The following is a 243,793-nucleotide window of genomic DNA, read 5'->3' as shown; positions in this document are numbered from 1 at the left end:
ACCTTGGGCAAGTCACTTCACTTCTCTGGGCCTCAGTGACCTCATCTGTAAAATGGGGACTAAGACTGTGAGCCCCATGTGGGACACGGACTGTGCCCAACCTGATTAACTTGTATCTACCCCAGGACTTAGAAGAGTGCTTGGCACATAGTAAGCACTTAACAAATACCACAGTCATTATTATTATTGTTATTGATAATAATGATGGTATTTGTTAAGCATTTACTATGTGCCAAGCACTGATATAGCTGGGGAAAAGCCAAGCTCCCCCACCTGTCCCTCTGACCTCAGAGAGGGGACCTAAGACAGTTCACTCTCCTCTCTCAAAATGTAAACGAGGTTTTATTCAATGCCTTTCAATCCATCACAAGGTTTCCCCTCCCCGCCCCCCAAAACCAGGCGGCCGAGTAAGGCACCGCGGAGACACAACGCATGGCCCCGAACATCCAGGAAAGGTTCTTGAGAAGAACTATAAGCCAGAGATCTTCCCGATGTACATCTTCGGGGATGTACACGGTCAGATCCCACCCCGGAGGACTGCCCGGAGAAGGGCGTCTTTTAAATTAGAACCGAAAACCCCCTGCAACCGTTTAAAAAAATAAAACCAGCGACAACAAAACCCCAATGACAGGTACAAGCGCGTAATACCAGAGTAATGAGATTAGTTCATAAATTAAAAAAAAAAGAAGCCAGAACCCCACCCCCGTCCCTCCCACTGGTCCTCAAATCCATCCTGAACCTGCCCACCCACAAGTCCGGGGATGTACATACTTTTCTTCACTTCCCCCGCCCGCTCTGCCGATTCCCGAGAGTTGGGAGCATTCCCAAGTCCCTTCCTAAGCAACTCACCCCTGAGCACCCCTCCTCTCTACTTTGTAAGTTACTCGAGGTCAGGGAGTGCGGCAACCGTCCTCTCCCTCGCACTCAGCACGGCGCTCACCACACGGGAAGCACTCAATAAATACCACCAGTGGATCGATGGATGGATTGGGCGGTAGGGCAGGGGGGTCCGGGCCGGCGAGAGGAAGCCAGCCTGACGTTCAGCCTCCGGTTGCTCGACTCTCCCAACTCCAAATCCTTCAAGTCCATGGTGGGGAGCTGGGGAGGGGTGTTGGGGGGCTAGGGGAGGGGAGAGAGGGAGAAGACTTTCCCCCAGGAGCCCCTCCCCAAGTTTGTGAGGCAAGGCACCTTCCCCAGTGGGGTCTGTCCATCTGTCAGCGTGTCCCCGCTCAGCCCCGATGAGGAAGGCCCACGGTGTGGTTCTGAGGGGCCAGTGGCTCTCTCCCCCCTCGGGCTTCGGCCTGCTGGCCCTGTGCTATAAGTACTCCAACTCCAGGGCGTGTCGGAGGGCCTCCAGGTCCGCGTGGCAAGAGATCCTCCAGAATGGCATGTTGTGCTGGAACACAATAATAATCATAATAAATATGGTACTTGTTCAACCCCCTCTCAGGATGGTACTTGGAGCGTTTCCAGTCCTCTACCAGGCTCCGCTACGGGAAAGAAAGTCAAGCCAAGGCCTACCCTTGGCTTAGAGAAGCATTGTGGCTCAGTGGAAAGAGCACGGGCTTTGGAGTCAGAGGTCATGGGTTTGAATGCCAGCTCCGCCACATGTCTGCTGTGTGACCTTGGGCAAGTCACTTCACTTCCTCCCTTCAAGACCCTACTGAGAGCTCACCTCCTCCAGAAGGCCTTCCCAGACTGAGCCCCTTCCTTCCTCTCCCCCTCGTCCCCCTCTCCATCCACCCATCTTACCTCCTTCCCTTCCCCACAGTACCTGGATATATGTATATATATTTGTATATATTTATTACTCTATTTATTTTACTTGTACATATCCATTCTATTTATTTTATTTTGTTAGTATGTTTGGTTTTGTTCTCTGTCTCCCCCTTTTAGACTGTGAGCCCACTGTTGGGTAGGGACTGTCTCTATATGTTGCCAACTTGTACTTCCCAAGTGCTTAGTACAGTGCTCTGCACACAGTAAGCGCTCAATAAATACGATTGATTGATTGATTGATTCACTTCTCTGAGCCTCAGTAACTTCATTTGTATAATGGGGATTAAGACTGTGAGCCCCACGTGGGACAACCTGATCACCTTGTATCCCCCCCACCGCTTAGAACAGTGCTCTGCACATAGTAAGCGCTTAACAAATGCCATTATTATTATTATTATTATTATTATTATTATTATTATTATTATTATTATTATTACCCATTCCACTTCTAGCTTGGGCAGTGGCTAATGATTGGAAGGCAATTTGCTACAAGTCAGAACTCCCCCTGTGCTGGGCAGCAGCAGCATGGGAGAGAGTCGAGGGTGGAGACTTGGGTTTACTGCGCGGAAGGCGGCAATGGTAAACCACTTCCGGATTTTGACCAAGAAAACGCTCAGGATACACTACCAGAATGATTGCAGATGGAGACTGTGGGCGTACTGGGAGAGATCTGTCCATGGGGTCACTACGGGTCGGAGACAACTCCACAGCATAAAACAAGATGAGCCTTGTTACATACAGCAGCGTGCGTGGTTCAGTGGGAAGAGCCCGGGCTTGGGAGCCAGAGGTAATGAGTTCTAATCCCTCCTCCGCCACTTGTCAGCTGTGTGACCTTGGGCAAGTCACTTAACTTCTCTGGGCCTCAGTTACCTCATCTGTAAAATGGGGATTAAGACTGTGAGCCCCTCGTGGGACAATCTGATCACCTTGCATCCCCCCCAGCGCTTAGAACAGTGTTTGGCACATAGTAAGCACTTAACAAATGCCATCATCATTATTATTATTATTACTTACCATATACCAAGCCCTGTTCTAAGAACTGGGTTAGATACAAGTTAATCAGGTTGGACACAGTTCCCATCTGTGGAGAAGCAGTGTGGCTCAGTGGAAAAAGCCCGGGCTTTGGAGTCAGAGGTCATGGGTTCAGATCCCGACTCTGTCAACTGTCAGCTGTGTGACTTTAGGCAAGTCACTTAACTTCTCTGTGCCTCAGTTACCTCATCTGTAAAATGGGGATTGAGACTGTGAGCCCCCCTGTGAGACAACCTGATCACCTTGTAATCTTCCCAGCGCTTAGAACAGTGCTTTGCACATAGCAAGCACTTAATAAATGCTGTTATTATTATTATTATTATTATCTCACAGTGGGCTCACACTCCTAATACCCATTTTTTATAGATGAGGTCACTGATAATAATAATAATGATGATGATAATGGTATTTGTTAAGCGCTTACTATGTGCCAAGCCCTGGGGTAGATATGAGGCTATCGGGTAGGACGCAGTCCCTGTCCCACATAGGGCTCACAGTCTTCACCCCCATTTTACAGATGAGGGAACTGAGGCCCAGAGAAGCGAAGCGACTTGCCCTAGATCCCACGGCAGATGAGTGGTGGAGCCGGGGTTAGAACCCAGATCCTTCTGACTTCCAGGCTTGTGCTCTATCTATTAGGCCACACTGCTTCTCTAAAGAGCGCAAGACCCTGAAAAGTGCCCTCTGGAAAAACACTGATACCTCATCTGGAAAATGGGGATGAGGACTATGAGTCCCATCTGGGACAGGGACTGTGTCCAACCTGATTGGCTCTGTCTACTTGTTTTGTTGTTTGTCTCTCCCTTCTAGACTGTGAGCCCATTGTTGGGTAGGAACCGTCTCTATATGTTGCCAACTTGTACTTCCCAAGCGCTTAGTACAGTGCTCTGCACACAGTAAGCGCTCAATAAATGCGATTGAATGAATGAATGAAATCTCCCCCAGCTGCCCCCGATCACCCCAATTCTACTTGGGAGAAAGAGGAGGGGTCCCCGGGGGACCTAGTAGGGTGAAGTCACCCAATCCCTCGGAGGCTCTGAGTCACCCCTCCAGCTCCACACTGAAGAAATGATTTTGGTTCTCTTCCATCATATCACTCCCTTATGGAGGAGATTCCATTTTTCCTAAAAAAGAAAAAAAAATAACAAAGGAAGCGGGGGAGGAATCCCCGCCCCCGGGGGGAGTAGCCAGGGACCTGCCACCTGCAGAACTCCGGCAGATTTATCACTTGCAGCGAGGTGGAGAAAAATGGCCCACTCAAATTGAGATATTATCAATGCTGTCAGCAGAAGGGAGGGAAGGCTCTCTTTTCTCAGGGCTCATATTTTCTCCCTCTCAGGTGTGCGGCAGCCCAGACTAATGAGTTCCATCAATCAGGGCCTGGGGGAAGAAGACTTCTATTAATGCTTAGGGACCAGAGCTGAAGCAGGACAAGGGGCCTCTTCCAGCCTTCGTCTGCTTCAAGGGAGCTTGGCCCCTGGTTCCCCAGCTCCCATCCCTCGCTCCCACTGCCTTCAGCCCCCCATCTCCAGCTCCCAGCACCCATGACCAGGGATAATAATAATAATGACGGCATTTGTTAAGCGCTTACTATGTGCCAGGCACTGCTGGGGTGGATTCAAGCAAATCATCATCATCAATCGCATTTATTGAGCGCTTACTATGTGCAGAGCACTGTACTAAGCGCTTGGGAAGTACAAATTGGCAACATATAGAGACAGTCCCTACCCAACAGTGGGCTCACAGTCTAAAAGGGGGAGACAGAGAACAAAGTCAAACATACTAACGAAATAAAATAAATAGAATAGATATGTACAAGTAAAATAAATAAATTGAGTTGGACACAGTCCCCTGTTCCATGTGGGGCTCACCTTCTCAATCCCCATTTTTCAGATGAGGTAACTGAGGCTCAGAGAAGTCAACAGGCATGCCCAAGGTCACACAGCAGACAAGCGGCGGAGCCCGGGGTGGAACCCGTGACCTTCTGACTCTAAGGCCCGTGCTCTATCCACTATGCCCTACTGTTTCTCTAGTGTAGAATCGCAAGCGCTCAGTACAGGCGCCCAACGGACACAGCCGGAGCACTGGTTTGTACTGGACACCACAGGTGCTAGACCCCAGAGATGTCCTCTGGAACGTCCCTCCTCCCACCGGGCCGATGGAGAAGCAGGATGGCCTAGTGGAAAGAGCCCAGGGCCTGGGGTCTAATCATTCATTCATTCAATCAATCAGATTTATTGAGCGCTTACTGTGTGCAGAGCACTGTACTAAGCTCTTGGGAAGTACAAGTCGGCAACATATAGAGACGGTCCCTACCCAACAGCACGCTCACAGTTTAGAAGGGGGAGACAGACAACAAAACAAAACACGTGGACAGATGTCAAGTCATCAGAATAAATAAAAATAAAGCTAGATGCACATCATTAACAAAATAAATAGAATAGCAAATAGAACTATTTACAATCAATCAATCAATCAATCGTATTTATTGAGTGCTTACTGTGTGCAGAGCACTGTACTAAGCGCTTGGGAAGTACAAATTAGCAACATATACAGTCCCTACCCAACACCACCACCACCACTACTACTACTACTACTACTACTACTACTACTACTACTACTACTACTACTATTTACTAATCCCAACTCTGCCACTTGCTTGTTGTGTGATGCTGGGCAAATCGCTTCAGTTCTCTGGGCCTCAGTTCCCTCATCTGCAAAATGGGGATTCAATACCTGTTCTTCCCTTGTCCCTGAAACTGATAGTTCTATTTGGACCCTGATTACGATGATGATGGTAGTCATTAAGCACTTACTATGTGTTCTAAGCACTGGGGTAGATACAAGGTTGGACACAGTACCGGTTCCACATGGAGTGTTAATCCCCATTTTACAGATGAGGTCACTGAGGCCCAGAGAAGTGAAGTGACTTGCCTAAGGTCACACAGTAGACTCAGCAGAGCCGGGATTAGAATCCAGGACCTTCTGACTCCCAGGCCGGTGCTCTATCGTTCCCTGTTGCCACCACCGTCCCTCACCCTCAGCCAGCTATTCCCACACGGCCCCCGACTATTCGTCTGAGATCGTAAAAGCGGGGCTTTCTTTGTCATAGATCTAATCAATCAATCAATCGTATTTATTGAGCGCTTACTGTGTGCAGAGCACTGTACTAAGCACTTGGGAAGTACAAGGTGGCAACATATAGAGACAGTCCCTACCCAACAGTGGACTCACAGTCTAAAAGACTGACTAATGCTAATGACTAAGTCTAATGCTGACTTTATTAACCAGGCACAGTTCCTGCCACAGAGCAGAGAAAACCTCTCTGGGCTCCCAAGCGAAAAGGCCAGGGACAACCAAGGAAGGCCACCACGGAGGTGGGAGAGGGATTTATGCAAGGAAATCGCTCAGGACGCCTTTGGGATTGGCAAATGCAAAGAGACGGCAGAGCAAAAGTCCCCTTTCCGTCCAAACGCAGGCGGGTCATTGGAAGAAAAGTTCCCCCCGGCCCCACCGAGAACATGAAACCTAGCCGACACACCAGAAAGGAAAATACCTTCTTCGCTCCTTGTTCCTCTTCTACACCGTCTCCTATTACGACGTACACAGCTTTCCTGCCGAACCTCTGCATTATCCTCTCAAAGCAGCTCTCTTTCCCTGTACGTGAAGGGAGGGGGCAACGTTAGAAGCCCAGGATGGATGGAAGGGTCGCCTTGGATAGCCCCGGGATGGCTGAGGAGAGCTCCCCTAATCCCTCCTGTAAGGTCCTCCTGAATTAGGACAGTGGTCCTTCCAGCCCTTTGTTCTTTCTCCGGCAGAGGCAAAGTGAGGAATCACATAACTTTGGGGCCTTCTTGGACAGTCGCCCTCTGTCATTCAGGCATGGATGGCTTGGCCCCCCTTCACGTCCCACCACCCCTCCTCCCTCTCCTTCCCCAATCTCTCCTTTAGCCACCCCCTCTGTGGATCACTCATCCACACGTTTATTCGAGCTCCTTTCTATCCAGCCGATGTGATCCTTGGCTGCTACTCCTAGTTTTCAGGGGGTGTATCAGCTATCGGACCGGTAAACCAGGGCAGGGCTGGGAAACAGGATTCCTGGGCTCCACTCCTGACACGTCTCTTCACCTGCCTGGTCTGGTCACTCCTCCTCCTCCTTCTCCTCATTCATCCAATCATTCAATCGTTTTTATTGCGCACTTACTGTGTGCAAAGCACTGTACTAAGTACTCTTCCTCTTTCTCCTCCTCCTCGTTGGTGTTTAGAGGTGCTTGGTTAAGCCTCCTTAGGCTTCTCTCCCTCCACAGGGTCAATGGGACAGATTTTCCTCTTTGACCCTGAGGGTCACATCCATCAAACCCCCAGGGAGAAGAATGCAGCCTCGGTGACATGGCGGTCGCGGGCTGGAATTCCACCTCCTCCCCCGGACTTCCTAAGTGACGCTGCCCTCTCAGGGGTGGCAGGGGGCAGGGGGAGAGGGATTCTTACCTCGGGGAGGCCCAGATTCACTCTTACCTGTCTTGGTTGCACTGTAGATGTTCTCTATGGGGAAGACTGTGCCCAAGCCATACAGGAGGACTTTAGCAAGGGCCGGGATGAGTTGGGTTGTGGTGACCAGCACGTTGACACAGTTGGGCCTGGGAAATCAATCACAACACATGAGTCCACCCCAAGGGAAACTTAATAATAATAATGGTATTTGTGAAGAGCTTACTGTGCACAAGGGCACGGTACTAAGCGCAGTGGTAAATAGAAGATAATTGGGTCAGACACTGTCTGGGTCCCACCTAGGGCTCACAGTCTTAATCCTCATTTTCCAGATGAGGGAACTGAGGCCCAGAGAAGTGAAGTGGTCACACAGCAGACAAGTGGAGGAGCTGGAATTAGAACCCAGGTCCTCTGTCTCCTGAGACCGCGTTCTTTCCACTAGGCCATGCTGCTAGGTCTAGGCCGTGCCTTCACTAGGTCAAGGTAGGGTCATGGCAAGCTTGGAGGGTGTGGGGAGAGAATGGCTCTGATTAACCCCTCCATCAGCTGAGGCAGAGACCCCCTCATTTCTCGTCTCGTCTCTCCCTCCCGTCCCTAGAGAAGCCCATGCCAATGATAGGTGGCATGTTGGGGTTTACTCCTGGGAGGGGATGCACTGACCCCCAAAGCCTGTAGCAGCACAGAAGATAACAATGCCAGTTCCACCAAGACTCAGGGTCTGACCAGGATGAAGGGGCCTCCTGATGGCACTGGGTGTTGTGGGGCTTCTGTTTCCTTTTCCCCTCCCCACATCCACCAGACCAGAGCGCTCAAAACCCTCCTATAATCTCTCTGGAAGCTGGCAACCAGCTGCATTTTTTATGGTATTTGTTAAGTGCTTACTATGTGCCAGGCACTGTACTAAGCGCTGGGGTAGATATAAGCTACTCAGGCTGGACACAAGTCCCTGTCCCAGACTGTGAGCCCGCTGTTGGGTAGGGACCGTCTCTATATGTTGCCAACTTGTACTTCCCAAGCGCTAAGTACAGTGCTCTGCACACAGTAAGTGCTCAATAAATACGATTGAATGAATGAATGGAGCTCCCAGTTTTAATCCCCATTTCACAAATGAGCCCCCTTTTTCCTCTCCTCCTCCCCATCCCCCCTCCCCTACCTCTTTCCCCTCCCCACAGCACCTGTATATATGTTTGTACAGATTTATTGCTCTATTTATTTTACTTGTACATATTAACTATTCTATTTATTTTATTAATGATGTGCATCTAGCTTTATTTTTATTTATTCTGGTGACTTGACACCTGTCCACATGTTTTGTTTTGTTGTCTGTCTCCCCCTTCTAGACTGTGAGCCTGCTGTTGGGTAGGGACCATCTCTATATGTTGCCAACTTGTACTTGCCAAGCACTTAGTACAGTGCTCTGCACACAGTAAGTGCTCAATAAATATGATCGAACGAATGAATGAAATGAGAGAACTGTAAAGAACTGAGAAATAGTGACTTGCCCAAGGTCACAGAGTGGACATGTGGTGGAGCCGGGATTAGAACCCTATCAGGGAATGTGTATGTTTATTGCTTTTTGTACTCTCCCAAGTACTCAGTTTGGTGCTTTGCACATAGTAAGTGCTCAATAAATATGATTGAATGAGTGTGTGAATGAATCAAGGTCATTATTAATAATAATAATAATAATAGAAATGGCATTTGTTAATTGTTTACTGTATATGTGCATGTATATTTGTACATATTTATTACTCTATTTATTTATTTATTTATTTATTTTACTTGTACATATCTATTCTATTTATTTTATTTTGTTAGTGTGTTTGGTTTTGTCTCCCCCTTCTAGACTGTGAGCCCACTGTTGGGTAGGGACTGTCTCTATATGTTGCCAATTTGTACTTCCCAAGCACTTAGTACAGTGCTCTGCACACAGTAAGCACTCAGTAAATATGATTGATATGTGTCAAGCACTGAAGTAAATGCTGGGATGGCTACAAACAAATCAAGGTTGGACCCAATCCCTGTCCCACACACGGCTCACAGTCTCAATCCCCATTTTCCCGATGATGGCCAGAGAAGTGAAGTGACTTGCCCAGGGTCTCACAGCCAACAAGTGGCTGGGTCAGAATTAAAACCCATAACCTCCTGATCACCAGGCCTGTACTCCTGGTGCAGCGTCCTTGCGTGTCACCACGGGGCCAGGCTGGGTCACCGTGGGTAAGGGGGTGGGGGGGTGGGCGGACAGGGAGGCACTTACCGGGAATGGATGAGATTCAGGGCCTTGAGAGCTTGCGTGAGCCAGAGGTCCGTCAGGGCTTCCAGCTCCGATCGCAGCTGCAGCCAGGTATCCCTCTTGGGTGCTCCCATCAAGCCTGCGGCGGGGAAACCCACACCCAGGAAGACGTTTCACGAACCTCCAGAGGAGTGTTCGTCCACCTCACCACTGACCCCCCGTCCACGTCCTGCATCTGGCCCAGAATGCCCTCCCTCTTCATACCTTCCTCCTTTCAAGGCCCTGCTGAGAGCTCACCTCCTCCAGGAGGCCTTCCCACACTGAGCCCCCTCCTCCCTCTCCCCCTCGTCCCCCTCTCCATCCCCCCCATCTTACCTCCTTCCCTTCCCCACAGCACCTGTATATATGTATATATGTTTGTACATATTTATTACTCTATTTATTTGTACATATCTATTCTATTTATTTTATTTTGTTAGTATGCTTGGTTTTGTTCTCTGTCTCCCCCTTTTAGACTGTGAGCCCACTGTTGGGTAGGGACTGTCTCTATATGTTGCCAATTTCTACTTCCCAAGCACTTAGTACAGTGCTCTGCACATAGCAAGCACTCAATAAATACGATTGATGATGATGATGATATCTAACACACCACCACTCTCCGCCCTGCTTCGGAACCCTATTAAAAGCATATAATAATAATAATGATGACATTTATTAAGCACTTACTAAGCACTGGGGAGGTTACAAGGTGATCTGGTTGTCCCACGTGGGGCTCACAGTCCTAACCCCCATTTTACAGATGAGGTAACTGAGGCCCAGAGAAGTGACTTCCCCAAAGTCACACAGCTGACAATTGGCAGAGCCAGGATTTGAACCCATGAACTCTGACTCCAAAGCCCGGGCTCTTTCCAGTGAGCCACGCTGCTTCTCTATCTCCAAGAGGTCTTCCTTCAGCCAGTCAGTCAGTCAATAGTATCCAGCGCTTAGAACAGTGCTTTGCACATAGTGAGTGCTTAACAAATACCATCATTATTATTTATTGAGCACTGACTGTGTGCAGAGCACTGTACTAAGTGCATAGGCGAGGACAAAACAACAATACAACAGGCACATTCCCTGCCCACAACGACCTGACAGTCTAGAGCAGGAGGCAGACATTAATACAAATAAATGAAATTGCGGACAGGTATATAAGTGCTGTGGGGCTGGGAAGGGGGATGAATAAAAGGAGCAGATCAGGGCGATGCAGAAGGGAGTGGGAGAAGAGGAGAGGAGGCCTTAGGGAAAGCCTCTTGGAAGAGATGGGCCTTCAATAAAGCTTTGTAGGTGGGAAGAGTCATCGGATATGAAGAGGGAGGGCGTTCCAGCCAAAGGCAGGACGTGGACGAGAGGTCGGGGGTGAAATAGACAAGATCAAAGCGTTTAGATGATCCCGAGAATTGCTTCCAGGTCTGTGATGACTTTCGTCACCTGTGACAGTCTGTCAGTCGTCTTTATTGAGCGCTTACTGTGGGCAGAGCACTGTATTAAGCATTTGGGAGAGTACAATATAACAGTATAACTGACACATTCCTTGCCCACAATGAACTTACAGTCTAGAAGAGGGGAGACAGACATTAATATACATAAATAAATGATAGATATGTAGATAAGTGCTGTGGGGCTTGGAGCGGGGGATGAATGAAGAGAGCAAGTCAGGGTGATGCACAAGGGACCCAGGGCTAATGGCATCATTGTGCCCATGTTCATTCAGTCAGTCAGTCGTATTTATTGAGCGCTTACTATGTGCAGAGCGCTGTACTAAGCACTTGGGAGAGTACAATAGAATAATAAACAGACATATTCCCTGCCCACAACAAGCTTACAGTCTATTGGAGGTGGGGCCAAGGGCGGGAAGTGGGGCGGAATTAGTGGACAGCCTCCGGGGAGGCCTGGGCCTCCGCTCACCTCCGACGTTGTTCTTGTAGGTGTTGTACATCTCCTTCACCCGCCGGTAGCGGAATGCCAACTTCCTCATCCAGTCCACACCGCCATGGACCCCGGAGCCCAGGCACAGACTTGCCCCCGCTGCCGAGCTGTGGAAGCCGTCTGCCGAGAAGTTGTACGTGCTGCGGAGAGAGGGGAAGAGGTCCAGTGGAGGCCGGAGGGGAGACAAAGGGATGGCCGGATGGGGGAAACCACCATGAGTGGAATTCGGTTCAGAACTCATTGCCAAAGCAATCTTCTTTTTTACTTCAGGATATTTGTTTAGCGTTTATGTGCCAGATTCCGAAGCGATCTTCTTTCTTTTTTTTAGGGTATTTGTTTAGTGTTTACTATGTGCCAGACACTGTACTAAGTACTGGGGAGGATACAACAGGAACACGGTCCCTGTCCCACATGGGACTCAGGGTCTTAATCCCATTTAACAGATGAGGGGACTGAGGCACAGTAAAGCGACTTGACCAAGGTCACACAGAAGACAAGTGGCAGAGTCACGATTAGAACCCAGGTCCTTCTGACTCCTGGGCCCGGGTTCGCTCTACTAGGCTGCGCTGCTGCAATCCATCCATCCATCAATCAATCCATCAATCATATTTATTGAGCCCTTACCGTGTGCAGAGCGCTTGGGAGAGGACAACAGATTTGGTAGACATGTTCCCTGCCCACAACAAGCTTACAGTCTAGAGGAGCAGTAAAATAATATATAAAGAAGTAATAAAAAGGGTAAAATAAGCCGACTATAAAGACCAAAGCAGAGAAGCTGGAAGAAGATGGGGAAGAGGGCAGGCATGGATAGCCCAAATCCATAGATAATCCTAAACTCCCATTTTCACAAACAGCTTCAATCTTCGTAGCTTCACCGAACATTTTACCGGACCGCCTATCGAGAACCCGGTTGAGCCAACTTCTCTCCACTCCTCTAACCGATCTGGAGTTTAGATCAATAAAGCAAATGCCTCTCTGCCTCGGGAGGGAGAGGGGCGGTTGGGATGGAAGGGGGACAGGAACCAAATTAGGGAGGCAGGGCCTCACCTCAAATCTTGACCATTGTCATCTGAGGAGACGTCGTCCACATGGATCTGGTCACAGTCCTGAGCAGCGGAAAAAAATAGAAAAGGAGAAAGGGAGCCGGGGCGGGGGGGAAGAAAGAAAAAGAAACATCATTTTTTATATCACAATTACTCTTCAGGGGCACATTTGGTACACCCAACACGCGCTGAGAACAGACAGTATGGAAAGATCATGAGTTTTTGATGTCAAGCCTTGTAATCCCCTGGCAGATTCAAGTCGGAGGACAATTAGATTCCCAGCAAACGAAGCCACTGTTTTGCCAGGACCTGTTACTTTGCAGAATCCTGCACTGTCCGTGTCAGAAGAACTCACTGCTGATGTGAAAGAGGCAAAAATGGTAGAATCCGCTGCCAGATATCCCAGCCAATACTGGAAGGAAATAGTTTAAGCCAAATGGTTTTCATCCTAAATCTACAAACCAGGCTGGCGAGAAGGGGACATAAATATCAGATGCATGGCAGATTCAGAGGTCCCTGGAGTTGCATTTCGGAATCACAATTTGAGGCTGATGGAGAACAAAAACCGCCCCCCAAAAACAAAAAAAACACCCAAATTTCTACACCAGGGATTTGCAGGGAACAGTTGGCTAGTTTGGAAGCACTTCTGTTGGCAAGCACCCTGCCCTTTCCATTCCCTATGCATAAATATGTATCAATCTGCATAAGATGTGCACTAATAATAATACTATAGGGAGAAGCATGCCTAGTGGAAGAGCTCGGGCTTGAGTCAGAGGACGTGGATTCTAATCCCTGCTTTGCCACTTATCAGCTGTGTGACCTTGGGAGAGTCACTTCACTTCTCTGGGCCCCAGTTCCCTCATCTGCAAAATGGGGATGAAGCCTGTGAGCCCCCCGTGGGACAATCTGATTACCTTGTATCTACCCCAGCGCTTAGAACAGTGCTTGGTACATAGTACGTGCTTAACAAATACCAACATTATTTTTATTATTCTCTGTGCCTCATCTGTAAAACAGAGATTAAGACTGTGAGCCCCATGTGGGATGGGACTGTGTCCAACCTGAATACCTTGTATCTACCCCAGTGCTTAGAACAGTGCTTGGCACATAAGCGCTTAACAAATACCATAGTAATTATTGTTATTATTATTATTAAATACCATACAAAATAGTTATAGCAGCAGCAACAATAGTAATAATAATAATTATGGGATTTGTTAAGTGCTTAACTATGTGCCAGGCACTGTACTAAGCACTGGGGTGGATATAAGCAAATCGGGTTGGACACAGTCCTTGTTTCACGTGGGGCTCACAGTCTCAATCCCCATTTTCCAGATGAGGGAACTGAAGCACAGAGAAGTGAAGTGACTTGTCCAAGGTCACCCAGCAGACAAGTGGCGGAGCTGGGATTAGAACCCATGACCTTCTGACTCCCAGCTTAGTTTGTATTTTATGTATCTGTTGGGAAGCAGCATGGCCACAAGTGCATATAGAGCACAGGCCTAGGAGTCAGAAGGACCTGGGTTCTAATCCCAGCTCCTCCAGTTGTCTGTTGGGTGACCTTGGGCAAATCACTTCACTTCTCTGGGCCTCAGTCAGTTCATCTATAAAATGGAAATAGAAATGGTGAGCCCCATGCGGGACAGGGATTGCATCCAAACAAATTCTCTTGTATCTACTCCAGGGCTTAGTACAGTGCCTGGCATAATAAGCGCTAACAAATACCACAAATATTATTATTACCTGTCCTTGTCTTTTATGTTGTTTGGGTTCATTTTATTTCATCACTTCTTCTATGTCAGTTGGAAGTCCCCTCTCCCTGCTTATACTCTTACCTTGAGAGCCCCTTGGGGGCCAGCAACTATGTCTAATTTCCACCTGTTAATTTTTTCCCCAGCTCTTAGCACAGTGCTCTGTATATCTTGTCTTCTCCAACCCATAGTGACGCCATGGATACATCTCTCCTAGAATGCCCCGCTCTCCATCTGCAATCATTCTGGTAGTGGATCCATAGAGTTTTCTTGGTACAAATCTGGAAGCGGTTGACCATTGCCTTCTTCCGCGCAGTAAACTTGAGTTTCTGCCCTCAACTCTCTTCCGTGCTACTGCTGCCCAGCACAGGTGAGTTTTGACTTGTAGTAGATGGCCTTCCACTCGCTAGCCACCGCCTAAGCTAGGAATGGAATGCGTGTGCCTCTGTTTGACTCTCCCTCCCTTATCGATAATAATAATAATAATAATAATGATTATTTCCCTTATTTGTAATTTATTTGAATGTCTACACCTTAGCAAGACTGGTAGTGTACTGGATACTCTCCAGGTGCAATCCTGAGAGGGAGCTCTGTATATAACAAATGCTCTATAAATACTACTACTATTACTACTACTACTACTACTACTACTACTACTACTACTACTGATCATGATGATGATGGCATTTGTTAAGTGCTTACTATGTGTTAAGCAGTGTTGAAAGCGTTGGGGTAGATACTAGCTAATCAGGTTCGACACAGTCCCTGTCCCACATGGGGCTCAAAGTATTAATCCCCATTTTACAGATAAGGGAACTGAGGCCAAGTGAAGTGACTCACCCAAGGTCTCACAGGAGACAAGTGGCAGAGCTGGAGTTAGAAAACCAGGCCCTTCTGACTCCGGGGCCCATGATAATAATAACGATGGCATTTGTTAAGTGTTTACTATGTCCCAGGCTCTGCATGATCTATCCACTGGCCCATGCTGCTTGTAGTACTTGTGCTACTAAGAGCACTAGGAGTAGTAGCACTTATTGAGCACCTAGTTGGAGTGGGTACAAGGTACCAGGAGGAGAATCCCAGAATCCTTTGGGCCTTGGGGGAGCCAAAGTCCCCGGTGCCTGGCAGTTGTTGCAAACTCTGTTCTTTGAGCTGACCTTTCTCCACTCTTTTTGAGATGTCAAGGTCAAGTTTTTTCTCTCTGGGCCTGGAAGTGGCAGCCAATACAATGAGCAGAAAAAAATATTAAAAAAAAAAAAGTCAAACTCCCCCATCCTCAAACTCCAGCTCATCCATAAAGCTCACGGATAAGAGGGAAATAAACACAATGGAAATTCTAACTGAGATGATTACAGGGCTTGGAGGGGAGCCTATGTGAAATATGCTTTCTAGATCTTATCTTGAGATTTCTTCTTTGAGTGAAGAATGCTTTTACCTCAAAAAAGGCAGAAATACCTTTTCTGCTTTTTCTCTAAAATGACATTATGGTTTTGAAAAAAAAATCGTCAAGAGGGTTTTTAAAATTTGTGTCAGGCTGACAGTAATGTGACTGGGTGAGGATTCGGCAAGCCGGCAGGATACAAGAGAGTTTTCGGCAGCCTTGCACAAGCGAAGCTGCATGGCCTAGTGGATAGAGCCCGGGCTTGGGATTCAGAAGGACCTGGAATCCTGGCTCCTCCACTTAACTGCTGTGTGACCTTGGTCAAGTCATTTCATTTCTCTGGGCCTCATTTCCCTCATCTGTAAAATGGGGATTGACATTGTGAGCCCCATATGGGACAGGGACTGTGTCCAACCTGATTTGCTTGTATCCACCCCAGTGCTTCAGTGCCTGGCATATAGTAAGCGCTTAACAAATATCGTCATCATCACCTGGGCCTCAGTTCCCTCATCTGTAAAATGGGGATTAAGACTGTGAGCCCTATGTGGGACAGAAACTGAGCCCAACCCAATTACCTTGCACCTACTCAGTCAATCAATTGTATTTATTGAGCGCTTACTGTGTGCAGAGCACTGTACTAAGCGCTTGGGAAGTACAAGTCGGCAACATATAGAGACAATCCCTACCCAACAGTGGGCTCACAGTCTAGAAGGGGGAGACAGAGAACAAAACCAAACATATTAACAAAATAAAATAAATAGAATAGAAATAAAATAAATAGAATAAAAATAAAATAAATAAAATAGTACTCCAGCACTCAGTAAAGTGCCTGGAACGTAGTAAGTGCTTAAAAAAAAGCAAAATTATTATTATTATTATCTGGGGCCAATAATAATAATTACGGTATTTGTTAAGTGCTTACTATGTGCTAAGCACTGTTCTAAGCACTGGGGTAGATAGAGAAGCAGCGTGGCTCAGTGGAAAGAGCACGGGCTTTGGAGTCAGAGGTCATGGGTTCGAATCCCAGCTCCACCACATGTCTGCTGTGTGACCTTGGGCAAGTCACTTAACTTCTCTGAGCCTCAGTTACCTCATCTGTAAAATGGGGATGAAGACTGTGAGCCCCACGTGGGACAATCTGATCACCCTGTATCCTCCCCAGCGCTTAGAACAGTGCTTTGCACATAGTAAGTGCTTAACAAATGCCAATTATTATTATTATTATTACAGGGTAATCAGGTTGTCCCATGTGGGGCTCACACTTTTAATCCCTATTTTCCAGATGAGGTCACTGAGGCACAGAGAAGTTGTGACTTGCCCAAGGTCACCCAGCAGACAAGTGGCAGAGGTGGGGGGTCAGTGCGGCCCGCTCCTTCCATCCAACACTGGTCCAGCCCTACTTTTCCCCCTTCCTGCCTCTTCCAAGGGATCCAGCATGAAGCCGGGCGGCCCATCTGGTCAACTTTCTCTGTGCCAACCCTGGACAGAGCAGGGCTCTGCTCTCCACATCTGGGCTCCTAGCAGGCTCACAACACGCAGACAGCAGCCAGAGCTGTGAAGACTGGTGGCCTAATGGAAAGCGCACATGGCTGGAAGTCAGGAGACCTGGCTTCTAGTTCCGACTCCGTCATTTGCCTGATGGGAGATCCTAGTCAAGATTTTGAGCTCCGTTTGGGCAGGGAATCATCATCATCAATTGTATTTATTGAGCGCTTACTATGTGCAGAGCACTGAAGCGCTTGGGAAGTGCAAATTGGCAACATATAGAGACAGTCCCTACCCAACAGTGGGCTCACAGTCTAAAAATGTGTCCACCAACTCTGTTGTATGGTACTCTCCCAAGCACTTAGTATAGTGCTCTGCACACAGTAAGCGCTCAATCAATACCACTGATTGATGTAACTACCCTGGGCCTCAGTTTCCTCCTCTATGAAGAGCTGGATATCTTCTCCACTCTCTCCAGTCCCACTTAGACAGTGAATCCCATATGGGACAAGGACTATGTCTGAACTGATTGTTGGGCATCTATCATTCATTCAATGGTATTCGCTGAGTGCTTACTGTGTGAAAAGCACTATGTGCTTGGGAGAGTACAATATAACAATAAAGAGGCACATTCCCTGCTCGCAATGAGCATGCTTAACACATAGGAAATGCTGAATAAAAATCAGAATGGGCAGGGAATGTGTCTGTTATAGTGTAGAGAAGCAGCGTGGCTCAGTGGAAAGAGCACGGGCTTGGGAGTCAGAGGTCATGGGTTCAAATCCCGGCTCCGCCACTTGTCAGCTGTGTGACTTTGGGCAAGTCACTTAACTTCTCTGTGCCTCAGTTAACTCATCTGTAAAATGGGGATTAAGACTGTGAGACCCACATGGGACAACTTGATCACCTTGTATCCTCCCCAGCGCTTAGAACAGTGCTTTGCACATAGTACGTGCTTAACAAATGCCATTATTATTATTATCATTATAATCAGTGCAAGATGATCAGAAGAAGTGCGGGGAGAGAGGAGGCAAGGAAATCATAATTTTAGAAGAGAAAAAGCACCTGGAGGGGCCAGAGAGGGAGAAAAAGAGGGAAAAGACAGAGGGGAGATTAGGGGTGGGGAATGAAAATGAGAATAATAATCATAATAATGATGGTATTTGTTAAGCACTTACTATGTGCCAGGCACTGTACTAAGCGCTGGGGTGGATACAAGCAAATTGGGTTGGACACAGTCCCTGTCCCATGTGGGGTTCACAGTCTTAGTCCTTATTTTATAGATGAGGGAACTGAGGCCTAGAGAAGTGAAGTGACTTGCCGAAGCTCACACAACAGACAAGTGGCAGAACCAGGATTAGAACTCGGGTCTTTCTGACTCCTGGGCCCATGCTCTATCCACTTGGCCTTGCTGCTTCCCCTAGGGAGAGAAGATAATTAGAAGTGAAAGAAAGGAGGAAAGGGAGAGAGAGGGGGAGAAAGAGAGAGAGGTGGATAAAGTATCATGTCTTTCTAAGCTGGGTGAGGTAGGGGTGAGTCTGCTAGTTCAATTCTTAAGCTTGGGAAGCAAAAGCAAGCCAAAAGTCATATGAAGCACACCTCTGCCTCCAGGCAAGATTAGCTCAGAATCCTTCAAAACTCAGAAGCCTTCCCCAGCTGGGCTGGAGCGACCCAAGATTTCAGGTCTACAAGAAGGGCCTGTGCTCCTCAACACTGTCTGGTGGTGGCATTCTGTGAGCGGTCCACAGCAAACCGACAGACAAATGTCAAGTGAATACCTTCCCCCAACGGTATTACTGACGACACGGCTGAACGTAGCATTTTTAACTTTGCAGAAAATGAAATGAAGAGCAGATTCCTCCCCCGACCTCTGCACATCACCCTGGCTGGAATTCCCCAAAGGATCGAGTGCACAGAAAACCACAATGTGAGTCCACTTGGCTTCAGAAGCATTACTCCAGGCCTGAGGTAAGGAGAAAGGCATTTGCGAAGGGTCTGCTTTTCTCATTTGCAAAAGAATTGTTCTGTGTGTTAAAGTGTGACAACAGTAGCTATCACGTTTCTGACTTAATAAAATACCATGACACTTTGTGAGACGCTACCTCATAGTCCACCATCCGACCCTATCGCGTTTCTGGCTGAACCGCGGGGAGAAAGCGGACAAAACCTAAATGCGAGCCCCCATGCCTTCCCATTTGGTAACCAGGCTCATTTTTCATTCACACCGGACTTGTTTTTGAGCCCCGAGCGAGTTCAGTGCCTGGCAGTGTGGGCCATTATTATTAACATAAAATCAATATTCATAAAATCATAAAAATCACTGAATAAAATCATTATTAAAAATAATGATGGTGTTTGTTAAGCGCTTACTAGGAAAGAGCCCGGGCTTTGGACTCAGAGGTCATGGGTTCAAATCCCGGCTCCACCAATTGTCAGCTGTTTGACTTTGGGCAAGTCACTTAACTTCTCTGTGCCTCAGTTACCTCATCTGTAAAATGGGGATTAAGACTGTGAGCCCCACGTGGGACAACCTGATCACCTTGTATCCCCCCAGTGCTTAGAACAGTGCTTTGCAAATAGTAAGTGCTTAACAAATACCATTATTATTATTATTACTATGTGTCAAGCACTGGTCTAAGCTCTGGGGTAGATACAAGCTAATCAGGTTAGACACAGTCCCTGTCCCACGTGGGGCTCACAGCCTTAATCCCCATTTTACAGATGAGGGAACTGAGGCCCAGAGAAGTGAAGTGACTTGCCCAAGGTCACACAGCAGACAAGTGGCAGAGCTAGGATTAGAATCCAGGTCCTTATGACTCCCAGGACCAGGCTCTACCCACTAGGCCACGTCCCTTGTTCGGTTATTGATTTGGCCCATCTTTCTCCATTCAGTGATCGTCTTCCACCAGGGCTCTGAGGCTCGAGTTGTCTACCCTCTCCTTCTACCCCACACTAACCCCACATGGGACAGGGACTGTGTCCGACATGATTATCTTGAACCTACCCCGGGGCTTAGACCGGTGATTCCATAAATCAGTGGTATTCATTCAGCACATTCATTCAGTGTGCAAATCACTGTGCTAAGAGCTTGGGAAAAGTACGATATAACAGAGTTCCCTGCCCACAACAAGCTTACAGCCTACAGGATGAGCTTGACACATAATAAATATTTAACGAATACCAAAATTCGCAAGAGGTCTTTGTGAGTTGAGTGGGGCTCAGAGTAGCAGAATATTTACTTGAACACTATCTATAGCCACTTGTAATAATTATTATTATTTTTAGAGATATTTGTTTAGCACTTACTATGTGCCAGTAACTGTACTAAGGGCTGGGGTAGCTAAAAGATAACAGGGCTGGACACAGTCCCTGTCCCACAAGGTAATCAGGTTGGACATGGTCCATGACCCACATGGGGCTCACAATCTAAATCTCCATTTTACAGAGGAGGAAACTGAGACCCAGAGAAGTTAAATGACTTGCCCAAGGTTCCCCAGCAGACAAGTGGTGAAGCTGGAATTGGAACCCGTGTCCTCTGACTCCTAGGCCAACACTCTTTCCACTAGGTTATGCTGCTTTCTTTTGAAAGTACTTCTTGAAAGGGACTAGGGGTTCACGTCTCGCCTGTTTTGCCGCTGACCCCTAGCCCACGTCCTGCCTTTGATCTGGAATGCCATCCCCCTTCTAATCTGACAGACAACCACTCTCCCCACCTTCAAAGCCTTATTGAAGGCCCATCTCCTCCTAGATGCCTTCCCAGACTAAGCCCCACTTTTCTTCATCTCCCACTCACTTTTGCGTCACCCTGAATTGCTCTCTTTGTTCTTCCCCTCAGGCCTCAGAGCCTCACAGCACTTATGTACATATCCGTCATTTATTTATTTGTATTGATGTCTGTCTCCCCCGCCCCCCACAGACTGTAAATCCATTGTGGGCAGCGAATGTGACTGTTTAGTGCTGTATTGTACTCCCAAGTGCTTAATACAATGCTCTGCACACAGTAAGTGCTCAATGAATGGGTAGGGACTCTGTTCAAACCAATTACTTGTATCTATCCCAGTGCTTAGTGAAGGACTTAGAGCATAGTAAGCTCGCAACAAATACCCCAATTATTAATAGCATTATTCTGAAAGAGTCCAGTCATCCCCTCAGTCCAAAATAATTTCGCCTGTCCTGCTTGTCAGAGAACCTCCTTTTCCTGAGGAGAAATGATGATGAAAGTTGAAATCTCTCCAGGGAGTCTTTCCACTCCACTCCCCCAACTTTCCCTCCCCATCCCGGGAAGCAGAATGGCCTAGTGGATAGAGCACAGGCCTCAGAATTCGAAGGACCTGGGTTCTAATCTCAGCTCCACCACTTGCTTGTGACCTTGGGCAAGTCACTTCACTGGGCCTCAGTTACCTCATCTGTAAAATGGGGATTAACACTGTGGGCCCCACATGGGAAAGGGACTGGGTCGAACCTGATTAGCTTGAATCTACTCCAGCACTTAGATCAGCGCTTAGAACAGTGCTTTGCACATAGTAAGTGCTTAACAAATGCCATTATTATTATTATGATTAACAGTGCTTGACATATAATAAGTGCTTAATGATACCATCATTATTATTATTATTATTATTATCCAGGAATGGGTGTCCAGGAGGGAGGAAATAACAGCTGCCTGAAGCCCATGGGTTTTCAGGGTACACTCTGCAATGCATAGCCAGCGAGTTAAAACAACAGTGGGGTAATAATCTTCTCCTTTCCCCTGTGGTTCTCCCCAGGGCCCTGCCAGCTGCTGTCTGCAAAAATTGTTTTCTTTAAAAACATACCGAGAAGAGAATGAAACCGGTGGAAAGGAGTCAGTGGAGATAATGCCCAGGCTGACTCACCTGTCAGCTTAATGGCAGGGAGAGGGCTATTTCCTTTAGTAATAGAGTCACTCTTTTTCCCTTGAACATTTGCAGATGTCAGTACTTCAAAAGCCCCAAGGGAAAATCTCGACCTGGTGGTTCTACAAACTGATCATTAATACCCCGCCGAGTCTGAAGATGGCTTTCCTCCCTGCACCGTGGCTTCTCGCAGGTCTCCTCTAGTCCCCATATCTTTCCACTCAATGGGAATTAGGGATCCGGAAGTGTTTATCTTGTTGGAAATGAAGAATTTGCTCATTGGCGGGGACAAAGAAACTCCCTGGAAATGTACAGTATGCAGCATGGCCTAGGAAAACAGCTCGGCTTAGTAGATAGAGCCCGGGCCTGGGATTCAGAAGTCCCTGGGCTCTAATCCCAGCTCTGCCACTTGTCTGCTGGGGGACTTAGAGAGAGTGACTTCACTTCTTTGTTCCTCAGCTCCCTCATCTATAAAACGGGGATTGAGACTGAGCCCCATTTGGGACAGGGACTGTAACCAAACTGATTAGCTTGTATCTACCCCAGTGTTTAGAACAGTGCCTGGCACATACTAAGCACTGAACAAATACCGTCATTATTAGTATAATTATAGTAAAACGGAAAAGCTCAATAATCCTGTAACCAAACCAAAACAACCTGCAGCAGTGATTCCCACCACACCCCCAGTCCACAGAACTGCTGCCACTGACCTCTGAACCGTGTATGCCAAGCTTCAAGATTCCCCAGTCAGCCAAGGCTGTGTCTTTTCTATTGTTCTATTGCCCTCTCCCAAGCGCTTAGTACAGTGCTCTGCACACAGTAAGTGCTCAAAAAACTACAACCGATGAGCCTCTGAGCCACTTTAGTCACCTGGAGATCCCTAGATCATGAGGGCAGCGAGCATGTCTATGGACTTTAGCGTACTCTCCCAAGGGTACAGGATAGTGAAAGCGATCAATAAATACCTTGATTTATTGTCCATCTCTCAAAGCTCTTCAAACTGCACTGATGTGGACTATAGGACACTGGGGAGAAAGGGTAGGTTGTAGGGCTGACATTGGACACTGGGAAGAACTCAGCTAGTAGGGATGGGAGGGATTAGGAAGGTTCAGAAGAGAGGGAAAACAGCTACCCATCCCACTCCATCCTCTCTCATCAGACTTTTTTTTAACAGTGTTCCTTAAGCACTTACCCTAGACTGTAAGCTCGCTGAGGGAAGGGAACATGTCCACCAACTTTGTTGTATTCTCCCCCAACTGCTTAGTACAATGCCCTGCACATGGCAAGCACTCAGTAAATACCACGGGTTGATGTGTCAAGCACAAAAGTAAGCCCTCAATAAATATCACTGATTTAATCCATAATATTGGGAGAGACAATCTAATAATAATAATAATAATGATAATAGTATTTGTTGAGCGCTACTATGTTCCACAGGCACTGTTCTAAGCACTGTTATAAGATAAGCAGGTTGGACACAGTCCCTGTCCCACATGGGGCTCACAGTCTTAATCCCCATTTTATAGATGAGCTGAGGCCCAGAGAAGTGAAGTAACTTGCTCAAGGTAACACAGCAGACAACTGGCAGACCTGGAATTAGAACCCATGACCTTCTGAACTCATAGGCTTCTCCAGAAGGAAACACTAAGTGGGAATACAAAAACTAGAGTCAAGACATCTGAGTTCTACTCCTAGGTGTGTTTCTGATTTACAGGTTAGTTTTTCCTAAATAAATAACCACGTTAATTCAGGTTCCACTTTATGCTTTGGCCTTAATGTCCCAGAAATTCCGATAGAGGAACTTTCTAAAGCAGGAAATAGATAATTCAGAGGCAAGTTAATTTTTAGCTCTCAACTACCCACACAACATCTGCATAGACAAATGCATACAGCAATCTTGGGCAAGACATTTCATTCCATCGATACATCATATTTATTGAGTGATCACTCTAAGCACTTGGGAGAGTACAATGCAACAGAGTTTGTGGTTCCATTACACGCCCACAAGGAACTTAAAAGCTCATTGTGAATCTCAATAAAGCTGGGATAATTGTCCCCACTTCCTAGTTATTTTCCTGATCATAATAATAATAATAATAATAATGGCATTTGTTAAGTGCTTACTATGTGCGAAGCACTGTTCTAAATGCTGGGGGGATACAAGGTGATCAGGTTATCCCACATGGGGCTCACAGTCTTCATCCCCATTTTACAGATGAGGTAACTGAGGCTCAGAGAAGTTAAGTGACTTGCCCGAGGTCACACAGCGGACATGTGACAGAGCTGGGATTAGAACCCATGACCTCTGACTCCCAAGCTTGTACTCTTTCTACTGAGCCAAGCTGCTTCTCTACTTGATCATGTTGCCAAAAGAATTTGTCAAGATTAAAAATTTCAAACACATGAATAAGCAAAACTTCTTCAAAACCAGGCCAGGAAAGGCTCCAGAGTAGTGGTAGAGTTTATTTATCCAGTACTCTCCAAGAGCTAATCGGTAGGACAAAATTTTAATGATGAGTTAATTGTTAGTATTTATGGAGCAGTTACTGTGTGCAGCGCACATCCCCAAGCACATGGAAAAATACAGTAGTTAGCAGACATGATCCCTACACCAGCGCTTAGAACAGTGCTTTGCACATAGTAAGCGCTTAACAAATGCCATCATTATTATTATTATTACTCAAGGACCTTAGAAGGGGAGATAGATACAAGCATCATTTACAGAGAGTGGGAAGTCCTGTCCTAATCACCAAACATCAAGTAAAACCATGAAGCCAAACCTGGAAAAGTGACTTCATTAACTCCTGGTCCCTGGAGAACAGAAGTGCAAGGATCCAGCACAGACAGATGCTCTTATGATGTTTCTCGTTCCTCAAATTAGCAAGTACCAGGGGAATTCCTCTAGAAAAGCTCATTCAAGGGCAGATAGACAGCTCAGGTCTGCCGGCCCTTGATAAACCCCTAGCCTTTTGGGAGACATCTGTGCCAGAAACTTTAACATTTAATCCATCACCGCAAATCCCCACCTGAACCTCTGGGCTCATTTGTAAAAAGCCACGGCAGGATGCCAAAAAGACCCCTTGAATGTCCGGGGTTCAAGTTGCATCCGTCACTAGGCTCACACAGCTCGTCTCCCCATCCACCACTTCCCTCCTCTCCCCAACCAACTAGGACCACCCACCAACGGATTTGATTTAAGAACGGGCTTTCCAAATGACTGAGGGTGCGGAGCGACCTTTGAACAAAATGGGAAGCGGGGGCACTTTTAAATAATAATAATGACAGTACCCTTGTTAAACATTTACTATGTGCCAAACACTGCTCTAAACACTGGGGTAGATATAAGGTAAGCAGTTTGGACATAGTCCCTGTCCCGCATGGGGCTCACTGCTGTAATCCCCGTTTGACAGATGAGGGAACCGAGGCCCAGAGAAGTGAAGTGACTTGCCCAAGGTCACAAAGCAGGCGAGAGGCAGAGCCGGGATTAGAACTCATGACTTTCTGACCCTCAGGTCTGTGCTAGGCCACGACTGCAGACATAACTGAAAACTCTCCTCCCCGCACCCTAGGCTGACTTTTTAGGAGGTTCCTTGACCATGCGGCTGCTGTTTAATATTCTGACGGGGGAGGGGAGACTGCTTTTGCCGGGGCTGTGGGTTGTATATTTTTACTTTCTGAATTTTATAAAAATGTCCCCAGTGCCAAAGAGCCTTGGGGTACTTACACGGAATTGAAACCACATTATGTTATTTAAAAGTTAAAATGCACACAACCCAAAAACATATTAAAAGAAAAAAAAAAACACAAATCTGCGAGCATCTTTAAACAGCTCTAGCATTCAGTCGCAGTCAATTAAGAACTTCCCTAATGGTGCCGCTTTTGTGTTTGTGAAGAGAAGCCAAGATTGTACCTTGCAATCTGTGTTGTGCTTCCGTCCAAGTTTGTGAGTCCTGGGATTGGGGAGAACCATGGGCTGCTGGAAATGTAACCTTGGTCAAGTCACTGAACTTCTCTGTGACTCAGTTATCTCATCTGTAAAATGGGGATTAAGACTGTGGGCCCCATGTGGGACAGGGACGGGCTCTAACCTGATTAGCTTGTATCTACCCCAGCGCTTAATACAGTGTCTGGCCCATAGTAAGTGCTTAACAAATGCCATCATCATCATCATCATCATCTGGACCCATGAGTCAAGGCATGAAGGCATCGAGAAGCAGTGTGGCCTAGTGGCTAGAGAGTGGGCCTGGGAGACAGAAGGACCTGGGTTCTAATTCTGGCTCTGCCACTTTGCTGTCAGACCTTGGGCAAGTCATTTAACTTCTCTGTGCCTCAGTTACCTCAACTGTAAAATGGGGATTAAGACTGTGAGCCCCATGTGGGACATGGACTGTGTCCAACGTGATTACCTTGTATCTACCCCAGTGCTTAGAACAGTACCTGGCACCCAGTAAGCCCGTAACAAATTAAAAAAAAAACAGTGGGCCCTAATCCCGGCTCCACCATTTGACTGCTATGTGACCTTAGGCAAGTTAGCTGCTCTGTGCCTCAGTTTCACAATCTGTAAAATGGGGGATTTAATACCTTTTTCCCTCCTGCTTAGACTGTGGGATGTGGATTGTGTTTGACCTGATTACCTTGTCTCTACCCTAGTGCTTACCATTTAGTGAATACCACAGTTGTTATTATTGTCATTACTCTCTCATTTTAGCCCTCTAGCATTTTAGCCCTGCAGTTTCCAAAGCCGGAGAAACCAAGAACTCTATCAGACCGATTGGCCCTCTAGACTGTAAATGCCTTCTGAGCAGGGAATGTGTCTACCGAGTCAAATTTTTGCCCTCTCCTAATTGCTTAGTACAGTACTCTGCACACGGTAAGTGCTCAATAAATACGATTGAGATACTGGGAAGAACACAGGCCTGGGAGCCGGAGGACCTGGGGTCTAAATCTGGCTCCGCTACATCTGCTGTGTGACCTTGGGCAAGTTCCTTAGCTCGTTGGTGCCTCAGTTACCTATCTCTAAAATGGGGATTAAGAAATGTGGGACCGGGATTGTGTCCAACCTGATCAACTAGTATCTAACCCAGTGCTTAGAACAGTGCTTGGCATGTAATGGTTGTACATATTTATTTATGGTTGTACATATTTATTTATGGTTGTACATATTTATTACTCTATTTATTTATTTATTTATTTATTTATCTTACTTGTACATTTCTATCCTATTTATTTTATTTTGTTGGTATGTTTGGTTCTGTTCTCTGTCTCCCCCTTTTAGACTGTGAGCCCACTGTTGGGTAGGGACTGTCTCTATGTGTTGCCAATTTGTACTTCCCAAGCGCTTAGTACAGTGCTCTGCACATAGTAAGCGCTCAATAAATACGATTGATTGATTGATGTAATAAGAGCTTCACAAGTATCATAATTATCAATACTATTATTATTAGTAGTAAGGAATCTGCCCAGCACCTGCAGCATATTAGAAATCCCAGCTCCAACCGCAAAATCTCTATGCCTTACTGCCTCCACATAAGATTCGACCACCCAGGAACCAGACTGGACAGTCCGGTTTCAGCTGGTCCACTCCTGCCCAGTAAGGACACAGTCCTGGAGGTCTTTATGTATGGTAGTTTTCTTGTCAGGGGTCCGTCCTCCCTGCGTCTCGAATTTTCCCGTCACCGAGTCCAGTGGCTAGGAAGCAGAGCCTATGTTCAAGGGGACTCAGAAGGAAAAAGTTGGGATTGGGCTGGAGGCATTGGGGGGTGGGGTTTGGGTGGCTTCCCTCCAGATGGGCACTCGTGGTGGGTGGGGAAGGTGTCAGCTACCTCTGTTGCATTGCATTGTACTCCCCCACCTTCCACTTCAGCACTGCCCCACTCCTCAAGGACTCAACTTACAGCCCCCCCAAACCAGAGTGTAATAATAGAAATAGTGATGGTGTTTGTTAAGCGCTTACTATGTGCCAAGCACTGTTCTAAGCGTTGGGGTAAATACAAAGTAATCAGGTTGCCCCACGTGGGGCTCACAGTCTTCATCCCCATTTTATAGATGAGGTAACTGAGGCCCAGAGAAGTTAAGTGACTTGCCCAAAGTCACACAGCTGACAAGTGGCAGAGCCAGGATTAGAAACCATGACCGCTGACTCCCAAACCCGTGCTCTTTCCACTAAGCCAAGCTGTCTCTCATCACATCTTCACACTTCATGTACATACCTTCATACTCTACTGATTCCTCTTACTTGTTATTTATTTTCGTTTCCATCTCCCCACTTTTTTATGGTATCTCTTAAGCACTTACTACATGTCTGCAGCTTAGTATAGTGCTCTGAAGCTAATAATTGTCCAACCTGATTTGCTTGTATCTACCCCCATGCTTAGTAAGGTGCTTAGCATACAAGAGAAGCAGCATGCCCTAATGGATAGAGCACGGGCCTGGGAGTGAGAAGGCCAGGGATTCTAATCCTGGCTCTAGGATTTGCCTGCTGTGTGCCCTTAGGCAAGTCACTTAACTTCTCTGTGCCTCAGTTCCCTCATCTGTAAAATGGGGATTAAGACTGTGAGCCCTATGTGGGACAGAGGCTGTGTCCAACCGGATTTTCTTGTATCCACTCCAGCGCTTAGAACGGTGCCTGGCACGTAGTAAGTGCTTAACAATACCATATTAATTATTATTATAGTAAGCACGTAACAAATACCACAATTATTATTATAAATGCTCAATAAATACCATCGCCGTCATGGTCACTTGACTGTCCTCAATACCAGTTCTAGCCCAACGGTATCCCGACACACCTGCATTTCTGCCCAGGTCACGAAGGCAAGAATTGCCCCCTTTATTCGCCAGGAATCGACCGCCATTTCAAAGGCAGCCCCTCTCTCCCCCTCATAAGCCTTCTGGGGGGTCAGACAGGCCAAGAGCCTGCTCATTAAAGAGATCATTGTCCTTTGCCCATGAACCTGCTCTTCAGGGAAATGAAAGCCATTTATAAATGCTTCCATTCTAGTTCACCGCTAATTATGCCCGACCCAGGAGGATCTGCCCTAATTCAGCTTAATAAACTCGTTAGACAGCAAATTTCAGGAGGAAGAAGCAACGTCGCCGTTATTGAATTAGTCGACCTACGGGTGGACATCAGTATCACGGCACAAAGAAAGAGCCATTAGCAGAGGGAAGGAGTCGAGGAGATTATCCGGGCACGTGTGTTTCCAATAAACCACCACTGGCCAGCGTTAAATGTCTTCTCAGAGGTCACTAAACCAAAGTCTCATGGCCAGAAATGCCATGCTTTTCTCCCAAACCAGATGCAGGTGATTAAACAGCAAAATATTAAATAAAATAAACAGCTCCAAACCTCCAGGTCATTAAAGAACAGATGTGTATCGGCAAGGTTGAAGATCATTTCTTCCATCATAAGGCCTATCCTCACAGATGTAGTGGTATCCTGTTAGGAGAGACAAAAAAAACCACAAGTGGAATCTTCAGTGATATGCATCTCTTCTCTGCCCCTATTCATTCATTCAATCACATTTATTGAGCGCTTACTGACTGCAGAGCACTTTACTAAGCGCTTGGAAAGTACAATTCAGCAACAGAGACAATCCCTGCCCACAACAGGCTCACAATCTAGCTTTCCTCCAGCACCTAGTAGAATAGAGCAGAGATAGAGCTCTATTTTAGAGTAGATAGAACACAGGCCTGGGAGCCAGAAGGATCTGGGTTCTAATCCCAGCTCCGCCACTTCGATCAATCAATTGGTCTTTTTTATTGAGCACTTACTATAGGCAGAGCACTGTACTAAGTGCTTGGGAGAGTACAGTACAACAGACTTGGTAGACGTGTTCCCTGCCCACGATGAGTTCAAATTCTAAAGCTCATTAGGGATATTGACATCATTCGTCTGCTACGTAGCCTTGGGCAAGTCACTACACTTCTCTGGGCCTCAGTTCCCTCATCTGTAAAATGGGGATTAAGGCTTCCAGCCCCACGTGGGACATGGGTGGAATCCAACCTGATTAGCTTGTATCTACCCCAGCGCCTATCGCAGTGCCTGGCACATAGTAAGCGCTTAACAAATACCATTAAAAAATGAGGGAGGGGGGAGACCACTGCTGTGCAAACCCAAGCCTCATCATCAATTAATTCATTCAGGTTCTTGGTTCCAAAGACTTGATGACTGGACACAGTTTCAACCATCGTTTATTCATTCATTCATTCATTCAATCGTATTTATTGAGCGCTTACTGTGTGCAGAGCACTGTACTAAGCGCTTGGAAAGTACAAGTTGGCAACATATAAAGACGGTCCCTACCCAACAACGGGCTCACAGTCTAGAAGGGGAAGACAGACAACAAAACAAAACGTGGACAGGTGTCAAGTCATCAGAATAAATAGAAGTAAAGCTAGATAATAATAATAATAATAATAATAATGATGGCATTTATCAAGCACTATGTGCAAAGCACTGTTCTAAGCGCTGGATGCACATCATTAACAAAATAAATAGAATAGTAAATATGTACAAGTAAAATAAATAGAGTAATAAATCTGTACAAACATATATACAAGTGCTGTGAGGAGGGGAAGGAGGTAGGGCGGGGGGATGGGGAGGAGAGGAAAAAGGGGTCTCAGTCTGGGAAGGCCTCCTGGAGGAGGTGAGCTCTCAGTAGGTTTGTGACAGGAGAACGTGACGTCAAACTTTTTGGGGTCCCTGGCATTCCCCTCCATGCTCACCATTCTCCCTCAATCCCAAAACTTAGGTCTGGAGAGGCAGACTTGCCAATACCCTCCTCCCTCCTCATCTTTCCATCCCTACAATCTAGGAATTATTTTTAAAAATCACAGTGGCAAGCTCTGTCCTTACACCCAAAGCTCTCCACACCTCACTTCCTCTGTGAATAACTCTCAATAGAGAAATACTCACTGAACAGAGTGCAAGGTTTGAGCTGATTATCTTGAATCTAAACTCAGTGCTTGGTGCAGTGCTTGACGATCAATTAATCAATCTATCATGGTATGTATTGAGTGCTTCCTGTGCACAGAGCATTGTACTAAGCGCTTGGGAGAGTATAATATAGCAGAGTTGGTAGATGCATTCCATACTCACAAGGAGTTTATAGTCTAGTTATATAGTAAGTCCTTAATAAATACTGTTATTACTAATATGAGTCTCTGTCCCAATCTGCAATGACCAATCTCAGCCCTGACCCAAGATGGGGATAACTTGAAACATCTCTAGCGAAAATGAAGTCAAGAGCAGAAAAACAATCTTCCAAGTTTCAGAATAGAACCTGTTTGCTTTTGAAGATATTTAGGGATTGCTTTTCTGCATTCTTCCTACTAAAATCGTCACCCTTCAATAATCAAACGCCCTTTTCACGAGTCCTTTGTTATTTACAGTACTTATTACACACTTACTTTCTACTATGTAGGTATCTTTAAATTATGTACTATATATAATTATGTAGTATAAATTATCTATTCATATTAATGTCTGTCTCCTCTAGACTGTAAACTTGTTATGAGCAGGGAACGAGTCTGTGAATTCTACTATATTGTACTCTCCCAAGTGCTTAGTACAGTGCTCTGCACATAGCAAGATCTCAATATATACAATAGATTGATTGAAGCACTGTTGTTGAGACCAGATAATTGGATCAGATCCAGGGAAGAGAGAGAGAGAGAGAGAGAGAGAGAGAGAGAGAGAGAGAGAGAGAGAGAGAGAGAGAGAGAGAGTGTGTGTGTGTGTGTGTGTGTGTGTGTGTGTGTGTGTGTGTGTGTGTGTGTGAGAACACATGGGTTATCCCCAGAATGATTTTCCCCAAACCAGAGAAGCAGCATGGCCTACTGGATAGAGCCCAAGCCTCTGATTCAGCCGGACCTGAGTTCTTATCCTGACTCTGCCACTTTTCTGCTGTGTGCCCTTGATTAAGTCACTTCACTTCTCTGCGCCTCAGTTCCCTCATCTGCAAAATGGGGAATATAACTGTGAGTCCCATTTGGGCCATGGACTGTATCCAACCTGATTACCTTGTATCTATCCCAGTGCTTAAAACAGTGCCTGGCACAAAGTAAGTGCTTAACACATACCATTAACTAAAATGACCTTCTAAAAAGAGGAGTCTCTTTCTTCAGTTGACTTAATAAAAGGAGTTCCGAATCTTTCATCAGGTAGCATTCCCAGAACCCATAATGAACACATTAGGAGAAGGGAAAATAAAAAGAGTGGGGTGGGGTGGGAATGAACTAATTACTGAATCCTGTCATCCAGGCAGAAAATACTCTCTGAGGTTGTCGAGCTGAGTAGGCAGACCAGGAACATTCCCCTAAGCTTGCGATAATTAATGCCATTTTTTTGTCCAGGGAGGAACTGTGCAATAGAGTCATCAGTTTCACTTTCTGCTGGCAGCAGGGGTGGAAACATTAATGGAGGTGCTGCCCCTCACGTATCACTAAAGGTTGATAGATGGACCATTTGCAAATCCTCTGTCGTAATTCATCGGCCTAAGCTGTTAAGAGACGCAAAGTTCCCCGCCCTGGTCTCGCACTTACTCCCTGCTAAATAAAGCCTGAAATCTGCTTCTCTCTTACCCTCCAAGTCTACTAAAACCCTGAAAAATAGGAAAAAAAGTGTTTGATTAAGCCCATTCTTTGTGTCAAGCACCGTAATGCTACTACTAATACCAACAACTGTGGTATTTGTTAAGTGCTTGCTATGTGCTAGGCGCTGGAGTAGATACAAGGTGATTGGGTTGAACACAGTCCCCGTCCTCCATAGGGCTCACAGCCTTAATCCCCATTTTCCTGATGAGGTAACTGAGGCACAGAGAAGTAAAGTGAGTTGCCCAAGGTCACACAGCAGAATGTGGTGGAGTCACGATTAGAACCCAGGTCCTTCTGTCTCCCAGGCCTGTGCTCTATCCACTAAGTCGTGCTGCTTCTCAGTACTATGTGCTGGGATACATACAAGCTAATCAGGTTGGACACAGGCCCTGTCCTGCATGGGGTTCACAGTCTAAGGAGGAGGGAGGACTAGTATTGAATCCCCATTTAGCAGATGAGGAAACTGAGGCTTAGAGACATTATGTGACTTGCCCAAGGTCACACTGTGAGCCCCCCATGGGACAGGGACTGTGTCCAACCTGATTTGCATGTACCTTCCCCTAGACTTAGCACAGTGCCTGGCACATAGTAAGTGCTAAACAAGTACCACAATTATTATTAAGGGCATAAGAGTTAGAGCTGGATTAGAACCCAGGTCCTTTGCTTTAATAATAATAATGATGGTATTTATTAAGTGCTTATTATGTGCCAAGCACTGTTCTAAGCACTGGGGTAGATACAAGGTAATCAGGTGGTCCCCCGTGGGGCTCACAGTCTTAATTCTCATTTTACAGATGAGGTATTGAGGCACAGAGCTGTTGAGTGGCTTGCCCAAGGTCACACAGCAGACAAGTGGCAGAGCTGAGATTAGAACCCCGGTCCTCTGAGTCCCAAGCTTGGCTCTTTCCACTAAGCCACACTGATTTTCCCCCTCATATCCCGCCCAGAGCAACTTGCGTACCTTCCAGGAACCAATCTGCTCCAGGCTTTGCCCTCACCCTCACCCTCACGTGAAAAACATTTCCTTAAACATTAGGTATTTTTCGGCTACAGAAAATGCCGTGGTTCATCTCACCAGTCAGCCCGTGCAGCCTGATCGCTTTTAGCTTTATCGATTTAAACAAGAACAGAGAAGTCGAGATGGAAGAATTCTCCCAACAGGCTTTAATTTGTCATTCATCCTCCGGATAACGGGGAAGGCGTCTCTCTTTGGCCTGAACAGTCTGTGGGTGGCTGTCTAGCACTGTAGGTACAAATCATGCTAAGATACTACAGATTTCTGTAGACTTGGCTCTAATTCTCAGCAGATTTCTGTGGAGTCATGTTTTTGCTGTCTGTGGTCAGTGCTGCATTAGTTTAGGAGGTCTAATAGTGCATCAGATGCTGAGAGCTAAGTAGGTTTCAATCAACCTCCACGGCAGATGCTGCTGACATGCTTGGTGTCTCTCTCGCTAACCTAATTATTACGCATTCTTGGTGAAGTTCTCTTTAATTAGGGGAGAATGAATGTGGCTCTGACAATATGGGAGACAGAGAGGGAGCCTGACAGGCCCCTAGTCTAAAGTTTAAGGTGCTGGGGGAGAGGGTAGGGGTTGGGGAGGGGTTAAATGTATTTTAATTTTATTTTCGGTTAATGGAAATGAAAGTTTTTTCCAGATTTTATTTTAAAGGCTTACACAGTTTAGGGCAAAAGAGATGGCTGGATTCTTTAGAGATTTGTAATTTTATAATTTTACAACTATTTCTAGACTGTGAGCCCGTTGCTGGGTAGGGATTGTCTCTGTTACTGAACTGTACTTTCCAAGCACTTAGTCCAGTGCTCTGCACACAGTACTCATTCATTCATTCGTATTTATTGAGCGCTTACTGTGTGCAGAGCACTGGACAAAGTGCTTGGGAAGTACAAGTTGGTGACATATAGAGACGGTCCCTACTCAACAACGGGCTCACAGTCTACAAGGGGGGGGACAGACAACAAAACAAAACATGTAGTGCTCAATAAATATGATTGAATGAATGAATGTATTATGAATTATCTATTTATTATTAAATTACTATTTCTTGAGAAGCAGCATGGCCTGGGAGGCAGAGGGATCTGGGTTCTAATCCCAGTTCCACCACTTCATTCGTTCAATCGTATTTACTGACCGCTTACTGTGTGCAGATCACTGTACTAAGCACTTGGAAAATGCAATTCAGCAATAAAGAGAGACAATCCCTGCCCACACCGGGCTGCCACTTTTCTGCTGTTTGTCCTTGGGCAAGTGACTGCTCTGTGCTTCAGTTACCTCATCTGGAAAATGGGGATTAATACTGTCAGCCCCATGTGGGATATGGACTGTGTCCAACTTAATTAGCTTGCATCTGTCCCAGCGTTTAATACAGTGCCCGGCACAAAGTAAACATGTAACAAATACCATGTAAGAATTATTTATATTAATGTATGCCTTCACTTCTAGGCTGTAAACTCGCTGTAGACAGGGAATATGTCTGTAAATTCAGTTGTATGGTACTCTCCCAAGTGCTTAGTACAGTGCTCTGCACAAAATAGGCAAAAGGTAAATACCATTGATTTATTTGCTTTTCTTTTCCTTTTGTAACCCCATTGGAAATCCGTCATCAAAATGTTCAGTGGGGCAGCTCCAGGTAAAATCAGTGCAGCACCCTGGTTTCCATGAGTTTTCTTGGAGGACAAAATGGAATACCCAGGTATCATTTTTTTCTTTGCATCAAATATTAGAGAAGCAGGGTGGACTTAGGGGAAAGAGCAGAGTACTGAGGGCCAGGGGAACTGGGTTCTAATCCCAGCTCCACAGCTTGTCTGCTATGTGACCTTGGTCAAGTCATTTAACGTCTCTGTGCCTCTGTTCCCTCATCAGTAAATTCAGGATTCAGGACCTGTTCTCCATCCCCCTTGAACTGTAATTCCCACGTGGGACAGGGGCTGGATCTAATCTGTTAGTATCATATCTACCCTGGGGGTCTGCACAATGGCTTGACTCATGAAACAGAATGGTGGCGTAGCCTAGTTTTTTTTTTAAAGGTATTTGTTAAGTATTTACTAAACACTGTACTGAGTACTGGGGTAGATACAAGTCAATCAGGCTAGACACAGTCCATGTCCCACAAAGGGCTCACGGTCTCAATCCTCATATTACAAATGAGGCACTAGAAGTCCAGATAATTGAAGTGACTTGACTAAGGTCACACAGCAGACAAGTGGTGGAACTGGGATTAGAACCCAGGTCCTTCTGACTCCCAGCTTCATGCTCTGTCCACTAAGCCAGGCTGCTTCCCTAGTGGGAAGAGCAAGGGATCTTGGGGATCGGAAGACCCAGGTTCTAATCCTGACTTTGCCACTTGTGCAGCCTTAGGCAGATCGCTTAACTTCTCTGAGCCTCGGTTGCCTCATTTGTAAAATGGAGATTAAATCCTACTCCTTCTTACTTAGACAGTGAGCCCCATGTGGGACAGGGACTGCATCCAACCTGATTACCTTGTATTCTCCCCCTCACCCCCCCGTACTTTGTACAGTACTTGGCACATAGTAAGCGCTTAACAAATACCACAATTATCGTAACAAGCGCCTAACAAAGACCACAGTTATTATTATTAGAGGGTCCGTGTTATGTTCCAGAGATGAACAATCAAAACAAACAGAACTGCTTGTTTTTCCAACCCTGGTTTCTGCAATGATGACGTTAAGTATCCTGCAACGTTCTGGCTCGAGTGAGAATCCCATGAAATAACACTGAAGGAGATTTTACTGCCCAAGAGAGGCTTAACCACTCCTTAGCAGGCTGCCTGTAAAGAATGGGAAGAAATGGAACTCATTCCGCAGGCATTTCTTTCCCTTTTTCTCTAACCAGATGCACTGAGCCTTTATAACCTCCAGTTGTCTCCACTTGGGCTAGGAGGCTGGGGATTTATTTATTTTTGATTTGGGTCACTGAGTTTGTTAGCTGTACAGAGTAACTCCTAAATCAGACACCTTAAAAAACAATAAACTAACAACAATGGAAACCAATAGATTGTATGGAAGAAGCGAAAAACCAAACGGTGGTCTAGTGGAAAGAAAGGGCTCTGGCCCGGAAATTAGGGGACTGGGATTCGAGTCTCAGTTCCATCCTTGGTCTGCTGTGTAAAACCTTGGGCAAGTCATTTAACCTCATCCATCAGAATAATAATAAAAATATATGGCACTTGTTAAATGCTTATTTTGTGCCAAGCACTGTTCTAAGCAATAGGATAGGTTCCAGTTAATCAGGCCAGACACAGTCCCTGTCCCACATGGGGCTCGGAGTCTAAGTAGGGGCAAGTAAGGAGTCCCCATTTTATAGATGGTGTAACCGAGGCACAGAGAATCCATCGATTGTATTTATTGAGCGCTTACTGTGTGCCAAGAACTGTACTAAGCGCTTGGAAGAGAAGTCAAGTGAGTTGACCGAGGTCACACGGCAGACACGTGGAGAGTCAGGATTAGAACCCGGGTCTTCCGTCTCCCAGGCCTGCGTTCATTCCATTAGGTCATGCTGCTTTTCCAAACAGATTGAAAACCCCATGTGGGGTAGGAACTGGGTTAGAACCTTGTTTCTACTCTAGTGCTTAGCACATAGTAAGAGCTTAATAAATGCCATATCTAACGGAAGAAATGAATGAAACTTGTGGGAGACTTAGCACCTAGTTAGAGCTTAATAAATGCCATAACTAGGGGGAGAACTGAATGAAACTGGTGGGAGACATAATGTGAATTCCCCCTACCAATCCCCAGGGAGAGTTACCTTGCAAGGATGCACCCTGTAACCTGGAATTTTTCCCCTTTAAATACAACACTTCAGTTGTGCCTTTATTTTAATTTGCACAGTCTAGCAACTGCAACAGATAGCAAACACACAAACTAAGGGAGAGACAGAGGTCTTCTCTGGTCCCTGGGATTGAACACAAATTGTCTGGACCTCCGACGGGTCCTTATCCTTTTGGGTTAAGGCAGCTTTAATCAAATCCCTTTTCCTTGTTAAATGAATGACCTGAGAAATCTTGAGAAATCACATCCATCCCTATCTTCTAGGTAGCTCCACCTGCAGAAGATCTACCTTACTTTTAATACTATTAATAATACACATAGATAATATAATCATAACAGTGATTGTGGTATTTGTTAAGTGCTTGCTATGTGTCTAACACTACAGTAACTCATGGTTGGATATGGTCCTTTCCTACACAGGGCTCACAGCCAAAGTGGGAAAGAGGAAGGGTAATAATAATAACAATAATAATAATGGTTTTTGTTAAGCACTTGCTATGTGCCAGGCATTATGCTAAGCACTGGAGTAATAATAATAATGATGATGGTATTTGTTAAGTGCTTACTATGTGCCAAAACACCATTCTAAGCCCTGGGGTAGATACAAGGTTATCAAGTTGTCCCACGTGGGGTTCACAGTCTTACTCCCCATTTTACAGATGAGGTAACCGAGGCACAGAGAAGTTAAGTGACTTGCCCAAAGTCACACAACTGACAAGTGGCAGAGGCGCGATTAGACCTGTCTACTTGTTTTGTTTTGTTATCTGTCTCCCCCTTCGAGACTGTGAGCCCGTTGTTGGATAGGGACCGTCTCTATATGTTGCCAATTTGTACTTCCCAAGTGCTCAGTATAGTGCTCTGCGCACAGTAAGCGCTCAATAAATACTATTGAATGAATGAATGAACCCATGACCTCTGACTCCCAAGTCCGGGATCGTTCTGCTAAGCGACACTGCTTCTCAGGTAGATAGAAGCAAATCAGGTTGGACACAGTCCCTGTCCCACATGGGACGCATAGATTGTAGTGAGGTAAATGAAGCACAGAGAAGTTAAAGTGGTTTGCCCAAGGTCACACAGCACACATGTGGCAGAACTGGGATTAGAACCCATGATCTTCTAACTCTCAGGCCCATGCTCTATTCACTAGGTCTTGTTGCTTGAGTCTCCATTTCACAGAAGAGAAAAGTGAGGCACAGAGGAGTTAAGTGACTTGCTCAAGGATATAGTTTTTAAGAACTGACCTTCCAAGTGAATGCTCAGTAAATACCACCACAACCACAATCTCCCCTCCTGCAGAATCCCATTCCAATTAACCGCTACCAATTACCCCATTCCAATCCCATTCATTAAGAGTTGAATCTATGCTTTTCTCCTTGATTCCACTGTCAGGAGATGTCCGTTCTAATCCCGGCTCTGCCACATGTCGGCGTGTCTGCTTGGGCAAGTCACTTCTCTTTGCCTCAGTCACCTCATCTGTAAAATGGGGATCAAGACTGAAACTCTGTGGGACAGGGACTGTGTCCAACCTTTAAGACTGTGAGCCCCACGTGGGACAACCTGATCACCTTGTATCCCCCCTGCGCTTAGAACAGTGCTTCGCAATAGTAAGTGCTTAACAAATGCCATTATTATTATTATTACCTTGGATCTACCCTAGTGCTTAGAACACTGCTTGGCACATAGTAGGTGCTTAACAAATACCACAATTACTAGTATTATTATTATGCATTCTATTTGTGTCTGCCCATCTTCTCCATTCAAATGTAAGGTCCTCCAGGAGAGAGATTGAGTCTTACTCTTATTGCATTCCCCCACGTACCTCCTCAAGGGGCCGGGTAATAATAATAATAACAATAATGGCACTTGTTAAGTGCTTACTATGTGCCACACTGTTCTAAGTTCTGGGGTAAATTCAAGTTAGTCAGATTGGACACAGTAAATACCAATCCGACATGGGGCTCACACTCTTAATCCCCATTTTACAAATGAGGTAACCGAAGCCCAGAGCAGTAAAGTTTTTTTCCCTAGCTCGCACAGCAGATCTGTGGAGGAGCCTCGATTAGAACCAATGACCTTCTTACTCCCAAGCCCAAGCCTCATCCACTAAGCCACACTGCATCGCTGTGTAGACAGGATGCCCTTAAAAAGATTACTATTATCACTATTCAGTCATTCATTCAATCATATTTATTGAGCGCTTACTGTGTGCAGAGCACTGTACTAAGCGCTTGGGAAGTACAAGTTGGCAACATATAGAGATGGTCCCTACCCAACTATTTGTGCGTCTAGATTATAAACTCATTATGGGCAGGGAATGTGTCTACTAATTCTGTTGTACTGTGCTCTTCCAAGTGCTTAGTACAGTGTTCTGCATGTAGGAAGTGCTCAAATAATACCACTGACTGAATGTTGATGAATGATGAACAGCTGCATTGTCATGAAATCCACCAAGTTTAACCAAGATCACTCCTGCTGCAGCCAATCACTTATTTCTCCTTGCTCTGTCCTAGATAGAGAAACAACCTGGCTAATTACCATTCTTTGATTAAAAATTCTTCACCTCCTCCAAGAGGATCAAATCACCCTTTTCAGAATAGTTTTGGTGGCTGCAATTTTTCCTCTTGGTCCTATTTTCCAGCCTTTTAATAATTTTGGTGCCTTTTACTGAAACCATGCCAAATTTTCCACAACTACTTAAGATTGGGGACCCGGGACTCTAGTAACCTTATACTATAATAAGGATTTGACAAATACCAAGAAAACTGGGAGAATAACTTCACAGTTTTTATATGCTTTACTCCTTTTTATAAACCCAAATACTGAACTTACTCTCTTAAGAACAAACTGATGGCTCACTGTGACCCCAAGATCTCTTTCTGTTATATTTACCCACAACTTACATCTCCCACACCGTGAATTTATCTTGTGTCTTTCTACCATGAAGTTCAACACTCATTCACTGAGATCATATCGCCTCTTAATGCAGGAAAGGTTTGGGGATTATAAAATAGTCCCCATCTGACAGATGAGGAAAACCAAGACAGGCAGTGCTAGAGCCAAGAACTGAACTGATGATTCCAGGCTCTTAATCCAGAGTTTCCTTCCAGAGGCCCATTCAAGTGAAGCCTTGAAGGAAGAATCCGCAGGAACGGGAGGATGTACACAAGGGACTGGACGAATGGAAAAGTGACAAATGGGAGTTGAAAGAGGAAAAAGGAGAGGATAAGGGAAGACGTGAAGAAGAGGGGGGGCATGGAGAGGAGGAGCCAGAAAAATGGAGGGACTAGTGTGTCTCAACACTAAAATTGTGGGAACAAATTACCAACATCCTCCCACGTGCTGATGCTACGACTCTCTGCGCTCCCATCAACCACTAGGTGGCGGCATTCTAAAGCAAGCATTTGTGTTGTGTGTGTTGTGTGTTGTGTGTGTTGTGTGTGTTGTGTGTGTGTGCATATCTAAGGCAAGCATTGGTGGAGTGTGTATGGTGTTTGCGTGAATAGCTAAAGAAAACTTTGGTGGAGAGCGTGTGGTGTGTGTAGTGTGTGTGCATTGAGAAGCAGCGTGGCCTAGTGGAAAGAGCCCAGGCTTGGGAATCAGAGGTCATGGGTTCTAATTCCAGCTCCGCCACTTGTCAGCTTTGTGACTTTGGGCAAGTCACTTAACTTCTCTGTGCCTCAGTGACCTCATCTGTAAAAAGGGGATTAAGACTGTGGGACAACCTGATTACCTTGCATCTACCCTAGCACTTGGAACAGTGCTTGGCACATAGTAAGCGCTTAACAAGTACCATTGTTATCATATCTGATGCGTGCATATCTAAAGCAAGCTTTGGTAGAGAGTGTGTGGTAGGTGGGGTATGTGTGCATATTTGAAGCAAGTTTTGGTGGTGAGTGTGTCGTGTGTGTGTGTGTGTGTGTGTGTGTGCGCGCATGCGTACACATCTAATGCAAGCACTGGTGGAGTGTGGCATGTGAGTGTGTTTGTCCTGACACCAACCAGCTCTGAGCAAGCTGCTCAAATTAGAGTTCAAAATTAGACAATTGTATTTTTCATGCGGAGCACTGTACTAAGCACTTGGGAGAGCATGATAGAACAGACATATTCCCTCCCTATAGTGAGCTTACAGTCAAAAATTAGAGAAGCAGAGCAGCCTAGTGGATAGAGCACATTTGGGAGAGCACGATAGAACAGACATATTCCCTGCCTATAGTGAGCTTACAGTCAAAAATTAGAGAAGCAGAGCAGCCTAGTGGATAGACCACAGGCCTGGGCGACAGAAAGCCCTGGATTCCACTCCTGGCTCCTCCACTTAACCGCTCTGTGACCTCAGGCAAGTCGTTTCACTTCTCTGTGCCTCAGATACCTCATCTGTAAAAAGGAGATTCATTCATTCAGTCAGTAAGTCATTCAACCTTATTTATTGAGTGCTTACTGTATGGAGAGCACTGTACTCAGTACTTGGGAGAGTACAACAACAAACAGACACATTCACTAACCACAATGAGCTTGCAGTCTCCCCAGTGTCCTTAAAGCACTTCTGTACATATTTTATATCCTCAATTACTTCCTCCTAGTTGCAGGGTTCTTTAGTGTCTGTCTTCCACACCAGATTGTGAGCTCCTCTGACGTCAGGGTATTGCTTCTGCTGCACTGTCCCAAGGGCATAGTATAGTGCTCTACACACAGTAGGTGTTTAGTAAATACTACTGATTTTGATAATTATTAATTATGGTATTTGTTAGGCACTTACTATATGTCAAGCAATGTTCTAAATGCTGGGATAGACTAAGTCAACCAGGTTGGACACCTGTCTGCTGTGTGAGCTTCGGTAAATCCATTAACTTTTCTGTGTCTGAGTTTCCTCAACTGAAAAATGGGGATTCAATACCCGTTCTCCCTACTTAGACTGTGAACCCCCTGTATTCACCCCAGCTCTTAGAACAGTGTTTAATACTTTCCAACTGCTTAGTACAGTGCTATGCACACAGTAAGCGCTCAATAAATGTGGTTGAATGAATGAATAGTAAGCACTTAAATACCATAACAAGTTCCTGATGGCTTTTTTAAACCAAAAAAACAGGACTATAACGGACATTAATACAAGTTTATTTCAAAAGGCAGAATAGACATGCATGGGAGATCCTTCTTGCCAAATCCAATGGCCTCTACTCCATGTTACTCCTCAACCTCTCAGCTGCCTTTGACACTGTGGACCAGCCCCTTCTCCTGGAAACATTATCCAACCTCGGCTTCATTGACACCTCCTCTCCTGGTTCTCCCCTTATTTCTTTGGTAGCCTTCGCGGGGTCCTCCTCTGCCTTCTACCCTCTAACTGTGGAGGTCCCTCAAGGTTCAGCTCTGGGTCCCCTTCTATTCTCCATCTATGCCCACTCCCTTGGAGAACTCATCCGCTCCCGATGGCTTCAACTTCCACCTCTGTGCGGATGATTCCTAAGTCTTCCTCCCCAGCCCTAATCTCTCTCCCTCTCTGCAGTCTCGCACTTCCTCCTGCCTTCAAGATATCTCTACTTGGATGTCCCGTGGTCACCTCAAATTTAACATGTCCAAACAAGAACTCCTTATCTTCCCACCCACACCCTGTCCTCCCCTTGACTTTCCTGTCTGCAAAGCCTATAACTTTGGCATTATCCTTGACTCCTCTCTCTCATTCAACCCACATAATCAATCTATCACTAAATCCTGTTGGTTCACATCATTGCTAAAATCCATCCTCTCCTCTCCATCCAAACTTCTACCATGTTAATCCAAGCACTTATCCTCTCCCTCCTGAATTACTGTATCAGCTTCCTTTCTGACCTCCCTGCTTCCTGTCTCTCTCCACTCCAGTCTATACTTCACTCTGCTGCCCAGATCATTTTACTACAAAAACGTTCAGTCCACATTACCCCACTCCTCAAGAACCTCCAGTGGTTATCTTTCCACCTCCGTGTTAAACAGAAACTCCTTAGCATTGGCTTTAAAGACCTCAGTCATCTGGCCCCCACCTACCTCACCTCGCTACTCTCCTGTTAAAATCCAGTCCGCACCCTTCACTCTTCTCACGCCAACCTTCTCACTGTACCTCCATCTCGTCTACCTCATCACTGACCTCTCGCCCACGTCCTGCCTCTGGCCTGGAATGCCCTCCCTTTTCATATTCAACAGACAATTACTCTCCACTGTTTCAAAGTCTTATTGAAGGCACATCTCCTCCAAGGGGCCTTCCCTAACTAAGCCCTCATTTCCTTTTTTCCCACTCCCCTCTGTATCTACCTGACTTGCTCCTTTCATTCTATCGTATTTATTAGCGCTTAGTACAGTGTTCTGCACACAGTAAGCGCTCAATAAATATGATTGAATGAATGAATCTATTAAGTGCTTACTGTGTGCAGAGCACTATACCCAGCACTTGGGAAAGTATAATACAACAATAAACAGTGACATTCTCTGCCCACAGAGAACTCATTCCCCACTGCTAGTCCCACGGCACTTATGTATATATCTATAATTTATTCATTCATTCATTTAATCGTATTTATTGAGCACTCACTGTTTGCAAAATAAAACAACAAGCTCATTAATGCCTGTAGGCAGGGAATGCGCCTATTATACTGTTGTGTTGTGCTTTTCCAAGCACTTAGAACACAGTAAGCCCTCAATAAATAGGGATTGATTGATTGGGATGAAAAAACCCTTCAGTTGTTCTTGGAGAGCAATGAACAAGCCTAGTAATACATATACAAAGCTCATTGGCTAAGCCATTGGGATCACAAAGTCCCTTGCCTAAGAACTCCCATGCTATGCTTTAACAAATCTTATGTTAATTTTAAAGCAGCGTGGACTAGGGGGTAGAGCACTGGCCTGGGTGTCAGAAGGACAGGCATTCTAATCCTGGTTCTACCACGTGTCTGCTGTGTGACCTTGGGAAAGTCACTTCACTTCTCTGAGCCTCAGTTACCTCATCTGTGAAATGGGGTTGAGGTCTGTGAGCCCCTCGTGGGACAGAGACTGTGTCCAACCTGATTAGCTTGCATTTAACCCAGTGCTTAGGACAGGCCTGGTACATCGTAAGGGCTTAACAAACACCATAAAAAAATGAACAATGAAACTAGAGCAATGGAGAAACTATCCACCTCATGGTGAATAAACCTATTTTTATTCTGTTTCCCTCAGGGTTGCCCACAGTGGCCAGGAAATAAACGTTCTTGGAAGTCATTATAGGGCAATTTGAGCACCAAATTCACCTTCTTCTCAGATAATCCACACATTTTGTTTTGTCTCTAATAATAATAATAATATTTGTTAAACACTTACTATGTGCCAAGCACTGTTCTAAGCATTGAACTTTTTCTAACTACCTTTTTTCTTTCAACTTCCCCAACAGTGCCTGGAAATGAGAAGAAATTGGAATTATCTGGAGGGATTTTAGTATGCAGGGCAACCCGGAGGGTAAGCAAAAACTCTGCAGTCTGAACATCCACTCAATCGGAAGAGGAGGGGAATAAATTCTTTAAGAGGAGAAAGTCAAAGAAAACTTCAAATCTACCTTCTACAAAGTGCTAACATAACTGCCCCCTGAATATAACCATCGGCTAATGATGACTAACGGTCACTCTCAAATATTGGGGTCGAGTAGATCAGAAAAGCAGTCTAATGATGAGAATCAAAGGCACAATTCTGCAGTGTCTGTTTTCCCTACTATAACTCTAGTGTACTCTCCCAAGTGCTTAGTACAGTGCTCTGCACACAGTAAGCATGCAATAAATATTGATTGAGTGATCTAGTGCACTGAACTTTTTTCTAAAAATAGTCTAGAGATACAGCATGAAACTGAAAATCAGAAGGAACTGACACTTGTCTGCTGTGTGACCTCAGACAAGCCATTTCACTTCTCTGTCCTCTGCCTCAGTTTCTTCACCTATAAAATGGGGATTAAGCCTATGAGCCCCACATTGGACAGGGACTGTGTCCAACCCGATTTGCTTGTATCCACCCCAGCGCTTAGTACAGTGCCTGGCATATAGTAAATGCTTAACAAATATCATTCTTATTATTGTTGTTATGCACGATTTCATTAACTGGGGGCACCTGAATGGGCTAGCAACAGGACCTCACCAGACAGAATAGAGGGCCATCTTGGGTGCCTCACTCATTCACCCCACTTTCAAGTTCCCAGAAACTCTAAAACAGCCAACTGCATTTCTTAGTTCTAAAGAAAACCGTTCCCTGTAGTTTTCTGCAGGAAAGTTAGCAAGTCGCAGAATCTTCACTCCCTTTCACCCCATCTGTGGATCCAGAATATTAGGGTTCCAAATTCAGCTTTACAGGGAATGCTGTTCAGACTTGTAATCTTTTCAATCAAAAATGGAGCTGACTACTTTGGAGATGTTTAACAAATCAAGGCAGCTTGCCGCCTGCATTTCTCTTTTGCTCCTGTGTCAATTACTTTGAGATTTAAAACCCAAGCACAATGTACATCCGCCCCTCTCCTAGACTGAGAATTTTTCAATACAAAACACAAACACCTAACTACAAAAACCCTTCACCACTTAAACCAACCGCTCTTACAAATCATTGCCAAGTACCTGTTTACAAGCTGAACAAATAATTACTTTACTACCAGGAAGAGAGTATTAATTAAGGTGTATTCATTAAATCAATCTCCTATTCTGTGGGGTTTATCTATTCCAAATGTCAGCCAGAGGTTAGAGACGGATTAACATACAATCAGGGTTTTGCCGAGTTAAATCTCCTCCCTGTGGTTAGCTGTTAATAATAAAGTTGTCATTAAAAGAAAGAATTTAATGGTTTTAATTGGGTTTAATTACTTGGAAACTCTTGGAAAACAGATAGGCTTGTTTTAAAAAAAATGTATAGGGAGACAAAAAGGAAGGTTGTAAAGAAAAACGTTGGACCCACAAGCTCAAACAAAGTTTTAAAATTGGATTAATTCTTAAGAGGCTTCGCATATTAAAGAGAATATGGAAGCTAAATAAGGCTTCTTGTTTAAGTCTCATTTGGATATAAAAGGCAAGGACGGGAAAGAAAGAAAAGACAATTGATCTATGATTACCTACCAATAGCTCCATTGTTAAAACCCCATTAAATCTTGCCCTTATCACTGCCTCACTAAAGCAGTCAAGCGGATCACAAATCTAAAACCAGAAATGAAACAAAGGGGAAAAGCCAACAGGATTGGAGGCTTTTGATGTCTTTCCGCTTCTGACCTGATGTCTACATTTCTTTCCTTTTGTAGAAATTTCTTCCAGCTGGGAGATTTGTAAAGTATTTAACTGTGATATAAATTAAATGTGGGAAAAAAAGAAAACATCTCTCTTGAATATAGTACTGAATACAATTCCACTCCATGTCCCCTTTAAAAAATGGAATTTGCCTATGTTTTCATTCTCCAGGCTGTTTTTACTGTAACTTCTAAAGCAAGTTAAAAAAGATTCAAAAATGGTAATGGTGGCATTTGTTAAACTCTTATTGTGTGCCAAGCACTGTCCTAGGAGCTGTACTAATAGGGTTGGACCCAGTTCATATCAAGTGGGGCTCGCAGTCTTAATCCCCATTTTACAAATCTGATAACTGAGGCACAGAGAGGTTAAGTGACTTGCCCAAGGTCACACAGCAGGTAAGCAGCGGAGCCCTGATTAGAATAATCCAGGTCCTCTGACTCCAAGGCCCGTGGTCTTTCCACTAGACCACACAGTTTTATTTTACCCATGTTTTACAGATGAGGAAACTGAGGCACATGAAAAGAAAATGATGTGCCCAAGGTCACAGAGTAGGCAAGTAGTGGAGTAGGGATTAAAACTCAGATCTCCTGACTGCCAGGCCTGGGTTCTTTCCACTAGGTCATGATGCTTTAAGTAGGGATGTCTCTAACTGCTCTGCTACCACAATAAATTCTAAATTTGGGGAAGCAGCGTGGCTCAGCGGAAAGAGCTTGGGCTTTGGAGTCAGAGTCCATGGGTTCAAATCCCAGCTCCGCCAATTGTCAGCTCTGTGACTTTGGGCAAGGCACTTAACTTCTCTGGGCCTCAGTTACCTCATCTGTAAAATGGGGATTAAGATTGTGAGCCCCCTGTGGGACAACCTGATCACCTTGTAACCTCCCCAGCTCTTAGAACAGTGCTTTGCACATAGTAAGTGCTTAATAAATGCCATCATTATTATTATTAAATTTAATTGTGGTCTCCCCGGGTGGGGTAATACAGAGAGCAGCATGGCTTAGTGGAAAGAGCATGGGCCCCAGAGTCAGAGGACCTGGGTTCTAATCTCAGGCTCTTCTGTTTACTTACTGTGTGACCATTCATTCAGTCGTATTTATTGAGCGCTTACTGTGTGCAGAGCACTGTACTAAGCGCTTGGGAAGTACAAGTTGGCAACGTATAGAGACGGTCCCTACCCAACAGCAGGCTCACAGTCTAGAAGGGGGAGACAGACAACAAAACAAAACATATTAACAAAATAAAATAAATAGAATAAATATGTACAAGTAAAATAGAGTAATAAATATGCACAAACATATATACATATATACAGGTGCTGTGGGGAGGGGAAGGAGGTAAGTGCTTACTATGTGCCAGGCAGTGTACTAAGTGCTGGAGTAGATACAAGCTAATCAGGTTGGACACAGTCTGTGTCCCACATGGGGCCAACAGTAGTAATCCCCATTTTACAGATGAGGTAACTGAGGCCCAGAGAAGTGAAGTGACTTGCCCAAGGTCTCACAGCAACATGTGACAGAGTCTGATTAGAACGCAGGTCCTTCTAACTCCCAGGCCCATGCTCTATCCACTAATGCTGCTTCTCATTTTTCATTATTATTATTATTATCAATTATTGTCATCACCATCAATGCCATCGATTGAGCACTATGTGCAGAGCATTGTACTAAGAGCTTGGGAGAGTATGATACAACAGAACTATAGAAACAGCATGGTTTAGTGGATAGACCATGGGACTGTGAGCCCACTGTTGGGTAGGGACCGTCTCTATATGTTGCCAACTTGTCCTTCCCAAGCGCTTAGTACAGTGCTCTGCACACAGTAAGCGCTCAATAAATACGATTGAATGAATAAATGACTGGGGGTCAGAAGGAACTGCGTTCCAATCCCAGTTCTAGTACATGTCTGCTGTGCGACCTTGGGCAAGTCACATAATGTCTCTGGGCCTCAGTTACCTCGTCTATAAAATGGGGATTAAAAGCGTGAGCCCTTAAAAGTGTGAGCCCTATGTGGGATAGGGACTTTATCCGACCTGATTATCCTGTATCTACCCTAGTTCTTAGAACAGTGCTTGGCATATAGTAAGTGCTTAACAAATAAAATGATGATGATGATGATTATTAAAATGCATGGGCTTGGGAATTAGAGGTTGTGGGTTCTAATCCTGCTCTGCCACTTGTCAGCTGTGTGACTTTGGGCAAGTCACTTAACTTCTCTGTGACTCAGTTACCTCATCTGTAAAATGGGGATTAAGGCTGTGAGCCTCATGTGGGACAACCTGATAACCTTGTATCTACCCCAGCGCTTAGTACAGTGCTTGGCACATAGTAAGTGCTTAAAAAGTACTATTATTATTATTATTATTATGCTCCTTCAGTGAAAAGACAGTGGACCTGCACATTCCTGCCCACTTTCCAAACCTGGAAAGGTCCATCTTTGTGGTCCATGAGCTATTTTTTACCTCATCTCATGAAGACAGTGCCTGACTCAAGAACTACAGAGCTAAGCCACCATTTCTGCCCTTCAGGACCACTGCAAGTTGTATTCCATTTTGACTCTGTCCTGCTAAACTGTAAACTCCTTGAGGATATGGATCGCGTCTACTCAAGAGCTTAGTACAGCAGTCAGTATAGAGGGAAGCATTCAATAAATACTACTTATTAATAAAAAAAGTATAGATTATGCTTCTCTTTCCAAACGTAAATTTGATGAGTCATTTGGGACATCAAAGGTTGGGACTGAGCTCTTAAGAATCGGGCCTTGTAATGCTAATTTTAATGCTCTCACCTTGGCTATTTTTTGGAGAACTGGCAGCTTTAAAGTTAAACACAAGTTAAATTGTTCTGTCAAACCCAACAATGTCTGAAGCACTCAAATGTATTTTAATCAGCATATGCCCTCTCAGAAACATGGCAGTCAGAAGTAGCCTGAAGCTACCTGACTGTGTTAAGAATGGGATAAAAGTTCACTAATTCAAAGAGGAAGTGCTAGAGGGCACAGAACATTTGGCCTGTCAATGTCAGCCCAAATATGCCTCTCCCACTCTTCGCCTACCATTAAGTAGGCAACTCATGACACCACCACAGTCTGAGTTTCATGGGAATTCAAAATGTCCCTGGGCAAGTACGGAAAAATCTATTGTTAGAAAATAACACCGTAAAAAGTGCAGGCAAGGGGTAAAAGAGGAGGAGATTCCGTTTCTAAGCCTGTTATTTAGGTGCAGTGGGAAATTATTCCAATTATTTAGGCATGCAAGTTGTGAGTTGATTTTTCAATCAAGCATCATTATTTTAGACAACCCCTATATTTACGGAACACAAAAGACTTCTCAGCTCTGCCAAACTGCCAATTTGTTGGAGGTTTCTGATGGGAGATTAAAATCGCCTATATTAATCTTACAGAGCCCTTGCAGATGAACTGAAAGGTATTGCAAAATATCTAAAAGTTGACAAATGAAGGGCTAGTTGGAGAGCAAGCAACTGGGGTTTGTGAAGGTTGAGTATTCTCTACTTGTGGGAGTGTAATCAGCAGTGGTTTTCTAGTGCCTTAGCATTACACACATAAAAATAACAAGTCACCGTGACCCGAAGTACTGCAATTTCCGAAGAGATTCTTCTCCACGCACTCCTGACTCCCACCAAACAATTAAAAGTCAATTTTTTTAAAAAAGAAGAAAAAGTGGCCAAAGCCACAAGGCTTCAATGACGTTCTTTAAGCAAACTCCTTATAATGAGCACCTGTCTGACAATCCCAAGCCACTTCTAAAATGTATTTTATGTTGAAAATAATGCTTTAATACACCTAAATGCCAGGCATATGTGCGCTGCTCAGAAAGCTCTTGGCTCACCTAAGCATGACTAAAAGATTAAATCTATAAAAGCATCCCCAAAGTGTCTCATTTGCCTATACTGAAATCTTAAAAGAGCTGTCTGCAGTGCCAGTTCAAATTCTTTCTTCCTCCACCCCCAGGGGGTAAAATGACATGTACAGATGCTTGCTTTTTGAACACTCTTTTTGAAATCATCAAGAGACTGACCTTAGTGACCATTGTCCCACCCCCAGTCCCTCCCAACAGGGAAATAATAATCAATAGAAAGCCTGGATTCCAACAGTCATTTTTTTATTAGACATTTTATTTATGTCCAGATACTTTAGCCCAGAAAATAAAGAGATCGCAAGAGAGGCTTAGGGGCAACGTGTAAACCGCAGTGAGTTAAAAACACCACCACAGACACACACCTCAAAAACCTTTTAACTTCATCAAAAAAATCCTTTCCAAATCGTACTCATCTTGACTTAATCCGTGATCTACTGAGTGAATTAGGGAGTATTTATTTTGCAAATCTATTTTATAGACTTCCAAGGACTCTGTTTTTCTTCGGAAGGGCTGCTCTTTCTGCATTTCGGGGCTGGTTCCGGGGCAGGCTTCAGGCCCGCCTCAGACCAGGCCGTGGCACGGCTTTAATATCCCAAGGTGCCCAGCACACATGACTAGCAAAATGTAAATAAACACAGCTGAGCCGGGAAGAAATTGGAAGGTTTTCTCATTAAAGAAATAAAATAAACAGATGTCCTCAAAGCACTTTGGCTCTCCTTTGTCAAAGGAGTGGAAAACTCTTAGATGTCTGAACGCACAAGTGATAAAGGGCCTGAAAGAAAAAAGAAACTCTGGCACTTTGAATTAACTAATAGTCCTGGGGGAAGAGCACTTTTGATTTGAACCTTAGCGACTTCTACAAATAGTTTTTAACTGCTGGGTCATAAAGTGGGTTTTTATTCCTTCTCGGTTTGTCGTTAAGTAGTAAAGGACAGAGCTGACCATTAGGGACATGAATCATTAGGCCCCCTGATTGAATCCTGGTGGCACACTGCCGGAGATGGGATTCACCAACTGACCGGCAAAATGAGCAAGGGGATCGGGGTGGGAGACTATGGTGGTGGCAGAGCTGGTTCATTCATTCATTCGTATTTATTGAGTTGACGCTAGTTCTAGAACATCACTCTCCCTTCATCAGGGCCAACTTAACCCAGAGCTTAGTACGGTTGTGGGCAGCAAAGCGTCTGTTTATTGGTGTATTGTACTCTCCCAAGTGCTTACTACAGTGCTCTGCACACAGTAAGCACTCAATAAACACGACTGAATGAATGCATACAGTGCTTGCAACAAGACAGGTGCTTAACAAGTACCAAAATGATCATTAGTACTATTATTATTATCTAATCTGCCCAGCAACAGTTCAGTCTATTCATCGATCAGTGGTATGTGCTGAAGGGAACGATTACTGTACACAGTGCACCATACTAAGCACCTGGGAGAGTAAAGTAGATACTATCCCTGTCCTCGAGAAGCTTACAGTCAGTAATTAATCATTTTTACTGAGCGCTTACTATGTGCACAGCACAGTACTAAGCGCTTGGGGGAGTATACTATAACAATAAACAGACACATTCCCTGGCCATAATGAGCTTACAGTCTAGAGGGGGAGACAGGCATTAATATAAATAAATTACAAATATGTACATGTGCTGTGGGGCTGTGATGGGGGATGAATAAAGGGACCAAGGCAGGGTGACACAAAAAGGAGTGGGAGAAGAGGAAAGGAGGGCTTAGTCAGGGAAGGCCTCTTGGAGGAGATGGGTCTTCAATAAGGCTTTGAAGGGGAGGAGATTAATCGTCTGTCGGATATGAAGAGGGAGAGCATTCCAGGCCAGAGGCAGGACGTGGAAGAGATATATATGTTTATCTACATATAGATATATATCTTGACAGCCTGCCTTCCCAAAGTTCCTGCTCACGGAGAGCAACCCCTTTCTTAAAAACTCTGCATTAGCCCGCTCTTCTTGCTGAAATGATTTCACTATACCCTGTTGCTTCTTCACAATGTTCAAGATCCACTTTCACTTTTTCTTGAAAACATTTGTTCTCCATCAATCAATGGTATTTACTGAATGCCACCTGTGTGCAGATCATCATTGTCAATGGTATCTATTGGGCACTTACTGGGTACAGAGCACTGTTCTAAGTGCTTGGGAGAGTGCAATATAACAGAGTAGGTAGACACATTCCCTGCCCACAGTGAGCTTGCAGTCTAGAGGACGATATGATTAGCGTACCTTGAATCTACTCCTGTGCTTAGTACAGTGCTTGGTCCCTAGTACGTGTTTAACAATGCCACAATTTTTATGACCTTGTAACAACTCTGGTGCTGAACACAGTGATGGGCACATAGTTATAATAATAATAATTGTGGTATTTGTTAAGCGCTTACTATATGCCCAGCACTGGGGTAGATACACGATACACAGGTTGTCCCACTTGGGGCTCACAGTCTTAATCCCCATTTTACAGATGAGGTAACTGAGGCACAGAGAAGTGAAGTGGCTTGCCCAAGGTCCCACAACAGACAAGTGGCAGGGGCAGGATTAGAACCCACGTCCTCTGACTCCCAAGCACGGGTTCTTGCCACGAAGCCACGCTTCATAACATCATCAAGCCTGATGCTCGGTGGTTGTCAAAATCTTTTCTTCAGACATGAGGAGCTTCTTAATGACTATAATGGTGCTATTGATTAAGTACTTATTGTGTGCCAAGCACTGTCCTAAGAGCTGGGGTAGAGATAAGGCAATCCGGTTGGACACAGTCCCTGTCTTTCATCGGGATCACAGTCTAAGTAGGAATAGTTGGGTTTTCTGTCTTGTCTGCTTGGGCCCTGCTGGTTGTGGCAGTCCCTAAGTTGCAGAACTGGGTGGCTGCATCCAATTGTGCGGTGACAACTAAGTTCTGATTGTGTGTCGGGTTTTCTTCGTCTGGTTGGCCCATAACCTAAAGATTCTCGAGGCTTACTGGCAATCCACAAGACCAGACTAACTTGGCAAAGCCGTTCGTAATCGTTTGCATATTTTCTCGGGTCTCTCCGGTGCTGAATGGGAATCAATGGGAATATTGTATGATGCTCTTCTCCATTTCTCAGAAGTAAAGATCTATACAGAATGTCAATCCAAAAATTTATCTGCTCCGTGGCAGTGATTGCAAATTGAAGACACACTTTATGGGATTAAACTGGTGTCATTCTGGAAAACATTTAGCTTAATTTAAATTCGGCAAGCGTTCGAGGAAACTTTTTTTTTTTGAAAGAGACTGTTTTTAGGAAAATAGAGAATCCAGGAGATCGGTTGACCTTTTCCAAGTTGTTGGGCTTCATCCCAAAGCTGAGAAACAATGTCCACTGTAATTTTGCCTGCCCATCATTTTCAAGTTGGCTCCTTTGATATGCTGGGTAATTCTATGAGAAGGTGAATATCTTGCACTAAACCTGAACTCCACTCCCCCAGAAGTTTAAAATGTGGACCTTGTAGAGACCTGGATTACCTTGATCAGGGTATTACATCTTAGGTGACCTTAGACAAGTCACTTTGCTTCTCTGTGTCTCAGTTTCTTCATCTGTAGAATGGGGATTTAATACCTGTCCTCCCTCTGACATGGACTGTGAGGCCCATGAAAGACAGGGACTGTGTCCAGCCTGATTAACTTGTATCCACCCCAATGCTTAACACATAGGAAGCACTGAGTAATAATAATAATAACAATTGCCATAATAATAATATTCCCTTTGTACTATCTCAAAGGCAAGCACCTGTCTCTGAAAAGAATTTATCTGGATGAGAGCACTTTGGACATTTCAGATGAAATAAAAAGCAGCATGGTCTAGTGGAAAGAGCACAGGCCCGAGAGTCAGAGGACCTGACTCTGAAAATTGCTTGTTATGTGTTCTTGGGCAAGTCACTTAACTCCTCTGTGTCCCAATTACCTCGATGGAAGTTAAATCTTCCTTCCTCCAATTTAGACTGTAAGCCCTTTGTGGGAGAGGGACTATGTCTGACCTGACAAACTTTTACCTATTCCAGTGCTTAGGACAGTGCTTGACTCATAGTATCAAAAGATGAGTTGTCAAAAATCCCACATTTAAATCTGTCTTTCTGCTCCACTGTTGTACCCTAGGGGCTTCCCAGCATCTCTCAGAATCCCCAGTCCCTGAGAATTGTGTTCCCAATTTGGGTCTGGAATGCAATGAGCTAGTAGGCAGGCACGCGGGCCACAAAAATGATCAGGTCCAAGTTTCCTGGAGATATTTCTTCGTCTAGAGAACGGGTGCCTAAAGATTTTCTCTAGTCAATAAATCTTTACTCTCAGGGGCCTGCAGAACTGGTTTGGAAACTCATCCTGTGGAGCGTGAGGTTGGTTAGAATAATAATAATAATAATAATAATGGCATTTATTAAGCGCTTACTATGTGCAGAGCACTGTTCTAAGCTCTGACGGGAAATACAAGGTGATCAAGTTGTCCCACGTGGGGCTCACAGTCTTAATCCCCATTTTACTGATGAGGTAACTGAGGATCAGAGAAGTTAAGTGACTGGCCCAAGGTCACACAGCAGACATGTGGTGGAGTTGGGATTCGAACCCATGACCTCTGACTCCAAAACCCGTGCTCTTTCCACTGAGCCACGCTGTTTCTCTAGAAAGAACCATGACCTTGTCTTGCCCGATTTCCCACCAAGGACCCTCCTGGTAAGTGTCGCCTAGGAGAGAAGCAGCGTGGCTCATTGGAAAGAGCATGGGCTTTGGAGTCAGAGGTCATGGGTTCAAATCCCAGCTCCGCCAACTGTCAGCTGTGTGACTTTGGGCAAGTCACTTTACTTCTCTGGGCCTCAGTTACCTCATCTGTAAAATGGGGATTAAGACTGTGAGCCCCAAGTGGGACAACCTGATCACCTTGTATCCTCCCCAGCGCTTAGAACAGTGCTTTGCACATAGTAAGCACTTAACAAATGCCATTATTATTATTATTATTATTATAAAGTAAAGATTGCCTCTCTTTTCTTGCCCTCCATTGCCCAACTCAACCTCATGACCTTTCCTTAACCCCCACCCCCCACCCCGGGGAATGGGGTTCTGATGTTCTCAAAGTTAATTCGGCTAAGAAAACCTACCCCCAAGCCTTACCCACCCCTCACTGGGGGTGGGGAGGGAGGGGTGGAGGGAGGGGAGAGAGGAAGCAGGCAGAAGGAGGGAAATGATTGCTCAGATATACCAACAACCCACACAGGTGTCTATTTATTGTCTGGTTTTTGTTATATTGTTATGTGTCTGTTTATTGTTACATTGTACTCTCCCAAGCACTTAGCGCTCAGTAAGCGCTCAATAAATACAATTGAATGAATGAACAATGGTGAAAAATCACACACTTGGCTCCTCTAGTGCTAACCCTCTCACTTTGCCTCCATCTCTTCTGTCTCACTGCCTATCCCTCACCCACGTCCCTCCTCTGGCTTGGAACACCCTCCCCCTCTAATCTGACAAACAATTTATCTCCCCTACTTCAAAGCCTTATTGAAGGCACATCACCGTCAAGAGGCCTTCCCTGACTAAGCCCCACTTTTCCTCATCTCCCATTCACTTCTGCATCTCCCTGACTTGTTCCCTTTGCTCTTCCCCCCATCCCAGCCTCATAGCACTTATGTGCATATCTGTAATTTTACTTATTTGTATTCATTCCCCCCTTTTAGACTGAAAGCTCACTGTGGGCAGGGAATGTGAAAGGTTGTTGTTGTATTGCACTGTCCCCCAAGCACTTGGTACAGAGCTCTGTACACAGTAAGCGCTTAATAAATACTATTGAATGACTGAACAAAGAACCAGCAGGGGCACCTCTCATCGGGGATCGGCTCCTGAAAACAGCTGGCGAATGTGGGTGACAAATAATAATAATAATTGTGGTAGTTGTTGAGCACTTACTATATACCAGGCACTCTACTAAGCACTGGGGTGGATACAAGCAAAGAGTGCAGTAGCTACTGGTTTGGCAGGGGTTAGGGGGGAAGACAAGGTATTTTATCTTTATTTTACAGATGAGAAAATTGAGGTAGAGAGAAGTGACATGCCCTGGGTCACATGGCAGGCAAATAGTGGAGCCATGGTTAGAACCCAACTCTTCTGATTCCAAGGCCCATGATCTATTCATTCTTTCATTCATTCGTGTTTATTGAGCGCTTACTGTGTGCACAGCACTGTACTAAGTGCTTGGGAAGTACAAGTTGGCAACATCTAGAAACGCTCCCTACCCAACAATGGGTTCCACTAAGCTATGCTAATTCCCTCATAAAAGATTTATAATTATGAGTCAATTTGTATCCAGAACAATTAGTCAACTATGTGTATGTATACTCCTAAAAAAAAACCCCAAACTGTCCTCTATGTTGGAAGCTAGCCCTAGTGGTGAATTATCTAGATAGAGATAGAGATAGATAGATAGATAAAGATAGAGAGAGAGAAAGAGAGAGAGAGAGAGAGAGAGAGAGAGAGAGAGAGAGAGAGAGAGAGAGAGAGAGAGTGTCTGCTGAGACTGACATATATGTGCCGACTTTTCATTTTGAATGTGAGGGTGAAAATGTGGCAGGGATTTTAGGGAGGATGGGGAGAGGGAGGAGGTGGGCTTCAGAGCTAATAAGCCAACATTTTGGGTCTTTCAGCCCTGAGGAGAAACTCTCCAGTATGTTAAGGGATTGGTGAGCTTGGGAGCACAGCTCAAAAGGTTAGTCGGCCAGTCAATTGTCTTCATTGAGCACTTACTGTATGCAGAGCACTGTAACTAAGAGCTTGGAAGAGTACAATAAGCTGATACATTCCTTGCCCACAAGGAGCTTACAGTCTAGAAAGGGAGAAAGGCATGGACACTATGGCTCCCATGGTCCCATGGGGGTGGCACCTATAATAATAATAATAATTATGGCATTTATTAAGTGCTTACTATGTGCAAAGCACTCTTCTAAGCACTGGGGAGGTTACAAAGTGATCAGGTTGTCCCATGGGGTGCTCACAGTCTTAATCCGCATCTTACAGATGAGGTAACTGAGGCATAGAGAAGTTAAGTGACTTGCCCAAGTCACACGGCTGACAATTGGTGGAGCTGGGATTTGAACCCATGACCTCTGACTCCAAAGCCCGTGCTCTTTCCACTGAGCCATGCTGCTTCTCTGTAAGCCAGCATGTGACTAGTAGCCCTTTCGACTCTGCTGCATTCGGTCATTCTGATGCCTCTGTCGCCTACTGATTCTGATCCTGCCTCTTGCTAGAACAATTTGACCGAAACCTCCTCTCTGTGCCCCAACAACATGGAAGAGAAAGAGCTTTCCAATCACGTCTCCCAACCGGCAAATAGGTGGAGATCTAAAGGATGCCTAGAAAACCTTGGCAGCACCGAAGCGGGAATTAGTGTGGTCCAAGCGGTGGAGAATAAAGTGAGAGGCAGGGTGCGGTTTGGACGAAGAGGAGCTTCTGGTGGCTGACTCACTCCCCCATCCCATGCAAAGTCGTCTTGTTTTTTTGGCCAAACCCCATCTGGAAAAGGAATAAGGTATGGAGGGACATGAGGGAGAAGGAAGCACCTCACAAAAAACCAGATGCTGCATCTCATTGGACGCTTTTGTGGATCAACAGGATGTATTGAGGCATGCGGAGCTCACCCAAAGTGATGTACCAGACAGAGCGCGTGAAAGGAACAGCACCAAGCCAAAAGCAGCCCACCCAGTTTGACAAATCTAGCTCTTCTGCTGGTCCTCCTGCATGGCACCCCTTCCTAAAGCGTGAATGAAATTAGTCTGATAATAACAACGATAATGACGATGGTACTTGGGCTCTTACTTTGTGCCAAGCACTGTTCTAAGCACTACGTGTTAATCAGGTTGGACACAGCCCCGTCCCACCTGGGCCTCACAGTCTTAATCCCCATTTTACAGATGAGGTAACTGAGGCCCAGAGAATAATAATAATGGTAATAATGGTATTTGTTAAGCACTTACTTTGTGCCAGGCACTGAACTATGGGCTGGGGTGGATACAAGCAAATCAGGTTGGACACCGTCCCTGTCCTGCATGGGGATCACACTTTTAATCCCCATTTTACAGATGAGGTAACTGAGGCCCAGAGAAGTGACTTGCTCAAGGTCACACAGCAGACATGGGGCGGAGCCAGGGTTATAACCCAGGACCGTCGGACTTCAAGGCCCGTGCTTTATCCACTAAGCCACAGTGCTGATAGAATTTTTTTTCCAGTAAACTGCCTTATTTTTTACTCAAATTTGAGTAAAAGAAGCAGGGAAGCAGCATGGCTTAGTTGAAAGAGCCTGGGCTTGGGAGTCCGAGGTCATGGGTTCTAATCCCGGCTCTGCCGCTTGTTAGCTTGTATGACCTTGGGCAATCACTTAACTTCTCTGGGCCTCAGTTACCTCACCTGTAAAATGGGGATTAAGACTGTGAGCCCCACGTGGGACAACCTGATTACCTTATATCTACCCCAGCACTTAGAACAGTGTCTGGTACATAGTAAGTGCTTAACAAATATCAATATAATAATAATTATTATTATTATTAAAAATCAACTAGGCCAGGGGCAGCAGGACTCCCAGATCCCGGGACCCCCATTAAAATGAAAACCAATGGCATAACTTCTGAGTCACAAGAAAACGTTGAGTACATCTACAGGTAAGAAATTATTAACAGGCTATTAAAGGAGAGTAGGAGGTAGCCCAGTGACAGACTCCTAACACAGACAAGAATGGCTACCAAGAAAATACTCTTTGCTACCACTGTCGACAGAGCACAAGGTTGGATGGACCACTGGTCTTAAACTAGTATGGCACTACTTATATTTTTATTTCAGTGTTCTAAACGACATGGAGAATCAACATGGCCTAGTGGATATTAATCCGAGCTCCACCCCCTGTCTGCTGTGTGACCTTGGTCGAGTCAGTTACCTCATCTGAAATATGGGGATTTTGACTGTGAGACCTCTGTGGGACAGGGACTGTGTCCAACCTGAATAGCCTGCATCTATCCCAGCGCTTAGTATAGTGCCTGGCACATAAGAAGTGCTCAATAAATACCATAAAAAAAAGTAAGTGGAACCCTGGAGAATGGAAACTACCTCCTGAACCTGTGGGTTATGTTAGAACTCATAGCGGTTTTATTACCATTATTTAATCTCCCTCTAGACTGTAAACTCACTGTGGGCAGGGAATGTGTCTTCCAACTCTGTCATATTGCCTCTCCCAAGCACCCAGTAAAGTGTTCTGCACATGGTAAGTTCTCAATAAATACGAATGATTAATTATTACTAACACTGCACTTCATGAATTGTATGATGGGGCAGAGCTAATTCTGGGATGGTGGATGGGAAATGAGTGAACCAGGTCTGGAAGAGTCATTCATTCAATTGTATTTATTACTTGCTTATCGTGGGCACAGCACTGTACTAAGCACTTGGGAGAGTGCAATATAACAATAAACAAGTATGTTCTCTGCCCATAATGAACTTAAGTCTAGAGCGGGAGACAGACATTAATATCAATAAATTAAAAAAAAAAATATATATATATATATATATAAGTGCCGTGGGGCTATGAGGGGGAGCGAGTTGGGGTGACACAGAAGGGAGTGGGAGGAGAGAAAAGGAGGGTTTAGTCTGGGAAGCCCTCTTGGAAGAGATGGGCCTTCAACAAGGAGGGAACACTTGAAACCTGGTTAAAATAACTGTGGAATTTGTTAAGCCCTTACTATGTGCCAAGCATTATATGAAGCACTGGGGTAGACACAAGATAAGCAGGACCCGCATGAGATTCACTCTAAGTAAGAGACAGAACAGGTACTGAGTCCCCATTTTGCAGATGAGGGAACCGAGGCTCTGAGAAGTGAAGTGACTTGTCCAAGGTCACACCGCAGGTAAGTGGTGGAGCCAGAATTAGAAGTCTAGAAGTCAGAATTAGAATTAGAGAGTCTTCTGGCTCTCGATCCTGGGCTCTTTCCACTAGACCACGCCACTTCTCAGGTTAAAAGTCAGGATGTGGCTCATCGATCAATCAATCAATCAAATCAATCACTTTAGGGTGGAGAATTCCAAAACATGAGTTCTCCATGGGGTTCCTGGGAGGCACACTTGACTTTAAAAGAGAAAAGGCATTGACAGATTATTTTTATTCTGTTTTCCAAGGCTTTTCCAGCCACGAAAATATTAAGTCGGTTGCCTATGGATCCTGACGTCATAAAAAATGCTATCGGAATAATATAATTTTTGTTTTTCTTTTTCCAGGCCCAGGGTCCTTCACTCATCCTCAATCAATCATCTCTTCAGCAGCTGAGTGTCAGGCTAATCCTCAAGGACTTAGGGTGGGAAGCCATCAGGGCCTGCAGGTAGCAACACACTCAATGGGTTGAAGTAATCTTTAAAGATCCATCTTTATTTCCTGTCCTCCCATTTTAAATGACACTTGCCCTAGGGGTTAAAGAACAACAAATCTTTCTTTTTGAGGAAGTTAAAAAAAAAAAAAAAGGAAAGCTTCTCAATGTCTGTGGTTAAGAACATCCCCTCTCCATCGGAGGAGGAGAAATATTTTCCTTTATTTTTCTCTCCTGTCAAATTATTTAAAGGACATTTGCTGTTTACCTGGTTAACTGATCTAGCGGTGTCGCCATATAGTAGTCGATAGTATTTATTGAGGGCTTACTGTGTGGAGAGTACTGTATTAAGCACTTGGGAAAGTACACTATAACAATGAAAGGACACATTCCCTGCCCACAATGAGCTTACAGTCCGATGTTCATATCTGTTTTCTGATTCTTAGTGTACAGGGAAACACTTCCAGAGAATGCTTAGCTCTCCCTTCAGCTAACACACCTGTTACTGCCTCAGCAATCAACCAATCAATGGGATTAATTGAACATTTACTGTGTGCAGAGCACTGTACTAAGCATTTGGGAGAGTGCAATACAATAGATTTGGCAGACATGTTCCCTGTCCAAAAGGTAAACTCGTCTCTAGACTGTAAGCTCTTTGTGGGCCGGGAATGTGTCCGTTTATTGTTGTCTTCTCTCCCAAGCACTCAGTAAAGTGCTCTGCCCACAGTAATAATAATAACAATAATGATGGGATTTGTTAAGCGCTTACTATGTGCAAAGCACTGTTCTTAGCGCTGGGGGGGGGGATACAAGGTGATCAGTTGTCCCACGTGGGGCTCACAATCTTAATCCCCATTTTCCAGATGAGGTCACTGAGGCTCAGAGAAGTTAAGTGACTTGCCCAAGGTCACACAGCAGACATGTGGCAGAGCCAGGATTCGAACCCATGACTGCTGACTCCCAAGCCAGGGCTCTTTCCACTGAGCCATGCTTCTTCTAAGCCTTCAATAAATAGGATTGAATGAATTAAAAGGTGGGGTCCAGTGACTTTGGGTCCACAGTGGAGCCATTGCCTCCGCAGAGACCGGAAGACATCTAGAGTGTTTTCTCCAAGAGGGTCATGGTGTCCATTCCAAACAGACCACTCTCAGGCTAAGCTGCAGGTAAACCCTAAGGAGGCTTTGGTAACCAGAAATAGTCATAAATAGATTAATAGCAGACCCCAGCCAGGAAACCACAAATGACACTTAGACCCGCTCTTCATCTGGGGGTAGATGAGTGAGCGAGTGGAAAAAAATCCATAACGGTATGGGAAATCACCGAGGCGGAACACACACCCTGAGCCCTTCTCCACCTCCCGCCTCCCCAGAGACTTGACACTGTGTGCGTGGCTCAGTGACTTGCCAGAATCCCAATCCCGTGCCATGCTAAAGGTGTCCAGGCCTTGTGAGCGTGACCCTCTGGTGCCCGCAAATGATTATCTGTCTGTTCTCCTCTGGGCACAGTCATCAGTTGTGTCTGCCATAGGATGCCCAGATTTCTTCTGGCCTCCTTAGATACTTAAATCTCTCAACTGCAGAGAACGCAACTCAGGACTGTGGGCTGGTTTTCCAGGAGACGGTGCCAGACATCAATCGGTGGTATTTATTGAGTGCTTCCTGTGTGCAGAGCACTGTCCTAAATGCTGTACTACTGGTGGAATTCCAGCCCTGACAAGATCACTGCCCCCGCAGTAAAATCCCGTACAATCCTGTACAGCAGACAATAAATCCTCCTTCCTAATTACACATCCAACTTGTTATAACCCTCATAAAACATGTACAGCTGGAAAAGCCATGAAATGAGTCGAATCATATTCTGGTCTCTAAATAGAAACAGGATTATTTTCTAGGCGCCCATGAAGCTCTGAGATTCAAATCCGTGTGTGGAATCAGCTGCCAAAAAGGTCATTCACCCTGAAGGAGACGTTAGCAATATCATCTTTCTTTTTTGTCTTTTCCTCCTGCAAAGACGACAGCTGCCTGGACTGTCATTCTTCAGAAGTAAAACCCATAGAAGAAACCCTAATAATAATAACAATACCAATAACAACAACAACAATAATAATGGCACTTGTTAAGCACTTACTATGTGCCAAGAACTGTTCTAAGTGTTGGGGTGGATACAAGTTAATCAGGTTGGACACAATCCCTGTGATACATGAGGCTCACAGTCTAAGTAGGAGAGAGCAGGATTTAATCCAAGTTTCACAGACGATGCAACCGAGGCACAGAGAAGTTAAGTGACTTGCCCGAGGTCAAACAGCTGGCACGTGGCAGAGCCAGGATTTGAACACAAGATCCTCTGACTCTTTCCACTAGGCCACACTGCTTCTCTTGTTCTAATTCTAATTCCTTAGAATTTCTCAGCAGCCACCTTGGAGACATTCCAATAAGATGTTGGACACCACAGTTCGGTTCGTTCTCCTATAATGCCAATTTTCAAGATCCACTTTGGAGTGGAAGCTTTTGGGCAAGTTGGGATGACAGGGATTGTCATTCCAACGACACGCTCGGCGACGACAGGAGAAACAGCCTATGTGGTGTTAGTCGAAGACTGTCATGGTGTGCGTTTTCCTTCACGTGGGGTTTGGGAAAATGAAACTGCCACATTAGAGAAGAACTCGCTGTCCTTTATGGTGAGCTGGAATATGTTAGGAGTGATAAATGGATAGCGTAGTTGCAAGGAACTGGGCATGGGGAGATGAAAATGCCTCTCTATTAAACTCAGAAAGGAAAAAAAGTGAATTTGTCTGGGAATCTTAAACAAACAATAGACGAGCGATGAATATGGTACTTCTTTCGGATCTAGGATTACACCTTTTTGGCTACAACGTGACCAATTTTTCCTAGGAAAAAAAGACGGTTTAAAGAATAACAGCTCTAGGTCCCATCGAGCAATTGTTGAACAATACAGACTTTGGAAGAAGGGCTAGAGACTATATGAAAGAAAGCTAATTAAATTTTCACATGTTTAAGGGAAATACCAATGGACTGATTTATAAGATTTTTGTCTGACTAAAATGGACAGCATCTGTTGGAAAAAGTTGCCTTCTTTAACTGCCCCCACAGTTCCCAATGCAATTTGGCTGCACAGACTGTAATGTTGAAAAAAGATGAACAGGACTTTACCTTCCCATATCTGGATGCAAAAGTTCCCGTGAGTAGGGAGTGAAAAATAATTATCGTCTCGTCCAAATCCCACACGAACACACGCTGTGATGAAAGCAAAGAAGAAAATGGAGACCCATAAGTTCACATCGCAATGTCGGTCGGAACTGATTCCACCTGAAAAAAACGGTCTTGAAGAAAGTTACTTAATGTTACTCTCAAAGTCCAATCAATCAGTGGTATTTTATTGAGCGTTTACCATGGGCGGAGGACTGTACTAAGCATTTAGGAGAGAGTTGGTAGACAGGTTCCCTGACCACATACAATTACTCTCTCTTCCTTCAGAGCCTTAACTTTGAAGCATTAAGCCTTCAAATGCCCATCTCCTCCAAGAGGCCTTCCGTGAATAAGCCCTCCTTTCCTCTTCACCCACTCCCTTCTGCGTCGCCTTTATTCCCCCCTCCCCCCCCCCCCAGCACTGATGTCCATATCTGTCATTTATTTATGTTAATGGCTCTCTCCCCCTCTACACTGTAAAGCTCATTGTGGACAGGGAGTGTATCTGTTAACTATTATATTGTACTCTCCCAAGCACTTGATACAGTGCTCTGCCCACAATAAGAGCTCAATAAATATACTTACTGCCCGAGCTTGGCTTGTCTCATGTCCTTTCTGCCTCCTGACCCTTCTCACGCCTTCCAGGTGAGACATTCCTTCCCCTGGCACTGCACAACTTTATATTCACCAAGTGGCTTAAAAGAGGAAGCTGTTTTGATTGTGTCCAGGCTGACCACTGGCCCTGAGGGGGGATTGGCTAGCCTCTTCATCTGACTGGGCCAGAGCCTGAAAATCAATGCCCTGTGCTGGAAGTGTGTAAATAGCCAAAATAAGGGCTGGGGAACAGGACGGGAAGGGAAGAAACAGATGGAAGGAGGGAGATGATAGTGAACCAGAAATCTTTTTCTGGACTATAAATGTCCTGTGGGCTCTAGTCTGAAGAATCTTCTCTGAAAAAGCAGTGTGGCCTAGTGGATAGAGCGTGGGCCTGGGAGTCAAAAGGACCTGGATTCTAATCCTGGCTCTGCCACTTGTCTGCTGTGTGACCTTGGGGAAGTCACTTCACTGCTCTGGGCCTCTTACCTCATAATGTGGGGATTAAGAATGGGAGCCCCACAAAGGACGTGGACTACATCCTTGTATTTATTGCAGTGCTTAGTATGTTGCCTGGCACTTAGTAAGCACTTGGCAAATACCATAAAAAAAAAGAAAGAAAAAGTAAAGGACCTGGAAAGTTTCACCTCCTTCTCACCTCTTTAAGTTTTAAAACAGCGTTAAATATATGAGCTGAATTATTTCCCCTCTTCCAAACATCCACTAAATACCCACCCCTTCTAAGATGACTTCCCTGATTAAAGGGCTCTGCTCTTCCAGGTGCACCACGCACTAGATCTTAATAATAATAATGATAGAATTTATTAAGCGCTTACTATGTGCAAAGCACTGCCCTAAGCACTGGGGAGGATACAAGGTGATCAGGTTGTCCCACGTGGGGTTCACAGACTTAATCCCCATTTTACAGATGAGGAAACAGGCACAGAGAAGTTAAGTGACTTGCCCAGAGTCACCAAGTCGACTAACTCTATTTCCCAAGTACCTGGTACAGAGCTCCGGACACGGTAGGCGCTCAGCAAATACCGCTACTCATTGGACTGAAGCCTTTGTCTGACCTTATGATCTCGGATCTATTCATTCATTCAATCGTATTTATTGAGTGCTTACTGTGTGCAGAGCACTGTACTAAGTGCTTGGGAAGTACAAATTGGCAACATACAGAGACGGTCCCTCTAGAAGGGGGAGACAGACAACAAAACAAAACACATGGACATGTGTCAAGTTGTCAGAACAAATACTGTTGTTTCTCCTGGCACGTGGGCCATGAAGACCCCCAATGTTGGCACACTGTCAATGTTTAATGTGGCCCCCTCGCAGGGTCACAACTGGAGAGTTCCCCTACTCTACCAATCTCGACTACAGGAGGGAGAGTCAGGCAGAGGCATATCCATTCTTCCTAGCTTGGGCAGTGGCTAGTGAGTGGAAGACCATCTGCTACAAGTCAAAACTCACCCGTGCTGGGCAGCAGCACCATGGGAGAGAATCAAGGGTGAAGATTCAAATTCACTGCGCGGAAGGAGGCAATGGTAAATCACTTCTGGATTTTTACTAAGAAAACTCTACAGATACACTACCAGAACAACTGCAGATGGAGGCGGGGTGTTCTGGGAGAGATATGTCCATGGCGTCGCTATGGGTCGAAGACAACTCGACGGCATAAGACATAAATGGATAAAGCACGCGCCTAGGAGTCAGAGGATGTAGGTTCTAATCCCTGCTCTGCCACACGTCTGCTGTGTGACCTTGGGCAAGACACTTCACTTCTCTGTGCTTCAGCTTCCTCCTCTGTAAAATGGGGATTAAGACTATGAGCCCCATGTGGGATAGGGACTGTGTCCAACCTGATTAACTTGGATCTACCCCAGTGGCTTAGAAGAGTGTTTGTCACCTAGTAAGCAACTAACAAATGCCATCATGAGAAGCAGGGTGGCTCAGTGGCAAGAGCACGGGCTTTGGAGTCAGAGGTCATGGGTTTGAATCCCGACTCCACCACATGTCTGCTGTGTGACCTTGGGCAAGTCACTAAACTTCTCAGAGCCTCAGTTCCCTTATCTGTAAAATGGGGATGAAGGCTGTGAGCCCCACGTGGGACAACTTGATCACCTTGTATCCCCCCCAAGCACTTAGAACAGTGCTTTGCACATAGTAAGCGCTTAACAAATACTATCACCATCATCCTCATCATAATCATTATTATATCACAATTATTATTTTTCTCATTATTATTAATAAAGCTGCGAGGGACCCAGGTGGATTTCTGACCCCCAGGGGCAATCTGGCTTACCTCTATCTCATTGTCCATGGTCGGAGAGGGGTCGTTGCTTCTTTTTGATCGGCCACGCAGTTTTCCATCAGAGCCCCGGTGCTGCCTGTCTGATTCTGCGTCTTTCGCAGGTGTCGAAGAACCGTTGTGGCTACCGTACTCCCCTAGGACACAACACCAAGAGAGATCCTGACAATAGCCCAGGATTTATCATGCCTTTCATTAGGTGAAAAATCCCTCTCCTGGCTGAATTAATTTTCTGCCTCACGGCTGCCCAACTCCTTCCCTGAGGTTGCAGCGTGGGTCTCCGGGAAGTGGTGTGGCCTAGTGGATAGAACCTGGGCCTAGAAATCAGAGGACATGGGTTATAATCCCATCTCTGGCACTGGTGACCTTGGGCAAATTACTTCATTTCCCTGGGCTCCTGTTACTGCATCTGGAAAGTGGGGATTAAGACTGTGAGCCTCATATAGGACAAGGACGGTGTCCAGCCTGATTACCTTGTATCTGCCCCAGTGGTTAGCACATAGTAAGCGCTTAACAAATACCATACCTACCTTTCATTCATTCAATCGTACTTACTGAGCGCTTACTGTATGTAGAGCACTGTACTAAGCACTTGGGAAGTACAGTTCAGCAACAGATAGAGACAATCCCTACTAAACAACGAGCTCACAGTTGAGAAGTCTAGAACCATAATTGCTCCCTGGGGAGAAGCGAACTTATAGGTTTCACAACCATTACAAGTTTCCCTTAATATGCGAAGAGCTTTCTCAGAAAACCGAAAGGAACTGAAAATAATGAATATTGTCTTTTAAACTGCTTAGCCGACTCAGTAATTGCAAAGTAAATAGCAAGTCATGGCACCGCAATTTTGAGTCATTAAGAATTATGGGCATTCTCCAATTTCATGACTTTTTAAAGCTCCAACTCAGGGATTCAACAGGGGGGCCAAACAAGCCTTCAGTGAAGAGTTTCTTCAGGAGGATGAAGAAAGAACCATGAGAATAAGTTCGCAGACCTAAGTGCAATGTAAACAAACCTTAGTTCCTCAGCAGAACCAAAGTGGCCACCTTTTTCCTCCTCCTCCCCACTGCCCCCCACCACTCATCGCCCTACCTCCTTCCCCTCCTCACAGCACTTGCATATATTTGTACATATTTATTACTCTATTTTACTTGTACACATTTACTATTCTGTTTTATTAATAATGTGCATATAGCTATAATTCTATTTATTCTAACGGTTTTGACACCTGTCTACAGGTTTTGTTTTGTTGTCTGTCTCCCCCTTCTAGACTGTGAGCCCATTGTTGGGTAGGGACCGTCTCCATATGTTGCCAACTTGGACTTCCCAAGCGCTTAGTACAGTGCCCTGCACATAGTAAGTGCTCAATAAATATGATTGAATGAATGACTTGGAACATTTTCCATTTTCTGTGCCCCCTTGCCAATTTGAGGTCCCCTGAACCCCTCCAGTAAGTCCCTCAGTGATACACTAGAGAGGAGACCGCACTGTTCATCACATGCCTTCATTTTCAAACCTCTTGTTCACTAATAGGGTGAGATAAGATCTGAGAAGAAAAATCCTCCAACTGCTTTTGGATGATTTGTGAGCACGTGTTTTTTTAAAAAATGATATTAGTTTATTTTTCCTTCTGAGTAATTGCAGATGTTCGGGTTTTTCTCTATAAGTCACAGACCATACAATGACAGGATATTGTGATCATCCGCAAATTATGTGGTATTTTATATAAATGTTATTGCATGCCAATGAAAACTGTAGTGGGGGGAAATGACAGCTGAAAGCTCTATTCAGGCAGCACACAGGAGGATAAAGATCTGTCCGTATTCGTCTAAACAACTTCAGTCTTCAGAGTTTGAAAACTAAGAACTCTGGAGACCCTGGCTCCTATCAAAGGTAAGGGAGATTTTTAATGAAGAATTTCTAGGAGATGCATCTGAACGTGTTAGGAAAGCAGCATGGCTTACTGGAAAAAGCCCAGGCTTGGGAGTCAGAGGTCGTGGGTTCTAATCCTGGCTCCCCCACATGTCAGCTGCGTGACTTTGGGCAAGTCACTTCACTTCTCTGGTCCTCAGTTATCTCATCTGTAAAATGGGGATGAAGACTGAAAGCCTCATGTGGGACAACCTGATTTCCTTGTATCTACCCCAGCACTTAGAACAGTGCTTGGCACATAGTAAGCATTTAACAAATATTGTTATTATTACTATTATTATTTCAAAAACACTTTATATTCTGGGAAGAGGAGAAAGACAGAATCCTTTTGGTTTCAGTGGACTGTCATTTACACCACTAGATTTGTTGTGCGCTCGTCGGGCAGAGAGCAAAACCAATTTGTTCGGAGAGCTTTTGAAGCTTTGGCCAAGTTTCATGGATCTTCCCTGCCCAACTTCCATTGGATGGTTTCCACCATCTTTAATTCCCCAGAGACTTCCTTTTTCCTACTCGTCCAGCAAAAAAGATCGGCGGCCGCTCTTGAAAGTTGCTCTTGAGGTTTCTCAAGCCCACCTACCAGGTAGTGACTCTGTGCTCTGACTGGCGACGTTGTGAGAAGACTCCTGGAGAGCATACGTGGGCGTGGACAGGGGTGAAGAGCTGATGTTGTTGGTGGACACATATGGAGAGTTGTATGAAGAGCTGTAATACTGGGAATAGTGGCTCTGGGTGAAGCTTGGGTAGGAGGGATAATCCTTGGGAAAGGAAAGAGACAATTGTCAAACCCATTTCTCAACTTGATTATCAACCAATCACAGTTATTGAATGCTTCCTATGAGCAGAGCACTGTACTACTGAACTAGAGAAGCAGCATGGATTAGTGGAAAGACCATGGGCTTGGGAGTCACAGGGTGTGGGTTCTAATCCCAGACCTGCCACTCGTCAGCTGTGTGACTTTGGGGAAGTCACTTCACTTCTCTGTGCCTAAGTTACCTCATCTGTAAAATGGGGATTAAAACTGTCAGCCCCACATGGGACAACCTGATTACTTTGTATCTACTCCAGTGCTTAGAACAGTGCTTGACATCTAGCAAACGCTTAACAAATACCATAATTATTATTATTATTACTACGCACTTGGAGGTGGGTGATGTAGCATTGCTCAGTGGAAAGAGCCCAGATTTGGGAATCAGAGTACATGGGTTCTAATCCCGGCTCTGCCACTTGTCGGCTGTGTGACCTTGGGCAAGACACTTAATTTCTCTGGGCCTCAGTTCCCTCATCTGTAAAATGGGGATTAAGACTGTGAGCCCCACGGGGGACAACTTGATAATCTTGTATCTACCCCAGGGCTTAGAACGGTGCTTGGCACATAGTAAGCACTCAACAAATACCATCATCATTATTATTATGGTAATGTTATAAGAGCTGGTATACACATTCTCCACCCACAATGACCTTACAATCTAGAGGATTGTTCTGGCTTTCGGTCAGCAAGTGAGTGAGCTGTTCCAACACCAAGAAGCCTCTGGGTTTAAGATAACCTAAAATCTATTGCTTCGCAATGGAAAAATAAATCTAATGTTCCATTCCCTTTCCCCAACCCTCAGGGTCTGGGAGCCACCTCACCATTCTGCCTAGTGAAAAGAGTTCCAGCATTAGAGCTTGGAGACCTCGGTTCTAATTCCTGCTCTGCCATTTGGCTGCTCTGCGACCTTGGGTAGGTCATTTCCCTTTCTCTGTAAAATAGGGATTAAAGACCTGTTTTCCCTCCCTCTTTGACTGTGAGCCACTTGTGGGACAAGGACCATGTTTGATGTTATTATTTTCAATTCCCACATTTAGCACAATGCTTGGCACATAATAAGCCCTTAAGAAACACCACAATTATTATTGTTAGCCTTCTCTCCAGCAGTTTCTTTTAGTGGGGGGCACTCATTTTTACAGAGACTAGAGCTTGAAGTTGCAGGCCTTCTTTTCGGGAGGTGAGACCTTGGGGGTAGAGAGACAGAGATAGAGAAGCAGCGTGGCTTAGTGGAAAGAGCATGGTCTTGGGAGTCAGAGGTCATGGGTTCCAATCCCAGCTCCGTCACTTGTCAGCTGTGTGAATTTGGGCAAGTCACTTAACTTCTCTGTGCCTCAGTTACCTCATCTGTAAAATCATGATTAAAAGTGTGAGCCCCATGTGGGACAGCCTGATTACCCTGTATCTACTCCAGTACTTAGAACACTGCTTGACACATAGTAAGTACTTAAATACCATAATAATTAAATACCATAATAATAAGATAGAGAGTGAGGAGATACAGGGAACAAGAGGGAATGGAAAACAGGGAAGAGCAAGAGGAAGACACGGGAAGGGAGCGAGGGAAAGAGACAAACGGGTAGAAGGGGAGGATATTGGGTGGTGGTGGTCGGGGGTGGATGATGAATGGCAGAACCTAATCCAGATTTTTGCTCTTTCCATTCTGGACTCCATCGCCTCTTCTATCACTAGCATGAAGCAGAGGTTTGAAGCAAAGGGACACATGACCAGGGTCTCAGCTCTGAGTAGCTTTTTCAGTGCAACTGCTTAGATTGCTGTACTAATACATCATTTAGTGCTATAAACAGCCCCCCTCCTCACCAAACTGTGCCTTACTTTCAGGGTAAGAAGGTATTAGTACAATGATAGAGCCCAGTATTTTTATTTTAACAAGGACGACAGAGTCTCCTAGTCTGAACACAGCACCCCACACTCACACATGATGCATTCAAACACCAACCAATGCTGTAATTTCTCTGACTTTGAGGAAATTTGGAAATAAGATGGTTGAGAGGGCCGAGGAGGACAAGAAGGGACCTGCAAAATAGCTTAGTGGCTAAATGGTACTCTACCTGATGGACAGAGACAAATCCCCCTGAGTTGGTCATGCCATTTGTTCCTTGGTAAATTCCTGATGCACCTGCAGAAAAAGGTAATGGGCAGAAATATCAGCAGGAGGAAACATGAAGCACTAATAAATACCACTGATTGACTGGGTGTCACTAATGGTCTTTAGCAAAAGATGATGGGAAGAATGGTAAAATACACCATAAATTCACCAGAATACATCAATGGGAACCCCAAAGATTTACCTGCCCAGCGCCCCCCTCCTCGAAAAAAAAACCACATTGTTGTTTCAACTTTTCTGAACTCTTCTTCCAAAAATAAAATAAAAAGCCCAAGTTGAATACATTACAAAATGGTGAAGACCCGCTTCTAAACAGACAAAAACTCCTCACCCTTGGCTTCAAGGCTGTCCATCACCTCACCCCCTCCTAACTCACCTCCCTTCTCTCCTTCTACAGCCCAGCCCACACCCTCCGCTCCTCTGCCGCTAATCTCCTCACTGTGCCTCGTTCTGGCCTGTCCCGCCGTCGACCCCCGGCCCACGTCCTCCCCCTGGCCCGGAATGGCCTCCCTCCGCACATCCACCAAACTAGCTCTCTTCCTCCCTTCAAAGCCCTACTGAGAGCTCACCTCCTCCAGGAGGCCTTCCCAGACTGAGCCCCCTCCTTCCTCTCCCTCTCCTCCCCCTCCTCATCCCCCCCACCTTACCTCCTTCCCCTCCCCACAGCACCTATATATATATATATGTTTGTGCATATTTATTACTCTATTTTATTTGTACATATTTATTCTATTTATTTTATTTTGTTAATATGTTTTGTTCTCTGTTTCCCCCTTCTAGACTGTAAGCCCACTGTTGGGTAGGGACCGTCTCTATATGTTGCCAACTTGTACTTCCCAAGCGCTTAGTACAATGCTCTGCACACAGTAAGCGCTCAATAAATAGGATTGAATGAATGAATGAATGAATGAATAATACGAGAACTGGAATATCAGGAGTTCAAGAGAATTTTAACCCGACCATTAAACCTAGGCAAATAAAAGTCCAGACGAGAGGTGAGAAGAAAACAGAACAGGCCACAGCTGGGAAAAGGAAGACACCAACAGCTGGATGACTTATCTCACTTTGGTGGATATTTTTCAAGACACGTGAGATGATTGGGCACCAAAATGGAAATTTGGGGATACCAAAACAGGGTTTGTAAGTCGTCGGTCCAAGTCAAGACCAGCTATTGCCATGGCAATTCAGCCTTTCCATCTCCCCTCTTTCTAGGTCAGGAGACCAATTAGACTGACCACAAGACAAACCCTCTCCACCCATTTCTTCTCCATCCTCTGTGACCTCGCTACCATCCCGTTGGATTCTCCTGTCTGATGAACTCTTTGGGACTGCTCAGCCAAAGCCTGGAAACAAATAACCCTCAGTGTCTTTCACTTGGTGTCCTCTCTCCAAAAGATCTTCTTGTTTGTTTTTATTTTAAGACCCCAGATTAGCTGGGGAATCGACAGCTGAACAAACTTCAGCTCGCCAAGTGGAGTCACAAAGCACACGCAGTGAGAAATAAATCTCATGCCAAAGAGAAGACGAGGTAGTGGGAGTTTAGAGCTCCAGAACTAATTGGCCACCACATGTAGCCTTTAAAACATTCTGTAAAGGATTGATTGCCCAAGCCGCTGCTGCCCACGGCCTCTTCTCGAATGCCACAGTTTGTCGCTTCCTTCGTCTGCATTGTTCTCAACCCGTCTCCAAACAGCCGTCAAGTGACGGTCTCGCGGATTTACTTATGAGAGGAAACATCGGCAACGCTGTGTTTTCTCAGGTTCCAAATAAAAGTATTTCTCTCCTGGGATCTTAATGCCCAACTTGGAGTCCCTTCTCTCCAACTAGGCCGGAGCCAGCAAAGGAAAGCGAGCATTTGAACGGTTAGGCCCCGCTGGCCGATGCGGTCCTTCTTCTTCCCGGCAGCCTCTCTGTTCCTGAACCATGTCCTCTCGTAAGCTTCAAGCACCAGTACTCTGTGTACGAGCTCCGAAGTGTTCCTGAAATCCTGCCTAAAGTTCTGGAAGCGTTTCTCTACCCTGGCCCTTCAGTGTCTCCCTCTTGTTTTTAATCAGCTTCCCCTTCGCAAACAATTTAACAAATCTAATACTAAACAGGCTCGGTAGATGCCTACGGAAGGCTTTTCTGAGCAGAAGAGAAGTATTACGACCCCACTGCTTACAGGCAAATGCTAACAACTTTCAGAGGACACAAACCACTCTTGTACGCCGAAGCTGAAACCTATACGGATGGGAATTTTTGATCCTGCTTCACTGTCAATTTGAAAAGATCCATCATCTTTTATTGAAGCTGTTGGGGGGAAGCCACCCCTTCTCTCTTTCTTCACCCCACCCCCGCCGCACTCACGCACACTCCCGGGGGTGCACTCGGGATGTAAACTGTGAAGAGAACACGTTTATTGCTAGGACGATTGCTCATGATACCGTGTCTTCCTGTTTTCCAAACGATTAGAGATAATTACATAAAAGGCAGAAAGGCGGCAATATTGGAATGACCTTGCAGTGAACTCTGGACCAGCTGTGCAATCAAAGGGACAACTTCACAACCGCCTATCAAATTCAAGACCAGATTCTACATGGTGGATTAAACAACTTGAAAATACCTATAAAAGGAGCAGCAGAAGAAAAGGAAGAAAAGAAAAGCTTGGAAGAGTTAATGCCCCTTTCTGGGAATCCCTGCTAAAAGTTTCTTGCAAAGAAATGTGCCCCAACAGGGCCCCTCTGCTAGAATTATAGAATTTTCTTTCTTTTTTTGTGGGGGGGGACTTCTCTTTGTAAACACTCAAGAGAGATGGTGACTGAGTCAAGGATTAGGGGAGGAAAGCAAGTTGGAGAAGTATTTTCTAATCCCCTCAGAACTGCCCCTCTTTAGCATTAGTGATGGCTGGGTTGACTATCAAACCATCTATGGCATTTGCTGAGTGCTTACTGGGGGTAGGGCACTGTACTAAGCACTTGGGAGAGTGGTAGACACATTCCCTGCACATAAGAAGGACAGAGGAAGGATCTAATATTTTCCATCATTCCCCTCTCAGATAACTCAATACCAATAGTGATTTTCTAAGACCTGCCCTCAGACAGGCCATTGTGAGATCTACTCCCATGAGACCGGAATTTTATACTCCCCCTTCCTTCAGGTACAATGCCTACTTTCTCTTGATCAGTTGGACTGCTATTTAACTTTTATCCAAAATCTGGGAGCAGAAACATTTTAATGGTGACGAACGGAAAATCAGATCTCCTAAAATGTGGGCTCATTTTCTGGAAGAAGCCGGCAGAGAGGTTAACTCACTGATGTAGCAGCAGAAATTGTAGTAAAATTTATTGAGTGCCCGCTTGGTGCGGTGCATTGTACTAGGTGCTTGGAAGTACAGAATAAAGGGTGATACCACCTATACTCCAAAAAAAGAGACAGATGGGAAATATATACAACTACCCAGGGACAACCTATCCCTACTGAGAGGTCACCTCCTCCAGGAGGCCTTCCCAGACTGAGCCCCCTTCTTCCTCTTCCCCTACTCCCCCCCAACCCCCCGCCTTATCTCCTTCCCCTCCCCACAGCACCTGTATATATGTATATATGTTTGTACATATTTATTACTCTATTTATTTTACTTGTACATGTTTATTCTATTTATTTTATTTGGTTTATATGTTTCATTTTGTTGTCTGTCTCCCCCTTCTAGACTGTGAGCCCGCTGTTGGGTAGGGACCGTCTCTATATGTTGCAAACTTGTACTTCCCAAGCTCTTGGTACAGTGCTCTGCACACAGTAAGCGCTCAATAAATACGATTGAATGAATGAATGAATCACCGTGTAACCTCCCCAGGGCTTAGAACAGTGCTTTGCACTAGTAGGCACTTAATAAATGCCATTAAAAAACCAAAACTACCCACTGGCCTTCTCAGTGACTGGAAAAGTTCCAACCCCTCTGGGCCTAAGTTTCATTCATTCACTCATTCATTCATTCAATCAATCATATTTATTGAGTGCTTACTGTGTGCAGAGCACTGTACTAAGAGCTTGGGTAGTACAAGTTGGCAACATATAGAGATGGTCCCTACCCAACAACAGGCTCACAGTCTAGAAGGGGGAGACAGACAACAAAGCAAAACATGTAGACAGGTGTCAAAACTGTGGGAATAAATAGAATTACAGCTATAAACACATCATTAACAAAAAAAGTAGTAAATATGTACAAGTAAAATAAATAGAGTAATAAATCTGTATAAATTTATCTGCAAAGTGGAGATATAGCAAATTGTGAGCCCTGGGTGGGACAGAGCCAGTGCCCAATCTGATATATATGTGTCTTCCCCAGCACTTAGCACATAGTAAGTACCCTATAATATCCTGTTCATTCCCCTACCTGTAATTCATTTGTATGTTTCTCTTCCCCATTAGAATTTAAGGTCACTGAAGGCAGGGATCATGTCTACTTACTTTGTTATATTCACCCAGCACTTAGAAGTGTGCTCTACACATAATAGGTGTTCACTATTCTTTTTTGTTATCATTTTGTCGTTTTACTAATGGTATTTGTTAAGCACTTACTATGTGCCTGGCACTATACTAAGCTCTGGGGTAGATACAAGCTAATCAGGTTGGGCACGGTCCATGTTCCACATAGAGCTCAGAGTCTTAATCACCATTTTACAGATGAGGTAACTGAGGCACAGAAAAGTTAAGTGACTTGCCTGAGGTCACACAGCAGACAACTGGCTGAGCCAGGCTTAGATTTGTCGATCGAGGATACGGACTTAAGAAACCCTAAAAATCGATACTGTAGTTTGCAGTCCTCCCTCTGAATGTAGGTGTTTCCATGTTTCTAAAAGAATGTTTTGGCCGTCAATCTTTTATTCCCAGTCTGTTCTTATTGGAATGAAAATGGGATAGTCAAAACAATAGGATGAATGTGTGTGTTCACAGAGCCCAAACTCACTATCTTCACTGGGGACACTGAACATGATGTTTGCCCGATTTTGCATTAGCCCCGCTCAGTTCAGTTCAGTGACAGAAAGTTTCAAACCATCTGGTTTTTCATCTAAACTAAACGACTTTCTGCCTATCTTGCCCAGAAAATGTCTCAAGAGCATCGACTATATCCTTTTCTTTCAAGGTAAAGAACAGGCCTTGAAAGAGGCCTTGAGAGGAGCAGCGTGGCATAGTGGATAGAGCATGGGCCCGAGTCAGAAGGACCTGGGTTCTAATCCCAGCTCTGCCACTTGTCTGTTGAGTGACCTTGGACAAGTCACTTCACTTCTCTGTGCCTCAGTTACCTCATCTGTAAATGGGATTAAGACTGAGTCCCCTGTGGGCCATGGACTAGGTACAACCCGAGTAACTTGTACCTACCTCAGCACCTAGTACAGTGCTTGGCACAAAGTACATACTAAGTGCTCAACAAATACCACTAAAAAAAACAAAAAATATGGTCTTCAGTGTGTATAGTAGTTTACAATGATCTCTAAACAGTAGACATTCAAGAAATCACTGAATTCAATAGAGCTAAATCTCTCATGAGGCTAGGGATTTTGAAAACATGCCCCGGTCTCACTGGTAGTAGAATTAATAATAATAATGATAATAATAGTAATATTAATATTTCTTAAGCACTTACTACGTGCCAAGCACTAGGTTAGACACAGGATAATCAGGTTTGATAAGGATCCTGACCCACAGGAGGCTCAGAATCTAAATATCAAGCGTGGGTATTTATTGAGTGCTTTCTATGTGCACAGCACTGTACTAAGCACATAGGAGAGTGCAGTACAACAAAGTTGGTAGACACTTTCCCTGCCCACAAGGAGTAGTGTGGACTAGTGGAAAGAACATGAGCCTGGTAGTCCAGGGGACCTGGGTTCTAATCCTGGCTCTGCCACTTGTCTGCTGTGTGACCTTGGGCAAGTCACTTCACTTCCCTGGGCCTTGTTACCTCATCTGTCAAATGGGGATTAAGACTTTGAGCATCATGTAGGACAGGTACTATGCCCAACGTGATTAGCTTTTATGTACCCCAACACTGAGTACGGTATCTGGTACATCATAAGCTTTCAAACAATGTCATTTTTTAAAAACAAAGTTATTATTAATAAATTGTCAATAAGTGAAAAATAATAAAAATAATAAAAAATAAGTTTCTAAGAGTCTAGAGGGAGAAGCAGACAACAGAAATAAATGTTATGGAAATGTACATAAGTGCTGTAGGGCTGAGGGTGGGGTGAATATCAAAGTATTTAAAGGGTACAAATTTAAGTACATAGATGATGCAGAAGGGAGAGGGAGTCGGGGGAAAAAGGGATTTTAATCAGGGATGGCATCTTTTATTAAATTATTTTAATAAGGCTTGAAAAGTGGAGAGAGTGATGGTCCTTACTCTAGCTGCAAATTAGTACCTCAGGACATGATTATCTTATATCTACCTCAGTTTAGTACAGTGCCTAAAAAAACTCCAAAAAATAAAGCACATTTCCTGCCCATAACTAGCTTACAGTCTAGAGAGGAGTGCTTAGAATAGTGCTGCTTTGTCCGGAGTAAGTGCTAAATAAATAATAATAATAATAATAATAGGGAAGCAGCGTGGCTCAGCGGAACAAGCCCGGGCTATGGATTCAGAGGTCATGGGTTCAAATCCCGGCTCCGCCACTTGTCAGTTGTGTGACTTTGGGCAAGTCACAACTTCTTGGTGCCTCAGTTACTTCATCTGTAAAATGGGGATGAAGACTGTGAGCCTCACGTGGGACACCCTGATCACCTTGTAACCTCCCCAGTGCTTAGAACAGTGCTTGGCACATAGTAAGCGCTTAATAAATGCCATTATTATTATTATTAATGATAATTATGGTATTTGTTAAGCACTTACTTTGTGCCAGGCACTATACTAGGCTCTGGAGTGGATCTGAGCAACTCGGGTTGGACACAGACCCTATCCCATGTGGGGCTCACAGTTTCAATCCTCATTATACAGATGAGGTAACTAAGGCGCTGAGAGTAATAATAATAATTATTATGGTATTTGTTAAGCACTTACTATGTGCCAAGCACTATTCTAAGTGCTGGGGTAGATACAAGGTAATCAGGTTGCCCCACGCGGGGTTTACAGTCTTAATCCCCATTTTACAGATGAGGTAACAGGCACAGAGTTGTGAAGCGACTCACCCAAGGTCACACAGTAGACAAGTGGCCGAGCCGGGATTAGAACCCATGACCTTCTGACTCCTAGGCCTATGCTACACCATCCTGCTTCACACTCTATATAAGAATAAATAAGACTAAATAATAAATGCTATTACTGCTAGAGAAGGTATTAGAGGAGAGTCATTCCACGGGGCAGGGATTATTAAGTGTCCTAACTGAGTTTTGAGGACCAGAACTCAGCGGGCAACCCGGAAAAGGTCCCAGCATTGGGATCCAGAGTGTTTTAAGACCATCACCTTTAAATCAGAAACACTGGACAGCAGGTCCCCTTGCATCTTCACCATATGGAGTACAGTACACATCTGCGTTCAATCACATCAGTTGCCAAATGTCACAATAGCCTCATTCACAGGTAGCTTAAAGAACATTGAACTAGTAATAAAACAATCCGAATTTCTGAGGAAGTCATTTCAGATACACTACCCTGTGAATGTTTCTCTGCCTTAACCTAAGGGCATTCATTCTTTTTTGGGGAGGCGAAGGACAGAAAGTGGGGAGGGGTGTGTGTGTGTGGGGGGGGGGGTTGTGTGTGTGTGTGTGTGTGTGTGCCTGCGCGAGCGCCCGCATGCGTGCTTTTTGGGGCAGGGTGGGGGAAGAGAATCCACATGCCCTTAAACTAAGCATATTAGGGAATTCTTTCAAAGAACATTTATGAAGCTCATGTGTCTTGTTCCACATGGCAAATGGATTCCACTTTGATTTTACTAAGAGAAAGGAGTATTTGAGGTCTCAAAATGGAATTGAAACCAGTTTGTGTTTTTTTTAATAGAATTTATTAAGGGCTTACTACGTGCCAGGCACTGTACTAAGCACTGGGGTAGATACATACTAATCAGGTGGGACACAGTCTATATCCCACATGGGGCTTATTCCTCATTTTACAGATGTGGTAACTGAAGCACAGGAGAAATTAAGTGACTAGGCCAAGGTCACAGAGCAGACAAGCTGCGGAGCTGAAATTAGAAGCCGGGTCATTTTGACACCCAAGCCCTTGCTCTTTCCACTACACCACATTCCCAGTTGTGATAGGAGTACTGTGAGAAGCAGCATGGTAGAGTGGATAGAGCATGGGCCTGGGAGTTGGAAGGTCATGGGTTCTAATCCCAGCTCTGCCACTCATCCACTGTGTGATCTTGGGCAAGTCACTTAACTTCTCTGGGCCTCAGTTACCTCAACTGTCAAATGGGGATTGAGACTGTGGACCCCACATGGGACAGGGACTGTGTCCAACTCGATTTCCTTATATCCACTCCATTGATTAATACATTGCCTGTCACATAGCAAGCACTTTTTAACAAATATCACAATTATTATCCGGCAAGAGGAAGGCCAACAAGCTGAAATCTCCAAACCAAAGGATCCAAAAACTTTAAGCACTTGCATAGGAGAAATAGTGAACATGAGATTCTAGGTTGAATTCAATAGTTTTTGCCTTGGGTCATCTTTCCTCAACAACAGTTTCTAGGGAGGAGAGCAATGAGCATACACTGAAATTGTTGAAAACAGACTATCTACCCTAAATTAATTATTGTTTTGTTGATGTCACCATCAGATGCAATTCCTCAGGGCCCCTGCTTCAAAGACAATTTGATTTGAGACGAAGGAATAATCTTTCCAAAACAGGACGGCTCTGGATGAGAAAGTTAAAACTTCCAATTTAAGAGTGTTTAGGTCACCGACAAGCAATTTATTTTAAATTTATTCTAGGGCCTGGGAGTTAGGGGACCTTGGTCGGGGGGTCTAATCTCAGCTCCACCTCTTCCCTGCTGCATGTCTTTGAATAAGTCACTTAGCTTCTCAGTGCCTCAACTGCCTCATCTGTGAAATAGGGATTACATACCTGTTCTTCCTCCTAATTAGACTGTAAACCCCACGTAGGACAGGGACTGTGTCTGACCTCATCCATCAGTGGTATTCATTGAGTGTTTACTATAGTCAGAGTACCGTACGATGAAACAAAGTTGGTAGAATTGATCCCTATCCATGAGGAGTTTAGGGGGAGAGACGTATCAAAATAGGCTACTGATAGGGGAAACAGAGTGCAAGGATATTTGTATAAGTGCTGTGGTTTTGGGGTGAGTATCAAAGTACTCAATGGGTTTGCAATCTAGTACAGAGTCAGCTAAAGGGGGAAGGTAGAGGTGGAAATTATGGTTTAGTTAAGGAAGGGCTCTTACCTTCTATTTACCTCAGTGCTTAGTACAGTAGAGAAGCAGCATGGCATTGAGGAAAGGGCATGGGCATAGTGGAAAGAAATGGTCTTAACTGAGTCAGAGGATGTGGGTTCTAATCCCTGCTCTGCCACTTGTCTGCTGTGTGACTTTGGGCAAGCCACTTAACTTCTCCGTTTCTCACATCTGTAAAATGGGGATTAAGACTGTAAGCCCCACAACCTGATGACCTTGTATCCACCCCAGTACTTAGAACAGTGCTTGGCACATAGGAAGCGCTTAACAAATAGCAAAATTACCACCATCATTACTAACAATGCCAACTTTCCAAATCCCTTCATAATGTATGGCAAATCCACATTTGTTTCATGCTACCACCTCAAGTTTGGACTATGAAAAAATTAAAATCTAGGTCTGTACTTTTTTTTGTATTTGTTAAGCACTTACTTTGTGCCAGACACTGTTCTAAACACTGGGCTAGTTAGAAAGTAATCAGGTTGTACACATTTCATGTCCCACAAGGGGCTCACAGTCTTAATCCGTATTTTACAGATGAGCTAAATGAGGCCCAGAGAAGTGATGTGACTTGACCAAGGTCACCCAGCAGTCAAGTGGCAGAGCCGGAATTGGAACCCAGGTCCTTCTGACTCCCAGGCTCGTGCTCTGTCCATTAGGCCACACTGCTTCTCATTTCTGTATTCATTCAATCATATTTATTGAGCGCTTACTGTGTGCAGAGCACTGTACTAAGCACTTAGGAAGTACAAGTTGGCAACATACAGAGTCGGTCCCTACTCAACAGTGGGCTCACAGACTAGAAGATCAATAGTCCTATAGGGCATTTGTGCCTAAAAATAAATTGATAAATACTAACCTCAGATAAGGACAGGACAGTCACATTATGGACACCGGCCAATGAGAAATGTCTGATTTTGATAAACACGGAAGGAGGTCCATGCCAGGAAAAACAGGTAGAGTCCAACAGCTCCATTAATGCAGTACCCCCACAAGAGAACAAACTAACTGAAACACACGCACTAATTGCAAGAATCTCTCACCCACCGGTGGGCCTTTGGCAACTATCAGTCACTTTGGCCCTACATGGATGGCTTGAGAAAGCCTCGACGAACGTCAGAAGCTCAAGGAACAGAAGAAATAAAAGCAACCAGATGTAGCTGCAGAACTGAAAGTCTTAACTGTCTAAAAACGAAGAAAAAAAAAAGGATTGAGAAAACCAACCCTGAGCTTTCCACTTCCTTGTATCTTATCCTTTGCCCTCCAAAACAAACTAACCAACCCACCCTGGGGTCTCAAAGACTATGAAATCTTGTCCAATTTAAGCAGGGCCAAGAGGCTTCTAGTGACTGTAGAAGTTAGAGGGGGGAGAGAAACGGAAAGGAAATTCATTGAGTTTGCAGTTCTTCTCTCAGAGGATCAGGCATCACGGGTCTGGCTTGGGCTAGCTTGGACAGATTGTGAAAGAGAACCCTCATGGGTTTATCATGGCATTTTGGCTCAACAGTTAGGAAAGTCAGACTGCCCATGACCAAACAGGAGTTGTTTTCATGTGGGGATGGAGGGAGAAGGAGGGAAGAGAAGAAGGGGAGGGAGAGGGAAAAGGAGGAGGAGAAACAGGAGGAGGGAGAACAAGAAAGAAGGAGGAAGAGCGGGGAGAAGAAGAAGGGAGGAGGAGGGAGGACAAACAATCTGGAGATTTCATTTACTGTGTGTATATGTGTGGGGGGTGGAATGGGGGGTGGAGGTGACCGTTTGAATAATTTAGTGCTAAGGATGTTGAGGAAACCTTCCAGTGCTCACCACGATGTTGAGGAAACCTTTCAGTGCTCGCCTACTGGGATACTGGGAGCCCATAATGCTCCCCCACTAAGATACTGGGAACCTGCAAAGCTCGTTGCAGGCAGAAAATGTGTCTGATTATTGTTCTATTGTACTCTCCCAAGCGCTTAATACAGTGCTCTGCTCACAGTAAGCGCTCAATAAATACGATTGATAAAAACAAAGTGCTCCCCCACTGGGATACTGGTTCCATCTCTTATAATAGTAATGATGACATTTGTTAAGCGCTTACTATGTGCAAAGCACTGTTCTAACCGTTGGGGAGGATACAAGGTGATCAGATTGTCCCACGTGGGGCTCACAGTCTAAATCCCCATTTTACAGATGAGGGAACTGAGGCACAGAGAAGTTAAGTGACTTGCCCAAAGTCACACAGCTGACAAGCGGCAGAGCCAGGATGTGAACCCATGACCTCTGACTCCCAAGCCCGTGCTCTTTCCACTGAGCCACGCTTATCTCTTTCTAGTTCCAAGGAGTTCAAAAAAGCTTCGGTGGCAAATCTAATGGCCCTGGGTTCTAATCCCGGCTCCTCCACTTGTCTGTGATGTGACCTTGGGCAAATCACTTCACTTCTCTGGCCCTCAGGTACTTCATCTGTAAAACGCGGTTTAAGACTGTCCCTAACCTGATTACCTTGTATCTACCGTAGCGCTGAGAAAAGTGCTTGGTATGTAGTAAGAGCTAAACAAATACCATAATTATTATTAATGGCTTTAACTACTCCCTTGATGGCAATGGCTTCCTCGGTTCTACAAAGTTGGCCTCCCTGACTGACATCAGCAGAGGAAGCAGAAATAGGGATTGGAAGTGAACTGTTAACCATTCCGTCTACGGCTTGTTTAGCCACTGGCTCCCAGAGGAGGAGAGGATCCAGGGTGCTTGGGACATTGAGTGGAAGTGGGAGGGGAGGTCAAGAGCCTTGAATGGCCCGTTCCCGATCTATTCTAGGAATCCCCAAACCTCGAAGCCCCATCCGGAATGGGGGCGTCAGCGGAAGTGGAGGATGGATGAAGACTGAGTTGGAGGCAGAGGCGCAGGTGGACTGGGGGCTTCCACAGGAAGCCTGATTTTGTCAATCCCGGGAGATGTTTCGGTCACCACCTGCCCAGAAGCTAATTGGGGACAGGAAGTGACTCATGAAGGATGGAGCTAATTGAACAGTGACGCTGGTTCTGCTGAATGGAACTCACTCCTTCAGCCTATCAAATCCTGAAGCTAGAAACAAGCGTTTCTTTTCTATATGACTGACTGAATGAATGAATAACAAGGCCAGATTCCTTTTGTTTTAAATGTCATCAATCGTATTTATTGGGCGCTTACTATGTGCAGAGCACTGTACTAAGCGCTTGGGAAGTACAAATTGGCAACATATAGAGACAGTCCCTATCCAACAGTGGGCTCACAGTCTAAATAGTTTTTGTTAAGCACTTACTACATAACAAACACTGTGCTAAGCACTGGGACAGATACAAGCTAATCAGGTTAGACATAGTCTACGTCCCACATGGGGCTCACAGTCTCATTCCCCATTTTACAGATGAGGTAACTGAGGGACGGAGAGGTGAAGCGACTACTTGCCCAAGGTCACACAGCAGACTAGTGGTAGAGTCAGGATTAGAACCCATGACCTTCTGACTCCCAGGACCGTGCTCTTTCTACTAAGGCCACACTGCTTCCCAACAGCCTGGAAACCCCATCAAATGAACTGAAATAAGCCAGAAGGGCCTTTCTTAATTCCCAACTCGTTCTGACAGCCTTGAGGATTTATTTCACGCAATGCTGGATTTGGTCCCTTATTTCATCCCCCACAGGGAGCAATGCATATACACTTAAATTCTCAGTTCCCTCAGGAAGTAAGAGTATCTGGTAATCATTCGATGGTATTTTTTGAGTGCTTGCTCAATCAATCCATCATATTCATTGAGTGCAAAGCCCTGTTCTAAGCACTTGGGAAAGTACAATATAACAGAGTTGGTAGACTTGTTCCCTGCCCACAGTGAGCTTACAATCTAGAGGGGGAGGCAGACATTAAAATAAATAAATGACAGATGTGGACATAAGTTCTGGGGCGGTGGGGACTAAGGGAAGGGGCAATGAAGGGGCAAAGCCACCTGCAAGGGCTGTGCAGAAGGAAGTGGGAGAAGAGGAAATGACAGTTTAGTCAGGGAGGGCATATTGGAGGAAATGTACTTCTAATAAGGTTTTAATGAGGCTTACTGTGTGCAGAGCAATGTGCTAAGCCCTTAGGAGACTACAACAGGGTAAGTAGGTATGATCCCTGCCCTCAACGAGCTTACAGTCCAGTGGGAGAGAAAAAAATTAAAATTAAATTTAAAATTGAAATAAATTACAGGTAGTGAAAGCAACTGAGTACAAGTACATGCATGTAAGTGCAGGGGACGGGGAGGATAAGGTTGGAACGTTAATTCATTCTGTCATATTTATTAAGTGCTTACTGTGTGCAGAGCACTATACTAAGCATTTGGGAAAGTACAATACAACAATAAAGTGACATTCCCTGCCCACAACGTGAGGATTCATTCATTCAATCGTATTTATTGAGCACTTACTGTGTGCAGAGCACTGTACTAAGCTCTTGGGAAGTACAAGTTGGCAGCATATAGAGACAGTCCCTACCCAACAACGGGCTCACAGTCTAGAAGGGGGAGACAGACAACAAAACAAAACGTGGACAGGTGTCAAGTCATCAGAATAAATGAAAATAAACCTAGATGCACATTATTAACAAAATGAATAGAATAGTAAATATGTACAAGTAAAATAAATAATCTGTACAAACATATATACAGGTGCTGTGGGGAGGGGAAGGAGGTAGGGCGGGGGGAAGGGGAGGAGGAGAGGAGAGGAGGAGGACTCCATTGTAAAGGTGACACAAGAGGTCAGGAAAATATGGTGGGGAGATGAGAGATCAATCAAGGAAGGCTTTCTGGAGGAAGCCTTTGAAGATGGGGAGAGAGGTCATCTATTGTTTATACAGGTGGAGGGGATTTCCAGACAGGAGGAGACAGTGAGCCAGGGATGGACAGCGACAGAGCGCCAAATGGCAAATAAGTTGGTGTTGGTGATTGAAAATTTACTCCACCACAGATTGCCAAAATGGTAATAATGATAATTACGGAATTTGTTAAGCCCTCACTGTGTACCAGACACTGTACTAAGCACTGGGGTAGAAACAAGATAATCGTGTTGGACACAGTCCCTGTCCCACATGGGGCTTCCAATCTCAATCACCATTTCCCAGATGAGAGAACTGAGGCACAGAGAAGCTAAGTGACTTGCTCAAGGACACACAGCAGACAAGTGGCGGAGCCAGGATCAGAACTCATGACTTTCTGACTCCCAGGCCTGTGCTCAATCCACTAGGCCATGACGCTTCTACGAAGTCAGTGAATACAGTAGACCGAACATCTGGTTTCTGACTGGAATGACCATCCAGAAAGGTTCTTTACAGTCTTTGGTCTTAAGTTTCCTGGCAGTAAATATTACCTTCCCCAAATTGTTACTTTTTAAGATAGAGAGGTCAAGTGCGCACCAAAATGACCTCCCACAAGCAATACTCCAGTGCCTTGTCGGCTTCCAAATCCAACAACATCTGCCAGCATTTACTGGGCAGAGACCCTCATAAAACGTTACATGGTTGTCAGTCGGAGGCGCTTCTATTGGACTTTAGTCTGCTCCGGGAGAACGAAAACTCAGCCAGGGCTCAGCACAGTGTCACTTCCAACTGTTTGCCATTAGGCAGCAGGGCTCCATTTCCAGAGCAGTGATTCCCACTGGTCTTCCCAATGGGCATCCAGAAGGGTGGCAATTCCGGACAGTAACTCACCCCGAAACAGACCGCTTCCCTTCAAGCCGTCCCCTCTTCTGGAGATCAAAGCCTCTCCCACCCCCCGTGGCTCCTTGGCAGTATGGATACATAATTCATTACTTGCTCTGCATACTTTTCATGCTCCTATAAGGTTTGATGAACAGAACAGCTGCAATAGCTTGGCCTTTATCTCTCTTTTCCCTTGGACCTCGCTCCCAAGCTACAGAGCGTGTACTATTCGGAGCGTTCAAAAATCCCCAGAGAGCCCGCCGATTGTCGCTTTCCAGGCTGTTCCAATCACTCAGGATGCACGGAGTATGAATGATCCAGTCGATGGGGGCTGGGATGTTTACAAACCCGATTTTTCGGCAGATCCAGCCTCTCTCCAGTTCTGAAAACATACTGAGTGCCTTTAGGACTGGTAATTTTCTTTTTCATCGCCCCCGTCCCTAAAAATCGCTACTGAACATGGTGTTGTCATCTCTGGTTGGTCAATGGATCATTTATTGAATCTCACAACCATATAAGTTTGACAAATGTCTGCAAAGTTCTACAAATTCTATAAAATGGGGATGAAGACTGTGAACCCCAGCAAGTTCTACGAATTCTATAAAATGGGGATTAAGATTGTGAGGCCCCTGTGGGATCTGGACTGTGTCCCACTTGACTACCTTGAAACTACCCCAATGCTTAGAACACTGACTGGCGCATAGTAAGTTTTTAACAAATACCATTAAAAAGAATCCCGAGTTTTTAACCTAAGGTACATTACATTACCTAAGTAAGGGCATCATAAGGGATATTCACATGAAGAGGTTCTTTGCACACACTTTCATTCAGTCGATCATATTAAATGCTTACTGTGTGCAGATCACTGTACTAAGCGCTGGGGAGAGTATAACACAACAATAACCATATTGCTCTGCTGAGTTTTCTACTTATTAAATGTTTACTAATGTGCTCAGGACTGGAGTAGATACAAAAAGAAATTGGCTATGAAAGAGAGACCCTGTCCCACGATAGAGGAAGGGAGTGGTTGTCTTAATATTAGTTTCAAAACCAAACAATAAAAGAACAACTTTCAAATCTGGCCAGGCCCACTAGATAAATACCTGCTGGTTTTCATTTTTGATTTCTTAATAGATTTTATTATGCTGTACTATTATTGCTGCCGCTGTTACTATTATTTTTATTTGCTGAGTGACAGCTTTTGCGCCACAAGTACTTCACACAAAAAAAATAGGTTATTTGGAAGGGAAAATTTTTTTAGCAAAAATATGTAGTGGAGGGGAGAGGAGGGGAAGACCGAGGAATGATCAGCATTTGGGAACAACTTCTTCTCCAATATATTAATAATTGAAGTTCTTAACTATGTCCGAAACACTATACTAAGGATAGATATGAGTTTATCAGATCAGACACAGACCCTTTCCCTCAAGGGGCTCACAGTTTAAAGAGGAGAGAGAACAGCAATGTAATCCCCACTTTACAGATAAGGAAATGGAGGCAGAGAGAAGTCAAGTGACTTTTCCAAGGTTGCACAGCAGTCAAGTGGCAGAACCAAGACTAAAAGCCAGGTTTCTTTACTCTCAGCTCTTTCCACTAGGCTACTTAACTGCTCTAATCTTGAGCATTCACCCAGGCAAGTTTTGCAAAGGATCATAAACCTGTACAAACTTTGCTATGTACTATGCAATCCAGGTTAAACCTCTCAGGGGGGTGTTTGAAGCAGGAAAAGAGAGAGTCCAGAAATCTAAAAAGCCTCAAAACCATCCCCAGATTGTTGAGGAATTTCAGAATGGCCCCTGCTTCCGTGACTCAGATTCTCTGACCAAGTGCTAGGATAGCTACAAAATAATCAGGTTGCACTCAATTCCTCTCCTCATGGACCTCACAGTTTAAGGGGAAGGGAGAACAGGTATTGAATCCCCAGAGAGAAAACCGAAGCTGAGAGAAGTTAAATGACTTGTCCAAGGTCACACAGGGGGGCAGTGGCAGAGTCAGGATGAGAACCCAGGTCTTCTGAGTCCCAGGCCCATGTTCTTTCCATTAGGTCCTGCCGCTTTTCTATGACTGGCACGGGTAATTCTTCAATGTTCCATTCCATCGGACACCAAAGATCACTTTCGCAAAAGAAAACCTTTCCCCACAGCTGGTGGATATCAAAGGCTACCAGGACTCTCAGACATTCTCATCACCTGACCTTTCTCTCTTTTTTTTTTTGTGGCATTTATTAAGCACTTACTATGTGCCAGGCACTGTACTGAGCACTGGGGTAGATACAAACTCAGCAGATTGGACAAAGATCCTCTCCCACATGGGGCTTAGAGTCTTAATCCCCAGATGAGGTCACTAGGCACAGAGAAGTGAAGTGACTTGCTGAAGATCACACAGCAGACAAGTGGCAGAGCTGTGACTAGAACCCAGATCCTCCGACCCCCAGGCCGGTGCTCTACCCACTAGGCCATGCTGCTTCTCTTTCACGTCTTCCCAGTTATGTCCTCTTTTCCCTCAGGCCTTTGAGGGAGACCTTCACTGCATACACCTTTCAATGAAGAGGTTATCTCTATTTTTCCAAAGTCAATTTATCAGGAAGACCAAAAAAAGATTCATAACATGCAGGCATACTATGCCTTGTAAAATACTCTGTACATACTCTTTAGGCACAGGGCTAAGTAAAGAAGCAGTGTGGCTCAGTGGAAAGAGCCCAGGCTTGAGAGTCAGAGGTCATGGGTTCTAATCCCAGCTCCGCCACTTGTCAGCTGTGTGACTTTGGGTAAGTCACTTCACTTCTCTGGACCTCAGTTCCCTCATCTGTAAAATGGGGATGAAGACTGTGAGCCCCACGTGGGACAACCTGATTACCTTATATCCCCTCCAGAGCTTAGAACAGCGCTTGGCACATAGTAAGAGCTTAACAAATACCAACATTGTTATTATTATTATTATTAATAATAATAATAATTATTATTATTAAAAACAGCGCTTGGCATATAGTAAGCATGTAACAAATACCAAAATAATAAGAAGTAAATTTCTGTATTAAGAGCTTGAGAGGAAATAATGGAGTTGCCTTAGCAGTGCCATTAAATAAACCCTAGTGGCAGTAGCAGTGCAAGTACCCCAGGATTCTTCTCTTTGCCAGAATGCCTGCTTCTACGGGGCGTCTTGGCTAAAAAGCCGTTAGGGAATTAGGAAACGTTCATCTGATATCATGAGTTTGCCTGAATAGAGTGCTTCAGAGGGTCAGAAGAAATGACTGGCACAATAACAATATATGTATATATATATATATATATATATATATATATATATATATACATATATATATACATATATTGTTATTGTATATATATTGTATATATATATTGTTATTGTATATATATTGTATATATATATGTTTGTACATATTTATTACTCTATTTATTTATTTTACTTGTACATATCTATTCTATTTATTTTATTTTGTTAGTATGTTTGGTTTTGTCTCCCCCTCTTAGACTGTGAGCCCACTGTTGGGTAGGGACTGTCTCTATATGTTGCCAATTTGTACTTCCCAAGCGCTTAGTACAGTGCTCTGCACACAGTAAGCGCTCAATAAATACAATTGATGATGATGATGATGATAACAATAATGGCACTTATCAAGCACCCACACTGTGCAAAGCTCTAGGCTAGAGTCAAGATTGAGGAGATCCGACAGTGTCCGATCCACTCGGTGCTCACAGTCTTATCCCCAATTTGCAGATGAGGAAACTGAGGCCCAGAGATGCTCACACAATAGGCCAAGGGATGGAGGCTGAGACTAAAACTCATGTCCCCTGATTCCCATGCCCTTTGGACACAATGTATACTTCTACGAGTTTTCCTCTGAGTGGAATTTCCCATGAAGAGGGCAGCTCCAATACAGGAAGGATAGATTCTACTTAGAATTTACTTTTAAAAATCTCTCGTTGCTCAAGATGGTGCAGTTCATACAGCTCAATGAAGGCCTGCTTCCCAACAAACTTTCCTCTTTCCTTTTTTCAACTCTAAGGGAGAAGCAACATGGTCTAGTGAAAAGAACACAGGCCTGAGAGTCAAAAGACCTGGGTTCTAATCCCTGCTTTGCTATTTGTCTGCTGTTGACCTTGGGCAAGTCACTTTACTTCTTTGGGTCCTAGTTCCTCATCTATAAATGAGTTAGACTGTGAGTCCCATGTGGGACAGGGACTGTGTCCACCCTGAGGACAGGTGATAGTCGAGGAAGGATGGAAAGATGTTGGCACTTAGAACAACGCTTGGCACAGAGTAAGTGCTTAAATACCATTTTAAAAAAGCCGTTGACAGCATCTACTTACTACTAAATTGTACTTTACCAAGTGTTTGGTACAACACTCTGCAAACAGTAAGCTCTCAGTAAATATCACGGATTGATTATGACCTCTAGATAGCCCGGGGCCCTTTTTCCAAATGGTTCTTACAGATTTCCAGAGTGCCACAGGTGGGAAACCTTGTTTCTGGACATTTCTCTAGACTGTAAGCTCCTCATGGGCAGGGAACCTGGCTACCAACTCTGTTGAATTGTACCCAAGCACTTAATACAGTGCTCTGTACACAGTAAGCACTCAAATACCACTGTTTGCTGTATTTCATCTGTTCACAGGCAACTCTAGCAATTTTAACCTGATGTCAAGGGAAGATAATATTAAAAATATCTGTAATTTATTCATCTCTGTAATTTATTTATTTACTTATATTAATGTCTGCCTCCTTTACACGGTATGCTCATTGTGGGCAGGGATTTTGTCTGTTGTTATGTTGTACTCTCCCAAGCGTTTAGTACGGTGCTTTGCAAAGAGTAATTGCTCAGTAAATACGATTGAATGAATGCATGAATGAATGAAATAAGATAAGATGGCATTTGTTAGTGTTTACTATGTGTCAAGCACTGTTCTAAGTGCCCCAGTAGCTAGCATGACTCAGTGGAAAGAGCACGGGCTTTGGAGTCAGAGGTCATGGGTTCAAATCCCGGCTCCACCAATTGTCAGCTGTGTGACTTTGGGCAAGTCACTTCACTTCTCTGTGCCTCAGTTCCCTCATCTGTAAAATGAGGATGAAGACTGTGAGCCCCCAGTGGGACAACCTGACCATCTTGTAACCTCCTTAGCGCTTAGAACAGTGTTTTGCACATAGTAAGCCATTATTATTATTACAAGGGAATCAGGCTGGATAGACTCCCTGTCCCACATGAGGCTAACAGCCTAGGTAGGGGGGAAGCTCACATACAACCGAATGTCAAACTCCCACATGCAAACACCATAACCACTAGCTTCTAGGCAATCAGCTGTCTCCCCATTACTTATCCTCACTCCTCTCCCACTAATCTCAGCTCGTACACTTCCCCACTCCAGATAAATCAGAGCTAACTACTAAGTATAAAGGAAGCACTTACTAATGTCACATCTCCTTCAAGAGGCCTTCCCCAATTGACCCCTCTTTTCCCCCCGGCTCCCTCTCCCTTCTGCATCATCTATGCGGTTGGGTCTGTGACTCCTGGGCACTTGATATTCACCCCACCCTCAGCCCCACAGCATTTTTTAATGGTATTTGTTCAGCACTTACTTATGCCAGGCACTATATTAAGCCCTGGGGAAGATACAAGCTAATGAGGTTGGACACAATTCATGTCCTACGCGGAGCTTGTAATCTTAATCCCCATTCTACAGATGAGGTAACTGAGGCACAGAGAAGTGATTTGCCCAAGATCACACAGCAGACAAGTGGTGGACCTGGGATTAGAATCCAGGTTCGTTCCAGGTCTGTGCTCTAACCATTAGGCAAGGCTGCTCCTACGTACTTACGTACATGCCTCTAAACTATATGTTTTAAGTTATGTGTATTAACATCTGCCTCCCCCTGTAAACTCACTGTGGGCAGGGAATGTATCCGCTAACTCTGTTGCACTGTATTCTCCCAAGTGCTTAGTACACACATAGTACATAGTAAGTCTGCACGTAGTAAGTGCTCAATAAATACCATTGATTAACAGAGGCCTAAAGATTACCAGATCTTAGAGGAAGCACTAGGTGAAGGGGATTCTCTAACAACTTGGACAAGAGAAGCAAAGAGCTTCTGCGATGGTGCAGTTTCTGCAATTCCAGAGACTGACTCACAAGAGACCGCTTACACACCTCCTCTAAGAGGCCTTCCCCTACTGAGCCCCCTTTCCTTTTCTCCCACTAACAGACAAATTTATGTGCGTTTGTGTGTGTGTGTGTGTTTTGGTGGGGAGGTGCAATATTTATTCTGCCTATCACTGGTGAATCTAACAAGAGAGGCCAGTACCATCTAAAAAACAGGAAAAAAAAGTCCCGCGTGGCTTAGTGGAAAGAGCACAGGTTTGGGAGTCAGAGGATTTGGGTTCTAATCTCGGCTCTGCTGCTTGTCAGCTGTGTGACCTTGGGAAAGCCACTTAACTTCTCTGTGCCACAGTTACCTCATCTGTAAAATGGGGATTAAGACTGTGAGCCCCATGTGGGACAACCTAATTACCTTGTATTAGCCCAGCACTTAGAACAGTGCTCAGCATATAGTAAGCACTTAAATACCATAATTATTATTATTGTCGATTTTTCTGGTACTTTCAGTAAGCAATGGCTAAAGAAAGACAGTGGAGTTTCCCCCCCCACCCCCCCCCACGTCTCCCACACCTGGAAACCTCACCTCCTTCTTTTCCCCCCTAAGATAAGGACTTTCTTGCCGCCCTAAAATCCCGACCGTGGAGTTCAAACCCCACTGATTTTCCAATGAGTTTTCCTTCAGGAGGTATGGACTGGAATGAAGAGATCTTGGTAAAAATCTGGCAAAGCAGAATGTTAATCCATCTACCTTCAAGCCCTTAATCTCCTGCTGCAGAATGATAAGTAACATAGGGGTCCGTGACTGGACACTTTTTACTTTTTGGCTGCTTTTAAAACAATAAAGTCAATTTAGCACGGTCTGCTTCAATGTTTTGAAATCTTTGCAAGAGATATTGTGTTGCCACGGTGGGTGGAAGGGGGGTGGAGGGACAGGGAGGGGAGAGCAAAGGAGGGAGAAGAGAAGAGGGGACCTTTAATTTATACTGTAAAAAGTGAGATTTGACCCCTCTTGAAGGAGGCCTCTCCTCCCTGAACTTACTAGGGCGTGGAACATGGCTTCGTCGCCACAGTCTTAGACTGAGACTAATGCAAACCAGCTGGGAAGTCGGGGTCTTGTCCTACCTCGTTTTCTAGTGAGGTTTTAATTTTACAAAGCCTCCGGATTGCAGGCCAGTTTTGACTCACACAGTCTCTCCGTTTCCCTCACTGCCCAGACAGCTTGGAGAAATTTTATGCTACAGGATCACATGAATTTATCCAATAATTTTGGTGGAAGGTACCAGGTCTTCTTTTGTAGCGGGTGGGACTTGCTTGATTTACCTAATAACAATAGTATGACATAATAGTAGTAATGATATTTATTAAGCAGCCCTTGCTATACTGTATTAAGTGCTTGGGAAATGGCAAATCAGAAGTTTCTTGCCAACCAAGAGAAGCAGTGCGGCTTAGTGGATAAAGCACGGGCTTGGGAGTCAGAAGGACCTGGGTTCTAATCCTGGCTCTGCCACATGTCTGCTGTGTGATCTTGGGCAAGCCACTTAACTTCTCTGGGCCCCAGTTCCCTCATCTGTAAAATGGGGATTAAGAGTGTGAATCCTTGTGGGACAGGGACGGTGTCCAACTTGATTAGCTTATATCTACCTCAGCACTTACAACCGTGCTCAGCACAAAATAGCACTTAACAAGTACCTTAATTATAATTATTATTAATAATCAAAGGCATCAATTAAGTGTTTACTGTGTGCAGAGCACTGTACTAAGCATCTGGGAGATCTCTGCCTCTCAAGGAGATTACATTCTAGGAGCACAGACAATTATTAAAATTTCAGGAAGGGAAAGCCACAGAATATAATGATATATACCCAAATTGAGTGGGCTGAGTATCAGAGTGCTTAGGGGTTACAGACTTAAGTGCATAGGCGATGCAGAAGGGAGGGAAAACAGGGTGAGAAGAAGAGAGATTAGTCAGGGAAGCCTTCCACAAGGATTTTACACAACAATGGGACAGGCAGACATAAAGATTTTTATAAACAGAATATTCAAAATTTAAAAATGGAATGTCAGCAATAAATGCTACACGTAAGTGCTGAGGATGGTTACAAATAAATACATAAATTCTAGAGATGCCATAGGGTGAAATCCCTGCAGTTAATCCAGGACAACTACTAAAGCACACTGTATTTCCTCAGATGTGCCCTAAGAGGAATGCTGCTAAAATGTCACAGGCACGCAGCACTTTTGATAAACTTTTAGAAGTTTGTCAACTGATTTAAAAAATCTAGCGAAGTACATCCAGTGTTCATAAGAGACTTAGAATGTTTACCAAATTGTGCTTATTTAATAATCAAATAAAATGATAAATTTACAATACTGGATAAAGGGGTTAGCTCAAACTTTAAAACCCTTAAAGGTTTTAGATTTAAGTTTTTACCATTCCTCTACCTTTCATCTATTTGACCCATTTAACCCAAAGCAAATTATTTGATTTACCGCCCTTGAAAATCAAATATCATCACTGAACATTAACATTCTTTCTCAGAACAGAAAAATGTCAATCTCAAGGTCTCTCTCAGGCATAGTTAGAGTTTATCTCTTTTTTTATGGCAGTTATTGAGCGCTTACTATGTTCAAAGCACTGTTCTAAGCACTGGGGAGGTTACATGGTGATCAGGTTGCCCCACGGGGGGATCAGAGTCTTAATCCCCATTTTACAGATGAGGTAACAGGCACAGAGAAGTTAAGTGACTTTCCCAAAGTCACACAGCTGACAATTGGCAGAGATGGCATTTGAACCCATGACCTCTGACTCCAAAGCCCATGCTCTTTCCACTGAACGAGAATACTAATGAATGCATGATTTCCCTTTCATAAGGAACACAAAAATTCCAGTTCATTGCAAGTTCTACTTGTGTAAAATATCAAATATCTGCAAGATTAATGACTCAGTGGCAGGTTATAAGGTGCAAGAAAGCTAAATGTCTGCGAAGAGAAATACAAAATTCCATTTGCCTACAAAATGGTCACCCTGAAGATGACAGTATTACTTGTAGAGTTCATCTACTCTCATGGCTTCATAACTTTAAAAAAAATTTATGGTATTTTGTAAGGGGTAGAAACAAGCTAGTCAGGTTGGACATGGTCCATGTCCCACATGGGACTCACAGTCTTAATTCTCATTTTACACATGAGGTAACTGAGGCCCAGAGAAGTGAAGTGACTTGCTTAAGGTCATACAGCAGACAAGTGGTACAGTCGGAATTAGAGCCCATGTCCTTCTGGCTCCAGGACTGAGTTTTATCCACAAGGTCACGCTGCTTCTCTATGCTGTGGGGACTGAATCGACACAATTTAGTGATTGTCTCTATAAGCGGGCTGAAGGAGAGGGACGAGACAAGGCTTATGTTAGGTATTAAAGGCAGATCCGGGATAAAAACCCAGGGTTTCTGATTCCCCAGTGGAATGCTCTTTCCACTGGAACTACAGCAGGGCTCGTTCACTAAGATGGGTGGCATTCACAGCTGCTAGTGTGACACTCAACCAAACCCCAAATCTGGAAATGTCTCTCCTCTCCAGAGAAATAATGATAATAATAATAATAATAGTATCTGTGAAGGGTATACCGAACTAAGCACTAGGAAAGTCACAAGATAATCAGGTAGGACACAGTCCCTGCCCCACATAGGGCTCACAGTCTAAGGTAGAAGGGGAGAACAGGTATTTTTTACGGTATTTGTTAGTAATAATAATTGTAATAATTGTGGCATTTGTTAAACAGTCCATTCAATCGTATTTATTGAGTGCTTACTGTGTGTAGAGCACTGTACTAAGCGCTTGGGAAGTACAAGTTGGCAACATTTAGAGACAGTCCCTACCCAACAGCAGCTGTACTAAGCTCTAGGGTGGACACAGGCAAATCAGGTTGGACACAGTACCTATCCCTTGTGGGGTTCACAGTCTCACTCCCTGTTTTACAGATGAAGGAACTGAGGCCCAGAGAAGAAAAGTGTCTTGCCCAAGATCACACAGCAGACAGGTGGTGGAGCTGGGATTAGAACCCATGACCTTCTTATTCCCAGGCTCTTGTTCTATCCGCTACGCCATGCTGCTTCTCCAAGTGCATAGTATGTGCTAGGCGCTGTTCTAAGCACTGGGATAGATACTAGCTAATCAGGTTGGACACAGTTCATGTCCCACGTGGGGCTCACAGTTTTACTCTCCATTTTCCAGATAAGGTAATAGAGGTAAATAATAATAATAATAGTGATAGCATTTGTTAAGCGCTTACTATGTGCAAAGCACTGTTCTAAGCACTGGGGAGGTTACAAGGTGATCAGGTTGTTCCATGGGGGGCTCACAGTCTTAAGGTAAAGAGAAGTCAAGCGACTTGCTCAAGGTCACCCAACAGACAAGTGGTGGAGCCAGGACTAGAACCCAGGTCCTTCTAACTCCCAGGCTTGTGATCTAACCAATAGGCAACACTCACTCGATAATTTTCCAGTCAGACAATGCTTAGCCTCTATTCTCCTAAATATGCCCAGAGGCATAAATGACTGACTGATGACTCTTCACCCCTGATAACCCTTCACCTGTCTTCATTCAATTGTATTGAGTGCTTACTGTGTGCAGAGCACTGTACTAAGTGCTTAGCACTGTACTAACCGCTTAGTGTCTTTATGCAAAGATACTCACCTTCTATGCACCAAGAATGACAGATAGTAACAGAGAATGGAAAATTCTATAAGGCTCTGAATACTCTCACAGCAGTGGCTTCAGAGTCTGACAAGCTAATAATCATGGGAGATTTCAGTGATTTGGGGGGGAGTGATGCTGAAACATAAGAAAGGGAAGAGAAAAGTCACCAGACCACTTGCGTCTGGAAAGCTAAAAAGGCAGAGATCCCCTTCTGCTCAGGAAAAGTGACAAGCCACCTCGAAAATCACCGACGCCTTCTCATATCTTCCAAATGAACTAAAGATAGCACTCAAGATCTTCACAAACGGTGTCTGATTGTATCGCGGTCTGACAGCGGAACCTGAGTGCTGGACTGAGCAGTTTGTATGAATCTATCACCACCGTGGATGGGTAACGAGGAAAAGGTATGATTATCACCTACAGGCCTTGTCCTGGACTTGCTTTTGCAGAAGTGTTGTTGTTCAGAGCCATCCACACTCCCTCACCTCGGGTGTCCGACCTGATTTGCTCGTATCCGCCCCAGCGCTTAGTACAGTGCCTTGCACATAGTAAGCACTTAAATACCATAATAACTATTATTATTACAATGCTCTGCACAGAATAACTGTTCAATTAGTAAGCTCTGTGGGAGCAGGGAATGTGTTTATCAACTCTGTTGTATTGTACTCTCCCAAACATTTAGTACAGTGTTCTGCACAAAGTAAGCATTCAATAAATGCTTATTCTGTGACCTCTGGACATTTGATATTTGCCCCCCCCCCCCCCCCCCCACCAACCCTGCAGCACTTATGTTCATATCTTTAAATTTTATATTATAAATTATTTATTCATATTAATGTTTGCCTCCCCTGCTAGACTGTAAGCTCACTGTGGGCAGGAAACGTGCCTACTAATTGTTGTATTGTGCTCTTCCAGGGGCTTAGTACAGTGCTCTGCACATGGTGCGTGCTCAATAAATACAATCAATTGATTAATGCCACCGATTGATTGACTAATTATTTCCACCGGTTGATTGGTTTTGAAATGATTCCAGTGCTTAGCACACCACAAGCATTTAATAAATGTTAGCCATGACCGTAAAAATCTTTTAGAAGATGGGTGGGGGCTGATGGTGGAAACTCACCTCCCTGGCACTTTCATTCATTCAGTCATATTTACTGACGGCTTACTATGTGCAGAGCACTGTACTAAGCACTTGGGAGAGTACAATCAGACAATAAACAGATGCATTCCCTGCCCACAATGAGCTTACAGTCTAAAGGGGGTACCAGACATAATATAACTAACTAAATAGAAGCAGCAAGGCCCAGTGGAAAGAACACGGGCTTTAGAGTCAGAGGTCATGGGTTCAAATTCCGGCTCCACCAACTGTCAGTTGTGTGACTTTGGGAAAGTCACTTAACTTCTCTGTGCCTCAGTTACCTCATCTGTAAAATGGGGCTTAAAACTGTGAGCCCCCCCATGGGACAACCTGATCACCTTGTAACCTCTGCAGCGCTTAGAACTGTGCTTTGTACATAGTAAGCGCTTAACAAATACCATCATTATTATTATTATTATTAAATACAACTTTTGCCCCACCAGGGGGATGATAGCTGGAATTCTTCTTGCCCAACAACCATAGAATACAGCACAATACACTGTAGATAGGATCTTGGAAGTGTAATCACCGTGACCTCGAACCTGCTGTTGTAGGATCTTTCAAAAGCATTTAACTCCATGTGCTAACCTGGATACTAGCAACTGCTGGGCAAATCTGGCTGCTCTCAGAGGCCGTCAGCTGGACCTAAATCTTATCAGTCACACCCACAAGTGTGGATAGGATTTCACCAGCAGTAGCTTTGGCTTCAAAAATAAAGGCAGCACCTCCTGTCTGCTGCCATGATGTCTAGTACAGCCTCTCTTTCCCTTTATTAAGTGGTCAGCTATTTCATTACTATCATCGCTACTACTAATAATAATTATGGTATCTGTTAAGCACTTACTATTTGCCAGACACTGTACTAAACAGTGTGTGGACCCAACAGTCTCTGTCCCACATGGGGCTCACAGTCTCAATCCCCATTTGACAGATGAGGGAACTGAGGCCTGGAGAACTGAAGTGACTTGCCCAAGGCCACACAGCAGACAAGCAGAGGTGCTGGGATTAGAATCCATGCCCTTCTGACTCCCAGGCCAGGGATTTCATTCATTCATTCAATCGTATTTATTGAGCACTTACTGTGTGCAGAGCACTGTACTAAGCGCTTGGGAAGTAAAAGTTGGCAACATATAGAGACGGTCCCTACCCAACAGCGGGATCACAGTCTAGAAGGGGAAGACAGACAACAAAACATATTAACAAAATAAATAGAATAAATATGTACAAGTAAAATAGAGTAATAAATATGTGCAAACATATATACAGGTGCTGTGGGGAGGGGAAGGAGGTAAGGCGGGGATCACCACTACACCATGATTTCGATTGTGGTGTTTGTAGAGTGCTTCTATGTGCCAAGCAGTGTGTGAACACTGGGGTAGATACAAGATAATCAAGTCCCACTGGTGCTTACAGTCTAAGTAAGAGGGAGAATGCCTATTGAATCCCCATTTTGCAGACACAGAGAAGCTAAGCGACTAGCCCATGGCTACACAGCAAAGTAGTGGAGCTGGAATTAGAACCCAGGTCCGTGACTTCCGCTAGACCACAGTGTTTCTCTGTATGAACAAAGGGCAATTAGTACAGGACTGAAGAAACAGACTCAATCAGACTGGCATGAGGATTAGGGGAAAGGTAAACAGGTGTGAGGAGGAGGAGCATTCATTTATTCATTCAGTTGCATTTATTGAGCACTTATTGTGTGCAAAGCACTGTACTAAGTGCTTGGGAAAGTACCATGTAACAGTAAAGGGACACATTCCCTGCCCACAACAAGCCTGATAATAATAATACTAATGTTGGTATTTATTAAGCACTTACTTTGTGCCAAGCACTGTTCTAAGTATTGGGATAAATACAAGGTAATCAGGTTATCCCACATGGGGCCCACAATCTTAATCCCCATTTTCCAGATGAGGCAACTGAGGCACAGAATAGTTAAGTAACTTATCCAAAGTCACACAACCGATAGGATTAGAACCCATGACCTCTGACTCCCAAGCCCAGACTCTTTTCACTAAGCCACGCTGCTTCTCTGCCCACACTGCCTACAGTCTACTGGAGAAAGTAGCCAATTCTGCATGGCCTGGTAGAAAAAATCAGGTGCCTGGGAGGCAAGGAACATGGGAGGCAAGGAACTCATTCTTGCTGTGTGACCTTGGGCAGGTCACTTAACTTCTCTGTGCCTCAGTTTCCTCATCTGTACAATGGGGAATAAATATCTGTTCTCCCTTATATTTTGACTGTGAGCTCCACATGGGGCAGGGATTGTGTCCAATCTGATGAACTTCAATCTACCCCAGAGCCTAGAATGGTGCTTGATATATTGTAAGCCCTTAAATACCATAATTATTGTTTTTAGTAGTATTGTTATTGTTCTGTCCCTTCAACAAGGAACCTTGAGAGTTTGTTTGAGAAGCAGTGTGGCTAAGTGGGTAGAGCACAGCCCTGGGAGTCAGAAGGACTTTGGGCAAGAAACTTCACTTCTCTGGATCTCAGTCACCTTTTGTGTAAAATGGAGATAAAGACTGTGAACCCCATGTGGGACAGGGATTGTGTCCAAGGGATAAAGACTGTGACCCCCATGTGGGACAGGGATTGTGTCCAAGGGATAAAGACTGTGACCCCCATGTGGGACAGGGATTGTGTCTAACTAGTTTGTTTGTATCTGCCCCAGCATCTAGTACCGTGGCTGGCACCAAGTGCTTAACAAACACGATAAAAAAAAATGACCTCAGTCTAGAGGGGAAAGGTGTCCCATCTTAATCCTTTTCTTCCTCTTCTTCCACTTTACTCCAGTCAAATATGATGAATGCAATCCCTTTTCTTCTTCTTGTTGGCATTTGTTAAATGCTTACTATGTGCAAAGCTCTGTTCTAAGCGCTGGGAGGGGGATACAAGGTGATCAGTTTGTCCCACGTGGGGCTCACAGTCTTAATCACCACTTTACAGATGAGGTAACTGAGGCACAGAGAAGCTAAGCGACTTGCCCAAGGTCACACAGCTGACAATTGGTGGAGCTGGGATTAGAACCCATGACCCCTAACTCCCAAGCCCGTGCTCTTTCCATTGAGCCATGCTTTTTCTCCATCCCTTCTCCCCTATGCCTAGAACTTGTCCATGTGACAGGTTTCATTTCTTCCCTCCTTTTAAAAACTCACATTTTCCACAAATCCATCCCAGAAATACCAGGTCTATGCCAAAGATGTAAAAGACAATCCATTGCTAAAGAGTTATCTGGTTTCTCCTCCCTGTGGGCACCCGTGTCTCCCTGAGGTGGGGAGATGGAGGCAAAGGAGTTGCCCAGATCTGATTCCATCTTCCAGATGAGTATTTTCCCTTGACCAACATCCCTTAAGGATCCATGGGGCAGCAGTTTTTCTTCCAAAGATGAGTGACTACTGCTACAGAGTTCTTTAAATGTGGGGTACCGCAACTTAGTCTAACCTGACCTGTCTACACTTAGTAATAATAACAACAATTATGGTATTTGTTAAGTATTTACTATGTGCCAGGCACTGTATTAAGCACTGGGGTAGATACAAGCAAATCAGGTCGGACACCCTGTCCTACGTGGGGCTCACATTCTCAATCCCCAGATGAGGTAACTGAGGTACATTCATTCATTCATTCGCATTTATTGAGCGCTCACTGTGTGCAAAGCACTGTAGAGAGTCACACAGCAGGGAGTGGCAGAGCCGGGGCTAGAACCCAGGTCTCCTCACTCCCAGGAGATCATATTTATTGATCGTGCACTAAGAGTGTATTTATCGAGTGTGCCGAGTACCATACTAAGCAATTGGGAGAATACAATACAACAATAAACAGACATGATCCCTACCCAGAACGAGCTGAAGCAGAAACCAATGTGACCCTCTAAAAGGAACTGTGAGTTCAAGATAGATCCCCATGCGAGGACAGTTCTTTGATTTGATTTTTAGCCAGCTTAATTTTCATTACTTTCACTTCTGCTGCAAACGGAGGAAAAGCAAAAGTGTTCTTGCCATAACTATGACTAATTCCTCTGTGCTTTTCTCTTTTTCAACAAACAAGCAAAGAATTGAGCTGTTTGGAGGAAAGGAGATATACACATGCCCACAAAAAATGCACAAACAGCACTCGATCAATGGTTCTGATACCATTAGCTGGGCAGCCTCCAAATCAGGATCCTCATCCAGGTTTGTCAAAGACGTGATGATGTGCTCAAAATTGACACTTTTCAACCAAATATTCCATTTCAAAAAAGAAGAAACATAAAATATCTTTACAAAAAGGCCTTCAAAGTAGGTTGAAGGCTTATTTATTCTCTGAAACATCTTTTTTTTTTCAAAAAAAAGTTAATACAAAGCACATGTGCATGGTTTTGAGGCGGATCCTGTTGAAAAAAAGCAGCCTAATGCATCAGGCTGGCAAAATACCGATGGAAATGCCTGTGCTGTGTCAATAGCAGTTTAGAGCCATTAACGTTAAATCGGAATGGAGTTAATTGGGACACGGCCCAGCTGCTTCTGCTCCTCCAGCAAAGGGGGCAACAAATCCAGCATTTCCTGATAGAATCAGGGCTGCACAAATGCATCAAGCCTCGGTGCCAGCGTGGGAAGCAACGGGAAATTTTCCTGCCTGAGCCCAGGGACCACAGGCAAGGTCTCAGTGCAGAATGATTGCCTTCTGGAAAGAGTTTGAGTTGCCTCCCTCATCACTATTTATCAGAGCTGCAGATAAGTAATGACAATTATTTATGAAGTCAGGGAAAATAAGGGGAAAAAATAAAAGAAGATGGAGGATGTTAGGGATTGAGAGCAGCAGGTGTCTCCTGACTCTCCTCACTCCCCCTTTTCTGGATGTGCCTCGGTTTCTCTCAGACCCCTGTCCATCGCACCAGAATCACCATGGTAACCAACAAGTCCAGGGCAGGACTTCCTGGCGGAAATGATGGAAGGGCCTCCATCCGGTCAAGGAGACATCGGGGACCAAGAGCCCACGTGAAATGGTTGATTATTCATTGAATCATATTTTTTGAGCGATGGCTGTATGAGGAGCACTGTACTAAGTGCATGGGAGAGTACAGTATATCAATGAACAGACACATTCCCTGCCCACAATGAGATGACATTCTAGTGAGGGAGACGGACATGAATAGAAAGAAATAAGCGACATATAAGGATGTAAGTACTGTGGGGCTGGGGGTGTGGGAGGGAGTGGGAGAAGAGCAAAGGGGGGCTTAGTGGGCAAAAGTTCTGCAGGAAGTGCCCAACAGAGAGGAATCGTGCCAGACTCAGTGCCTAGCTCCTTGGACCAGCCTGTGGGCACTGGGGTGCCCACCTTCGCTGCCCATGGTGGCCAGAGATTTTCATGATTCTTGCTTGGCCTCTCTACTTTGTACAAGAGACTGGCTTTACACCCACCTTAGAGCCCAATGCTTCATAGAGATACTCAAATCCTGTTGGGCATGCACCAAAGGGATTAAGCACAGCTAGTCCTCCAGACTGCAAGTTTGTTCTGGACAGGGAATGTGTCCGTTTATTGTTCTATTGTACTCTCCCAAACGCTTAGTCTAGTGCTTTCAGCACAATAGGCGCTCAATAAATACGACTGAATGAATGAACATTTGCTATTTCCCAACATGATCCTTGGTCGGGAGACTAAAATAATAATAATAATAATGATGGCATTTGTTAAGCACTTACTATGTGCTGCCAATTTGTACTTCCCAAGTGCTTAGTACAGTGCTCTGCACATAGTAAGCGCTCAATAAATACGATTGATGATGATGATGATGTGCAAAGCACTGTTCTAAGCGCTGGGGGGGATACAAGATGATCAAGTTGTCCCACGTGGGGCTCACAGTCTTCATCCCCATTTTACAGATGAGGGAACTGAAACTCTGAGAAGTTAAGTGACTTGCCCAAGGTCACACAGCAGACATGTGGCGGAGTCGGGATTCAAACCCATGACTTCTGACTCCAAAGCCCGTGTTCTTGCCACTGAGCTACGCTGCTTCTCAATGCCTCGGAAGCTCAAGGCTAATTCATTCATTCATTCAATTGTATTTATTGAGCACTTACTGTGTGCAGAGCACTGTACTAAGCACTTGGGAAGTACAAGTCAGCAACATATAGAGACGGTCTTTACCTAACAACGGGCTCACAGTCTAGAAGGGGGAGACAGACAACAAAACAGAACATGTAGACAGGTGTCAAAATCATCAGAACAAATAGAATTAGAGCTATATGCACATCATTAACAAAATAAATAGAAGAGTAAATATGTTCAAGTAAAATAAATAGAGTAGTAAATCTGTGCAAATATATATACAAGTGCTGTGGGGAGGAGGAAGGAAGGCTGATGAAAACGCAGAGGAGGGAAGCAGAGCAGTCAAACATTTTTCCTATGTATTGGGCATTACAAGTTGCAAGAGGAAGAGGAGCCAGGCCTCGTTTCCTTCCTGGGCTTTTTGTTCCCCTCACATCACCATCTTTCCCAGGTTATTTCAGCATTCACCGGCTCAAAGGCAGAGGGCTGTACCAAATTACTTCTCAAGAGTCCTTTCAGCTCTATTCATTCATTCAATAGTATTTATTGAGCACTTACTGTGTGCAGAGCACTGTACTAACCACTTGGGAGAGTACAATATAACAACAAACATACACATTCCTGCCTACAATGAGCTCATAGTCTAGAGGGGGAGACAGACATTAATATAAATAAAAAGATAAATAAATAAATTACAGATACATACAGATGTGCTGTGGGGATGGGAGGGAGGATGAATGAAAGAGCAAGTAAGAGCAGTGCAGAAGGGAGTGGGAAAAGTGGAGAGAAGGGCTTAGTCAGGGAAGGCTTCTTGGAGGAGATGTGCCTTCAATAAGGTTTTGAAGGGGGGGAGAACAATTATTCATTCAATCAATCATATTTATTGAGTGCTTACTGTGTGCAGAGCACTGTACTAAGCACTTGGAAAGTACAATTCTCTGTCTGATAGGAAGAGGGAAGGCATTCCAGATCAGAAGTAGGATGTGGGCGAGAGGTTGGCGGCGAGATATACCAGATTGAGCTACAGTGAGGAGGTTGGCATTTATGACACCTAATTCAGAAGGTTCCATTATCGACGGTATTTACTGAGTACCTACTGTGTGCAGAGCACAGTACTAAGAGCTTGAGAGAGTTCAACAGTTGGTAGATATGTTCCCTGCCCACGACAACCTTACAGACTAGGGAGGCTTACAGTTTAGAGGTGGGCAGTGAGGTGGGGGGCAGTTGGGTGAGATCACTGTACTGACCGTGCATCTGATAGGTGTAGGGGGCTTGTCCTGCCGGCGGTGTGCTGAAAGTGGAGCCGTAGCTGAGGAATCCGCTCTGTCCCGGAGAATGGCTCAAGCTGTCTTCAGTTTTGATGCCTTTGGAAGGGGAGGAAAAAAAAAACCCAATGGGCAATTCATTCAATGGTATCTCACTAAGTGCATACTGATAAGAGGCATCCTTGTTATTCCTCTGTCCTCTCTTCCCAACTTTTCTCTAGCTCTCCTCACTTGCCATTATAATAATAATAATAATAATGGCATTTATTAAGCACTTACTATGTGCAAAGCACTGTTCTAAGCACTGGGGAGGTTATGAGGTGATCAGGTTGTCCTACTGGGGGCTCACAGTCTCCATCCCCATTTTACAGATGAGGTAACTGGCACAGAAAAGTTAAGTGACTTGCCCAAAGTCACACAGCTGACAGTTGGCGGAGCCGGGGTTTGAACCCATGACCTCTGACTCCAAAGCCCATGCTCTTTCCACTGAGCCATGCTGCTTCTCTATCACACTATGCCTATTCTAGGCTTACCTGGGCTTAGATATTAATAATTATGGTATTTGTTAGGTGTTTACTATGTGCCAGGTGCTGTTCTAAGTGCTGGGAGGAGAAGCAGCGTGGCTCAGTGGAAAAAGCACAAGCTTGGGAGTCAGAGGTCATGGGTTCTAATCCTGCTCCGTCAGCTGTGTGACTTTGGGCAACTCACTTAACTTCTCTGTGCCTCAGTTATCTCATCTGCAAAATGGGGATCAAGACTGTACCTGATTACCTTGTATCCCCCCAGTGCTTAGAACAGTGCTTGGCACATAGTAAGCACTTAACAAATGCCATTATTATTATTATTACAAGATAATCAGGTTGGACGCAGTCCCTGTCCCAAATAGGGTTCATAGTCAATCCCCATTTTAAGCTGGATTGTTTCTAATGTGATAAACTTTTATCTACCCTGGCGCTTAGAACAGTGCTTAACACATAGTAAGTGCTTAGTACCATTAAAACAAAATGACAACTTCAGTTGCTCTAGAGCATGAGACAATCATGGTAGCCAAAGGTTTGAAAAAGAACTATGGATGCCAACCACTAATTTTTCAACTACATGCACTCCTATGACTAAAATCCAAATTCCATTTCTTTAGTCTTTTTTCTTTCTGGAAATCTGAAGGAGGAAGATTTAATCCTGAAATTCCTGGGTACCAAATCAATTTCCATTTACTGTGTGCAGGGCACTGTACTAAGCACTTAGGAGAGGGCCACATAACAATATAACAGACACATTCCCTGCCCACAATGAGCTGATGGTCTAGAGGATACACCTGTTTCATTTGGGGTCTAAATACAATATCGCTTCAATGTTCTTGGTTGTCTTCCAAGTGGAAAAGCTCAAACACAAGCATGCCACAGATAGAATACTGAAGGACGGATAAAAAGAATGGATAACACAATTTGGAAGAATAGGCAATTTAGAGAATTAAAAGAATAGGCACGGATAGGATTCGTAAGAAGTATGTGGGCCCGGCTGTGGAGACTGTTATGACTCTACCCAGTAGCAATTGGCTCTTTTTTCACCTTCTCTGACAGAGACAGATGTTGGTATTAGCACTGGATGTAACTCCAGGGAATCTGAACTCAAATATAATTCCAGAAATCCTAATGCAAACCCATCTAGACTGCAACGGGAATCTGAACTCACATATTCTGAACTACAGAAGCAATGTGGCTTAGTCAAAGTGCCCGGGCTGGGAGTCAGAAGGTCCTGGGTTCTAATCCTGGGTCCGTCTCTTGTCTGCTTTGTGACCTTGGGCGAGCCACTTAACTTCTCTGTGCCTCAGTTACCTCATCTGTAAAATGGGGATTAAGACTGTGAGCCCCCACGTGGGACAACCTGATAACCTTGTATCTACCCCAGCATTTAGAACAGTGCTTGGCACATATTAAGTGCTTAACAAATACCATCATTATTATGATTATATAACCCCAGAAATCTCAATGCAAACCCCTCTTCCCCTCTACAATGTAAGCTTGTTGTGGGCAGGGAACATATCAGCGTGGCTCAATGGAAAGAGCCCGGGCTTGGGAGTCAGAGGTCATGGGTTCTAATCCTGGCTCCGCCACTTGTCAACTGTGTGACTTTGGGCAAGTCACTTAACTTCTCTGTGCCTCAGTTCCCTCATGTGTAAAATGGGGATCAAGACTGTGAGCCTCACATGGCTGACAATCTGGTTACCGTGTATCACCCTCAGTGCTAAGAACAGTGCTTGGCACATAGTAAGCGCTTAACAAATACCAAAATTATTAGTATTATTATGACCTCTAAAGTACTGTAATCTCCCAAGTGCTTACTTCAGTGCTTTGCACACAGTAAATGTTCAATAAATACCAATGATTGAGTGACTGGTCTTCTCTCTATCCCAATAGGGCTGCTGTGAGGATAAAATGGCATCCATGAAAGTGCTTGGTGAATGAAAGCAGAGATCACTACTTGCTGATTATAAACTGGAATAGTCAGTCAATGGAGCACTTACTGTGTGCAGAGCACTGTATTAAGAGCTAGGAAGAGTACAATAATTAACTATTATTACTTATTACAATAATAAGTAACTTATTATTGATTATTATTATTATTATTATTATTGCTTATTATTACAATAATAAGTATCTTTGGCTGCATGGAACAGTAGATTTTACTGTGGGAAGCAGTGTGGCCTAGTGGAAAGAGTGTGGGCTGAGAGTCAGAGGACCCAGTTCTAATTCCGGCTCTGCTGCCTGCTTTCTGTGTGACCTTGGGCGAGTCACTTCACTTCCCTGGGCCCCAATTTCCTCAACTATAAAAGGGAAATTCTATACCTCTTCTCCCTCCCACTTTACCTGTGAGCCTACGGGGGACAGGAACTGTGTCCAACCTGATTAACTTGGATCTTCCCCAGTATTAGACGTATATGAAACATTTAAATATGACAACAACAACAACAACAACAAGGGTAATAATAATAATAATCTTCAATTCCTTTGCCAAGAGGAAAGTATGGAATTGTGCTGGGAAAATTTCAGAGCCACCTTTCCAATAAACATATTTCATATTTTTCTGCCTCTAAACCGTAAGCTCACTGTGGGCAGGAAATGTTGCACTGTACTGTCCCAAGCACTTAGTACAGAGTTCTGCACACCATAAGCACTCAATAAATGACCGACTGGCAAAAATTTTAGAATTATTTAAAACATTCGAACAGACTAAAGGGTGATGATCCCTTCAGTGCATCGAGGAGGCAAATTCAATGTGTCTTTGGAGAGGAGAAGGAGGCGTAGCATATAGGTGAAGGAAGTTCTTCTAGAAGAATGAAGGAGCGGAAAGGACGGCAGACATTACTCACTGTAGGATGGTATTCCATAGGCTTGTGCCGGAGGGTAGGCAGTGTAAGCAGCGGCCTGCTGGATCCCTGCACTGTATTGGGCCTGTCCATAGGCCGCCATGTTGGAAAACAGTTGCACGGACAAATATGAGGATAATATCTAGGTGGAACGAGAAAAGAGAATTTAACACCAAGGCACAACCCTGGAACGTCACAAATTTAAACTCTAGATCGCTGGACCACGACTTCAACAAGTTACTTGGCTAGGATATAATAATAATAATGATGGCATTTATTAAGCACTTACTATGTGCAAAGCACTGTTCTACATGCTGCGGAGGTTACAAGGTGATCAGGTTGTCCCATGAGGGGCTCACAGTCTTCATCCCCATTTTACAGATGAGGTAACTGAGGCCCAGAGAAGTTAAGTGACTTGCCCAAAGTCACACAGCTGACAATTGGCGGAGTGGGGATTTGAACCCATGACCTCTGACTCCAAAGCTTCTTCTCAGGTCTCTAGCTCTCTAGCTTGTGAGCCTATAAGATGGAGTGGCCTACTTTAAATGCAAGTCAAGGCCCTATTTGCATTTTCCTATACTGTGACCGAATCAGGCCCACAGGGAGTTGTTCAACCTGAACTTGTGAGCAAATTTCCTGATAAATATTCATGCGATGCCTCAATTACATTTGAATACCATTTGCTTCTATCATCTCGAGTGGAAACCTACTCACTCCCAGGACGTTCTTTTCATTCTGAACACACCATGATGGCCCCACACAGCATGGCTCCTGGGAGGTCTCCTAGAATGCACCAGGAGTCCTTCAGGGCTAGAGGCTATAGAACAAGGAAGAGAAGGGGCAACATCATTCTGTTCACGTGCCCTGTGCAATGTGTACAGAAAACTATACCCACAGCAAACTGTTTCCACATCCATGACAAAACTGCTGAACCCTGATATCAGTGAACTCAGTTTGAACAGGTTTTTCCACTTTGCCTTTCTTCACCAAAGGGTCCATGGAGCTGCACTGGAAATGTGAAAAGTAATCCCATCTATTCCATTCTAGTCCAGTGGCCTGCCCACATTTTGTTCGACTGCCCGCAACAAAGGCAGGATTGTGGTTTAAATGTGGAAGGGAAGATTGCCGGATCTCCTGCCCGTGTTGGGCCAAAATCTTGGAAATACTCAGTGGTCCGAGAAGGAAAAAAGGCTGGCTGACTCTCATCTTGGAAAACCAATCCGGAGCAGGTCTCCCGATCCCTGGACATCCAAGGCCCCAGTCACCCCCATCCGGGGTCAGAAATCTTGGAAGGGAGCCGTGTACCCTGGGGAATATCAAAAGGGTAAAGCCCTGGGGAAGCAGCATGGCCTAGTGGAAAGAGAACAGTCCTATGAGTCAGAAGATCTGGGTTCTAATCCCGGCTCTGTCAAATGCTTGCTGTGTGACCTTGGGCAACTCACTTTACTTCTTTGTGCTTCAGTTCTCCTGCTCTCCCTCTGAGAGACTATGAGTCCCAAGTAGGTCAGGGATTGTGTCCAACCTAATTGACTTGAATCGACCCCAGTGCTTTGAACAGTGTTTGATACAGAGTACGTGTGAAACAAGTACCAGAAGAGAAGCAGCGTTGCCTAATGGATAGAGCCCATGTCTGGGAGTCAGAAGGACCTGGGTTCTAATGCAGGCTCCCCTACTTGTCCGCTGAGTGACCATGGGCAAGTCACTTCACTTCTCTGGGCCTCAGTTACCTCATCTGTAAATTGGGGATTAAGACTGGGAACCCTATTTGGGACAGGGACTGTGTCCAACCTGATTACCTTGTATCTACTCCAGTGCTTAGTAGAGTGCCTGGAACATAGTAAGCATTTAGCCTTTTTTTTTCCCCTCAGTATTTATCTACCCAGAGTGGTAGACCCCTGGGAAGTCTGTGGCAGTCTCATCTGAGATCGTTTGTCTGGAGTGGCGGTGAGGTACACTTGAGTGTATAGGGACTATATTCTAGGAACCCTAGAGAAGCAGCGTGGCTCAGTGGAAAAAGCCCGGGCTTTGGAGTCAGAGGTCATGGGTTCGAATCCCGACTCCGCCACATGTCTGCTGTGTGATCTTGGGCAAAATCACTTAACTTCTCTGGGCCTCAGTTACCTCATCTGTAAAATGGACAACCTGATCACCCTGTATCCTCCCCAGAGCTTAGAACAGTGCTGTGCACATAGTAAGCGCTTAAATGCCAATTATTGTTATTATTATTATTATTATTAAGTGGTCACTGTCGACCATTGTTGGCCAATGTCCGTCTTCCCCTCTAGACTGTAAGCTCGTTATGGGCAGGGGAACATGTCTGCTAATTCTGTTGTATCATACTCTCCCATGAACTTGGTACAGTGCTCTGCACATAGCGAGCACTCAATAAATATGATTGATGGATTGATTGACCCTCACGGATCCCGTCTACTCAGAGGCGCTTGATGTCAGAGGTGTGTCACACCAAGCTACAGTACAACAGTAGAATACAGTACAGGACACCAAATGCGGCAGAAGCCGGTTCAAGATGTCCAAACCCAGAGCTTTTCTCTGGGACCCCTGACCTTCCTCCCTTTGCTCCATAATAATAACAATAATAATTATGCTATTTGTTTAATGCTTACTACGTGCCAGGCACTGAACCAAACCCTTCCTTTCTAAGGTTCCTGTGAAGAAGCATGGCATAGTGGATAAAGCCCAGGCCGGGAGTCAGAAGGTCATGGCTCTAATCCTGGCTCTGCCACTTGTCTGCTGTATGACCTCAGGCAAGTCACTTTACTTCTCTATACCTCAGTTACCTCATCTGTAAAATGGGGATTGAGACTATGAGGCCCCTGTGGGAAAGGGACTGTGTCCAACCCAATTTGCTTGTATTCACTCCCATGCTTTGTACAACTGGCCTGGCACATAGTAAGCACTTTTAAAACACCACAGTTATTATTAACGTAGACACTGCTTCTGAGCCACACAGCTCAGGGGCAGAGGGGAGACTGGGGATTTAAAGAATAAAAATGAAATAAAGTTGTTTGGTGGCATTTTCTTAACATCCAGGGGAGGGGCCAGCTGAAAACTGGATGAGTCATCACCGTCTTCTCCCTCAATCAATGGTATTTATTGAGCACTTCCTCTGTGCAGAGCACTGTACTAAGCACTTGGGAGTGTACAGAATTGGTAGATACGCTTTCTGCCCACAGGAGCTTACAATCTAAAAGGGGAGAAAGACATTTAAATAACATATGTTCATAAGGGTTCTGGGGTTGAGGATGGGGTAAATATCAAGTGTTTAATGTTTACAGATCCAGTAATAATAATAATAATAGTAATAATAATGATGGCATTTATTAAGTGCTTACTATGTGCAAAGCACTGTTCTAAGCACTGGGGAGGTTACAAGGAGATCAGGTTATCCCACGGGGGCTCACAGTCTTAATTCCCATTTTACAGATGAGGGAACTGAGGTACAGAGAAGTTAAGTGACTTGCCCAAAGGCACACAGCTGACAATTGGCAGAGCCTGGATTTGAACCCATGACGCCTGACTCGAAAGCCCATGGTCTTTCCACTGAGTCACGCTGCTTCTCTACCTTCTGCTTCTCTTCAGTACCTTCCACCATGTACTGTTTAATTGATCAATGATATTTATCGTGCAGTTATGGCAGACAGAGCACAGTTCCTTCTAGACTGTGAGCCCACTGTTGGGTAGGGACCGTCTCTATATGTTGCCAACTAGTACTTCCCAAGCGCTTAGTACAGTGCTCTGCACACAGTAAGCGCTCAATAAATACGATTGACTGATTGATTGTGCTGAGCACTTGGGAGAAGTCAACAGAATTAGTCGACGACATTTTCCCAAAGGCATCCCGAAATACTCACTTTGCCAAGAGCACAGACCTTCAGGCTGAGACTACCTCGAGGCTCCCTGGAAAACAAAATGGCGGTGAAAATGTCAGCCAAGCCCAGTTTCAACTGAGAAGAGGCTCTAAAGGAAAACACAAGGGCTGATTCTAAAACAAAGGCTTAATTTAGGAAGAGTTATTTTAATTTGGTCTCTAAATTTCTTTTAAGGACCCAATGATCTTTTATCTCTGATTGCTAAAATCAGTGGTATTTATTGAGCGCTTACTATGTGCAGTGCCCCAGAATAAGAGCTTGGGAGAATACAATGAGACAGAATTTGGAGATATGTTCTCTGCCCATCATAACAGTCTAGAGATGACTGTATGTAAAAGTATAAATGCGGTCGAGACACTAAACCATGCTTATGTAGGAGCAACTGGTTTACCCAGTATAAATTTATGAGTAACTGATGAACACTACTAAATGATACCATGCATAGCACTGTACTAGGTACTTGGGAGAGAATAATGCAATAAGCTGGTAGAAACAATCCCTGAACACAAGGAGCTAAAGCAGTTTAGGTGCTGTATTTACTCTATCAGGATATACACATTTAATGGTCTCATTCAATCAAGAGAGTACGTGGCTCAGAGGAAAGAGGCCGGGCTTGGGAGTCAGAGGTCATGGGTTCTAATCCTGACTCCACCATTAGTCAGCTGTGTGACTTTGGGCAAGTCACAACTTCTCTGTGTCTTAGTTACCTCATCTGTAAAATGGGGATGAAGACTATGAGCCTCACGTGGGACAACCTGATCACTTTGTATACCCCCAGCGCTTAGAATAGTGCTTCATACATAGTAAGCACTTAAATACCATTATTATTATTATTATTAATAAATACCATTATTATTATTATTAAGCACTTAGGAACACTAGGCACTTGGGACAGTACGATAAAGTTTAGTAGACATGACCCCAGTCCTTGAGAAGCTTACAATTCAGCTGGGGAGAAAGAGACTCTAAAAAACTTTCAGGTAAGGGGGAAGTAACAGAGTTTAAAAGTTTAAAATATATATACACTATATAGTACATATATATGTGTATGTATATACACACACACACACACACACACTACTGAGGGTGGAGGAAGGTGAGGGGTAGCCAAGTGCTTAGAGGCCACTGCTCAATAAATATCACTGATTGACAAACAAAGGCATGCTGAAATGGCAGTAAGTGGAGCAAAGAGGTTGGAGAGTTGTTTAATCTACTTGAGGCTCTCTTAATGTCTTGAGAGGATGCTTCCATACTTGTACGCTCTTCCACTAAATTGTAAGCTCTTGGTGGGAAGGGATCATGTTGTCTGCTATTGCATTCTCAAGCACTTAGCACAGAGCTCTGCCCACTGTGGGAGCTCAATAAATCTATCGATTGAATCCGATAACATATAACTCCTTTTCTTATGCTCTACAGAAGCAATATGGCCTAGTGGATAAAGCATGCGTCTGGGAGTCAAAATTTCATGGGTTCTAATCCCAGCTCTGCCACTCATCCACTGTGTGACCTTGGGCAAGTCACTTAACTTCTCTGGGCCTCAGATACCTCATCTGTAAAATGGGGATTGAGACTGTGAGCCCCATGTGAGACAGGGACTGTGTCCAGCCCAATTTGCTTGTATCTACCCCAGCGCTTAGTGCAGTGCCTGGCACATAGTAAGCGCTTAACAAATACCATTATTATTATTCAAGGGTGTTTATTATCATTATTATTGTTAATGAAAAATAATAATGGCATTTATTAGAAATTTACTTGGTGTCAAGCACTGTGCTAAGCTCTGGGGTAGATACAAGATAATTAGTTCGGACACAGTCTCTTGTCCAACATGGGGATCATAGTCTAAAAGGGAGGGAGAGCAGGTAGCTTCTCCCCATTTTTCAGATGAGGTAACTGAGACACAGAAGGTTAAGTGACTTGCCCAAGGTCACATAACAGACAAATGGTAGACCTGGGATTAGCACCTAAATTAATCACCTGGTGATGCCTCACATCCTCTCTAGATGGTAAGCTCACTTTGGGCAGGAAACATATCTACCAATTTTGTGATACTGTTCAATTGTACTCTCCCAAGCGCTTAGTACAGTGCTCTGCACATGGTAAGTGCTCAATAAATACAACAGAATGCTTGATTGATCAAGATCACCGAGCTCAGGGAATACCCCCCGAGCCATGCCCGTTGCAATCCCCCGCACAGCTCGAGAATACCAGACTGACATTGCAAAGCAACGCCGCCTTGTATGTAAATGACATCACTTCCGTGTACCCAGTAATATAGAAGTTAGTGAATTATACATTTCAAACATGTTTTATTTAATGAAATATGCAAAATAGGCAGAAAATCTAAATATATGGAAACAGTCCTGTGGGCGCTGGTTAACTTGTCATTCCATAAATTTAAAGAGTGTTTTCTCCCCAACCAGTGGGATGTGATATGAAAGTTTCATCAGTTAAGATTCACATCCCCCGACCCCCAGATCTCTGTGTTTTAGGGAAATTCTTCTGTCATCCAATTCCATTTCTGCCTCTCACTCCAAACAGGTCCTTTTACCTGTGTTTTTGGTTGTTGTTTTTTTTTTTAATAAAAGATTGCTGGATAAATCCACTTACCCACCTTCATCTTTTTTTAAAAAAAAATCACTAAAAGAATGCGCAGGAGAAAAAAAGTGACATTTTACAGAGATTCTGCTTTGTAATCCTCCACAAGAAATGCCTTTTTAATATAACTTTCTTCTGTTTATATTAGGTTTTGTTTAACCCTCCTGGCCCAAACCCCAAGAGGAGAGAGGAACTCCAGAAAGAAACGTATTAAATATTAAAGGATAGCCTCATATTATTGCTGAAGCATCAAATTCTCCACCTTTTGTGCTGAAGGCAAGAAAATTTTAATGTATCTAGGGATGAGGCCACCTCTTCTGGGATTAGTTTATCTATGGAACTCTGGCTGACCGATGCCATTACTCAGTGTTGAAGGCAGTCTTCAGAAGTAGAAATCGCCGAGTTCTATCCCCAACTGACGTTACAATCCCTCCTTGAGCAAATCACTGAAATCTGTGATTCTAAGTTTCCTCTTTGGAAAGAAAAGAGAAGCAGTGTGGCCTAATGGAGAGAGCACGGGCCCGGGACTCAGAAGGACCTGGGTTCTAATCTGGGCTCCATCACTTGTCTGCAGGTGACCCTGGGCAAGTCAATATGTACATATTTATTATTCTATTTTATTAGTGATGTGTATATATCTATAATCCTATTTATTTAAATTGATGCTACTGATGTCTATCTATTTGTTTTGTTGACTGTCTCACCCCTTCTAGACCGCAAACCAGTTGTTGGGTAGGAATTGTCTCTGTTGCTGAATTGTACTTTCCAAGAACTTAGCACAGTTCTCTGCACACAGTAAGCACTCAATAAATACAATTGAATGAATGAATGACCTTCACTTCTCTAGGCTTCATCATCATCATCAATCGTATTTATTGAGCGCTTACTATGTGCAGAGCACTGTACTAAGTGCTTGGGAAGTACAAATTGGCAACATAAGGTTTCAGTTCCCTTATCTATAAAATGGGGATTAAGGACTGCGAGCCCCTTGTGGGACATGGACTGTGTCCAACCTGATTAGCTTATATCTACCTCAGTGCTAGTACAGTGCCTGGCACATAGTAAGCACTTAACAAATACCATAGAAAAACCCAACCAGATGAACACAACTTATCCTACAGCAGTTGGGGAAGCAACGATATGTACTGTGATAAATTCACTGTATTGAACACTTGGGAAGTGCAACAGAACACAAGGCGCTTTAAAGGATAATAATAATAATGATGATGATGGAATTTATTAAGCGCTTACTATGTGCAAAGCACTGTTCTAAGCGCTGGGGAGTTTACAAGATGATCAGGTTGTCCCACATGGGGCTCACAGTCTTCATCCCCATTTTACAGATGAGGGAACTGAAGCACAGAGAAGTGAAGTGACTTGTCCAAAGTCACACAACTGACAAGTGGCAGAACCGGGATTTGAACCAATGACCTCTGACTCCAAAGCCCGGGCTCTTTCCACTGAGCCACACTGCTTCCCAAGGATCACAAGTTCTCTCAAAAGAAACGTTCCAGGCCTAGACTGTGATCCTACTGTGGGCAGGGATTGTCTATTGCTGAATTGTATTTCCCAAGCACTTAGTACAGTGCTCTGCACACAGTAATAATAATAATAATAATGATGGCATTTATTAAGCGCTTACTATGTGCAAAGCACTGTTCTAAGTGCTGGGGAAGTTACAAGGCGATCAGGTTGTCCCTCAGGGGGCTCACAGTCTTAATCCCCATTTTACAGATGAGGTAACTGAGGCCCAGAGAAGTTAAGTGACTTGCCCAAAGTCACACAGCTGACAATTGGCAGAGCCGGGATTTGAACCCATGACCTCTGACTCCAAAGCCCGGGCTCTTTCCACTGAGCCACGCTGCTTCTCAATACGTACAACTGAATGAATGCTCCACCTTGTAGCAGCCCAGCAATGAATGAGAGATCAGTGCTTCCAGAGTAGCATCAGGGAGCTGGAAATTTTCAAATCGACAGTAATTACCTCACGAAAAAACAATTTTCAAACAGGAATAGACATTTGGAGGGCAAGAGATAATACAACATCCACCTCAAATTTTTCAAAAGGAGCTTTATTGCCCCTAATTTCTATTGACTTCTCTTTCTGATCACCCTAATTTTTCAGGGTTGCCCTTTCTCTTCCCTCTAATCTGTGTGGTATTCTTACGAGACAAGGTCAAAGGGAAAGAAGAGAGCAGTCATGATGCCTTAATTTAATCAGTCACTCTGTCGGTCGATCGTATTTATTGAGAGGTTACTGTGTGCAGAGCACTGCTCTAAGCGCTTGGGAGAGCATAATAGACCAATCTAGCAGACACATTCCCTGCCCACGATGAGCTTACAGTCTAGAGCTGGACCTTGAGGCTGACCATCGAATAGTTGAAGATGGCAGTCAAGGAGAGAAGATGGGGCAAATGTTCTAATAAGAGGGAATAATAATGATGGCATTTGTTAAGCTCTTGCTCTATGTATAAAGGACTGTGCTAAACGCTGGGGCGGTTACAAGGTTGATCAGGTTGTCCCACAGGGGGCTCACAGTCTTCATCCCCATTTTACAGGTGAGGTAACTGAGGCCCAGAGAAGTTAAGTGACTTGTCCAAAGTCACACAGCTGACAATTGGCAGAGCTGGGATTTGAACCCATGACCTTCCTCCCTTCAAGGCCCTACTGAGAGCTCACCTCCTCCAGGAGGCCTTCCCAGACTGAGCCTCTTCTGTCCTCTCCCCCTCGTCCCCCTCTCCATCCCCCCGTCTTACCTCCTTCCCTTCCCCACAGCACCTGTATATATGTATATATGTTTGTACATATTTATTACTCTATTTATTTATTTATTTTACTTGTACATATCTATTCTATTTATTTTATTTTGTTAGTATGTTTGGCTTTGTTCTCTGTGTCCCCCCTTTTAGACTGTGAGCCCACTGTTGGGTAGGGACTGTATATGTTGCCAACTTGTACTTCCCAAGTGCTTAGTACAGTACTCCGCACACAGTAAGTGCTCAATAAATACGATTGATTGATTGATTGATCAGCCTGGAGTTTTGATGGCTCAGGATCTCCCCATTCCAAATGCGGCCCCAGAAGTCCCACTTATCTCCATCACATTTCAGGCCCCTCCACGCCCTACCCAAAATGGAGCAGAGGCCCGGTGAAGTGGGTGAAACTTGAACCCTGGTTGAACTTGAACAATGAAGACTGCTCTGGTTATTGTGACAGGTTTGACAATAATAATGAAGGTGTTTGTTAAGCGCTTCCTATATTCCAAGTACTGTATTAAGCGCAGGGATGAATTAGCACTACAGCGCTTTGCACATAGTAAGCACTTAATAAATGCAGTCATTATTATTACAAGCAAATCGAGTTGTCCCATGTGGGGCTCACATTTATTTTGTGCCAAAACACTGTGCTAAGCACTGAGGCAGATACACGATAATCAAGTCGGATACAAGCCCTGTCCCACTTGAGGATCATCAAATTCTAAGTAGGCGGGAGAATGGGGCTGAATCCCCATTTTGCAGATGAGGAAACTGAGGCACTAAGAACTTCTTAATGGCTCTTTCCGCAGGGCATGACGCTTCTCCTATTGTTATGTTATCTTTGATATTTTCATTGCTAGCTGTTACTGGGTAAGCTACTTGTCAGTAGGGACTAAATTCAATTTATAGCTTGTCTATTCCCAAGTACCTGGTAGATCATTACACTACAGGAGATGTTCAGTTAATACTACTAATATGAGAGAATGGAGCAAAAATCCAATCATCCAATCCCTCCAAATTATTCACCCTCAGTCCCATAGCGCTTACATACATCCATGATTCATTTTTATCTATATTAATGTCTGTCTTCCCATCTAGACTATCAGTTCGTTGTGGGCAGGGAACTTATACCTACTCCATTATGTTGTACTCTCCCAAGTGCTTAATACAGGGCGCTGCACACAGTAAGTGGTGAATAAATATGACTGATTGATTGAAAATTTCTGGCCTCTATCCAAATCCATAAAGACACATCAGCCAGATCTAACATTTCTGTACTGACTTCCACCCATCCTCAGCACCTACATCTGGACGTTAATTCAATTAATTCAAGGGGCAATCTTTCTGTGTACAAGATGCGGGCCTCGTTTCAGCCTTGTCAGGCATGCACACACTTATTATAGGTGAACTTCACTGCCAGTGGGGTTCTCTTTGAATCTGAAGAACAACTATAATTCACTTGGACAATCAATTATTTATTTTGATCTAGTCTATTTCACCATTGACCCCTCACCCACGTCCTGCCTCTGGCCTGGAACTCCCTCCCCTTGTCCAATAGAGGATTGCTCTCTCCACCTTCAGAGCCTTATTAAAAGCTCATCTCTCCCAAAAGGCCTTCCCTACCTAAGCCCTCATTTCCTCTTCTCCCAACACTTCCCTTCTGCTTCACCCTCGCACTTGGATTTCTTCTCCCCAACCTCAATCCCACAGCACCTACATACTTATCCATGACATTTATAATAATGTCTGTCTCCCCCTCTGGACTCCAAGCTCCTAGTGGGCAGGGAACGTGCGAACCAACTCTGTTATATTGTACTCTCCCGAGTGCTCAGTACACACAAAGTGCTCTACACGTACAATTGGCGGACTAAATACACTGTAAATACCTCTATGTATGTCTCTCCCATTGAGGTGTGAACTCCTTGCAGGCAGAGAATGAGTAAATTTGTTGCTTAATATGGTATAATGAACCCAATGGGCATTCAGTAAATGTCGCTACTGGTATTTCTACTATTTCCAAAACCTTTATCACTTTTGACCCAGAAAATGATTCATATAGCAAAAGCAGAATATCCGCAGGTGAAGTTTCAAGAATGTCACTACTCAGGCATAACCAAAAGAGAAGCAGCTTGGCTTAGAGAACAGAGCATGGGCCTGGGAATCAGAAGGACCAGGATTCTAAGCCTGGCTTCACCACTTCTTTGCTGTGTGACCTTGGGCAAGTCACTTGACTTCTCTGGGCCTCAGTTACCACATGTGGAAACTGGGGATTAAGACTGGAGCCTCGCTTGGGACATGGACTGTGTTGATTAACTTGTGTCTACCCCAGAGCTTAGTACAGTGCCTGGCACGTAGTAAGTGCTTAACAAATGCCATTAAAAAAAAAATGGTGAGTTTCCAGATTTTTAAGGGATTGATCAGAGTTTGCCTGAATTAGGAGGGTAGTTGCTTGCCTAACAGAGCTTTCCAATTTGAAAACATCTCTGAGAACAAAAACTAAACTAGTTTCAGGGTTGAAAGTTCTGGGCAATGTGGAAAATTCTGTTCTCCAGGGCTTTTGCGGCGATGAGCACTGCACAAGTTTCAGGCCTTCTAAGAACGGTTAATGATGAGGGGGAAAAAAAAAAAACCAAACAAACCCGCAAAACCATTCCCCATGAGACAACAGTCTCACAACTATTTCAGCTTTCCTGCTCCTACTCTACACATAAAGAAAATGCTGGGCGGAGAAGGCAGAATTCACTGAGGTACATTCCCCAAAACGGAATGCCCTTGCCAACAACAGAAAGTCCTCAAGCTGTTCACAAGGATCTGTCAAAATGGCGCAATCCTTAATCATGTTTACTGCCACAAAATGTACAACCCAGTGTTATTAATGAAAGGCTGTTCAACTCTCATGATGATCCATATCCATAGTGATCCCAAAAAGTAAAATCAAAATACTTTCTGTTCCAAAGACAATTGCTCTAAAGTCCCTGTTCAATCAGTCAATTGTATCTTTATTGAACACATACTGTGTGCAGAGCAATGTTCTAAGTCTATCAAAGAGTTACAATGTATGTGTGAGAAGCACTGTGGCCTAGTGGATAGAGCCCGGGCCTTTAAATCAAAAGGATCTGGGTTCTATTCTCAGCTCTGCTGCTTCTGCTGGGTGACCTTGTGCGAGTCACTTCACTTCTCTGTGCCTCAGTTACCTCATCTGTAAAATGGGGATTAAGACTGTGAGCCCAATGTGGGTCCTGGACTGTGTTGAACCTGATTACTTTGTATCTAGCCCAGCACTTAGAAGAGTTCCTGGCATATAGTAGGCACTTAAATACTATAAAAAAAATAACAGACACATTCCCTGCTTACAACAACTTTACAGTCTGGGGGGGTGACAGACATTGCTATAAATAGATTATGGAAATATACATAAAGCTGAAGGGCTGGGGGACGGAATAAAGGAGAAAGTCAGGGTGTCACAGAAGGGAATGGAAGAAAAGGAAAAGAGGGCTTACTCAGGGAGAGCCTCAGAGGAGATGTGCCTTCAAGTAAGGCTTTGAACTTGGGGATCGTAATTGAGGTGAAGTGAATAGGTTAGCATTAGAGGAGCAAAGCCTGTAGACTGGGTTGTAACAGGAGAGTAGCGAGATAAGAGGGGGCAAGATGACAGTGCTTTAAAGACTATTTCCCTAAAAAACAAATTTCCAGTGCCATTCTAGTTTTCCACGCCCTCATTTTAAATTGCTCCTCCAGCTTTCTCTTTAGCTTTCAAGCGACCTTTGACAGGAACATTCATGCTTCCAAAACTCTAGCCGCCCGTGGTCACCCCCAGACGAGGCAGCGGGACAAATAGAACACTTTCAGCAAGTATAATGCTGCACAAACAAAGGGTTAAACCCCAGGGTTAAACATAATAGCTTAATGTCTTTTGCTCACTCTTCTCCAACAAGAAGACTGACAGATCCCAAGCATGCAAACAATAGCTGGGATTGTACTAGTGAGAACTAGTTTGGCTGCATCATATGCCAATAATTTTTAAAACAGATTCAACATTCTTGGACTTCCCTCGTTTGAAGCAGACCAAGAAGCAAAAACAGACCAACATTCTTGGTGGAATCAACCCCAAAAGAACGGGCCCGGCTGGACATATTTGTTCAGCCCTCTGACCACTGACAAGAGAATTCCACCTCAAAAATGAGAGCCAGATTTTTTGGCAGGCTGGTCCACTGTCCTGAGAGTGGATACGGGACGAATACCTGCAGCCTAAAGTGCTTTTCAGACCCGATAATCGGAATAACACTGCTTGGAAACCAAGAGTCAGAGTCACCGATAACCACTAAAGGAAGGTTAAAAAGGAGGAAAGAGCCCCAGACGGCCAAAACGCATTTCCACCTCTAATAATTCACCCCAGGAGCCTCCAGAGGTCCCCTGGAAGCCACCGACCTTTTAAACCAAAAGGAGAAACAAAATATAAGAAACTGGGGAAAGAGGATCGGTAGGGTGGCTGTGGGATCCAACAGATGAATAGTTCTTATCGTTAGGACTTCTATCCACCCAGAGACTCTCACTTGGATAAAAGGCCTAAACTTCACAAGCCACAGAGAGGCCTGGCCACCTACCTTTTATATCATCTGGAACGATCCAGCATCAGTGGCACCCAGGTTGAGTGGTGGTCAATCTGGACAATCGCTGTTCACAATCAGGCTGAGCGAGAGCGCCAGATCTAGCATTTCCTTGTACCTGAACGAAAACAGATGAAAAAAAATTATTCATTAATTATGCATGCTTGCTAATGATTGTTATTTTTTTCCCTAAGAGTATAAATATTAAAACGGATTACTTAAACCCAGGCTTCATATAAATTCCACATAATAAAAATTCACTAAAGTTTTCATCCAAGGGAAATGATGAATTAAAATGAAGTAGTTGTTCCCCTGGAGACTAGGACCGTTTGATTAAAGATTCCCTCCCTCTTACTGTATTCTGTCATTCCCTTTCTGCATCTTTGAAATGTCACCAGGACATATAGAAAGTAGCATTTGAGAGCGAATGCCTGCTAAGGATGTAAAGGTCTCTGTCACATATTGGGAAGGACACTATGTCTGTTCTAAGAGACTTCATCCATCCACTTCATCAAGCAATCAATGCTATTTTTTGAGCTCTTACTGAGTGCAGAGCTCTGTCTAAGTGCTTGGGAGAGCATGACACAAAACCATAACACTTGCCGTTCCATCTATCTACCCGCAAGCATCAGCCAGCATCTGATACCTACTATAAGAAACTAACAGACACATTCTCTGTCCACAGTAAGCAGTTTAGAAGGAGGGGATAGATATTAATATAAATAAATTATAGATATGGACATAAATGTTGTGGGGCTGGGAAGAATGAAGTGAGCAAGTCAGGGCAACACAGACAGGAGTGGGAGAGAAGGGAGAGAGGGTTTAGTCAAGGAAGGCCTCTTGGAGGAGATGGGCCTTCAGGTCTTTATTAGGACATCAAGACAACACTGGCACCTGAGACAATTATATTTTCGTGCTAACCCTAACCCTAAAAAGCAATGGGGAATGAAGACTCCGTAAGGTGAAAAACACACAACTCTGTCAAGTAGAAAAGCAGTGTGGTCTATTGGATAGAGCAGGCCTGGAAATCAGAAAGACATAGGTTCTAATCCCAGTTCCACCACTTGTCAGCTGTGTGACCTTGGGCAAGTCACGTCACTTCTCTGTGCCTCAGTTACTTCATCTGTAAAATGGGGATTAAGACTGTGAACCCTATGTGGGACAAGGACTGTGTTCAACCTGATTAGCCTGTAGCTACCCCAGCATTTGGTGAGCTCTTAAACATCATAAAAAATTAACCCATGGAAACAGCTCTGATGTTAAAGCATCATTTTCTCCAGAGATGTTTTTAAAAATCTTTCAAAATTTTTATTTTGTGAGTTTTTTGAGAAGCAGCACAGCCTAGTGGAAAGAGCACTGGACCAGAAATCAGAAGACATGGGTTCTAATCCAAGTGACCTTGGGCAAGTCAATTCATTTCTCTGTGCCTTGGCCTCCTCATCTGTAAAATGGGGATTAGTAATAATAATTATGGTACTTGCTAAGACCTTACTATGTGCCAAGCACTGTTCCAAGCACTGGGGAAGACACAAGTTAATCAAGTTAGACACAGTCCCTGTCTTACATGGGGTTTGTACTCTTACTCCCCATTTTCCAGATGAGGTAACTGAGGTCCAGAGAAGTGAACTGATTTGTCGAATGCCACACAGCACACGTGACAGAGTCAGGATTAAATATCTGTTCTCTTTGTCCCTTCGAAAGTGAACCCCGATGTGGGAAGAGATTGTGTCCAACCTGGTTATTTTGTATCTATCCCAGTGCTTAGTACAGTGTTTGGTGCATATTAAGTGCTTAACAAATACCAGTATCATTAAGTTATTATTGTGTGGGAGAGGTTCTCTGAACTCGTATCTACCCAAGAGCTTATCACTGTATTTGGCACATGGTAAGGACTTAACAAATGTCATTATTATTATTGCTATACGTATTTTTAAAAATCAGCTTTTTTGAAGGAAGATGAAGAGATTGGCCGCAGTTCACAGCAGGAATTCACTGGTTTATTCTCGCTCTAGGGAGGAGAGCCATGCCCTGATGAAACACAATCAGGTTAAAAGTTTTCTTCTCTACCACAACTGTCAACAGCAAGAGAGGCTTTCCTTTTCTGAACAGTGGGATGAAAACTTCTCAACTTGGAAGGAACCTGGAAGCACCTAGGTCACCGGGGCATAGCTTTAGAGATGCCCAGGTAAACGAGGAATGCTAGCAGACTTAAAGGTACGGGCTATCTCTTTCATGTTGGATACCCCCAAAGCCCTGCCCCTTTAGCCTTTAGGAGAAGCAGCATGACCTAGTGGATAGAACACGAGCCTGGGAGTCAAAAGGTCATGGTTTCTAATCCCGGCTCTGCCACTTGTCCGCTGTGTGACCTTGGGCAAGTCACTTCACTGGGCCTCAGTTCCCTCATCTGTAAAATGGGGAGTGGGACTGTATCCCACCTGTTTTGCTTGTATCCACCCCAACATTTAGTAACGTGCCTGGCACATAGTAGGCACTTAACAAATATCACGGATACTGTTATTAGTATTTAGACTTGAGTCCAAAAGGCGCTGGGAAGAAAGAGTGAATTCAAAAGCGGCTGCAATCATTTTTCCTCTCTCCTCTCTGCAGTCATACCAAGCAGCTTGCTCCATTTCTAAGCTTGTCGTCACTCCCTTCCCCGGGGGCTATAGCATTAAGGAGAAAGCATGACTGTGCTTTCAGAGGGGTGTCAGGGAGTGAGAACCCAGGAGATGACAGCTGGAGAGTGGGGAGGGGGAAAGGGGAGGAGGGGGGGGACTTCAAAGACTCCCACTATCGTGAATGGATCAAAAGCATATGGCCAGTCGCCCAGTCAAGGCTAAGAGTAGCTCACCTTTCTATTTACCAGTGAACACATTGTTCGGCTAACTCGGCGGCGGACAACTCACAGTTCCGCGATAAGGATCTGCTCATTCGGTAGTCTAGAAGCAGCAGATGGCGTGTCAGCGACTGGGGATTAATAGGACTTTAGAGTTGGAGCCCCGTCCCTGGCATCCCCCCCACCCCCAATCCCCGGCCCCACCAATGGCATGAAATTAAAACCTGCTGGCCTGAAAGCAGGAATCGGATGATTAGGGCTCTGCGAGAGGAAATCTTGAAACTTCCATTCCTCTCCTCACCTTCCTATCTGGCCTCCTAACAGAGATCTCCACGTAGAACTAGGGCAGAGAGATTTAGGGGGAGCGGGAAATATATCCATTCACTAGGGAACCAGAACAGATGTCCTCGATGGATTCCAAATAGCCAGAACATTGTCTGTTGTGTGACCTTGGATAAGTCATTTCACTTCTCCGTGCCTCAGTTAACTCCTCCGAAAATAGGGATCGAGACCCTGAACCCTACTTGGGAAGGGGACTGTATCCAAGCCGATTTGCTCGTATTTAGTACAGTGCCTGGTACATAGTAAGCACTTATATACCATAATTACTATTATTATGTATGTAGAATAACATGCGTGTGAAAGCACGAATGCATAGGATCCCATCCACATTAGGCTCAAAGCCTCAGTAGAGAGACAGGTGAAAGACTGAAGCAGAGACAGTTAACATTAATTTTAACTGTGATAATTGCTATTACAATAACAATGCTAATAGTGGCATTTGTTAAGTACCTACTAGGGGTCAATCAGTGTGTCAAACAGTGAGGGTAGAGAAAAGATAATCAGCTTGGGCAAAGACTGTTTCTCATAGGGCTCACACTTAAAAGGGAGAATAGGTATGAAATCCTTAATTTACAGACAAGGAAACTGAGGCACAGAGAAATCAAGGGACTGGCCCAAGGCCATTCAGAGCAGGGATTGGAATCCAGATCCCTCTGCTTCTCAGGAACCTTTTTCCCTAGGCCTCAACCACATATTATTCAGCACCCTAAAAATGCACCAATTCCTGGAGTCACCCAACTCCTTAATTTGGGAACTACTCCAGAGAACAGAGTCAGGGAGTGAAAGAGAGACAACAAGAGCTGAAGGAAGAGAACTGTTTTCCAAAATATGAGCTGAAAACTTCCTACTTTTGCTTTCTTTAAGAAGCTTCTCTGTATATCCACAGGGTGGGAAATCATCGCTAGAACTGAACCATAGGATTCTCCCCTCGAGGAATCATTGTGGGCAGCAAATGTGTCTACCAACTTAGTTGTATTGTTCTCTCCCAAATGCAGTGTTCTGCCCACAATAAGTGCTCAATAAATACCACTGATCGATCGAAGGAATCTCCTTTAAAGTCAGAGAAAAATGTTATAGCTTTCCCAGGGGTGACATCAACTGTAGACTTTCAGGAGCTAACTGGGCAAAGTAGGATGTCCACAACAGGGCATTTAAATTTCTCCCTACAGGCTCTTTGCAGTTTACAAGAAAACTCCTAGGACTAATACAGACTACCAGGGGAGGAACCAGGCATTTAAAGGGAATGTTATGAAGTGAAAAAAAGAGCAACATGCTGCAGGCTGGGAAAACAAACAAGAACCAGAGGATAATAATAAGGATAGTTGTGGCAGTTTAAAGACTTACTATATGCCAACCTCAGTACTAACTGCTGAAGTAGATATAGTATGAGATATTAATAAAAATAATTATGGTATTTGTAAAGTGCTTACTCTGTGCCAAGCCCTATTCTAAGCACTGGGGTAGATACAAGTTAATCAAGACAGACATTAGACACAGCTTCTGCTCCATGTGGGGCTGAGAGAGAGGGGAAGAACAAGTATAGAGTCCCCTATTTTATGGATGAGGACATTGAAATACCGAGAAGTTAAGTGACTTGGCAGAGGCCATCCGACAGGCAAGTGGAGGAAAAACTTGTGAATAAAAATCCAGAACAGGATCTCTGAAAGGTAGTCAGAAAGTATTCAGAAATATTCTGTTTTAAAGACAGAAATACAAGAGTCCACTTAGCATCCCCAAACCTCAGCCTCCCACCTCTCTGAATATTTCACTTAATATCACATATTATTGCTGAGTCCTCTTCTAGACTGTAAGCTTGTTGTGAGCAGGGAATGTGTCCGTTATACTGTAATAATAATAATGATGGCATTTATTAAGCGCTTATTATGTGCAAAGCACTGTTCTAAGCACTAGAAGGTGCTTGTACTATTCTAAGGGCTTAGTACAGTGTTCTGCATACAGTAAAGTACTCAATAAATATGATGAGTGACTAGATGCAGGACTCAGCAAACAGCTTCAACTTCAGAAAGGGACTTGAGCCAGTCTTGGTAGAATTCAGAAAAATATTGATCCCATCCCTCAGTCCACAACACAAGAAGTAGCGTGGCCTAGTAGAAAAGGGCATGGAACTAGGAGTCAGAGGTCCTGGGTTTTAATTCTGCCACTCACATGATGTGTGACCTTCTGCAAGTCACTTAACTGCTTTGTGCCTCAGTTTTCTCAACTGTAAAATAGGGATACATTACTTAGGTTGTGAGTCCTATTGGAGAAAGGGATTATGTCTGATCTGATTACCTTATATCTACCCCAAGGCTTAGAACAGTGCCTGACACATTGTTAGTGTTTATCAAAGTCCCCTCCCAAAGCTGGGTCCAGAGCACTGTACTAAGTGCTTGGGAGGGTACAATAGAGAAGCAGCTTGGTCTAGTGGAAAAGACATGGATCCGGGGGTCAGCGGACCTGGGTTCTAATCCTGACTCCACCATTTTTTCGGCTGTGTAAACTGGGTGCATTGAGGATTTGATACCCATCTTGTCTCCTGCTTAGACTGTGAGCCCCACATGGGACCCAATTATTTTGTATATACCCCCTTTAGCATATAGTAAGTGCTTAACAAAAACCATTATTATTATTCATAGACACGATTCCTGCCCTCAACGAGCTTTTGATCTGAGAACATGGGAGAGACACAGACTTTCAAACGATTTACCTAAAGGGGAAAGAAGCCCGGTCGCAAAGATGTGGCCACCCCCTTTGGCCCAGAGCAAGTGTCATTTATTCATTCAATTGTATTTATTGAGCACTTACTGTGTGCAGAACACTGTATTCAGCACTTGGGAGAGTACAATAGAACAATAATAATAACAATAATGGCATTTGTTAAACACTTACTATGTGCAAAGCACTGTTCTAACTGCTGGGGAGGATGCAAGGTGATCAGGTTGTCCCACGTGGGGCTCACAGTCTCAATCCCTACAGAGAAGTTAAGTGACTTGCCCAAAGTCACACAGCTGACAATTGGCGAAGCTGGAATCTGAACCCATGATCTCTGACTCCCAAGCCTGTGCTCTTCCCACTGAGCGCACACAACAAAGACACATTCCCTACCCACAACAAGCTTACAGTCTAGAGGTGGGGAGGCAGACATCGAAAATAAATAAAATTACAGATCTACACATAAGTGCTGTGGGGTTCAAGAGCCAGGTTTTGGAGAGAGGCAGTGAAGGATATCCTAGATCTGTGCCTCTCTCTTTTCTCCTGCTGCTGCTTCTACAACTGCTGTCTGCCTCAGAGAGAGAGATCATCTGGAGAGAGGGAGAGAGAAAGAGGTAGAGGGTGTGTGTGTGTGTGTGTGTGTGTGTGTGTGTGTGTGTGTGTGTGTGTGTGTGTGTGTGTGAGAGAGAGAGAGAGAGTGTGTGTGTAGTATGAGCCTATGGAATAATAATTATAATAATGATAATAATGATAGTATTGGTTAAGTGCTTACTATATGCCAGGCACTGGACTAAGCACTGGGAGGATACAAGCAGATCAAGTTGGACTCAGTCCCTGTCCCTCATGGAGCTCACATTCTCAATCCCTATTTTAGAGATGAGGGACCTGAGATCCAGAGAAGTGACGTGACTCACCCAAAGTCACACAGCAGACAAGTGGCAAAGTCGGGATTAGAACATATGACTTCTGATTCCCCAGCCTGTGGCTCTAGCTGCTACCCCAAGAAGTGCCTGCATGAATGATGCATGTACGTTTGAGGAGTGTGTCCCTTTCCAAAAGACGCAGGCATGTTTGAGGCGTGTATCTCTCCACATCTGTGTACGTCAATCAGTTTCTGTTTCTATGGTTTCCTCTCTCTGCTGAATCTCTTCTATTGTCTCTCCCTTTCCTCCTATCTTAGCATCATCATCAACGGTCCTTACTGAGCGCTTACTGTGTGCAGAGTATTGTAGTAAGCACTTGGGAGAGTTTGTGAACTGTATACTGTACTCTTTTAAGCACTTAGTATGGTGCTCTGCACTCAATAAATATGATTGATTGAATGATGTATTGAGACAGGATCACACCACCCTAACCATTTCTGGATTCCCTCCTAAGCTCTGTGCTCAATAAATCAATATATAGGATTGATTGAATGAATGAATGATGTATTGTGACAAGATAACACCGCCCCAACCATTTCTGGATTTCCTCCTAAGCGGTCCCGTCATAACAAATAAGACAATTTGCAACTTTAATTGCATCTAGCTGCACGAAGTCTAAACTGGGGATGGGCAAACCATGGCCCTCGGGTGTGAATCGGCCTGCCAAGAGACTTAATCCGGTCCACAGGCGAGACTGAGGCTGGCTTCAACCCAGCTTCTCCTGCCTCCAGAGCTTCCCACCCACTTCTCTTTGTTTCAGGCACTGGTTCGGATTAAAAACCATTGTCGTGTAATAATAACAGTAATTCTGGTATTTGTCGGGAGCTTACCATGTGCCAGGCACTGTTCTAAGAGCTGGGACGGACACAAGCAAATCAGGTTGGACCCAGCCCAAAACTGTCCAATATGGGGCTCAAAGTTTTAATCCCCGTTTAAGAGCTGAGGTTACAGGCACAGAGATATTGTGACTTGCATAAGGTCACACAGTAGACAGGTGGCGGAGCTTGGATAAAAAACCAGGTCCTTCTGAATCCCAGGCCCAGGCTCTATTCACCAGGCCTTGCTACTTTCCCTTCCAAGGAACCTGCTCCAGGCTCAGCTCAGGGCACTGGTAAGCAGGAGTTGGCACAGGCACAGAGGAGTTAAGTGACTTGCCCAAGGTCACACAGCAGACAAATAATAATAATTATGGTATTTGTTAAGCACTTACTATGTGCCAACCACTGTTCTAAGCGCTGGGGTAAAACCGCTATCCTGCTGGTTCAATCTCTCATCCTATCCCGACAGGATTACTGCATCAGCCTCCTCTCTGATCTCCCATCCTCCTGTCTCTCCCCACTTCAGTCTATACTTCACGCTGCTGCCTGGACCATCTTTGTGCAGGAACGGTCTGGGCATGTTACTCCCCTCCTCAAAAATCTCCAGTGGCTACCAATCAACCTATGCATCAGGCAAAAACTCCTCACTTTCGGCTTCAAGGCTCTCCATCACCTCGCCCCCTCCTACCTCACCTCCCTTCTTTCCTTCTACAGCCCAGCCTCACCCTCCGCTCCTCTGCCACTAACTTCCTCATTGTGCCTCGTTCTCGCCTGTCCCGCCGTCGACCCCCGGCCCGTATCCCCCCCTGGCCTGGAATGCCCTCCCTCGGCACATCCGCCAAGCTAGCTCTCTTCCTCCCTTCAAAGCCCTACTGAGAGCTCACCTCCTCCAGGAGGCCTTCCCAGACTGAGCCCCCTCCTTCCTCTTCCCCTTCTCCCCCTCCCCATCCCCCCACCCTACCTCCTTCCCCTCCCCACAGCACCTGTATATGTTTGTACATATTTATTACTCTATTTTACTTGTACATATTTACTATTCTATTTATTTTATTTTGTTAATATGTTTTGCTTTGTTGTCTGTCTCTCCCATCTAGATTGTGAGCCCGCTGTTGGGTAGGAACCATCTCTGTATGTTGCCAACTTGTACTTCCCAAGCGCTTAGTACAGTGCTCTGCACACAGTAAGAGCTCAATAAATATGATTGAATGAATGAATGAATGAATACAAGATAATCAGTTTGCCCCACGTGGGGCTCACAGTCTTCATCCTCATTTTACAGATGAGGTAACTGAGGCACAAAGAAGTTAAGTGGCTTGCCCAGGGTCACACAGCAGACAAGTGGCAGAGCTGGGATTAGAACCTATGACCTTCTGACTCTCAGGCCTGTGCTCTAGCCACTTCACAGTAAGTGTCTAGCAACACAACCCTCACTATTACCTGACTGTGGAAGTTACCCCCAGATTCTTCCATTTTAAGCTGACTGAAGGCATTCCCTGTCCCCAAAACCTGCTGAACCCAGTTCTGAATCCTGAATCCATGAGGGAAAAATGAATCCTGGAGAGCTTTTTTCACCCCGCCACAATGCTCCAATCCCTAGTACTCACTGACACCACCTGGCCTCCTGCCAAACCCAGCTGAACAGATGTTTTAAAGCGAATCTTTTTTAATGATTTATGCCCTCTAATTACATTATTGTTCTGAGATTTCATTAGACACGGCATGATTTATGGCATTTTGATTCTTTCTGTTGTTGGACTGGTTCATTTTCAAGCCGTGTCACTGTGGAACCTTTTCCCAATGCCATCCTGAGGGGTTTTATTTTATTTTTTTTTAAGGGAACAATTTTGGTCATTTGGATACCCGCCCCTCCTCATGCTCCATGTTTTTGTCATATTGTCTCAATTATTATTACAATAATAATCACCAGAGAATTGTCTTCAGCAAACCTCCGCAAGCTTATATGACAATGGGAAACAATATTACCATTATCATTACAAAGGATGATCTGAGCCTCTACTTTGTGCCAAATACTGTGCTAAACCCAGTCCATATTTCCAAGGAGCTTTAAACCATCTTTGCCCCTAGAAAAGTGCACACAGATGCTATACAATGTACTCAAGGGCACACATTCTGGTGGGTAATTAAATGTGTACCATTTGGTACATAAATTTGTATATATTCATTATTCTATTTATTTTATTAATGATGTGTATATATCTATAATTCTAGGTACCTATTTTGATGCTATTGATGCCTGTCTACTTGTTTTGTAGTCTGTCTCCCCCTTCTAGACTGTGAGCCCGTTGCTGGGTAGGGATTGTCTCTGTTGCCGAATTGCACTTTCCAAGGGCTTAGAACAGTGCTCTGCACACAGTAAGCACTCAAAAAATATGATTGAATAAATGAATTTGGGAATGGGAAGAGCACCTACAGTCCTATGTAGCTCAGTCCCACCTCAACCACAAATCCAAGCCAGGAACTAACCGCACCCAATCAATCTCATTTACTGAGCACTTATCATGGGCAGGGCACTGTACTAAGAAGCTGGGAGAGTGCAGTATAACAGACACATTCTCTGCCCACATTGAGCTTACAGTCTAGAGCGGGAGATAGACACTGATCTAAGTAAATACATTAGGATATATACCTAAGTGCTGTGGGACTGAAGTGAATAAAGGCAACAAATCAGGATGATGCAGAAGGGAATGGGAGAAAAGGAAATGAGAGCTTAGTCAGAGAAGGCCTATTGGAGAAGATATGCCTTTAATAATAAGGTTTTGAAGGTGGGGAGAGTCACTGTCTGTCAGATACGGAGAGCGAGGGTGCCCCAGGCCAGAGGTTGGCAGCCAGATAGACTAGATCGAGATACAGTGAGTAGGTTGGCATGAGGAAAGCAAAGTGTGTGGGCTGGGTCATATTAGGAGAGAAGTGAGGTGAGGTAGGAGGGGGTGAGGTGACTGAATGCTGGGTTTGGCTAAGTTCAGTTCCCCAGTTCAGTTTAGACCCATCCAATTCCTCCACCTGCCCAGTCACCTCAGGTGGGCTGAGCTGACAATTCCCAGAAGCCTTTGGAGCAACACACGTGCATGATGGTGTTTCAAGCAACATTATTTAATGAGCACTTCCCAGATCGACCTCTGATTTGTCTGGAAATAATTCCCATTCCATCAATTAATCGATCAATTACCCATATTTACTGGATGCTTTTTGCGTGCCCAGGCTGGGAAGGAGGAAGCATCTGGACGTGCCACGCTGGCATGCCCACTGTGGCCCGGACCAAGCTGATCAGAGAGAAACTGGACTGATCTCAGCAACTGGAATTTCACTCCCCTGAGGGGGATCTTCCCACACAGTTCTCTTGAAGGCGTGTATAGTAGCTATTTGGGGAGGAATCAAGGAGCCCTCCCACAGCCCTGAAGCTTTGATTTTTCCCTTAAACCAGAAATCACCCACGGAGTAATTATCTTCCCAGAACATGAGGGGGAAGAGTTTATATCTCTTTATAAACTGTTCTCCCCCTCCTTTTTTAAAAATGGTATTTGTTAAGCACATACTATGTGTCAGGCACTGTACCTAGTGCTGGGCACAGTCTCTGTTCCACATGTAAACCAATCATGCACACTAAGCTCTTGGGAGATTAATGCTAACTTAATCCCCAAATCTCGATCTCATCTGTCTCACTGCAGATAATAACAGTAATAATAATGATGATGATAATAATAATAATGGTGGTATTTGTTAAATGCTTACTATGTGCCTGGCGCTGTACTAAGCACTGGGATGGATACAAGCAAATTGGGTTGGACACAGTCCCTGTCCCATACAGGGCTCACAGTCTCAATCCCCATTTTATAGATGAAGTAACAGGCACAGAGAAGTGATGTGATTTTCATCCAATCGTATTTGAGCGCTTACTGTGTGCAGAGCACTGTGTTAAGCACTTGGAAAGTGCTTAGAGAAGCAGCATGGCTCAGTGGAAAGAACCCGGGTTTTGGAGTCAGAGGTCATGGGTTCAAATCCCAGCTCCGCCAATTGTCAGCTGTGTGACTTTGGGCAAGTCACTTAACTTCTCTGGGCCTCAGTTACCTCAACTGTAAAATGGGAATTAATACTGTGAGCCCCCTGTGGGGCTGTAACCCCACAGTTGTAACCTCCCCACCGCTTAGAACAGTGCTTGGCACATAGTAAGCACTTAATAAATGCCATTATTATTATTATTATTATTACTACAAGTGGGCAACATTTGCCCAAGGTCACACTGCAAATAAGTGGTGGAGCCAGAATTAGAACTCATGACCTTCTGATTCTCAGGCACATGCTCTTCCACTACACCCACATCCTCCCTCTGTCCTGGTACTCCCTCCTCCTTCAAATACAATAGACCACTACTCTCCGCACCTTCAAAGCCTTATTTTAATATCTCCTCCAAGAGACCTTCCCTGATTAAGATATCTTTTCCCCTACTCCCCCTCCCTCCTGCACCACCTATGCACTTGGATCCCTTCCCTTTAAGAAATTAATATTCACCCCATCTTCAGCCCCACAGGATTTACGTAAACATCCACAATCTCCTTATTATAATGTCTGTCTCCCAATTCTAGACTATAAACTCCTTGTGGGCAGGGAAGGTGTCTCCCAACTCTAATGTACTGTATTTTCCCAAGTTCTTAGTACAGTGTCCTGCACATAGTGAGTACTCAATAATGCCATTGATTGAGTACAAAAAAAACCCAATAGTCATAATCTCAGCCCTTGAGAAATTTACATGCTGGTGGGGGCGGCAAAAGGAGACGGGTGTGAAACGAAGTTACAGACAGGAGGAAGTAAAAAGGAATGTACAGAAGGGGTGCAGAGGGGAGTGAGTATCCATGTGCTTAAGTGGTGTCAGAGTGCTGATGTGGGAGTTGTGAGGGGGATATAAGGTAGGAAATTAGAAGTCAGTCAGGGAAGACCTCCTGGAGGAGACGTGATTTCAGAAGGGCTTTGAAGACAGGGAAAGCCAGAAGCGCTGTTGGATATAAGCAGCACGAGAAGCTGGCACAATGGAAAGAACACTGGCTTAGGAGTCAGAGGACGAGGGTTCTAATCCTGGTTCCGCCACTTGTCTACTGTGTGACCTTGGGCAGGCCGCTTAACTTCTCTGGGCCTCAGATACTTCATTTGTAAAATGGGGATTAAGACTCATAGAATGGGGATTAAGACTCATAGTCTTACTCCCCATGTGGGACAATTTGTTTACCTTCTATCTACTCCAGCACTAAGAACAGTGCTTGGCACACAATAAGTGCTTAAATACCATTATTATTATTATTATGAAGTGGATTGAACTACCAGCCAGCCGGGGAGGGTATGAGCAAGCGGTTGGAGGTGGTTTGGACCAGGAAACTTTCCTTCCAAAGTGGTATTCTGCTATCTTCAGGCATCTTGGAGATCAAGGGGGAGGGGAGCAGTCTGAGGAACTAGTGACCCAGAACAGAAGCTCAGCATTCTCTGTCCGGGCTTGAGAATACTTAAATGGATGCAAACTCTGTGAAATCTGGGCAAATATCCTGGATCTACCACTCGAAAGAACACTTGTTTAGACTCAGAGCCTGACTCTAGGGTACTGTTTCAGCAGGCACCAGGAATGGGATGCCAATATTTTTTTTTTTTTAGTATTGGGCTTTGAGGAGCTAGGAGACAAAAAGAAAGGGGAAACAGAGAAAGAAAAAAGGGAAAAGGAAGTGAGGGAAAACAAGAAAGGAAGAAAAGTAAAGGCAGAGGAAGGAGACAGTCACCTTCCTTTCATGCTATCTCTTCCTCCGCCTCTTTCTCACTAGGCTCCAAGGTCAGTGGTGAGAGGGTCCAGCCTAGGAGTCTGGCAAAGAAAGGGTTTGGGGTGCCTGCCCTTCAGTGGATGGGGGGAAGGAAGTGAAATCAATATCTCAGTGTCACTCCTGACTCCTTACAAGTTCTAAAAAAGCCCATTGCTCCTAGGGAGTTGGGAGGTCTATGATCTGGCCTATCTCATCTTAGCAGTGACAAATAATAATAATAATAATAATAAATCTTGATGAATGTGGTGTTTGTTAAGCACTTACTAGACACCAGACACTGCAGTAAGTCCTGGGATGAATACAGGAAAATCAAGTTCTTCTAGACTGAATCCGTTGTTGGGTAGGGGACCGTCTCTATATGTTGCCGACTTGTACTTCCCAAGCACTCAGTACAGTGTTCTGCACACAGTAAGCGCTCAATAAATATGACAATGAATGAATGAAAGTTAGATGATTTGGTCCCTGTCCCTTATGGGGCTCACAGCCTTAATCCCCATTTTTCAGATGAGGTAAATGAGGCACGGAGGAGTGAAGTGACTCACCCAAGGTCACGCAGCAGACAAGTGGAGGAGCCAAGATTAGAACTCAAGTCCTTCTGACTTTCAGGACCATGCTCTATCTACTAAGTCAAGCTGCTTCTCCAGTAACATATGGTCATAGCCCTCTCCCTGTAGCTTCAGAGAAAGTTCTGTTGTAGTTCCTGGAGTTGCAAGAATTATCCAAGCGACTGTCCGGTCACTATCCTAGTGACTTTTCACTCCAAGGGGAGCCTACATTACCTTGTCAATCCCACTATCCCAAAATTGCTTCACCTATGAATCGATAGGTAATGTCGAACAGAAGAGGGGGAACAATGACCCTAATCCTAGGATATTTTTTTTTAAGGGACATAAACCTCATCCTCACTGAGCATGGTAGTTGGATTTCTGGACAGCATATCTTAAGAAATAAAGCGTCAAGGGGAAATGGCTGGTTAGAGCCACCATCCACTAAGGAGGAGTGGGATGCCCTGCTAATGTGGCACAAACTACATCGACAACCTCCGTCTAGGAGGATGTGTTTAATGATGTCTTCAGGACACAACCCCCCTCTAGACTGTAGCTTGTTGTGGGCAGGGAATGTGTCTGGTGTATTGTACTCTCCCAAGCGCTTAGTAGAGTGCTTTGTACACAGTAAGCACTCAAATGATTGACTGACTGACAAACCCTTGTAGTTTCTGTTCTAGTCAGGTTCATTCATTCAATCGTATTTATTGAGCGCTTACTGTGTGCAGACCACTGTACTAAGCACTTGGAAAGTGCAAGTTGGCAACATATAGAGACAGTCCCTACCCAACAGTGGGCTCACAGTCTAGAAGGTTCAAATCCTGGCTCTGCCAATTGCTATGTGATCTTGGGCAAGTCACCTAACATCTCTGTGCCTCAATCCTCCTTTTCTCCCTCCTACTTAGACTGTGAACTCCATGCAGGACAGGGACTGTGTCCAACCTAATTCACTTGTATCTACCCCAGTGCTTAGAACATTGTTTGACATAGTAAGTGCTTAATTCTTGTCTTATACTGTCGAGTCTTATTACCATTAAAAAAAAAAGAATATAGAGGGGTATCTTTGTCAAGTGAAGAGACAGTTTAAAGAGATGACCAAGCCTGGATTAAACATTTCACAGACACATGCTCCCTTCTATCAACCTGACATGGCTCTCCTTTCCAATTGTGTACAAAGATAAAGCAATGGTATTTATTGAGCACTTACTGTGGGCAGAGCACTGCACTAAGTGCTTGGGAGAGTACAATACAACAGAGCTGGTAGACACATTCCCCACCCATAATGAGCATTACAGTCTAGAGGACAATAATAATAACTGTGGTATTTGTTAAGCACTTACTATGTGTCAATCACTATTCTGAGAACTGGTGAAAATACAAATACAGTCGCCATCCCACAAAGGGCTCATAATCTAACCAAGAGAGAGATCAGGTATTGAATCCACATTTAACAGATGAGATAACTGAGGCATAGAGAACTTAAGTTGCTTGACCAAGCTCAAACAGCAGAATAAGTAATACTAAATAATTGTGGTATTTGTTAAATGTTTACTATGTGCCAGGTGATCAGGTTGTCCCACATGGGGCTCACAGTCTTGTTCCCCATTTTACAGATGAAGTAACTGAGGCCCAGAGAGTTTAAGTGACTTGCCCAAAGTCACACACCTGACAATTGGTGGAGCTGGGATTTGAACCCATGACCTCTGACTCTAAAGCCTGGGCTCTTGCCCTTTTAGTCCAATAGGGAAGGTGAATGGTGGTATTTATGCTCCAGGGCTTGGCCCATGTGACCTGCATTACATTTTCCATGAGAATTTAATACAGGTGTATCTTGGGTTACAGCCACCCTACAGAGCGTGCAATCCGAGGATATTGCCTGCTCTGTTTGCTGGCCTAGAGAGCTCACCTCCTCCAAGAGGTCCTCCCAGACTGAGCCCCCTTTTTCCTCTCCTCCTCCCCCCCACCCTACCTCTTTCCCCTTCCCACAGCACCTGTATATATGTTTGTACAGATTTATTACTCTATTTATTTTACTTGTACATATTTACTATTCTATTTATTTTGTTAATGATGTGCATTTAGCTTTAACTCTATTTGTTCTGACGACTTGACACCTGTCCACATGTTTTGTTTTGTTGTCTGCCTCCCCTTTCTAGACTGTGAGCCCATTGTTGGGTAGGGACCATCTCTGTATGTTAACAACTTGTACTTCCCAAGTGCTTAGTACAGTGCTCTGCACACAGTAAGCGCTCAATAAATATGATTGAATGAATGAATGCTAGGCACTGTACTTTCCTCATCTGTAAAATGGTGGTTAAATACCTATTCTCCCCACTCCCCTTAAGCCTGTGAGCTCCATGAGGAACAGGGTCTGAGTCAAGTCTGATCATTTCACATCCAGCAGTGTGAGAAGCAGCGTGGCTCAGTGGAAAAGAGCAAGGGCTCTGGAGTCAGAGGTCATGGGTTCAAATCCCAGCTCTGCCAATTGTCAGCTGTGTGACTTTGGGCAAGTCACTTAACTTCCCTGTGCCTCAATTCCCTCATCTGTAAAATGGGGATTAAGACTGTGAGCCCCTTGTGGGACAACTTGATCACCTTGTAACCTCTCCAGCGCTTAGAACAGTGCTTTGCACATTGTAAGTGCTTAATAAATACCATTATTATTATTATTATCCACCTCAGCTCTTGACACATAGTAAGCACCTAGCAAACACCTCAATTACGATTGTTTAGATGCCACTGGCAGCACCCGGGCAGCCAGATGGACCCCACAAAAGTCGACAAACCCCAACTAGGAGAAGTTCCTCAACCTTGACTCTACAAACACGTTCAAAAGGTCCCCTTGCTTGGCTCGCACAGTGGGGGAGAGAAGGCGGCCTGTCAGCTTGGAGCCGAGATTGGCAGCTCAGGATGCTGAAGCCCTGAGCTAATGAAAGCAAGAGACCGAGAGCAGCTGGGAAGTTTTACAAGAAAAGGCTCACACCAGGTGGTGTCACCTGTGACCATCCCAGGCCAAAAAAACAATCATTCCCACCCAGACCAAGACAGACCCGGCCAGCTAGTAGCAGAGGCCGGCGAGGTGTAAGTCCCGGGTTCTGAAACACTCACTCCATTGTGGCGGGGTTTTGTGGATTTGTAAATGGGCTCTCCAAAGACTGACCCTTTTCCTGACAGGAATCCACAAAGAAATCCAATCAGTTGCATTTATGGAGTGCAAAATACTGTACTAAGCGCTCGGGAGAGTAAGCAGCTTGTCTTAGTGGATAGAGCACGGGTCTAGGAGTCAGAAGGACCTGGGTTCTAATCCCTTGTCTTGCTGTATGACTTTGGGCAAATCACTTCACTGGGCCTCAGTTCCCTCATCTGTAAAATGGAGATTAAGACTGTGAACTCCACGTGGGGCAGATACTATGTCCAACGGAGTCATCTTGTATTTTCCCCAGTCCTTAGTACAGTGCCTAGCACAAAGTAAGTACTCAAAAAACAACATGTATTATTATGAATAATAATTCTGGGGGGAGAGGAGAGTAGGGAGAGAGACCAAGGCCAGAACGTGCCTGCAAATAAGTGAAACCTTCTTGTCCAGCTGTCCTGGCTGCTTTTAAAATGGAGTTTTAATTACCACAATTTCACACTCATAATGCACATGCCACACAAAAAGGCAAACACATATGTTTGGCCCGGAATGAAAAAGAGACCTAATCAGAGGTGGTAAGAACTGTGAGGTTTAGAAATACCGAATTACAGGACTTGGCTGACTCATAGTTCAATTACACTGGCTTCCCAGACTAGAAAGTGGTGTGGCCGGGGAGATAGAACATGGGCCTAGGAGTCAGAAGGACCTGGGTTCTAGTCCTGGCTCTGCTACTTGTCTGCTGTGTGACCTTGGGCAGGTCACTTCACTGCTCTGGGCCTAAGTTACCTCATCTACAAATGGGGATTAAGACTGTGAGTCCCATGCGTCCAACCTAATTACCTTGTATCTACTGCTGTGTCTGCTGTGTGACCGTAAGCAAGTCACTTCAGTTCTCCATGCCTCAGTAACCTCATCTGTAAAATGGGGATTTAGACTGTGAACCCCTCATTGGGCAGGGATTGGGTCCAATCTGATAACTTTGTATCTACCCCAGTGTGTTAAGAACAGTGCTTGGTACATAGTATGTGCTTAACAAATATCATCACTTCCAGAGCTTAGTACTGTGCCTGGCACAAAGTAAGCGCTTAACAAATACTATCATTATCATTATTACCTGGCACATAATAAGCACTTAGTATAAAAGAAAGAGACAGAGAGACAGAAAGTCCTTCAAGGGAGAGGCCCTGGATGACAGACAATCCATGTGCAGAGCACTCTACAAAGCACTTGGAAAGTACAATACAGCAATAGAGACAATCCCTGCCCACAAGGGGCTCACAGTCTAGATGGGGGGAGACAGACATCAATACAAGTAAACAAGCATCAATATAAATATATAGAATTATAGATATATACATATATGCATAAGTGCTGTGGGACTGGGGCGGGGGGAAGGGAGCAGGTCAGGGGTCACATATGGGAGGGGGAGCTGAGGAAAAGTTAGGGCCTTGTCAAATAGCCACTCAGGAACAAAAGTCAGTCAGCCTGAGAATTTCTGGGTGTCTGGGCCCCCTTCTCTTGAGGACAGAGTGTTAGTCATCTACATATTCATATTTCACTTGAATGCCTGTCTCCCCCTCCAGACCGTAAACTCCTTGAGGGCAAGGAATATGTCTACTCTCCCAAGCTCTTAGTACAGTAATCAATAAATACCACTGACTGATTAAGAAGCAGGCTATCAATCAATGGTGTTTACTGAGCGCTTACTATATGCAGAGCACTGTACTAAGCACTTGGGAGAGTACAATACCACAGAATTAGCAGACAAGTTCCCCGCCTATAACGAGTTTACCATCTATAGATTGTCTAGGCAAAATCTCCCCACATCTCCCCATACACGGCTTAAAGATTTGCAACAACCGCTAGCCTGACAGAACCTTGAGATTCCACCTGGGAATTCTCTGAGGCTCCTGCACCCTTCTCTGCAGACACAGACCACTCTCTCTGATCAGTCAACTCCAATTTCTGTTTGAGGATTTTAGGCCAGCTCTGAGACGGCCTCTCTCCTAACCTCTCCTTCTCCCTTTCCCTGGTCCCCCACCCTCCGAGGGTGGTGGGAATCTTGGTCACCACAATAGTTCTCTCCAGCCCCAATCACCAAGTGCTTCATGGCCCTGGCCCTCACAGAGTTACCACCTCAAGACCCCGGAGATGGGCACTCTGACCATCAGCCTCCCCCTCTAGACTGTAAGCTCATTATGGGCAGGGAATATATCTTCTTATATTGTACTCTCCCAAGTGCTTAGTTCAGTGCTCTGCACACAATAAGCACTCAATAATAATAATAATGTTGGCATTTATTAAGCACTTACTATGTGCAAAGCACCGTTCGAAGTGCTGGGGAGGTTACGAGGTGATCAGGTTGTCCCACAGGGGGCTTGTAGTAGGAAAGTAACGAGGTGAGGTAGGAAGGGGAAAAATGATTGAGTGCTTTAAATACCACAAGGAACCCAGAGATTCCAGATCGTAGCCCTACTAGGAGCTTGTTTTCCTATCAACCGCAACTAGATCCTTGGACACAGAGATCATGTTTACTGAGCTGAGTACTCTGTCAAGTGCTCTGCCCAATGTAGGAACTCAATAAATACTACCGAGTGATAGCTATTAGTCAAGGTCCAGCCATGGATTTAGAGATTCAGCCAGGACCTCAAGAGGAGTTGTAGCACCAATTGGATGCCCATTTTTTAAATGGTATTTCTTAAGTACTTGCTAAGTGCCAATAACTGTACTAAGCCCTTGAGTAGATGAGACAATCAGGTTGGACACAGTCCCTATCCCTAATGAGGCTCACAATCACCTTATGAGGGAGAACAGGTTTTGAATCCCCATTTTACAGTTGAGGAAACAGACACAGAGAAGTGATGTGACTGGCCCAAGGTCACAGAGCAGACAAGTGGCAGGGCTGGGATTAGAACCCAAGTCCTTCTGACTCCAAGTGCTCTATCCACTAGGCCACTCTGCTGTTGGAAAGAGTTTGTCCTGGGTTGACTATCTCGCTCCAAACTTCCTCATGCACGAACTGCAAGACAGTTCCTGCCTGACAGAACAGCCCAGAAGATGAAATTTCTAGGCTGTTCAAAGTCTGCTGTCCTAATTACTCATCCTTGGTCTGGGGTTTACTTTACTCCAGGGGTTTCCTAGCTGTGGGATTCACTAAAGTATCACTTGATTGAAGCCTGTGGTTCCCAGGCCCTGAGTAATTACTCTTTCTGCATACTCGTGGTTGGTTGGGTTAATTGTAAGGGTAGCGAAGGCCCCTTTAGAAGCAGAAGGACAAAGGCACCGTGGGTAAACTAAGCCCCCTAGACTAAGGAATGTTCCAGAAGCTCCCTCGCACAGATTTTCCAGGGACTTGTTCTATGCAAACACAAATCTCAGTTTCATCATCTGCAAGTGGGGATTTGATACCTGTCCTCCCTCCTGTTTTTTTTTAAGGTATTTGTTAAGTGCTTACTATATGCTAGGCACTGGCATATTGAGCACTGGGGGAGATGCAAAATACAAAGACACCCTACGGCCCACATGGGGCTCATGGTCTCAATCCCCATTTTAAAGATGAGATAATTGAGGAACAGAGAAGTGAAGTGACTTGTCCAGGGTCATCCAGCAGACAAGTGGAAGAGCCAGGATTAGAACCCAGCGTCCTTCTGACTCCCAGGCCTGCAAGCGGCAGAGTCAGTATTAGAGTTGGAGATTTTAAAAAACAGGACCCCAACAGGAATGCATAACCATATGGGCAGTCCACTAGAATGAGTTTAATGTAAACTCATTATGGGGAGGGAACATTTCCGCTAATCCTTATTCATTCTTTCAGTTATATTTATTGAGCACTTACTGAGTGCAAAGCACTGTACTAAGCGCTTGGTAGAGTACAATGTAACAATAAACAGACATATTCCCTGCCCACAACGAGCTTACAGTCTAGAGAGGGGAGACGGACAATATAAATAAATTGTATTTATTGTATTGTATTCTCCTTTGGTATTGTACTCTCCCAAGTGGATAGTATGTTGCTCTGCTCACAGTAAGCACTCAGTAAATACCACTGATTGATTAATGGGGCCGCTCTGAGTTTCTAATCTATGCCTTGAGCAGACCAAGCAGTAGTCAATTTCTAATGACATTAGTCACTTTCAAGAGCACAAGAGGTTCCTCTGAAGAAAAAACTTTTTCCTCACCGTTTGTCACCCAGATCAATGGAAAAATAGCCCAAAACTTGTTTTTCCAATCGATCTGGGTGACAAACGGTGAAGAAAAAAATGGTCAAATATCTTCAGCCCATCAGGATTGTCCCAACATAAACTAAGTCTTAACACTGGCACATTCATTGTTCTTCTTAGAAATCAATTTAAAACAGGGAAAGGGTAAGGAAACATGGCCTACTACAAAAATAATGCAGACCCATTTCACCAGATGCAAGTGCAAGAAAATCATTCAAAAGGACCCAAGTATTTATGCCAAAAATAAAATCACTTCCTTCAGATTAAATCTCCCATTTACTTTATGTCATAGACAATGACTAATCCACCTTGCATTAGCCATGACTTAATAAATCACGAGGACAGGTCATATTAGTATCAACTCTCAATCAGGATTTACGCTAGGCTTCCTTTACAATCCGAACAATGAATGACATCAAAGCTAAATTCCCTAATGAAAATGAAAGAAAAATTTCTCAGTGAAAACCACCGCGTATCAAGAAATCTGAGTTGAGGGTTCCTGCTGCCAGGGAGGATTGAGGGAGAGCAAATGGAACGATCCCTAGCCACAGGGGTGGGAACAGAATTCCTAGACACAACAAGTGGATATTGAACTTATAAGGATAGGTAAATGCCAAAGAGGTCAAGCTGGCAACTGAAGAAAGGTGACCCTATCGATCTGATAATAAGTTTGCATGGGTTAAGTTTTTTTTATTTCCTTTCAGATCCCGTTTGTTTCCATCCTACTGCGGAGTGCCAAAAAAATTCAGTAAAAAGAGGGGTAAACATTCCCTCCTCTTGGAAAAGCTACTTATTGGGTTCTTCTCCTACAGACCTGGCTGTTCCAATTTTTTTTTTTAGTTGCATTTGTTACATGCTTACTATGTGCCAGGTAATAATAATAATTAGGGTACTTATTAAGCATTTACTATATGCGCCAAACACTGTTCTAAACACTAGGGTAGAAAGAAGTTAATCAGGTTGGACTCAGTCCATGTCCCACGTGGGGCTCACGGTCTTAATCCCCATTTTAAAGATGAGGTAACTGAAGGACAGAGAAGTTGAGTGACTTGTCCAAGGTCACGCAGCAGATAGGCGGCAGAGCCAGGATTAGAACACAGGTCCTCTGACTCTCAGGCCTATGTTCTATCCACTACGCCATGCTGCTTCTCTATATCTACCAACTCTGTTTTACTGCACTCAACCAAGCACTTAGTACAGTCCTTTACACACACTAAACACTCAATAAATAGAGAAGTAGTGTGGCTTAGTGGAAAGAGCCCGGGCTTGGTAGTCAGAGGACTCGGGTTCTAATCCCGGCTATGCCACTTGTCTGCTGTGTGACCTTGGGCAAGCCACTTCATTTCTCTGTGCCTCATTTACCTCATATGTAAAATGGGGAGTAAGACTGAGAGACCCACATGGGACAACCTGATTACCTTGTATGTACCCCAGTGCTTAGAATAGTGCTAGGCACATAGTAAGCACTTAAATGCCATAATTATTATTATTAAATGCCACCGATTAATTAGTACCATTGATGGATGATCTTACAACTACCAGTTAATATCGAATGTTTCCCACGACTTCACTCTTTAAATACTTGATATCCCCCCCACCTCCGCATTTGGTGGAAAGATATCAAGTATTTACAGAGAGAAGTGGTGAGCTCCTTGAAGGCCAGTACTACAGCTTCTCCTGTTGCTGTTCCCTGTCAAGAGCTTAGTACAGCCTCATCTACCCAACGGGTGCTTGAGGAAAAAAAAAGTGAACAAACAAAAAGAAAATCCTTTGGATTTAAGATTCTTCGTGGATCTATCAGAGCAACAAGGGATACTACAGAATGTGGCGTCTGATTCAAACGTCGCATCCATTCATTCAATCATATTTATTGAGCGCTTACTGTGTGCAGAACACTGTACTAAGCTCTTTGGAAGTACAAGTCGGCAACATATAGAGACGGTCCCTACCCAGCAACAGGCTCACAGTCTAGAAGGGAGAGAGAGACAACAAAAACATGTAGACAGGTGTCAAAATCGTCAGAACAAATAGAATTACAGCTATATGCACAGCATTAACACAATAAGTAGAATAGTAAATATGTACAAGTAAAATAGAGTAATAAATCTGTACAAATATACACAAGTGCTGTGGGAAGGAGAAGGAGGTAGGGCGGGGGGTGGGGAGGAAGAGAGGAAAAAGAGGGCTCAGTCTGGGAAGGCCTCCTGGAGGAGGTGAGCTCTCAGTAGGGCTTGGAAGGGAGGAAGAGAGCTAGCTTGGCAGATTTGTGAAGGGAGGGATGTGGGTCAGGGGTCAACGGTAGGACAGGCGAGAATGAGGCATCCACAAAGGGATATAGAACTGATGAATTTGGCAATGGGACCCAGGGGAAGTAGCTTGGTGTAACCGATAGAGCATGGGCCCGGGAGTCAAAAGGTTCTAATCTCAGCTCCGCCACTCATCTGCTGTGTGACATTGGGGAAGTCATTTCCCTTCTCTGGGCCTCAATTCCCTCATCTGTAAAATGGAGACTGAGACTGAGTCCCACGTTGGACAGGGACTGTGTCCAACCCAATTTGTATCCCCCGCCAGCACTTAATACAGTGCCTGTCACATAGTAAGTGCTTAACATATCACAATCATTATTTTCATTAGTATTTTGGCTTTCTGGATCTGGGAGCCCCATGAAGCACATTAAACCCATCATGGTTAATCCCAGCGACTCAACAAAAAGTGGACAACAGGGAAAGCTTGACTGAAGAGCTGAAGCTTGAGTGCAGGAGTATCAATCAATAAAAATAATAATAATAGTGGTATTTGTTAAGCACTTAGCACTGCTCAAAGCGCTGGGGTAGATATAAGCTAATCAGGTTGTCCCTCAGGGGCTTATAGTTTTAATCCCCATTTTACAGATAAGGTAACTGAAGCACAGAGAAATTGACTTGCCTGAGGTCACCCAGAAGACAAGTGGTGGAGCAGGAATTAGAACCCAAGTCCTCTGACTCCCAAGCCCATGCTCTTTCCACCAAGCCACACTGCTTCAAGTTTACTGAGAACTTATTGAGCGCTTACTGTGCGCAGGGCACTGTACTTAGTACTTGGGAGAGTATAACACAACAAAACCACAGATACACTCCCTTCTCACAGTGAGTTTACAGTCTAGAGGATAAAGAACAGGGTTTAACTGTGAGCTCTTCAACCTGACCGTAAACTCCCTGAGGGCCGGGATTATGTTTACTAGTTCTAATGCACTCTCCCAAACACCCAAAACAGTGCTCTGCCCTCGGTAAGCACACAAATTCCACTGATGGATTGATCTACTAAACAGCCTCTTGAGGGGTTGTTTCTGCTAACTTGTGTACTCACCCAAGAGCTTAGTACAGTGCCTGGCAATCATATTTATTGAGCATTTACCGTGCAGAACACTGCACTAAGTGCTTGGGAGAGTACAATATAACATAGTTGGAAAACAAAGTAAGTATTCAGTAAATATTACTGACAGAGATCCGCTAGATTATTAAGTTCCCTAAGATCAAGGCTGTCTCTACCAACTTTATTTTACTCTCTCCAGCATTTAGTACAGTTCTTTGCACAAAGCAAACATTCGATAAATACTATGGATTTAGTACAGATTCATTATGGATTATGTATTAGGACGGATTGTTTGAACAGCTGTGTCATTGGGGAGCACTAGCCCATCCAAACTGTTACCACAGTAATGCAAGCGCTGATCCTTTCCCACCTTGAATATCATATAAGCCTCCTTGCTGACCTCCCTGCCTCCTGTCTCGCCCCACTTTGGTCCACATGCCACTCTGCTGCCTGGGTCATTTTCTTTCAGTAACGTTCAGACCAAATTTCCCCACTTCTCACGAAACTCCAGTGGTCGCCTATCTCCACATCAAATGAAAACTCCTTTCCATTGGCTTTAAATTGGCTTTCAATCACCTTACTCCCTCCTACCTCACCTCTCTACTCTTCGACTACAATTCAGCCCGCACACTTTGTTCCTCTAAGGCTCAACTTCTCACTGTACCTCCATCTCATCTGTCTCATCACCAACATCTGGGCAACATCCTACCTCTGGCCTGGAATACCCTCCCTCCTTGTATCAGACAGATAATTGCTCTCCCCCACTTCTTAAAGTCTTATTGAAGGCACATCTCCTCCATGAAGCCTTCCCTGACTAAGCCCTCATCTGCTTTTCCCAATCCCTTCTGTGACACCCTGACTTGCTCCCTTTATTCATCCTCCCAGCATGCATGTGTGTGTATATATATATGCATATATATATACACACACAATATATATATATGTAATATGTAATATGTGTGTGTATATATGTAATTTATGTATATTGATGTCTATCTCCCCCTCTAGACAGTGAGCTCGTTGTGGGTAGGGAATATGCCTGTTTGCTGTTGTACTGTACTCTCCCAATTGCTTAGTACTATGCCTTGCACATAGTAAATGCTTCAATAAATATGATTGAATGAACAAATGAATGAAAAAGAGAAGCAGTATTGCCTAGTGGATAGAGCACCTGGATTCCAATTCCGGCTCTGCCACTTGTCTGCTATGTGACCTTGGGCAAGTCACTTCACTTCTCTGGGCCTCAGTTCCCTTGTCTGTAAAATGGGGATTAAGAAAGTGAGCCTCATGTGGGACAGGGACTGTGTCCAACCTGATTACTTTATTGCTAGCCCAGCACTCAGAACAGTGCCAGGCACATAGTAAGAACTTAAATACCATAAAGGGAAAAAAAGAGATAAGGAAGAAAAATATGCTAGCCAAGAAGTACCGGGAAATCATCATAAGCCCTTAAATTGGATCTACGATTCCAGCCAGCCGTCTTTCCAGCCTTACCCTTCCAAAACTGAAGTTTACAACAACCGAACATGCTATTATTTTTTCCTCCTTCAATCAGGACACACATCTTCTGCCAACCATTTTAGGCACAAAGACAGCTGATCTGGCTCTCTTCCTGGAATGTGCGTTTAATTCAATAATACCGGGGCTCCTTCAAAACCATTTCCCCTTGTTTTACTGTCAAGCAAACAGGGCTGATCTAAAAGCTCCATGACGTGGCCTCTCGGCCAGAATCCGAGGTTGCAAAGAAGACTGAAAACGACGGGGCTTTCTTCACATACCAATGTCGGAGACGACAGAGCTCTGCGTAGGCGAGCTAACTACTTGGTGAAAGGAGTTCCCCCGTGTCTCGAAGAGAGGTGGCTGCTCAAACTGATTCCATTTTGGAGGCCCAGCAGGTCTGTAAAAACATTCCACACTTCCCTGTCCCCTCCCCAAGAGCTTCCCGAGGCTTGTTTGCTAATCAGATCCTTTGTCCAATATTGCAAGTCACAATAGCTCACATTCAAACAGAAAAACACAGCTGTGTGGGCTGAAGTTGAGAGTTTGAAAGTCTGGTTCCCCTTTTTTTGGTTTGTTTTTTTCTCCTAAGGACTCTTCCATTGGGTCAATTTTGTGTCTCCTTCCACAAGCTGCTCGCTAGCGAGGGGAGAAAATAATTTCTTCCTTCTTCACTCCCAGACCTTCCTGTTCGGGACAGGTTGTGAGTATCTCTAACTTAGCTGTGGGCAAAAAGATTTGGAAGCCACCGAGCTAGCAGGAACCCTGTCTCCTCCAGCATTCTGCACGTGTCTACCCACACTTGTGACCAATCCTATCCTCACGTTAAAAGTGGTATTTCAGGCCACTGGGTCTAAATCAGGAGCCTCTGGCAGGGACTTGGCCACTGACATCTTCATCTCTGCTTTAAATTCACTGGCACCCCTACCCGTCTCCTCCGTCCACCTCCACCCCTCAAGGAGAGGCAGAGAAGCAGCATGGTGTAGTAGAAAGACCATGGATCTGAAAGTCGGGGGATCGGGGTTCTAATCTCGACTTCATCACTCGCCTGCTGTGTGACCTTGGACAACTCAACTTGAGAAACACCGTGGCTTATAGGATAGAGCACAGACTGGGAGTCGGAAGGACTGGGTTCTAATCCTGGCTCCGCCACTTGTCTGCTGCATGACCTTGGGCAAGTCACTTCACTTCTCTGGGCCTCGGTTACCTCTTCGGTAAAATGGGAATTAAGACTGAAAGCCCCATATGGGACAGGGACTGTATCTAACCCGTTTTGCCTGTATCCATCCACCCCAGGGCTTAGTACGGAGACTGATACATAGTAAGTGCTTAAATACCACAACTATTGTTATTCTTGCAGTCTTACGTGCCATGCAGCCTCTTGATCAAATGTGGTCATGTCTGAAAACATAAATTTCAAAAATCGATAGTATACTACATGAAAAAGTGAGGACTTACTACTACTAATAATAATCATGGTATTTGTTAAGGGCTTACTATGTGCAAAGCACTGTCCTAAGCACTGGAGGCGATACAAGGTGATAAGGTTGTCCCAAATGGGGCTCACAGTCAATCAATCAATTGTATTTATTGAGCGCTTACTGTGTGCAGAGCATTGTACTAAGCGCTTGGGAAGTACAAGTTGGCAACATATAGAGACAGTCCCTAACCAACAGTGGGCTCACAGTCTAAAACGGGAGTCTAGAAGGCCCGGGGGGTGGGGTGGGGGGGGGTGTCCAGACAGACCCCAGTCTTAATCCCCATTTTACAGATGAGGGAACTGAGGCTCAGATAAGTTAAGTGACTTGCCCAGTCACAGAGCTGACAAGTGGTGGAGCCAGGATTCGAATCCATGACCTCTGACTACCAAGCCAAGGCTCTTTCCACTGAGCCATGCTGCTTGGAAAAAAAGTTGTATTGAAGCACTCAGGATAGTGCAACAGAAGTAAGACACAGCCCCCCCACCCTCAATCACCTTAGAAATCAAATGTTTGACCATCTAATTCTAGATGGTTAATTCCTCTATTGGGCCTCAAGGCTAAGGACGAAGCAAGTATCAAACAATCAATTTATTGGGTGATTATTGTGTGTAGAGTAGTGTACTAAACAATTGGGAGAGTCCAATACAACAGAGTTGGTAGACCTGATCTCTGCTCAATAAAAGCTCCCAGCCTAGAGGGGGAGGCAAACAATAAGTTACAGATAGGTATATAAGTGCTGGGGGGAGGGGCTGTTGAGGATGGGGTGAATATCAAGTACTTGAAAGGTACAAATCCAAGTGCAAGGGTGACAGAAAGGAGAGGGAGTAGGGGAAATGCGGGCTTAGTCCCCTTGAGGAAACCAAAGTCCAGAGAGGTTAAGAAACTTGCCCAAGGCCACACAGAAGGCCAGTAGCAGAGCAGAGACTAGAACTTTGATCTCCAGTCTCCCAGATCCATATGCTCTTTCTACTACAGCAGGCTGCCGGTTTTTAATTATAAGAAAGAAAAAAGGAATCATCCTAGTGCTTTCAGACAACCAAGTTAAACACATTCCCTATTCAGCAATCAAGATTGGAGATAAGAAAAATGAAAACATACCCAAACTTTTAGAAATATCATAAACCTGAGAAATCAAAAAAATTTTCCCCCTTGGAGAACTGTTAGTGATTACTGGACAGATTAAACAATTAAGAAGAACTTGGTCTCCAGGCAATAATCTGAAGACTCTCCTAGCATTGCGGTTTTTTGAAGAGTTGAAACACTCCATACCAACTCCCCTGATTGAAACTTTAACGACAAATGTTTCCATAAAAGGAGCTGAGTCACGGACTTGGTGGGGGGAGTTATTTTATGAAGCGTAATATAGTATATTTCCAAATTGGCCCTATAAAATGGGACCAGCACACTATAGTTTAAAAGTCTACATTTTAGAGTGTGGAAGGAACTGGAATCTTCTGATAGAACAGAGAAGCAGCATGGCCCAGTGGATAGAGCCTGGGCGTCAGAAGGACCTGAGTTTTGATCCTGGCTCTGCCCCTTGTCTGCTGTGTGGCCCTGGGCAAGTCATTCAGCTTCTCCATGACTCAGTTACCTCCTCTGTAAAATGGGGACTAAGACTGTGAGCCCAATGTGGGGCAGGGACTATATCCAACCTGATTAACTAATATCTACCCTAGTACTTAGTACAGTGCCTGACACATAGTAAGCACTTAACAAATACCATTTAAAACAAAAGAACAGGAAAAATGTAAAGACAAAAATAACAGCTATATCTGTTATAACAGATATGAAGTTATATCTGATTTCATTCAATGTTGACAGGTAGTCTTCAAAAGGCAGTGTGGACCACTATCAGAAATAGGATGTATCTTAACTATGGCATTTATTAGGCACTTACTATGTGCTAAGCACTGGGGTGAATACAAGGTTATGGGATTGGACACAGTGCCAATCCCACATGGGGCTCATAGTCTATGGTATTGTTAAGTGCTTACTATGTGCAAGGCACTGTACTAAGCATTGGGGTAGATACAAGCTAATCAGGTTGGACACAGTCCTTGTCCCACATGGGAGTCACAGTCTTAATCCCCATTTTACAGGTAAGGAAACTGAGGCCCAGAAATGAAATGACTTGCCGAAGGTCACACAGCAGGCAAGTGACAGAGCCTGGATTAGAACCCAGGTCCTTCTGATTCCCAGTCCCAGGCTCTTTCCCCTAGGTCACTAGGCCTCCCCACAATTCCCTAAATTCCTTGAATTTCAACAACTCGGGAAAAGTGCATTTTAACTGAGCAAATCGAAAATCTTTTTGTATAAGAGCTATTGGCTGAGTAGAAAAAAATATGGACACGAATTTAGAAAAATATTAAGTGAACTAAGTACTACAGGAGAGACAGATAAGGGAAAATTGGAGGAGTTGGTGTTACTAAATGAGAACAAGGGAAAGCTGAGGAGCATCTTAATAAGAATCTTACAGGACACTTAGGGTTTCCCAAAAGACAGCTGTTTTCTGACAGTAATAATAATAACAAAACGGTATTTGGCATCTAACAGCCAAGCACTGTTCTAAGTGCTGGTGCTGATAAATTAATCAGATTGGACACAGTCCCTGTCCCACATGAGGCTCACGAAATAGGAGGAAATAGGATTGAATCCCCATTTTAGCACTGAGGTAAATGAGGCACAGAAAAGTTTAGTGACTCACCCAAAGTCACAAAGCAGACACCTGGCAGAGAAGGCATTAAAACCTCTAACTCCCAGGACGTTGTTCTTTCTTTCTGCTAGGCCGCACTGTTTCTTCTTTCTCCCAGAAGTTTAGAACAGATGGAAACAGCTCCATTGCAGTAAGTGAAATTGAGGTTAGCACATAGGTTCTGAGGTCTGAAGCTCAGATCTCTTGAAAACTTTCCCTCATCAAAGATCAATCAATCAATGGTATTTATTAAGCGCTTACTACATGTGCAGGGCACTGTGCCGGATGCTTGGGAGATGCCTACTTATGTCGTCATCTGTAAAATGAGTCATTCAATATCCGTCCTCACTGCTACTTAAACCGTGAGCCCTATGTGGGACAGGGACAGTGTCTGAGCTGATTTAACTTGCTGAACTGTACTTTCCAAGCTCTTAGTACAGTGCTCTGCACAGAGTAAGCGCTCAATAAATATGATTGAATGAATTTAACTTGCATTCATTCATTCAATTGTATTTATTGAGCGTTTACTGTGTGCAGAGCACTATACTAAGCACATGGGAATCTACTCCGGTGCCTGACTGAAAGTGAGTGCTTAAATACCACAGTTACTATCCTATCCCCACAACTCCCTCTCCAACACTTCTGCCCTATCTACACACTTTTGGTGTGGCTTAGTGGAAAGAGCACAGGCTTGGGAGTCAAAGGTTGTGGATTCTAATTCCAGCTCTGCCAGTTGTCAGTTGTGTGACTTTGGGAAGTCATTTAACTTCTCTGTGTCTCAGTTACCTCATCTTTAAAATGGGGATTAAAACTGAGAGCCCCATGCGGGACAACCTAATTGCCTTGTAGCTACCCCAGCACTTAGAACAGTGCTTGGCACATAGTAAGCACTTAACAACAACATTATTATTATTTTGAATTCACAGACTCCCACAGCACCTGGTGTACATCGTATTACACAGTCCATTACTGAAGCCCAAATTCATGTCCATCTCCCCTTTTCTCTCTTCCTCCTTTTTGTAACAAATTTTAGTGTCTGCCTCCCCACACTGGACCATAAGCGCCCTGAGAGCAGGGATCATGTCTACTGACTCTATTGTTCTCTTCCCAAGTGCTTGGGAAGCAACGTGGCTTAGTGGATAGAACACGGGCCTGGGGCTCAGCAGGACCTGGGTTCTAGTTCTGCCTCTGCCACTTGTCTGCCAGGTGACCTTGAGCAAGTCATTTCACTTCTCCGTGCCTCAGTTACCTCGTCTGTAAAATGGGGTTTAAGACTGTGAGGCCCACGTGGGACAGGCTCTGTGTCCAACCTGATTACCTTGTTACACTGTACTCCCCCAAGTGCTTAGTACAGTGCTAGACACACAGTAAGGGCTTAATAAATACAACTGAGTGACTGACTTGTATCTACCCCAGCGCTTAGAAGAGTCCCTGGCACCTAGTAAGGGCTCAACAAATACCATAAAAAAGGTACTTAATAGTTTCTATTGATTCCTGACTCTGCCACTTGTCAGCTATGTGACTTTGGGCAAGTCACTTAACTTCTCTGGGCCTCAGTTCCCTCATCTGGAAATGGGGATGAAGACTGTGAGCCCCACGTGGGACAACCTGATTACCGTGTATCCCCCCAGCGCTTAGAACAGTTCTTTGCACATAGTAAGCGCTTAATAAATGCCATCATTATTATTATTGCCAGTAGGCACTCATCAAATACTATTGATGGATTAATAAGGGCCACTTTTTCCTTTAGCATCCAAATGGACAGGGAGCGAAAGTTGCCACGGGTGTATGAGAATAGGCAAGAAAGGAAGAAGACCCCAAAGGCAGAGACCTCCCACTAGAGCCTCGAAGCCTGGCCTGAGAGCCCGCCATGGATGTACCAAGTCAGGGTGCAAAGTTACAGAGCGACAGTCCACAGACAGAGGCAGACCTGAAGATGGAGAGGAAACCAGAGCCAGACAGAGACAAAAACAGGAACAGACGAAGAGACAGATGTAGGTATGGGAAGGGGGGTGGGGGCTGGGGTCGCTGTTGCCTGTGGAGGCAAGCTAGCGTCTGAATCGCTGGCCTCTTAAAACACATTCTGCCTGCCGTGGGGATAGATCATCTTTGCCTTTTGCAGACAACCTTCTCTAACCCAGGTATTTGCATTGTACTAAAATCCCACACTCAAGTCAGATTTTAGCCAGCACCCAAAGATGGAATCCCAGTATGTTTTGAGTTAGAAAAGCAGCAGCAGCAGAGAAGCAACATGGCTCAGTGGAAAGAGCCTGGGCTTGGGAGCCAGAGGTCATGGGTTCTAATCCCGGCTCCGCCACTTGTCAGCTGTGTGACTTTGGGCAAGTCACTTCACTTCTCTGTGCCTCAGTTACCTCATCTATAAAATGGGGATTAAGATTGTGAGCCCCATGTGGGACATGGACTGTGTCCTGCCAGATTAGCTTGTACCTACCCCAGAGCTTAATATACTGCATGGCACATAGTAAGTGCTTAACAAATACCATTAAAAAAAGGCATCAGTTTATAGCTCAAACCTCCTTCAGCAAACCCATTGACCTGACCTTATCCCAGGATTTACTGAAAAACTGAATCTTTTTGATCTCTTTCTTACCAAAAGGAAGCCGGGAATCGGGTCTCAACTACATGCATCACAAATAGCCCAGTTTTCCCACTGTCTCTTTTGATGCCCAACACAGTGTGGGCTAGTGGATAGAGCCTGGGTTTGGGATTCAGAAGGACCTGGGTTCTAATCCCCACAATGGACAGGGACGGTGTCCAAAGTGTTTATCTTGTAGCTACCTGAGCGCTTAGTGCAGTGCCTGGCACATAGCAACGCTTAACAAATACCATAAAAAAAGTCATTCTCAGCCTCCATTTGAGAATAAGCAAGCCACACCCATTTTCCATCTCCCCACAGTTAAGGTTGTAAGAATAGTTTAAATGCTGATCTACCCCCATCTTTGAGCTCTCTGGAGAGGAACTTTTCTAACAGCCCATGATAGGATTATATCTTTCAAACTCTGCCTTCAGACCATTCCCAACTGGTGGATATCCACCAGTGATCTGCCAAATTGCCCGCCCGTGAATTGTGTCATGAGGGGTTGGGAAGCTACCCAATTCTTCCCATCTTATTTTAACCCACAGTGCACTGCTTAGGGATCAAATGATTTGGCAACAGAACACACAGGTGGTGAGGCAGATGGCTTCTTGGGGGTCTGAGGAATTGGGAAGTAAAACCTTTCACCCTGAGGTCACCAGTTCAAATCCAATCAGGGTGAGGGGAGACAGAAAGGGCCCATTACTCTTTGACAGCTGTTGGATCTCCTGTAAGAAGTGGGGGATTTGGGGGGGAGGGGGGCAGGCCCGGTCAGTACTGGACAGCTGTCCACCACACAAATTAGGGCTGGCTGGCAAACTGACCTGCTTTCAACCTCTCTGCCAGAAGGTAGTCCCTCTGGATCAAGGTTGAGACTGTCAGCTCATTACAAGCAGGGAATGTGTCTACCAACTCTGTTGCATTGTACTCTCCCAAGCGCTTAGTATAGTGCTCTGCACACAACATTCGAAAGCTATGACTGATTGAAACACATGGGGGAAAGTAGAAGTAGCAATAAGGATATAAACAAAAATGAGAGTGGCGTTTGTTCTGCAATTACTATGAGTCAAGCAGTGTGCTAGATAGGAAACAATTCCTGTCCCACTTTGGGCTCGCCGTCTCATAAGTCTGCACAGCAAGAAATTTTATCCCCATTTTACAGACAGGGAAACTGAGGTACAAGTGAGGTGAAGTGGCTTGCCCAAGATCAACCAGCATGTCAGTGGCAGGGCTAGGATCAGGAACAACTAGGTCTCTCTGATTTCCATTCACCCTTTGGTTTCTTTGTGCCTGCAAGACTGTAATCTACGAGCACAGAAGCACTAAATGTACATGAAAAGTGACACTGAAGCGACTTAGCCCATCAGGGTGGAATCGTTCCATGCACTGTACTTTTCCATAGTATCTGCCCAGTTGTTCTGAGGCCACCAACTCTATAGTCTCCGAATATATCCCCCCAAGATTTGCCCAGTAATATGGAATAATTGTGGAATTTGCTAGCGCTTACTGTACTAGTGCTCTGCACTGAAATAGCAGAGCAACAGAGAGGTTAACACGGTTCTATCCATTTTCTACCCACAACACACAGGAATCTCTCAGTCTTGAAAGCTAGTTTTGTTTGCTGATGCAGTAGGAAAAAAATCTCCAGACTGAAAAAAAAAAAAATACCCACGCCGAAGCATTTGAAGGGGCAGGTTTTAGAAATCAATGCGCACCAAAAAAAAAAAATAACTGCACCTGACATTAAGCTTTGCAGCATTTTTATGTTTGCTTTCAGTGCAATTCCACCCTGGGTGAAAAAATAAATTCTATTTTTCAGAGGGATAGGGATGTCACATTTCAGGTGGCCTTCTGCAAACCAACCTTCTACGGGGCTTGTGCTGGGTGGTTCGTACTTTCTGCCGTCCTCATTAAGTGGAAGCTCCTTATGGGAAAGGAATGTATCTCTTGCAAGTGGCAGAGCTGGAATTAAACCCCAGGTCTTCCTGGCTCCCAGGGCTGCGCTCTTTCCATGAGGCCACACTGCTGACAAGTCCACCTAGTAAGTGCTCAATAAAAACCATGGAGGCATCTCTTGGACCCTGGACAGATTTAGGGTGGGATGGGGGCATATGGGGTCGCCCACGGATAAGAGACGAGATCCAATGCTCAGCCTTGGAGGTAGAAGAGTTTCCCATTCTCAAACTCCCCCTACCCCTCACTTCACTCTCCCTTCCACTGGGGTGGATGGGCAGGGGGTGGTCATTTACTGTTCTGGCACCTCTCCTACTATAAATTAAACCCCAACCAAAAAAGTTTTAATAAACTATTGAGATAAAGTTTTTCCCTTTTTTGTTCCCCCCCCATGGAATTTGTTAAGCACTTACTATATTCCAGGCAGCGTACTAAGCACTGGGGTAGACGCGTGCTAATCGGGTTGGACACTGTGCCTGTTCCACGTAAGGCTCACGATCAATCCCCGTTTTATGGATGAGGTCACTGAGGCCCAGAGAAGTGAAGTGACTTGCTCAAGATCACACAGCAGACAAGTGGCGGAGCCAGGATTAGAACCCAGGTTGTTTTGACTCCCAACCCCGTGCTCTATTCACTAGGCCATGTTGCTTCTCGTTAGTGGACAAGGCTTAGAATCTGTCAGCATGCACATTACAGAGATGTGCATTCAGTACACATACATCCCAACCCGCAGAATTTTTCTATTTTGAAATCTGATCTATATTTGTCTATACCTCCTTTTATACGAAAGGGGTTTACTGCTTCATAATCAAGCTGCTCTAAAGAAATACTGTCGTCTTTACTCACTGGGGATGACTACAATAAATTAAAATGGTTTCCCATTAGCCCTTAGTACTTAGCTGAACTACTTAAAATCACTTTGGATCCTGCCCTCGTCTGACCTTTTCACCTCCATTCAGACATTACTGCTTCCGGGACCAGGGCGGTTTTCAGGCTCGAGAGCTTTGTTTCGGCGTACGGGGCTACAGATCACTTGAGTCCTCAATTCTGGGGGCCGAGGAAGAAGGGAAACTCAAAGTCATGGCCAAAAAGCTTGCTAGCAAACCACAGTGAAGCAACTTTTCATATAGCAAGCTGTAACATGTGGTTACTGACCTCTCTGTGCCCTAAAAGATAGCAATGAGAAAAAAAAAAATTTGGTTTCTTCCACATGGGAAAGGAAGGCTTTTTTGAAAAGGTCAGTATTAAGCACTTACTATGTTCTGGGCACTGTACTAAGCCTTGGGGTAGATTCAACATAATCAGGTTGGACACAGTCCACATCCCACATGGGGTTCACAGTCTTACTCCCCATTTTACAGATGAGGTAACAGGCACAGAAGTTGGTCAGTCAATCGTAGTTATTGACCGCTTACTGTGCGCAGAAGGATAAATGAAGTTGGTCAGTCAATCGTAGTTATTGACCGCTTACTGTGCGCAGAAGGATAAATGACTTATCCAAGGTCACGCAGCAGACAAGTGGCAGAGTTGGGATTAGAACCCAGGAGTTTCCTCACTGGCATGCCACCTTTCATGGCCTGGATGAAAATAATCTTCCCTTTTTGGAGGGGGAAAATTCCAAATCTATTTACCTCTCACAAATCACCCTTTTAGCAGTAGCATTTATTGATCATCCACTTGGTGTGGTGCAATGTATTAGGTTCTTGGGAAGTTTAGAATTACAAAATAATTTGTTCCCTGCCCACGAGGAGTTTATCACCTAATGGTGGAGTGTTATTTGTTTTAAGTTTGTTATTTGTTCTATTCCCTGGGGTTGATATAAGTTAATCAGGTTGGACACAGTCCCTGAACCATATGGGATTCACAGTCTAAATAAATAGGAGGGTGAACAGGTATTTTATCCCCATTTGACAGATGAGGCAACAGAAGCACAGAGAACATAAAGGACTTGCCCAAGGTTACGCAGCAGACAATTGGAAGATATAAATTTGAACCTAGGTCCTCTGACTCTTAGGCCCAGGTTCTTCCACTAGACAATGCTTCTTCTCTAGAAGAATGGTGTCCCCTTTTTTCATAGTATTTATTGAGCGCCTACTGCATGCAGAGCACTGTACTAAGTGCTTAGGAGGGTACAATAGTTAGTAAACACAATCCTGACCCTTGAGTGTGTGATTTTCTTGGGGGAAAGTTCTAATCATTTCTTCTGTAGGCAAGAAAGAAAAATAATTCTGTGGTTCACTGTGTAGGTACTGTTCCCTGAGGCATCATTTTCAAGACTCTATAATGGCAACTGGGCTACAACAACAAAAAAAAGGGAGACCGAGATCTTCTTCCAGAAGCATCAGAGTGGGTGCATGTGTGTATTTGTAATAATGTACATTTGTCCTTCACACTTGAAGAAAACACTGGCAGAGAAATTATTACAGTGCTCAGCACTTAGAACAGTGCTTGGTATATAGTAAGCACTTAAATACTATTATTATTATTATTAATAAATTCACCTACCAGCGCATGGGTTGTTGAACAGGAACAATATGGTAAGGGCTTGGAAGCAAGAGCAATTCAGGCAAGAGAGATGAAGTTGAGAAGTTCCTTTTTTAAGAAAAAATGGTATTTAAGTACTTACTACGTGCTAGACACTCTATTTAGAGAAGCAGTGTCCTTAGCGGAAAGAGCCCAGGCTTGGGAGTCAGAGGAAGTGGATTCTAATTCCGGCTCCACCACTTGTCGGCTGTATGACCTGGGGCATGTCATTTGACTTCTCTGTGTCTCAGTTACCTCATCTGTAAAATGGGAATTAATACTGTGAGCCCCAAGTGGAACAACCTGATTACCTTGTGTCTACTCCAGTGCTTAGAACAGTGCTTGTCATACAGTAAGCACTTATCAAATACCATAATTATTATTACTTAGCACTGGGGTAGCTACAAATTTGTCACTTTGGAACAGTCCATGTCCCGCATGGGGCTCACAGTCTTAATTGTCATTTTACAGAAGAGGTAACTGAGGCCCAGAGAAGCTGAGTGACTCCCCCAAGGTCACACAGCAAATAAGTGGCTCCCTCCCTTCTAGACTGTAAACCCAGTGTGGCCAGGGATTGTCTTTATTGCTGAATGGTGCTTTCCAAGTGCTTAGTACAGTGCTCTGCAAACTGCAAGTGCTCAATAAATATGATTGAATGAAGAGGCAGAGCTGGGATTAGAACTCAGGTCCTTTGACTCAAAGGCCCATGTTCTATCCACTAGGCAACACTTTCTGTGTATGTATCTGTGAATGTAAGTGCATAAATCTGTGCTTGCCTGAGCATTTGTGGATGTTTAAGTATATGTTCACATCTATGTTTATCCCTCTCAGTCTCCCTAAATTTGCTATTTTTGCCATCCATCACCTTCATTGGTATTTATTGAGTGCTTACTATGTGCAGAGCACTGTACTAAACGATTGGCTCCCTATGCCCCTTCCTTGTCTCTGTCTTTTTCCCTGCTTTGACTTTTCTCTTTCTCCACTTTTTTGGTTTTTCCTGTCTTTCTATCCCACCATCTGAGCTTTCCCCTGCCCCCCCTCCCTCCACCCCTCTCAACATACACCTCCTCCCCAATTCCCAGCTCACAAAAATCTCATCATCTTAGATCTGAGAAGGCAACGTACAAAAGCTTTGCTTTGCAGAGACTTCCAGATCACTGGAAGAGCGGGTCGCTTTCTTGCCACGGTTTATAACATTGGCACGGTGCTGAAAAATTGAGCAACAGCACAAAAGCACCAGCAGAAGGAACGCCATATGCTTTATGTTGGAAGGCCGTTGGGCACACATAGGCAATTAAGCCTGTAAAAGGAGAGAACAAAAAGACCATCTTCCAAATTGTTTTCAAGCTAGCAGGATTCAAGCACCTTCTATTCCTCCCCCAGTAGCTCAGCATTGTGAGGTTGTGGGTGAAAAGAAAAAGAAAAGCTACCATTTCTGGGTAAACTGCCTCACTTTGCTCAATATAAGTCAATGCTAGATGAATTACATGAATTAGCCTGTTCTGTGTGCATGTTCATTTCTATAAATTCCTATTTCTATCGCAAGTGATGAAGACAGTAATAATAATGATAATTATGGTGTTTGTTAAGCGCTTTCTACGTGCCAGGCACTGTTCTAAGCACCAGTGTAGACGCAAGATAATCGGGTTGGACATAGTGCCTAATCCCTATTTTACAGATGAAGGAACTGAGGCCCAGAGAAGCAAAGTGACTCGTTCAGGGTCACACAGCAGACAAGTGGTGGAGCTGGTTTTAGAATCCATGACTTTCTGACTCCCAGCTCCATGCTCTAGCCAGTAAGCCATGCGGTTTCTCAGTAGCAGCACTACTAGAATTTACTAAGTGCAAGTACTGATTGGCTGCAAAGTTTTCAAGCCAAATTTGTGGCCAGGTGGATAGAGCACAAGTGTGGTAGTCAGAGAAGCAGCATGGTGTAGTGGATAAAACAAGGGTCAGAACGTCACGGGTTCAAATCCCAGCTCAGCCATTTGTCTGTTGTGTGACCTTCGACAAGTCACTTCACTTCTTTGTGCCTCAGTTACCTCATCTGTAAAATGGGGATTGAGACTGCGGGCCCCAGGTGGGACAGGGATTGTGTCCAACTCAATTTGCTTGTATCCAACCCACCGCTTAGTGCAGTGCTTGGCATATAGTAGGCGCCTAACAAATGCCATTATTATTATTAAGGACATAGGTTCTAGTCCCAGCTCTGGCAGTTGTCTGCCATGTGATTTGGGGGCATGTCACTTCACTTCTTTGAGCTTCAGTTACCTCATCTGTAAAATGGGGATTGAGACTGTGGGCCCCAGATGGGACAGGGACTGTGTCCAACTCAATTTGCTTGTATTCAACCCAGGGCTTAGTGCAGCGCTTGGCACACAGTAGGCGCCTAACAAATACCATTGTTATTATTAAGGACATAGGTTCTAGTCCCAGCTCTGGCAGTTGTCTGCCATGTGATTTTGGGGCATGTCACTTCTCTTCTTTGAGCCTGTTACCTCTTCTGTAAAATGGGGATTAAGACAGTGAGCCAAATGTGGGACATGGCCTGTGTTCAACCTGATGAGCTTGTGTCTACCCCACTGCTTAGTATGGTGCCTGGCACATAGTAAGTGCATAACAAATACCGCAAAAAAGCAAAACAAAACAAGAAAAACAAGGTCTAGGTCTAATTTCCGCTTGTATATTCATTCCTAGCACTTAGTACAGGGCTCTAAACATGGTATGCACTTAACACTACTGCTACTATTAGTAATCATCAATAGTATTTCTTAAGCCCCTACTGAGTCTGAAGCTCTGTACTAAACACTTCAGGAGCTCACAATCTAATGGGGCATACAGACAGACAAAAATAATTTACAAAACTGTGAGGGGAGGAAACAGAATAAGGACATAACAAAAAGTAGAACTATAGGAGAATGAAATGGCTGAAAACATAATTGAATATACATAAGTTCATGGTGCTAAGGATAAGACCAAAATATACTGTGTTGTATTCTCCCATGTGTTTAGTAACACTGCTTTGCACACAGTAAGCAGCATGGCCTAGTGGATTGAGTCAGAAGGTCCTGGGTTCTAATCCCGGCTCTGCTGCTTGTCTGCTGTGTGACCTCGGGCAAGTCACTTAACTTCTCTGGACCTCCGTTATCTCATCTGGAAAATGGGGATTAAGACTGTGAGACCAATGTGGGACACGGACTGTGTCCAACCTGATTACCTTGTATCTACCCCAGTGCTCAGTACAGTGGCCGGCACATAGTAAGCACTTAAATACCATTTTTTTAAAAAAGTAGTTACTAAACACCACTGATTGATTACATCCACGCCACCATCCAAAACCCTGAGACTGACAAGTACTGAAGAAGATATAAAACAATCATTTGGGATACAGTCCCCAACCCACAGGATGCTTGCATTTTAAGAGGAAGGGAGAACACATATTTAACCCCCATTTTACAGATGAAGGCCCAGAAAAGTTAAGTGACTCACCCAAGGTCACAAGCCAGCAAGCAGTAGAGTCAGGATTGGAACTCAGGTTCTCTGACTCCCCATCCTGTCTATGCTCTTTCTGCTGGGCCACACTGCTTCTCATTCCCTGATATATCTGTAATTTATTTATTTGTATTAATTTCTGTCTCCTACTCTAGGCCGTAAGCTCATTGTGGACAGAGAAGGTGTCTGTTGTTGTATTACACTCTCTCAAGCGTTTAGTCCAGTGCTCTGCACACAGTAGGCACTCAATAAATACGATTGACTGACTGGCATTTCACGTATAAATATGATTGACTGACTGGCATTTCACGTAGTCCATCTACAGTTCCATGAACTCAGTCAGCAGTTTAAAAATACTCTGACTTTCCCCACTGCAGGAGGAAGAAAGCCCTATTTTTCTTTTTCGGAAACTCAAGTAGGATTCTGTGACGACAAACAATTCTACAAGCGTTTATGTGCCTGGAGGCTCAGTCTAGTCCTTCAAAACCAAGAGGAACAATGCTTCCATTTTTCTTTCTCCTCATAGATTTCACTCACTCGGAAAGTTAGTCCTCATTGTTGGCAGCAAGTGGGGCATTTCCCATAGAAGTCGTAACCAAGAGCCAAGACGCAATGAACTCTTGTCAGAGAGGAGATGATGATAATGATAATAATAATAATGATAGTATTTGTTAAGTGATAACTATGTGCCAAGCACTGTTTTAAGTGCTGGGGTAGATGCAAAGTAATCAGGTTGTCCCACGTGGGGCTCGCAGTCTTAATCCCCACTATACAGATAAAGTAACTGAGGCACAGAGAAGTTAAGTGACTTGCCCAAAGTCACACAGCTGATAAGTGGTGGATCAGGGATTAGAACCCACAACCTCTGACTCCCGGGCCCAGGCTCTTTCCACTAGAGAGGGTGTTTGTACTGAGTGACAATTCAAGGAGGGCTTTTCTACAGCTACACGCAACCCTCAAGTCCACTAAACATTCCTATGATGGCCTTCAACACATCATCCCTATGTGACAGTCAAAGCCACTCTGACCCGGGGAGGTTAATTGGCTTATCCCCAGACCCAAGCAGGTCAACGACAGGGTCAAGATTAGCAATCGGTTTCTGATGCCCACATAAACCATAGACAAATGGTCCCCGTCATGAAGGAAATCAACTCCATTCACTTCAGTAGCAGAGTCAAATTCTTCCGGATGAATCCAAAGAAAAAAAGGCAAAAATGGCAAAAAAAAAAAGATCTGGAAAATGGCCTTGACTCATCATGACTGCGATAGTTCTCAAGTAAAACTTCTGTAGAGTTCAGACTGAATGCAATGAAAAAGTCACATACATCCAAGGCCTAAGAAAGGCATTCCTTAATCATTATTATTAGTATTATGGTATTTGTTAGTGCTTACTAGGAGGCAAATTCTGTTCTAAGCACTGGGGTAGATACAAGTTCAGTCACGGTCCTTGTCCCATATGGGGGCTCACAGTTTAAGTAGGAGGGAGGACAGGTAGTGAACCACCCCACCCCCATACTTTACAGTTAAGGAAACTGAGGCACAGAGACATGAATTGACTTTCCCAAGGTCACACAGCAAGCAATCAGCAGAACCAGAGTGAGAACCCATGTCTCCAGGCTCCCAGACCATGCTCTTTCCACTAGGCTAGACTGCTTCAATCCCTGTTCATTTCTCCACTGTGACCCATGAGCTGAATTGCGTTTATTTAACATTGGCTGATGTACTGTAACCCCTGCCCAAGTAAAAAACAATTTAGGAGGATCACTAAGAACTCCCAAGCACGGGCTTGGGAGTCAGAGGTCATGGGTTTGAATCCCCGCTCAGCCACTTTTCAGCTGTGTGACCTTGGGCAAGCCACTTAACTTCTCTGTGCCTCAGTTACCTTATCTGTAAAATGGGGATTAAGACTGTGAGCCCCACGTGGGACAACCTGATCACCTTGTATCCTCTCCAGCACTTAGAATGGTACTTTGCACATAGTAAGCACTTAATACCAACATTATTATTATTATTATTAAGAACCAAGAGAAACTCAAGATAAGTAACTAAGCTAGTCTGCTTCTCTACTGCTGCCTACTCCTTATCATGGGGCTCCTCACCACCAGAACTTTATAAAAGCAGCATGATGTAGCAGATAGAGCACAGGCCTGCAAGTCAGGAGGTCATGGATTTTAATCCTGGCTCCGTCACTTGTCCGCTGTGTGACCCTGGGCAATTCACTTCACTTCTCTGTGTCTCAGTTACCTCATCTGTAAAATGTGAATAGAGACTGTGAGCCCCATGTGGGACAGGAACTGTTTCTAGCCCGATTTGTTTGTATCCACCCCAGTGCTTAGTACAGTATCTGGCACATAGTAAGCACAACAAATTATTGTGATTATTATAGTAGGCAACCCCCACAGAGGTCCTCTGACATTTATAGGAAGGGCAGTTTAAATAAGCTCCCTGAGAGCAGGGGATTGTGTCTAATAATAATAATTATGGTACTTGCTAAGCACTTGTATGCCAAGCACTGTCCTATGCACTGGAGTAGATAAAAGATAACTAGGTTGGACACAATCTCTGCCCCACATATCCCCATTTTATAGATGAGGTAAATGAGGCGCAGATTTACCCAAGGTCACACAGCAGACACGTGGCAGAGCCAAGATTAGAACTCAGGTTCTTCTGCCTCTCAGGCCTGTGGTTTATCTACTAGGACACACTGCTTCTCTAGCCACTCTATTGTACTCTCCCACATGTTAGGTACAATGCACTGCACACAGTAAATGTTTAATTAATCCCCCTGATTCTTTCATTTATTCAATCATATTTACTGAGTGCTTACTGTGTGCAGAGCACTACAGTAGGCACTTGGAAAGTACAATTCAGCAACAATTTGGTTGAATGGGGAAATGTTTTTTATGCATTTTGTTAAGCCCTTACTGAGTCAAAAACTGTTCTAAATGATGGGATAGGTACAAGTTAATTAGATTGGACAGTAGAACCCACATGGGGCTCACAATCTTAGAGGAAGAACAGTAGAACTGAGGTCCAGAGAAGTGAAGTGACTTGTTCAAGGTCACACAGCAGATATGTGGCAGAACTGGGATTAGAACCCAGGTCCTCTGACTCCCAGGCCCATTTTTATCCTGTAGGCCAACAATATCCTGTAATATCCTTTTATCTTGTAAGCCAACAATAGGCTTCCCTATTGTTCAGCAGTAGACCTTTTGCTTATAATAATAACAACTTTGGTATATATTAGGCTCTTACTGTGTGCCAGGGACTGAACTGGTAGATCTGGCTATTGTGGATGTAATGGCAGCCACTGGTGAATCTCTTCTTGCTGGACTCTAGGAGCCTGAGTAGGAGCAGCCAAAGCAGGCGAGAAGAGAAACTCATCTTGCCCCCTCTGCCTCCCTCGGGAGCAGCTCCTCAGCATCCAGGCTTGGGTTCAGAGCTCTCAAACACAGCCACTCGCCCAGCGGCCTCCCCCACACAGGATCCACGTGGAACACCTGCTTCTCTTTTCATGGTGGGGGGGGGGGGGGGTGAGAGAAGAGAGAGAGAGAAAAAAAAGTTAGAAGAGAGGAAAAAAGAAGAGTGAGAGAAAAAAGACGAGAAAAAAAGATGCGAGAAGAGAGAAAGGAGAGGAGAAGGGGGGGAGGGAGAGAGAAAGGAGAGGGAAGAGAGAGAGAGAAAGGAGAGGGAAGAGAGAGAGAGAAAGGAGAGGGAAGAGAGAGAGAGAAAGGAGAGGGAAGAGAGAGAGAGAAAGGAGAGGGAAGAGAGAGAGAGAAAGGAGAGGGAAGAGAGAGAGAGAAAGGAGAGGGAAGAGAGAGAGAGAAAGGAGAGGGAAGAGAGAGAGAGAAAGGAGAGGGAAGAGAGAGAGAGAAAAGAGAGGGAAGAGAGAGAGAGAAAGGAGAGGGGAAAGAGAGAGAGAAAGGAGAGGGGAGAGAGAGAGAGAAAGGAGAGGGGAGAAGGAGAAGAGAGGGGAGGAGAAGAGAGGGGAGAAGGAGAAGGGAGAAGAGAGACGAGAGAGAGGGAGGGAGGGGAGAGGAGAGAGAGAAGGGAGAGAAGAAGAAAGAGAGGGAGAAGAGAGGAGAGGGAGAAAGGGAGAAAAAAGAGAATAAAGAAAGAAGTGGAACATCATCAGGGTGAGGGAAAAGGGATTATGAGAAGGGGCTGGGTGTTGGTCTGTCTTGGTGTCTCCCCTGATCTTCATCCTTTCCCATTATTTCCACCTCCATGGAGCTTCCCCGAGTTGAGGCAGAAATGGCGGAAGCCAAAGGGCAGCAGCTGAGAGCATGGTGGTGGTGGGGAAAAGGCAGTATTTTTTCAACAGTAGTTTCTCCACCTGCAGGTCTCCCTGCAGCGACTGCCACAAAGACCACCACAAGGTCTGAATAACTAACACTCTGTAAAAGCCTTGTATGTGTGTAAATTCTTCCATCATTCCCACTTCTCTCTCTCCTTTCTCCCCTGTTCCCTTCACTCTGCTGCTTTCTGGTTCACTTCTTTCCCCTCTCTGCTCCCACATTTCACTCTACATTTAGTACAATACAGTCATCTTTCAAAGAGCAACTCGACACAGACTTGCCCCTAAATAGTTTACTCCAATCAGTAGATAAGTTATTGAAAACTTACAATGACTGATTGGCCTCTCAGGAAACATCCACAATATGGAACCAGGAATGCCCTGCCCAACAGATGCAGTTTGGCAAGTGAAGAAAAATCCCTAGGTAGTTGTGGACGACCTGAAGGAACCTAGCAATTAAAACAACTGGCAATAATGTTTACAAGAATTTGATTGGCTCCTAAAAACAAAATCCTCAGGAGGCTGCAATATCCCTAATTACAGATTAGCAGAGGGAGAGGATGTCTCATTGATTAATACATCACAGCTGTCCAAGTGTGAAAAGAATAATCTACCCATTAAACCAAACTTTTAGGAGCTACAATTTAACAAAGATGTTTAAACAATGGGAAGACTCAAATATAGTGGAAACTACTAGGCAGAACTTTTCCAACACAGTGATGCCAAATAAATGAAATCAAATTGGCAACTGAGCAGATTTCTTTGTTTGAGTTGCAGTAGTGATTGGAATTAGAAATACTGACATTCAGAAAATGATTACTGAAAGTGAATGCACTGCTTTTAAATGAAACCATTGAAATATGTCAAACTGTTAAAGAGCATTCTTTATGCAGGCAATTGAAGATAAATAATGATGGGCAAAGGTTTTGTGTCTGAAGATAAATAGAATTTGGTTGAGTTTAAATACAAAAACATTATTTTAGTGTGCAAGAACGCTGAAGGCAGGGACTGTGCCATTTCTTTATTTCAACTTCTCAAGTGTAAGTGCAGGGGTCTGAACCAAATTGGTCCTTATTAAATACTACTACTATTACTACTACTACTACAACTACAAAATGAAAATAGAAAAATGTTAAATTTTTTAAAAATGGTAGTGAGTCAATAACCACAAAGATGCCCTGCACTGGGGGAGAAAATAGTTACAACTACTACAGATGTCATCATTTTGCATTAGTTTGTTATAGAAAGAGTAATACCGCAGCCAGAGAGAAGTAGGATTCAGTCAATCGATTAATGGTATTTACTGTGCTTTTACTGGGTGCAGATCATTCATTCATTCAATCATTTATTGAGCGCTTACTGTGTGCAGAGCACTGCATTTAGCACTTGGTAAGTACAAGTCGGCAACATATAGAGATGGTCCCTACCCAACAGTGGGCTCACAGTCTAGAAAGGGGAGACAGACAACAAAACAAAACATGTAGACAGGTGTCAAAATCGTCATAACAATTAGAATTATAGTTATAAGCACAGTACTGTACTAAGCACATGGGAGAGTACAGCAACTATGTACTTTAAATGTTTGCACCCATCTAGAGCCCTTCTCCCCCTCTCAGGGTCGCAACTGGAGAGTTTCCAGTACTCTACCAGTCTCGACTACGGGAGGGAGAGTCAAGCTGAGGCATATCCATTCCATTTCTAGGTTGTCCAGTGGCTGGCGAGTGGCAGGCCGTCTCTTACAAGTCAAAACTCACCGGTGCTGGGCAGCAGGGGCGTGGGAGAGAGGCGAGGGCGGAGACTCAAGTTTACTGCGCAGAAGGAGGCAGTGGTCAACCAATTCCAGATTTTTACCAAGAGATCTCTACAGATACGCTACCAGAACGATTGCAGATGGAGATGGGGTGTTCTGGGAGAGATGCGTCCATGGCGTTGCTATGGGTTGGAGATGACTAGTCAGCATAAGACAACAACAGAGCACTACTGTATATAATCTACTATTCAGGACTCCCTCATTATCATATCCATTTTCCTTGCAATTTATTTAGTAATTTATTTTAAATTTATTTTAAAGCCTGAAAGACAGAGGACCTAGGTTCTAATCCCAGGTCCTCCACTGGCCTGTTCTGTGACCTTGGGCAAGTCACTTCACTTCTCTGGGCTTCAGTTACCTCATCTGGAAAATGGGGATTCAATACCCGTTCTCCCTCCGTCTTAGGTTGTGAGCCCCATTTAGGACAGGGACTGTGTCCAACCTGATAATTCTGCATTTACTCCAGTGACTACTAAAGTATTTAGCATGTAATAAGTGCCTAAAACAACCAATTATTATTATTAGTCAGTCAGCCAATTGTATTTATTGAGCACTTACTGTGTGCAGAGCACTGTACTAAGCTCTTAGGAGAGCAACAATGTAACAGACACTTTCTCTGCCCACAACGAGCTTACAGTCTACTGTTACTATTACAATATTATAGTGCCTCTCTCCCCCACAAGATTGTAAGCTCCTTGAAGGCAAGAATCATATCTACTAATTCTACTGTACTTGTCCAAGGACTTAGAGCAATGCTCTGCATCTAGTAAGTGCTCAACAAATAGAATTGATTAATTAACTGACCGGCATACACAGGTAAATAGGTGCATCTAGAAGGCAAGAAAGAAGACTTCCGGATTTGTAGGGGCAGAATAATAATAGGAAGTGTAAGAGGGAACAGAAACAGACAAAGTTGAGCTTTATAGCTTATACTAATGGAATGGAAAAGAAGTTATAGCTCAGCATGGTTGCCCAAGTAAATACATCACAACAGATTTATTACAGGCTGCAGTGAAATGAAAACTATCGGAATGTTTAAAAGGTAATACTTAGATCATACCCTGGGCTTAATATTCCATGTGTGGGTTTTTATAACATGGCAGTGTAATTTAAAGATAAAGAAGGTAATAAATTATGCAATGTATTGTTTTTAAGGAAAATAATGTGGCTATTTTAGGATTTTAAACACGTTAAACTCCGGTTAATTAAAAAAAGTATAGTTCAAGAGGAAGTAAAAAAAATGAGGCAGGTAGAGATCAAGGAAGATTCCAAGCTCTGAGTTCACACTTGAACAGAGTACAGGTCTGGAATTCTGTAGACTTAGTTCTAATCCCAGATCCAGTGAAGCTCCTTGCCCACGGTCACACAGCAAGCAACTGGCTGAGCCGAGATTAGAACCCTTGAAGCAGCATGACATAGTGGATAGAGCCCAGGCCTGGAAATCAGAAGGTCATGGGTTCTAATCTCACCTCCTCCACGTGTCTGCTGCGTAAATTTGGGCAAATCATTTCACTTCTCTGGCACTCAGTTACCTCTTCCGTAAAATGGTGATTAAGACCGCGAGCCGGGACAGGGACTGCATCCAACCTGATTTGCTTGTCTCCTCTCCCGCTCTTAGTACAGTGCTTGGTACATAGCAGGCGCTTAACAAATACCATCATTATTATTATTATGATTAACCTGGGTCCGTTGGCTCCTGGGCCTGTGCCCTTTCTGCTAGGGCACACTGCTTCTCCAAGTTGAGCCCGTCATTTCACAAGCACGGCGGAGGGAGCTGGGAGAGAGAACCTATTAGCCGGAGAGAAAGGCCCGGAGCTACTGGAATTGCTCTTAGGGGACTCACAGTTTCATCTCAGAAGCAAGCCAGTGCAAGATCCAGCAAAGTGAAGTCTCAGATTATGTGCCTATGAGCTGGTGATTCTGGGTTTTACCTTTTGTGTTCTTACTCTGAAGGGGTGCTAAGACTTCCCCCTTCCTTGCCCACACAAAAGAGAAGAATGCTGGAGAAGTCTTGGAGGAAAGGGTGGGGTGCCTTGAATCAATACCATACTTCTTATGCTGGCATCCTGAGCTAGTGAAAGTCCTGGGTCACCTCCCCAGCTGGACCTGCTCCCCTAAAAGGGGAAGAATTTTCATTCTAGGCCAAATTCTTGTGTTTTCATGCCAATTTTCCATTAGAAGTCTGGCCCCGGGTCCTCACAGTGGGGACAAAGAAACAAACTCACTTGTGATTCTGAGCTTTATTCAGCACTTGCTATGTACCAAGCACTATGCTAAGTGCTGGGGTAGATATGAGGTAATAGGATTAGACAGGGTGGCTGGGCCAGAGGCCTGTGGGCTAACAGGTAGGAAGAACAGGGATCACAGCCCCACTTTACAGTTGAGGAAACTGAGGCACTTCAAATTTCTGAGAGGAAGCCATTGGGTGGATAGGATTCTGCATATTGGGAGTTAATCACGAAAGGCTTTTTGGAGGAGGTGGGACTGTGGAAGTGCTTTTGAACATGGGGAGATCTGTGGTCAGGTCCAGCCTTATTGTTCTCTGGCTCCTTGCTCTCTGCGTTCAAACACACCCATTTATTCCCTAAAATCTGGGCTTCACTTTCTACATTCTTAGAGTATCCTAAACCTACTGCAGCTTCCAATGATCCTCACTGGGTGAAATCTCTTCTTTGTCTTAATAATAATAATAATAATTGTGGTATTTGTTAAGCCCTATGTGCCAAGCACTGGGGTAGATATAAGGTAATCAGGTTGGACACAGTCCCTGTCCCACATGGGGCTCACAGTCTTAATTCCCATTTTAGAGATGAGGAAACTGAGGCTCAGAGAAGTTAAGTGACTTGCCCAAGGTCACACAGCAAACAAATGGTGGAGGGCAGATTAGAATTTATAACCTTCTGACTCCAAGTTCCGTGTTTTGTCCATGAGGCCATGCTGCTTCTCCCTTGACAAATTTCCAGCTGTCAATAGAGAAAACAACCACCTCCAAAATTTTCCTTCAGGGTTAGTTTTATTCTCACCTTACGACTCGTGAGACTGCTGTCTAAATCTCCTTCACTGGCTTCTCTCTGTTTATACTTATTTATTTATATTTATTTAATTTGATTTACATTTATTTATATTAACATCTATCTCCCCATCTAGAATGTGAGCTCACTGTGGGCAGGGAACATGTCTACCAACTCTGTTATATTCTCCTCTCCCAAGTACTTGGTACAGTGCTCTGCACACAGTAAGCACTCAACAAATATGGCCGTGATTGATTAACTGGCTTGTCTTTCTCTCCTTACCCTTTAACTATCAGAAATCCTCAAGGCTCAGCTCTGAGGCCTCTACTCAGAGGCCACCACTTTCCTGCTGTGTGACTTTGGGCAACTCGCTTCACTTCTCTGGGCCTCAGTTATCTCATCTGTAAAACGGGGATTGAGACTGTGATACCCATGTGGGACAGGGACTATGTCCAACCCGATTTGCTTGAATCCACCCCAGCGCTGTACTAACCTTGTATCCACCCCAGTGCTTAGTACAATGCCTGGAACATAGTAAGCATTTAACAAATACCATAATTATTATTATCATTTTTATTAATACTCTACACCCAGTAAATGCCCAATGAATACGACTGACTGATTGACTCAATGCTTGTTCACTCTCTCAGCAACTCATCTGCCCCTAAAGTTTCAATTCCCAATCAATCTTGGTATTTATTGAGCACTTAATATCCACAGAGCACTTTATTAAGCACTTGGGAGATCACAATAGAATTGGTAGACATAATCCCAGCCCACAAGGAACTCTCTGACCGCTAAAAATCTTTGCTTGTGACCTCTCACCCGTATTTACTCTTTTGCCTTCAGGATATTTCCATTTGAACAATTCTCTGGAAACTTACACTTAATATGCCCCAACCTGAACACCTCATCTTCCTGCATAATCATTGTCCCCTAATTAACTATCCCATCACTGTCAATCAAACGTTGGTGTCACTTGTACCATTCAATCTAACATTCAATCAGCCTCTAAGTCTCATGTGGTTTGTCCTTTATACATTCCATGATTGATTGATTCCATGGATTTTTCTCCTTCTTCTCCACCCTTACAATGACCTCCATCAATGGATCAATGGTATTTATTGTGCAATCACTATATGCAGAGCACTGAACTAAGTACTTGGGAAAGTACGCTAGAGTTAGTAGACACAATCCTTGCCCTCAAGGGGCTCAAATGGAGGAGACAGACTCTAAAAGAAATTACAGATTGGAGGAAATGATAGAGTATAAAGGATATGTACATAAATGCTATAGGGTGGGTATGATTAGTGCTTAGGTGGTTTGGAAGTACCAAAGTGGCAGTAGTGGGGATATAAACAGGGGAGATTGGAAATTAGGAAGAGATGTGATTTCTGAAAGGTTTCCATTATGGGGAGAGCAGTGATTCGGCAGAGGTGGGAATCCCAAGCAGAGGAAAGGCTGTGAGCAAGTGGTCGGTGATGGGAGAGACAATAACAATAATAATAATAATAATTGTGATTTTTGTTTTAAGGCATACTATGTGCCAAGCACTCTACTAAGCACTGTGGATAAACCAGATAATCATGTCAGAAAGAGTCCTTGTCCCGCCTGGGGCTTACAATCAAAGAAGGAGGGGGAACAAGTATTTAGCCCACAGTTGACAAATGAGGAAACTGAGACACGAAGAAGTTAAGTGACTTGCACAAGATCACGCAGCAAGCAAGTGGCAGGGCAGGGACAAGAATCTATATCTCCAGGCCTGTCTTGTTCCACTGGCCAAACTGTTTCTCTTCAGTATCACGGCTCAGAGAGTAACTTAAATTGAGAGGAGGGAAGGGTGTGAGCTGAAGTGTATTTGGAGAAGAGAGTGGGTAAGTTGTGGGGAGAGAGTTGATGGGGAACCTACATAGGTACAGTATTGACTCACCTCCTAGTTAGGCGACTTCATTCTTTCATTCATTACATTATTTATTATAATAAATATGGTACTTGTTAAGCACTTACCACGTATCAAGCACTGTTCTAAGCGCTGGGGTAGATGCAAGCTAATCGGTTTGGACACAGTCACTGTCCCACATGAGGCTCACACTCGCAATCCCCATTTTACAGTTGAGGTAACAGAGGTGCAGAGAAGTGAAGTGACTTGCCCAAGAGCAAACAACAGATAAGTGGCAGAGCCAGGACTACCACCCAAGACCTTCTGACTCCCAAGCCTGAGCTCTATCCACTAGGCCACACTGCTTTCCACCATCATGGTAAACATCTCAAGATCCACGCTCAGTGACCAAATGTATTTGTTTTTGGTCATGCCGATTATTTACATCTCCTCTGAAGCTCTTTCAATTGTTTCACATTCATGGATTGATATCAGTTTGCCTTCATTTTCAGAATATAAGCTCTCTGGGCAGGGGTCAGATTTTGCCTAAATTCCTAGCCCAGAGCACTGGGCACTTCAGACTTGGTGGAGACAGCACTGTTTTGGGAATCAGAAGACCTGGGTTCTAGTGTCGGTTCTGCACCTGGTTCATTTGGGCAAAGACTGCACATGCACTGTGCTGTATGTTGCACCCCAGCCCACCTTCTGTCTCATGGCATTCCATGCCCCAGTGACAACGCGACTGGCAAAGATGAGAGAGAACGAGTTCTATTGTGAAGCCACTAGCACTAGAATCAATTCCTGCACACAGACCTTAATCAGTCAATCAATCAATGGTATTTATTGAGCACTTACTGTGTGCAGAGCACTGTACTAAACACTTGGGAGAGTTCAGTTTAAAATATGAGCCCCATGATGGACAGGTGTATTTTCCTCCAACGCTTAGCACAGCGCTCTAGTAATTGTTAGTGCCTGTAAATACTACTGCTATTACAATTCAGTAGAGTTGGCAGATGTGATCCCTGCCTGCAAGGAACTTACAGTCTACAGGGGAGACACAGACAGTGAAATAAATTACAGATAGGGAAACTCTGATTCATTCATTCATTCAATTGTATTTATTGAGAGCCTACTGTGTGCAGAGCACTGTACTAAGTATTTGGGAAAGTACAACACAACAATAAGCAGTGACACTCCCTGCCCACAGCTAGCTTACAGTCCGGGGGTGGGGAGACAGACAACAATACAAATAAATAAAGTTACAGATACGTACATAAGTTCTGTGGGGCTGTGAGAGGGGAAAGGCAAAGGGAGCAAGTCAGAGCAACACAGAAGGGAGTAGGAGATGAGGAAAAGTGGGACTCAGTTTGGGAAGGCCTCTTGGAGGAGATGTGCCTTCAAAAGGCTTTGAGGCGGAGTGTGGGGGCGAAGAGTAATTGTGGGTCAGATTTGAAGAGGGGGGGGCGTTCCAGGCCAGAGGCAGGACGTGGGCTAGGAGTCGAGGGCGAGAAAGGTGAGATCGAGCTCAGTTCTAAATCTTAGAATAGATCTTCATCTCTCTGGGATAATTCAGTGGTGGTTCTTGGGAAAGCAGAAGGACATAAGAAATGACCTTTTTGAAATCTCTTGCCTAAGGAGATTAATCTATTGCTGTGACACCTCGCTTGTGTTGGGATAATCTTGTGTTATGTGAAATATCCCATCTACCCTCTGGTTAAACACATTTTGGCCAAGAAGTGCCACAGTAGAATTTGCACAGCAGACCCAATCTATGCCAGAGATAACATGAAAATTCAGCTTCTAAAAAATTCTATAAAAAAGAGAATTTTTTGGTAACTTCTGATTTTTCTCATGACCTAGTAGGAAGAGCATAGGAATGGAAGTTCAGGACACTTGGGTTCTAATCCCCACTTCTCCACTTATCTGTTGTGTGACCCTGGGCAAGTCCTGAGCATTGAATCGATCAATCAATCAATCATTCAATCAATCATATTTATTAAGCGCTTTGTTATATGCAGAGCACTCTGTACTAAGCACTTGAGAGAGTGTGATTCAACAGATTTGGTCAACACATTTGCTGCTCACAACGAGCTTACAGTCTAGAGGAATTAAACTAAATTCAGTCGGTGCGGCGTTCTAAAAATCTCTATTTTCAATCAATAAACTAAGCTAAGCTGATAATTGCCTCCACTCTCTTATTCAGTTTCCCAGGGTAGGCTCTGTCCTTCCTATTAGCTTGGCCTCGAATAGTTATTTCTTCAGTAATGGCACCCAGTGGAAAAAACTGCCCCAGTTCTTAAAACATCACATTTGAAGAGATTCTCTTGTTCTCTGCCATACTAAACAGAGGCTGACAACTATGTTTGAGGGTTGTGACAATTTCACCACTTTTCAATGAACACCATATGTCACCCAATAAAATAAAAACCTAACGGAATGGATTAGAAAATCCTTGCCATTACCCACAATTAGAGCTGATCAGGGAAAAGGCCTGGGAATTACATAAAACAAGCTAAGTCAAATTGCTGCTTGGAGTCTGAGTCAGTTCCCTGACCCTCAAGCACGTACACATATTCAGTCAATCAGTGGTATTTATTGAGCTGTTACTGTGTGCAGAGCACCGTACTAAATGCTTGAAAGTATGAAACTCAGTTGTCCTGAAAATAGCACTTTTTTTTAATGGCATTTGTTAAGCGCTTACTATGTGCCAGGCAGCTAGTTAGGTTGCATGCACAGTTACAGTCCAGGTCCCATGTGTCACTCACAATCTTATTCCCCATTTTGCAGCTGGTAACTGAGGGACAGATAAATTAAACTGGCCCAAGATCACTCAGCAAAGTGGCAGAGTTGGGATTAGAACCCAGGTCCTTCAGAATCCCAGGCCCATGCCCTATCCACTAGGTCATGCTGCTTAATGCTGTTTGGTCTGTGGGGGAGAGGAAAGCAAGATGATTTTATTTTGATGGGACAGGTGGTTGGCCAGGATTATGGAGCCTCCAGAGAACGAAAGGCAGAAGGGAGGGGCCATAGAGGGACAGAACTGTGGAGAAAAATGAAACAGAGAGAGAGAGAGGAGGAAATGTCTGTTCTCCCCCTCTAGACTGAAAGCACTTTGTGGGCAGGGAATATGTCTGTTTATTATTGCACTGGACTTTCCCAAGTGCTTAGTACAGTGCTCTGCACACAGTAAGTGCTCAATAAATACGATTAAATGAATGAATGAGAGAAAAGGCAACAGCTGAAAGGAGGAGAGAGAAAAAGGAACTGACAAAGAGGACTGAGGATGGAGCAGGGCCGGGGGGAAAAGGCCTAGTCGTAAGTGCAGGTGTCTGGGAATCAGGAGAACTGGACTCTAATCCCTGCTCCAACACTTACCTGTTGGGTGACCTTGGGCAAGTCACTTGGCTTGCCCGGACCTTCTTATCCTTATTTGTAAAATGGGGATTAAAAATACTTGTTCTCCCTCCCCCTTAGACCGTGAGCCTCTTCGGGGGGCAGGGACTTGGATCTTGGATCTACCTAGTGCTAAGCTCAGTGCTTGGTACATATTTTTAAGCACTTACTAGTGCTTAAAAATAACTATTGTTATTATCATTATTTGATGGGAGTGGGGACAAAGATAAGGCCAAGGAGGATAGATAGAGACAAACACACAACGGAGGCAGCGCAATCCTCACCTTCCTGCACCCAACAAGAACATTCTCGAATACAAGTGCCCAATTACTGTCTAGGTGCTTCCTCCACCTAAACCATGGTGGCAGGGCTCTTGCTGCCACCAGCTGGCTCAAGATTCATTCATTCATTCAATTGTATTTATTGAGCACTTACTGTGTGCAGAGCACTGAGCTAAGTGCTTGGGAAGTACAAATTGGCAACATATAGAGATGGTCCCTACCCAACAATAGGCTCACAGTCTAGAAGGGGGAGACAGACGACAAAGCAAAACATATGGACAGGTGTCAAGTCGTCAGAATAAATAGAAATAAATCTAGATGTGCATCATTAACAAAATAAATAGAATAGTAAATATGTACAAGTAAAACAAATAGAGTAATAAATCTGTACAAACATTATATACAGGTGCAGTGGGGAGGGGAAGGAGGTAGGGCAGGGGGGATGGGGAGGAGGAGAGGAAAAAAGGGGGCTCAGTCTGGGAAGACCTCCTGGTAGAGGTGAGCTCTCAGAAGGATATTGAAGGGAGGAAGAGAGCTAGCTTGGCGGATGTGTGGAGGGAGGGCATTCCAGACCGGGGGAGGATGTGGGTCAGGGGTCAACAGCGGGACAGGCGAGAATGAGGTACATTGAGGAGGTTAGTGGCAGAGGAGCAGAGGGTATGGGCTGGGCTGTAGAAGGAGAGAAGAAAGGTGAGGTAGGAAGGGGCGAGGTGATGGAGAGTCTTGGCAAAGCCTGCCTCATGTAGTCAACTAGCCCAGAACCTCACCCAAGTAGCCACAGTGGAAAAGTCCAGGAAGTGGTCAGGAAGCAACAGTTTCAGCCCCGGAGGAACTGTTGTATTGTACCCTTCCAAGTACTTAGTACAGTGCTCTGCACACAGTAAGTGCTCAATAAATAAGATTGAATGAATGAATGAACAGCACCACAGCTGGTGCCTGGACTTTTCAGTAAGAGGAAGATCTTAGCCGGAGTCCTCCCTTTCAATTACTTATTGATTGATTGATTGATCGATCGATGGGCTTTGAAGGCAGGGAGAATCCTGGTCTGTTGGCCTCGAAGAGGGGAGGGAGTTCTCAGAAGGAGGGAGGATGTGAGCAAGGGGTTGATGAAGGAAAGGAAGATGGCACTTAGTATAGTGCAAGCACTTAGTACAGTGCTTTACATATGGTAAGTGCTCAATAAATACGAATGAATTAATGAGAGTGAGGTACAGTGAACAGGCTGGAATTCCCTGCTGCTGATACTGCTGCTACTACATAATGACCACTGTGATAGTCAGGTCACCCTCCCAGAAGTGTGGTTGAAATCAAGGTCCTACCAGATCCCCCAGAGAACAGAATGCCCCCACCTCTGAACCATGACCCTCCTACAAAACACAATACATCTGGTCACATCAGGTCACAGGATTTCTGCACGTTGGCTCATACTAAAGCCCCCAGCCTTTAGTTTAAACATAGTACATACATATAATACATAAAGTAGGTTACATAAATACTAAACCACTGAGATTCAGGTCCTAAGGACAAGAATAAGTATCACTTTCCCGTCAATCACTTATCTGTAATGGTAATAATAACTGTGATACTTGTTAAGCATTTACTACAATAATAATAATACTAATGGTATTTATTAAGCGCTTACTATGTGCAAAGCACTGTTCTAAGCACTGGGGGAGATACAAGGTGATCAGTTTGTCTCACGTGGGGCTCACAGTCTTAATCCCCATTTTACAGATGAAGTAACTGAGGCACAGAGAAGTCAAGTGACTTGCCCTAAATCACACAGCTGACAAGTGACGGGGCTGGGATTAGAACCCATGACCTCTGGCTCCCAAGTCCATGATCCTTCCACTGGGCCATGCTGCTTCTCTATGTACTCAATAGAGTACATCTGCTTACTATGTACTAAGCGCTGGAGTGGATACAAGCAAATCAAGTTGGACACAGTCGCTGTCCCATGTGGGGCTCACAGTCTTAATCCCCATTTTAGAGATGAGGTAATCGAGGCAGAAAGAAATGAAGTGACTTGCCCAAGGTCACACAGCAGATGAGTGGTGGAGCCGGCATTAGAACTCAGAATGGAAAGAAATAATCGTAATAATTCTGTTATCCGTGAACTGCTTACTATGGGCCAAGCACTGAACTAAGCACTGGGTTAGATATAAAATCATCAGGTCAGACACAGCTCCTGATCAATACATGGGGATCCAGGAGATAAAGGACAAAGCCAAAAATCCAGTTGAATTTTAAATAAACATCGGATGACTGTGGCTGGAAGAACGGTTGGATACTAAGAGAATCAAGGTAATGTTGAAATCACAAAGGCAAACGGGTCAACAAAATCCAGACCATCCACTGGACAAATGGACACTAGTTGGATCTGTTTGCTTGGCATGGCTCAGTGGAAAGAGCACAGGCTTTGGAGTCAGAGGTCATGGGTTCAACTCCTGACTCCGTCAATTGTCAGCTGTGCGACTTTGGGCAAGTCACTTCACTTCTCTAGGCCTCAGTTACCTCACTTGTAAAATGGGGATTAAAGCTGTGAGCCCCCCATGGGACAACCTGATTACCTTGTAACCTCCCCAGTTCTTAGAACAGTGTTTGGCACATAGTAAGCACTTAACAAATACCATCATTATTATTATTATTATTCAGTACCACCATTACGAACGTTCAGTTGACGCAAAGCCCCAGACCTACTTTCACTTGTCTTAATTCTCACTTAATAATAATAATGATAATTAATAATTATAGTACTTGTTAAATGCTTACTATGTGCCACGCCCTGCTCTAAGCACTAGGGGAGAAACAAGTTGATTAGATTAGACACAGTCCCTGTTCCCCCATGGGGTTCACAACCTTAAACCCCATTTTACAGATGAGATAACTGAGGCCCAGAGATGTGAAGTGACTTGCCCAAGGTCACAAAGCACACATGGTGGAGCCAGGATTAGAACCCAGGTTCTTCTGCTTCCCAGGTCCTTGCTCCATCCCCCTAAGACATGCTCATTTTCTTCCTCGAAGTTCCTGTGCTGTACCCAGAGGAATAATTCTGATGTCCAGCCATGATTCACAGCTACACTGCACGCATGGATTCTGAAACGCTAGATTTTCATGCCTCAACTGCACCAAGGAAATACTATGGAGCTGGAGGTGGCTTCGTTTTAGCAGCAGGCAAAACCCTGGTCCTAACCCACCGTAGACATCCAAATCACCCCAGCTTTTTTTGTGTGTGTTCAGTAATGGCTGTGATGTCCTAGACAGTCTTTTAGACTGTGAGCCCACTGTTGGGTAGGGACTGTCTCTATATGTTGCCAACTTGTACTTCCCAAGTGCTTAGTACAGTGCTTTGCACACAGTAAGCGCTCAATAAATACGATTGATGATGATGATGATGTCCTAGACAAATTCCAGGTTAGAATCATTAATTATATTCTAAGCACCATGGTCTAGTGGAATGAGCTCGAGCTGGGAGTCAGAGCTCCTGGGTTCTACTCTAGGCTCCTCGACTTACCTGTTGGCAACATATACAGACGGTCCCTACCCAACAGTGGGCTCACAGTCTAGAAGGGGTGTGTGACCTTGGGTAAGCTTCTCTGTGCTTCAGTTTCCTTATCTGTACAATGGGGATAAAATACCTGTTTGTCCTCCTATTTAAACCCCAAGCCTTGTGACAAGAACTTCTTCTGACCTTATTACTCTGCACACAATAAGCGCTCACTTAATATAATTGATTGATTTATTACCTCAGCATTAGGTACAGTGCTTGGCACATAGTAAGCACTTATCAAATACCACAATTATCAATATTAATGACACTCTCTTTGGAGATATGACTCTCTGGATTGTAAGTTCCTTGTGGGCAGGATTCATGCCTACCAACTCTGTTATACTGTCCTTCTTTATGATGCTTGTTAAGCACTTACTGTGTCAGACTCTGTACTAATCACTGGGGGAGATAAAAGTTGATCAGGTTGGACACAGTCCCTGTCCCCATTAGAGAAGCAGCGTGGCTCAGTGGAAAGAGCACGGGCTTTGGAGTCAGAGGTCATGGGTTCAAATCCCAGCTCCGCCGATTGTCAGCTGTGTGACTTTGGGCAAGTCACAACTTCTCCGTGCCGCAGTTACCTCATCTGTAAAATGGGGATTAAGACTGTGAGTCCCCCGTGGGACAACCTGATCACCTTGTAACCTCCCCAGTGCTTTGCACATAGTAAGCGCTTAATAAGTGCCATCATTTATTATTATTATATATTATATTATATTATATTATTATAATTTATTATTATAAGGCTCACAGCCTTAAAACCTATTTTACAGATGAGGTAACTGCGGCCCAGAGGTGTAAAATGACTTATCCAAGGACACACAGCAGACAAGTAGCGGAGCGGAATTAGAACCCAGGTCCTTTGGACTCCCGGGCCCGTGCTCTATCCACTAGGCCACGCCAAGCGCTTAATACGGTGCTCTGCCTATAGTAAATGCTCACTAAATGCGATTGATTGACTCTCCTTTTCATATCACCTATCTTCCGAAGCTCACCCCACTGGGCTTGCCACAGCAACAATTACAGAAGAAAGGGAGGAACACTTGCTTACAAGAGGTTCACTTCTACAGTTCACTTGTTCACTTTCTTTTTTCCTCCTCTCCCTTTCCTATACAAAAAGAGCTGCATTTATCATCACATTGGGCTATTATGAAGAAGAATTGGAACTTTTCTAATCCCCTTCAGCTGCAAATTAAACCCACTGTCTCCTTTCTGTTTTCCAGTGAAGAGGAGAGAACATTACTCTTCCCAAAAGTCACAGCTCGTACAGTGACTTAAGATGTTTCAGGGTGAAAATTGAACATTTATATCATGTCGCCGCCGCACTGACTCCAGCTGAACTCTCCCAGTGTGAATAAGCAGGGATTAGTTTAAAAGGGCCACGGGAGAACAGCAAGGGGCTTCTTCTCCCAGCTACCTAGTCAGTCAATCAGTCAGTGGTATTTATTGAGTGCTTACTGTGTGCAGAGCACTGTGGGGAGAGTACAATAGAGAGGTAGACATGATCCTTGGCCTCAAGGAGCTTACAATGTAGTAAACTGTAGAAATCTAGTCTTTCTCAGAATAACTATCCCAAACAAAAACATCTGTCGTTACTGGAGAGACTGGATCCTTTGGGATTCCATTTCTCCTGATTCCTGGAATGGAGAAAAAAATCTGGTGAGCACCTATTTAATATTTGGCCTCGGTCTGCTCACGACCATGCCCAGATCAAGCTCACAGAGCCTTGCTTTCTTAAAGATGGGGGGGAAAAAAGGGTGTCTTCACATATTCTAGTGTGGTTCAAAAGGGCTGAAATTCTGCAAGATGTGATACCTTTTTTATGCGTGGAAAGGGGTCATTAAAAACAGAAAGGGTTAGAAAGCATAGTTTTGTCGAAACTGACTGGGGAGAGAAGGGATGAACAGGGAAAGAAAAATCAATACAGAATTAAAAAAATTAAAGCCCCGTTCAATCGAAAGAGACCTGTTTTAAAAATATATCAGTTTCTTTTAGATAGGGAAAATGAGTTATAATACAGCTTGCTCAAGACTTCTGAAGTTAAGTTTTTATCAATGTTGCTATTGTGAAATTTATAACTTCTGAAGTTTAAGGGTTTTTTTAATCTGGTCTGGGTCCAAATTTTGGCTTGAAAAGTATTCTTTAAATTTTCAGTTCATTAAATTTTTTAAAATCAATTTAGTAGTTTTAAAATATGTACTCACCTTTATAAAAAAAAAAAAACCCAAACCTTTCTCTCCTGTTAGGGTTGGAGGATTTCCTCAGAAAAAAAAATCACTTTTCGGACACCCAAAAGACACACCTAACTTTCCCGGACTAGTCCCCCTGCTACCTATATTTTCCGTTCAAAATTAAAACCGCTAAAATGCTCATGGCATTCAGCTTTAAGAGGCCCAGCAGATCTTAAGGGTAGAAACCATATCTACTAAATCTATTTTACCCTCCCTAGTGATCAGTCCAGTGTTCAGCACACAGTAGGTGCTCAAAAAATACTGTTGATTGATTGATTTGGCCTCAATCCTCAGTTTTGTGCCTTGACTCAGGTACATTCATTCATTCATTCATTCATTCAATCATATTTACTGAACGTTTACTGTGTGCAGAGAACTGTACTAAGCACCTGAAAAGTACAATTCAGCAAATGCCTCTCCTGTGTTTATGAAATACTTAACAAATACCATTATTATTATTATTATTACTATTATTATTAATTAGAGGTCCAGATACCACTTGCTAGTGCTGATATTTGCCAAGTGCTTTAAGGGCCTAATAATGAGGACTCTACATTTGATTATATTTTTATATCCCTTGAAGGCAGGAATCATGTCTACTAACTTTCATCTGTAATTTATTTATTTAATTATTTCTCTATTTATCAATGTCCATCTCCCCCTCTAGACTGTGAGCTCATTGTGGGCAGCAAGGTGCCTTCTTGTTGTTATATTGCACTCTTCCAAGCATTTAGTACAGTGCTTCGCACACAGTAAGAGCCCAATAAATATGATTGAATGAATAAACAAACTTTATGGAACTCTCCCAAGTGCTTCATCTAGTGTTACACACAAATAGGTTCTCAATAAATTTGGTTAATTGATTCCATGGTGTAAAGCCCAAAGAAGCACATTCAAATCATCACATGTCTTCTAGCTGGGAACAACTACTGTCCCACATAATCCTATAGTCATATTTAGTATTTCTAACAATGCATTCTCTTTTCTAATTAATTGTGTACAGTGTCCCAAGCAGTGGGACACTTAAATTTTTCTATAGATTAGGTACTCGAGTAACTCACCACCTTCAGAAACAGGGCTAACATGTCCGAAAACATTTATTTAGGGAGGCAGAGTCTCTGAACCCCAAGCCCCAACCGGCCAGGCCTGTCCCTGTGAAGCCCTCGGCCCGTTTTCTTAAATGAAGGAAATTCTGAAATTTAAGAGAGGCTTTATCTCTTTTCATCACAACTCAAAGCATAGGGCTCAGGGATTTGTTCATGTGACACACAACCAATTTGGCCACCAAAATATACCTGAAGGCAAAGCAGAGTAGGTTAAAAAGAGTTCGGACTGTGGAATTTCCTGATTTGCATTAGGATAATCTCAACACTGTATGTCTATGAAAGCTGGGTTTTTTTTTTTTTTCTGTGTTAGAGCAAGGCATACACTTGCCTAAACCAGTCTAGGAGCTAACGTTTAATTAAAAAAAGACAAAAAACTTCCAAGTATTCCCAACTCATTTTAGAAAATCTGCAGGGTGAAAGAGTGTGGCAGAAGATTCAGCAAATCCCTTTTAAGAAATCTGAAACATTCCCAGCTAAATTTAGGAGTGGAAAGAATCTTTTTTAAAGGGACAAAAAAGTTTTGAGGTTTTTTTTTTCTATATCACTAATTCAAATTTTTGAAAGATAAATCTTTACAGGAAAAAGAGCAAGAAAACAATTCCACCACAGCAAACCCTCATCCACCCGAAATCAAGTTTTCCTTAGGACATGCATAGTGAGGGCTTGGCGTGGCTCTTGCAACTGTGAAGTTTCTCCGCTCTCCATAAAAACCACTAAAAATTACTCTTCTCCCTAAAAAACCTCATCTTCTGTCCCTTCATTGCTTTTCTTTCTTGTGGGTGTCTGAGTAATCTTAGAGGAATTTCTAGTTCACAAGGCATTTGCTGAGTTTAAGGAATTCTTGCTCCTTTTCTCACCACCTCTCCAAACAGTAACTTCTCTGGCCAGTCTGATCTATCCACCAAGAAGTGAACAACATAATATAGGCCCATCGGAGGCAAGAGGTAAATCTTTTTGGTCCCACTGCCCTTCGCTGGCCCGATGATGACAACACTTTTGATGGTCAGACTGTTTACTACACAAGGCAGCAAGTCACAACTTGTTATGTTACCTGATACTGCAGAGCAGTAAATTACAGATTTCCCCACTGAATCCTACAGAAGGCTAAAGACGCATTGCTCTTTCTTTCTCTCTCAGCCCCATCATTGAATATGTTTTTATGAGATTAGTTAAGAAATAAGTATTAGCAGGGTGTTCAAGCCTTTTTGTAAGGGCAGAAGCTTATTTAATGCTTGTCAAACATCTTGGAATACTAGCTTGGATATACCAAATATGCAGGGTGGGACGTTTTCTGTTGAAGTTATCCGCCCGAGCAAAATGAATTCCCTAATAGCACACTAAGGCCGTTGCTTCTTTTGGACTCTCCCAAATCGACAGCAAAGGAGTTCCAAAACCACTTTCTCCCCCACAAATCCTCAAAACAAAGCTTTGAAAACTGTCAATAATTTGATTAAGTATTCAGTAAGGTTTCTGGCAGGGCCAAGTCAAGCGAACAGTATGTGAAGACATTCACTAGTTAGAACAAAATATTTCAGACTTCTCTTTTCTCAAAACTGAAAGAATTGCAAATGAGGAATGGAACGTCTCTCTGGAAGAGGAGGAACTTATTCCCATTTCCCAACTAACCTTCTCTTTTTCCTGGGAAATTCATGCAATGGTCCACGGACCACCTCTTCAGGGGAGCTGCCACACAAATTCCCTTCTCCACCTGTGTACAAGACCTTTAACGACTGAAACAAACGCTGAGCTTCTCCCCGTCTAAGATCCTTTATCTCCGTATTCGGCCATGGTCTTAGCAATCTTTTCCCTTCATCCTCTTCCGCCAACATGTCATTCAACAAACAGACAGGAACCTCAAGAGAGCTGAGGTCATTCCCTCTAGGTAACTGGAATTTGTGGTGGTTAGTGATGTTGGTGGTTTAGCCTGGCTCTCTATGATTGTAGGAGTGCTTATTTATGCATTTAAAGCTCATGATCTAATACACTTAGGTTTGGCTACTTTATTCTTAATAGCAGCCTGTAAAAGGCATTTGAGAATTCTCCACGTTTTCTCATTTTGGGTCAAGAAAATTAATTTCCATTTATATAATGCCTACAAGACCCAAAACACTGGGTAATTTCCAATTGGAACACTTCACCCCCTTTAATCTCAGTAATCAGAGCTTTGCCCAAGAGTTAAAGAGGAGCTATTTTGTAACTGCATATCTTACGATTAAAAAAAAAAAAAACTTGGGTTAAACAAAAAATGCTAAAGTGATTTTTTAAAGCAAGATTTGTGTGCTTTTTTTCCAAATCTTAACAAAAGGGGTCTTCAACTCATTCCTGCTGAAACTTTCCTTTTGCCAAACATTGATTTGACCATGAAACTCACTGTAGGGATATTACAATCAGTAATAGTTGAAACAGACGGGTTTGTCTTCTACATGATCCCTCTTTCTTTTCAAAATTGCAATGCCGTTTGTAGCTAACAGACTGCCATTTTTCAGAGGTTCTTTTTGGTAGAAAATTTTAAACAGCCAAATGAAAATTTTTTAAAAAAACAATGAAATGTGCCAATGCGTAGGTTGAAGCGCTAATATACAAAACACACCAGTCAATACTGGAAGAGGTAAATATTGAACATTTGCTGTTTCTTAACTAGGAAATCATTTTACTTTGCACTTTTCCTCTTAGAATTAAATTCACACAAAAGAAAAAGGATTGAATTTGCTTTGGAGAGATGATGTATTCAGAAGTTTAGCGGGTGTGATAGGGGACACCTGAAAATGAAGTTCAATATTTTTTAATTTTAATAAAATGTTCATTTTCATGTAGCTTGACAATGCCATTCATTTCATAACTCTGTTTTTCAAATCTTAAATAATTTTCAAGTGTTGAAATGAGATATCCATGAGTGAACAACAACTCTGAATACATGATGGTAGATGGATTAAAGTTGCTGCTTCATATATTCATGCACACATTTGAAAAATCATATTAGAACTGTGTCTTATTTTTTGAAACAGTTCCTGGATCACACTGAGTTGGTATCTGCCTTGAAAATCCTCCAACATTCCCAGGTTGATGAAAACACTACAATAACTCAAGATAACATAAACAGGTTGTTAACCATCTCTGCTAAATGCTGGTATAGAATATTTTCACTCCTTTGACCCCCTTTCCAATTCAATGATTTAACTAAATACACCCCCCCCCCAAAAAAAACAAACAAACAAACAAACAGAAAACTCACCGGAGTTTGTGTTTATACCACATGAAAATTTTGGCTGTTTGCTGTTCTGGAAGCTTCTAAGAGTGATAATAATAATAATGGTATTTGTTAAGTGCTTACTACGTGCCAAGCACTGTTCTAAGCACTGAGCACTGTTCTAAGCGCTGAACTATAAATCCACTAACTCCTAAGGTTCATTTCTATTTATGAGCGGTAGAAAATCAGTGACTATCATTTTCAAGTAAATCAAGCAAAAATGTCCCAAGCAAGCTCCAACATTCCAAATTGTCTGGTACAGAATAATTCTGTTTTCTTTATGAGGGTTTTTGGTCTGTTAAATTCATCTAAACGTTAGAGTGGAGGAAAAGTGTGGGTTTGCCTTTCTTTAGGTAAATGCTGCTTTCTATCCTCGCGGTTCTACTAAACAGCAAGGTTTCACACTCCACCCTGAGCAAAACGTTGACCCACAAGCAATGTAGAATCACCACAGATACCCTGATAAAACTTTCAAAAGGACACCCGACAGGTGGAAAGCAATTTTTAAAAATTTACGAATGGAGAGACTGCAGACAGGGAAACTTAAATGAGACTGCCTTTGGCCCTAATGTCTTTGGAAATAACGTGTCCAATAATTATCCTCCCTCCTAAATGTTAATCTAGATCAGCATCCTCAATCACTCGAGAAAGAGAAAAAACTCACTTCCTTCAGCTCAAGAGGAACAAGGTGATTTTGAGTTCCGACTTGTAGCTCCCCACTATTGCATTAAAATAGGGGGACAGCTTGGACCCGGCTTTCCTCTACGGGTCCTGGAGTCCATTGTCACCAGAATGTCACCCTCAATTAGACGCCACCTAATTGAAGGGGTTTTTCCTCACCTGATTAGAAGAGGGTGTTGTTTAAACACCATTAGAAGAGTTAAGATCTGCAAACAAAGAAAATGAGGTATTGTCTTAAGACAACCCACAGCCATTATTCTCAGCTTCAATCTCCCAGCTAATAACGGTAACAAACAAAAGGAAGCCAAGCTGGTAGGAACTGTTGTTGTTGTCGTTATGGTTTGGGGAGAGTGAAGGGACGGGAGTGCTTTTTTTGTCAACAGCTCACTGTTTGCTCAACTCTGACTCCGTATTGGGGTTAACACTTTGCAAAGAGGATTGTTTGAAGAGAGCAAAGGGGTGAAAGGGGATGGAAGCAGAGGAGGGGAGGCCCCCAACTGAGCCAAATATTCTGAAAAGATTATTTCACCATCAAAGAAACGCTCTGGCCCCATCATCTGATCCGTTGGCTATTGGGCTGCTATGAACACTCTGACACCTCAGATAGAAAGATCATTGGACTGCTCTGAGCACTCTTTTGCATCCTATCAGTTTTATTTGGAACGATTTTAGCAATGGGCTTGTGGCCATGGGGACATTTTATCCAAGTCCATGTTAAAAAAAACACAACAAAACAAAACTGGCAAATTTTCCCTCTCCTGATCTCTTCCACCTTTTCCATCACTTCACTCCAGGCAAGCGGCACTCCCTGATAGTAGTAATAGTATTTTTAAGTGCTTGCCTTGTGCAAAAAAATTTGCCCGCTACTTATATTTTAAAGAAAACATAATTTTGTCACACAAAAATTCTTAGAAAATAAACACTACATAAACACACACACAGGCGTCGGTGCGATGGTGGGTTTTTGTTGACAAGGAATGTATGGTCGGCTCTGACAGCAACAACCCAAAGCCAACTCCACTGGAGAAATATAATAATCTGGGGCTTTAGTCTAGGAGGCTTGTCAGGCTAATTAGCAAACAGTCCCCATTATAACTGGGATCCCCAGTTGAAGACGTCTTAAAACCATCTGGTTACAGGTTGGTTTTCATGGAGAGGGGTGAGCCTTATCTGAAAGGGCTACAATTAGATTCAGCGTAATTATCGTCTCCTGCCTCTGGCATGATTTTGAGGAGGGAAAGACAACAAAAATAAAAGGAAATGCATTTTCTGACCTGGGATAAAAGATTAATCTTGTCGATGGAAAAGCAAATGTGTTTTAAGGATGGATATGTTCCACAGACACATTTGCACATCTGAAAAGACGGCACGCTTACTCTAGGTGGATAGATATTGGCTCCATATTAGTTTTTACTGTTCAGTTTTCCTGTCTCCCAATAATAATTTGAATTTTATTCATTTATCTGGTAGAATCCAGGGATTTTAAACCAATAGGAGATATTTTCAGAATCAGTGGTGGTACCTCGTACTTTTCTGCCAAGTTGTAATGTTATAATTAGCAAGCCACTGGGATTATGTCTGCTTGTGAGACCTTGAAAACAAGCCGAGACACACAAAAAGGAGATTATAAGGCTGAGGGGAAAAATGTATTTTGCTATTACTAAGTCAAGGTGTTTGGGGATATACATTCTGTTCTCGGAAATTTGATTTCCTTGAATCATTTCATATTCAGAAAGAGACTGGTCAAATTAAATCAATTGGTCAAATTGAGAGGAGGAAAAGAGGCACTTTCAGAAGAAGGAGAAAAATGAGAGGAAATGCCAAGAGAAGCAAAAGGGGAAGGGAGAGGCAAAATGAGGGTCTTTATTTAGTATTAAATAGTTAAATGTTTCTGACGTTAATTTATCATTTCATAGGAATTTCAGGGTAGGGTGACAAGATTTCAAAACACACTAACAGCAACAGAAGTCCATTTCTTTTTGGACCTAATGATTATTGATTAATGATTATTGTCTCTCAGTTGCATATAGAGTTTTCCTTAAGGATGATAAAGAGCTTGCTATGAATTTTTAAATTCACTACTGTGATATGTTCAATAGAAAACTAAGTGGAAATTTGTCAGAGAAACACTCTCCCCTCCCCCGCCAAATCTACTATTATAAAACTTTATTAACTCTCTACTTTTAAATAATCATATAGCCTTTTAGAATCAGAAGGCGAGCAGGTTTGAGCATCCAAATTAACACAAATCTGAAGTTATGATTAAAAAAAGGTCCAAACTCCTGATAAAATGATGTTTAAAAAATTCCTTTAGGTTCATTCCAAGAGAAGACCACATTTTATGTAATATGTGTATATGTGAATACACACTTCTTGTACAAATTCATATGAATAGCAATGTTATAACACATGTCCATGTATACGTATGTGTCTATAAGTACACGAACATATAGTACTAAGAAGACTCCCATTAAGAAAACTCTTCACAGAGTATTTTTTGATTACATTATGGGCAGGGGAGGATGCGTTTGCGATTGCACAGTACAAACGAGTGTTAATAAATTTGATGGCGATCAGTACAGCAGTTTATTGGTTGACCAGATGTACTTTGACAATTAAAATTTCAACCAAGGGGGAGCATATTAAATTAATAGATTAAGTTTGAAATATGGCAGTTGTACACTGGTAATAATTTCCTTTGGAAGCTGCTCTCAAACTCAAACATAATTTAACACTCAAATGCTTATTTGATGTTTATAAATCACTCTGAAACCTCCCTCCGTACACGAACTACCATGAACAAAGATTTGGTATTAACTCATTTCACCGAGACATATAATTAAAGTTACTAGAACAGATGTGAGTTATACCTAAATATTACTAAAAAGTAATTAAAGATCACATTGCTTTAAAATCATATCAATAAAATTTAACACGCTTTATTTTTATAATGGTCATTCACCACACACCACTTTAAATCTTCCCTGCCTTGCTTCAAAAGCCCTAATAATTTCACATTAGAACGGACATTACAATTTTACAGCTGAAAAGGAACTGTGGAATTTGTGATAGAAATGTTTTCACGAGACAGCTTTCTGATGTTTATTGACTATGAAGTTATTTATTTTGGGCCGTCAGAACGCACCAGCCAAAACCCAAAAATAACAACTTCGATTTGCAGATTATTAAAAAAAAAATCCCATTCTCCGATTTCTTTACTTCAACAATAAAAGATCCATTTTCATACCTCGCCCAAGTCTAAATATCATCGCTATAAATGCCAGCTTATTTCAGCACCCCCGCTCTACTCTTTGGCTATGACAGCAGAGAGAACAAAGGCTAATAGTGCCCCTTTTAACGGACCGATCACTGTAGGATTTATTAGAATTCACATTTGCAAGGGTATTTTACAAAGTGAAATTCCAACTGGGAAGAAAAGCGGCTCTCGCTGTTTAATTAGCTCTTAGTTCGACCAATTGATGGGCCGAGTACCTGGAAAGAGTGGAAGAAGCCAGATTGCACGTCGAGAACCCTAATCAACGCAAAAAGTTAGCTCACCTTCTTTTTCCATTTTACTGGGATTATCTCTGCAAAATTCCAACTAAGTTTTTTGTTTTTTTTTTTAGTAAAGTCTGGATGAAGATGTTGACTCTGCCCCCCACCCCCAGGACCGAACCCAAGCGATCTGATAACCGAGGATTTCAGTGACCCACTTACGGTTGGAATTGCTCAGGAAAATCTCAGGATTGGAAACTCCAGACTCAACCGGTGTTCCCTGGGGAATTCCGCACTTGTCCCCCTCTCCCCCTCGGCTATTCAAGAGAGTCTGCCGAAGTTTCCCATGGCAGATCTACAGGGAAAGAAATCCCTGCCTCTCGCTTCGGATCATCGTGATCATCCTCCTCATCAGCATCATCAACTGGAAAATGGGGATGAAATCCTCCTCCCTCCTACTTAGAGGGGAAAGTCCCAAGCGGGACAAGGTTGGCGTCCGGCCTGGTGATTCCCTTCTCGACCCCAGCGTTTAGGACAGTGTCTGACAGCTAGTAGGCGCTTAATGAATGCATGCATCCTCCTCCTCCTCCTCCTCATCCTTTGGGAAGCGGGCAGGGTGGAGGTTGCTCTCCCAGGCGTCTCCCTCCCCCTTCTGTGCACTTGGCTCAAGTTTTTCCTCCCAGTTTGGCAGGCGCGACCACCCACCAACGGAGCCCCGGAGCGGACCCCCTCCTCAAATGGCTGGGGCGAGGGGCGGCGTGGCGGCCGGTCTGGCCGGTTGGGAGCCCCCTGCCCCGGACCGTCCCGCACCCCTCCTCCCTAACCCCCAGGCCCCCCGCCCCAAATCCGCCCCCCGGGCCGGACCCGGACCTCGGGCAAAAACCCGCCCCCCGCCCCCCGGGGCTACTGCTCTCATTCATTCATTCGCTCCTATTTATTGAGCGCTTACTGGGTGCACAGCACTGGGCTAAGCGCTTGTCCAGCTCTTTCTCCTTCCCCAAGCCCCCCTCCCCCAGCTCTCCCCCCTCCCCAAACCCCCATCCCCAGCTCTCCCCTTCCCCAAGTCCTCCTCCCTCAACTCTCCCCATCCCCAAGCCCCCCAGCTCTCCCCCTCCCCAAGACCCCAGGTCTCCTCCTCCCCATGTCCCCCTCCCCCAGCTCTCCCACCTCCCCATGCCTCCCTCCCCCTCTCCCCTCGACCCCCTCCTAATCTCTCTCCCCTCCCCTCCCCATGCCCCCCTCCCCCAGCTCTTCCCCCTCCCCATGCCCCCCTCCTCCAGGTCTCCCCCCTCCCCCAACTCTCCCCCCTCCATCCCCCCATCCCCAGCTCTCCCCTTCCCCAAGTCCCCCTCCCCCAGCTCTCCCCCTTCCCATGCCCCCCTCCCCCAGCTCTCCCCTCTCCCGACACATCCCGTCCCCCAGTTCTTCTCCCTCCCCAACTCCCCCAGCTCTCCCCCCCAGCCCAAACCCCCTTCCCCAGCTGTCCCCCCAAGCCCACCCCGCAGCTCTTCCCCCCTGCCCAAACCCCCTTCCCCAGCTGTCCCTCCCAAGCCCTCCCGCCGCTAACTCTCCCCCCTCCCCAGGTCTCCCCGCTCCCCTCCCCAGGTCTCCCCGCTTCTCATACCCTCCTTCTCCTCCAGCTCACCCCGCTCCTCAAATTCCCCCTCCCCAGGTCTCCCCCTCCCCACGCCCCCCTCCTCCAGCTCTCCTCCCTTCCCCAATTCCCCCTCTCCCAACTCTCCCCCTCCCCATGCCCCCCTCCTCCAGCTCTCCCCCTCCCCCAATTCCCCCTCTCCCAGCTCTCCCCCCACTCCATGCCCCCCTCCTCCAGGTCCCCCCACCCCCAATTCCCCCTCCCCTGGATCTCCCCCACTCCCCCCCCCCAAAAAAAATCCAGGCTTTCCCCGGGGAGGACTGCCGGGTCCCGCTGCCAGGAGGGTGGCAATGCCCGCCCGGGGCAGAGGGGAGGGCACTGTCCCCCCCGTCCCCTGTCCCCCCCCGCCCCCTGCCCCCGTTCTTCCTGCCAGGGGCCCGGAGGGAAAGTGGGGGTTCCGGGGCTGGGGCTGGGGCCGGGGGGCTCGTCCCGGCCGGCGGCGTGGCGGGGCCCCGGAGCCCCAGGGAGGGGCTTGGCCCTGCTCCCCGCCGGGCGGGAGGGCGACAGGAGGGCGACAGGAGGGCGACAGGAGGGCGACAGGAGGGCGGGGGGCTCACCCTGCTACTGCGCGCTTCCTGCTGCTGCTGCTGCTGCTGCTGCTGCTGCTGCTGCTGCGCGGGGGCCGCTGCCCGGGGGCTCTCAGCCGCCACCAAGAGCTTCTTCCTTATGGGGACATCACCTGGGGCTCCCCTACACTCACACCAACCACTGAGGGCTGGCACCCATCCAGCCATACACAGACACACACACACACACACACTCACATACACACACACTCACACCTGCCTTTGGGGCAGGGGCTCTCATCCCCCACCAAGATCTTCTTCCTTATGGGGGCATCACCTGGGGCTCCCCTACACTCACACCAACCACTGAGGGGTGGCACCCATCCAGCCAGACACAGACACAGACACAGACACACACGCACACACACACACACACACATTCACACTCACACCTGCCTTTGGGGCCGGGGCTCTCATCTGCCACCAAGATCTTCTTCCTTATGGGGGGTCCCAGGTGATACACTCACCTACACTCAAACTAACTAACCACTGAAGGGTGGCACCCGTCCAGCCATACACATTCATTCATACATTCATTCATTCAATCGTATTTATTGAGTGCTTACTGTGTGCACAGCACTGTACTAAGCGCTTGGGAAGTACAGGTTGGCGACATATAGAGATGGTACCTACCCAACAGCGGGCTCACAGTCTATAAGGGGGAGACAGATCACAAAACAAAACATATTAACCAAATAAAATAAATAGAATAGTGAATATGTACAAGTAAAATAGATACACACACACACACACACACACACACACATTCACACCTGCCTTTGGGGCAGGGGCTCTCCTCTGCAACCAAGATCTTCTTTCTTATGGGGGCATCACTTGGGACCCCTCCCCCCAACTTGCATTAACTAACCACTGAGGGGTGACACCCATTCAGCCTCCAAGATAATAATAACAATAACGATGGTTTTTGTTGAATGCTTACTATGTGCCAAGCACTGTTCAAAGCGCTGGAGTAGATACAAGGTAACCAGGCCGTCCCACGTGGGGCTCACAGTCTTCATCCCCATTTTACAGAGGAGGGAACTGAGGCCCAGAGAAGTTAAATGACTTGCCCAGAGTCACACAGCTGACAAGTGGCGGAGTCAGGATTAGAACGCATGACCACTGACTCCCAAATCTTGCTCTTTCCACTAAGCCACGCTGGCCCCCTAAACTCGCACTAACTAATGACTGAGGGGTGAGACCCATCCAGTCTCCAAGAGAACAGCCCCCTCCAAGAGAGACCCTTCCTCAGGGGCTTTCTCTAATCTAGAGGCAACTCCTGGACCCTGGAAACACACACACACACACACACACACACACACACACACACACACACACTTTCTCTCTCTTTCTCTCTCACACACACACACACTTTCTCTCTCTTTCTCTCTCTCTCTCACACACACACACACTCACACCTGCTTTTGGGGCAGATGCTCTGATCTGCCACCAAGATCTTCTTTACGGGGGCATCACCTGGGCTCCCCCCTTCACTTGCTAACTAGCCACTGAGGGGTGACACAGACACACAGACACACACACTCCTCCTCCTCCTCTTCCTCTTCCTCCTCCTCCTCAAGGCGCCTGCCTTCATCCCACCCTGAAACACTGCCCCCACCCCATTTTACGACTTCTACGGCACAATCAATCAATCAATCAATCAATCAATCGTATTTATTGAGCGCTTACTATGTGCAGAGCACTGTACTAAGCGCTTGGGAAGTACAAATTGGCAACACATAGAGACAGTCCCTACCCAACAGTGGGCTCACAGTCTAAAAGGGGGAGACAGAGAACAGAACTAAACATACCAACAAAATAAAATAAATAGGATAGAAATGTACATGTAAAATAAATAAATAAATAAATAAATAAATAGAGTAATAAATATGTACAACCATATAAATATGTACAACCATAAAGCCTCCCCCCCACGGGCAAACTCCCTCTCCCACATCTTTGTCATACAAACTCATCATTTTTCCGTGATTTTTCACTCCATGTTGTTATTATTTATTATTTATTTATTTATTATATATTATTACCCGTGATAATAAGAAAATTCTGAGCACTGCTGAGCCCGATCTCAACTGCTCCCCGAATGTGGATTAATGCTCTCTCCAAGTACCTGCCTCTTTCAGGCCACTAGGGTATGCTTTAGTTCACTAAAGAAGTAATTTACAGTTCTGTACTAACTAAATGGTGCCCTGGTGGGCTGAAAGACTTAATACGCTTTAAAAAAAAAAAAAGAGTTTGCTCACCCAGCAGGATATAGCCCACTACAGTATTTCATTAATCCACACTTCTCCCTTGAGAGTTAGGCAGGATGCAGGGTTGTAATAACCTTACTTTCCCTTGCAACTGATGAAGCGAGGGACTTGACCAAAAGCCCTCCACAAGTCAGTAGCAAAGCCAGACCTAGAACTGATTCCCACATTATCAATCCAAGATTTCTAGCCACTAGCCATCTAAAAATCCATCTACTCTTTCCTTCCCCTCTCCTACGTCTCCTACACCCCCTTACACCCACATTCATAATCCAGTACTATAAATAGGGACCAACCGGCTGCTTCTAAACCACAAATATTCCAAATGCCCCATCGCACTCCATATAATATATACAGATATACCACAAGCGTATGCAATCACCTAATACATTCAGCATTCCCGAGTACCATCACACAGATGTAAAGCTGCCTTAAGTACACACCACTTACCCTGTCTTACAATCACTTCACACTCCTACTTACATCTCAGAAAGATCTCATCCATCTAAATACCTTCTTACACTTCATTTCATTTAGACAGACAAATTCATTCAGCTGAATGGGAATGATTCCCTTAAGACAGATATCTCTTCAAAATCACTCAAAAGTAAATACATAAATGCCTATAAAGATATAACAAAATAGTCCTAAATAACACACCTAATCACTTCCTGAATATATGTAAATATCCCTAGATGCCTGTTACAAGTATACTTTCATTTGGCTGCAGTCACATTTATTGAGTGCTCCCTTGGCATTTTGCACTGTACTAGGCGCTTGGCAAGTACAGGATAAGGAAGTGCCACATTCCCTGCCTACAAGGAGCTTTGACTCAGTCTGTCAAGCAGTCAATCATATTTATTGAGTGCTTATTCATTCATTCATTCAATCGTATTTATTGAGCACTTACTGTGTGCAGAGCACTGTACTAAGCGCTTGGGAAGTACAAGTTGGCAACATATAGAGGCGGTCCCTACCCAACAGCGGGCTCACAGTCTAGAAGGGGGAGACAGACAACAAAGCAAAACATGTGGATAAGTGTCAAGTCGTCAGGACAAATAGAATTAAAGCTAGATGCACATCATTAACAAAATGAATAGAATAGTAAATATGTACAAGTAAAATAAATTGAGTAATAAATCTGTACAAACATATATACAGGTGCTGCGGGGAGGGGAAGGAGCTTACTGTGTGCAGAGCACGGTACTATGCGCTTTGGGACACTATAACAATATTCCCTGCCTACAACAAGCTTGCAGTCTAGCAGGGGAAAGAGACATTAATGTAAATAAATTAAATTACAGACGCAAACATAAGTGCTGTAAGGCTGGGAGGGGGGATGAATAAAGGGAGCAAGTCAGGGTGATGCAGAAGGGAGAGGGAGAAGAGGAAAGGAGGGCCTAGTCAGGGAAGGGCTCTTGGAGGAGATGGGCCTTCAGTAAGGCTTTGAAGGGTGGGGAGAGTCGTTGTCTGTCGGATATGAGGAGGGAGGGTGTTCCAAGCCAGAGGCGGGACGTGGGCGAGAGGTCGGCAGCGAGATAGATTCATTCAATTGCATTTATAATAATAATAATAATAATAATAGCATTTATTAAGCACATACTATGTGCAAAGCACTGTTCTAAGCACTGGGGAGGTTAACAGGGTGATCAGGTTGTCCCACGGGGGGCTCACAGTCTTCATCCCCATTTTACAGATGAGGTAACTGAGGCCCAGAGAAGTTAAGTGACTTGCCCAAACTCACACAGCTGATAAGTGGTGGAGCCGGAATTTGAACCCATGACCTCTTACTCCAAAGCCCGGGCTCTTTCCACTGAGCCACGCTGCTTCTCCAATTTATTAAGCACTTACTGTATGCAGAGCACTGTACTAAGTGCTTGGGAAAGTACAATCCAAGAATCAACAGTGACATTTCCTGCCCACAACAAGCACAAAGTCTAGATGAGATTGAAATTTAGCAAATTCTACAGGGAGTTAGAGATCACACCCAAAAAATCAATGCTAGGTACTTACACCTAAATACACTTCACTGGCTTTGTCATATTTTCTTGTTTCCTTTACTAACTGAGGGAAAAAGACAGAATTCAGGGCTGATTTGGAAGAAAATTCTCCACTGGGATTCTGGAAAAAGGAAAGAAAATGTGGTCTCTCTTTACTCCATATTCTAATCATCTTTCTACAATTCCTTCATGACTGCCCTCTTTTCTGAAATTTCTAGCTAAACTGAGAAGATTCCATTAAAATGATACTAGAAGGGATCTGAGTTCACCAGTAACTCCTTCAACACCTCAAAAACTATATGGAGAGGCACCACAGCAAGAGCCAGGAAAGAGAAAGGACTAAGGAATCAGAGGACCTGGGTTCTAATCACAGCTCTGCCAATTGCCTGCTGGGTGACCTTGGGCAAATCATTTTACTTCTCTGTGACTCAGTTTCCTCAACTGCAAATTGGGTTTTCAATACTTAGTCTCCCTCTTACTAAAACTGTGAGCACCGTATGGGACAGGGACTGTGTCCAAACTGAGAACTGTGCTTGAGAAATAGTAAGACCGTAACCAATACCATATGCACATATACATATACAAATATATACCTTCAGAAACGAACTTCAGGGCAAAGGTATCAACAATCCCTAAAGAAAAAAAAAGGCAAGGCAGTTTCCACCCAAGAAATGATTAAGTTGAAACCCATTTGCTGATTGTCTAAATTTCTGACAATAGAACAACATCATTGCAACTACACAGCTGTTTTAGCAATCAAAACCCTCCAAATCAATTTCAGTGCGAATAGCATTTATGCAGTCCAAACAAGCACATCTAACATCAACGGAAAGCAGACAGAAATATTAACATTGACCCAAAGACCTCATAACCTCCTGCTCTCCCTGAAAGATTTTTCAGTTTTCTCTGCCCCAGGGGACGCTCTGGACAGCGTGACCAAAAGCCTTCATTTTTCTGGGGTCCTGTATCTGCAGATCTCCCCTTCCCAATCTCTTGGCTAATACTGCATCTTTTGACGAAGTGCTAATCAAATGGGCCCCAAATCTGGATGATTGATAACAAAAAAAAATGGCTAGGAACAAAATAGTAGCTACATTCTCTTCAGACATCTACCCATTTAGGTATATTATTCAACCAAGCAACCTTAGTTTCTCCCCTGATTCCTTCTCCTGGGGACTATGTCCTGAAGGAATTAGCACCACCAAGATTTTATTTTTTTTAATGACCCAAGAAGTAAAGAGGTCACTGGCCATTCAGGTCTAGAAGCCAGTTTTCAAATACTGAGCTGTTTCATTTTTCCAGAGTAAAATTAAAACAAGTCCTGAAATGTTGAACAAATGTACATCCATCACAGAAAGGACAGCAGTTGTTGGCAAGCATCTTGATTAGCCATTGTCATGCGGACAAGGGTCTAGGGTACTTGAGCCTCCTTGGGATAGGGACTGCATCCAAGCCGATTATCTTGTAACTACCTCAGAGCTTAGGACAGTGCCTGGCACATAGTAAATGCTTAACAAATGCCACGATAGTAATAATAATAATTATCAACTTCTCCCTCCTCACTGTAAAAAGGGGATTAAGGCTGTGAGCCCCATGTGTGGCATGGACTGTGTCCAACTTGAGTAGCTTATATCTAGTACTAGCTTACTACTAGAAATGTACATTTAACAAATACATAAACAAAGCAGCATGGCCTAACAGAAAGAGCACAGGCCTAGAGGTTAGAGGACTGGGGTTCTAATCCCTGCTCCATCACTTGCCTGCTGTGGGACCTTACTTAGTTAAGTCACATAACATCACTGGGACTATAAAATGGGGATTCACTACCGTTTTCCCTCCTTCATAGACTGTGATCCCCGTGTGGGACAGGGACTGTGTCCAACCTGATTAACTTGTTTCTACTCCAGTGCTTAGAACAATGCTTGACACATAGGAAGCATTTAACAAATACCATTATTACTTAAAGTGGTGGACCGGTTCTGCAGGGATCCTGAAAATAGCTACCTAATGTACGTGGTGAAGGCTGCAGCAGCTTCAGAGTGTCTATCCTGGCCACTTCCAGTTGGCCTGTCTAGTGGCAAGCAGGATGGCCTAGTAGAAAGAGTACCGGCCTGGGAGTCAGAGGACCTGGGTTCTAATCCCCGCTCTACCACTGGCCTGCTGGATGACCTTGGACAAGTCACTTCACCTCTCTGGGCCTTGATTTCCTCATCTGAAAAACGGGGCTTAAATTCTTGTCCTCCTCTAGACTAAGCTCGTTATGGGCTAGGAACATGTCTGCTAATTCTGTTGTACTCTCCGAAGAACTTAATGCAGTGCTCTGCACATAGTAAGTGCTGAATAAACACAATCGATTGATTTATTATTTAGAATGTTGGACAGGGACTCACATGGGGTTTGTAGTCTCTGTTTTACAGATGAGGTAACTGAGGCACAGAGAAATTAAGTGGCTTGCCCAATGTCACAGCAGACAAGTGGTGGAGGTAGAATTAGAACCCAGGTCCTTCTGACTCCCAGGCTTGTGCTCTCTCAAATAGGTCTTCCTGCTTTTTTATCAAGCACTTAGTACAGTGCTCTGCACACAGTTACTGTTCAGTAAATATGATTGAATGAATTGTACTCTGCCAAGCCTTAAGTACAGGGCTCTGCACACTAGTAAGCGCTCAATAAATGCTATTGAATGATCTCAGATAAACTTCACTTGTCTCTGTCACTTATTCAAGCCAGATTGGCAAAAAAAATCAATCAGTCATTCATATATCAAAACCGTTAGCCCCATGTGGGACAGGGACTGTGTCCAACCTGATTACCTTGTATAATAATAATAATGATGATGATGATGTTTTTTGTTAAGCACTTACTATGAGCCAAGAACTGTTCGAAGCACTGGGGTAAATACAAGGTAATCAGGTTGTTCCACATGGGGCTCACAGTCTCAATCCCCATTTTGCAAATGAGGTAACTGAGGTACAGAGAAGTTAAGTGGCTTCTCCAAGGTCACACAGCAGACAAGTGGCAGAACTGGGATTAGAACCCACGACCTCTGACTCTGAAGCCCGTGCCCTTGCCGTTACTCCTGTGCTTAGAACAGTGTTTGGCATATAGTAAGCGCTTAACAAGTACCATAACTATTATTATTATTGAGTGCTTACTGTGTTTGTGGGCAGAGCACTGTACTTAGCACTTGAGAGAGTATAGTATAATCGGGTTGGTAGAAATGTTTCCTGCCCACAAGTTTACAGTCTAGATGAGGAAGGCAGTCTAGGGGGAAGGAAGATTTTGCAATGATGGAAACTGGGTTCAAATCTGCTGTTAGCCAACATAACTCCAATTGCGATACAATTTTAGTACCGCTTATCGGCCACGATGTTTCCTTGTAAATGTTTCCATCAGCTGCTGATCCTTGGAAATGTTTGTTAAAAACGTTTGGCAACGTCTACTGCCCCTCAACAAATGGAAGTGTTGCTACGTTGACTGAAACAAATGTTTCTGTCAGGGGCTACTTCCCAGAAAAAAACAAGCATTTACAACTGAAATAAACATTTGGGGTGTTCAACATGACAAAATAAAACAGTTATTATTTCATTTTGCCAATAGAGACAGAACCGAGTGGTGATTATCAGTGGAGGGGTTTGAACTTGTACTGCTATCTAAACATTTCATGTATTGTTATTATTTCTTGCACACAAATTAGTCAGCAGCAGTTGTAATTATTGTGGGTTATTTATTTATTAAGGCATCCATTAAGCACTTACTATGGGCAAAGCACTGTGCCAGGCATTGGGTTAGAAACAAAATAACCAGATCACACACAGTCCCTATCCCACATGGGACTCACAGTCTAAAGGTTGAAACAATATTTTTCGATCAAGTCATGACATTTTATTTGTATTTTTCCCTTCTGAGAAACCGCAAACTATCTAAATCTGCTTGTTGAAACTTAACTGAAAGCAGTTTTCTAGTCATTGTTATTGTAAATGATGAACAATTTTGAGTATAAAGTGGGAAAGGTCTAAATCAAACCATGTTCCTATTCCCATATACATTGTGGCAGGTCGAGCTAAAGATTATTATTATTTCTTTTTCAGAGGTTTTCAAATAAAATATGCCATCTGCTTCTGGGGGTCTTGTTCTGTTCTCAGCTATGATCAGGATCCAGGAAATTCTGGTTTCCATTATCCAAATGTAGTGATGATGGGAGCCATAAGACACAGTTTGCTTTTGTTTCAAACTCTTGGGTTTTTTTAGGAATAAATTGGGGAATCCAACTCACCCAACCACAACTGTAGTAGAGAATGTGGGGTGCAAGGGAAAGACTAAAAGCATTTGTAGGCTCAGACCATGCGGATACTTAATAGTCTTGTAAAGAGGAGCAAAATTCTGTCTTCAGAAGACCCAAGAAGTGCATTCCACTGTCCATTAATTTGGTGTATTGAAAGATGAATACCCACTGAAAAAATACATTATTCATCGTTTCATCATGAATTACCTCTTTAAAAAAATCTCTTGTAATAGGATTGCACCAAGAGAGTATTTGTCAGTGTTACTTAGTGAGGGTATTCATGAATCTCTTACTCTGTGCCCAGCACTTTATTAAGCACTGGGGCATTTTGGACAACTTGTACTTCCCAAGCACTCAGTACAGTGCTCTGCACACAATAAGCGCTCAATAAATATGATTGAATGAATGAAAGAATTTCATAAAAGGTCAGTCACAGTCCCGTTCCTGCTTGGAGTTCACAAATTGAGTGAATGGTAAAAGAAAAGTCCAGGGAGTATTTTCTCAGCTGCCTCTGACATGTAGGATTTTAAAATCAAATCAAGGAATTAATCAGCTGTATTTACTAAGCACTTACTTTGTGCAAAGCACCGTAATAATAATAATCACTGCGGTATTTGCTAAGCACTTACTGCATGCCAGGCATTGCATTATGTGCTGGGGTGGATACGAGCAAATCGGGTTGGACACAGTCCCTGTCCCACGTGGGGCTCACAGTCTCAATCCCTATTTTACAGAGGAGGTAACTGAGGCCCAGAGAAGTGAAGCAACTTGCCCAAGGTCCCACAGCAGACAAGTGGCAGATCCAGAATTAGAACCCAGATCCTTGCTTGAGAGAAGCAGCGTGGCATAGTGGAAAGAGTACGGGCTTGGGAGTCAGAGGTCATGGGTTCTAATCCTGGCTCCGCCACTTGTCTAGCCTGTGACCTTGGGCAAGTCCCTTTACTTCTCTAGGCCTCAGTGACCTCATCTGTAAAATGGGAGCTGAGACTGTGAGCCCAGTGCTCAAAACAGTGCTTGGCACATAGTAAGTGCCTAACAAAAATCATAATCATTAATTATTATTATTATCCTTCTGATTCCCAAGCCTGTGTTCAATCCACTATGCCATACTGCTTCTCAACTAAGTGCTTGGGAGAGTACAATACCATAGGGTTGGTACAAATGATCTCTGCCTACAAAGAGCTTACAGTCTAAAGGGGAAGAATCCATTTCTTTCCATGTTCGTTGAACCAAGGAAAGTTTGAGACAGATTTTCCCAAGCTCTTCCTCAATCCTTCTTTTTGTCCTAGTTTTCTGTAATCTCATAGGTGTCATGAAGTAATTCTCAACTTACCCTAAACCTTACTGCAAACAAGAGTCCCGGGGTGAATCATATTCCCTAAAGCAAGAAATTCAATCATGGTTATCAATTTTTACATTAGCGTGAAAGCTCTCTCTGGGCACAGAATGTGTCACTTCCTGCTCTTACAAAGCTCATGACACTCAGTGGCTACTCTATAAATTATATTACTACTACTACCACCATCACTACATAAAAAAGACTTTTAACAAAATATTGGACAAATATTGGACAAATCAGGAGCCAGGGCTCTTAATTCTCTCACCCAGCCCCATAGCACTTATGTTCATCTAAGTGTAATTTATTTAATTATATTAATGCCTGTCTTCCCTTCTAGATTTAAAGTTCATTGTGGGCAGGGAATGTGTCTGTTTATTGTTATATTGTACTTTCCCGAATGCTTACTACAGTGCTCTGCACACAGTAAGTGCTCAATAAGATTGAGTGCTCGATAAGGGACTCAATAAGGGACTGTGTCCAATCTGATTAATTTGTATCTTCTCCAGTGCTTAGAACAGTGCTTGGCACTTAGTAAGCACTTAACGAGTATCATAATTATAATTATTATGGTGAATATGACTGACTGACTGACTGACTGAATGACCAAGGTCAAATTTCAATTTTTTTCCGATGGCATTTGTTAAGCGCTTACTATGTGCCAGGCAGTATGTTCTAAATTCTGGGATAGATACAAACTAATCAGGTTGGACACAGTCCCTGGCCCACATGGGGCTCACAGTCTTAATCTCCATTTTACAGATGCGGTACCTGAGGCACAGGGAAGTGAAGTGACTTGCCCAAGGTCACTCAGCAGACAAGTGACAGAGTTGGGATTGCACCACCAACAACAGTAGCAGTTGTGATATTGGTTAAGTGCTTACTGTGTGTCAGACACCCTACTGAGTGCTGGGATAGATACAAGTAAATTGGGTTGGATACGGTCCCTGTCTCACATGGGGCTCACAGTCTTAATCTCCATTTTACAGGTAAGGGAACTGAGGCCCAGAGATGCGAAGTGACTTGCCCAATGTCACAGAGCAGACAAGTGGTGGAGCTGGGATTAGAACCCATGACCTCTGACTCCCAAGCCCTAGCTCTGATAAGCCACGCTGCTTCCATGAGTCTACCAACTCTGTTATATTGCTATATTGTACTTTCCCAAGCACTTAGTACAGTGATCTGCACACAGTAAATGCTCAATAAATGATTGACTGACAGATTGATGTGGTGCCATTTCTTAGTATTTCAGCTTCCTCATTTGTAAAATGGGACAGTAAGTTCTGACTGTACTATTTAGGGAACAATCACAAGTCAAGTCCAATATTATTTGGCTAGATTTACCACTCCATCCATAGAAAAACAGGCTTCTGTGGAAATGCAGAAAAATCCCCTCATTCTCCCTTGGGACCTTCACCCCACTGCCTACGTAGAACCGGCTTTGGACATGTTGGCTGCTTTTCCCTGGCTGGGGCCCTGGAAAACCCCTGGCACTTCTTGCTTACACCTGGTCAGAGGGATCATAGAGAAATCTGACCCTACGGAATTGTTTGTAGACTGGAGGTTGGAGCCTGGGAATCATTTTCCAACCACCTAGGCTGTAAATTTCCTCTAGACTGAAAGCTCACTGTGGGCAGGGAATGTGTCTATTGTATTGCTGTATTGTACTCTCCCAAGTGCTTAGTACAGTGCTGGAAGCAGCATGGTGTAATGGATAGAGCATGGGCCTGGGGGTCCGAAGTTTACGGATTCTAATCCTGAGTCTGCCACTTGTCTGCTGTGTGACTTTGGGCAAGTCATGTGACTTCTCTGGGCCTCAGTTCCCTCATCTGTAAAATGGGGTAGGAGACCGTGAGCCCCACGTGGGACAACCTGATTAGCTTGTATATACCCCAGTGCTTAGAACAGTACTTGGCACATATGAAGCACCTAACAAATACCATTATTATTATTATTATTATTGTTGAGGACAGAGGACGAGTGATTGAAGGAAGTTTATCTCCATATTTGGAAGACTATGCTGCTAGCTATCGCCTGTTCTGGCTAAAGGGCAGGGGAAAATAATGTTTAGTTTGGTAAAATGTAAAAACCAAAGGCCTATGTAAAGATGACTTTGTTGTGTGACCTTGGATAAGTCACTTACTTCTTTCTATCTCAGTTAACTCATCTGTAAAATGGGGATTAAGACTATGAGCCTCATGTAGGACAGGCATTGTGTCCAACCCGATTAGCTTGTATCTACTCCAGCACTTAGTATAGTGCCTGGTACGTAGTAAGCACTTGACAAATGCCATTAAAAATTTAAAAAAGGGCCATCATCACTTCAGCCATTTAAATACATCCTCTTAAGGGTGGCTAGTCCAGCAGAAGGACTACCCCCTGGCCCGTCGACCCTGGCCCACATCCTACTTCTGGCCTGGAATGCCCTCCCTCCTCACATCTGCCAAACTAGCTCTTTTCCTCCCTTCAAAGCCCTACTGAGAGCTCACCTCCTCCAGGAGGCCTTCCCAGAATAAACCCCCCTTTTCCTCTGCTCCTCCTCCCCTCCCCATCACCCCGACTCCCTTCCTCTGCTCTACCCCCTTCCCTGCCCCACAGCACTTGTGTAAATTTGTGCATATTTATTATTCTATTTATTTTATTAATGATGTGTATATATCTATAATTCTATTTATCTATTTTGATGCTATTGATGTCTGTCTACTTGTTTTGTTTTGTTGTCTGTCTCCCCCTTCTAGACTGTGAGCCTGTTTTTGGGTAGGGATTATCTCTATCTGTTGCCAAACTGTACTTTCCAAGAGCTTAGTACAGTGCTCTGCACACAGTAAGCTCTCAATAAATACGATTGAATGAATGAATGACTAGCAGGAATAATCTTTGAAGATGAAGAACAGAACCAATATACTCAAAATAAAAATGCATCCATGCCTCAATGGCGAGTAACTTGGAATAAAAAAGTACCAATAAAATATAAGAAAATACTATTTTTAAAATGTCACTTTTGCTATCAGTCAGATTTTGATCTGCCTTAATTTTGAAGTTTCTGTATAAAAATAAATGAAACCGGAGTTTGACTCTTTTCACCAAGTGATGGTAGACTGTTTCATTTTAGAATAAGCCAGTGCCTTTTTATCCAAATTAGCCCGATTTAAACCCATCTGTAATAATAATATTTGTGGTATTTGTTAAATGCTTACTATGTGCCAAGAACTACACTAAGTTCTGAGGGAGATGCAAGATCATCAGGTCCCACATGGGGCTCAAAGTCTAAGTAGGAAGGGGAAGACTTATTGAATCCCCATTTTGCAGATGAGGGAACTGAGGCACCAATAAGTGAAGAGACTTCCCCAAGGCCACACAGCAGACAAGCGGCAGAGTCAGGATTAGAACCCAGGTCTTCCAACTCCCCAGGCCCAGGCTTTTTCCACTAGAACATGCTACTTCTCATTTACGTTTACCTAATTGTAAATGAATCTCTCTGTAAAGTGTAAATGAATCACTTTGAATCTCCTCTAAGAAGCCTTCCCTGACTAAGCCCGCCTCTCTTCTCCCACTCCCTTCCGCGCCACTCTTATTTGCTCCTTCATTCATTCTCTCTCCCATCTCCACAGCATATACAGTACATATCTGCATATAACTGTAATTTCTTTATCTATTTATTTCTTTATATTAATGTCTCTCTCTCCCTCTAAACTGTAAGCTTGTTGTGGGCAGGAATATTTCTGTTTGTTGTTATATTGTACTTTCCCCAAGCGCTTAGTACAGTGATTTGCACACAGTAAGTGCTCAACAAATACGATTGATTGAATGAATGAATGAACACAGATGCCAACACAAAAATCAAGGTACTATTTAGAATGAGTTACTAGAGATGAAACAGTTTTCAGCAACGGGCCTCTCATTCTAATATTGAAGATTCATTGTCCTTAAGCAGGAGGCCCAATATTTATAATATGCTTGATTTCAGAACATTTGTAACTGATAAATAAAGTGCATGTTAGTCATTAGAGCCCCAAATTAGGCAGGCAGTAAAAAGTAATCTGAGAGGAGTAGCTACTGATACTATTGAAGCTGTTCTTAAACCATATGGCTTCCAATCGTTCGCACAATACAACAAAATAAAGCCCTCCCCCATAGGAGAGCTGGCTCACCACGTCGCTTAACTGATTCACCCAACATCTCATTCCTCAGCTTTCCCTCCCTCAGCACAAAAGCATATCCTCGAAAGAGCAGGACGAAAAGAAGCCCAGCATTACCCGGACATGTCCGGCTGTACAGAAATAGAGGAGCAAAAATTTGGGGCTATTTTTACTCTTCAAATTTTTCAGTCCTCCCACAAGAATTAAAGTCCTTCCTCCCCCAACTTACTTCATACTTCCAACCCCAAAATTGCTGTAGCTGTGAAACACGCCAAAATTTGGCCATGGACAAGTGTGTGGAAATTTGGGAGGGAGGCATCCAACATTTTATTCCTCTAAAATCTCCAGAGACCAACTAGAATGTTATGATTTTACCAATCAAGCCAAAATGACGAATTTCAATTTGTTTCTCCCTTTTTTTCACCATACTGAATTCCCGTAAGGCGAAATGCTGATAGGATCCATCTCTAACCTTGATGCAGTGATTGACTGTTTACCGCCACATTGGTGGATGGACTGATGTTTCTTGTGGGTCTCGAGGTGTTGCTCGCTCTGTCTAAATAAGGATAAGAGAAGCCGCCTCCATAGTGCTGTTAGTCTCCAAAGTACGCAGCACTGACTCAAGGACTCAGAAAAGTTAACACAGTGCTCTACGGATTCACAGAAGAGGGTCTTTGCTAATTACCTGCATTTTTAATAGTATTTAATAATAACAGTAATAATAATAATGGTATTTGTTAAGTTCTTACTATGTGTCGAGCACTGTTCTAAGCGCTGGGGTAGATACATGCTTATCAGGTTGGACACAGTCCCTGCCCTACGTGGGATTCACAGTCCTAACCTCCATTTTACAGATGAGGTAACTGAGGCCCAGAGAAGTGAAGTGACCTGTCCAAGGTTGCACAGCAGGCACGTGGAATTAGAATCCAGGTCCTCTGACTCTAAGGCCCATGCACTTTCCACTAGGCCACACTGCTTCCCTTTCCCTGGCAGCCATTCCCTCATCTCCACCCGGCGAGCGGGTCTATGTTCAGCTTCAGGCTTAGATGCGGAACTCTATTTCCTAGTTTCTACCTCCTCTCCTTCCAGCAGCAGTGAGAAAATGGGGCTCACCGTTTATTTTTGTCCGATGTTTCACCGTACCTGAGATTACACTTACCCCCCTTTTATCAATTATGAGTGTCACCCACCTGCCTGCGTCGGAGTGAGTTATTGTAAAGAAAAAGGATTCGCCTCTTGATGATGGCCACTAATATTATCCCCGGTACATTAGTTACAGATGATCCGTTTACCAAAGTCCCATTTGCCTAACTTGAGTTTAGCTCCGTGAGTCTCAGCTGGTTTTACACCCTGAACTCTGAACTCCCTTAACTTCCCCCTACATTACATTATCCCTAATGGGAAAACCGGGGCCAGACCCGTACTTTCTGCGGAATTTAAATACAGCCTAGAAACAGTGTTTCAGACGTTCTGTCGCGGTGATTTATGAGCGGAACTAAGACTCGCCCGGTAGAGAATTTTCAAAATCATTCTCACCGAGTTGGTCTCTCGTCAGATGGAATGGGGCTGAGGGGGGCAGGGGAGAAAGAGAGTTGGGGGAGGGGGTTGGTCCAGCCCCACCAGACTCGGTCGGGAGTTACAAGGGGACGTCGCTCGCTTTGAAGTAATCTCTTTGAAAGTCCAAATTTGCACATTTTACGTGAAACACATTGAATTTAGAGAGCCAGGAGAGGATTTCACCCCAGTGAAATCAGCCTTTTTGTCCACTAAAGGGCAAAATCATTTGCACTTAAGCAGACATACTCTAATAATAATAACTGTGGTCATTATTAAGTGCTTATTGCTTACCAAGGCCTGGGGTGGATAGAAAACAATGAAGTAGGAGGCACTCCTTGTCCAACATAGGGCTCACAGTCTTAACAGGAGGGAGAACAGGTATTTAATTGCCCTTTTACAGATGAGGAAACTGAGGCACAGAGAACACGAGAGGCTTGCCCAAGGCCACACAGCAGGTTAATGGTGGAGTCAGGATTAGAACTCAGATCCTCTGACTCCCTTTCTACTAAGCATGCTGCTTCTCTCTGGAGAACACGCAGCAAGAGACAGACCACTCTGTGAGGTAGAAATCGGGAGAGAGGGGCTACTATCCTTGAGCAAAGACTTCTCAAAGATTGGGATACCAAGAGACAGGCTCAGAGAAAGACAGAGACCTTGTGTGGCAAAATTCCCATCACTGTAGACAGCACCACCAACCTTCCTGTCTCAAAAGCCCATAACCTTGGCATTATCCTCAACTCTCTCTCATTCAACCCATATAGCCAATCCATCACTAAATCCTGTTGGCTCAACCTTCACAGCATCACTAAAATCTGTGCTTTCCTCTCCATCCAAACTGCTTCCGCATTAATCCAAGCACTTAGAGAAGCATCGTGGCTCAGTGGCAAGAGCCCGGGCTTGGGAGTCAGAGGTCATGGGTTCTAATCCCAGATCCGCCACTTGTCTGCTGGGTGGCCTTGGGCAAGTCACTTCATTTCTCTGTGCCTCAGTTCCTTAATCTGGAAAAAAGACTGTGAGCCCCATGTGGGACAACTGGAGTACCTTGTATCTACCCCAACGCTTAGAACAGTGCTTGACACATAGTACGCATTTAACAAATACCACCATCATTATTATTATTATTATTTTTATCCTATCTTGCCATGATTACTGTATCAGCCTCCTTGCTGACCTCCCTGCCTTCGGCCTCTCCCCACTCCAGTCCACACTTCCCTCTGATGCCCAGGTCATTTTTCTGCAAAAACATTCAGGCCATGTTTCCCCACTCCTCAAGAACTTTTAGTGGTCACCCATCCACCTCGGCATCAAACAGAAATTCCTCACTATCAGCTTTAAAGCACTCAATCACCTTGCCCCCTCCTACCTCACCTTGCTATTCTCTTACTACAAACCAGCCCTCACACTTCACTCCTCTAATGCCGATCTACTCACTGTACTTTCATCTCAACCACTTTGCCACCGACCTGCCACCCACTTTCTGCCTCTGGCCTGGAACATGCTTCCTCTTAGGGCTTGGGAGTCAGAGGTCATGGGTTCGAATCCTGACTCCGCCGCTTGTCAGCTGTGTGACCTTGGGCAAGTCACTTGACTTCTCTGTGCCTCAGTTCCCTCGTCTGTCAAATGGGGATTAAGACCGTGAGCCCCACGTGGAACAACCTGATGATGTTATATCTCCCCAAATGCTTAGAACAGTGCTTTGCACCTAGCAAGCACTTAATAAATGCCATCATTATTGTGATTATTATTATTGTATCCAACAGACAATCACTCCCCCAACCTTCAAAACCTTACTGAAGGCCCATCTCTTCCAAGAGGCCTTCCACTGACTAAGCCATCCTTTCCTCTTCTCCCACTCATTTCTGCATCACCCTTGCACTTGGATTGCTCCCTTTATTCACCCCTCCCTCAGCCTCACAGCACTCATGCACATATACAAAATTTATTTATTTATGTTAATGTCTGTTTCTCCTTCTAGACTGTAAGCTCTTGTGGACAGGGGATATGTTTACTAACTCTGTTATATTATACTCTCCTAAGCACTTAGTAAAGTGCTCTTCAAACAGTAAGTGCTCAGTAAATATGATTCATTGTATGAGCAGAAGCATTTTCATATTCCATGTGAAGAGGGTGTTGAATAACTATTTGAAGATTAGCCTCAGAATGGATACAGATTTGACAGAAGATATGATCAATTAATGGTATTTATTGAGTGCCTACTTAGCACTAAGCACTGTACTAAGCACTTGGAAAAGTTCAACAGAAACATAGACCACTTTCCCTGACCTCAGGGACATTACAATTTAACAGGAGAGTGAAACACAAAAATGCTTTACAAATAAGAATTATGATGAGTTCAATTTAATTGTTGCTAAACTACAGAGAAATAAAATTCCCATACCAAACCAACTAGAAAGCAAATTTTAATCCCATAAATTAATCATTGGTATTTGCGTGCAGAGCACTGAACTAAACCCTTGGGAGAGTACAGTAAAATAGAGCTGGGAGACCGGGGCAGGGACTGTGTCCAACCTGATTAAAGTGTACCTGCTCCAGTGTTTAGAACAGTGCTTACCACATAGTAATCACTTCAAAAATATTATTATTACTTTTAAATTATAACTGTTAGTCACAATCCTTGCTCACTGAGAGTTTACTGTGATGATAATAATTATAGTACTTGTTAAGTGCTTACTATGTGCCAAGCGCTGGGGTAGAGTCAAATTAGTTAGGTCAGATACAGTACTTGTCCCACATGGGGCTCGCAGTCTAAGTAGGAGGGAGAAGAGGTATTGAATCCCCTTTTTACGGCTGAGAAAACTGAAGCATACAGAAGTCTTGCCCAAGGTCACACAATCAGCAACTGTCTGAGTCAGGATTAGAATCCAGATCATCCAACTCCCAAGCTCAGGCTTTTCCCACAAGTCCTAGCTTCTTGTGGGCAGGGAACGTGTCTAGCAACTCTGCTATATTGTATTCTCCCAAGTGCTCACTCAGTACAGTGCTCTGCACATCGGAAAGTGCTCAATAATTGATTGGTTGATCCTGCAAGATTTCCTTAGGACTGGTTGCTGATGGCAGATTTACCTTTCTTTATTACTGTCTCTCTGTTTCTAAAGCTCTTTCCATCAAGCAAAGCTGTGTGCTTTTAAAATATAGTTTTCTGAAAGCCTTGAAGCATTCTGAATTCAGCAAGTAATTTGCTCCCTTAGGCGAAGTTGTTCCCTCTCTGTGTTGAGATTCTAGAGACGTGTTCCCAGTGATAAGACAACAGCTAATAGCTAATTTCAATCACTGTGGGTAATAGACACTCATGGTTTTAAAGTCAAGAGGATCAAAGTGTGAATGTCCATCAACAAGAACAATTATTTGTTCAGAGAGAAACTCTGATTAAAAATGACAAGACTGGAAAAGGCGTCTTCTCCGGGGAGAAGCCCATCCCTCCCAGCATCCCTGCCTGAATTGTGGAAACGGTATTGCCAAGTGGAAGCTGAAAGAGGGAGGAAAAATCTTATTTCTCGTTCCTTCTTTATTGAAAGGGTGAGTTTTGTGGTGAAACATGGAATGAGATAACTGGTCCCTCAGTATGGGTAGGATGGGCAAGCATGGCTCCAGGGCAAAAGAGCATTTTAAGGTCTCCTTTGACAGTGGTGGTGGTAGTAGTAGTAATAGTAGTAGTAGTAGTTGTAGTAGTAGTAATAGTGCAGGGACCTGGGGGTCACAGGTCATGGGTTCTAATCCTGGCTCCACCACGTGTCTGCTGTGTGACCTTGAGCGAGTCACTTAACTTCTCTGTTATCTCATCTGTAAAATGGGGATTGAAGCTGTGAGCTCCATGTGAACAGGGACTGTGTCCAACCTGATTTGCTTGTATCCACCTCAGAGCTTAGTACAGTGCCTGGTACATAGTAAGTGCTTAACAAATACCACAGTTATTATTATTATTAGAAGTAGTAGTAGTAGTAGTAGTAGTAGTAGTAGTAGTAGTAGTAGTAGTAGCGGTAGTAGTAACAGTGGAAAGAGCATGGCCTGGGAATCAGAAACTCTGGGTTCTAATCATGGCCCTGCCAATTGCTTGCTGAGTGACCTTGGACAAGTCACTTAATATCTCAGTGCCTCAGTTTCCTTATCTGTAAAACAGGGATCAATGCCTCTTCTCCCTCCCACTTGGACTGTGAGCCCCACATGCATGATGATGATGATGGTATCTGTTAAGCGCTTGCTATATGTCAGGCACTGTACTTAACACTAGTATGGACACAGGCAAATCGGGTTGGACACAGTCCCCATCCCACAAGGGGCTCACAGTCTCAATCCCCATTTTATAGACGAGGGAACTGAGTCACAGAGAAGTGAAATGACTTGCCCGAGGACATCCAGCAGACAAGTGATGGAACGTGGATTAGAACCCAGGTCCTTCTGAATCTCAGGCCCATGCTCTATCCACTAGGCCATACTGCTTCTCCAAGAGCTTAGTACAATGCATTGCTCCCAGCAGATGCTCAAAAAATGCCATTCCTATTGTTACCACCTAGAAAAGACAAGCTGCAGATTGGAATCTCCCTTTTCCCTTCCAAAGTCATGGAGCAACCCTACCACACCGCTCATTTTGGCTTCCCAAAATACAGAGAAGCAGTGTGGCTTAGTGGAAAGAGCACGGGCTTGGGAGTCAGAAGATGTGGGTTCTAAACCCAGCTCTATCACTTGTCAGCTGTGTGACGATGTAAGTCACTTCACTTCTCTGGGCCTCAGTTACCTCATCTGTAAAATGGGGATGAACACGTGGGACAACCTGATTACCTTGTATCCATCCCAGCGCTTAGAACAGTTCTTGTCACATGGTAAGCATTTAACAAATACCATCAGTATTAGCACAGAGCACCGGGTTCGCCTCGCTAGCGGACTTTGAGAAAATTCACACCGCCCATTTGACATTTTGCAAAATTGATCAGATGTGACTGGAGTTGGCTTCCAATGGGCCCCGCCAAAAGCGAAGCCCAACCAGTAGGAGCCTGGGAATGGCTCCCTTTCAGCTGCCACAACGCCAATTGGAAACAAGGCAAAATGTGGAAAGCTTTGCTTCCCGCGCCTGATGGGGAATTGCCTGACATGGGAGGGAGTGCCAAGGACACTCTGCTCTGCTGTTAGATCCCTTCAGAGCATTTGCCAAGTGGCTTGCCTTTGGCAGAGTCAGACCTCCAGGAGGCTTGGAGTCCCGATAATCAAAGTGGGAGGGCCAGATACGGCCTTGGAAACTCCCGATTGAGCCCGTCGAACTGGGGGCTTTCAGGTGACCCAGTTCTCCTTCACATTTAGGGGCAGAAAGCCCTCAGGAGTGATCTGGGATAAGGGGTGGGGAGGTGTCTAGCATATGAAAGGCAGGGCCATGTCAAAATGCCCAGTGGATAGCGCACAGTCTTGGGAGTCAGAAGGATCTGGGTTCTAATTCCAGCTTTGCCACTTGTCTGTTATGTGACCTTGGACAAGTCTCTGGGCCTCAGTTACCTCATCTGTAAAATAGGGATTAAGACGGTGAGCCCAGTGTGCAACAGGGACTGTGTCCAACCCAGTTGCCTGGTTTCTACCCCAGTGCTTAGTACAGTGCTTGGCGCATACGAAGAGCTTAACAAGTACCACTAACGTTTTTCCCTAGCAATCCCTGGGTCTGACTGGCTTATAGGCTCCTGAATGTTTTACAGTCACCTAAACATTTGAGTGTGACATTACCACCATACCCCCTAAACCCCATAGCACTTAAGTTTATTAATTCCTCCTATCCTTAATTTCTTTTAGCACCTGTCTTCCCTGCTAGACCAAAATCTCTTCGGGGTCAGGGATTGGGTCTAACCAACTCTAATTTACTCTACCAAATGCTTAGTACAGGGAGAAACAGTATGGCCTAGTTATAAAAACACAGGACTGGGAGTGAGGAGCTCTGGGTCCTAATCCCCACTCCACCACTTACCGAGCTGTGTGACCTTGGCCAAGTCATTTCAGTTCCTCTGTGGCTCAGTTCCTCCATCTGCAAAATGGGGTTCAATACCTATTCTCTCTCCTACTTAGACTGTGAGCCCCATTGGGACCCGGTTATCTTGTATCTACCCCAGGGCTTACTAAGTGCTTAATAAATATTATTCCTTCCAGATCCCAGGAGCAGGAGCATGATTCAATCTGACCTCCCACCCAAAGGCAGAGGGATACTCCTGGACCTTCACCATGGTGACAGCTGGGAGTCAATTCAAAGTCAATGGCGCTTTGTATGAAGGGTTGCAGTGGCCTAGCTATTCTACCATGGGGTCAGCTGTGTCGTTTGTTTATTGTTTATGATATTTGTTAAATGCTTAATATGTGCCAAGCACTCTACTAAGTACTGGGGTAGATACAAGTTTGATTAGATAGGACACAGTCCTTGTACCACATGGGGCTCCCAGTCTAAGTAGGAGGGAGAACAGGTATCGAATGCCCATTTTAAAGATGAGGCAACTGAAGCATAGAGAAGTTAAGTGATTTGCCCAAGATCACACAGGAGGCAAGTGGAGTAGCGAGATTAGAACCCAGATCCTTCTGACTTCCAGGCTTATGCTTTATTCACTAGACCAAGCTGCTTCCCTAGCGTGTTTGAAACAGGCTGATCGTGAGGTTGGTCTGAGACAGACTGAATCTTGACTAGGTAATGAAGCTGTGGTAAGAATATTTTAGGGCCGGGGCTATTTGCCAGCAGGGTGATCTGATTCCAGGGTTTTTGCAAGCTCTGAGATTTTCTGAGGTTTTGTCACGTTGCTATGATGGGGAAGGAAACAATCGGGCAGGATGCCTTGGGTCGGCTGATGGCTTCGGTCCCCCACAAATGCAGCTGTGGGGTGTTCAAGCCCAGGGACCATGGGTCCAGGTCAGCCACAGGAGGAGAGCTTGAGTTTATTGTGTGATGTTTTCATGCTACTGAGTGTGGAAAACAGTGTGGGCTAGTGAAAAGAGCATGACCCTGGGAGTCAGTAGACCTGAGTTCTAATTCCACATCTACCACTTCATTCATTCATTCAATCATATTTATTGAGTTCTTACTACATGCACAGCACAGTACTAAGTGCTTGGGAGAGTACAGTAGAACAATAAGCAGATACACTCCTTATGCACAATGAGCTTACAGTCTAGAGAGCGACAAGCTGTCGACTGGGTGACCTTAACTTTGACCTCTTCACGTCTCTGGGCCTCAGTTACCTCAAAGGAGGGAGGCCTTGCCTGTCGCTTAACTGCAGAGATGCTCTCCCCTCTGGTATCTATGTTCCTGGGAGCTCCAAGGAATGAAAATTGCTGAATTTGATCTCCATGGGCATTGAAAGAAGAATTTATAGCCTCGGGATTTGTTAACTCAAGCCCTAGGTTGGTTCTCCTTATGCCTTAGGTTGACTCTTTTTTTCCTCTCTCGATCTTTCTGTCTCTCTCCTTCTCTCTCTCTCTCTCTCTCTCTCTCTCTCTCTCTCTCTCTCTCTGTTCCCCCCACCCCCCACACACTTCTTATGTATTTATTAAGCATTTGCTATGTGCCAGTAAGTGCACTAAGCACTGGGATGGGCACAATCTGTGTCCCACATGAGGCTCACAATCTTAATCCCCATTTTACAGATAAGGTAAGTGAGGCACAGTGAAGTGAAGTGACTCGCCCTACCCCCAACCCCACAGCCCTTATGTACTATATTTAAATTATTTATAATAAATTACTTATTTATTCGTATTAATGTCTGTCATTAAAAGCTCATTAAAAGCAGGGAAGGTGTCTGCTAATTCTGACATATGGTACTTTCCCAAGTGCTTAGAACAGTGCTCTGCACATAGTAAGTGCTCAATTCATCCATTCATTCAATCATTTACTAAGCACTTACTGTGTGCAGAGCACTGTACTAGGCACTTGGAAAGTACAATTCGGCAACAAATAGAAACAATCCCTACCCCATAATGGGCTCACAGTCTAGAAGGGAGGATGCAGACAACAAAACCAGACAAAACAAATAGACAGGCATCAATAGCATCAATATTAATAAATAGAATTATAGATACATAAATCACTAATAAAATAAAGAGAATAATGAACATGTACGTATATACAGAAGTGCTATGGGGCGGGGAAAGAGGTAGAGCAGAGGGAGGGAGTAGGGGCAATGGAAAGGGGAGGAGAAGCAGAGGAAAAGGGGTTCAATAAATACCTTTGATTGATTGATTGACTTTCTGGTCTGTGCTCTATCCACTAGGCCACGTTGCTTCTTCTGGAAAAGTCTCTGGACCTTGTCCTTGTTTCCCCACCATTTTTGTCTAATAACATGTCATGTAAATTATAGGGTTGCCTTTATGAGTTGTCTATAAAAGCCACACCTCTGGTCACACAGGAGAAATTGTTAAAAGAGCCCAACTCAGCCTACCCGCCTCCTTTCCTGCCTTCCTGTCTTGCCGGCTACCACGGTTATTACTCAGGTTCGACAGATCTTAACAATTACTAAAATACTTTTCGGTTTCTCCGATTCCATTCAATTTAACGATACATGTTCTTTGGCCTAAGTACATGTGGTCAGCTAAAATCACATCAGCATCAACAAACACCATCATCATCATCGGAATATCTTGAATTTTTATATTGCCCTCCTGAAAGGAACTCCAGCCTTTTAAAGATGCTATTTTTGGCAGGAGAGAAAGGGAGCAGGGTTTTCTATTTTCATTTCATGGGTGGAAAAGGGCCACTTGGGAGGAGGAGGACTTTTGAAGGAAAAGAGGGGAGGGTAAAGGAAAGAGATACAGATCCCTGTTTGAGATACAGAAGGGAAGGGGTTGGCTTTGATCACCCGAGGAACAGCAGTGGCTTAATGCAGTCAGGGGACCAAGGTTCTAATTCCAGCTCTGCCACTTGCCTGCTGTGTGACTTAGGCAAGTCACACTTATCTGGGCCTCAGTTTCCTCAGCTGTAAAATAGGTATTTGATATCTGTTCTCCCTCCTACATAGGCTATAAGTCCTGTGTGGGATGGGGACATTGTTCAACCTGACTAATTTGTATCTAACCCAGCACTTAGAGCAGTAGTTGACACATAGTAAGCACTTAACAAATACCGCAATTGTCATTATTGCCTTTCACATAGTGGCACGGTAGGGCATTAAGAGTTTCATTCATGCCAGGGGCCACTGTCCCCTTTGGCCCAAAGTAGCCAAGACAGGAGAGTCCTGGCTGTTCTGACATCGAGGGCTAGTAATTCCGACGTGGAAATGATGAGCCCTGCTTACTGGAGGAAGCGGGGATGAAGAAGTGAAGGGGTTCAGGGATTAGATAAGCAGAGTGGCTCAGTGGAAAGAGCCCGGGCTTTGGAGTCAGAGGTCATGGGTTCAAATCCCACTCCGCCAATTGTCAGCTGTGTGACTTTGGGCAAGTCACTTAACTTCCCTGTGCCTCAGTTCCCTCATCTGGAAAATGGGGATTAAGACTGTGAGCCCCCCGTGGGACAACCTCATCACCTTGTAACTTCTCCAGCGCTTAGAACAGTGCTTTGCACATAGTAAGCACTTAATAAATGCCATCATCATTATTATTATTATTATAAGAAGCAGGGAAGAGGTCTATAGGAATAAGTATAGAATATGAGGTGACCAACATCCCCTTTCTGGAGAACTTTCCAAGATGACTTGGAGATCTGAGGGGACCATAAACTAATTGTGATTCAGGCTGTAAGTTCATCCCTCTAGGCTGTAAGCTTGGTGTGGGCAGGGAACGTGTCTACCAACTCTTACATTGTACTCTCCCAAGTGCTTATTACAGTACTCAGCACATGATAAGCACTCAATAAATTGCGTTGATTGATTCAGCGACGAAATGCCCATGAAATGTAGGCATGATATAATTAGGTAGGAAAGCAGCATGGAGAAAAGGCTACATTTCTCTGAACTGGTCAGATCTTTGGGGGAATAGAATGTCCAGTTCAAAATCCTGTTAATAAGGCAAGAGTTGCTTTCCCCCAACTGGAATGGGTTGACTATTTCTAAAGGCTTAGATGCCAATGAAAATGTGGAAGGTCTGCCATAGTGGGTGTTTTCTTTCCCAGGCACCTCTCGGATTCAGATTTGGGTCTGATTCTGCCAGCTGCTCAACCATAACTCACACCATTATCCATGGCCAACTAGCACAGATGGGAAGGAAGGATTTTGGGAAAATGCATGGCATAGTGGATAGAGCACAGGCTTGGGAGTCAGAAGGCTGTGGGATCAAATCCTGGATCTGCCACTTGACTGCTGTGTGACCGTGGTCAAGTCACTTCACTTCTCTGGGCCTCATTTTCCTCATCTGAGAAATGGGGATGAAGACGGTGAGCCCCATGAAGTACAGGGACTGTGTCCAACCCGATTTGCTTGTATCCACCTCAGTGCTTAATACAGTGCTTGGGACACAGTAAGTGCTTAACAAATACCAGAATTATTATTATTATTTGGATGAAGGGTGAGGCGGTAATACCTCAGGATGAAGGGCAGCAGGCCCCGGGGAGCATGAGGGGTGGTGAGGGAGGTTGGGCATTTTGTTGTCCCAAGAGCTGTTTGAGCTCTGTGAGAGGTGACCATCATGGGGATAATAATAATAATGATGGCATTTCTTAAGCTCTTACTATGTGTCAAGCACTGTTCTAAGCGCTAGAGTAGACACAAACTAATCAGATTGGACACAGTCCCTGTTCCACATGGGGCTCACAGTCTTAATCCCCATTTTCCACATGAGGTCCCTGAGGCACAGAGAAGTGAAGTAACTTGCCCAAAGTCACACAGCAGACAAGTAGAAGAGCCGAGATTAGAACCCAGATCCTTCTGACTCCCAAGACCGTGCTCTATCCACTTGGCCATATTGCTTCTCAGGAGATTCTTTAATCATAATAACTGTGGTATTTGTGAAGCATTTTCTGTGTGCCAAGCACTATTCTTAGCTCTGGGTAGATACAAGCTAATCGGGTTGGACACAGTCCCTGTCCCACATGAGGTTCATTTTACAGATGAGGTAACTGAGGCACAGAGAAGTTAAGTGATTTGCCCAAAGTCACACAGCTGACAATTGGCGGAGCTGTGATTTGAACCCATGACCTCTAACTCCAAAGGCCGTGCTCTTTCCACTGAGCCACGCTGCTTATCATTTTTATTTCCAGCTGAACCAGAGTCAGACTGATTTCAGGACCCCCGCGCTGTGTGTTGAGACCCCCCCCCCCCCCCCCCCCCCCCCGACCCTCCAGTCTGGACTGAACCAATCGCCAAGACACAAATTGATGAAGCCAATGCTGAGAGGTTAGTTCATGCCTTTCCCATTAGTCACCCCAGCAGGCACTGAAGTCAGACCAATCCCACTGTAACACTAGCTAGATGCTCCTGAACCTTACAATCTGGCACTGTGCCCAAGAACACGCTTACAAAAATAAAGCCTGAATACACTGTTCCTTCATTTGCAAACCACTAACTCCAAGGGTGAATTTTTTTTCCTTTCCTGAAACTCCTAAATGCTCACTTCTCTTTGGCTGTCACTTCATCTTCGGTACTAAGGCGGCAGAGAGGCAGTGTGGCCTAGGAGTTACCTCATCTGTAAAATGGAGATTAAGACTGTGAGCCCCCCCGGGACAACCTGATCACCTTGTAACCTCCCCAGTGCTTAGAACAGTGCTTTGCACATAGTAAGCGCTTTATAAATGCCATCATTATTATTATTAATAATACTGACATTTCTTAAGCACTTACTGTTCTAAGCACTGGAGTAGATACACAACAATCAGGTTAAATACATTCCCTGTACCACAGGGGGCTTGTATCAGTAGGAGGGGGAAAGATGAAAAAATTGAGGTACAGAGAATTTAAGTGACTGGCCCAAGGTCACTCAGCAGGACGTGGAAGAGTTGTGATTAGAACTCAGGTCCTCTGGTTCCCGGGCTTTTTCCGTAAGGTCATGCTGGACCTGTGAGAAGCAAGTAAGTAGTCGCACCATCGGCAAACCAAAGGGAACCTCAACTGTTCCTTCATTTACCTGGGGTATCACTCAAAGTCCTTCCCAGAGTCGCACCTGGAGAGTTTCCAGTCCTCTACCAGTCTTGGCTACTGGATGGAGAGTCAAGCAGAGGCCTACCCATTCCTTTCCCAGCTTGGACAGTGGCTAGCAAGTGGAAGGTCATCTGCTACAAGTCAAAACTCACCTGTGAAGGGCAGCAGCGGCACGGGAGAGAGTCGAGGGCGGAAACTCGAGTTTATTGTGCAGAAGGAGGCAATGGTCAACCACTTCCAGATTTTTACCAAGAAAATTCTATGGTTATACTATCAGAATGATTGCAGATGGAGAATGGGGCATTCTGGGAGAGATGTGCTCATGGAGTCACTATGGGTCAGAGTCGACTCAACGGCATAAGACAAGATAAGACCACTTAAAGGCCTTGGTTGGGCAAAGAAGCTGGAAACCTCAAGCAGTTCTAATAATTATGGTATTTGCTAACCGCTCACTATATGCAAAGCACTGAGATAGATACAAGATGATCAGACTGGACACAATCCTTGTCCCACACTGCACACACAATCTATCTGACCCCTATTTTACTGGGGACCATAGAGGTTAGGCGACCTGACTAAGGTCACCCAGAAATCCAGCAGCAGACCTGGAACTAAATCCAAGATCCTCTTGACTCCCAGCCCCATGTTCTTCCCACTAGACCACACTGCCATCTCTGATATGCCTGCTGGCTGGTGCATAGCTAAATCAGTCAAAATGGAGGACTTGACCATTCCGTTCTCTCTTTAATTGTCTCTATCGGGGGTACCATCATAATCATCATCATCATTATCGGTATTTATTGAGCCCTTACCCTGTGCAGAGAACAGTATTAAGCGCTTGGTGCATTGCATAATACAACAGAGTTGGCAGACGTGTTCCTTGCCCACAACGAGCTTAAATTCTAGAAGGGACTTGTTTCAATGGTGAATCACTCCATCACTCAAGACGTTTTCCCTTCTGCTTTGCTGAACTCTTGCTTCAACTTGAATCTTCTCCAATTTCCTCCTCTGCTTAGTACAGTGCTCTGCACACAGTAAGCACTCAATAACTATGATTGAATGAATGAATGGATAGAGAGACCTGCATCGCAGCATCCTAAAAATCACTTTAGATACTCACAAAGAGTTGTTAAAGAATTTTAATATATTCTCTTCTCCTGATGAATCCGAATTATTTTGCCCCTGCTTAGGGCTTCTGGTTTTAGAAAGCTACATACCTCGCTATAGCCCAATTTTTTTCTGATCCCAATTCTGAAAGATCTTCTGACCCTAATCATCTCTCCGTGCCAACAGAAAGAGTCTGGCAGATTTTCAGTGTCCCACCTAGAGACTGGCATCCGATTGAAAGCACCCCGATATATTGTCTTTATTATTATTATGAATAATAATAATAATAATGATTGTGGTATTTGTTAAGTGCTTACTATGTACCAGGCAATGTTCTAAGCACTGGGGTAGAAACAAGTAAATCCAGTTGGACACAGTCCCTGCCCACAAGGGGCTCACAGTCTTCATCCCCATTTTACAGATGAGGTAATTGAGGCACAGAGAAGTGAACTGACCTGCCCAAGGTCCCATAGCAGACAAGTGGCAGAGCTGGGATTAGAACCCAGCCCCTACTGATTCCTAGGCTTGTGCTTTATCCATTAGGCAGCACTCTTTACTCAGGCCTGGAGTTTGGAGGAAATGTCTCAAAAATCAACAAATTCATCAATCAACCAACCGTAATCAGTGAGTTCCTACTGCGTGCAGAACGCTCTACAGAGCATTTGGGAGAATACTACTGAAGCAGTTGACATGATCCCTGCCTTCAAGGAATTCATAATATTCTGGAAGAGACAGACAGTAGAATAATTTACAGATACGAAGAAGAAAAATGGGAGTTAGTGCTTAAGGAGAAGGATATACAGCAATAATTTATTCATATTAATGTCCATCATCATCATCAATCATATTTATTGAGCGCTTACTGTGTGCAGAGCACTGTACTAAGCGCTTGGGAAGTACAAGTTGGCAACATATACAGTCCCTACCCAACAGTGAGTAACTTCAATGTGTCTGCTATATTCTTGTATTGTTCTCCTCCAAGCACTTAGTATAGCTCTCTGCTATGTGTGTGACCTTGGGCAAGTCACTTAACTTCTTTGGACTTCAGTAAACTCAACTGTAAAACAGGGATTAAGACCGTGAGCCCCATGTGGGACAGGGACTATGTCCAACCCAATTTGCTTGTATCTACCCAGCGCTTAGTACAGTGCCTGGCACATTATAAGTGCTTAACGGATACCACAATTAGATTAGAACCCAGCCTTTCTGACTTCGAGGCCAGTGCTCTATCCACTAAGCCATACTGCTTCTCTGCTTCTCTTTTCTTCTGTTACAGTTGACCTTTCACAGACTGAGGAGTGAAAATGCTCCCTGGTTTTTGTACCTTGAAGGTACCCCAGTTGCCTGCTCCAGGCAGAACTCACAGGTTTATTCACCATGTGGTAGGTGTCTGAGTCCAGCTACAAAGAGGACCAGGTTTGTGTTTCTTTTCTTTGGAAGGGCGCTCTGAACAGGAAAAGAGAGTTTTTTCTGGGTTTGCCAAAAAGTTAAGTCATTACTCGCTGATACAAACAATCTCTCAGGTTACTGTTTGGGTTCAGAAATGTTGGTGAATCACTTTGGGCTCGAACTCTTCAACTCTGACCTCCGACCCTCATCGCACTCCCCCTCTCAGGTCTCCGGGACTGTGTCCAGTTGGATGGAGATCTCTGAGGGACACATAGTGGGACCAAGTCAGAGGAGAGGACTTGTTGGGGTCAATCTTGCAGGGAGCCTTTTATGTCCTGGGAATGGATTTTCTGCTGTCTTTTTCCTGGAGCTGGACAGGAGACAAGTCTCAAAAAACACGTGGTAGGAATTTAATTGAACCGCAGCCCAAGTAAATACCCAGAAGTTTCGGAGGGCTTATTTCTGGAGGCTCATTTTTTTTTAAAAAAAGGTCTAGGTTCAGAAGAGGATATTTCCCCAGGTTGTTATAGAACCTGTAGCATCTTCTAAGTGAAAAAAAGCCTCCAAAGTTCAAAATAACAATAATATAATAATAATAATAATGGTTCATTCCTTCAATCGTATTTTTTGAGTGCTTATTGTGTGTAGAGCACTGTACTAATCACCCGGAAAGTACAATTCAGCAAGAAAGAGAGACAATCCCTGCCCACACCAGGCTTACAGTCTAGAATTATTTGTTAAGCACTTACCATGTGCCATGCACTGTACTAAACGCTAGGGTGGATACAATATGGGTAGAGCAAGGGCCTGAGAGTCAGAAAGACTTCTCCGTGCCTCGGTTATCTCATCTGTAAAATGGGGATTGAGACTATGAGTCCCGTGTGGGGCAGGTACTGTGTTCAATCCAATTTTCTTGTATCCACCCCAGTGCTTAGTTCAGTGCCTGGCACAAAGTAGGCACTTAACGAATACCACAATAATAATAATAATAATAATAAGTAGTAGTAGTAGTAGTAGTAGTAGTAGTAGTAGTAGTAGTAGTAGTAGTAGTAGTAGTAACCATTGCCAGAAAGAAAAAGCATCAGTGAGGCCTAATGTCTAAAATTCTGAGCAGTGTTTATGATAGGGTTTTGTCTCACCATTTCTTTGTGAGTATTCCCCACATCAGGAGGAGCTACTAGGAAGGGAGAGATAATAATAACAACAACAATGATAATAATAGTGATAATTATATTTGTTATGCATTTACTATGTGCCAAGCACTGTACTAAACAATGGGGAGATACAAAACAATCAGGTCCCACATAGGATTCACAGTCTAAGTAGGAGGGAGAACAGGTATTGAATCCCCATTTTGTGTATGTGGCAACTGAGGCACAGAGAAGTTAAGTGTTTTGCCAAAGGTCACACAGCAGACAAGTGATGGAGCGAGGATTAGAACCCAGAGCTTCTGACTCTCAGGCCTGTGCTTTTTTCTCTAGTCCACACTGTTTCTCTATATCAAGCTCTGGAATGGATGGAAGGATAGATGGAAGGATGGAAGAATGGATGGAAGAATAGATGGAAGGATGGATGGGTTGGCAGGTGGATGGATGGGTGGGTGGGTGGGTGGATGGATAGATGGATGGAGGGATGAGTAGAGGGATTGGACAGGTGGATGTTTGGATGGAGTGGGACTGATGAAAATATTCTTAGGGGAAAAGAACAAGAACAGAAGGCAAAGGAGGGGTGGTGGTAAAAGGTATTATTATGCAGGAGACAGAGAAGGAATAATAATAATAATAATGGTATTTCTTAAGCGCTTACTATGTACCAGACACCACACTAAGCACTATGGTGAATACAAGCAAATAGGGTTGGACGCAGTCCCTGTCCTACATAGGGCTCCCAGTCTTAATTTCCCATTTTACAGATGAGGGAACTGAGGCACAGAGTAGTGAAGAGATTTGCCCAAGGCCACACAGAAGAAAAATGGTGGAGCCGTGATTAGAACCCATGATCTTCTGACTCTCAGGCCCGTGCTCTATCCACTAGGCCATATTGCTTCGCCACAAAAGGAATGTGCACTTAGGGCTACTGTGAAAAAAAAAAGGCTTTTTGTGAGGAGAAAAGAGAGAAATAAAGACAGAACTTTTGACAGAGGCCGAAGGGAGAAATGAGATAGAAAACTGTGGGAACTGTTGACTTTGAAGTGTTCATGGGAGAGCCAATCCAACCAACAAAGTAGAGAAGCAGAAAGCAATCTTTTACCTTAAGTAAAAGGGTAAATATGACTAATCCAGACATTTAGGAGAGGAAAAACTCAAAGAAAAGTTGGAAAGGAGAAAAAAAAAGATGCTGGACACTGAACACATTATGACTGTGAATGTAAGATTTGGGGATTCCTTGGAATTTGTTAGAATGAGTTTACTGTAATAATAATAATTATTATTATGGTATTTGTTAAGCACTTACTCTGTGTCAGGCACTGTACTAAGCACTAGGGTGTATATAAGCAAATACGGTTGGATACAGTGCAGTGTGGCTCAGTGGAAAGAGCACGGGCTTTGGAGTCAGAAGGTCATGGGTTCAAATCCCAGCTCTGCCAATTGTCAGCTGTGTGACTTTGGGTAAGTCACTTAACTTCTCTGTGCCTCAGGTACCTCATCTGCGAAATGGGGATTAAGACTGTGAGACCCCTGTGGGACAACCTGATCACATTGTAACCTCCCCAGGGCTTAGAACAGTGCTTTGCACATAGTAAGCACTTAATAAATGCCATTATTATTATTATTATTACAGTCCCTGTCCCACAGGAGCCCACATTCTCAATCCCCATTTTACAGATGAGGTAACTGTGACATAGAGAAGTGAAGTGACTTGAACAAGGTCACACAGCAAGAAAGGGGCAGAACGGGGATTAGAACCCACAACCTCCTGACTCTCAGGCCCATGTGTTATCCACTATGCCATGCTGCTGTTAACAAGAAGAGTATAGTTTTGAGATTAAGGAAAGGTGCCTTAACACTGTCATCTGCTGCAGATTACTGGAAGTGGTCGTATTTTTCATGCAACTTTATCACTCTCATCATCAATAGCATTTATTGAACACCTCCTGTATACAGAACAGTTATGTACCTATCCATAATTTATTTTAATATCTGTCTCCCCCTCAAAGACTGTAAACTCCTTGTGGGCTGGGAAGGTCTCCAACCAACTCTGTTATATTGAGATCTCCCGAGCACTTAGTATGCAGTAAGCACACAATAAGCACTCAGTAAATACCACAGATCATACTAAGCACTTGGGAGAGTATCATGGAGGTAAAAGACACAATTCTGACCACCGTTCTCCCCACCTTCAAAGCCTTATTTAAATCACATCTCCTCCAAGAGGCGTTTCCCGATTAAACCCTCTTTTCCTTAACCCTATTTCCCCCTAATCCCTCTCTCTTCTGTGTCACCATTGCACTTGGGGCTGTACCCTTGAAACCCTTGATATTCATGCTATCCTACTCCCCACAGAAATTTGTACATATCCATAATTCAAATTAGTACCTGTATCCCCCCGAGATTGTAAGCTCTCTGTGGGCAGAGACCATGCCTACCAACTGTGTTGTATTGTACTCTCACAAGCGTTTAGTAGAATGCCCTGCACATAGTAAGTGCTCAAAAAATCCCACTGACAGATTGACTGATTGATTCTTGTCTTCAAGGAGAGACAGACCAACACTATTCACCTAGAGAAGGAAAAAACGATGGATAGGCAAATTATTGAACTCTTCCAAGTGTTCAGCAGATGATAGAAGCTCAATAATGCCACTGTTTGATAGATCGACTATGTCATCGTTTGACACCAAGAAGCGGTAATTTTCTAAGTGATCTCCTAGTGACCTGAAAAACAGAATGTGCCACTCCTCACCCCCAAAATACCTAAAGGAGGAATTTGTGGGGAGAGAGACTGTAAACAGGTATTTTGAATGATAACTTCAAATAGGTTTAATAACAAACGCTTAGTCCTTCAGCCAATAGGAAATTGCTCTATCTAAGTCAGCCTTTATGGGTCTCTTTATGAACGCGGTAGAAAAGTACTGTCAGAAGTATGTGACAGTAAAGGAAGGAGACTGGTGACAGGAGCCATAAAGAGACTTAACTGCAAGACAAGGATCCCTTCTCTGTCTGTGCAGTTAGCTGTAGTCTCTGAGTCTTTTATGATATCCGATACAGATTTCTCTTGCTCCCCTGGGTGCAAAATGCAGGGTGTGAGGCATTTTGCAGTTTATTATCTTGCATTATTGATCGTTGGTGAGGAAATGAAAGTTCCTGAAACACGTCCCCTAGCTCCCATTGTTCTTTTTGGGGGTCGTCCTCCCCCACTCTCCGAGTTAGAATTCCGATCCCATTTTTCCTTGTCTCTGACCCCGGTGGCTGAAATTTCTCTCAGCGTCATAAAAACCCAGGGCAGTAAAAATTCATATTGTAACTTTAACGGCCACATCTGTTTTAAACATTTTTTCGTTTTAAGAACTCGATGTGCATTTAACGACAGGGCAATAAAAGTAAAAGTTGAAGGAAATTATCGCAGATTTGTAAAGCTCTAAGAGAGATTTCTGTGCTCGCGTGAGCAGTCAAATTACAAAGAGACTGCATGGTGGCTTTCCATGTGGTCAGATCTCCTGTTAAAACGTTCTTCATTTTAATCTACTGACTAGGATTAACTCTATATTCATGTCAGTGCGAATAATGGCCTTGGAAGACTTATCTAGGTGAACAAAATGACTATGATTTAGAAGACCCTTGGAAACATATAGACATTAATTTTCCTTCACTACAGTTTTTCACCGAGATTCAGGAGTTCAACTACAGCCTCAGGTACAACCTTCAGAATGCTTAGCATGCCTAACATCTTGGGAATAGTTTTAGAATCCAGAAAATCCTGGCCCTAGTGGAAGGATCCCTTCTCGGGTTGCAGCTGGAGAGTTTCCAGTCCTCTACCAGTCTCCGCTACTGGAGGGGGAGTCAAACAGAGGCCTATCCATTCCATTCCTAGCTTGGGCAGTGGCTAGCGAGTGGAAGGCCATCTGCTACAAGTCAAAACTCACCCACGCTGGGCATGGGAGAGTCGAGGGCGGAGACTCGAGTTAACTGCGTGGAAGGCGGCAATGGTAATCCACTTCTCTATTTTTACCAAGAAAACTTTGGATCCACTACAAGAATGATTGCAGATGGAGAGCGGGGTGTTCTGGGCGAGATATGTCCATGGTGTTGCTAAGGGTCGGAAGTGACTCGATGGCGTAAGACAAGTGGAAGGAGTTTGGGACTGGGACTCGGGAGACCTGAGTTCTAATACTGGCTCTGCAACTGTCCAGTTGTGACACCTTGGACAAGTCACTTTACTTCTCCGGGCTCTAGAAAACTTCATCTGTAAAATGGGTATAAGATAGATATCTTCCACTTACTACTAATACTTCTTCTGCTGCTATTACTTCTACTACTACTGTTATTACTACCAATACTTCTCCTCCTACTACAAGGACCACTGCTGCTACTACTTCTCCTGCTCCTAATTTCTTCCTCCTCCTACTTCTTCTTCTCTGGCTACTGCTATTACTTTCACTGCTGGTACTTACTTCTCCTGCTACTACAACTGCTACTACTACTAATAATAATAGTAATTATGGTATTTGTTAAGCGCTTACTATGTGCCCAGCACTGTTCTAAGCTCTGGGGCAGATAGAAGGTAATCAGGTTGTCCCACTTGGGGCTCACAGTCTTAATCCCCATTTTACAGATGAGGTAACCAAGGCACAGAGAAGTTAAGTGACTTGTCCAAAGTCACAGAGCAGAAAAGTGGTGGAGTAGTATTGTTACTACTTCTACTACTACTGATAATACTTCTACTACTACTACTACTACTACTACTACTACTATCAATCAATCAATCAATCAATCGTATTTATTGAGCGCTTACTATGTGCAGAGCACTGTACTAAGCACTTGGGAAGTACAAATTGGCATCACATAGGGACAGTCCCTACCCAACAGTGGGCTCACAGTCTAAAAGGGGGAGACAGAGAACAGAACCAAACATACCAACAAAATAAAATAAGTAGGATAGAAATGTACAAGTAAAATAAATAAATAAATAAATAAATAAATAGAGTAATAAATATGTACAACCATATATACATATATACAGGTGCTGTGGGGAAGGGAAGGAGGTAAGACGGGGGCATGGAGAGGGGGACGAGGGGGAGAGGAAAGAAGGGGCTCAGTCTGGGAAGGCCTCCTGGAGGAGGTGAGCTCTCAGCAGGGCCTTGAAGGGAGGAAGAGAGCTAGCTTGGCGGATGGGCAGAGGGAGGGCATTCCAGGCCCGGGGGATGACGTGGGCCGGGGGTCGATGGCGGGACAGGCGAGAGCGAGGTATAGTGAGGAGATTAGTGGTGGAGGAGCGGAGGGTGCGGGCTGGGCAGTAGAAGGAGAGAAGGGAGGTGAGGTAGGAGGGGGCGAGGTGATGGACAGCCTTGAAGCCCAGGGTGAGGAGTTTCTGCCTGATGCGCAGATTGATCGGTAGCCATTGGAGGTTTTTGAGGAGGGGAGTAATATGTCCAGAGCGTTTCTGGACAAAGATAATCCGGGCAGCAGCATGAAGTATGGATTGAAGTGGAGAGAGACACGAGGATGGGAGATCAGAGAGAAGGCTAGTGCAGTAGTCCAGACGGGATAGGATGAGAGCTTGAATTAGCAGGGTAGCGGTTTGGATGGAGAGGAAAGTACTACTACTACTACTACTACTAGTAATAATGCTGTTATTTGTTAAGCGCTTCCTATGTACCAAGCACTGTTGTAAGCGCTGGGGTAGATACAAGGTAATAAGGTTGTCCCACGTGGGGCTCACATTCTTAATCCCTGTTTTACAGATGAGGTCACTGAGGCACAGAGAAGTTAAGTGACTTGCTTAAAGTCACACAGCTAACAAGTGGTGGAGCTGGGATTAGAACCCACAACCTCTGACCTGTGCTCTTGCCACTGAGCCACGCTGCTTCTCAAATGGAGGAAGATGAGGAGGGAGAAGAGAAACCAGTCAGAGGGAGTAAAGCTGTGGCTGGAAAGTGAGATGAAAGGCAGTGGAGTTACCCATCATCCTGTTTTCTACCAAACAGTCCAGTTTTCAGCTGGCAGTTTTAATTTCACTTCCCAATCACCTTCCACTATGGCTCCTGTCACCTAGCCTCGAGGTTTAAAAGTGGCCCCATGCTCAGGGGTGTGTGGGAGGGCCTACCCGCAAAGGAAATGTTCCAGGTGCTGACAGAAGCAAGGAGATTCCTGCAAAATGTTCCCTATGTCAGGGGCATCGTGGCTTCATGAAAAGAGCATGGATCTGGGAAACAGAGGATCTGGGTGCTAATCCCGGCTCTGCTGCTTGCTTGTGTTGGGTAGGGATTGGCTCTGTTGCTAAATTGTACTTTCCAAGCACTTAGTACACAGTAAGTGCTCAATAAATATGATTGAATGAATGAGTGGTGTGAACTATTTATTTATTTTCATGGTATTTGTTAAGTGCTTACTAGGGCAAGTCACTTCATTTCTGTGGGCCTCAATTTCCTCCTCTGTAAGTAGACATGGAAACTCGAATCTTTCTAGAATTACTTTTAATGTCTTTCTCCCTTGTAGACTGCAAGCTCCTTTTTTTAAAAAAATGGCATTTATTAAGTGCATACTATGTGCCAGGCACTTTACTAGGCACTGAGGTAAACACCAGCTAATCAGGTTGGACCCATTCCCTGTCCCACAAGGACTCACGGTCTTAATCCCCATTTTACAGATAAGATAGCTGAGGGCCAAAGCAGTGTAGTGACTTATCCAAGGTCACACAGCAGACAAGTGGAAGAACTGGGATTGGAACCCAGATCCTTTGGCTCCTAGGCCCATTCTCTTTCCACTAGGCCACACTGCTTATCTCTGCAAGCAGGGATCATATCTTCTTGTCTTATGCCTTCGAGTCATCTCTGACCCATAGCAATGCCATGAACACTTCAGTGGAAAGAGCACGGGCTTTGGAGTCAGAGGTCATGGGTTCAAATCCTGCCCCTGCCAATTGTCAGCTGTGTGACTTTGGGCAAGTCACTTCACTTCTCTGTGGCTCAGTTCCCTCATCTGGAAAATGGGGATTAAGACTGTGAGCCCCCCGTGGGACAACCTGATCACCTTGTAACCTCCCCAGCGCTTAGAACAGTGCTTTGCACATAGTAAGCGCTTAATAAATGCCATCATTATTATTATTACCATTATCTCTGCCAGAACACCCCACCTCCATCAGCAATCACTCTGGTAGTGCATCCATAGAGGATTCTTGGTAAAAATCCGGACGTGGTTTACCATCCCGCCACCTTCCATGCAGTAAACTTGAGTCTCCGCCCTTGACTCTCTCCGGTGCCACTGCTGCCCAGCACAGGGGAGTTTTGACTTGTAACAGATGGCCTTCCACTAGCTAACCACTTCCCAAGCTAGGAATGGAATGGAATGGACAGGCCTCTGCTTGACTCTCCCTCCCGGTGTTAAGACCAGTAGTGTGCTGGAAACTCTCCAGGTGCAACCCTGAGAGGGGTCAAATCTACTAACTTTATTGTATTGTACTTCACCAAGGGTGTACTACAGTGTTCTGCACACCATAAACACTCAGTAAATACTACTGATTGGTCTACTGATTGATTTTTCTCCCTCCCCATTGGACTGTGAGCCTCAGGAACTAGGTCTGATCTGATTACCTAACATTCATTCATTCATTCATTCAATTGTATTTATTGAGCGCTTACTGTGTGCAGAGCACTGTACTAAGCGCTTGGGAAGTACAAGTTGGAAACATATAGAGACGGTCCCTACCCAACAGCGGGCTCACAGTCTAGAAGGGGGAGACAGTCCCCCTCATCAAATCCAGTACTTAATATAATTGTAGAAAGAGAGAAACCACTTAACAATTAATATCCTCATCATCACCATCACCATCACCACAACTTGACACTGTCGGCCCAGAATAATACCTTCAGTGGGTACCTGTGTCTTGTACCTGACATGAGGTACTGATCTCCAGACAACCCTTTGGTCAACCAGTCAGTCAATTGTACTTTTTGAGCACTTACTGTATGCAGAGCACTGTACTAAGCTCTTGGGAGAGTACAACAATACAACAGACACATTCCCTGTCCACAATGAAGTTACAGTGTAGAGCCCCAGAGAGACTGTGACCCCATTGTTGGGTAGGGACCATCTCTATATGTTGCCAACTTGTACTTCCCAAGCGCTTAGTACAGTGGTCTTCACACGGTAAGTGCTCAATGTATATGATTGAATGAATGAATGAATGAATGAATAGCTGCAGACCACCTGAGCCTCTCAGAGCAAAAGCCACTGCTAAGATTCAGTTGGTAGATTTTCAGTTTCCCACCTCTGGGGTTAAAAAGATTTCCCTGAAATGGAAAATTATTCCAGACAGTGCCGATTTTAAATTACTCTTTACTGTCGGGGGCAGATAAGGAAGGCTTTTGGATGCAGAGTGAAATTTGATCTGCGGTGAGGTAAAACTGTGCGAGCAAAAGAAGGATGAATTTCACCCCCGAAAGCAAGAAGATAAAGCCAGGCTGGGTCCTTCATTTTCCAGCTTGAGAGTCTTAGAGAGAGAGACAGAAATGTGGGTTATTATCCTCTATTGAAGCATTGTATTGAATAGCAAATGTGATGTAAAATGAGTGCAAAGGCTGTTTTCTCAAAAGCACTGACTCCTCTGACCTACCAAGGTGGGGGTTCAGGTTGGCTGTCTCTTCCTTACCTTTATTATCTCTTTCTCAAATTCCCAGTGCTTCCACCATAACTATTCCATAACGCGACCCTGGCTATTTAATTAGAACTGTTCTGTGCTCTGCCTTTTGGCATTCCTATTAGGCTCAAACTCTTTCCCTTTGATTAGCTTAATTCTAACCTCCCATCTCTCCCCACTCCAGTCCATATTTCACTCTGCTGCCTGGATCATTTTTCTTCAGAAATGTTTAGGCCCATTTCTCCTCTCCTCAAGAACCTCCACTGGCTGCCCATCCACATCTGCATCAAACGAAAACTCCTCACCGGTGACTTTAAAGCCCAAAATGAGTGGGAGTTACTTTTCATTCCTGCAAGTCTGATACTGCAAGGTTCACCGGCCCAAATCGCTCCAACCAATCTACGAGGTCAACCAGACCGGAAGGGAAGAGTTGGTCGTTAGACTGTCAGCTCCTGAAGGGCAGGGATCGCAGCTGCCCACTTCTCTGCTGTGTGACCTTGGCCAAGTCACTTCACTTCTTTGTCCCTCAGTCACTTCATCTGGAAAATAGGGATTGAGACTGTGAGCCCCACGTGGGACAAGGATCGTGTCCAACTCGAGTTGCTTGTATCCAGCCCAGCACTTAGGACGGTGCCCAGGCACATAAAGCTTAACAAATATCAACATCATCATCGTCATTATTATTATTATTACTCCTACTCACATGGCACTATTAACTGACAGGATATTATTGACTTTTAAATGACAGATGGCCTAAAATTCCCAGTATGCTCCTTTTTTATTCTGAGACCTGGCGTAAAGGGATTGGTTCTCTTGCTCAGTCCCTCAACTCTACCTTCCCAAAGCACTCAGCCCTCACCTCCAGAGCCATGATAATTACCCTGGGGACCCCCTCATTTAAGGTCGGGGGGGGTTCTGCCAGCTTTTGATGGCACCAGTGCTCCGGAACCATCTGTCAGTGCAGGTGGGGAGCTCAGGGCACAACCTGGGGGGCTGGAGGACATTGCACTGATTGTCCGGCCACCCGGCCGGGCTGCTAATGAAGGGGGGCAGCTGGATCCGAGACAGCCCATCTGCAGACAATGTCAGAGTCCACCCTCCCCAGAGGAGGAGAAGGGAGGAGGAGAAGGCTGAGGAGGGCGGGGAGGGAACGGAACATCTGGCTGACGTGAACCGCTCAGTGAGAAGTAGATGTAAGCAGGTGGAAACCTGTTTCTCAACAGTAATAATACTTATGATAGCAACTGTGGTATTTGTTAAGCGCTGACTTTGTGCCAGGCACTGTACTAAGCACTAGGGGGGAATACAAGAAAATCGGGTCAGACACAGTCCCTGTCCCACATTGGGCTCACAGTCTTAATCTCCATTTAACAGATGAGGTAACTGAGGCAAAGAGAAGTAAAGTGATTTGCCTAAGGTCACGCAGCAGGCAAGTGGTGGAGTCGTGATTATATCCCATGACCTTCTGACTCCCAAACCCATGCTCTATCTACTACACTAACAATAATAATAATTGTGATATTTGTTAAGCGCTTACTATGTGCCGGGCACTGTACTAAACACTGGGCTGGATACGAGCCAATCAGGTTGGACACAGTCCCTATCCCACATGGGGCTCACAGTCTTCACCCCCATTTTACAGTTGAGGGAACTGAGGCCCAGAGAAGTGAAGTGACTTGTCCAAGGTCGCACAGCAGACAAGCAGACAAGCGGCTGAGAGCCAGAATTAGAGCTCTATCCACTAGGCCATGCTGAGAAATAATAAAGGGAGAGGTGGGGTGGCGGCGAGCTCCATCAGCCTACAGGATGAAGTGAAGTCTGGTCGCCCAGCAGGCCAGAGGGTGACACAGCAATGCTACTGCTACAGTGTTATTCTTGTTTCAGCCCCAGAGCTCTCTCAATCAATCAAACAGATTTTTTTGAGTGCTTACTGTGTATAGAACACTGTACTAAGTGTTTGGGAGAGTACAATAAAACAAAATAAGCAGCTTGTCCTTATGGATAGAGCACAAGCCTGGGAGTCCGGAGGACCTGGGTTCTACTGTCAACTCCGCCACTTGTCTGCTGCGTGACCTTGGGCAAGTTACTTCCCTTCTCTTTGCCTCAGTTACCTCAACTGTAAAATGGGGATTAGGACTGTAAACCCCATGCAGGACAAGGACTGTGTCCAACCTGACAATCTTGTATCTACTCCAGAATTTAGTACAGTGCCTGGCACATAATAAGCGCTTAATAAATACCATTAAAAAATGACAGAGTTCGTAGATACATTCTCTTCACTTTTTTATGGCATTTATTTATTCATTCATTCATTCACTCAGTCGTATTTATTGAGCGCTTACTGTGTGCAGAGTACTGGACTAAGTGCTTGGGAAGTACAAGTTGGATGTATTAAGCGCTTACTATGTGCAAAGCACTTTTCTAAGTGCTGGGGAGGTTACAAGGTGATCAGGTTGTCCCACGGGGGGCTCACAGTCTTAATCCCCATTTTACAGATGAAGTAACGGAGGCACAGAGAAGTTAAGTGACTTGCCCCAAGTCACACAGCTGGCAATTGGTGGAGTCAGAATTTGAACCCATGACCTCTGACTCTAAAGCCTGTGGTCTTTCCACTCAGTCATACTGCTTCACTTCCTACATGCATTCCGGGCAGGGAAATGCTGAGAAGACAGGCCATCAAAGGACACGGATTAAGAGGTGGTATTTTCCATGCTCTTTCAGATGCTCCACTTGGAGAGAAAATCAATCAGTTGTATTTATTGAGCGCTTACTGTGTGCAGGGCACTGTACTAAGCACTTGGGAAGTACAAGTTGGCAACATATAGAGACAGTCCCTACCCAACAGTGGGCTCACAGTCTAAAAGGGGGAGACAGAGAACAAAACCAAACATACTAACAAAATAAAATAAATAGAAAAGATATGTACAAGTAAAATAAATAAATAAATAAATAGAGTAATAAATATGTACAAACATATATACATATATACAGGTTCCGTGGGGAAGGGAAGGAGGTAAAATGAGAGGGATGGAGAGGGGGAAGAGGGGGAGAGGAAGGAAGGGGCTCAGTCTGGGAAGGCCTCCTGGAGGAGGTGAGCTCTCAGTAGGGCCTTGAAGGGAGGAAGAGAGCGAGCTTGGCGGATAAGCAGAGGGAGGGCATTCCAGGCCCGGGGAATGACATGGGCCGGGGGTCGACGGCGGGACAGGCGAGAACGAGGTGCGGTGAGGAGATTAGCGGCAGAGGAGCCGAGGGTGCGGGGTGGGCTGTAGAAGGAGAGAAGAGAGGTGAGGTAGGAGGGGGCGAGGTGATGGAGAGCCTTGAAGTCCAGGGTGAGGAGTTTCTGCCTGATGCGCAGATTGATTGGTAGCCACTGGAGATTTTTGAGGAGAGAAAAGCTCCTTGACTGGGAAAGAGACCTGTTGCTAACCCCTTTTCCCCCCAGCTTTGCCCCGCTCTTCTCCCCACTCAGCTCCGACACAAGCTCTTTTAGTCTGAAGGTCATCCTGGGCTTGACACATTTGTCCAGAAGAGCCTAGCACTGATTTGGTTCCCTAAGTGCTATCTTCTGGGCTGGTCAGTCAAGATGATTTTCCGGGGATAATTGGATCCCTGGATCATCCAAGGTCACACACCTAGTAAACGGTGGAGCTGGGATTTGAACCCAAGTCTCCTGACTCCTAGGCCTGTGGTCTTTCCACTAGGGCACACTGCTTCTCTACCTTCTCTATGACTCTGTTACCTCATCTGAATAGCTGTTCTTCTTTCTGAGACTGTGAGCTCCGTGTGGGTTTGGGCGTTGTGTTCAGTCTGAATATTTTTCATCTACTCCTGAGCTTAGTTCATTGCTTGGCACATTTGAAAGCTCTTAATAAATGCCATCATTATTATGTGCCACCCACAGAGCCCTGGGTAGAATAACAAGTGTGTGGAGGAAATGCAGGAGGCTGGGGTGCATGAATCGTGAATGGAGGGTCGGCCACCCTGGTGATTTAAGCAACAACCATCAATCAGTCAACCAATCAATTCATTAAATCATATATATTGAGTGTTTGCAGTATGCTACTCTTCAGAGAGCACAGTATCATAGAGTTGGTAGACATGTTCCCTGCCCACAAGGAATTTACAATCTGGAGAGGAGCTTATAGTCTAAAGGAACATATAGTCTAGAGGAAGACCTTACAATCTAAAGAAGAGCTTACAGTCTATGGAGGTGTGTACAATCTAAGGAGGAATTTACATTCTAGAGGAGGAGTTAACAATCTAGAGAGGAGTTTATAGTCTAGGGAGGAGTTTACAATCTAGGAGAAGCATACAGCGTTCAGAAGGATCTTCCCTCTAGAGGGGAGCTTAGAGGAAAGAGGAGGAGTTTACAATCTAGAGAGGAGTTTACAATCCAGAGAGAAGCTTACAATCTAGAGAGAAGTTTAGAGTCTAGGGAGGAGTTTACAACTTAGGAGAAGCATTGAGTGTACAGAAGGAGCTTAGGTCCTAAAGAAGAGTTTACACTCTACAGAGGAGTTTACAGTCTAGATCTGTCACCTCCCATCTCCCCAAACCTGATTCACCATCATGAAGAATTTGGTTATGTTGCTTCACTGAGAATGGAAACCCAATCTGGGTTTCATTTGGAGGAACTTATCGTTTTGCTTGGAGACAACAGGAGTCTCTTTGTTCAGAGATGGGGAGGCAGACGGAAAAGGGCCATTAGGATGGGAAAAGCAATATGCCAATTTGGAAAAGCAGCGTGACCTAGTGGATAGAGCACAGACAGAAGGACCTCGGTTCTAATCCTGGTTCCACATCTTGTCTGCTAGGTGACCTTGGGCAAGCCACTGCACTTCTCTAAGCCTCAGTTCCTCATCTATAAAATGGGGATTAAGTCTGTGTGCCCCATGTGGGACATAAACTATGCCTGACTGAATTACCTTGTATCTACCCCAGTGCTTAGAACAGTGCCTGGTACTTAGTAAACACTTAACAAATACCATTAAAAAAAAAAAAAAAAAAACCTTGAGCAAGTTGCTTTACTTCTCGGTTCCTCAGTTCCCTTAACTGTAAAATGGAAATAAATGCTGTGAATCCCTTGTGGGGCAAGGACTGAGTTGAACCTAATTAGCTAGTATCTGCCTCAGCATTCAGTACAGTACCAAACACATTGTAAGAGCTTAACAATTACCATAAATTACCACTTTGGTAGGGTCCAAACCTTTGCTTTCACCATGGTATCTGACTCTCTGAGCATCTCCCTAATCCGCACGCCTGGATGAGGCTGAGGGCAGGAAGCAGCAAGATGCTGAAGAAGTGTTTTCTATTTTCATTCCAGTCTGACTCTTGGCCAACTTCTTCGGGTTCTGGGCCAGTGGTCATGGGACTGTGAGGAAGGGTCCTGAGCCAACTTGGGATAAAAGTAATCAATTTAGAAGCCTTTGAGGGACCACCCTGCTGAGCCCGAGACCAACATATTTTGGAGAGACCTAGGGGGTAACATCTGGAAAGGGCCAGTGTTTGATAAAATTTCCCTAAGAAAATGGAGGGGGAGTAGGGCAGGGGCAGAGGAGGAGAGGGTTGGTATGCTTACCAAAACCCCCTCAAAGGCCAAAATGACGCAGATCCAGGCTCAGGGAGTTCAGTGAAAAGAGCACAGGCTTGGGAGTCTGAGGACCCGAATTCTAATTCTGGCTCTGTCAGTTTCCTCATTTGTAAGATGGGGATTCAATACTTCTTCTCGCTCCTTCTTAGATTGTGAGCCCCATGTCAGTTGGTCAGTCAATCATATTTATTGAGCACTTACTGTGCACAGAGTACTGTACTAAGCACTTGGGATAGTACAATACAACAATACACCGACATGTGGGACCTGATCATCTTGTAGCTACCTCAGTGCTTAATAAAAATAATAATAATAATGATGGTATTTGTTAAGGACTTACTATGTGCCAAGCACTGTTCTAAGTGCTGGGGTAGACACAAGGTTATCAGGTTGTCCCACATGGGGCTCACAGTATTAATCCCCATTTTACAGATGAGGTAACTGAGGCACAGAGAAGTTAAGTGACTTGCCCAAAGTCACACAGCTGACAAGTGGTGGAGCCAGGATTCAAGCCCATGAGCTCTGATTCCCAAGCCACACTGCTTCTTAGTAGAGTGCTTGGTACATAGTAGCTCTTAACAAATACCACAATTATTATTACTGCTACTAAACAAAACTCTCAAGTGTTTAGTTCAGTGCTCAGCACACTGTAAGGACTCAATAAATATTATTGATTGATCTTGGGTAAGTCACAGAACTTCTTTGGGCCTCAGTTTTCTCATCGTAAAATGGGAATAACCCTCTCAGGATCACAACGGGAGAGTTTCCAATACCCTACTTATCTCGACTATGGGAGGGAGAGTTAAGCAGAGGCATGGTCATTCCATTCCTAGTTTGGCCAGTGGCTAGCAAGTGGAAGGCAATCTGCTATAAGTCAAAACTCACCCAAGATGGGCAGCAGCGACATGGGAAAGAGTCGAGAGTGGAGACTCAAGTTTACTGTGCAGAAGAAGGCAATGGTCAACCACTTTCATATTTTTGCAAGAAAACTCTCTGGATATACTACCAGAATGATTGCCGATGGAGGTGGGCATCCTGAGAGATATGAATCCATGACGTTGCTATGGATCGGAGATGACTCAATGGCATAAGATAAGACAAAATGGGAATTAAATCTCTGCTCTTCCTTGGACTGAGAGCTTCAGGTGGATTAGAGAATAATTCTCTTTGTTCTGACTATTTTGACACCTGTCTCCATGTTTTGTTTTGTTGTCTGTCTCCCCCTTCTAGAATGTGAGCCCGTTGTTGGGTAGGGACCATCTCTATATGTTGCTCACTTGTACTTCCTAAGCGCTTAGTACAGTGCTCTGTACACAGTAAGCACTCAATAAATATGATTGAATGAATGAATGAATGAATGAATCTGATCCAATCATATTTTATCTACGCCAACATTTAGCCCAGTGCTTGGCACATCATAAGCATTGAACAATACCACAGGTATTATTATCGTCATTGCTATTATCATTAGCCCGGCTTCTCTGGGGAAAGAGCTAGAGGGGAAACCGGCTCAAGAAGAAGAAAGTTTGTTCCCCACCATCAGTCTACCACAGATGCTCTCTCCCTTGGAAGACAGTGCCCATCTATCGGGGGCTCAAAACCATTTAGAAGACTCCCCTCAACCTCTAACTGCGTGTCGGTCACACTGCGACTTACGAGGTAGGGAACCCCAGCTCCTAATGAAGTGAAAGTGCAAAGGAGAAAGATTGAAACTGTCAAAGGTTTGGATACATAATTGATGAGGCTCCAACCAAGGCCTTCAGTGTCTCATCAATTATTCAGTACGGGCTCATTAGGGAAAGATTTCATTATGGGATAATGTAATTAAATGACAGGGGAAGAAAAAAAAACACAGGGAGGTGGAGGTTTTGAGAGACATGACTCATCTATTTGTTCCATTTTGACCCTGATGGTTTAAACGGAGAAATGGGAGGAGATTAAGGAGGTGGGAGGGTTATTTATGAACAGTATCTGAAGGTGGACAGTTTTCTTGTTATTCTATGTCACTGACTACTGGGTGACAATTTACTTGTGAGTGTGTGTGTGTGTGTGTGTGTGTGTGTGTGTGTGTGTGTGTGTGTGTGTTTGAGGCTGAAAGAAATTGTCCTAAACCTTCCCTTCTGTTCAATCAATCAATCAATCACTTAATGGTATGGTATTTATTGACCGTTTACTGTGTGCTGAGCACTGTAGTAAGCACTTGGGAGAGTGCAACATAACAGAGTTGGTAGGTACATTCTATCCCCACAAGGAGCCTACAAGTCTAGAGGGGGAGACAGACATTAAAATAAATTAGATAGGAAGATAATAGGGATGTGTACATCAATCAGTGGTATTTATTGAATGCTTACTGTGTGCAGAGCACTTTGAGAGAGTACAACATAACGGAGTTGGTAAACACATTCCCTGCACTGAGCAAAGAAGTAGTGTGGTCTAGTGGATAGAGTGTAGGCCTGGGAATCAGAAGGACCTGGATTCTAATCCCAGCTCTGCCACTTGTCTACTGCGTGACCTTGGGCCAGTCACTTAATTTCTCTGTGTCTCAGTTTCCTAATCTGTAAAATTCATTCAATTGTATTTATTGAGTGCTTACTGAGAAGCAGCATGGCTCAGTGGAAAGAGCCCGGGCTTGGGAGTCAGACATCATGTATTCTAATCCCGGCTCCACCACTTGTCAGCTGTGTGACTTTTGGCAAGTCACTTAGCTTCTCTGGGCCTCAGTTTCCTCATCTGTAAAATGGAGATTAAGACTGTGAGCCCCAGGTGGGACAACC

At 44.3% G+C, this 243,793-nt stretch overlaps 1 protein-coding gene and 2 non-coding genes across 5 annotated transcripts; 2 read left to right on the top strand and 1 right to left on the bottom strand.

Moving 5' to 3' along the window:
• Positions 1-326: 326 nt before the first annotated feature.
• On the bottom strand, positions 327-193,851 carry EYA2 (EYA transcriptional coactivator and phosphatase 2). 3 transcript variants are annotated; one of them, XM_038750190.1, is made up of 16 exons: positions 193,528-193,851; positions 123,392-123,512; positions 113,419-113,464; positions 109,550-109,688; positions 106,162-106,278; positions 71,820-71,887; positions 69,520-69,697; positions 67,005-67,147; positions 64,070-64,153; positions 29,380-29,469; positions 12,548-12,606; positions 11,480-11,640; positions 9,557-9,671; positions 7,327-7,448; positions 6,368-6,468; positions 327-1,396 (listed from the first exon to the last, which is right to left on the bottom strand). In XM_038750190.1, exons 4-16 carry the CDS (start codon positions 109,647-109,649, stop codon positions 1,316-1,318), a joined length of 1,419 nt encoding a protein of 472 aa, XP_038606118.1. In that variant the 5' UTR covers positions 109,650-109,688; positions 113,419-113,464; positions 123,392-123,512; positions 193,528-193,851; the 3' UTR covers positions 327-1,315. The 3 variants fall into 3 exon arrangements, with proteins under 3 accessions (XP_038606118.1, XP_038606119.1, XP_038606120.1); XM_038750191.1 differs by having other exon boundaries at positions 113,437-113,464; XM_038750192.1 differs by lacking the exon at positions 113,419-113,464.
• Positions 193,852-223,145: 29,294 nt separating this feature from the next.
• On the top strand, positions 223,146-223,283 carry LOC119931919. The gene has a single exon (XR_005452220.1). It is a non-coding gene; the product is annotated as a small nucleolar RNA SNORA7 (small nucleolar RNA).
• A 7,286-nt stretch (positions 223,284-230,569) lies between these two features.
• LOC119931896 lies at positions 230,570-230,707 on the top strand. Its single transcript, XR_005452199.1, has one exon. It is a non-coding gene; the product is annotated as a small nucleolar RNA SNORA7 (small nucleolar RNA).
• The last annotated feature ends 13,086 nt before the right edge of the window (positions 230,708-243,793 follow it).

Source organism: Tachyglossus aculeatus, chromosome 8, assembly GCF_015852505.1.
Source record: "Tachyglossus aculeatus isolate mTacAcu1 chromosome 8, mTacAcu1.pri, whole genome shotgun sequence".
Classification (NCBI taxonomy): Eukaryota; Metazoa; Chordata; class Mammalia; order Monotremata; family Tachyglossidae; genus Tachyglossus; species Tachyglossus aculeatus.
Note: the sequence above shows the minus strand (reverse complement) of the source record. Positions and strands in the feature narration are given on the sequence as shown.

What these genes read in the sequence shown, in the direction of transcription:
- EYA2 (XM_038750190.1), bottom strand. Translation starts at nt 109,649, where the DNA reads ATGGCGGCCTATGGACAGGCCCAATACAGTGCAGGGATCCAGCAGGCC. An exon ending in GATTTGTCTCTGTCCATCAG is followed by an intron (nt 69,698 to 71,819) that starts GTAGAGTACCAT and finishes TCCTTTCCCAAG; the next exon opens with GATTATCCCTCCTACCCAAG. An exon ending in CTACAAGAACAACGTCGGAG is followed by an intron (nt 9,672 to 11,479) that starts GTGAGCGGAGGC and finishes TCCCCGCCGCAG; the next exon opens with GCTTGATGGGAGCACCCAAG.